At 38.1% G+C, this 248556-nt stretch overlaps 1 protein-coding gene and 1 long non-coding RNA gene across 7 annotated transcripts; one reads left to right on the forward strand and one right to left on the reverse strand.

Moving 5' to 3' along the window:
* Positions 1 to 1974: 1974 nt before the first annotated feature.
* Positions 1975 to 170934, reverse strand: EPS8 (epidermal growth factor receptor pathway substrate 8). Of its 6 annotated transcripts, none has more exons than XM_036252543.1 (24): positions 170813 to 170934; positions 102882 to 102960; positions 70231 to 70310; positions 67952 to 68028; positions 59700 to 59767; positions 57360 to 57521; positions 55554 to 55703; positions 52815 to 52897; positions 52104 to 52240; positions 48320 to 48393; positions 46378 to 46504; positions 44568 to 44656; positions 44124 to 44198; positions 37096 to 37244; positions 34630 to 34813; positions 29868 to 30004; positions 25105 to 25213; positions 24069 to 24212; positions 22882 to 22917; positions 18449 to 18472; positions 15061 to 15283; positions 7744 to 7924; positions 6002 to 6131; positions 1975 to 4272 (listed from the first exon to the last, which is right to left on the reverse strand). In XM_036252543.1, the coding sequence occupies exons 3-24, from the start codon at positions 70287 to 70289 to the stop codon at positions 4159 to 4161; spliced, it is 2532 nt and encodes an 843-aa protein (XP_036108436.1). In that variant the 5' UTR covers positions 70290 to 70310; positions 102882 to 102960; positions 170813 to 170934; the 3' UTR covers positions 1975 to 4158. The 6 variants fall into 6 exon arrangements, with proteins under 6 accessions (XP_036108436.1, XP_036108437.1, XP_036108435.1 ...); XM_036252544.1 differs by lacking the exon at positions 170813 to 170934 and adding an exon at positions 114461 to 114506; XM_036252542.1 differs by lacking the exon at positions 170813 to 170934 and adding an exon at positions 106869 to 106929.
* A 56599-nt stretch (positions 170935 to 227533) lies between these two features.
* Positions 227534 to 239056, forward strand: LOC118624091. The gene is made up of 3 exons (XR_004958330.1): positions 227534 to 227942; positions 235937 to 236088; positions 238777 to 239056. It is a non-coding gene; the product is annotated as an uncharacterized LOC118624091 (long non-coding RNA).
* Positions 239057 to 248556: the final 9500 nt, after the last annotated feature.

Here is a 248556-nt window from a genome sequence, read left to right on the forward strand (position 1 = left end):
TCAAAAAGTACTAGGCATACAAAAAAGCAACAAAATATGACCCATAATAAAGAAAAAAATCAATCAAAACTCACCTAAAAGTTATGAGGATGAAAAATTAATACTTTAAAACAGATATTTTAACTGCATTCCAAATGACTGATAAAGTCAAAATATTATTGAGCAAGTTGAGACATGGAAGATATTTTTATTTTATTTTATATTTTTGAATCCTCACCCAAGGATACTTTTACATTTTTGTTCAGATAGGGAGGAAGAGAGGGGAAGAGAAACATCGATGTGAGAGAGGCACATCAACTGGTTGCCTCCCACACAACCCCAATCAGGGCCAGGAACGAACTGCAACTGAGGTACATGCCCTTGATTGGAATTGAACCTACGACTCATTGGTCCACAGGCAATGCTCTAACCTCTGAGCAAAACTGGCCAGGGCTATGAAAGATATTTTTAAAAGCCAAGTGAAACTTTTAGAGATGAAAATGCTAGACTCAGATGCAAAATATAACATAAGAGATTAAAATTAAATTAGAAACAGCAGAAGAAAAGATCAGTGAACCTGAAGATAGAAAGAGAAACTACCCAAAATGAAATACAGAGAAAAAACATTCAGAAATTAACAGAGCATTGATGAGCTTGGGAAAAGTTCAAATGGCCTAATATACATGAAACTGGAGTCTCCCCAGGCTAGAAGGCAGGAGAGACAGGAAAAAAAAAGAAACAATTGCCAAAATTTTACCAAATTTAATAAAAGCTATAATCCTATGGTTCCAAGAAGCTCAATAAACACTAAGAACAAGAAACAAGAAGGAAACCACAGAAAGGCCACACCACAATCAACACTACTGAAGAGATGTGCACTTTGTCAGTGCCTTGATTCCAGTAGCAGTAGGTGATTCTAGTTTCTAGTTTTTTCCCCTACATTTTCAGAACCAACATCATTGCACTCCCCCAGAGATACTAATATCAACTATCCAGACCCTCTTTTCAGGGGTCTCAGTCCCAGCTCCACAGGGGATCTCACCTCTGTGCTCCTCAGGTAGCAACACCAGATGGTGTCTCCTCCAAAGGGTCTGAGTCCGAGCTTCCTAGGGACCTTCCTCCAGGCTTCCAAGTGCTGAGAAACCCAACCTCTTTACTTTACTCCCTTAGCTCAAGGGGTGGAAACTGCTTCCTATCATTACTATCTCTGTAATGTCTCAGTGTTCTTTTTTTGCAAGGTTAACTGGTTTTTAAATTGATTTTAGAGAGAGAGAGAAAGGGAGGAGAGAGAAACATCGATGTGACAGAAACATCAGTTGGTTGCCTCCCGTAGGCATCCCGACTGGGGATCAAACCCACAACATGGGTATGTGCCCTGACTAGGAATCGAACTTGTGACCTTTTGGTGCATGGGGACAACACTCCAAACAACTGAGCCACACCAGCCAGGGCTGTTTAACCAATTCTTTTTTATTTATTTTATTTTTTCAGAGAGAGAGGAGGGGAAAGGGAGAGAGAGAAACATCAATTGGCTGCCTCCCATACACACCCCAACAAGGGATTTAACCTGCAACCCAGGTATGTGCCCTGTCCAGGAATAGAACCCTTGAACTTTCAGTGTACCAGACAATACTCCAACCAAATGAGCCACACCAGCCAGGGCTGTTTAACCAACTCTTTATATTAAATATTGTTTAAATAATGGAGAATAATGATTGCATCCTGTTAGGCAAAAGTAAAATTTTATTAATATTATATGTAATTAATATGTACAGAAGAGTAAGTATAGAGTTTAAGGAGCCAGAGTTGAAATGGGTTGGTTATTGAACTTTTCTCTGTTTCAAATTCATCCCTTTATTCTCACCTTTGTGATTTGGGGCTTTGCCATGTGTGTGCGCAAAGAGTATGCAACAGAGAAACAGGAAGCTAGAGGGAGACGAGAGATTTGTTCCTTTTTGTTTTACTTCCTGTTCCTGCCAACATCACTCTGACAAAGGTTCTTCATTCTATAAGTAGCAACTGATTCCCAGTCAGTTCCAGTTACCAGCTGGTTTGGTTTTCCCCACATCCCCAGAAGCAGCCTCACTGTACCCCCTCAGAAATTCAAGGACCAGCTGGAGGGCGTGCGCTCCCCGGAGGGCGGAGTCCCAGCTCCGTGGATCTGCTGAACTAGTCTCTCAGTTGAATTCTTTTCTGAATTTGTAACGCAACAGCACCAGCATGGGGTCTTTCCTCCAAACGTCACAGGTACCAGTGGCCAAACTCCCCAGATGTCTGGATCCAAACTCTATAGGGCCTCTCCCTCGAGATTCGAAATTCCATCAATCCCAACTCTTTTGTCTCCACAGTGCTGTGGGAGGTAACTGCTTCCTGCAGTTACTACTGTGATATTTTCCTTTGGAATTTTACAGCATAAAGACACAGTTGTAAATTATACCAGTTCTTTTAATATCAGCTATGCTACGTTACACTTGGTTTCTTCTAATTTTTCTTTTATCTTATCCTTACATCTTCAGATATTTTCAATAAGGGCTAAGTGATAAATGTGAATCTGTGCTCATGAAATGGAAAATATCTACAATAATTCTTTATCATTCTCATGTTTGTTTCACCTTATCTGAGTGAAACATTATGGAGAGATTGAGAAATGGAAAATGGGAGGCTCTCATATCCCTCATGATTTGAGGAGAATTTCCTTGCCTATAAAATACAACACAGAATTATAGTAGATAGCTAACAAAGTATTTCTGTGAAGCACTCAGTAATCATAAGTGCTGTGTAAATTTGTTTTAACTACTGAGACTAGACAATGGAAGGAAGAGACGATGGAATAAGAGAGGTGAAAAGAAGAGAAACAATTGAAGAAAGTATTCTAGAGAGGTTTCTACCCACTCAAAAATACACTGAAAATCAGTTTTAAAAACAAAAGACTGAGCCTCTATTTTTTCCATTCCACTCAACCTTGATTCCCAGGCTATATATCAAAGAACTCTTTAGCCAATGACGCAAAAGCCATTTATTAACATACAGCAAATACTGTTTATTGCAGACTTTCCAGCTGACTCATGTGAAAAAGGCACTATGAAAATTAATGAATCTAGATAATCTCTCTACATGGATTTATGTTAAAATATACAACATTCTTACATAACATCTGTTTTATATATGTGAAATAATATAACATTTAATGACAAAAATCGTGTTTCCAAAAATAACATTTGTTGAAGGTTAAGTATCTTTCTTTCTATATCTAGAATCTTTCACAGGATTAACACAGGTGTAATTTAAGTGTTTCTTATTACCAGAAAAACTTGACACAGATAAACACATAAAATGGCCCCAATTTCCTTCTAACTACTAATATCAATATTCGAACTGAGACTTTCATTAAGCAAAATACTGCAACTCACACCAATGCAGGTTACTTCCTGTGACATAGTTTGAGTATATATGACCTCTTTTTACACTTGTGCTTTCTTATATATAAGAACCCAGAATAAGTAACAAACAGAATATAAGCTAAACCAAAATACAAGCTATACAAGGAATTGTAATCAACAGAGCCATGGCAAATACAATGTCTTGGGAATGCTCCATAGGTTTATATTTGCATGTTCAAGGCCTTGTCGTACTTTTACAGTTCATTAAATGTACTGATTTTTTTTTAAGTGTTGGCATTAAGAACTTTAAATAAATCGAAATATTTTATCACTGACTATGTCAAACAAGAGACCCAAGTAAGCAGAGGCTAGCCTAAGGTAACTACGCCCTCAAGTGACACACACCATCGTCACAGGCAAATCTGAGATTGTTAAGATTTTGAATCATGGGCAGTATCTTTGTTTTGATGCAATACTTAAATTCGCCACCATCAAAAATACCTGCCTATACACCGAGATGAGGGCGAAATAATTAATCCAACAAAGAAAACCTCACCTTGATTAAGTAAACAAAATATTTCCCAATGGCAAAAAATTCTATTTAAAATTGTTGTTTCAATTAAAATAATGGGTCCAGAAGCGCGTCCTCTACTTACTTATGTTTGCATTGTTATTTTTATGGCGATAAATAAAGTCTACCAAGAGATAAAAATCTGACATTCCCTTCATGGCTTCTTAAAACAAAGCACGTTGGAATAATGCCAAAAATTTAAATGGAGTTTAAAAACAAAGAAAGAAATTAGTGACTGCTTCCCTCATCAAAAGACTCCACTCCTGAATCACTGGCTGCAGCACTGATTTTCTCCTGCCGTCTCCGCATGATTTCTTGCAGTTCAGAGCTGCCGCTGCTATCCTGGAAGATAAACACGTTCAGACAGATGGTTACTGGTCTGTGCAGGCTGCAGGTCACAGCATCCAGCCGCTCAGGGGAAAGCCCTCTGTGTTTTCCTTCTAACATCTCTGGGAGGACACTCGAGGCTGCCCTTCATATAAGGGATGCTTCTGGGTGTCACTAACATAGCACATTAATTTTTTCTCTCTTCTCATTTATACAGTGTCTTAAGGTGAATTCATTCACCATGCCTTTTATTTGAACATGATAAAGACATAGCAATAATACATGTGGACAGCTTTAAATCCCCTGGGAGAAAGAAAATATGTGCACAATAAGCATAATAAGATAGAAACTTATCAAAGAACCCCTGTTAGCTCAAGGAAGATATTCATCCACCTTCAGGGGATTCTAAATCAGGCTCAGAATACGCCAAGTTTCCCTCTACACGGTCCTGACCCTCTGACATCAGGTCAGCTTTTCTCCTTCTCAAGCCACCTTGCAATCCCTGCGCATCCTCCTTAGCCCTTCTCTTATCAGTCAAAGTATTTGCAAACACAGGTAAGGAATCTAAAAAATGAACTAGATGCAAGAGAAGGATGTGGTGGGAAGGTGGCTGAGGAAGATGAAGAATCTCAGGTAGACAGTCTGCCTCAATTCACAGCCAGAGGAACAGGAGCCAGAGACCAGGGGGAAGTGGGCAGTGTGGGCAACCGATGACCACAGGGAGTCTGGACTGAAGGAGCGCAGCCATGTCAGGGATGTGGAACCTTTGATCATACCCTTAGGAAGTAAATACACGCTCAATAAAATTACAGTCTATTCTAACAGTAACAAAACTGCCTCAGAAAAGCTGTAATTCCTTCTTCATGTTCAATATACAGAGAGTCTGCTACAAACAGATTAATGTTGTAGGAAAAATGTTCAAGGTAAATAGACTTTCCCTGACTGAGAATAGTTACAAGTTTGTATGCATGAAGCTGTTTTACTCTGAGTTGACTAATGAATTTATACAATATAACTGCCAGAGAAAATTATGTATCAATTTCATGCCAAAGCCTATATTCTTTCATCTGAGTCCAAGTGGAATATTCATGAGAGCTATTGAGAGCTGTGAGATGTAACAGTGGGAAACTGCTACCACTACAAAGCCCGTTTTAAGTACAGTAGGATATTGAAGCTTAAGTATGTCCAATCTAGAAAACATTTACTCTCCTGCTTCCCCATGGACAATTACAACTAAGTAATTACTCTGTAGGGCTCCCTATATCCATATATTCATGATCCCTAGCTAATACTTTCCCTCTGACTATGTGGATGTATAACCAGGCCTAGGGCACACAGCTAGGGTTTTAAGACCTTATAACTTCTAACCTACTAGAATCTCCAAACTAAACATTAAGAGTAGGCAAAAGAGTTCTTCTAGCCTCTTAAGGCATTTACTCACTAGAAATGAATGTCCATTACTGTATCAAAATAAAAATTCCTACAGAAATAGCTAATGTATATAAAATGAGAACATTAGGTTTTCATTAAATCTGAAAGTACATGCCCAGGCTTCCTGTTTCATGAGCATTTATAACAAATTAATCTCCCTGCCAATGGTCATTGATGGTCTCCCGTGACATATTTAATGCGGCTCAGGATGAAAGGGAAATTGGCCAATATGGACATAAACAGACGATCCAGAGCTCTCGGTTTGCATCTCCGCTCCTGACAGATTTCACTATGTTAGAGGGACAAGCCATACCTCTAATGCAGCTTTCTGTACAGTGATTTGGTTAAAGACTCTGGCCCCTTCAGGGCAGACTGTCTTCAGTTCATCTTTATTGAGAGAGAAAAGTTGTGCACCGTTTAATACTCCAAGACTGTTGACAGTCCTGAAAAAAAAAAAAGGACAAAGAAATTGAGCATCAGAAATATTGTCAATTAAAAGAGAAAAGAGAAACATTTCTGGTCCTGCTCTAGCCTCCCTTCTGCGCACTCCACACATCAGAACCCACACAATGGCAGGGCACTGCTCAGTCAGGGCAGGACAGGGACGGTAGGAGGATGACCTGAGGCCGTACGAGATGGTTATGAAGTATCAGAAAGGAGCCTGCTGGGTTTAGTACCATTACTGTGCAGGACCAATTCCTTGACATCTGGTGTTTCACAGGAGGAAGTGATAACTTTCTAGTAACAAGGTTATTGACTAGCCAGTGAATCTTACTTTATAGTCATGCTGGGCAAGTGAGTTTATAATATTCAAGTTTCCTTGAATATGTATTAGTCAAATAGTTCATTGTATCAAAACACATAAGCTGAAAGGAGTTCATCACCGCCAAACCAATACTACAGAAAATGTTAAAGGGTCTTCTTCAAGAAGAAAAAAAAAGATAAAAAATATGACTAATAAATAGCTATCAAAAAAGAATGAAATCTTACCATTTGGGACACTGTAAATGAACCTAGAAGGTATTATGCTGACTGAAATAAGTCAGTCCGAGAAAGACAAATACCATATGATTTCACTTACATATGCAATCTAAAGAACACTATAAATGAACAAACAAAACAGAAACAGACTCACAGATACAGAGAACAGACTGATGGTTGCCAGCGGGGAGGGGCTTGGGTGATGGGTGATAAAGGGGAAGGGACGGAGTACAGGTTGTACTTACAAAACAGTCACAGGGATGTAGAGCACAGTACAGGGATATAGTCAATATTGTAACAACTATATATGGTGCCAGGTGGGTACTGAAAATATCGAGAAAACACTTTGTAAAGTATATGATTGTCTAACCACGATGCTATACACCTGAAACTAATATAAAATAAGATTAAGTGTAAACTATAATTGAAAAGAAAATTTTAAAGCGGTATACAAAAACTCAAAATCAAATAATGAAAATATTTTAGCAGGAACCGAACCCGGGTCTCTCAGGACTGCAGGCCGACGCTCTAACCGCTGAGCCAAACCGGCCAGGGCAAATAATGAAAATATTTTTAAAAACATAATCTGTTAACAAAAATAATAGGTCAATTAGAAACTTTACCATGGGTTTACTAAAGGAAAAGCCCTGTTAGATTATGATCTATGAGAGGTAGTGGTGTCTATTTTTCCTGTGCCTGGAATCTATGTCCTGCAGCAGGAGAGATTCTGCTCTGTCCCTCAGGATCCGGGCAGGCTAGCAGACAGTCCTGCCCCGTGTGACCTGAGAAGGGAGATGGAAAGCTGCCAGCCTCGAAGCTGCTGGCAGGTCACCGAAGGGACTAATGATGAGCAGACACCACTGTTTAGAAAATGGGGTGCCATCAAAGGCCAGTTACTTCTGCTTCTTCCAATTCTTTTCTAGCTATAAATAGCTATAGTCATTTCCTGAGCATGAAACAAAGGCAGTTTGGGCTCCCACATTTCTAAGGAGTCATTTGTGACATCTTAGTGACGAAACTGCACACAATGCATGTTTACACATAAAATGGGAGAGCGTTCCCCGAGAGACTTACACAGGGCTGAACCCCTTTGACTGCAACCACGTCTTCACATCCTCCGGTGTGGAGTCATAAGTGATGTTGACAACTGGCACGTTCTGCCGTGGCACGTGGAACTTCTTCTGGGCGGCACTCCGACCGATGGTCAGCCTGTGGATGAGCTCATCCTGCACCTCCTCCATCTGAGATTTCCTTCCTGGACACCAACACCGAGGGGGTTACTTCGGAAAACTCCCAACACATCTCGCTCCCTCCAGAACCCCAATGCCAATCACCCTGCTGCCCACAGCACTTACATTAACTAGCGTTCCAACCACCTTTCCTTGCTTTTACCCTCACGGAATAAATTCCATGATCAATTATTCAAACCACTCCCTAGCTTTTCTTCTCTCTTCATTGTAATCATTTGGCAAAATCCCAACCCTTGTTAAATCTAGCTTTCTGCTTATTCCGTACCTGCACCTGCCCCCTGACTGCAACACAACAACGCTGAATGATCTCATGTTAAATTCATGAATGTGAACCTCAACGGGGGTGTTGCTACTCTCTGACAATCATACAACATTTCCTAGGCCAGTGGTCTCCATGGGGCGCGGGGAGGGCCTTGCTGGAGACACTTTCGGATGTCACAACTGGAGGTGGGGAGGGGGAAGATGCTACTATTCCGCAGTGGGTAGAATCCTGGGAGGCACAGAACACTACAAGGCACAGGTCAGTCTTGGGCAACAGAATTATCCAGCCCCAAGTGTCAATAGGCTCAGGCTGGAAATCCTGTCCTAGACCACATAATTGCCCACTTTTCTATATGTTTTTAATATCTTCTTTCTCTGCAAACCTCCAACACTTAGTATCAAATCCTTACTCTAAACTGATAATCTCATTTTCCTAATTTCTGGGGGAAAAATATTGTTAGAAGAGCCCTGACCAGTTGCTCAGTGGTTAGAGTGTTGGCCTGAGGATTAAGGGTCATGGGTTCGAGTCCCTGTCAAGGGCACATATCTGGGTTGCAGGTTCCATCCCCAGCCCCAATCGGGTTTGTGTGGGAGGCAACCAATCAATGTAGCTATCTTACATTGATGTTTCTAAACTTTCTGTCTTTCTCCCCCTTCCTTCCATTCTATATTAAAAAAAAAAAAAAATCAATGGAAAAATATCCTCGGGCAAGGATTAACAAAAACAAAACAAAGTTAGAAGAGAATCTCAGAAAGTCCCCTACAGCTCTCCTCACTTACCAGCACTTTGCCTTCCTATCAGGGTACAGATGAACCGCGTCCACGCTCCACAGGCCAGCCCCTCTGCACGTGCCCTACACCCCACGTCCTGTATTTATTTACTTATTTTTTTAATCCTCACCTAAGGATATTTTTCTATACATTTTCAGACAAAGTGGGAAGTAGAGGGGGGAGAGTGAGAGAGAGAGAGAGGGCGGGAGGGGGGGGAGGGAGAGAGTGAGAGAGAGAGAGAGGGGGGGGAGGAGAGAGAGAGAGAAATATCAATGTGAGAGAGACACATGGATTGCTTACCTTCCGCATGACCCCCGACTAGGGCCGGGGATCCAACAGCAACCGAGGTACGTGCCCTTGGTTGGAATTGAACCTGAGACTCTTTAGTCCTTAGGCCAATGCTCTAACCACTGAGCAAAACCAATCAGGGCTCTTCTAACTTTTTTTTTCTTCTTCCAGAAATTAGGACAGTGAGATTATCAGCTTAGTGTAAGATGGGGTACTTTTCTTATTTCCCTCACCCTTAGATAAGCCCTTTCTCAACCCCATGCTCCCTCCCAGCCACTGCCCATTTCTCAGCTCCCTTTTTAGCAAAACTCTCTGAAAAACTGTCTATATGAGCTGATTCCTATTTCCATTCTCCGATTTTCTCTGACATTCATTGTAATTAGGCTTCTGGCCCCTCCATCCACTACACTTTGGTAAACTCCGATGGTCAATTCCCAGTCCTTGTCTCATAACCTATCAACAACATTTGAAGAAGGTGACCCCTCCTCAGTATCATTCTCCGAATATTCTCATCTCCCCAACGAAGTGACCTTCAAATGCTCTGGGCATGATCCTGGGATCGCTTCTTTGTCTGCACTCTCTCCGCCCGTGACCACTGTGACTAGTGTTATGGCTTTAAGTGCCACTGAAAAGTTAATGACGACCACAGCTATTTCTCCAGGCCAAGCTTCTCCTCAGAACCTAGGACCCCTGTACGCCCACTGCCTAGTTGGTGCGTTCACTGAGGCGTGTCCCAGATACCTCGAGTAGGACACGTCCGAATCGGTACTGCTTATCTTCTTCCTGAAGCCTGCTTTTATGCTAGGCTTCCCAACTTAGTTAATGATAATCTATGTTTCCAGTTCCTGTGACAAAATACCACGGAGCTATGCCGAGTCCTCTTCGTCCTCAATAACATCCAATCCATCAGCACATCCTGTTAAACCTACTATCAAAATGTACTGAAAATCCAACCACTCCACTCTCTGTGTTTCTGTTACGAGCTTGGCCTAAGCCAAAGGCCCATCTCATGTCTCCCTGCTTCTCCTCTCCACCACCCTACCCCTCACTCTTCATTCTTTTCTCAAGACAACAGCTGAAAGGATCCATTTAAGATCTAAGTCAGATCCTGCAACTCTTCTCCTCAGCCTTCCCAGGCAATGCAATTACTCCCGGAAAAGGCCTCCTCGACCTCCGACCCCACGGCCCTCCCCCTGGACCCAGCCCTCACTCACAGTGGCTTCCTAGTGCTCTTCAGCTTTAAGAGCCTTCGCCTGGAATGCCGCACCCCCAGCCACACCGCTCAGGCTTCCCCTCCTTTAGAATTCCCCTATTTAAAACTGCACCCTCTTAGGATAATACTTTCCAGGGAATCAGTGGGGGGAAAAGGAGAAACATCTGTAACAAAAATAAATAATTTAAAAAAAACAAAACAAAACTGCACCCTCCATGCCTGGTGCTGTGGCTCAGTGGACTAAGCATGTCCCATGGGCTGAGGTCCCAATTCAATTCCCAGTCAGGGCACATGCCCGGGTTGTGGGCTCCATCCCCAGTGGGGGGCGTGCAGGAGGCAGCCAATCAATGTCTCTTTTTCACATCCATGTTTCTATCTCTCTCTCTCTAAAAAAATAAAATGAAAAATGTAAAAAGATATTAAAACAGCAACCTCCTCCCCACTAGCACTCCCTATCCACAGGCTCTGTTCTTCTCCTGACCGCTTAGCACCTTCTAATGCTCACTGTCAACTTATTTATTTATCTGTTTCCTTTCATTAAAATAGATGCCTGAGGAATTCAATAAACAACCACTGAATAAATGAATGAATGAGGCATTCTGTTGACTTTTTCACTAAGAGACTTTGAAAAGCATTACTAACAAAGCCCTAAAATAACCAGATAAGAAAATGGATGCCAAAAGAGGAGAAATGATGTGTCAAAATCACATTGTTCATTAGTAGCAGAATTTAGCTAGAACTGATCTTTCTGACTTTGACTCAGCCATTTTATGGCCAGTCATTGAATCTACCTTTGTTTGACTTAGCTGCTACACCCCTCCCCTACTTATTTTATGCTTAAAGAAAGAATGCATACATGAACATATCTTTATGAGAAAAATGGGAAAAAAAATAAATGTATGGGAAGGGGACTAATATGTTTGTGTATTTAAAAAATGCATACGCACATACAAACACACACAAACACACACACACATTATTTGTATATCATCTTCAAGGATTAAGTACAAAGATCTGCTATAATAACTCACTTAACTAATTAACGTGGCACATGGCGATGACCAGACTACTAAGAGAGCTTTATGTGACCATTGTACTACCATCTCCCCCATCCCCATCCTCCCTCAGGGAGAGTATTTTAGAAAGTGTTTGGTGTCCCTGGGAAATAGGTGAATGTGTGAAAAAAGTCATGTAGTGTCATTTCAATCTAAATTTTTTTTAATGCTTCAAGAATTCAGAAAACTTTTTGAAGAAATCATCCAAAGAAAATAGAAGAAAGGAAGGAAGGGAGAAAGAGATGGAGAAGGAAGGGAGGGAGGATGAGGAGGCTACAGAGAGTGACAGGATCTATTACTGATTGTTACATTTAAGTAATACGCTGCATGCATTTCATTTCAGTCTTTCAAATCACTACTTCATACTGCCGTACAGCATATGAGTACACCTCAAAGGAACAAGAAAGAAAAATAATCACTGCGCTAAAACATTTATTTTCTTGTCTGCCAACTCAGCCACTGCACGATCATCTGCAATCTGTCCAGAGCACAATCATCTTCCCAGGAGTATAAACACCTCTTGTAAAGCACTCCGGGCTTTCGGTTTCCATTTGCAATGTTCTAGCACACAACAACAAACCACTAACTTTGCACCTCTTTCTAAAATAACACTTCTGATTACAAAAGATTAAAGTCAAATAATAAGGTCTAACATTTCAAAGGAATGGAAGAAATGCAAACCAACTACAACATTGATATCTTCCAAAGCGATGAGAGGAAACCTATTTTGAATCCTGCGGTAACTCAATTTGAGAAGCTCCTACGATTCGGGGTTCCAAGCTGATGGTTTGAATAGGCAACCCCACTTCAGCAAGAGTCTGACTGTCATTACTTGTTACGTTTTAAAAACAGCCATGTTGACCTTTTCCCTTGTTCATGGCTATTTGGTAACATTTTTATGAGTGGGTATTCACTTTACACTTCCTTCCATTTTATTTTTATCAAAAGTCTAGGCGGTAAGCAGAGAAGATATGTAGCATAACTGGCGTGTTTTCGGAGCTCTGGCTATCAATACATAAACGTCTCTGTCTGGTTCTGAAAGATTGCTGAGAAGCCCCAACATTCATTCAGAAATAAAATGTTCTCCAAAAGTGCTCAAGAAAAGCTATCAAAAATATTTGTTTTATGAAAAGCAATATAGTTATTTAGTGTCAAACTATACTTTTGAGATATCTTTAAGAGAAATTTTATGTAAGTAATTGTAAAATTTTATTATTTTTAGGAAACAAGTTTATGTGTTAATTTTGGGGGAGGTGTTACGTTTTGTTATCAAAAATCTCTCTTTTACTTATGAAAAACAGACTTGAAAATGATGAGTCACAATTATCAGGAGAGTTCTCTCTCTTTAAAGTATTCTAACTATGCCTATTTCCCATTAGGTTATTCTTAGTTTCTTAGACTAGGACAAAGAACAGACTGTCCCAACCCACAGGCGGTCCAAAGGGGGCTGGATGTCTTTGAACTCTGATCCTAGGCCTGGAAAGACCGACACAGTGTTAAAGATTAGTGTGCTGATGTATCAAAAGAGGGAAATGTTATAAATTTGTGGTTAGAATGAAGAAACAACAGTAATTTTTAACATGAATTTTTCCCCCCACAGGGAAATCAATAAATACATTTATAGAACTTTCTCATCACAAAACTATGTCTCTAGTGTCTTAAAAATAAATATATTTAAAAAATACACAATTAAAAAAATTTAGTGGTATATACTTATACACACAATTCTCATACACACAGTGGTTTTTGCTCCACAGAGTTCATTGTTTTTCCAAAACTTCATTTTTCCATTAGTTTTTTTTTTTTTTTGGTAAGGTCAAGATATAGATAGGGTGATTTTAAATTGGCTTACCCCTTGGGAGAGATAGTAATGTACAAAATAGGCTTACACTTCATGCACTTAACCAGAATTTCTAGAACAATGAAATAGCAACAGTTTCAGTTGTTCTCTCTCTTTTTTAACTTATCAGAAATGACCACAACTGAACAGATGTGGCTGGATTTACTGAGGTGAGAAAAACAGCAGGATAAAATGGGAGTGAAAGATTCAATAATTTGGTTTTGAACTTGAATCTTAAGCATTAAATCTCAGCTATAAAGTTAATGGTGCAAAGCATGTATCGGGATGTCAGATGAGATTTGATATGAAGACAAATCTGGGAGTCATTCCTTTTCTATCGGTACAGATGGTATGGAAAAAAGGGGAAATAGATTGATCATCTACAGTAAAAGTAAGTTTATGGAGAAAAGAGACCAGAGCTGAGCCCTAGGGAGTCCATATTGAGAAAATGCAAAATATCCTTTACACACACACACACACACACACACACATACCCTTTATATACTTTTATCATAGTGAGGAAATTCTTTCCTAGCTATAATTTTCCAAGAATTTTTATACACCAAGTATAGATGAAGCAAAGTAATTTTATAATATTTATAAAAACATAATCTAAAGATTAAACAGACCCAGCTATATACAGTAAGGCAAAACAAAATCAAATTTATCTAAGAATTACCTTCAGTTTTCAAATTATCCACACTGCTGTTCTCAGTACGAACAAGGAGAATTCAAAGTTGGCCATAGGGTCTTTTCTTTTTGTTTATTTAAATCTGGTTTTCATAGAAACCGTTCATATGAAAAATCAAATTTAAGTTTATGAAAGAATAAAGTTAAAATCTGAATCACATGAAGTCTGAATTTGGACAGCAAACCTACAACAGCCATTGGCAGAATGATGACATTAAGTCAGTGCTCCCGTGTGTATACATGAGAACAGCAAACACGAGGAAGAGGAGCAGGAAGACTGGGATGCCGATGCAGGTGACGACCACCGCAAATATTTACCAACTGCTTGAAATGTGTCATATTGGTCAAAATCAATCAAGACTTTTCAACCTCAGCACCACTGACGTTTTGGGCCAGGAAATTCTGTTGGGGCTGGGAGTATCCTGTTCATTGTAAGACATTGCTAAACCTCCCGGGATTCTAGCTTTAGAAGCCAGTAGCAACTACCCAACTATGATCAAAATATGTCTCCAGACAATACCAAATGCCCTTGGGAGAAGATGGTAACAATCACCCCTGACAGAACAACTGATCTAAGTGCTTTACATGCATTATCTCATTGAATTTTCACAATCACTCTATGAAGTAGAAACCATTATTTCCCCCATGTCAGACAGTGAAATACAGAGGCTTATTAAATTGTTGGAGGTCACACAGACATTAAGTGGTGTGTCACTATGCACACTCAAGCATCTGGCTCCAGAGCCTTCATTCACCCACCACAGTATGTTGTAATATGTGTAGAAAAACACACATTGGAGAACAGAAAGAACTTCCTATTTCTCAGAATTACTTGGAGAATAAAAAACTAGGTGAAAATCTTTGCGCTCTATCAAGTTTCATGCAAGTATGAAGGAGTATTATTTACATTTGATAATATTCAGTACCAAAATATTATTTATATTTCATAAACAATATTTTGCTTAGCAGTGCTTTGAACTTGCAGAATGAACGGTGCCGTTCTCGCCTCCCTGGGAAACTTACGGTCCACAGGAAGCTGTTTGTGCCTCTGGCTGTCGCGCACAATGCTGCCACCACTGTCACTGGAGCTGCTGTTCTGCCGGGTAACATTTGCGGGGGCCTTTGACACAGGAACAGGGGCTGGAGTCGTCGGTGGGAGGGGGACAGGAACAGGAGCTGGTGTTGGAGGAGGTGATGGAGCAGAGGGGGGGTCAGATGTTCTTGGACCATACTCCATCCTTTGTTTCTACAAAAAGACAAACAATTAAACAATGTAAAAATCTAAACCTAGCCTAGAAAAAACAGGTTATACTTTGACAGGGCATTTTTGGCTTTTTATTTGTGAACTTACTAGCAATCCATAGCTAAGGTATGTATGTATGTGCATACACACTTTCATCTCCAATTCTATATGGTAGAATAATCATTAAAAATAATCTTTTCGATACTCTACATACTTGTTCAAAATCAAAATGTACATTAAGGAGTCAAAAGAAAATAGTAGTATTAATAATAGTAACAAATGTCAAGAAAACTAAATTTGAACTTGGAATCACCCACAACCAGGGTAGGTCAAAAGATTTCTGATTGTTTTATAATTTCCATTAATAAAACCTCTCATTGCATGGGAAGTCTAAAATCAATAACATAGAGCACTACTTATTCCTTATTTTAAATGTACATTATATTAAAAAATGTTTAATTTTGTTTCTAAGTAATTTTTTAATATTTCAGTACATAAAAGGACTTTGCTTTAAAGTAAATAAGTAATTTCAAAGTGTTAATTTATTCAAGTGATAACCCTTTGTGCCATCATCTTACTGCTAGTTTATTAAAATGAGATATTTTCTTGTTAAAATGGGAATGTTGTGGATGGACAGTGGTCAGAGTAGTGCCATGTTCTAATTAAGTGATGATGACTGAAACTCAAAATCATATATGAGGAAAAAGGCCATGTGAAGATTTGTATTTAAAAAGGTGGATGTGATAGATACACAGTAACATTCAGTAACTTGTTAATCATTATAGGCCATTCTAAAACAGTATGTATATTCCCTCTCAAGCCACACACAATAGTTAAAACTTTAAACAAAATAAATTTAACAAATAGTAAACTGCATTAAAACAAGTTCCAAATTCTCAAAAGGCATTTTTTTTTTTTTGTAGAGTCCAAGATTCAGATCAACGGACTTATAACTTGCATAAAGTTTAGATACTGCACTCACACAATTTTAGTTAATTCTAAATCCAAAATTAGCAGATAAAACGCTAAAAGCAGGCCTTTTGGTAATCTGGTCCTTTGGTTAGAAAAGTACTATTTACTTTTAATACCTAAATTGGCCCAAATATAAGGTAATGGTGCTTTTAAAAGAGGCCTCCCCAATTTCCACAGAGATCAAAAACATAAAAAGGCACACCACACACAAACATCACTTTTAATTAAATCATTAGTCAAAAAAAACAACACACCAACCATCATCATAGTCGCCTTCACAGCAAATGAGTAACACCTGTGGAAACCAGCGCAGGCAGGATACGGGTTCTTTTCTGCTGTCTCTTTAAAAGCTACCACTCACCAGCCGAGCCAGTGGGTGGAGAAGGTGGGACAGTGTAAAGCAAGGAGAAAAGCAGAACTGAGAGGTGCTTATAATGCTGCTAGATATTGGGAAGGGGGAAGGAGAGAGGCAGGAAGAGAACAAACAGGGGCTTGAGATTCATGGAGCAGCCGTGGAGTTAGATGGGAGAGAAACAGACATTGCTGACCCCCTCCGCGTTGAAGGCCTAGAAACATTTCGCATATGTTAAATAAAAAAGTTTACTTTATTATTATGATTATTTCCCACAAAATGATGCTCTTATATTTGGGCCAATAAAATACTTAAAGCAATCAAAATACAGCAAACAGCTCTGAAATGTAATACTTAGCACACACCAAAGTCATCTGATTAAAATATATGCAATCTTCCCTTGATAGGAATGTCCTTTGTACATAATTACATGAAGGGTTAGTGAATTCTCACAATAGGGTTTCAAGAATGTCAGAGTTTAAAATGCTGTTTTTAAAGCTTAAATAAACAAAAATAAATGCTACCAGCTCCGCATTCCATATGATCCATATTTTCTGCTTTCATGAAAACAAGACGAGCTAGTGTGTTATCCATCAAATAATACTGTACAAAACAGAATACACTGTGTATTACTGTCACAATCAAGCCTGGAGACAGGCTCACCAGATCGTCTGTGCCTCACTTCCTCCCTCTGTCGTTGCTCTATAATGCAACTTTATCAGCACAACCTGAAGAATCGTAGGCTCAAATATCACATAGGTATGTGTACATTTGATTGAGGTACAGAAAAGCCATATGCAACGTTTTCATAAATTATGCCACACATTTTGTTACTTGCATATTTTCCTCTTCCCTTGATTCTCTCTTCCTGTCTCAAGCTTCCAACCCCTGATTGGAAAGGAGGAAAATGCCTTCCTCAAATCATTACACCCTCTTCTGAAAGGGCAACCAAGTCAGCTTTTCTTTGGAAACGGGCTTGTCATTACTGGTGTGGAGGAAATGGAATCAGTATTGACCCTCAAACTCACTCTTCTGTGTCCCTCCCGGTCTCGTCCACTCCCCTCCACCTCATCCAATCACTGCTCTTTCACGCACTACTTCTGTCTCAGCTGCTTTGGCTGGAGGGAGAGAAGTAATGACTCCAATGTGCCCTCCACCGATGGAGAGTTTTGGAGAGCAGAACTGCACCCTGCACTCTCTTCTCCTGAACCAAGGGTGCTGAGACTTCAAAGCCAAAAAAGAAATCTTGAAATCTTGACCGATGCTTCCCACTTTGCCCAGGAATTTCTCAGTATTAGCACTGAAAGGCCCATGTCCCTCCAAACCCTTCAGTTACGAGCAAGCTGGGATGGTCGATCACCTTAGCGTTGACCTATCTTTATACCAAAGCTGTCGCTTCCCAAGCCTGGCCTTTTATCATTCACTCATACACTTAAAGTTCTGTGTAAAACAAAATCTGCCTTTTCTCTTTCTCTGAAATAAGTCAGAATTACTACACCCCAGGGAAAATTTACTTTCCTATTGCCGATTAAGTCAGAATGAGTCACTTTTCTTCAGCCACTAAAGCTCAGTAGGAATTCTCCAGGATTAAAAACAAACTTATTTAGAGATAAGCTCCTGATTCATGCAAGACACTGCTTCACTGGGAAATTATGCAAGCAAGGCTGACTAAGCCATTCAAATGGGACTGTTCTTAAAAATTTAAACCACACATTTCTTCTAAATTTGGTTTCTTTGGAACTCTGCAGTGAACACTAGGCACATTTGGAGGGTGTTAAGTCCAGAGATGGAATCCAAAGAGTTACATTAAAAAGAAGCACCACGAGGGAACAGATGTGGGTTACCTCTGACAGCTCACCAAGTAATTGCTATTAGGAAAATGGAGCAAATCACATCACAGGAGAAAGTTAACATGGGAGAGAGAACTAAAATAACATCAATTATAATTCACATCAAATATCGGAAAACGTTAGCAAATTAGTTTTTGACGCTAACATTACCTGCCCACAAATCCAGCAGGGAAGGAGCCTGTAAATCTGTAACTTCCAGCACGCTTACCTGCCACGGCAAACTAACCGCATCGACTCGCATGGCAGTGTCAGCCCTACAGAGCACTTCTGTGTTTTTAAAATATTAAGATATAGGTTCACCCTATTCTTACAGCATATAAAGAATACACACAGAGTGCATTGATTATAAGGTGAATTCTTCTGTGAAGTGGATTTTACAAATGGAAATATGTATATATGCTTTAGTGAGCTTTGGCTTTGAACTCGTAAATAGTCTAACAGGAAATTGTATAATTCTGTACAGGTGCATGCTGGGTGGTAATTTATATACAGATCAATATACAGGGGTGGGCAAAAAAGGAGGTTTACATTTTAATACAAATAAAACCATAATTAACAAATAAAAATACAAGAATAAACTGTGTTTTGCCTGCTCACAACTGTACACATACTTTTGCCCACCCCTGTATATACAGATAGAATTTGTAAAAATGCCAGCATGTGAGGCAAAATAAAAAGTAGCCATCCTCGTCTAAAAACCACACCTCTAATGAATAGATGAATAGAGTGCTCTGAGCTTAATTTAAATGCTTTTAAATAACTGGATATTATCAGTTGGTCTGCTGGGATGAATATGAAGGCCTTTTACCAAAATGGTCACTTTCTGTCCAGCAATATCTGAATGTCTGGATTGAGCTAGAAAAAGAGCATTCAAAGCAGTCATAACATGAAATTAGTAGAGCTAGTGGTTTAGCAGTTACCTGCAGAAAATAATGCCACTTTTAATTTAGGGCTATTTATACATATGTATAGAAAAATAAGGCCCTGGCCAGTTAGGTTCAGCGGTTGAGCGTTGGCCTGCAGACCAGAGAGTCCCGGGTTCGGTTCCTGCTAGGAGCACGTACCACAAATGAAAAAAAAAAAAAGAAAATTCTATATCTAGACTGGATTGTGGAGATCATGAAACTTGACCCCTTCCATTTCCCAGCTGAGCAAATTGGGGCACAGAAAAATAAAACGCTTTCTCTAAGGTCACACAGCTAGTTGGCACAGAACCAGGACTAGAATCCCTGTCTACTCATACCTAGATTGGGTATTATTTTTTTCCCACAGTATCATAACATCTCTTGATAAAAAATAAAGACAGGACAATTTCTATAGAATTCACAGGTTGGTCATAATTATTTGTAGCTTGACAGAGTCAAAATATTTATAATAATAAGCACATACACCTTATAAATAATAGTAAATGTAAGACCTCTTTAATGAAACCTTCGAGCATATTAGAAATAATGGGGGGGGGGTAGGTTTCTGCTCTTGGCACACAGCATGAGAATCTATATGGGCAAAAGGGCAATTCTAGCAGATGAATAGTCACAGAGCTAGAGATCTGGGAATTAAGTAAAAAGAAATACAGGAAACTTTATGTAGCAAGTGGATTTTAGGTAGGGACAAAGCAACCTGGATGTCCATCTGTTGCACAGCTAAAATACTGCAAAGCCCCACAGCACTCTATAACACAGTTCTTATCAAAAGCTAGGTCATTTATCTTCATTTCTCCAAAGTTTCTCATAAGCACTTAGTTCCTTTCCCTGTGGTTTCATTCAGTCTTTTTTTTTATGTTCCCTATCTTTCATAAATCCTTTATTATCTCCCTCCCTTTATGTTTAAAACTTTGCTAAAGCCATGGGGGAAACACATTAGGTGGCAAGGGCTGTCTTTACAGAGCTGTTAAAAATCACCCCAGAGGTGAGGATATTAACCAGGCTGATTCTCAGGGACAGCAGGCGGCAATTCAACACCTATTCACGACTGGTGCCAGGTACTAGCATCCCTGCCATCAGAAGGCAGTCTCTAACCCAAAGTGCGAACAACAGGCTGCTCTTGTCCTCTTCCCCCAGGGGCTGCCATTATTTATATATTTCTTTTTTACAGAAAGGCAACCAAGGTAAGAAAATAAGAGTCAGTCATGACGATGCATATTTCCCAAACACTGGGTGACCTATAGGTGTTCCATGGAAATAGTTTACATCAAATTTCCTTATTCCCACCATTCACAAAATATCTACACTCTACGTGAATTATATAATTTGAATTAGTTTCCTAAATGATAAAATTAAGGAATTAAAATCCAAAAAATAGATGCAGAAGGCAAAAATACGATCTGATCAACTTTTATCACAGTATAGTGCATGGTAAAGTTACTCTAATATCCCTTTAAGCACTCACACAGTGCAAAGCTGTATGTCTATAGAAAAATGAGCTGTCAGTCTTTTCTAAGCACTATTGCACATGCTAGCGGAGCATGTCAGAGCCTGGGCTGGGGGAGCATTGCACAGTCCTGGGTCCCAATCCTGCTTCACACAGCTGTGCAGCTCTGAGCAAGTTACTTTTCTGTGCCTTAGTCTCCTCAGATACTAAATGTGCCTTCTTCTTAAGGTTGTGGTGGGAATTAAATGAGTCAGTATTTTGTGATGTGCTTAAACCACACCCGGCACACAGCACGAGCACTGGTCACTGGCGTTATCTACCGTGGACTATAATACCATTGCTCTCTGTGAACGTGGAGGACGCACAGGCAATGAATCATAAGGACAGTAAGGGATACAAAATGTTTTTTGTAAGAAGTTTCTTCAAATTTCTTCGAAATTTTGGTATCATTGCGAGGGAGAGGCAGGGACAAGTGTGTCAGCCATTTCTGAGAAGAGTGAGGGTCACTGTTCCTAACACACAAGCACAGGGGGAGGACGGCAGGCATTTCTGAAGGATCTGTTCAGTGCCTGGCTTTCTGGCTTCCTTTTCATCAAGTGCAAGATGCTGGCATTCAATAAATATTTGTGGCATGAATAAATGAGAAGGTGACATAGAATTGCTTTTGATGTGTTTGTAATTCAGTGGAGTTCTAGGAGGTTAGGGTGTTAGGATCACTTGAATCTACATAAAGCCTCATTGTCATTCTGAAGGAAGCGGCAGAATTTTTTGTGAGCTAGTTTAGATAAAGGTATCTGCTAACACTATTGTAGAGATATAAAATGACTGACATATTCTCAAGGATGCTGTTTTTCCATCGTACTCTATCTAATCGCGTGTGTGTGTGTGTGTGTGTGTGTTATACAGGTTTCAGAATACAAATCCTTTCAGAGTAGTATTTATGCCCGATAGCAGAAGGCAGATCGTCAAGCTTGCTTATTAAAATTTTACAAGATTCTGGTGGTTTTGTTGGGCTCAGCCTAAAAATGTTCAGGAGGTGATTAAAAAAATAGATTGTTTTTAATACTGGGGCCATCAACCTACACACACACACACACACACACACACATACACATACACACATACACACAGCTTTTATACACATATCCACATACATCACTACATTCAGAGTTACATGCAGAACTTTTCAGAAGACAGTCGGATAGTGTTAAAAAGTTTAAAAGGGAGCAGCCCAAACAGGCAATCCTCACAGTTTCTGTTTACATAAAGTAGCAAGGCAAACTCCTGAAACTTGTGAGCACTTAAAAAACCTCTTGGTTGTGCCAAAGTCGACAAAAATATAAGATGAGGCTCTGTTCAAAAAAGGAGGGGCAGATTTTATGTTCTCACAGAGTACTCTCTCTACCTGAAATATGTATTTATAGTTTGGGTTCAATTTTAGACAGAAACAACCTTTAAACAGAAAAGTCAACTATGGCCCAAGCCAGGAATCAAAATTAAAAAAATAAAATAAAATAAAGACAAGCCTAAACAGTAAACAGGAAAAGGTAAGAGAGGTTAAACTCCTTAGGAAATCTCGGGGCGGGGGAATACTTACAATTTACATTATTTGTAAGTTTTGGATATTTTATCAAAGTTTGCCCATTCCTAGCAACCATGCACACAAATAGAAATAAACTTGGATAATTGTTTTTAACACCTAAAATATAAACTCTTGGCTTCTGCTCACATACAGCAACTCGGGGTATCCTTGTAAATAGTCCGTCATGAGTTAAACATTAAAAACAGTCTATAGAACTCAAAGGGGATCGACTCCATCACTGTTTTGGGCCCACATTTCAAGTATACACTCTTTAATGCTCTTTAAGGAATTCAGTGAAAACCTCTATAGGAAAGAACATGAAGAATTAGCATTTGTAAACCAGACAGAAGCCTCTATTATGTCCGGTAACCACATCTCAAAACCAGAAAAAGTAAGAACTTAGGAAAGAAAAAGGTATTAAAACCAAGTTAGAAAATTCACTTCAAAAATCCAAGCGAAACAGAGTAGATCATACCTTGAATAACTCAAACTCCTTCTTTGGCATCAACAGCTAATGACAAACAATGAACATACAATGAGTACAAGATACATGTTCACATCAGGCCAAAACATAAGCACAGCAAACAGATTTCTGCTAACTGTACACTAATTCTTTATTTTAAATGTTTATTTGATTCGGGGACCCTAAGGTCCAACGTCAGTCTGCATAAGCGCGGCCCTCCCGAGGCTCGAAGGCCACGAGGAGCCAGGAGTACTTAAATGGATGGTCTTAGCAGCACATGTCCGCAACTCGAGGTCTGGCCTCTCTGTGGTTTACTAAACCTCGGCATGAGAATTAGCTATTTCACAGCATATTCTATGTAGCTTCTGCTTGACTGTATGATATAATCTTTGGCTCAAGATTCTGAAAACTAAATGAATTCTTCCCGGGGACATGAGAGAGAAGCCACCACAGGCTCAAGACTACTCATGGGACAGTCCACCCATCCTGCCTCTGTTGGATCTGACGCTAGAGATCCTGTCAGACCGAACGTCCCAACACTTGAATAGCAAGTGAATTCAAATGTTCGAGTGCATGAGATGACCAGGATCACGTAAATTCTGGAACTATGGCATCGGACTCGAGAATTTTTCAATAATCAAGAAGAGAAATCCTGAACCACACAGTCTATAGCTTAAGTACATTTTACTCTTAAAATCAGGAGAGGAAAAACGAAGAAATTCTCAGGTGGAAGGTGAGAGGAGTGGGAGTTCAAGGTCGGTCGGTGGCAGAACATTTCAGAGAATGAGGGAAAGTCTGGTGGAGGTGAACTGCCGGGCCCTCCAGCCAAGGACTCAGCACCACTGTGGAACAAGAGTGAGCCACAGACTAGAGGGCTATGGGTAGGAGTGAAGAGGCAGAAATACTGTTTCTCCAAACATCAGGAACATTGTAGAATGAAAAAAAATAGTATTCAGAGAAATAGTCATTTACTGGTAAACATTTTAAGCAATATCCTCAAGATTTAAACCATAAAAATATGTATAATTCTTCTCTATGTCTCTCACCAGTGCCCCGGTAATACCCTAGAAAAAAACTGTATAACTTGTACAACCGATTAAATCTCAAAATGATGAAGACACAAAAAGTATTTAAATCCTATTTAAGAGTGATGAATGTTAAAATGTGTTCAAGTTAGATTTTGCTCAGAAATCAGTTACCTGTATGGTATGTGTGTACGGTGGATCGGCACGCCCTAATCCAGATTCTGTAGGTCTCACAATATCCAAAATGTTATTTGGCACAAATCCAGATTCTCCATTTGCATTTCGAACTTTCCACCATTGCTTCCTATCATCCAGGATCTGTCATTGGGCAAAAAAATAAAGGTGTCATTTCTGCAGCCGAACAAATCCATGAAGAAAGTTCAGTTTTTATTCTGAGACCAAGAAACATTTTTAACTTCTAGTAAATTGACATAGCATAAACATGTTGTGGAATGAATGAGTCTTATGAATTACACTAAGTATTACAATTATTAGTACAGAACAGGCATAGGACCACTATCATGAATCTATCCAAGGTCTATGTTACCTCTCAAAAATGTTTATATGCAATATAGCTGAAGTACTTATAGATAACTCAGACGACTCAGTTGGAAAGTTCTACATGTTGTCTCTGTCCTTGGAATAAAAAGGAAAAGTATAAAAACCTCATGTTGGTGTTTTTTGTTTTTGTTTTGTTTTTACAAAAACTGCTGTGATTATTATCCCATATTATAATTTTAAAAGATGGACATTCAGTTACAAACTAAGGAAAGAGACTTTGGGGTCATGGCAGATTATTCCCACAACCTTTAGCTCACTTGGTGCTGGGTATATTGGTGTCAGGGTACTAGGATAGGAAGAAGAACAGTGTTTTCTCTTATTAAAATAACTATGGTACATCTACATGTGAATTGATAACTAGCTCTGATTCCAAAATGAATAAAGCCCAGAAGGAAGAAGAGGGCAAAATAAGCCAAGAAACTCCACCCCACCCCACCCCCAAAAAGAAATGAACTGACCACGAACAAATGTACAGTAGCTTCCCTTCCTAAATAGATACAGGTATCCATAATATGCTCTACCCGTGGTAAAATAGTGAAGAATAATTTCTTGACCTCAACATTTCTTTGAGAAAAGTTCAGGTATATACCAAAAGAGGAATATAATAAATCCACTTCATTAAAAGTATATAAAGGTAAAAATCTACTACCTCTAAAATATCATCCTTCAGAACTGAGAGCTCACTGTTGTTCCTTGCCACAAAGTCGTACTTGGATTTGGCATATTTCTTGGGTTGTGTTATGTGTGGATCATAATTTCTATAAAAAGAAAAAAGAAAGTTTATTCTTGTAGCTCTTCCTAAAGGCTAAACACAGAAGTAAAACACTAAGGCAAGTCAATTCTTACCTGGAATAATTCTGAAAAATTATTTTGACAGTAGTTCAGCTTTATTACATTTTGTAGAATATGAACGTTAAAAAAACTTTGGACTTCTTGCTATTAAAATGAACAAACTATGACCAGGGCAAAAGTAAAAAATGCAGACTCACAAGGCTAGATGGTACTAAGCCAAATCTAGAAGTCTATGAATTCTTTAACCGCTAAATATACATTCTAGATACTGCTTTGTTAATCAGCTTCTCTATCATGAAAGAATTAGGATAAGGATCAATGTTAGCATTTTGCATAGAATTAAGGGAGACTGAAGATAGTTTCCATAGTGGTAACTTAATTTATATGTTGACTTCACTAATTCAAGCAGTATGTTCAATTTATTAACCAAATATATATTTACAAATTATGACTAACTGTCAATTTTTAGGAACGGTTTACCCAGTTATCTAAATTGCAAGAGAAGGTATGGATTAAGTACAAATCAACACAACTTCCTAATTAATTAACTAATTCATTATAAGCTTATTTTAAAATAAGTTTGAGTTCTATATTTAAAAAGTAACAAGCGTTCTTAAAAAACCAAATACTTTTTAAATAATCAACTTACCATTATTAGATTTAACAACACAATTAAAATATGTTTATATATAATACAATAAAGTCTGTATGTATCAACAATGAACTAATATTGTTTTCTTCATTTTAATAATAAAATAACTTTAACTGTTTTGAATTAATTTTACTCCCTAATCTTCTCCTCCATTCACATTCCCACAATTCCTTTCACATCTCTACAACATAAAAAGCAAAAGGGGCTAAAGATCGTTTATCATCCTTCTCCTATTAAAGTGGCCATTTTTCTTGCTGCTCACCAAGGTCCTCTGGAATAATGAGTCACAGCAGGGTCGGCAAGACAGTTATGAACACAGTGTATCCTGTCACCATAAGTAAATGGTTCTTCTTAGATAGGAACTCCAGAGCAAGAGGGTCAGGGACAAAGAAAATAGATGAATTATAAGATATGCTACCTACTGACTATTCTTGGTATATTAAAAAAATGAGAAAAAATGAAATTATGGTCAAGTAATTATTATATATTAGTAATAAAAATTTTAAACTGTGTTCCGTGGCTTTCCCATCCCTATCTCTATGATCAAATTCTATCAAGATTTCATTTCTTTGCTGTCTTGCATGCCTCATAAGTGATTGCGTAGCATGCGCTTATAAAGTACTTTAGAATTTCAAATCTTCAGTTTCTCATTTTCTATAGATTAAAGGTGGATATCACACTGATCATAGCTATCAATATCAAGCACACCGTCAGATTTTTTAGATGTACCAAAGTTTCTTAAAAGACCTAAAATGTATAAAAATGATATGGTCTCTATTTCTGATTTAGAGTAATATGCAGACACTTAACAAAGAGTACACATGGACAGAGCAATGACCTGAGACTTCTCTAAAACACTCATTGCTTTTCAATGGCAGTAATCCCTCCAAGGTGAGGGCTCTGAATTCAATAGCTGATTTTTCTAATGACATAGTAATTTCACTGAAGAGTGAATATACTTCATATGGAGTTTACTGCATTCCTGTCCTGGCATATAACAGAGTTTAAGATTAATAATAATTATTATAAAAACAAAGTTCCAAACCTCTGTGTATTTCATATCAGATGAGAACTTTCAGTTTTTGCAATAGTGATGACAGATTTTTTAGCAACACAGATAAATCAATGATCCAGGTATCTATCAACTATCCAGCTCCTATTTTAACAGTCCAGCCGAGAGACAGGATCCATAAAGACAACTGAGTTATACAATCTACCCACCACTCAATGTATTTATAAAAAGGTCTTTCTCTGGCTAAATTTTGGTAACTCTAAGATTTATACACTTGAATATCTCTTCATGGAATTTCCATCACTAAATTCCATTTATATTTTTTATTCATCAAAGTTTACTTAAATAAAACTTATGCATTCACCACAGCATTCTCTAAATGAGGTAAAAATATATCTTTAAAAATAGTGTCCCTTACATCACCTGCAATATCCTATATAAAGTTCCATGAGATAAATGTCTTTGAGGAACAGCCTGGAAACTCAAAGACAAATTAGAAATTCAATCACAGGGTCAATCTATACTTCAATAATTTTAATTCTCATCCTCTCTCTTGATTTCTTAATTTTTTATCGTATTTCATTATCTAATTTTAATATTAATATTATTTTAAGTGCATATAATTTAAATGAGCTGTCTAAATCCATTTTGAAAGTAGATGGGGTACAGAGATATAACTAGATTAGCAAGTCAAAGGTCAAGTCCCCTGCTATTCTACAAAGATAAAGGTAAATGTTGAATCTGCCTCAGATGAATGGCAGAGGTCTTCCAATCAGAGATGGTACAGACCTTATAGATTTGCAGTTAAAGGACAGAGAGGTAGTGACTCTGAAATGTTGGATTCACTATCAGATACTCATTCAGTCATTTAATAAATCAATCAGATAAGTCTACACTGGGAAGAGATAAACCAAGGGAAAAAAGTCTACAAACACATTGAGCGGCCACAATGTGGTCTTAGAACATGATAAAAGTTTTCTAGTATCAATAGGTAATACAAGTCAACACACATGAGAAATGTACTGAAGTTGTTTTCTAGTTACCTAGCTGTGAAAAACCATCCCAACTGATTGGAGTTATGAAACAAAAAGAAAATGTAAGAAGAATCACTAATCTGAAAAACGTCTTCGTTATTAACAACGATGACAGAAACAAAGGAAGAAGAAAGTATTAGGATAAGTAATGTGTTAGTCAAAAGGAATTTCAATGAAATAACTTTTAAACTTTAAAATTGATTTTCACATATATCTACTAAAAATTGAATGTAGAATTAAAAAGTATTTCGTATGTTGTCATTTTCAAAATGTATTATTCACTGCTGACTTTTCTTTGCGTTCAATTTTATGTTAGTACCCACAGGATAACGCCTGTATAATTTCCACACCACATTAGTTAAGTATTAACTCTGTCATTATTCCCGACAGAAAACAAAAATTGTATTATTATTATTATTATTATTTTCTTTATTGATTTTAGAGAGAGAAGAAGGGAGAGGGAGAGGGAGATAGAAACATTGATGAGAGAGAACACTGACTGTCTACCTCCTGCATGCCCCCCAACTGGGGATCGGCCCACAACCTGGACATGTGTCCTGACCGGGAATCAAACCGGCAATCTCTTGGTACATGGGTCAATGCTCAACCACTGAGCCACATCAGCCAGACAGAAAACGAAAATTTTAAATCCTACCTTCTTTAGATTCTGTTAAGAGCATACTGAAATAAATAAATAAATAAATAAATAAATAAATAAATAAATAAATAAATAAATAAATAAATAAATAAATGGCTTGCAGTACCCGTAAGGCTTTGAGGTAGGAAAGAACTAGAACAAGTTCTCTACCCCACCTCATCTAATCATTCTCTCATGTCTTTGTTACCAATACTTCATCTTTTCTTTGTCTTATTATCTGGGTTGGCCTCTATGTCAACCTCATTTGCAGTGGTTGAACAAGACTGAAAAAGTGAACCTATTCCAATTCTTTTATTTCTTCCCCATTTCGATTTCCCATCTCTGCCTATGTTATTTTTTTAGGAGAGAAAACATGGGGAAATAAATGAAATGTAAAACTGGAAAGAAAGAATAAAATACAGTAAGATGAAACGGCAAAAATGACAAATAAGGCATTGACTCCGTTTAAATATTTAGTTTATCTTTAGTTTAAATATTTCCATCTAAAGGAAGGTTTGTTTGTTTTTGTTGGAGGAGAGGAAAGATGAAAATTATTTCCTTTAAAAACTACAGAGCTGGGAAAATCCTTAGAGACCATCTGGTACAAACTAGCTGAGAATTTCAAAACCTTTCTTCTTAATTCACAGATTTTGTCAGAAGCATCTTTTTAAGAAGGAGAAGTCATCCAAAGGCAGTTGCACTAGTTAGAATTATAGCCTGGAGGTCCCCCAGTTAGAATTATAGCCTGGAGGTCCCCCAATTAGAATCAGAGCCTGGAGGTCCCCCAGTTAGAATTATAGCCTGGAGGTCCCCCAGTTAGAATCAGAGCCTGGAGGCCCCCCAGTTAGAATCAGAGCCTGGAGGCCCCCCAGTTAGAATCAGAGCCTGGAGGTCCCCCAGTTAGAATCAGAGCCTGGAGGCCCCCCAGTTAGAATCAGATCCTGGAGGTCCCCCGGTTAGAATCAGAGCCTGGAGGCCCCCCGGTTAGAATCAGAGCCTGGAGGTCCCCCAGTTAGAATCAGAGCCTGGAGGTCCCCCAGTTAGAATCAGAGCCTGGAGGTCCCCCAGTTAAAATCAGAGCCTGGAGGCCCCCCGGTTAGAATCAGAGCCTGGAGACTCTGTTCATCAAAGCCGGTTCTAAAAAGGAACAACTGAAACTTTATCCGAAGACTGACAGATGGAAAGTTTAAAGAAGTAGTGAACAATGCAGACACTGGTACCTCTGTTTGCACTAAGTCAGAGACAGTCACCCACAACCCTCCAAACAATGCCCATGCAATATTACCTATCTACGTGGCGGTTAGGAGGTGGCTTAAAAGCAACAGCAGCTTCCCCTTGGTCCAGATGGGGCCCTCTTGTGTAAAGGTTACTGGATGCATACCCATCAGGTGGAGGTGGAAGATACTCTGATACACTGGATTGCTGAAAGACAGAGAAGGAGAGATTAAAGAATCACCAACATTAATTAATTGAATGAGCACTGACGTCAATCAATAAGAACACTCTGCTATACTGTGATCGGTTTTATTTTCAAGTGATTGACCATGAAGTTAATCAGTTATGAAATGGTATAGAGACATTTTGTCCAAGACCTACTTATAAAAAGATAATTAGAGCAAAGGCTAAATCTTAAATCTGGAAATATCCAGGTATACCAACAATACAGGCATAAATAACTCAGAGATACTGTGGGTTTGGTTCCAAAGCACCACAATAAAGCCAGTATTACAATAAAGCAAGTGGTGAAGGGTCTGGCCTTCTGTTTGTAAAACACACAACATCTGTGAAGAGCAACAGGAGAGACACACTAACGTGAGGCACACTTATGACTTCTTTCCTCGGGCATTTCAGTAACAGGTGATTTTAGCAGTGGGCAGACTTTAACAGCTTGTATAGAATAAAAGTAGTTTAAAACAACAACAAAACCTTTAGCCCTTGCTTTCTATGTTGAAGAAATAGTCCTTTACCATGCTAGCAAGGTAAATATTATCACAGGAAAATCATCTGAAATCAGTACATTAAAATTATACCACCCTCTCATTTCTTCTTTTTTAAAAAAATGTACACAGACACTATTATTATTTTTTTAAATAGCAGCACTATTATCAGATTTACTGTTAAGGAAAACACAAAAAGACAGAAACACATTGACCTTAACGGTCACTAGTCTAGAAGGAGACCACGGTGGAGTCTCTTCCTTTCACAGTTACACTCAGACATGGGCTTACTGGGCTAACCACGAGGAGAACCGAGCTCTACGGTTCTCACTGAGCAGCATGGTTCTAAAGCCATAGGGGGAAACAAAGAAACAAAAACATTCACCTAGAGATTTGGTATTGTTACCTTACATAGTGTGAAGTGTGGGGGATGCATGATAGACACTGAAGCACTGGAAGTCCTGGGCCATTTCAAGTGTTTATGTATTCACTGGGGCACAGTATTTGAAAATGGGAGTGTTTTAGAAAAGTACTGGACACATGTGTACTCTAGTTATTTCTAATGACAAAGTTGGCAGGAGTAGGGCTGAGTTTACCCACAGACAGAGCAGATGAGGTGTCTCCATGGACCAGTGCTGATGTTGAAACACCCACATTACATTACTCCTGTGGACTATATCAGGACGCAGCACTTAACACAAATAAAAATAAACACTTTTCACTGTTTAATCACCCTAGCAAACCATCAGCAAAGTGCAAAGGTAATCTGTGAAATGGGAGAAAATATTTGCAATCTGTGAAATGGGAGAAAATATTTGCAAATCATATATCTGATATGGGTTAATAGCCAAAATATATAAAGAACTCATATAACTCAACAGCAGAAAACCACAAACAATCCATTTAAAAAACGGTCAGAGGAACTGAATAGACATTTTTCCAAATAAGTCACGCAAGTGGTCAACAGGTATATGAAAAGGCAGTTAATATTACTAATCATCAGGGAAATGCAAATCAAACCACAATGAGATACCACCTCACACCTGTTAGGATGGTTGTTATGAAAAAGACAAACGATAACAAAGTGTTGACAAAGATGTAGAGACAAGAAAACTCTTCTGCTGTTGTTGGGGATGTAAAGTGGTATATTCATTATGGAAAATGGTATGAAGGTTTCTCAAAAATAAAAAATAAAACCACTATATGATTCAGCAGTCTTACTACTGGGTATATTACTGAGAAAAATAAAATTAGGATCTTGAAGAGATATCTGCACCTTGATGTTCATTTCCGCATTATTCATAATAGCTAAGATAGGGAAACAGCCTAGGTGTCCATCAACAGATGAGTAGATAAGGAAGATGCGGTATGTATATATATTACAATGGCACATTACTCAGCCATGAGAAATAAGGAAATCCTACCATCTGCGATAACATGAATAGATGGATCTTGAGGGCATTATGCTAAGTGAAATCAGCTGGAGAGAGAAAAAATAATTGCATGGTATCACTTACATGTGAATCTTTTAAAAGAGTTAAAGTCATAGAAACAGGAGAAATGTGGTTGCCAGGGGATTGGGGAAACACAGGGAGGTTGGTGAAAGGGTATAGACTTTCAGTTATGAACTAACAGGCTGAGGATCTAATGTAAAACCTGTTGACTATAATTTGTAACACTGTGTTGTGCAATTAAAATTTGCAAAAAGAGTAGAACTTAAATGTTCTCAACAACAACAAAAAAGATAAACAGATATGTGAGGTGACAGATGTGGTAATGTGTTAATTAACTGGATGGGGACGCCTTCCACTATATATCAAATCACTACAACACACTGTAGCGATACTTTATGTAAATATACTATTTTTTGAGGTCAATTACACCTCAATAAAGCTGAAAGATGAAATAAAAAACAAATGGCTTAATTCATTTCCCTAGGAGAGAGCAGAGGAATTAAATGATTAGGCAAGTTCTTATTAAAGGCTGTCATAAAGGGAGGAGTTCATGAAACTGTTAGCGTCAATCACCCACACCTCTTGCCCAGCTCGGAACACAGCTGAGTGAGGTCAGCCAGTATGACATCAGTGGGACTGAGTATGACTGGGAACATTCGCAGGGAGAGGGCGATGATGCCAGTGACCTTGACTACACGACCTGCAGCACTGTGCCGGCTCAGGAAAGTACGGACGCTGAGTACTGTCTCCCTGTTTGTCACTCCAGTTCATTGCGCCTTTTGATTCTAAACAGAACCTGAATCATCTAAGTCTTGTCCTGAGTATATTTATAATAGTAGCAATAAAGTATAATAAAATCTCTCTTCCGGGGATGATTGCAATTTTTATGCATTTTATATCACCATAACTTGGCTTTTCCAACAAAATCTTAGGGTATAAAATTTCCTAGAACTGTTAGCAGGCACCTTTAATTTTCTACTTTAAACCTCTGAATAAGGACATAAGCCATAAAATGAAAAACAATTTACAACAGGAAAATGATAACTCATTATAAGGAATGATTCTCAATAATTCTTATTTTAAAATTACTTCCTCAGTGAGAGTAGAAAAATTTTACACTGGAAGCCCCGAATACGTTACCCTCTCTTTAAATATAAAAATTGAAAAGTAACTCATAAAAGAGAACTCACAAAAGTGAATTTATGAGGCATAATTATAAAGCAGATGTATTTTCTTATTTAAGATATGAAGGCTGTAAGCTGGAAATGTCTATAATTTGAAAATAGTCAGCTGTAGCTATAGCAACAGCAAGTGTATCATCATTTCATGTTTGATTACATTCTTTTCTTCTAAAAGTGTTGCCTTCTATGAGGAAAAAAATCATAGTGATGAGGTTTGAACTATAAAATTATGGACAGGGACATATGCCTGCCAACCAATGCCCAGAGCTATGAAGTCATCTTCTGAATCACTCAATTAGTGGGAAGGGCAGTTATGGAATCCACCTATACTTTTATATACAGACAGAGGGGGAAAAAACCAGTAACATTTGAAAAAAATTACTTTCAAAGCAGTATGTTTGCTTTATTTTGAAAGTTTCAGAATTTAACCAAGTTTCTATAATATTATGGTTATTGTCCAAAGAAACAATTTAAAGAAATTTAACTTATATACATTTTTCTCTTTAAAAGTGGGGATTTAGTCTGGTTTGGTAATTTATTCATTGATACCATATTTGCCACATTACAAATACCCACAGCAGTCCAAGAAAATTGATCTAAGAAATTAAATAAAGGAAATCAACATGACTTCAAGGAGGATCTAGTTATCATTTACTGTTTCTACTTCAAACTAGACTTCATTCATCTAATTCCTTGGTTCTATTCACCCTATTCGATTTGGTTCAGCATTGAGGAAAGTTTAATTTTCTTTTCTGACAGAACAAGAAGAATCACAGAAAGATCATTTTTAAGGAATGTAAAGAGATAACATAACATACCCAATTTCAAGCTCTTCATTTGCTCCTCAAATAAGTTTAATTTACTCTGAAGCTAACTGAATATATAAAAGATACAATAAATTTTATCAATTCCTGAAGGTGTAATAGTGTTATAAATGAGTATTGGAAGCTGGGACTTCCTTTTGCCAGGCTGATAGGACTCAAGAAGTTTAAAAATAGGCAAAAAGAAAAAGAAAAAAAGGAAGGACGGAGGGAGGGAAGACAGAATTGGGGCTCTCAGGAAAGAGCTGCTTGGGACAGGCTCAGAGAACCTGGGTTCTGGGAGTGTCTTGAGGGTCTGGTGACGGGAGAGGAGAACAGAATAAGCCGAGTGGCAGCAGGGCTATTCCCCGACAAGGAGAGCAGGTGCACCCTTCGAGAAGACAGGCCAGTGGGGCTGGGGGAGCTCAGGGGGGATGGAGTGCAGGGGCTGGCAGGCTGGAAAGAATGATGTGAGTTCATGCTGGAATTCACAGGGAAACAGCAACCATCACCACAATGACAAAGAGGTGAGAGGGAGGTAACTAAGGGCAGCAGGACGTTTGATCACTGATTCTAGAACAATCTTCAGATAAAATGAGAACTCACAATCAGAACTACAAGAAAATGCACAGATCATTTCATTTTTCTGCAAAAGACAGGTTAAAGCAGCTCTACCTCTGAGGGGTATCTTTTTGTGTCACGTCTGTGTTGATGCTCCGTGACGCTGGCCCCTGTGCCAGCCAGCGGATAGAGGTCTTGTTCCACCGGAGCCCCCATGAAGTTCAGCAGCGGGGGCTCCCAGCCATTGCGGAACCGTGGCACATACGGTGGAATGAATTGCTCTTTTCCCCACTCTGCTCTGTAAAAGGACATTAACACATACCAAAAGTAAAATTAAGGAGTGTATTCATGCTCAAGATTATCTTTAGTAAGGCTAGCCATAAAACATAAAAACAAATGCATAAAACAACAAAAGAACGCATACCTAATCGGCTCTCCCGCCACAAAAAAATATAAACTAAACATGTTCATATTCATATTTCATACATATAAAATAAAAGGAAGACTGAATTCTGCTTCATTACCTGTTTTCACCACCATGCCTCAATTCCCCATTAATTCAACTTTTAAACATGGATATAGGTTTTCAAAAAATTGGGAAGGGAATGTGAAGCTAGAAATGTGCTAAGTATTTAGAACATAAACTTCTCTAGTATCTAAAGAAGTTTCAGATCATCATCTTTCCCTTCATTTCCCTCCCATCATTATGAAATCTCCTGAGATTAGATGTATTTTTCAAAACAGCAGAGAATGCTCTTAAGTTTCATGATTGTTTAAGTTATGAAGTCCCCTAAAATAAAACATTGCCGATTTTGTAAATTAAATGTAACAGCTACATTTTAATCAGTAAAATCAAGTTAGACCTAGTCTGTAATCATCATTATCCAATCATTATTGAATGACTCTGACTGACAGTTATTTCTACAGGCTCCTAATCACTCATAAACCATAAAAATAATTAGAACAGAAATTATGGCTTCATTTCTGCTAAAATATGTTGTTTTATCTTTCACACCTGATTTAATTCTTCAGATTATATTTCTACTATGATAAAATTAGCCTTTGCGTTCAGATTATCATGATTATTTTCATCTTTATGAGTTTTTAAGTCAGTATACTCATTTCCTAATAGTCTTAGAAATTAAAATATCTTACCTAGGCTTATCATAAAATCACAATCTACATTAATCTAGTAGATTTAAGAAGTCCAGTTAATCAGTTTTTACATAGTATGATATATAAATAGTACGGTATAGTGTGTCATATTAATATATACATAACATAAATAAATTTAAATAGTATTTTCAATATAAAAACAACAACTGTAGTACATTTAAAGAGTTTTCTGCTTGCTCAACAAACTTAAACATTGCAGTTGTTAATTATTCATTTCCCATAATCATTTTATTGACAAGGTACAATCCTTAAAATTAATCCCTCCTTTCTATTCCCACTTCCACAGTTCTAATCCTGGATGTGCCTTTGGGTGGTAAAAACACAATGCAATATACGGATGATGTATTACAGAACTGTACACTTGAAACCTATATAATTTTATTAACCAATGTCACCCCAATAAATTGAAGTAAAAATGTTTTAAAAAATGAACCTCTAATATAGCATTATCATCCCGAGGGGCCTCTTTGCCTGTAGTTACTTCTGTCCTGTCCTTACTAGATTCAATGACCAGAATGACCTTTCTAAAACATGTATGTGTTTATGTTACATTCTACTTCACAAAGTTATTGGTTCTCCACAGCTTAGAGAGCCTTGTTCCAAGCCCATCACGCGGCATCGAGAGCCTTCATAACCCAGCCCTGCTTGTTTCTGTACGCTTCATGTAACACATCCCTCCTCCCCGTTCTCCACAGCACCCGCTACCCAAAGTGTGTATTCCACATAAACCCATGTTCATACTCCAACCTCCTGACTACTGCTTCATGCCTTCCCTCGAGCCTCTCTCTCCACTGGGAAGGCCCTTTCTCTGCTATGTGTCTCTGGAAATCCTACTCATCCTGCTGACAGGCAGCTTAGCAAAAGAATTAAGACCACTGACTACAGGGCCAGATTACCTAGGTTCAAATCCCGGCTCTGCCCCTTGTGAGTTGTGCGGCTTTGGGCAAATTAGTAAACCTTTCTAAGCCTCAATTTCCTCATCTGTAAAATAAGAATAACAACATACCTGTGTAAAGTGAATGAAAAAGGGACTAGCAAACACTATATATATGTGTGTGTATATAGATTCATATATAGATATACTTAATATTTTAATTAAATGCCAACTCCTCTTTGAAAGCTAATTATCCTCCTCGCTAAATCCTCTTCCTGACTGTTCCCCTTGCCAACAAATAGCAGTTTGCTTATGAGTCACTTTGGCATTTATCATGCCTTATAGTCCATACTTTTCTATCTTCTCCGCTAGACTTTTAGCCTTTCATGGGTTTAGGCTTTTTCATCCATAACACCTAGCCCTTCATACATAGAAGGTTAAAGAAATGTCTTGTTAGATCCATGCAACGAACAAAGAACAACACTTAAAGCATTACAGGTATTAAATGCTAAACTCATATATATGTTTACCTGGCTTTCATCCAAGTTTCTCCCAGTGACATCCATAGCTGCCTTTCATCGATATTGACAGTATGATTTAAGAAATCAATTGTGTCTTTAGTCAATAGGGGACTGAGTACTGAACTGGCTAGTTCAGGACCTCCTGTTGCCTGCACCACCTGAAATGATAATAAATCATTTTTTAGCAAGAAGATGATGATTATTTGTGTATTTTGAAAAGCCATGCCACTGGTTTTATATGGTCAAATGAACTTTTGATGTTGTGCAATGCACTACTGCATGAAAAACAGCTTGCCAAATCATTTTTTCCAGCCCAACAGTGCCTAATAATCTAAAATTAAAAGTTAATAGTGTAACAGCTTTCACAGGAACTGTCTATTGGCTGCATATGACTGTACTTTACTTGGACAATTCTGACGTCTATCCAGAGAATTCTAAGTCAGATGGTTCAACCAACTCTGCTTGTTGTTGTTGTTTTGTTAATAGATGGATCTCTACTGGAAATCTATTTTGCCAAATTTGAAAATTTGGGTTATAGAAATGAAGATTATAGAGAGAAACATGCTCAAGTTAACAGCATGTTAACTTTGTGGCTGTGCCTACAAAGACATAAAAATAAAAGGAACTAGTGAGGAAGGTGAGAGAATAAGAACTGGTACTCTGAATCTATATCATTTTCCACAGAATTTAATTCCAGGGAACTGTGCTGATTTGAAGTGGATGATTTAATGACTAGCAGAAACAAATAAACAGGTGTAACTCCCTGATAAACAGTGATAATATATGGATCTCCAAAAACTGCTCCAAATTTACTCCTCGGGGGCTATTTCCTGGCTAAAGAACAGTAGTTATCTCCTAGAGCAGAAACCAGAGCCTTTTATAAAAATCTCACCTTCCCAGCGATATGGCACAAGAAGAAAGGAATTTTTTTTGAATAGTGCCAGACCAAGAGTCAGTTTCTCTCCAGTCACCCAGGTGTCTGAGCCTGCTACGCTGTTGTATGCCTCTGTGTATTTGCACATGCTTCTTCCCAGCTTCCCAGAAGGCCCTCCTCCATCATTAAGAACTCTACTCAGGAACCACCTCTTCTGGGAAGCCCCTCTTAACACCACATTGTAACTCTGATGCACCTCGGTGTCCCCAAAATCATTTATTCATGCAACAAATTACATTGTAACTTCTGCCCCCACCCAGTTTCTCTTCCCTTGAGAGCTTGGACCAAGACTTATTTGACTTTGAACTGCAGAAGACACAGTGTTAGGGAAATGAATGAGAACCAACAAAAGAAAAAAAATGAAGGGTAAGGGAGGCAGGCTCTTACTGAGAACAAAATCTACCTTGACAGCCTGGCACAGTCACTATTTACTTCCAAGCTCTATAAGCACTGCCAGTAAAGTGGCCGGGATGACGATAAGGAAAAAGTAAAGAAGCAGAGGAATATTAAAATCTTTGTGTTAATAGAGGGAAGAAACAAAACAAAAGCAGGTAGGTAAAAGACTGCGGGCAATGGTTCCCCTCCAGAAGGTGAGGAGGCACGTGAGCACACATGCTGTGGTCAGGTTGCATACAGACGCCGAGGGTGCACGAAGGGACTCAAAGGTGCAAAGCCACTGAACTTTGTCGGGCTAGAGGTCAGCCCTGAATATATGTTCCTGCCCATCTACAAGTAAAATGCCTGGGACTCTATAGGCAGGATGTTAAATGGAGCAACAGAGTATTATGATTGGGGAGATTATCAATAAGGATATGTTTGAGAAAATAAACATAAAATAAATCAACTTTCAGATACATAGCCTAATCAGAAAGACTAAATCTGCATGTTATGGAAACCAGCCCCATCATTTTATATTTCTACTCTGTGTAATGACTAGATATCTACTTATGATCTGTGAAAGTATGAAATGAGTAAGAGGAAGTGGCAAAAACTGCTTTATGAAAAGGACTCCCTAATACTCAAACTAAGATAGTATTAAATGTGTTAAGGAATAAAGAATATACATTTTCTTAATGAGCTAGTATCAGTTTCTTTGCACATGAATAGCCTTTATATAACTCTCTGAAAAGCTTACACAGCAAGAATTATTCAACTATAAACAGACAAGCAGAAACTGGATGCTCTCCATATAGCAGCAGCATATGGGAGCATTCATCAATCACTGGTGTAGTCTCGGACTTTCATCTTCTAATCTCTTATTGCCCAGATCTGACTTCATGCTGATAATGTTACTTACTTTCCTATGTGTGTAAAGCAATATCCACTTCATATTCTACTTCAGGTCCTGTCTAGTTACCCTTGGTGAAAGAAGAATGAGATTTATTCCTTTTTATTACTTGGATTCACTTTTCCCCCATTTTTTTCTGATATTCAAGTAAGAAAATGCTGCATTTGCTCCATTTTTGAGAAAGATTAAAGAACTCAATGACCATAATCTTCATGTGCTCTAAATCAAAAATAGTGAAATTTATCTGCTTCATATAGTTACTATTCCTACTCTTTTTAAAAAATCACAGTACTAGTCCACAGAGCAATACTAACAGTTATTACTGCTACTGTCATTCTATAAAGCAATCGTTTGCTCTTTTGACAGGGTGAATCTTAATCATGCCACACATTTCTACTTTAGCCAAAAAAACCCAGAAAACTGTATTCCTATAAGTTTTTAAAAGAAAGAGGTTCTGCCTTTAATCCCCTTCCGTTTCACTTGTCCTATATCAAATTTGTGGAATTATAGAAAAGGGTAATTTGTAGTCAAGTCTCTTTTTTTGCTTGCTTTGATTTTTTAATCCTCGCCCAAGGATATTTTTCCATTTATCTACAGATAGAGAGAGAGAAAGAGAGAGACAGAGAGAAACATCTATGTGAGAGAGACACATCAGTCAGTTGCCTACCGCATGACCCCGACCAGGGCCGGGGACTGAACCACAAATCAGCTACGTGCCCTTGACCAGAATCGAACCCATGACCCCTTGGTCCACGGGCCAATGCTCTAACCACTGAGCCAAGCTGTCCAGGGCCCAGTCTCTTTTGGATGTGCCTGCCTGTAAGGCCAATTGTTCCGTCTGCTTGTTGTTGCCATGCTTTTCCCAAACTTCAGCACATTCCTTTATGTACCCTTAAATATTATTCCAGCTCATTCTCCCAGCTCTCCTGTAGGATAAGGTGGTTGTGCCTAATGTCAGCTTGGGAAAATCACTACTATGCTATTTGTAAATATAACAAAGATAAAATTGGAAGGGGAGTACATTAGTGTGTCCATTTCATTAAATGTATAAGGAAAGAGCATACCTGGTTATTAAAAATCTAGAACAAATATTCCAAAAATTTATATGGAACCAAAAAAGACCTGAAGAGCTGCGGCAATCTTGAGAAAGAACAACAAAGTTGGAGGGATCATAATACTGGATAACAAACTATACTACAAGACCATTGTAATCAAAACATCCGGGTACTGGCACAAGTACGAGCATATAGATCAATGACACAGAACAGAGACCCCATAAATGGACCCAAGCCATTACATTAAATCAATATTTGACAAAGGAGGCAAGAGCATACAATGGAGTAAAGATAGTCTCTTCAATAAATGGTGCTGGGAAAACTGAATAGGTACATGCAAAAAATGAAACTAGACCAGCAACTTACACTATACACAAGAATTAACTCATCAGGAGGAAGGTGTCAAGGGAGGAAAAGGGAGAAACATGTGTAACAAAAATAAATTAATAATAATAAAAAAAGAATGAACTCAAAGTGGATAAAAAACTTAAATGTAAGACACAAAACCATAAAAATCCTAGAAAACATAGGCAGTAAAACCTCAGACTTCTCACATAGCAAAATTTTTGCCAATACATCTGCTAGGACAAGAGAAATAATATAAAAAATAAACAAATGGCACTACATCAAACTAAAAAGCTCCTGCACAGCAAAATAAACTATCTTCAAAATGCAAAGAGAACCCACTGTATGGGAAAATATATTTGCCAATGATACACCTGATGGTTAACTTCCAAAATATATAAAGAACTCATACAATTCAACAAAGGGAAGACAAACAGTCCCATTAAAAATTAGGGAAAGGACCTCAATAAACAATTCTCCAAAGAGGACATACAGATGGCCAATAGACAAATGAAAAAATGCTCACTGTCATTTGTCATCAGGGAGATGCAAATTAAAACTATAATGAGGTGTCACCTCATACCTGCCAGAATGGCTACCATCAATAAATCAACAAACAAGTGCTGGTCAGGATGTGGGAAAAAGGGAACTCTAGTACACTGCTAGTGGGAATGCAGACTGATACAACCACTGTGGAAAACAGTATGGAGTTTCCTCAAAAAATTAAAAATGGAATGGCCATTTGACCCAGCAATCCCACTTCTGGGAATATATCCTAAGAATCCCAAAACACTAATCAGAAAGAATATATGCACCCCTATGTTCATAGCAGCATTATTTACAATAGCTAAAATCTGGAAACAGCCCAAGAGCCCATGCATAGATGAGTGGGGAAAATAGTTCTGGTACAGTTACATAATGGAATGCTATGCAGCTGTGAGAAAGAAGGATCTCTTACCCTTTGATCCAACATAGAGAGACCTGGAGAGTTTTATGCTAAGCAAAATAAGCCAGTCAAAGAGAGATAAATATCACATGATCTCACTTATATGTGAAATCTAATGAACAAAATAGGTCCAGAGACATGGAAGCATGGAACAGACGGACAGTCTCAGAGGGAAGGGGGGAGGGAGAGCGGGAAGAGATTAACCAGAGAACTGAATGAATATATGCATAACCCATGGACACAGATCACAGTGCAGTGAAGGCCTGGGGTAGGGTGGAACAGGAGCTGGGTTGAGGGGGGCAAAAGAGGGGAAAATGGAGGACATCTGTAATACTCTCAACAATAAAAAAAATCTAGAAAATGAAGATATGTATCTTGAATCCTGGCCTATGACACAGGTGGTATAACTTTTCACTGGATAACATTCAGTTTTGTTTCTGATGCACCATTTTGTTAGCTTCAAAAATTATACCTTATACAAAATATACATGTATGAGAAGGATGTTTTCTGGGGGGGAAATTGTGTTATGTGAATATCACTATACCAGGAACAGAGTGTGTAGGCCAAAGGCTGCTAAATATCCCCTAGCGTCCGTTCTCTTCTTCCTTCTAGAAAGAGAAGCCTCTACATTTTAGATGGACACACAGCCGCTCGGATGGAAACTATATTCCTTTAGTGTTAGGTGTGGCCCATGAGGAAGTTCAGGCCAACTGGATAATGGTAGAATCAAAGGTACTTTTTAAAGACAAAGCTGTCTTTCTTTGCTTTTGTCTGGCTGTTACACAAACATGGAGGTAAATAGCTTCCACCCTAGATAGCTAACATAATTGCTCAATTCTTCCTCTTGGAAACATTTGCTACATTTGGCTTCTAGAATACCACAATGGTCTTGTGTTTCTTCTCCTGGCTTACTGCTTCTTCTCTGTCTTCTTTGCCGGTGCTTCCCATTCTCCTCCCACTGAAACTGCCTTGAGCTCCATCAGTCCTTGGTGACATCATCCAATTTCATGGCTTTAAATGCCTCCTATATGGAGATGATCCTCAAATTTATATCTCCAGGACTGATTTCTCAATTGAACTCCAACTCCAAATATTCAACCACCAGTTCAAGTTATTCCATTTGGATATAACTCAATTTTCACATGACTAAACTGAATTTCTTAATTCCTACAAAAACTCTTTTTACCCAGTCTTCACCATCTCAGTTAGTAATCAGCCCATCCTTCAGTCTTAGGCCAAAAGCCTTGGTGATATCCTTGGGTCTTGCACAGCACATCCAAACTACCAGCAGATCTTGTTGTTTATGTGGTTTATAACCAAAATCTGACTTCTTCTCCTAAGCTCGAATGTTACCTGGTCCAATCACCATAATCTCACATTTGGATCATTTTAATAACCACCCCAGTCCCTTCTTCCCCCAAATTTCTGAACATTGCAGTCAGAGCAATCCTTTTTTGCTAGAAACCCTTCAAAAGTATCAAAGGTTTCACAATGACTTACATGGATCAACAAGGTATGTCCGCCTGTTAATTTGCTGACCTCATATCCTTCTAGTTGAGATCTCATCCCTTGCTCTGTTTCAATCACAAACCTATTTATTCCAAGAACATGATTTGCATATTATCATCTAAGAGATTTACATTAGCTGTTCTCGGGAATTTTCTTCTTCAGAAATCCACATGACTCATTCCTCACTTTGCTGGCTCAAATGACACCTTTTCAATGAGTTGTTCCCTTAACCAACCGTATTCAAAAAAATTGTAAAACACACACACATAAACAAACACACATACACACATCCATCTAAAACACTCCCTGTTCACCTTCCCTGCTGTATTTTTTCACATTTATTTTTAGTGAACTATATTAGTTATTAATTTATTGAGGTTACTGTTTGTCCCTTCATACTAAAATATAAATTCTGAGAGGGTAAGAATTTATGTCTGTGTTGTTCCTGATGAGCTACTGATAATGCTAAGCTCATAGCAGGCCGTCAATTAATACTTATTGAACAAATAAATAAACGAACACAGAATTGAATCAGAGACAGCTCAGGTGATGGAGGAACACCTCAGTGCAAACAACCTGGGTCTCTGAACGACATCATGGAGCGAAGCCCTCCATTCAGTACTGAACTCCTATTTCCCAGCCTAATATGCGACAAAGAGAAAGATTTCTATGTTACTCAAGCCATTTACAATATACTACTGTATCCAATCAATCCAATCAATCTTTCTTTCTTTTCATTTCCCTAGCTCTGTCAGAGACATCAGTTTCCCCAGCTACAAAGTAAGGTGTTTGAAATACATGATTTCTAAGGTTCTTCTAAACTCTCAACATTCACAGTCTCAGTGTTTACACAGATGACAAGGTGGTCAAGAAAATCTGTCTAGATAAATCCGAACTGACACATGGGGTTCAAAACACATGCTGAAAACGATTACTTTCTTAAATTAACAAAAACTTACCATATTTAATGGAGTAAATAAAAAATGAACCAAATCGGTAGCACTAGGATTCTGAATATGAGATTTCAATTTGGCCTGTAACATTGAGAAAACAAACATATTACTATGATGTAATTGAGCAAAAGACAGACATTCAGAAATGTCCAACATAGATGAAGACGTCTTTAGTATTACATTTATTTCACTAGATTAATTAGCATGGGCGAGTCAGATTAGAAAAATTTAGTTTAAAAAAGGAGTACTTCTTTTTTTGACTCAAGTTGTTTTTATCAACTCTCTTATACACACATGTTTTACAATCTGTTTTTCTAATTACAGGCAAATAAAAACACCTAAAAAACCTACAAGAACAAATTTATCTCTTAATTTGTCAGGAACATCCTGACTAGACATTGACCTCTTTCCGTTGTTTTTTTTAATTATATGTAAATAAATTCCACTTACCAGGAGGTTAAATCCATGTTTAAACTTTTGAAAACAGTCAATAAATTCATCAGGAGGTGGAGGTTTTGCCCGCAGAGTTAAAACACCCTCTGAAGAAATAAGTAGGAGGAGGGGTAGATGAAAGAAAATGCCAAAAATAATACACAAAATGAACAAGTAAAAAAAATAAACATGCATTCGTGTTTGTCAAGTTTGATGATCACACCAGGTATCGTGCTCCCTACTCTACCATACCTCATAGTCTGATCATCACAGATTAAGATGATCTGACACTTGAAATGGATTCCTCTACCTTTAGCACCACCAAGTCCTCATTTGATTCCATAAATTCATACTGTAGCCCTTCTCACTGCCGGTCCCTGTGCTTCTCAGTGTGAAGACTATAAAAGTGTGTAATGTAACTGCAAGCCCTGCTCTTAAGAGCCTTAGAACCTGATAGAAGACATGAATTAGATAAATAACAAAGATATACCAACTAAGTGCTATTAGAACTGTACTGCAGCTGGTTGGGAGACAAATGCATTTCTAATAGATGTCTCCTGGGGAAAGCAGTTTTTAAGACGGGATTTGAAAGTTCTGTTCCAAGGCAGTTGGGTAAGAAAAACATCATCCTTGGATAAAAACAGCATAAGCAAAAACATGGGAAAAGGAAACTGCATGTACATGAAATAACAAACATGAAAGCAAAGAAATGTGAGAATGGGGAAGCAGATCAGGTTGGCCTGTGGAGGACCCTGGCTGCCCGGGCGAGTGAGGGGTGAACCTCAGCGGCAGAACATGGAGCAGGCTTTTTGCAGGAGCACGACTGCCCTAGAGCTTTGAGACAAGTATCCTCACAGACTAAGACTGAAGACTTGAATACTAGCTTGAAGCACATTCTGGTTATAAAAATGAAAAGGGAAAAATTGGATAAAAGAGACATAGAAAAAATAAAGTTGATATTGGCTACAAACTAGAAAATGGAGCCACAGAAGAATCTGTGGTGTCGAGTCTCCATGACTGAGGTGATAGTATACCCTTCCTAGAGAAAATAGGAGCACTAAGTGGTTTGAGACATCGGGAAGCAATACTACATAATTTCAGAACATACAGAGGTGAGGTATATACAAATATACACATCTGGGAGACAAGTCTATAGCTTATATGTTTATGATGTAGACATGACCAAGAGAAAGATCTGGAAGTCATGGGAAATGAAAGGGATATTTATTTGCTATTCTTTTCTATATTTCAGTCTATACTATTTTGTTCTATAATTATTATTTTATACACTTGGTGATATTTAAACAGCTGAACTACAGCATATTCAAAAACTATTTGTATGTGACCTGAATATACTGTTTGGAGTTTTGTGATTAAAAAGTTCAAATTCATTGACATTTGTATCTGTTTTAATGAAAAAAGTCAATCCTTTTATTTAATCCTTTCATTTAAATATATCATTCTATGTTTAACAAAATAATGAGGTTCTATATTTACAATAAAATTAATCCAAATATGAGAAGAATAGAGCTATGGGTTTCTTTAACAGAAATTGACTTTATAATCAATACAAACTCATAGTCACTACCTGAATTGCAGAGTCACTGTGATTTAGGTAAAGTATCCTAAAGTCTTTCTTTACTGTAGCTAATTTGGAACTAAAATGGACTCTTCCTTGGGCTCATCTTCGTCTCTGCCTAAATCTCTGGTGCTATCCCCAAACCAGAAAAGGAACCTTGGTTCACTGTCAGTGTTCTGCTCAGCAGTTCACAACAGCAGAGACTGGAGTTCTGACTGGTCTTCGGAAGATAAAGAATGTCCAACTTACCTCCTGGTCCTTTCCTTTTACCTTTCTTAGTTTTCTTCCTTTTAGAAAGCTCAGAAAATGCTTCAGCTGCTTTTTGAAGTTTTGTGATAAAAAATTCAATGTCATCCAAAATGTGGTTTAAGATTTGCTGAAATTTGAAATTATAGAATTAAGTATATAACAAAACTATTTTTGCCTTGGCTGTAAACAGTCAGTAAAGAAAAATCAGAAAGTTACAAAAAACAAACAAACAGACACTTTCTACATGCAAATTTCAAGTTTATCACTAATTCTAAGAATTGAACTAAATATACCTATGGCCAAAGTCTTACATTTACATTTTCCTTTAGCTTAATTTTGCTTTATTTTTAATACCATCAAGAAAGCATTCTAATCAGATCATCAATTATTTTCAATTACTCTGCCTCATAATGTTCTCCCACATAAAGTTAGGAGAAAATAATTCTAAGAAATATTTTGTTAGATAAGCACTGAGCATTTTTGTTTTTCTAACATATGCCTCAATAAAGTACCAACAATATTATTTAATGGAATTAAAGGTATATAAAATGTTGTGAAAAGCTTCTAAGACATAGATAATCTACAATAATGTGCATTAAGAAGAGTTTGTACATGGTAAAATAAAATTAATGATGAACTAAGCTTTTAAGGATCATCAGATCAATTTTCATTATCTCATATACTATAAATCTTAGTTGACTCTCTCTAGTTTGTGTGAAACTTGACATGCTTCTAATTCAAGACTAGAAACTGGGACTAAATGACCTTTCAAGCACAATAAGTAATAGTGTGATCTAAAAATTTAATTCCAAAAGTCAAATTCCTCTAAGTATTTGTTTCCAAACTGAACATTAGTATAGTATAAAAAGTAATTATCTTGAGATCATTTTTTATGATTATACCATAGAGCACTATAATTCTGCAAGTAAATTATTATGGAGAAATACAAATAAATATAGCCTTATCCTTTATAAGAAATTAAAATTTACATCTCTACCCTTTAAAATGCCACTTAATTTTTGTCTTTCAGGCATTATAAAATATTTTTAATAAATACTACTAAGACATTAAAATATTTCAGTTATGAATTACAAACTATGAAAAGACAAAAATGCCTCAAATCTGATAATTCCATTTAAATTCCTTTGTTAGCTCTTCTATCACTAATTAAAGACTTGCATAAAGTCTACTAGTTAAATATTGCCAGAAAGGCAAAAATTTTTAAGAAAAAAAAAATAATTCGCCCTGGCCGGTTTGGCTCAGCGGTTAGAGCGTCGGCCTGCGGTACAGAGAGACCCGGGTTCGGTTCCCGCTTAGGGCACGTACCTCGGTTGCAGTTTGTCCCCGACCCTGGTTGGTCGTGCGGGTGACAACCACTCGATGTGTCCCTTCACATCGATGTTTCTCTCTCTCTCTCTTCCTCTCTCTCCCTCCGGCTCTGTCTGAACAAAAAAATGCAAAAATGTCCTCGGGTGAGGATAAAAAATAATAATAATAATAATAGAGTGATACCTCGGTTCTCGAACGCCTCGGTTTTTGACCAAATGGAGATTCGAGAAACTTTTGTCTCGGAATCCGAACAAATATTTGGAACTCGAACTTCCGAGATGAGCCGAGTTGAGCCGAATGGCGTTCATTCGGCCCAGCGCGCCTTGCTCGCGTCATCAGTGTGAGTGCAGAGAGAGAGTCACGCTTTGTGGAGTCACGCTTTCCGATTGGGTTTCATTGCTTCGGTTCTCGAACAATTCGGTTCTCGACCGTCCTCCTGGAACGAATTATGTTCGAGAACCGAGGTATCACTGTAATTCAAAGGTCATAACTACCAGTAGAAAGAGAAAATACAGATTCCACAAAACTTCATTTAATCAACCTCATTTTCCTTGAAAATATTTTTCCTGTTTTGAAATAAAGCCAGTGATTGAAAGACGAATGCTATCCTTACCACATCTCTGTCGATTCGGGCTGCCATCATCTCAGGGGTTTCTTCGTGCCCATGATACTGCCTTAGTTTCTCATCTAGAGAGAGGAGAATTGTAACTCTTTCAACCTGTTGCTTAACTAATATCAATACAGGTAATTAAACACCGGCTAAAAAATTGGCTAGAAAAGAGTCATTTGCAAAAGGGAACACCTCCACTGGATAGAAAATCAAACTTCTGCTGACCCTCTAGGACAGGCATCCTTGCCCACTAACAGAAACACTTGGACAGAGCTGAAGTGCTTGCCTTCGCCTTTGCATTGATTTACCCTGTGGTTTCCCCTTGGGTCTCCCGCTTCCCTTTGTCAGCTGCCTATACAACCAATCCTAACTCAGTACCCTATAATTCCTACCCAAGAAATATAAGCCCACATTTAAGCACCTACTTGGTAAATAGTGGTCAATTAATTCTAATGTGACAAAACTTCTGATTTTTATATATTCCAACACTGAGATTTCAATGAACTTAGTGGTTTCCAATAGTAAAGTGTTTCTTAAAATTCTTGTTGTCGTTAAACTTAAAACCCACGATGTTAGACTCATTAATTTTAAGCCATAAGCTTTGAAAGTATAACTATGTACAGAAAATTTCAATTTAAAGAATAGATGTCTTAAGAGCATTCAAGATGTTAAGTTAGCTCTTTTGGCTAAAGCATGATGTTAATTGTCAGATCATTATCATGAACTCCTTCCTGTTATGAGTAGGTTAAAACTATCACTAAACACAGATATTCGTACAGATATTTCACAGTAAACCAAATAAAAAATATAATGTATGGATAAAATAGGAAAAATGTATCATCACTAATGGAAATACAATTCTTGATATATTATGACTTATGATGTCCGACACAGAGAACTACAAAAAAATATTGAAAATTCTATATTGCTATGTCTCTTTTAGGCTTTTTACTATAAATGGAATACTTGTAAAAGAAAAGAAGAAGAAGAAGAAGAAGACGAGGAAGAAGAAGAGGAGGAGGAGGGGGAGGAAGAAGAAGAAGAAGAGGAGGAAGAAGAGGAGGAGGAAGAAGAAGAAAGAAGAAAAGAAAGAAGTAATTCCTGAGTCTTATGAAACTTAATTAGTGGCTATTAAGTAAATTAAGATAATTAAAATTTATATGTATAAAATCTTGCCAGTTAACTTCTGTTTTACCTGTGGGTAGCTATTATCTTCCTATAGTACATACTGCAGAAAGCAGCAAGTTGAACTTGAAATATAGCTATTTGGAACTCCAGACAGGTGAGGTGAGGTGAGGTGAAGAGGGAGGCTGAGGTAAGAGGGAGATGTGATATTTCTGTGTCTTTCTCAGGGTCTGTGGTATGACTAGCAACCCTATGGCCACTGCCACTCTTCTACGGAGACTACTTTGGCATCAGGGGTCAAAGGGGTTGTTCAGCCTGAGTCAGCCAGAACCTACAGAGAGACCAGAAAGATACTCCTTTTGGGGATCTTTTCGACTAAAAACTGGCCTGCTCCCAAACAGAACCTCATATGATAAGAATTGTGTTCTGCTTAGCCTAGTAGTAAATTATCTTATATAGATGAGGTTGCACAGAGTAATTCAGACAAAATCTAATGAGAGCTCAGGAATCCGTGGGGGATAAATATTCTCTCTGTGGTAAATTAGGGTTTTTTGTTTGTTTTGTTTTAGAGAGAGAGAGAAACATCAACATGAGAGATATACATCAATCAGCTGCTTTCTGGACTCCCTCAATCCACTGAGCCACACCGGCAGGGCTAAATTTTGTTTAACAGATTTTTTTTTTACAAGTTTATTCCTCCACGAAAACAGCAGCAACAACAAAAATACCATAAATACACAAAAAGCAGAAAACACTATAAACTCCTAACTCATTTTTTACACACAACATTTTACAGCCAAAAAGGATTAATAGAAATTTATATAATTCCTAAAAACAGAAAGTTACAGTAAATAAAATAAAAAATATATAAAGTTAAAATAAGTAATAATTCTACTTTATTTTTGAAAAATGGGTGCTTCCAAGATTTCTTTCTTCCATCTATTTGTTAGCTGGGTTTTTGTGTAAACCTCTGAAAATAATTTTAAGGATATGAGAAATCTAAATAACATGAAAAGCATTTCAGAAAAAAAAATCTCAATTTGGTAAAAAAGAGAACCACCACAAATTATGCTTACTGTGCCACCCTAGATACTGGTATACAAAGTATTTGCTTTCAGATTCACAGCAACCCATGAGTTATTATCCCCATTACATTATCCACAGGTGAGGCTGAAGCGCAGGCAGATTCACTGTCCAAGGTCACAAGGGGAGAACCCAGTCTTGCTCCAGAGCCCAGCTTTTGACTTCCCAGACTCAAAGTCCAGTCCAACGTCACTAATTTTGGCAATCGGGTTCTATTGTTCAACTACATGCTAGATATCCTCTATGAAAAGTGCTCCACTGGACAGAGGGTGAGTGAGTTCAGCAGTCTCACTGAGCTGGGTGGCAAGAGAGTGAGACTCGTTCTCATCAAATTCAAATTTGCTGAATCACACTTTATTCACCCTTAAAATGACGAGACTGAACCAAGCATATTTAAAGGCATTTTCCAGACATAAAAATTTCAGATTTGGTAAAACATCCTGACATATAAAAAGTTACACTAAGTTCTGTGCTTATGATTATCTATTTTTACAAAAAGACTGTCAAGTTAAAATGATGGCACAAAGGGCCCATGTGACAGGATTAGCCAGATGTGGGTGCCTTTTACCTCTTTTCCACGGTCCTACCACTGTCCTGACTTACTTTCTGTGTAACCATAACTGATTTGTCCAAAAAAAAAAAAAACAGTGGTAAGACAATAATCATGAAAAAAGTTTAAAGTATAATCTTAACTTAAAAAAAAAACAACCTCATAATCTTGTCTGACTGGTGTGGCTCACCTGTTGAGCATCGACTCCTCGCACCAAGAGGTCATCAGTTCGATTCCTGGTCAGTGCACATGCCCAGGTTGTGGAACCAATCCCCAGTAGGGGGCATGCAGGAGACGGCCAATCGATGTTCTCTCTCATCGATGTTTCTCTCTCTCTCTCCCTCTCATTTCCTCTCTCTCTAAAATCAATAAAGGAAAAAAAAATTTAAAAACCTCATAGTCTCTTGCTTGGTACATATTCTATTACCATCCTTTTACTTGTTAGTGGAGTCAAACTTTCCACCTTTGACTGTAATTAAAAAAAAAAAAAAAAAGACTCTAATCCTAACACTGTATTTATTAATTGACTAGTCTGAACTCTCATATACAATAATCTTAGTGTTCAAGCTTAACATTCCTTTATCTAAAATTTAAAATTGTAAAACTAACCTCAAGCTTCATTTCAGAAATTAGCATCAGAATTTAAAAGTGCCCTGGCCAGTCTGGCTCAATGGTTAGAATTTCAGCCCTCAGACAATTGAATAGTGGGTTCGATTCTGGTCAAGGGCACGGACCTTGGTTGTAGTTCTGCCCCGGCCCCAGTCGGGGTCATGCAGGAGGCAACCAGTCGAAGTGTCTCTCTCATATTGATGTCTCTCTCTCTCTCTCTCTCTCTCTCTCTCTCTCCCTCCCTCCCTCCCTCCCTCCCTCCCTCCTTCCCTCCCACTCTGATTATAAATGGAAAAATATCCTCGGGTGAGAATTAGAAAAAATAAATAAATAAAAAGAATTTAAAAGCAAGAACTCTAAGTAAATCACAACCCTAAGTAAATGTTCATGAAGTGTTCATCAACTCCTGGAAATACTCACAGTCCCCTTGGTCAGCTGCCCACGCAGACCAGGCTGCCACCCGACTTCTGACGTCCACCTGGGTAACAGTCCCCGGGGGTACAGGGGCAGGAGCTCTGGGTGGAGGCGGTATACCAGGGTCTGCTTTGGAAATCATCCTTAAAACAATGAAAACAAATGGAATTTTTACCATCTCTCTTTCTATGACATTAGTTCTCTCAGTTTATGATCTTAGTTCTCCAACCCCAAGAAGAACTATGTCAAGGAGCAGAACAGTATGGATTTCCGAACTTTCCCTTATTACATGTATTCATAAATGTATAAAAAATACAGAAATTTAAATTCAGCTGAAAACTAGGTTCAACTTTTTAAAATTCAGCTGAACACTGGGTTTAACCTTTTTCTGGGGCTCCTGTGATCTGGAAAGGCAGTGGACCAACTACAGTCCTGATATCTGTTTGCATTCCCTCAGGCCACCTTCCCCGGACGCCACTCAGCCTCCGTGACTCTGGGACAGCACGGGTGGCAGAAGCCACACCGGAGAAGGGCCAGGACCATGAAGAGAAACGGTGCTCACAGACACTGACAAACCTGGGAGGGCGAAGGAGCTGAGATTACCGGTTGTAACCTGGACACCAGACCTTCATTGAGAGTAATTTTGTACATCTTTAGAGGAAAAAATGGCTTACAAAGAAATCGATTCTACCCCTTAATTTCTTTTCCAGTTTTTACCTCAAGGCATCAGGCCGCCGCTTCTGTTTGCCTCCTTTGCTGTCACTGATGGCACTTTCAATATCTTCAGTGATCAGGTTGGCCTGCAATGGAAGACAAGCTACTCAGAGGTTATGGATTTTCTTGTCTCGATATGCAGGACAAAACGGACAAAGAGATGATGTTCCCTGTCTGAATCAATGGGTATCTTGATGAAAATAAAAGTGCTTTTGTTTTTAACTGCTTTCAAAGCATGCTCTTCCTTTTTTGATGATGAATTTTATGATTGAAAAACTGAAGGAATTTAAAAATATTGCTTAATCTAGATTCCTTTAGTTTAAAAACAGCTATAAAGGCAAATGGAAAAAGGGTTTGCATATGCTAAAAGTATAATCATATGGTGAAACGTAACTGGGGAACTATCTTCCTGAGAAGAAATAAAGGCACTGGGAGCACGTATGGAGAGTGGAGTTCCTTCCCCTCCTCATCCTCAGGACCCACTGGCACCCATCCACCCGGGACAAATCCCTCTGCCCCAGCAGGCTACCGTCAGTGCAGAACAAAGCCCCTATAATCACCAGGTGACCCCCACACCAGGTGGTACCCTTTTAGATAACCACTTTACTTTGTCATGTCAGGTAAAAAATTAGCATTCTCCAAACAATGAACTTTTCCAGCAAGAACATGTGATTCTGTTTTCTCGGGAATCCATGTGAGATTAGCAGCAAAGAGGTTTATTTTGTCTGATTATGAAGTTTATTTATAGCCAACGATTATTACGGTATATTAGACTCCTGCTGGGATGTATGCATCTCCTATTTTGGCTCCCCATTGTTCCCTGTAATTATGTATGTTTTTCTCAAAGATACATATATATAATATTCTTCTACCATGAGCACAGGTAATCATACACCTTTGGAGTGACAAGGACTGGAAGCCGGTCTAATCTGTCTTGCTCTGTGACGAAGGAAAGGCGGAGTGGCCACGGCCAGGGCTGGGAAAGGGGCGCGTGCCCCAGCCCAGTGCTCTTCCACAGAACGGCTGGTGGCAGGAAGACCCCGCAGGAAGACCCCCGCAGGAAGACCCCCGCAGGAAGACCCCGCAGGAAGACCCCGCAGGAAGACCCCGCAGGAAGGCCCCGCAGGAAGGCCCCGCAGGAAGACGCCGCAGGAAGACCCCGCAGGAAGACCCCGCAGGAAGACCCCGCAGACGTCACGCCAGAGGCTTCTGTTACGTGGAGACTAAAACTGAAGATGCCTGGGAACCCTGAACTTCCCATAGAGAGCGACTTCTAAGAAAAATTTTACTGCAAATGTGGACAGGAACATTGTAAAAAAGTCCCATAATAAATACATTTCAAAACTCAAAAGTGACATCCCAAGGTTATCCATTTGAAAGGAAAGCACATCATATTTCATTGTACTTATATTTTCAATGGTGCTAGAAAAAAAGTGTCTCATACGTGGGACACGGCACGAATGAGTAAATGCACATAGCTACAGAGTGGTTGGTACTAGCTTTTCACTAGGACGAAACAGTGTTCGGTGCATGAGTTTCAAACCCATCAATACCGCCATCCCCTATCAAATAAAGCAAGCCCTTTATTCTCGAAACTGAATCCAGAAACTTCAGTCAGCACAGTATCTCTCAATTTCCAGAGGGGTTTCTGGAACAATGAGGCAAACACCAGATTTAAAGTGTCTTTTAGCTTAGTTTTCTGTTTTAAAAATGTTTTAATTAACTTCCACTAGATTTTCAGAGCAAAATATTTACCTTAATACTTACTGATTTAAACCTAACTTTGCAGAATTCTTAATATACTTCATGACCTAAAAAGACACTATACAAAAATCTGATGGAACATTTCATATATAAATTACAAAATCTTTTCTAGTAATATTTTTAGAAAGTAACCAATGACATAAACTGAAATAAAAATAAATTATAAAATACACTATTTACAGTCAATCTTAATTTATCTGATATTTTCATGTCATAGAAATACAGAAAAGATCAAGTGACACTTTGTGCTAATCTCCCAGCATCTCTTTATAAGATAAAAATTACCTGTGTATTTTATTATATACAGTGGCACATCACTACTTTGGTCAAGTACCAATCAACTCAACCCAAAATGATTTCCCTTTGACAGAAATCAACTGATGAAATAAAGATATTCACTGCTGAATGTAACTTCTGGTGTCCAATAAAGCATCACAAATTATAATTGCTTGAAAATTACAGTACACTCTGAAATATAAATCTTCAGGATATATAGAGTGTTATTACTGGTAACTGTGCTCAACTATTTTCACATTATCACGGGGGGTTACAAACACTGAGCAATTATTCAAGTCACATAATTAAATGGGGAACTTTAAATCAATATCCTGGAAAATGTCTTGTAATATGCTTTGTGACTGGGGTAGAATAAAATAATATTGCGTGATTCTTTATTGCCCATCAAGTACGATTTCTGTAGAATCAATTTTAATTATAAGTCCAAGTCATTCCATAGAGAATTTAATACATTATCTACACTTTTTTAATAAACAGAATACATCTGATTTTTAAAATACCATTGTATGTCCTCTTTCTTTATTTGGCCTGAGAACCCTAAGGAAAACACTAAGGGATTTATTTTCCTTAAAAAATTTAGAACTAAAAATTGAGTGCCTACCAGCCATATGATCCAAGTAAATAATTCAAAAGCTACCAGGACATCTGCTTAAAGGAAAAGAAAGTTCACTGTTCTCTTACCTTAATCTCATCGCACTGGAAAAGATGAAGGTCGGGTTTGTTCTGAGTTGGCTCTTTGCACACCAGGGCAAGAATAGAGTCATAGTTACAGGAGTGCATCACAGCTTGGCAGTGCTGGATTGTGTTTAAAGGAAAATTCTCCAGTTCATTCTGCAAAGTAAAAATAGAATTTGCCTGATTTCTTATTGCATATGTATAATCTATTCCACAGAGAGCTTGAGGCATGTACATGTAATTTTTGAAGCACACCAATCATACCGACAATGACTATTAGTAGATTCTTGTAGAGGTGGAGATGATGGTTGGGAGAAGGACCAAAAACATGGAGATCTTCCCCAGAGAAATGTAGTTATGTTCTTAATAAACAGAGTATTGAATTTAGCATTTCGGATTTCCTCAGATTATGAGGTAGAGATGATGCCTTAAATAGCAAAAGAAGTAAACTAAGGCCTCTTTCCAAAATGATTCACCATCTCACATTCTTTTCCCTCCGGCTATGTAATGTCAGAATTTTTTTTTTAACTTGAACACTGTAGAGTCATACATACAAACATGAATACACACATATACATACATACACATACGTACAAATGTTAGGCTAAGAATAATTTATCATTTCTAAATTGTCTATTTCAGTGAATCTTTCAAATGCAAAAATTCACTATATAGCCAGAATCCAGCCAAAAATATAAGACAGGGTCAGATGGGTCTCTGTATGAAATACACTCTTCAAAATGATTAAGGTATTTGGTGGTATAAAAGTGAATACTCTGTAACCTATAAAGAATCATGCAATAAAATACCAACAGATTAAATAATTACAGTACTTCTTAAAACAAATGAACTTTCTGCTCACTATTAGAATTCTGTACTTAATGAAATATGTAAGGTGCTCATCCTTACACTAATGGCTTTTCACAAATTGTGAGTGGTGTCATGATGTACATAAAATACAATACCCCTGATAACTGTAATAGAAAACGCAACTTTCATTATGGACACCCATAGTTATACATCACACCGTACGTTTACGTTAAACCCTAATCCCTGAGATCCAGCAAAGGTGAAATAAAAAATGCAGTTTCCATTAAAATAGAATGTAATTTCTCAGACACACCAGAGAGATGATAAATTTTCTTTCTTTCCTAAAGTAAATTAAACACTGTCCTTTCTCTATAATTACTCGAACCACGAGGATCAGAGAAGCACTCGGTTGCTCTCCTACAGGACACAGTGGACGAGAGGCAAGGGGAGGCGAGGGTAAATTCCGCCCGACTCCTACCAGGACACTCTGATGTGATTAACACAGTCATTTTCCTTATCTTAGGAGCTCGGCTGTTACTAGATGACAGGGCTCAGAAAAGTTCTTTTGAGAGCTCCAGCATCTTCGCTGCCAGTGCGTGTGTGGAGAAAGGTGTCCCCTGTGGAGATGATGAGAAGTTCATGCACACACCACCCTTCCATCCCAGTCCACTTATTTACTGACACGCGGTTCAGCCGAGCACGTAATTAATCTGCTTCATAAACGATTATGTCCCACTGGGGCCTTATTGTAGCACTGTGTATTTTCCCCTCATTTCTTTCATCTTACCATGGGTGGTTTTAAAGGGATGTATGCCTCCATCTCTAGTTTAAAAAACTTATTTTGCATATATAATGCATATACAGTATTTTTTTAAAAATCACTGACAAAAATATTTTATTTGGTCAAGCCTTCACCCAAATTTGCAACAATCTGACTTAATTGTAAACATAAATATCTGTAGAACTTTCTTACAAATAAAACTATAAATTTTAGAAACTTGCCTTTGATTCTAAATCGATCAGGCTCACGGCTCTGTCATCCACTTGAAGAATCATATCCTGAGTCCACACTTTGCCCTTGGCATCAAGCAATTTCAGCTTCCTTATCCCATCATCAATAGTTATCATAGCATCTTTCCGATCCAGAACGAAGGTAGTCAAGTGCTTGTGATTGGCAAAAAGAAAAAATATTTGTAACATGCACACAGTCTCTTAGTACACATTTTCCAAAAGAGAGCAAAGCGAACCTAACTGAAGTCAACTAGCAAAGAGGTGAGGGACAAACAGATTACTCTAGAACTTCATGGTTATTTTACTGAGATAATAAAGTCAAGCAGGTTAAGTTGCATAGATGATGCCTTGACTCATAAAATAGCTAAATCTGTTTTGATATTGAGACATATTAAATGACATATACATGTCATAAAAACAAATTCTAAACAGCTTAAATAACATTCTCTTAATGCCCCCCGCCCCCATTTTATTGCACTTTTGTCATGTGAATGCTGAACGGCGGGTAATCTACATGGCAGCTGGAAAAACTATACATGAGTAACTGGGAGCAGCAACGGCAATTCTGGTCTGTGACAACTGTCAAACTTTCACTCTACTAAAACCACGTACTTCATTAACCAAGGTTGAGATAGGTAAAAAACCGAAAATAATAGCAATTTAAAAATCACTCCCCGAGCATAATTGCCAAAGATACATCAGATAAGGGGTTAATTTCCAATATATATAGAGTGCTCATACAACTCAACAAAAGGAAGACAAAGAACACAATTAAAAAAATGGGCAGAGGAGCTGAATAGACACCTCTCCAAACAGGACATACAAATGGCTAAGAGACATATGAAGAAATGCTCAACATCACTAATCATCAGAGAGATGCAAATTAAAATGACTATGAGGTATCACCTCGCACCAGCCAGAATGATCGCCATCAACAAATCATCAAACAACAAGTGTTGGCGAGGGTGTGGAGAAAAGGGGACTCTAGTACACTGCTGGTGGGAATGCAGACTGGTGCAGCCACTATGGAAAACACTATGGTGTTATCTCAAAAAATTAAAAATTGAGCTTCCATTTGACCCAGTGATCCCACTTCTAGGAATATACCCTAAGAAGCCTGAAACACCAATCAGAAAGAATATATGTACCCCAATGTTTGTAGCAGCACTATTTACAATAGCTAAGATCTGGAAACAGCCCAAGTGTCCATAAGTAGACGAATGGATAAAAATGCTGTGGTACATATACACAATGGAGTACTTTGTAGCCATAAGAAAGAAAGATCTCTTATCCTTTGAGACAACATAGAGGGACCTGGAAAGTATTATCCTAAGCAAAACAAGCCAATCAGAGGAAGACAAATATCACATGATCTCACTTATTTGTGGAATATAATGAACATAACAGTCTGAGATACAGGGTAGACCCAGAGACGTGGAAGCAGGGTACAGACTGACAACCCTCAGAAGAAGGGGGAGGGGGGGAGGGAAGAGATAAACCACAGAACTTATATGCATGTACGCATAACCGATGGGCACGGACAACAAAGCCAGGGATGGGGTGGGGGGGATGGGGAGGAAGGTGTCAATGGGGAAAAAAGGAGAAACATTTGTAACAAAAATAAATTAATAAATTCCAAAAAAATAAAAAATAAATAAATAAAAATCACTCTCCCCTCATACACTGTCGGTGAGATTATAAAGTGGTGCAGCCACTATGTAAAACAGTATGGACGTTCCTCAAAAAATTAAGAAAGAATTAACATATGATTCAGCTTTTCTACTTCTGAATGTTTATCTGAAGATATGAAAACACTAATTCAAAATGATATATGTGCCCCTAGGTTTACTGCGGTTAAAATTTACAATAGCCAAAATATGGAAACAAGCTGTGACCACACAGATGAATGGATAAAGAAGCAAAGAAGATGTGTGAGCATATATCTTAAAAGATAACAACAGAGAAAAAGTTTTTAAAAACACTTTAAATAGATCTAGGAATGACTTGAGATAAAACTACACAACTCACTGAAACTATCAAAGGCTTAATTCCAACAAAATTCTCCAATATAAAATAGAAGCCTTCATCCTGTCTTTAATAGAAATAGGCTGACAGTCATAAATAAGTACTTGTTTTAATTTATTCTATATGAAAATAGACCCCTAACAAAATACTTTTATACTTAACATCTGTTTTCCAAAAATCTAAAAGAAAGAGGTCAACACAATATCAAATACATCAGAGGAATGAAGTAAAACACAATTTTTATTGGCAGTGAAATGAACCCCTCAAGGTTCATTCTGAATTTTAGCAAACATCAAAGCATCTTACTTCAACACGGTATTGGGATATATCTGATACACTGCTGATACTGTCACGTGCGTAGTTCTTCCTTTGTTCTGAAAGAGAAGTTTAAAGAGATATTATTTACCCGCTAACAGGCTGAAGTTCATAGGTCAGTGTCTTGTGGCCTTCTCAAACTAGTCTATGTCACATATAAATACAGTAGTGGACAAGTCACCATTGTGCCGTATCTCTGAAAACAGTCATTCTTCACAATAATTGAAAAAGCTACCAGGAAGCTTAAATGAAATGCACGAACAATTTGACCTTCATATAAATTTTCACAATCCCAAAGGTTAACACGATTATTAACATTGTAAGAAAGAAAAAGGTATTCGGTCTTAAGGTTTTGTTAACCAGGGACCCACTATTTGGGAAAAGGATAAAAACTGGTTTGTCAATTTCGTCTTTTAGGACACTGAGAACAAGACAGACTTATAAATATTGTCACAGATACTGTATTATATGAGTCAGACTATTAAAATAATAGGCACTGCAAGACACATCTCCTTTCACAATATCCAAACTATGAAGAATGTTAGAGGAGATTCAAAACATGATCCAGTCATGCTGATTCCACTGAAGTGTAACAGTCTTCACACAGCTACAGAACACAAGTGATACTCAGATGTGCAGATATCAGCTATTAGAACAAATAAAAAAGTTAGGTAGAAAGTTACTGCACCAAATGATCTTAAAAGCAAAAATAAACCTTTAATTTTCTTTTGTACAATGCTGCAAAGCCAAAATAAAATATAAAGTATGTGGAGGCAATATTGTGCACGTTACTTGCCAACCAAGCAAGCTGCTTATTTGTAAATTCAGAGCTGTGTATTTCTTTTAAAGCAGAATGCTATGATTAAAAACAACAACTCCACGCGGGAACCAAATTTGTGATTCTAGCCTTGGCTCTGTCACTAAGTAGGAGACTAAATTTGGGCAAGACATTTAACTCTGGGCCTCAGCACTCTTATTGCAAAAGAAAACGGTTTAACAAGGTCAAATCACAGGACACGTCCAGTACTAAAATTTATCCCTCCATGCCCACATACACACATGAACAGAAACACACCGACACACACACTCCTTAGCTTTCCTAATAACCAATTTTTGGAAATATATACATGTTTCAGTTAATATAGAAACCTTTAGCTCTTCCTACAACAGAAGTCAAAACTTCTGCTGAACATAAAAGCAAATCAAGTACAAAAATTTAAAGCACGTACAAAGACTTAGAATGGTAACTCATAGAATTATTTAAGGATTTCAATAAATTCTTTTTTTTTATAATGCATATAATAGAAATTATCTTTTCATTTATATTTACCTTAAAACTGAGATGAAAACATTCATACACCTTATATATTATGTCACTCTGATATTATTCTAATATATTCTATTTTTGCTTTTGCAGCATTAAAGTTACTTAATAAAAACACACACACTATAAAACTCAGTATCTGCTACCTTTCTTTTTTTGTTTGGATGATGATCTGAAGAAGTATGATCCATCTGGTCCTACCAAAATAATGTCATCAAAAAGAAAGATCTGTTTTCACCTTAAATTTTCTGTTCTGATATGACAAAACATAAACCTTCACTTACATGACTGTATTCTACATATTTTAAAAAGTGGACACGAGTATGATTTTTTCTGTTTATTAGTTAAGCATTAATCTATGTGAGCTTTAACAAATGGGTAACTGTTGTGGGAGAAACCATTATAATTGAAATACAGTATGTAACTCAAGGATATATCTAACAACAGTCTTTTAGAAATAATCACTATTTCCGAATCACTGGCTCAACATCTTCTAAGACAATTCTCTGTGGCAGACTCAGAACATGAAGGTGGTTCTATCTCCTTTGGTGTAACCAGGGGACAGCAAAAGAAATGGCAGTAGCTGCCATGGTACCCCGTTATGATACTGCAGCCCTAGGATGTTCAATAAGTAATAGGCAAACAGTTTAAGGTCAAAAATACTGTATTGTTTGTAATTAAGTATTCTCATTATGAAGTAGTAAAATTCATTTCCCCAAATTTCCTAACACATCGTTTCTCAACGCCACAGAAACATACTTTACAGAAATAGAAAAATACTGACCATCTGACAGTATTTGTAAATAGTACCATGTTCGCTGAACACTCTCATTGCCCAGAAGATACAGTACCATTTCCAATATTACAAATTAAGAACCTACTTAGGAATTCAGAAGCTGCTTTCTCTTTGATGTTATACAATAAAGATGTATGTGTTATGGGGAAAATGTAGAAATGCCATAAAATGGATTTATAAATAAACAAGTAGTTTCAGTGATTTAAGTCAATGAATAAATGAAGGTAAAAGTTAACATTTTAATAGGAAAGTTTGAAAAAGGGCTTTCAAAAGCCAATTACAGTACCTTTATTTTTTATGATGATCTTATGTGCTCTGAAGTACAATTGTAAATAGTAATTATGCTCCTAAGCTGAATATCTCACCAAAAGCCTTAAAACAGTGTGAAAATCCTAAATAAAGTCTCAATGATACTCAAGATAAAGCCTCCAATGACGTTCACCACTTTCTCTAGCAAATTCTCAACTCTGGCTTTACATTAGAATAATCTTTAAAAACACTGCCGAGGTCCCGCTGTCTGGTGTTTCCCATGTGACTGGTCTGGGTGCAGTCTGGGCCGGGATTTATCAAAGCCCCCAGGCAAATTTCACGTGCAGCCAAGGTTGGAAACCACTGCTTCAGAATCTGTGCAAATGCCAATCACCTACTATATCTTATCTCTTTACATTCAAAAGCTGTCTTTCCAAATTAATAGTGTAAATCACAGTCAAGTAGTGTATTAAATGATAATGAATCTGGCAGTTGAGTTTGGGTTTCTAGTGTTATAAGCTGCTTGACTCCCAATATAAGAGCAAGTCTCAGTCTCTGTGTCTCTGTCTCTCTCTCTGAATCAATTAGAACCAGGAATGAACTTTACTCAATTGTAGTACCACTGGTTGTATCACTACTTTTCCTAATAGCTTTTATCCAATGGACCAGAATATACAAACCCCAAGACATGAAACTAGGTGAATTCGGTAACCAAGGATGAAAATTTTTTACATACCATTTTAACATTACTGAGTTGATATGCTGCAACAAAAGTTGATATTCAACTTCCAGATCAGGAACGTTAATTTAGTTTTCAATGGACTTCGGGTGATAATGATATATGTTAATGTAGACTCATTAGTTGCAACAAATGTACCACTCTGGTGGGGGATGTTGAAAGTTGAAGAGGTTTTTTATATGCAAGGGGGTATGTGGGAAATCTCTGTAACTTCCCCTCAATTTTTCTGTGAACCTAAAACTGCTCTAAAAAATAAAGTCATAATAAAATATTAGGTTTCATTTAATTTTTCAATTAGTACAATAACAATATGCATGTCTCAGTATTTCAACTTAATTCCCCTTTGCCTGTATTGCTATAGCAAGATTTGAAACAGCTAATATTCAAACAATTTTTGTTTTCCAGGGTGGGGCAAAAGTAAGTTTACAGTTGTATGTGAAACACAGAGTTTATTCTTGTGTTATTATTTATTAATTATTGTATTATTTTCCATATGAACAACTATAAAACTACTTTTGCTCTACCCTGTATTTTTCTTGGGGGGAGGGACACAAAGAATTCCTTAGAAAGTAAAGATTTGGAAATTAAAAAGGGAAAAAACATAAAAGCAGCTTCTGAGTATTTCTCTCTTCAAATAGATCATATTACATTACAGTAAGAAACTTTCTACCACCAGTGAAGACCCCTTTCTCACTATCTTAGTGTATCATTTCCCCGAAGGAGAGGTGCTCCCTGGGAATCGGTAAGGAGTCCCGAGTAGCAATGACAAGCTCTCAGGATCTAGGCAATGATATTCACCGATGGACAAATCAGCATCTGAACTAAGATACTGCTGTTAAATACAAATAAGGTCAATTTTACAAAATTACGTTACTCAAGAATTGTACTTGCCTGTTCAGCAAATGGTTAAAAGAGCCTATCCCATGAGGAGAAGAGCACCTTCAACATTTTCAGGTAAGTGGGGAAAACTGCCCACTGTCCTGAGCCCCACGCTCGGGCACACTCTGTGAGGCTGAAGTCTGACCCTACCACCGCCCAACGTCCTAGTGATAAATAATCCTGGGCCACGCACTTCTTAAGAATTTCAAAAATTTTCTGTTTCAAAAATATATTTAAATGTTTTCTCCATGTAAAATAAATCAAATGCATATTGGAAATAATGAGGAAAGGGAGCAGAGAAATGGGTTGTAACACTCCAGGGCCTCCTAAATGTGTGAGAGACATCGCTTGGGCTTCAATTACGACAATTAAACAGACTGTCCTCAACTAGACCAGGAGAATGAGAGACGAAGAGAGAGAGATAGGTACAAAAAGGAAAACACTCAGGGTAGAGATCTGTTAGTAGAAGTGGTATGTTCAGAAATTCTACTCTGACAAAGGTGAGGCAAACACCGTGTAAAAATACAGTGAAGTTTATAGTCAAGTCAAATATACAGAAATTGTGCAGTTCAAGGGTTATTTATATTCAATTCTTACTGCTAGCTCCCTGAAAGAAAAAAGAAAAGCAGAAAAAAATGCAAATATATTTTCTTTCTTGCAAATATCACAAAAAAGTTCAAACTTAAGGCTGAGACTTAATAATAAGCTGATGAACAAAATAGACTCAGAGGCATAGAAGTAGGGTTCAGATTGACAAACCTCGGAGGAAGGAGTGGGGGTGGGGGCAGGAGCGGGCAGAAAGAGATAAACCAAAGAACTTATATCCATATAAGCATAATCAATGCTGTGGGTGGGGGTGGGGGAGTGGGAGGAGGGTGTCAATGGGGGGAAAAAAGAAACATCTGTAACAAAAATAAATTAAAGATAATATATACATTAATATATATTATATACCATGAAGATTACCTATTGATCCTATCAAAGTATTGTGATTAGACAGATATATAGCATCATTTGGATGTATTAAAATATTAAATGTTAGGGCCTTGATTGGTCTGAGGACCCAAGACTAAAAGTGACTCTCCTGTACCTGTCCCCACTGCCATGATAGGCTCATTACTTCTATTTTCTCATATAAACTTATCACAATATTATTACCATGTTCTATTTTATAGATGAGAAAACTGGGCCCATAGGTTAAATCATTTGCTCAGAATGGTAGCCCTTTGGTAGCGTGTCATGATTCAGCCGCAGATCACTTGGACACCAAAACCCACACTTTTTCTGTGATCATGTCACTGACATTAGGGTGTCAGCTTTCAAAAGTGTTCTCATAAAAAAAGCAAGCTACCCAAAACTCTTGATACAGCATCGAGCCTGTGGTCAGTGGGAAAAACAGCGGCCATTACTGTGAAACCCATTTTCCAGTACACTAAATAGGATCCTCACACCTCAAAGAAGTTAATATACCACCCACGAAGGCAATTAATTCTTGAAAGATTATTCAACTACTTTAATAATTGTGAAAGGAGAAAATTTTAAAGAAAATGTATATGTTGTGACAAAATAAACTACGTTACAAATCTCTCCACAAATTTTCTAATTACAAAGAGAAAGTTAAAACTATGCAGACTTGGAGGCTAAACACTCCCAATGTTAACTTAATGTAGTTAAAAATTTCAACTGGAATTTGTTTATTGCAAAGGTTTGTTCAAAACATGCATACATTTCACTACCGTCATCATCTATCTACCCATTCATTCTAGGCCTTTACTGAGAATCTGTTAGAGAGAAGGCATGTGTGTGTGTGCGTTTGTGTAGTGTGTTGGGAAGGAGTAGCAGGTATTAGAAACAAAGAGAAGGAAACATTATCTGCAACTTCCGGGAACTTAAAACCCTCTTACTTGTAAGCCCAATACATTGCGAAGTCATCTTTCTTCCTTATAAATACTTCTTGATTTTGACTCTTTCTATCTCCTCTTTATACATTCTGTTTTATCTATAAACTGTTCATTTACATCACATGACATAAAAATTGTCATTTCTTACAATCAAGACTTATGTGACTTTGAGAAATCACCTCACCTTAACAAGGTAACTTAGTTTGCTTTGTAAGTAAAAAAGGGGAAATAATTTACTGCTTACGAGCTAAAAATTTTCAGTCCTTGAATCTATGGTTTTATAAAGTTGTGCCAATACATTGTAAACATTAAAATTTGCAGATGAATCCTACTTTTTTTTTATCCCTTATTCCTTTCTTAGCTCTTTGAAAATAGACTTTTAGGCCTATGTTATTTATGAGAACATTAATACTCTTTCTGTTTAACAAAAGTCATAGGGGTATCATATAAGATATCTGATTCCCCTGTTTCTATCCATACACACTCAATCTACCCTCAGTATTGTTACTAAAGGGACCCAAGACAAATGTGACCTATTACCTCCCTGATTAAAACACTTCAATGGCTGGACATTCCCTCTAATCAATGTCCAATTCATTAGTATGATTCCTCCTAATATGGACCATGTGTATTTTTTCAATCTTATTTCCCAATACACTCCCTCATACCCTCGCTAACATCGAACTATTTGCAGTTCACTAATTCATTATATTCATTCTACAGGTATTTGCTGAACATCAATTATACATTAGCCACTGTGCTAAGCTTGGGGAATCCTGAAGTAATCATGGCAAATATGGTCCACCTTCACAGAAACTAGGTCAAGTTCTAAACAGAGTTTATACTGATGTTTACAGCCCCCACCCCTGCTACCCCAAATGCCTGGAAAATACTCCTTAACTTTCAGAGTTTACTTTAAGGCTCAACTCTTCTACAAAATTCCACCTGACTACCTCCTCCCTGACCCACGTGGAAGAATTTGACCACCCCCAGTGCACCTTATACACACTACCATCCAAGCTCATTTAGCTCTTTATTAGGACATTATGTTTACTAGTCTCCCTCCTCATCAAAATGGTGTAAAAGCATGCCCATCTGTTATTTCTCTTTGAAATGAATGAAAGAACATGGAAAGAGACTATGATGATCAAGGCCTAGCACATAGAAGCACTTAAAATAAATATTTGTCTAGAAATGAGAGACCAAAGAAATTACTTTATGAAAAAAAATAAACAAAAACTTATTTTCCAGTTTCTTTAAGTCATTGACTAGAAGTGCCTTAAAGTCAGAAACCATATATCACTAAATAAGTATTTGTTGTATATGTTCTCTAGATCTACCATTCACAACTACTAGACTATAGTAAGAATGTCACAATACAGTACTCAGGAAACTTGAAACCAACACAAATCAAATTGACAAGGTCAGAAGAAAATGTATCCATCCATGTATGACATAAAATCCATTTTCTCAATGTATAATTTGAGTCCTAAAGTGTAGTCAGTGATTATACAGGCAGGAAAAAAAATCATAAGACAGAATTGTTCATTTAACTATAGCCAAGACATTGTAGATCTAGATAATGTCAAAAAAAAAGTCCAAATCTAGAAAATGATGTTAATTCCCAGATAACAATAATAATAATGTCAATAATAATAATAATAGCAAATGTATAATGCTTTCTACTACCCAGGCACTGTTCTAAGCATTTTACAGGTAGCAATTCACTTAATTCTCGTATTAATCCTATGAGATAGCCCCATTATACAGATAAGCAGAAATGAGGTGAATACAGGCAAACTAATTGGTCAAGATCACTCAACTAATAAATGGTGAAATTGAATTTGAACCCAAGAAGTCTGGTTCCAGAGTCTTTGCTCTTAACCACAATCATATTCTGATTCTCTATTTTTACACAATATCAAAAGGCCATAAAAATCCTGTAAAAACAAATGCCTTCCTAAACATATGTGGTCCTCAACTTGTTTTGTAGTAATGACATTATTTATAACCTGAGCCTGCCTGAAAAGAACACTGGGAGTTGCTGAAGGGTCGGGGAGAAAGCCTGCTTGTTTGGCATGTGGAATCCACCTACAGCACTGGTGCCGTGCAAGACTCCCTGGAAAGCACCGAAACGCATTTCATCCGTAGTTCCACATGGTATGCCAGCCAGCAGAGGTCAAAACACTGGTAGTATTTGTGAACACTCTTTTTTAAACAATTCTTACCTATCACTACTTCATTCCAAAGAATACAAAACAAAGCAAGGGTTCAAACCATGACTCTGAACATTTGATTAGTAAAAAAATAAGTGGTTAAAAATAGAATTATACTCATATTGAATAAATAACATACCATAAAGAGCCTTTGCACTTGTTTTTGAACTCTGTTCTCTGTCCATCTGGGAAAAGGTGGGTGATGATCCGTAGCCACTGTAATAAAAAATGGTCATCGTGCTGAGTTAAAGTCCAAAGTAAGTAATAAAAATTCAAGATTGTAAATAAAAATTCCAACGTACCACGATCACCGTGTGCTTTAAACAAACATACTGAACTTATGCTGACTAGATTTGCCAAAATAAGACAGGGCCTGTTCTGGTGAGTGGTCAGGAACAAGAATACAAACCCTGCCACCCAAACGAGGGCTCAGGCTGGCACATCGCAGCCTCCTCGCAAATGCCAAGTTAGAACCAAAGCCAAGGAGATTGACCAAGGTTGAAAATGTCTTAGAAGAGTTTAAGTTTGCCATACTAAATAATAGAGTTCAGAGCAGCAATCCGGTTATATAAAGCTCTGTGATTACAGCTATAAGAGAATATTCACTGTTTTCACAAATACTGAAATGAAGTTAACAAAAATAATACTTATTCATTAAATTTGATCAGCTTTACCTTATATCTAGCCTCCTGTTCCTAACACATTATATTAAATAAACATATCATTTAAATTTTTTATTTTTTCCTTTTATTCAGTAAACATTTATTTAGCCCGAAACTAGAAGAATACGTGGTATGGGGGCTAGGGGAACAGGGTATTGCTAATGAAACAAGTAAAATGGTTCCAATAGAATGTAATACCCAGGTCACACTAACAGCTGTAACACGCGGGATACGACAAAAGAGCTGACTTTTCATCAGGAGGCCCAAGAATGTCCATTAAAGCAGAGTCTAAAAGAATGGAAAGAAGCTCCTCAGACAAGAGGAGACTCCGAGAAGAAAAGGCCCCTGGACCCGGCTCCAGAACAAGCCTGGTGTGTGAGGGGAGGCGCATCTATGGTGACAGGCCTCGTCGGCAACTGGCTGGAGAAGTGGAGAAGGCAAACAGAGGGCTTCATAATTAAATTTTATTCTTTAGGTACAGTAAATGTGTTTATACAAAGAAGTGACATGATCTTTTTTTTTTTTTTTAAATAAGACAATCCAGAAACTAATGGCAAGGTAACCAGATAGAAAGATGCTGTAAAAATTCACATAGGAGATAATGACCATAAATAGAAGGAATGGAAGAAACAGAAACAAGTGTTCTTTAATAGAAAAAAAAAATTTATAAATTCATGATTAAATGGACATTTGTTGTAAGAAAAGGGCGGGGGGGATCAAGGGTGTGGCCAAACTTCCTCGAATAACTGACGGACAAGAAAATGTGGCACCTGACACAGTCCTCCCTGCCCCGGCCCACCCTGGCCCGCCCTGGCCCGTCCCTCACTGGGTGTTTCTTACTGACTAACACTAAAGAGATTTGTAATAATCTTTGTAAAAAGAAAAGGGGAAGCATAACTCTTTACGATGTGAATAACCTAGTTTTGAAAAATGATGAGCAAACTATATACCACAATGGCCGACATAAAATAACATCAATATTAACCACAAATGTAAGGCAATGGCCACTTAAGTCAGGCTGGTGACTGCAAGTTGTACCCGAAGCCATAGGGATTGTTTGGTTTGTGTGTCTGATCTTCTTTTGGATACTACCAATGGTTAATATTTCTATGGACTGGACTAGATGGTATTTAAATATCCTCAAATGCCAATAATTTATGAAGAAAATTAATAGAATGCTCCAGAGAAACTGAAAGCTGTGAAATAGAGTATATACTCAACTACAGAAAACAATAAAACTTAAAATATCAGAACAAAATATCTTGTATTAAATTAAATCACTAGCCCTGGCCAGTTTGGCTCAGCAGTTAGAGCGTTGGCCTGCGGTCTGGAGAGACCCTGGTTCGGTTCCCGCTAAGGGCATGTACCTCGGTTGCAGTTTGTCCCCGACCCTGGTTGGTCGTGCGGGTGGCAGCCACTCGATGTGTCCCTTTCACGTTGATGTCTCTCTCTCTCTCTCTCTTCCTCTCTCTCCCTCCCACTCTATCTGTACAAAAAATAGAAAAATGTCCTCGGGTGAGGATAAAAAAAAAAAAAATTAAATCACTACCACTGGAGTTGATGTTACTTAGCCATCTCGTTCTTACCAGAAACAGCAAACTTATCATGATAACACACGTTAGAGTTACAAAGACACAATATGTTAATGAGAAATGAACTACATAAAAAAATAAAGGTAATATTTTCATTAAAAAGATAAAACAAAACAACCAAATCAAATTTTAAAAACCCAACAAATATAAACCTTCCAACTTACTTCATTTGAGATGCATACATTCCAAAACCACTGGGATGATTAGAAATATGACCATTCATCGCAGCTTTCAATCATATGTTCTTAAAAAAAAGAAAGGTACAAAGATTGAAGGCAATAAAAGAGTCAAGACACCTCCGTTTCGGTTCTTCATTCAACAAATACCTGTCACTGCCAGGAACATGCTAGAAATACAAAACAAATATCTCCACCCTTAAGAGCCCAGGCACAAGAAGTACAAATGGTCATATAAACAAAGACCCAATTGACATTTAACATTAATATACTAAATTTGTTAGCAAATTTAGATAAGTAAAAAAAAGATCAAACTCATAATCAATGGTCAGTTTCATAAAGCTGTACTTTGTTTATTGTTTTATTATAAACTAATATGGATTAATTCAATTTAAAGAGTTGAGAAATATAGAAAAGTATAAAAATACATAAAAGTGCAAAGGGGGAAAATATCACTGAGTCCTGTCATTTAAGGATAATCATTTAACAGTCCCATCAATTTCCTTGTCTTTTCCCCGCACCTAATTTTCTTTCCTTCCTCCCTCCCTTCTTTCTTCCTTCCTCCATAGCACATTGGACAGTATGTTTATATGTCTTATATACATACATACACATGGACACATCTTTTTTTTGTGTTCATTTAAACATTCCCTTTACTTTCCACAGGAAAACAATTTTAAAAATCAATACCAGACATTTAACTTCAGAAATAAACTTTGCTATTCACAAATTAAACAAATTTCCTTCAAACAAGATGAATAAGAATAAGTAAAACTTTCTAATTGCCAAATCCAGTGGCCTTTTCTTTTTTCTCCTAAACAATACTGCTACACCCGATCTATTTCACTTCACACTGGATACTTGGTATTCCCTGGGTTCTGTAGCACTACACTATTTTGGATACTGTCTTATTTTTCTGACTTTCATACATAGGATGGGGCAAAAGTAGGTCTGCAGTGTGAGTACGCAAAACACAGAGTTTATTCTTGTATTATTATTTATTAATTATTGTATCATTTTCCACATGAACAACTATAAACCTACTTTTGACCCGCCCAGGGTATTATATTCAACGTCTTCTTGATAAATGAGAGGTAGATAGGACATATCCCAACTTTCTTATAAGACACTGGCAAAGGGAGTAGGAACATTAACAACTACCAAATGACTATGTATCAGTTACTTGCAAGGTAAACAAAACAGACATAGTCCCAGCTTTAGGCCAAGAGTCTAGAGGGAAAAACAGACACTTAGCAAATAACTACGAAATTAAAAAATCGTTACCTTTAAAAGGGAAAATTCAGAAATATAGAGGCCATGTAACCAGGGAACTTAATTCAGATTGGGAAGGCATAAAAAGTCTATATTAAGAAATGATATTCAAAACCTTGTAACTTCTAATTAATTCTTTCTCACTCTTCAGATATGAGTTTAATCACAGTGTCCTCAGGGAAGCTTTAACTGACCTCCGTGAATAGATAAAAAACCCACTGTCAGACACTCTCCACACTACAAACAAATTTTCGAAGTACTTACATTTATATTTTTCATTTGTTCAAATTCATTCCTGACTCTTTACTAGACTATAAGCTCCATAAGGGCATGGCTTTTGTTTGATAGCTGGTGGTTCTCAAGCAGTAAGGATAGTAGTAGGCATAAAATAGGTGTTCACTAAATATTTATTCAAAGCAAGAAAGAAGGAAAAAAAGTCCATGTCTCGCTCATGAGAGTTTACTATATTTTTAGGGAGACGAATCAATGCATATGAAACACACAGTAAATATCAATAAGCCTCAATGTACATGGCTCTATTTGAAGCCCACTACAGGTTCAGAAAAGGGAAAAGCCGTGCCAGCTGCCATAATTTTCACGAAGGCTAGAATGTGACCTAGATCTTAAAAAGTGGTTAGGACTTATAAACACTCAAATTTAATCCAAGCGTTTTTGAGTCTTGCCCATGTCTACTTGCAGCTCAGAAGCAAATTTCTAAATTAAGGAACATATAAATATTGACCTCTACCCTAGATAAGTACTATATTTATAAAATTATATTTATATTAAATTGGCTTACTATGTTTTTTATTGTTGTTTGTTTTCCTTCTTCAATGTATACTTTGCTACAGTGGTATACAGGTAAACCATTTCTCAGGGGGAAAATAAAACGCTGGTTTGTAGTGCCTGCTAATTTCCATGGTATTAATAGTCCTACCATGGCCCATTTCAAGCTATTAATGGTTTAAGAGCAGCTTATAAAACTCCTATGTGTTTTACAGTAGGATCTCATAAGCCTACAGAATATGACAGAGCACATCACTATTACAATCTAGATGTCTGTCCAGGACAAAGGACCGGAGAAACATTATGAATCTAGAGCTAATGGTTAAGACACAGGTGTTCACAGGTGAAAGGCTGGACCTCACACTATCTCTGGCACAGACTCGCCTAGGCAAGCCAGTTAAATTTCTGTCTCATTTTTTCATCAGTGAAATAGAGATCACGCCTGGCCTTCCTAGCTCACATGGCTAGTGAAAGACCAAATGAGATAGATGTATGTGCAAGTTTCCTCCAAAATTAAAAAAAAAAGAAAGAAAGAAATACTCTTTCAAAACAAGCTGGTTCATTCAGAATTAAACCCCCAGGGTTTGTGCTGATTCTGATCTGGTTAGCATTTTAAAACCACAGCGGCTGGTTTTAATGAAAAGTGATAGCCACAATATCTCATATTTTTTCATGTTTAATTCTTCATGACAGTCAAATAAATGCATGGTTTGTGGTTTTTGTTTTTTCTAAATAGTGATCTGCCAGAATAAGAGAGCATTTGAAAAGGGAAGAGAAAATGTTGATTTGCTAAATTGAATTTTAAATATAGAAACTTTTGTCATTTGGCAATCATAGTTTCACTTGTCACAATGTTTATGTAGCAATACAGAGGTTTTCAAATATTTAAATATAGCAATTACAATGTACACCTTGCAAAGGAAACAATTACAAATGTTTGTTTTCCTTTAGGCTTTTAAAAGACAAATCCAATTTACAACATATGGACCATATATAAGAAAACCATCAACTCTTACTGAAAAGTAAGAAGGTGTTTTAATTTTTATTAACTCTTAAACCAACTTAAAAGCCAAGGAGACAAAGTCTTTCCTTATCACGTTAAGTTTAAAGACTCACAAATTCAGTTAACTATACTAAATTATCTACTTAATTCTGTTCAAAGTATACACTAAAACTGTCATAATAGCTTCCAAAAGATTTGAAATGGAGCACCAATTTCCTTGTGAAAATACTTTTTATAAATCATAGTTACTATAATTTCCTCTTAACTTCCATAGAAAATAATATTTGCCAATTACAAAGATAAAAACAAAAAGATCTAAGTTAAGCACAACAAAAATGTTAAACAATAAAATTTTAAAAGGAAAGTAAACAGAATATGTAGAAATCACTCTAAGAAGAAATAAATGACCCTGGCCGGTTTGGCTCAGCGGTTAGAGCATCAGCCTGCGGTCCTGAGAGACCCGGGTTCGGTTCCCGCTAAGGGCACGTACCTTGGTTGCAGTTTGTCCCCGGCCCTGGTCGGTTGTGCGGGTGGCAGCCACTCGATGTGTCCCTTTCACATCGATGTTTCTCTCTCTCTCTCTCTCTCTCTTCCTCTCTCTCCCTCCCACTCTACCTGAACAAAAAATGTCCTCGGGTGAGGATAAAAAAAAAGAAATAAATGAGGTTATAATAAGCTAAATCAGCAAGTTAAATTTGTACTAGAAAGCTTTAAGATCCCGATAGATAGATAGATAGATAGATAGATAGATAGATAGATAGATAGATGAAAAGAAAAGAAAAGAAAAGAAAAGAAAAGAAAAGAAAAGAAAAGAAAAGAAAAGAAAAGAAAAGAAAGAGGGAGGGAGGGGAGGAGGAAGGAAGGAAGGGAGGGAGGGAGGGAGGGAGGGAGGGAAAGAAAGGTGGTAGATAAAATTTAGACTTCCTTTTCTTTACTCTTGCTTACATCAGATAGCAATTCTCCAGCCGATGAATATGAGTCATGACTCAGTGTTAGAACACCACCTGCCCAATCTGGCTAACACACAACTAGTAGCTCTTCATATATTGAGCTGTCCTTAAAAACAATTTGTTCTCTGAGAACATGTCATAGCCTTTTTTTTGTTTATTTAGGGTTTTGTTTACTTGTTTGCCTGTTTGAATTTGACAAAGTATCTTGATGTATGTATACTTCAATTTCAAGTTAATTTAATCCATGTCTCTCAGTCTAAGCTAAAACCAAGATGAGGGGTTTATCATCATTCTTCAAGGCTTTACCTAAAAGACCACCGAGATTCACTTTTTAAGCAATACACTATGACATTGTCTACCAATGATTGTGCTTAAAACATAAAAAGACAATCTGCTTTGAACCTTCTGAGTCATTGCAAGTTGTCCCCTGCAGGGTCTCCCAGAGTGACTGCTTCTCAGTACCTCTGCCCAGCACTGTCCATCGGTATGACAGCATCTGTTCTCCTCTGTCATTTGCTCTGTCATTTGGTCTCTACTTAGAAATAGAGAACTTTCATGTCTGAATAAACTGGGAAAACTATAAAAACATAAAACTGTTATAATAATAGTAATAATGATAGTAAAAATAATAACAGTGGCTAACACTTGTAAAGGTATTGCAACAATTTCTAGGCCATATAGAAACAGTATTTTCTCAAGGCCAGTACCAACGTAGGAAGAGTAATTTTATGCCTTTAAATCAACACATTGTAATCACTCAAAAATAATTTTCTAGGTTCCTCTTTTTTTATATAATTATAAGAAAGTTATTATGTTATTTATAAGTTAGAACATAATTTGGGGGAGATTCTATGTTCAAATCAGAATGCTGGTTTAATAACTAGCTGAAGAAAAATACTCGTTACTAAAATTCAATAACCAGCTAAAAAGAAACACTTTGGCACTAATTATATGTTCAAAATTGTGATAAATTTCATGCAAAGGCCTAACACATAGAAGAGCCAAGTATACCTATTCCTACTGTTTCAGTATTTCTAATTCCTGTCACTACAGTGACATCATCAGCACACATACTCTGCTTGGATGTTATACAAGCAAAATGACTACCACCTCAGTTCAAAACATTGTTAATACCATACTAATTTAAGAAATTATGCTAATTTTGAAATGATCAATTTACTGACCATTTATCCTGTACTGTAAACAAGACACAAAATGGGTCAGGGGCCTCCTGTCACTACTTGAGCCAAATTAAGCAGAGACAGGGTTGAATCATCTATGAGCATTTATTCCAATAATGCTGGCAGTATGGGAGAGCAGCAGGCCAGCCTGGAAATTCTGCTCTCACACTCCTACTAGTAAGGAAGAAGGGCTACGTCCAGCGGGGGACAGGCTGGAGGGGGCAGGATAAAGGCCCGTGGCCCGTGTTTCTCCTTCCAGGATCTTGAAGTCTGACAACTAGATAGTTACTTTTCTACGATGTTAAAAACAGCTCTGCCTGTTCCTGGGACCGGAGAATGATTAGCATTCCTGAGGCAAACTCCCAGAGGGGGTCAGGGTCCAGGCACAGTGACCAAGTCAAACTGTGTACTGTTCTTGGTCGATTTTCAAAGTGTATTTTCTTTTCTGAGTAATGGACCCATCCAGGCTCCAAGGCATCTTATCGTTTTACAGCCCTGTTTGCCTTCTGGCAGCACCCCGTCCAGTTTCCCAGGGTCTGTAAGACCTCGTAGCTGCAATCAGCAAGGTGAATAGTCAGTAAACAACTGTGGCCTATTCCTATTATGTGCCCTTTCCCCTATCATACCAAGTTATTGTGGTTAATGTTTTCTATCCATCATCTTAATCTTCACACTAATTTTTGAAGTACTCGTCTTCATTCTCATTTTATAAATGAAGAAATGGAGCTCAAGAGACTCAATGCCATTTATGTATTACTTTGAAACTCTTAAAAATCAGCTGGTGCCATGAATGGCTGAGCAGTAATGTCCTATCTGTTTCTTGTATCAGATATAATCACAGGCAGAGAACAGAAAGGGAAAAAAAACCCGCAATGAATGGGCCCCTAGAACAATAGTTTGAGGTCATTATTAACTCTACCTAGAGCTAGATGACACCTCAAATAAGTTAAGTCATTTGCCTAAGTGGTAACACAAGAAGCTAGAGTTAGAACCAGGATTTAAACTCTGACCTGGCTGACTTATATCCAGTTTTCTTTCCAGTCAGCTGCACTGCTAGTTGGACCACTGGGCATTCTCCAGAGTTCTCAGTTCTTTTCCCTCGCAGCGTTTCAATGATGTTCTTTCTTTTAGTCATCACATTTTCTTAATGTGAGGTATTAAAAAAGGATAGTATAAAAATGGAAGGAAGAGGATTTACTTTATGGAATGGGATATTACAAAAACAGTAGTGCCCCTATTTTGTGAACTAGCTTTATTGATTCATTGACATTCTGCTCACTGGAGAATGTGAAGAAAATGCCATAAGGTCTATAAATACCACATATTCAAAACTACTTTTAATTAGGATGCTGTAAATGTATTAGTTAAGCTGAATCTGGCTTTGAGTAATAATAACATTTCACTGGTTAAATATCTAAGTATGTATTTATTTGTATTACTTTAGTGGGTTAATTTTTTATTATAGTTGAGACAGTTTCTAAATATGAAAGTGGATCTATTGAGTGTTTCATCCCTATGGAAAGAGCATGTGATACCATAAATTTACCTGGATAATTTGCATTTCTGCCATCACAATTAAATACATATTAAAGGGGGAAAGGAAGTAAGCCTCCAGTGTAGCTGGAATCTTCCAACAACAATAAAAATATGGCAGGAAAGGGAATGACTGAGAGGGAAAAGAAACTGTCTCAACCTCTCTCTATTGCCAGGCCCCCTATCCCACTGGGGGTGGATGTGGGCAGATGTGGTGGTTGGATCAGATCCTGAACTATTTCTCAGCAAAGTTTCATTAAATTTCACATGTGATGAGAAATTTTAGTTAAAATCTCCATATATTTGTTTATATATGAGTTTTCCTTCCTATATGTACCTTACCTAGATAGGCTTGAATAAAACCTGTTATTAGTATTATTATTTTATTTTTTTATTTTTGTTATAAATGTTTCTCCTTTTTTACCCCATTGACACCCTCCTCCCCATCCCTCCTGCCCTGTCCCCAGCTTTGTTGTCCATGGCCATTGGTTATACATACATGCATATAAGTTCTGTGGTTTATAAAACCTTTTATTAAAATGTGTATCTCCCTGATTGTATTATTTCCACAATTAACAGTGAACTTAGAGATCATGTCATATAATGATTGTGATAATCAATTGACTTTTCAAGGGGCATACACTTTACCAGTGGAAGTTTTTGACATCTTACTATTAACATCTTACATTAGCCTGATATAGTTGTCATAACTAATGAGCCAATCTCTGTATTTCATTATTAACTAAAGTGAATACTTGACTCTGAGTTGCTTAATTTTTTACCTAACATATCTTTCCTTTCCAGGATCCTATCCACAATACACTGTACGATATCACATTTAGTCCTCATGTCTCATCAGGCTCCTCTAGACTGTGACCATTTCTTGATTCTTCTGCCTTTTAATGCCTGAATTAATTTCATAGGGTTGCTGTAACAAATTATCTCAAACTGGGAGTATTAAACAACAGAAATTTATTCTCTCATGTTCTGAAGGCTAGAGATCTGAAATCAAGGCGTTGGCAGAGCTAAGCTCTCGTACTTCTCAAGCCTGCCACTCAGCTTGGCTTTCCTTGGTTGTAGATGCACCACTCCAATCACTAGTTCTGTCTTCAAGTGGCCTCCTCTGTGCATCTACCTGTGTCCAAATTTCCTTCTTCTTATAAAGACACCAGTCAGCGGATTAGGGTCCACCCCAATCTAGTATGACCTCATCTTAACTTGGTTTCATCTCTAAAGTTTCTGTCCAACTGAGGTTACATTCATAGATATGGGGGGAGGACTTGAATATATCTTCTTGGGGGACACAATTCATCCCGAAACAATGACCTTGACAGTTTTTGGAGAAGTGCTGTATTTTGCTGTTTTAGGATGTCTCTCAATAGGGGTTTGTCTGATGTTTTGCTCTTGATTAGACTGGAGTTACAGGTTCTAGAGAGGAAGACCCAGAATACGTGCTATTCTCATCACATCTTATCAAGAGCATGACTTACCATTGTGTATTCTTAACGTGGTCACTGACTAAGGCAGCATTTGCCAGGCTTTTCCACTCTAAAGTGACTTCCCTCGTGCCCACTATCTAGGCCTCTTTGGAAGGAAGTTGTCATATGCAGCCCACACTTAAGGAGCGCAGAGTCAGGCCCTAACCCCTTGAGGAGGGAATGTCTGCATAAATTACATTGGATTCTTCTGCATGGGAGATTTTATATTCTCCACCATTTATTTATTTATTCTATGTTTCCTAAATTGAACTGAAAGATAGAAAAACAAAAAATGTTCAGATTCATCAAACAGAAACTCCTGATTATTCATCCCCTGTAAAACTCCTATTTCAGGAGGTTCGGACAAGATCTAGGTTAAGCTGCGGTTTTGTTCTGCAGAGAGAAGGAGAGAGAGAGAGAGAAATCAGGGCTTGAGAGAGATCCCAGCCCTTAACAAAAACCTTGGCTAACACCACCAAAAAATGATCAGAATTTTAAAAAGTAAACATTATCTAAGTAGTTCAAATCCTCATAGAAACACAAAGTTGTTGAATACGAATTCTCAGAAGGGGTAAAAGAATATTCACCATCGGCATTTTCTCCCAGGATAAGAATAAAAGTTCAACTTTTTTCTGCCAATTCAGTTCTCAACTGAACACATTTCAGGGAACAACATTTTGGACCAAGAAGAAGAGAAAACCATCCCACCTAACCCAAGTCACCCCCACTCCCTAGTAATTGTTTTTTTCAAATCTCTACTTTTTATAAATCAGCCTTCAGGGTTATTATTCACTGATATTCCATAAACCTTAGTGAAAAGTTTCCAAAATTAGCCTCGCCGGTGTGGCTCAGTGAATTGAGCATTATTGCATGGACTGAGAGGTCCTGGTTCTATTCCCCGTCAGGGCACATGCCCAGGTTTCTAGCTTGATGCCCAGTAGGGGGCGTGCAGGAGGCAGCTTATCAATATTTCTTTCTCACATTGATGTTTCTCTCTCCCTTCCTCTCTCATAAAAAATAAATAAAAACAGCCCTGGCTGGTTAGGCTCAGCGGTTAGAGCATCAGCCTGCGGTCCCGAGAGACCCGGGTTTGGTTCCCGCTAAGGGCATGTACCTTGGTTACAGTTTGTCCCCGGTCCTGGTTGGTCGTGCGGGTGGCAACCACTCGATGTGTCCCTTTCACATCGATGTTTCTCTCTCTCTCTCTCTCCCTCCTACTCTATCTGAACAAAAAAATAAATAAATAAATAAAAACATATTTTATAAAAACAGATTCCAAAATTAAACTTTGTGTCACTAAGTAGTACATACAAAACCACTGAGGACATTAGCATCTCATATGATATTTTTTATTGCTAGATATCCTTTTTCCATAGGTGTGCCAAATGCTAAATTAGCACAGTTCAACATTCTCACAAAAATAAACACATAAAGAGCTATCTGGGCATGATGTAACCCAGCAGGGTATAAAGACAGGAAAATATGTTCTAAAATGATCTTTAATAAAATAGAAACTCTTGAAGTCAAGTTTCCCTATGATGTATTAAATGGCCTCTAAAAATAGTAAATCATAAAATCGTGCAGGTACAATGAGAAGAGTTGTAACCCACAGATGACCTATAACATTTTAATATTTAACTACCCTGCTGTCACATAACTACCTTCCTCTGCATTTACCTTGAACAGAGGACTTTATGCAGTAAGCAAAATACTGCAGGTGATTCACTCTGCATTTTCAGAATAGTTCCTTAAGATTAATGGTTTCCAAACTACAACATATTTTTATAAATAGTTATAACCTACGAAGTAGAAAATGTCACCTTTAAAGCAAATGTTGTACTGAATCCATCCCACTTTTTAAAACCATAAATACATCTCCCTAAGGTCATTATAAGTAAAAAATGCTTAATTGTTAAAATATACAGGACTTTTTTAGGCAATGTGACTTTGTTTAAATAAATGAAGGTTAAATAAAGCTTTCTGCCGTATTATAACACACATGCTTATATTACCCTTCTCAGATATGTTATAAAAAGATACTACTCATCTCAACCCCATCTTCCTGTCTGCTATACTACTCAAACACTGGTTATTTTAATAAGAGGACAAGAAGTATCATATTAAGGATTATTCATTGTTGCAGTTTGTCTATTCTATTTTAGCAAGACCTGGTTTTACAGATTCAGCCTAATGGTTATGCAAGGGCAGGTATTTGGCTCTAATGGGATACTTTGTGTACTGCTTTAGGTATCAGAGTGTATCAAGTTCAACATGTATAACTTTATAAATCCAAGGAAAGTTCATGACTGGCATATAAGGTAAAACTCTCAACTCATTTTTAACTGCTCCTTATTCCTATTATTCTAAACCATTAACATTTTGTTAACAGAGATAAGAATGCACACCTTTCACAATACATCTTTCATTTATCTTCAAAAATAGAGGCAATCCTAATACACTGTTAGAAAGTAATACAACAGCGCCAGCTGGTTTTGCTCAGTGGTTAGAGTGTCGGCCTGCAGACCAAAGAGTTGCAGGTTAGATTCTGGCCAAGGGCCGGTGCCTCAGTTTCGGTTCAATCCCTGGCCTTGGTCCGGGTCATGTGGGAGGCAAACCAATCGATGTGTCTCTCTTGAATCAATGTTGCTCTTTCTCACCTTTCCTCCCTCTCTCCCACTCTATATCAGAAAGAAAGAGAGAGAGAGAGAGAGAGAGAGAGAGAGAGAGAGAGAGAGAGAGAGAGAGAAAGGAAGGAAGGAAGGAAGGAAGGAAGGAAGGAAGGAAGGAAGGAAGGAAGGAAGGAAGGAAGGAAGGAAGGAAGGAAGGAAGGAAGGAAGGAAGGAAGGAAGAAAGAAAGGAAGGAAGGAAGGAAGGAAGAAAGAAAGGAAGAAAGAAAGGAAGAAAGAAAGGAAGGAAGGTGAGGATTAAAAAATAATAATAATGCACCCTGGCTGGTTTGGCTCAGCGGTTAAAGCGTCGGCCTGCGGTCCAGAGAGACGCGGGTTCGGTTCCCGCTAAGGGCATGTACCGTGGTTGCAGTTTGTCCCCAGCCTTGGTTGGGTCATGCGGGAAGCAGCCATTCAATGTGTCCCTTTCACATTGATGTTTCTCTCTCTCTCTCTCTCTCTCTCTCTCTCTCTCTCTCTCTCTCTCTCTCACTCCCACTCTATCTGAACAAAAAATGGAAAAATGTCCTTGGGTAAGGATAAAATAATAATAATAATAATAATAATGCAACAAAAAATACTCAGAACAAAACAAAAAAATCAATTCCAGTAACTATCTACATTTGGCTGAATAAAAAAATAACTGATTTTCAGTACTAGTAAAAAGAAAACAAATCCCTGGCACTTCAACCAACCCAGAGAAGATCAAGGACTAACAAAACATTCCTTGAGAACCTTCCCATTTTCCCATTCTCTTAGAAAAACAGAAAAGACATTTTAGGAAAAGAGCACATTACAGGCACTGTAAGAACAGCATAGTTTAAGAGAAGCTAGATGAGGGAGGGGTCTAGACAGCAAAATCTCCCTCAAAGGATTGAACCAAAGAAGGCAAGATGAAGATCTTTAGACATGTACAGCATACTGGGAGAGAGAGGCATCAAAGGGACCATTTATAGTACAACATGGCAAGTAGAAAGACAGTATGCAAGGTGAGCGCCTCATGCTGAGACGGCATTCAGTTCATAAAAGTCCTCAGGTGCCAGGCTGGTGTGGCTCAGTGGATTGAGCATCGTCCCATGGACTGAGAGGTTCTGGCTGGATTCCCAGTCAGGGCACACACCCGGGTTTAGGGCTCAGTCTTCAGTAGGAGGCATGCAAGAGGCAGTAGAACGATATTTCTCTCTCACATTGATGTTTCTAACTTTCCTTTCCGCTCTCTCTAAAAAATCAATAAAAACATATTAAAAAATAAAAATCAATGGAAAAATATCCTTGGGTGAGGATTAACAAAACAAAAGGCAGTTTTACATGACTGAAAATGTGTTTACTTTCATAGATGATCATATACATTTATCTTAGCTTCAAATTCTATTTGGAAATCATATTTGCCCCGGAAGTTTGAAGCTATTGTTCTCGTCTTCAGTGCTGTTGCTGAGTTATCAGATGCCATTCTGTCTCTTAATCGTTTGTATAGAAACTTTTTTTTTTTTTACTTTCTACAGTTCTGGAGTTATGGGATTTACATTCCCCTCCCACCCACCCCCCTTGTGTTCTGAAATTTCATAAATACATTTGCTCAGGTTTTTTAAAAAATTCAATGTAGTAGAAACTCAACCAACTTTTCAAATTTGAAAATCAATGTCTTTAAATTCTAGGAAGTTATTTTGAGTTATTTCTTTGACAGGTTCTTCACTACATTCTTTGAAATTTTCTTTTTCTAAAACATTCTATTGCTCAGAATAGGACTTTTGAACTGAGTCTCTAATTTCTTATCTTTTCTCCTTTTCATTTCCTGGTATTTTTGTTCTACTTTCTGAGTGGTTTCCTCAACTTTATCTTCAAAACACATATTAATTTTGATATATCTTCCATCAGTTTTCAATTTCCAGGAGTACATTTTTGTGCCCTTTTCTTATCTTCTGATTGTTGTATATTCTTTTATCCTTCTAAGAATATAATGATAATGTTTCAAAGTTTTCTTTTCCCTCGTTGTCTCTATTTCTATCAACTTCCTTCCTCTCTGGAGGTTTGCTTTGGTCTCAGAATTTCTTCAACTGTCTGGTGGTCATTGGGCACTACTCACATTGAAGACAGAGCTCTAAGAAGCGAGTCAGAAAGTCTGTGCGGATGAGTGTGCTTCACTGCAAAGCCATCTGGCTGGGCTATTCCACTGGGAGGCCTCCGGCCATCAGTATCCACAGAGCCTTTGCACAGATAGATTCTTCAAGGAAGCATCTTCCAATGTCATACCTGGAGCTATATACCTGACTGCCAAAATCTTCATGATGATTACAAGTGGGCTGGAGATGCCTCACTGTTCAGTAACTACTTCATTTAATCTTCCGCCCTCCATCTGTGCCTTGGTATCCGCCACTCAAGAGTTCTCCAGTTCACTTTCTCCACAGGATAAACTTCCATTCTCCCTACAGTGTGGGGAGGCATCTGGGATGTAAGTTCACTTTAAACACACTGCCACCTGATGCCCCTGTTTTCGGCCTCACCCTCATTGCTGAGCCTGGGGTTCTGAAGTGAAAATCAGGTTGCTTCTCAATGCTGCTTGGTTTCAGCTTCTCGGGACTCTAGGTTAGTTACAATCATCCCTGGGCTTCCCAGAGTCCCGCTGTCTGCATTTTTTAAATCCCTTTACTGACATTTTACTCCAAGGGAATAGAATAAATATCTGTGCTTACTCTGTCTTCTTCTATATTATATTTTCATTGTCTAAACATTGGTAGATATAAATGAAAAACTCAAGAGAAAAAACAAGTCACCTCTAATATGAACTTGAGAGGTCAAGTTGGACTATGAGATATAAGTACAAGTTTACACCAAAAATAAAAGTGCCATAACAGCCAGAGTGAAAGGAACACAAAAAAAGGAAGGAAATTTACCTTACATAAAGTCAGCTGATATTTTGGTAGTAAATGTTTGATGACCTGTTGTTATTATAATAACAAATTCTGTTTTCAAATCCCAGAAAAGAAAAAAACATGATAGTGTGTGAAAGGGAACAGTATCCCCAGTTAAATCAGGCATTATTGTTAATGAAAAAAGCTTTAATTGTTTTTCAACAAATTAAATCATAGCTTTAAATGCACAACAGGTATGTGCCTAAATGAAAACTGGAGTTCATCCTTAGGTAAATAACCACTCATTTTTTCATTTTAATTATTCAGAATGTTCGTCAAAGAGAAGCCCACTTAAATGAATAGAGTTTGGGACAAATTCTTTTTGAGTTAACCCAAAAGTTAAAGATATCTGTGCATTAGTCTTAAAAGTCAAGTTGCCTATAAAACAACTGCAAAACATTCTTTTAAGATGTTAGATATTGCCCTGGCCGGTTTGGCTCTGTGGTTGGAGCGTCGGCCTGCGGACCAGAGAGTCTAGGGTTCGGTTCCTGCTGGGGGCACATACCAAAAAAAAAAAAAAAAAGGTGTTAGATATTTACATAGTCATAAAAATTAAAAGAAGAGAAAAATTAAATCTGGGGGGGAATTTTTTTTAATTAAGGCTATTTAATTTCACATTTAAAGACAGTAAACATAAGCTTTTTTTTTTTTTTTTTCCTCACCCGAGGACATTTTTCCATTTTTCACTCAGAGCGGGAAGGAGAGAGAGGAAGAAAGAGAAACATCGACGTGAAAGGGACACATCGAGTGGCTGCCACCCGCATGACCAACCAGGGCCGGGGACAAACTGCAGCCAAGGTACATGCCCTTAGCGGGAACCGAACCCGGGTTTCTGTGGACCGCAGGCTGACACTCTAACCGCTGAGCCAAACCGGCCAGGGCAGTAAATATAAGCTTTGATTGTGAATAGTACTACCTTTAAAAAATGTCAAAAAATAAGAATGGCCCTGGCCGGTTTGGTTCAGTGGTTAGAGCGTCGGCCCTCAGACCAGAGAGTCCCGGGTTCAGTTCCCGTTAAGGGCATGTACCTCGGCTGCAGTTTGTCCCCAGCCCTGGTTGGGGTGACGACCATTCTATGTGTCTATTTCATGTCGATGTTTCTCTCTTCCTCCCTCTCTTCCTGCCGCTGTATCTGAAGATAAAATGCAAAAATGTCCTCGGGTGAGGATAAAAAAAAAATTTTTTTTTAAATGTCCGCCCATTTATAACAATGAATGTTCTCAAAAATTGCAGTAAAGTTCTTCTGAACCCTGAAATCATCCATGAACTAGGGTAAATTTAGACATCTCTGTGTTCAATATTGTAAAAAGTATAATGCTCGTTTAAGAAGCATTTCAGTCTCTATGCCAAGCACTTTAGGTGCTTTTCCTTACTTAATTCTCACTACCTTATGATCTGTAAAAGCTTATTTATCCTGATTTTAATGAGGAGTCTTGGACTTACTAAAGCTGTAAGTGAGGGTAGCTTGGTCAGGACACCACATACCATAGCTAAGATCTGACCACAGTCGTGCTTTTATCTACTAGGGGAGCGAGTTCCCACCTTTTCAATCTCACGCACACACAAACTGCGAAAATTCTGCAGCACACCAAAGAACATATTTTTTGCCAATCTGACAAAAAAAAAGATATAATTTTGATTCATTCCCGCCGGACAGATATTGCTGTGTTGGTGGCTGTCACTTTTTAATTTGGCGGTCCACGGGAACAGGGGTCGCGGCCTCTGACTGAGCCGGTTACCGCGGGCTTTCAAACCGCTGGCAGCCAGCGCTGTGCCGGCAACTCCTGCTGCAAATCGCTGCACTGTTGGATTCGTCCCTCCAACTAATGATAAACAATACATCTGCGATTTTGAAGTTGGATGGGGATATGTCAACACTGATGAATAAAAGGCCAAAATGGCCTTTGTAGATGATTATTCAAGCAAGATTCATTCAATATTACTTGGCACCAGCCAATAACAGCACTAGTTCATTCACTCATTTGACAAGCATTCACTCTGTAACCACTACGTGACCGTCAGTGCTCTAGATGAACGCTGTCAAAAATAACTTCCTTCAGTGACGAAAATATACTGTATCATCACTGTTCAATACACGTGATGAATACCTGAAGTGTGGCTAGTGTCACTGAGAAACTGAAATTTTAATGTTATTAAATTTAAGTTAGTTTATAGTTCAGTGTAAATGGCTACATATGGCTAATGGCTACAATACTAGAGAGTATAGCTCTATCAGATACAGCATAGGTAATAAAACAGACATGGTTCTTACCCTCATGGAGAACCAACGTGAGATAAGTAAAATAATAAATGTAGTATTATGACTTCTGTTAATTGCTTAGAAGAAAAGATAGTATTTATAAGGACATAAAGTCAGACTGAGCAAATCTAGCTACAACCTAGAAGAGTATGAGACCAAGGGATTCATTCTGAAAATGTTATTTCAGGATTTCCTCATTTAAATTCTAGGATAACTAGTAAACCATTTTTTTCAATGTGCTTTCAATGTCTCACTACTGATGCACAGTTGGAAAGAAATCTATGCAAAATTTACTGAACGAAAATGTTGCTCTTATTATCCCAGTTCAGGTAACAGTCTGAATTAAATAAAATGAAAGAAATAAAAAGAATTACGAAAAAAATAAAGCAGTAAAATCTATAAAATGCTAACTTTAGATAGCGTTCAAGTTTAAGAACCTGGATTTGATGAGAAGTAAAGAGAGACAAAACAACCAAACTACTATTCCACTTGGACAGCCATGGGATGTTTTTATAGTAACATGTCTACTTTGGGGCCAGTGTCAATTTATAAACAAACAAAAAAATTTTTTTTTGGCCAAGAATTATATTCCCGGACATGAGCACCTGGAATTAAAACACAGCAAACACAACTCTCTACAGTGAATTACTAAGTTAAAAAAAAAAAAAGTGTTTGGATCAGTCAGGGGATAGGAAAATCACCAAAATCTTCTAGTTCCTGGATCATATTGTGTAGATTTTTGTTCGGGAAGCTAAGGTGAATTTGTTTGGGTAAGTAGGATATTTGAGGTCAGAAGCAAAAGGAAACTCGAGGAGGGAATTATCACAAGGGCTGGGAATGCCACACTGGCATGCCTTCCTTCCATTCCCAGTTCCCAGCTCTGAGCACCAGGGAAAGGCCTGAAACAGAGGTAGGAAAACCTGCTGGGGAGGAGAAGCAAGATCTGATTTAATAAAAATGTGTTGCTCACAAGAGGAACACATTTATTTTAATATTTCTAAATAAACCCCCCCCACATTACTTACAGCTCTTTATTAACTAAACTAGGTATGATTTCTCTAGTATAAGCACTGTCCCCATTTGAAGCCAACTGACTTTATAAAATCAGTGCATTTAATTGCCAATGATACATCAAATAAGGGGTTGATTTCCAAAATATATAGAGAACTCATACACTCAACAAAAGGAAGACAAAGAAACCAATTAAAAAATGGGCAGAGGAGCTAAATAGATACCTCTCAAACAGGACACACAAATGGGCAAGAGACATATGAAAAAATGCTCAACATCACTAATTATCAGAGAGATGCAAATTAAAATGACTATGAAGTATCACCTCACTCCTGTCAGAATGGCTGCCATCAACAAATCATCAAACAACAAGTGCTGGAGAGGGTGTGGAGAAAAGGGTACTCCAGTACACTGCTGGTGGGAATGCAGACTGGTGTAGCCACTATAGAAAACAAGTTTTAAAAAATTAAAACTTGAACTGCCATTTGACCCAGTGATCCCACCTCTAGAACTATATCCTAAAAGCCTGAAACACCAATCAGAAAGAATATATGTACCCTATGCTCATAGCAGCACTATTTACAGTGACTAAGATCTGGAAACAGCCCAAGTGTCCATCAGTAGACAAGTGGATAAAATAACTGTGGTACATGTACACAATGGAATACTATGCAGTTGTAAGAAAGAAAGATCTCTTATCCTTTGAGACGACATGGAAGGACCTCGAGAGTATTATGGTAAGTGAAATAAGCCAATAAGAGAAAGAGAAATACCACATGATCTCACTTATTTGTGGAATATAATGAACAAAATAAGCTGATGAACATAATAGACCCAGAGAAATAGAAAGGAGTACGGTGCAGACTCCCAAACCTCAGGTGAGAGAAACCAAAGAACTTAAATGCATGTATACATAATCAATGGACATAGACAACAATCCTGTAAATGGGGGGCAGGATCGGGAGAAGGGTTTCTAGAGTGGAAAAAGGAGAAACACCTGTAACAAAAATAAATTAATTAATAAAGTAAATGCACTAAGAGAACTAACCTACTACTACAATTGCTAATAGCAGTGATAGGAGGAAGAGGAGGAGGAGCAGCTCACATTTCGATAACATGATGTGCTGGGCATTATTCTCTGTGCTGTATGTGTATTTATTTTCTTTTAATTGTCACAACAACCTCATGAGGTAGGAACCATTATTATCCTCATTTTACAGATGACTTAAGCTAGGTCCAATATCCAAGAGCTAACAAGTAGTAGATATGGAAGGAAATACAACCACTTTGCCAAATAGAAGAAAATAATGGTTAAAGGTTGTTTTTTACCCCAAATTACATGGTCATATAGCATCTAAATAGAACAAAATGAATTTCTTTTGTTTGCTGTAAATTTATAATACATGAAGAGTACAGAAAAGAACTAACAGTCTAGTTCTACTCATAAACAAGAAAGAAGACTGGATTTTAGAAGTTTATGAAGTAAAGGCAGGCAAAAACCAGGACTATTAGAAACAGTATCAAGCCCTGGCCAGTTTGGCTCAGCGGTTAGAGTGTTGGCCTGCAGTCCAGAGAGACCGGGGTTTGGTTCCCGCTGAGGCACATACCTTGGTTGTGGTTTGTCCCCTGCCTTGGCTGGGGTCATGTGGGAGCCGGCCACTCAATGTGTCCCTTTCATATCAATGTTTCTCTCTCTCTTCCTCTCTCTCCCTCCCACTCTATCTGTACAAAAAATGGAAAAATGTCCTCTGGTGAAGATAAAAAAAAAAAAAAATAGTATCAAGATAAAGGCAAAGGTAGTAACAGAATAAGGACAATGGACCCTAGAGTTTCCAAAGGATCACACATTTCTCAAAGGGAGTGTCACCACCTTGACTTTTGTTCAGCTAAGTCCATGCCTAGTACAGAATATTTATCTATGGGAACATATTTCCAATTATGTAATGGTCACACCCAACTGAGGAGAAATACACTTTTACAAACATGGGGCCATATGAATTATTATGAAAGAAATATAACAAAAAGTAGAGGGGAAAAAAGACTTTGAAACAGTAAAGGTTTTTTCACTTCACTTCTATGAAACAGAAGATACAAAGTAGGTGCTTTCTTCCAACTTTTGTGGGAAATAATACTCTCTCAGAAACTTGAATAAATCAACTTGAAAAGGCGTGCTGCTTTTTTCTAACAAAATCTTTAGTGTTACTGAGCGTGACGGGGAAAGAGGTAACAGCTTACCTCAAGTGGCTAGGCTGTCAGCGTGGCTTCAACTCTGCAACCTCTTTTAATAGTTTCAATATATTACACTTCAAGAGAGAAACATAATTGTTTCAGATAATGTGTTATCACTTCAGAAGTTTCGTAGATAAAATTGAATCAATCTAAATCTACAACTTACATTTTATTTATTTTTTTATATATTTTTTATCCTCACCCAAAGGTATTCTTTTCCATTTATCTTCATACAGAGTGGGAGGGAAGGGGGGGAGAGAGAGAGAGAGAGAGAGAGAGAGAGAGAGAGAGAGAAACATCCATTGGTTGCCCCACACACACAACCCCAACCAGGGCTGGGAACCGAACTGCAACCGAGGTACGTGCCCTTGACCGGAATCGAACCTGAGACTCTTTGGTCCGTGGGCCACTGCTCTAACCACTGAGATAAAATGGCCAGAGTTATCACTTAAATTTTTTATTATTCTTTTACCTAAATCCTATCAAAGTTCCACACCAACCTCCAGATAACATCCAATTCAGTTGCTCAGCATAGTACTTTTTTTGTGACCTGGCCCTTTACACCTGTCAAGCGTCTTTCACCATCTCTGCCTTCTTGCCACCTTCCCTGGCCCCTCCAGGCCACCCCCTAACCCTCCCGTGCTCACTATGCACGGGCCACACTAAGCTACTTTGCAGATTCTTGCCTTTGAGGGACCTCGTCTATCTAGAATATTCTTTCACACAAAAACCTCTCCACCACCTTCACCTGGTCAGCTCCTACTTCAACTTTAGGTCTCAGTCTTGGGAGCCCTTCTGATTTCTCTACAGTGGGACAGGTGCCTCTCTCCAATGCTGACATAACGCTTGAGTCTAACACTAAGATGCACTTATCCTACTGCAGTAACTTCCTATTTTCTTGTTTTTTAAGCTTCTTAAGGGCAGGGGCTAAATAATTTTAATGAATACCAAATCTTAAACATAGTTCCTAATATGAATGAAGTTCTCAATAACAAATAAAAATGTATGCTTTTGCCCTGGCTGGTGTGGCTAGTGGGTTGGGTGTTGTCCCCTACACCCAAAGGTCACCAGTTCGATTCCTGGTCAGTCCGGGGCACATACCCAGGCTTCGGGCCTGTGCGTGCAGGAGGCAGCTGATCAATATTTCTCCCCCCATCCCCGTCTCCCTTTCTGTCTCTCTAAAATGAATAAAAACATAATTTTTTTTTAAAGTATGCTCTTGTCCAGCCAGTGTGGTTCAGTGGGTGGAACATCAATCCATGTACCAAGAGGTCGCTGGTTCGATTCCCAGTCAGGACACATGCCTGGGTTGTGGGCCTGATCCCCAGTGGGGTATGCAGGAGGAGGCCAATCAATGTTCTCTCTCATTGACGTTTCTAGCTCTCTCTCATACTTCCTCTCTCTCTAAAATCAATAAAGGAAAAAAAAAAATTTAATAAATAAATAAATAAAAAGTATGCCCTTATTTTTTTACTTGACCAAATTAAGATGTTTATTTCAAATCTTAAGAAAAGACAATGAAACAATTTTCTAAAAACAAAAAAAAAATGTAGTATAAAATATCTTAACTAGTTGAAGAGTTAAAAACAGAAAATATTTAGCATCACTAGTTTCTAACAAGAACCACTCAGGGAAAAAAGCAGGCAGAGTCAACTCTACTCCCCAAAAAAGTCTCTCCAATTCACCCCCATTCACCCTGTAAAACAGACACCTCCTTCCTCCTGCCTCCCACCTTGACTTCTCTGATTACCACCCATCCTCCATATTCTCCCCAAATGGAGTGGAAAATGAAATCCTCATCTAACCCTATCTTCCCACGTCTCCAGTCCTGTCCTGACATTCTGAGGGGGAGCAGCAGTCCTAGCAGAATGCAGCCACATTCTGTGAGTGCTGGAAAAACATCGTTCCTGGAACATCCTAGATGTCACCTTGATTTAGGCTTCTCCTGAGTTCAGAAAGAACACTGAACGCTGAAGTCAATACTATTCCTTGCCCTGCCAGCATTATTCCTAACTCTGTGCCCTTGGAATTGTCACTTAAACTAATGGGCCCCCCATTAGTACTGACTAGGCTGGAAACTAGAGGATCTGCAAGGGTTCTTTGCACTCCGAAGTCTGGTGTATTAGCTCAGTGGCCTGCTTCCTGCACACACATGAACCTTTACAGAGCACCTGAAGGACAGAGCACAGGAGGAAGATATCCTCATTCGACCTTCATGGGAGGGAGAGTTATTTACGTATTTTTGATGACTGGATGCCACCCTCATAAACTCCAAGCCTGCCTACAAATAAAGTAGGGGTGACATGAGGGCTTTTATACTTTTCTTTTTTTACAATTGAGCTGCTAAGAAACCCCTGAGAATGGCATATAACAGCACACAGCAGCTCACTCCATCTAGTTAGCTGGGAGGAAAACGATGAATTTCCCTGCTCTCCCAGGAACTGAAGTTATTTCATGCCGGGGTGCTAAAACAAAACTTTTTCCAGGAAACAAGTGCTTGAATTTTATGAGACATGAGACTTGTGTTTACAAGAGTGGTGCTTGATTTTGACTGCCACTGTTGTCACTTGAAGGAAGGTCAGTTTGCCCAGAGCCACATGGCTGCTTCCCTGCTGGGAAGGAAATGGGATGAAAGAGGTGGCATCGCCTGGCTGGTGTGGCTCAGTGGTTGAGCATCGACCCATGCACCAAGAGGTTGCAGGTTCGATTCCTGGTCAGGGCACATGCCCAGGTTGTGGGCCTGATCCCCAGTGTAGGGCATACAGGAGGTGGCCAATCGATGTTCTCTCTCCCTCTCCCTTCCTCTCTCTCTAAAAAAATCAATAAAGGAAAAAAAAATATATTTTTAAAGAGGTGGCAACATCTTGTAATGACTATAGGTGACAAGACAATAAATCAGACTTCAACCAAGCCCAATTCTTAAGATAAAAAAATAAATAAAAAATGACCAGCCATCAGTCTACTAATATAAATGGGCAAAGGATTTACAACATCAACCACCACTACCCACAAACTATCTCCAAACATATTCTACTGACCCTGCGAACCTCACAGAGGCTCGACGGTTCATCTGCTCTTCGGAAAGAGGCAGCCCCACTTGCTGCTCCCGCAGGAGGGCTGAGCAAACTGCCCACAAGGCAATTTCCGTACCCAAAGACCAGTTCCTAACCCTAAAAAAATCAATAGCGTTTCTGCCAAGAAGAAAAGTGCTTTGTGGGTGGTTTTTGTTTTTTTTTTTTTTTTCAGAGCTCCTGGAAACAATCAGAACGTACTGAGTATATCTCGATGCTTTCATTGTGGTATTGTGTCATAGTACAAAGAGCACGCTCCAGTGACAGGCAGCCCTGAGCGTAAATCCTGACTCTACCACCCTGTGGCTTTAGACACATCATGTTCTCTCTAAGCCTCTGTTACTCATCTGTAAAAATGAGAATAAGATTGTTAGCTGGATTATAAGAAAAGCACACGTAGGTCAGTTAAGATCTAGTATCTACATCTACATCTACATCTATCAGGTCCTTTATGGCTGACATGCAGGCTTCTGCTCTGACCCTAAACATCCTTTGTACCAGCAATTTTATACCTCCCATCTATCAAGTCCTCAATTCCCGTGCTGGTTTTAAAGTCTCTCCTGACCAGTTCAACATTAACAATGTCTAGGCATTTGGCAGTTTTTGATCGTGTTCAGTATTTTCTAACGTGGCTATGAAGAGCCTCTGCCACAGCTCCAGGGTCTGGCAAACCAGCACAGTGTTTTGCAAAATAATCCCTGCACTACAGTTGTGCTATAGTTTTATGTGCATGTGCTAAAGAAAGTGCATAGAATTTTGGTGACCAAAGTACATATTATTACCAATATAAATTTCCTTTAAAACTGACACAAACGACCACCTATCACAAGTGGTTCTTATCTGAAGCAAAACTGATGTGAAATAGAAACTAATTTGGAAATACAGAATCGAATTAAATTTTTTAAAAATTTACTTAGCAGACTTTCTATAGTTACAATTAGATAAGACCCTCCCCCACCGCAATTCAAGTGTTAATTGAATTGAAATACCAATTTAAGTATTACCATTGGCATGCTCATGTATCGATGATTATTTTAACATCTGACCTGAAAAGCAGAACTTTGGTAAAATACGCCTATTTGTATCAAGGAGGTTGAGAACTGACTCAGAGGAAAAAGTATTATCCTCTGACTCACTAAGGCCACTTCCTGAAACACCCAGCGTTTTTCTTGGAAGGAAGTTTAACAAGTGCCATTTCTTTCAAATACTGATTAGACAAAATTGAAGTCTAATAAAAAAAAAAAAAAACATAGACAAAAGACATGTCTTTTCCTAAGCCTACTAGGTTTCAAAGTGAACACCATCCATAAACATATATTATCTGGTCATGAAAGGGAAAACTTTAAATACAGTCAAAAACAGATAATCCAAGGTATAATATAATGAATAAACCACTGATGATTTACACATAAACCTCTTTATACCATAATCTCTTAATGATAAAGAAACAACTTTATGATTTTAATCTGCAAAATTAATGGTTTTGGCTTCAAAACAGTCACTTTTTCTTCAAGGCAATTTCTTCCCCTCTCTGAATCAGCTGTGTGGCCAATATTTAATAATAATTTACAAAAACAGTAAATAACACTTACTCAGAGCTTATATGGGCCATTCTTATATAGTCTTGGCACACATTAATTCAATTGATGATCACAATTCCTCTAAGAGGCAGATTATATTATTATCTGTATTTTTCAGATGAGGAAACTGAGGAATAGGGCCATCCTTATCCAATGTTACACATATAAAGCCTCAAACCCAAGCAGGCCAATGGAAGAGCCCAAACTCTCAGTCTCCCTGGTATGTCTGTGATTTGCCCGCCACCCCACCCTGCATTAGAATGCTTGCTAAAACTCAAACATGCTTAAGCACACAGAGACACGTACACATATATAATTACACATAGGCACATATGCATAAACACTACACATTTACAAAATCTGTGCCACAATTTATGTATGTCCTTCTCATACATTAGTTTATTCATTCTGATGTAACTATTATATCAATAGGATGTGGATACAAATAATACCAAACCTTTAATCTAGAAGGAAAACAATTACTTAGATAATTCCACTGTCCAGATACATTTTTGTCAGCCTCACTCGTTTTTCAATGCTAAAACACTGGAAACATCTCACAGAACTATAAAAACACCAAAATGATTCTGCCCTGGACGCAGGCCTTTGGGGAGAAAAATAACACATAACATTTCCTTCTTCAAAATAACAAGCAATTACACTGAACCTTGCTGTTAGCTTCCTCTTGAGTAATCTCGACTGGAGGGATTTCAAACACCTGACTCTCACGGTATTTTGCTTTCAGTAGAAAGGCCATCCTTTCACATGTCAAGTCAGCTAATAAGTGTTCACTCATATCTAAAATTGATTCATAGAAACTAGTTTAAATATTAAACGGCTGCATATTTCTAGCTCTAAATATTTGAAAAAGAAATTCCAAGTTAGCTAATAATGTAGACTATGCACTTTGAAAGATGCCATATCACTCTGACCTTCCTATTACCAAGGAGCAGTACAAGAGAGGGGCACATATATTCCAGAAGGGTGAAACTCTTAACGCGGCGGCCTAAGGAAATGCAGTGTCCCCAGTGGTGGCCCCACTCTGGAGGTGCTGAAGATTCAGGTGCCCCTGGAAACCTGCCTGCCTGCCTGCCTGCCCAGTGTGATGTTAGGGCCAAGACAGAGTCATCCTGCTTCCTGAAAGTATATCATTTACCCAAACAACAGAGTGAATGCAATTCTACCACTGGAAATTAATGCATTCTTTTGCATTAAGCATTTTCATCCCTACGAACCACTTTTAAACTACAAACACTCCTAGGAGTAAAAATGTATTATGTCATTAACATTGCAGTATGAATCATCAGATACTTTCTCCTAGGACAGGAGGAATCCAGGGCAATGTGAGAATAGACATGAAGTGTGGCCATAAATGTAAGAAATCTGCATAGAAGTAGAGCAATACCAAGCTATTGAAGGGGGGGGGGGGCTACTTGGTACTTTTGCCCATGATAAGATATACCCAGTTATTAAAAAGTCCTAAAATAATGAAAGGAATTTCAGCTTATATATGGACTGATTCTTAAGTAAAGCAAACGTCCTATATTGTTAACAAAAACACTAAGAAGTTCATTCGATATTTTTCATCCACACCTACCAGGTGTTGTGCATCACACGAAGGTGTACACAAACAACATGGTTTTTCTCCTCCAGGAGCACACAGTTTAGTGAGAAAGATACGCAGAGATTATTACAATGCACTCTAGTAAACACTGTTGTGATATGAACAATGTTCTACGAAAGCATCGACCCAGGGCAGCTGTTGTTAGGTTTCACATAGGAGGAGACAATGGAATCCGGTCTTGAAAGACAGAGAGGAGTGTGCCGATCAGTACACGTATCGGCAGTGAGAGGGCATTCCAGACGTGTGCAAAGCTCAGTCTGTGGAAGGACGTCCGCTGCAGGAACAGTGAGACGTTCAGTGTGGCTGCAATGTGGGGTATAACAAAGATGACGGGACAAAGTGAGGGGCCTGGTAGAGCATGTAACGGAATTTGGACTTAATATTTTTGGAAATGATAAACCAGCAGTCATTACTCATTTTTAATGAAACAATTTTGGGGGCAGTCGGGAAAGCAGACTAGATTAGGAAGTAAAGTGAGTTAATTTTTAGATAATTTTCTCTGTTTCATTCCTGTGGGGATCTTCCCAATTGTATTCCATGCTACATAATTTTTTGGCAAAACTAAGGCTCACCTATGGTACCCCCATAATTTCTTCAAACTCCTGAGCTCTACAAAGAGAGAAAAGGAGATAGTTTACCAACAACCTATAAGAACACCTCACTTTTTTTTTTAGTTATTAGTTACATAAGAAAATAATCGTTACAGAACTCCAGCTATATTCATCCCATTTTAGAAAAGTTCATTTTAGAAATCCAGGGACTAAAAGAATTGAAAGTTGGATTTTGTTTGTTTTTTCATTTAAAACACTCCTTTAATGGGCAGCCACTGAGGAAAATGGTATGGCAGTTTCTCAAAGAATTAAACATAGAATTACTATGTGTTCTAGTAGCTCCATTCTGGGTATATACCCAAAAGCCTTGAAGGCAGGGACTAAGATACTAGCAACAATATTCACAATAGCCAAAAGGTGGAAGCAACCCAACTATCTATTGATGAATGAATGAAAAGCAAAATGTAGTATATACACACAGTGGAATATTATTCAGACTTTTAAAGGAAGGATACTCTGATACATGCTACAACATTGTTGCAACCTGAAGCCATGCTAAGTAAAATAAGCCAGTCACAAAAGGGCAAACACTGTATGATTCTACTGCAAGCCTACCTAGGGTAAGCAAATTCACAGAGGTACAAAGTAGAACCGTGATGTCCAGGGTCTTGGGGAGGAGCAAATAGGCAGTTATTGTTTAATGGGTATGGAGTTTGCGTTTATGAAAATGTTCTGAAAATGGATGGTAGTGATGGTTCCACAACAATGCCACTGAACTGTACACTTAAAGATGATTAAAATGGTAAATGTTATGTATATTTTACCACAACAATAACTAAGGAATCAATAAACTAGGGAAGGCTGAGAGAGCCCATCAGGTGAAGCTGTCTGGTCTGTAAGGCTAAGGCTAGATCTTATTGTAGCTGCCTCTATAATGTACTAGAGGCTAAAGAATTTCCATGGCAAACACACACATAAATTAAAACCATCTTTATAATCCTTTGTGTGTATATACATACATATGCACATATATAAATATTTTTAATATAAACTAAACTATCACATACTCCACTTTAATAGAGATCAAGACACAATTCCTAATTTACAAAAGCAATAAAATGCACTGTTTTTTGGGGGGAGGGGACACTGGTCCAGTATTTACCAATTCTTGATCTGGGGTCTAGCTCTAAAATTATCTGAAAGTGCCTCTTGAAAACTCCATTTCTCACAGATCCTTAATTTTCTCATCAGTCAAACGAAATAGGGCCCTATGTTCCACTCTCACATACTGATCTCACTGTATAATAAGGGCATAAAATAAGCCAATGTATATAGAAAGTCACTTTAAAAATATAAAGTGATTTGGAATAGGATCAAAAGATTACATGAAAGAACTTATAAAATGGCTCAAATAATTTTTTAAAATTCCTCTGCATTTTTCACTTCTTAATCGAGCTATTAAACAATGTAATATAGCCCGGTTGGTGAGGCTCAGTGGTTGAGCATCGACCCATGCACCAAGAGGTCGCTGGTTCAATTCCCAGTCAAGATATATGCCCAGGTTGTGGGCCAAATCCCAGTGGGGGCATGCAGGAGGCAGCCAATCAATGTTCTCTCTCATCGATGTTTCTCTCTCTCCCTTTCCTTTCCTCTCTAAAATCAATAAAGAAAAAAAAATTAAACAATCTAATATACATACAAGCTTTCAGAAAAACATGCACTAAACACAGTAAAATACATTAGTATTCCTAAGAGAACACACACACACACACACACACTATACATACATTGAATTAGATGGCTTCTAAGGTCAAACTTTTTTTTTATTTTTTTTAATCCTCACCCGAGGACATTTTTCCATTTTTTGTTCAGGTAGAGTGGGAGGGAGAGAGAGGAACAGAGAGAGAGAGAGAAACATCGATGTGAAAGGAACACATCGAGTGGCTGCCACCCACACAACCGACCAGGATCGGGGACAAACTACAACGGAGGTACGCGCCCTTAGCGGAAACCGAACCCGGGTCCCTCAGGACCGCAGGCCGACGCTCTAACCGCTGAACCAAACTGGCCAGGGCTAAGGTCAAACTTTTAAAGTAATAAAAGAAAAAAAGACATAGACTTTCTTTTATCATTAATTAGTCCATTATTAAGTTCCATGGCAAATATCAATAAGAATTACAAAAGAATGTTCACAAAAGTTGTTACGACTTTAAAAGATTTAAAAGGCATAAGAAACATGTCTGTAATTTTCATTTAAGAAGTTATCATTAACCCAATGTCTTATGAAAATTCAATTGTTAACTGCAATAGTTAAAATATCCTCTGTTCCTGGTAATGAGCCAAGTAACCTTGATAATATCTAACTCAAGTAATTTTAACCTAAAAAAGAAACTGTTAAAAAAAAATAACTAAGGGTTTTCCACAAGCCAGTACCACCAATCCCCCTTAACACAACCTCAGGAAACCTTTTAGTATCTGCTGGGGGAGGGGGGTTGTCTTTCTTTTTCCCTTGCTGATCAAAACAAAACTACCCTTAACAAGCACTTAACCACATATGCTAGCCAATACTGTATGACTCTTTTCCTAAGGAAGCAGATTTATGACATCCAGTAAGAAATTCCTCAAACTCCACATTAAACCCGCAACCATATGATGGCGGTAAACTAGAGTTCACTGAAGTTGAGGCTGAAGTAAAGTATATACAAGTGTCATTATTAAATTCTTGTGTAATCAGCTGTACATGCGTTTTTACTACTTATCGGCTACTATTATTTTTTTAACTCAAAGATTAACATTCAAGAATAACCCTGAAAGGTTTTCTTTCTGTCTGTCTCCAACTTCCATTTGCCTTCCCACCAAAAGTTCTCTTCTCTCTCTCCTTAGTTGTTGTTAACCTGTTTCACCTCCAGTTTAGGGTAAACACCTTGTCAAGTAGTTCTTCCACATGTACTACAACTTTATTTCACACACTTGGCAAAGAAATATGCAACCCTCTCCCCATTCTCTTCCTACTTCATAAATTCCTCAATGCACCCAAACTTGTAAGCGACATTACCTTAATTTACAGGTTCAAATTTGATTATGAAGAAATAAGCCCCACAAATAGGGCATCTTTGAGTATTTCACTTCATCAAACTGCTAAGCCTGATATCATGTGTTCTCTGGTCAAGCGGCAATCACCCAGAGAACCTGGGACCACGTGTTTTAGTACCAAACACCCTCATCTTCAGCTGGTTGTTTTTAGAAAAGTGGCTACATTCATTCTTTGTCAGATTTATTCCTGACGTTGTCATAATGCAAATTCACTTTTCCTTCTCAGGATCATATCCAAGTAAAGGCTCTCCATTTCTGTTTCCTTACTTTTCTGTGCAGACTGCCTGCAGGTCGAGGTCCATTCAGACACCTTGACAGCAGTTCAGGTTTGGGAAAGGTGGGCTGAGAGTGGCCGAGGGTGATAAGGGATTGCAGCCAGTCTGACTTTAATATAATTAGGTCGGCTTCAGAAAGGAGGGGAGTAGCCGTCATCCAGGCAATCCCTGTACTCATAATTATACCACAAATTGTGGAGCGCAATGTCCACTCATTCATTATGAATCCAATAAAGCTTGTTGAGGGATTCCCATGTGCCAGCAGGAACTGCATGTGAGAAGCTGGACAGACAATGATGAACAAAACAGATGTAACTCCTGTCCTCAGAGTTGTTGGGAATTCAACAGTCTTGTTTTGACAGTCCTCTGAATATGCCAAGCTCTTTCTGTCCTCAAGGCTTATCATACACTGTCTGGAATCATCATCCTTTGTCTTTGCTGCGTAACTCCTGTAACTCAGTTTAAATGACCCCTCGGGAGAAGTCTTGCCCCGACCCAACAATCTATATTAGGTCCTTCATTACATGTTTCCATAGCACCCTGAAAACTTCTGCATACAGTTAACCTTTACGGTTAAACATATGGGCCAGTATCTAATATCTGCTTTTCAAAAATCCACTGCTGCCTGGCACACTTTTTATTGACTCAGATACACCTTTCTATTTTGCATGTTGTACTGAAAACATTTTAAGTCTCATATTTCTTTTAGGTGACTATTATTTTAAGTTTGTTTTTTGTTTTTGTTTTTTGGTACATGCCCTTAGCGGGAACCGAACCCAGGACTCTCTGGTCCTCAGGCCAAAGCTCCAACCTCTGAGCCAAACTGGCCAGGGCTAAGTATTTAATATGACTTGAATTTTTCTTTACATTTTCTTTATAAATCTAAATACAGTGTATTCAATGATCTTTCTTCATATGCAAATGTATAGTAAAATTACACAGTTCTCCAACCAATCCTACTTTGGCACACAAAACTGAAATGTGTTGCTTATATTTTAGGTACCAGCTAAAGTTATTACAAATGTTTACATCTGATTTCTATTTAAATATTTTCAAGCCAAAACTGTGAATAGCCATACTCAATTCTTACAGCTTTTCTCCACCATTTTCTTATCTGGGAGACTCAGAAAAACACGAATCCCACTACTTATCAAATGTGAAACCTTAAGTTTACTTAGCCTTTATGAGCCTAATTTCCTCCTTTGTAAAGTAGTTATAATTTTACAAGGTTATAAAGTACACAAAACCCCTAGCAAAATATCATACTAAATAAATATCAATTCCTTCCTACAAGTAGGGGGGAAAGTACATGTCTGAAAATGTAGCCCTCTATTTACTGTAATACCCATTTCCATTACCTAACCTAATTTCCTGAAAAGGATGGAGTGTAACTTCTTTTGCTTCATGGGTTGTACTTCAGGTCAGGGGTTGACAAATTTTCTATAAAGGGTCAGCTTTGGGGTTTGTGGGCCACATATGGTCTCTGTTGTTATTCTTCGTTTTCATTTTTGTTTTTAATAACCATTAAAAACATTTTACTAAAAATGTAAAAACCACTCTTGGTTCATAGAAAGAAAACAGCCCACTATTCACAGTTTGCTGATCCCCAGCTTTAAGTTTATAAACACTCATTAATTCCACCTTTACTTATCCTATTACCTGTGTAATATTTGGCTCTTAATCAACACTCTACTGAAGAACTACTCTCTCTGCTATTTACCGAACCTCACTTGTTTATATGTGAGGTAACCGACTACCTAAAGAAATCGCAGTAAGTACTACAAAAGAAATACAAATAAAGCCTTTTGAAGACTTCCTCTAGTATCTTTCCTCTCTTTTTCCTGTTTTATTTCTTTTTCTGGGCCTACTACAAATCAGGATTAATCGCATAATCAATTTATTATGCTCATGGCCTCAAATTTCTCTCACCACCTTCCTGTCCGGAAACTGAGTTTCTTTATGAGACTCTGATTGGGCTTCACGTACCATGGAGTTAGAGGTCCCCTAATGCTCATTATCCATTAGGCTCCCACCTTTCAGTGGTGACATATTCTTATAAATTCACCTTTTTGTCCTCAACTTCCAACACAATCACTTTTTCTCTTCTTCCTTAGTTCAGCTCACCTCCTTAATGCTGACTGCTCAATTTTTCTCCCTTTTTATGTATAATCCCAATGGGCTAAAACTCTGAGTTAGGTGTCTATTATGAGTTTCTGTTACTGCTTTAGTCTGAGTACCTTCCTTCTCCATCTATCATCAGGGTCAAAACAGTCTGTGAGGCCAACCAGACACAGGTAAGTGCAAAGGAAATAACACATGTGGAAGTTATCTATTCACAATCTACACGGTACTCTAAGAGACCACAAAGGTCTACGGCTCAAAAGCTACACTTGATTTAAGAACTGGCTCTGCCATTCATATGTATGAGTTATCCACCTTGGGCAAGGTAACCTCTGTAAGCCATTTCTTCCTCAGCTATAAAATAAAGACAGTAATAAGACCTACTTTATAGTGTCTGTAAAAATCACATGGAATAATCTATGTCAAGCACTTTTCATTGTGCCTAATACATAACAAAGGCTTCAAAAATGTTAAACACAATTATTATTATTCAAGGATAAGATAGTTTTTTACTCCAGGGGCCAAGGCCTTTTATGTTAACTTTTCAGTCTCTACTTGCTTCTGAGCCTTTCTTTTTATTTCACAAACCAGTAAATGTGTGCCCTCCCCACCCCCACACTTTTTAGGAACACTGGTTAAACAAGTCCTTTGACATTTTGGTCTGTGGTACTGGGTTCCTCCTTACAAGGACTATTTAGTGTCTTTCAGCATTAAATGAGAAGGGAGAGGGAGGGTTGAAATGAAAGAGAGAGAGAGAAAGAAAGAGAGAGAGAAAAAGAGATGTCAGTTCATACTCTGCATGTTATCAATTAGTACAGTCAGTTCTGTTATGATGCAACATATGCATTCCTAAAAATCACGCTGCTATGCAAAATCACGTCATTAAAACCACAGGGCTTATGGGAAGATGGGGTAAGTAATCCATAAAATACAAAAAATTTTTAAAAATAACAGCCTAATAAAGACCATAGCACAGTTTTTCATGTTAAATGGTCAAAAAACAAAACAAAAAACAAATCAAAACTACAACATGGCACCCACCTTACCTTGAAAAAGACCTGGACTTTGCTTGTGGAACTGGCTGTCCAAAGGGTTGCAGAGGTGAAATGGAGGAAGAAGAGTTATCTGAAATTGAAGGGAAAGTTATATAATGAGATATGGTGACTATGGATCATAACATGCAGTGAGGTAAGGAATCTGGCAGGGGTCGGAGGTGTGTGTGTCCATGTGCACTCTGTGTTCCGATGCGGCTTAGTGCAGCGATCACACACAACAAATGTAAGATTTACATTACACTCAAATTATTCCCTAATATCAATAATGTACAAATAAATCCCCACTTTTAAAACAAGCATGATAGCAGATCTGACAGTATTTATTTCCCAACTCGGAACTTTTGAAAAACGTTCTGAACTCAGGACTACAGTCACTATTCACAAAGCCTGTGTTGCTCTTCAATTTCCTATTCAGCCCAAAAGATTTTACATAGTAAAAGTCATTCCTTCCTGTCAGTCTTAAGCTACTTAACATAATCTAAAAGATTTCTGAACTGTACTTTGTTTCTTCAGCGTCCCCTGTGGGAAGCAGCTCTGGTTTGGACAGCCATGCCATACATGTTTAGATCTCTAGCTGATTCTCTGTCCCTAAATGTCCATTCCAGCAGAGCAGAGAAATGTCTGGCGGTCAATAACTCGCTATCATGACATTCCATTCATTCAGTCACCCAGTGTTTACAATGAGCATCTACTAAATACAAGGCAACATGGGAGGAGATACGAGATGACATCACACCTAACCCATCATAACAACACACAGAGACTTAACTCAGCGGATCATCAAAAATCAGTCAATGTTATATAGGAGGTGTAAAATATTGTAACATATGTAAAAACAATACTAACACACAACAGAACAGGAAGTACCTTAAGAAAATGCTGAAAGTACGTAACAGATTACTTTCAACGTTGGAAGAGGGGACCAGAAAGAATTGAATGGGGGTGGTTGTAGACCTTAAGGATCAGGTACATATGGGATCTGAGGCAGAGAATCTAATTGTGGTATGAGTAAAGAGAAAAACAGGAAATGGGGGGTGTAATGCATTAAGATCAAGAAGCTTGGGCCAAAATGAGTTACGTACCAGACTGAGTTTTATATGGTGGGAAATGAGAAAGTCACTGACAATTTTTATCCAGAAGAGTGCAACCTCAGTTATAAATGGGCAGAAGGGAGACCAACTGGCTTTCACAAATCCAGGCTTTGAATGAATTGAGAGACTACATTCAAGTCTTTGAAAGGAGAGGCTAGAGCAGCAGGAGGGCTTTTCCCAACTACAATCCCGGGCTTTGTGTCCACGATTGATATTCATGGGCTCTACTTAATGGATACTAACTGTGTCATTTGGTCTGGCAAACTGTATAAAACAGTGGAATAAAACAAAAATTTCCTGCAAATGAGGTCAAAGTATTTCTTTTTTTAGAAACAATGAAGAAAAACAAAGAATGCCACGCAACCTAATAGTAATAATTATATTGTCAGATATTGAAATCTGATCATTAGTATATAATTAGTAAAGTTAAATAATATGGTTCTGAATTACATAAATATGTCACACGATGTGTTTTTAATACTCAAGATACTGTATACCAATGATCCTAAAAGCAAAGCCTTCTTGGACAAATGTTCACATGAGATCTACATACAGCAAGTGTAGGAAACACACATAATTCAGCTCAGATTTTACATTACCAAGTACAGAGAGACAATATTTCACAAACTGTTGTAAAATTTTTTTAATGCATTGAGAATTAAAACTATCACAAGTTTCTTCCAATCAAATTCCCAAATCTGGTTAATATATTCTATACACAAGATTCTGTATACAGATGCCATGACTTTTAACTATAATAAAAAGGATACTTTTTCATATAGCTGTAAAATCCATTTTTAAGTGCTTACATATCAAATTAAACAATTAAAAATATGTACACAAATCTAATTCTAAAATCAATTTAAAAATTTTTAAAGAATACTTGTTTAATTAAATTACAGCTATAAGGTAAATGGTCAAGGACTATCTGATAATCTATTTTATTATATCATCTGCACAAAATTTTTATACAACTCTCATCTAAGCAATTATTTAAAAGTCTAAGTAAATACCGTACCTACCTTGATGAATTAATAACATAATTTTATTGAACACTAGAAAGGAGATCTCTACATAATTTATTTCAGAATTATTTACATAGAAAATTAGTCTAAACATAGAAAATTAGTCTAAACATCTTATCCTCTCCATAGTCATTTCTTCTTATATGCAATTTACTTAAATGGAAGACACTGCTCCTAAGTCTTGTTGCTGAAAACCAGACGCCTCTTCCCGGGCACTCTGGGCACAGGGTGTAGGGACAGCCTCCTTCACGTGAGAATTGGGTAGGCGGAGAACAAATTACTTTAGGTACATTCCCAGGGCATATATGAAATCTATACTCAACGTAATACTAACATCTACCTTGGAATGTGGCCTGTAAAGCTGACCAAAGCTTTGCAGCAAGGGTAAAACTAAATCAGGCCATAAACATCTCAAGTCACCTCACTCACTAATACTACCAAAAAGCTGCATCAACACCCGGTAGTGAAAATTTGTATAAATGGATAATTTTCCTTATGGTGGAGAAAGTCTTAATAAAACATAGGCACACTACATGAAAATCAACATTTTTAAGAATGGATTTCAAAAAGGACCAATATAGCCAGAACCTTGGCACTTGACTTCAAGAATGCATTATACCTCCCAGCACCAACACAGGAATGTAACCAGTTGTTTACTTCTGTTCTCTAGCTAGCATATTGAGATACAATGCTATTAGCTCTTGTTTATTTTTAAATCCTAAAACTTAGCCTTGCAACCAATTCCTAGTAACAGAACCATAACCAAAAGGTTCTTTCTGAATTAAATTAAATTAACAAATAAATTGATAAGAGCTACAAAAATAGATCTCTATATATTAAGAATTATATAGCCCTGGCCAGTTTAGCTCAGCGGTTAGAGCATCAGCCCTAGGACCAAGGAGTCGTGGGTTCAATTCTGGCCAAGGGCACGTACCTCAGTGGTAGTTCAGTCCCCAGCCTTGGAAGGGTCGTTCGGGAGGCAACCAATCCATGTGTCTCTCTCACATCAATGTTTCTCTCTTTCTTTCTCTCTCCCTCTCTCTCCCTCCCTCCTTCTCACTCTATCTGAAGATAAATGGAAAAAAAATATCTTCAGGTGAGAAATACAAATAAAAGAATTATATATATTTGTCACTGAACTCAAATTTTATATTTAAAACATCATAATTATAAAATTGGATTTTTTGAAAGAGTTGTTCTTTAAAAACTTCCATTAATTGACTATTTAAACATTTACAAGTTCCATTAATATACATGAGTTTTTTATAAAAAAAAAAAACTTTAAATACACATATTCACTACATTTTAGGCCCAAGAAAATGTTTACACAGAAATCTGGCAGTGTTAAGTCTGTGAACTCAAATCCAATAACAACCTAAGTCTGAACTTGGTTAATAAGCAAATTTTCATAGTACAACTAACATTGTATAAACAATCCAAAGCAGTTAATATTTATAGGACAATCACAGTATTTTGTATATCATATTAATTTAAAAATAATTTTGTAAAAGCATGATATGTTTGTACTTTCCCAACTGTTAATAGTCAACAGATTTCTTCTTAGCTATTTTGGGGGTGAAGTTATTCTGTTAAACACCATGACCTAAGAGAAGGAAATCCTTTAAATCCCCATCTCTGTAAGCAAAAAGCAAGGAGGCAGGACCTTATAGAAGCCAAGGTACCAATTTCACCAAATTCAGAATCTATTTGAAATACCAAATGGGAATTTAAAAGATTGTTAAAGAGTTTATCGGGACTAAAAGTATCACTGTATGTTTCAAGGTCTACAAACATCCTCTATAATAATTATGCCTTTGAGAGCCCTCCTTAGCAAAGAAAATATTCCACAAACTCAAACTTACCTACCCACACAGACCAGGCAAAACTCCGCTAAGCAATCCTCCAGGGCAATACTGAGAGGACATTTCTCTCACTTCACTCTTGGTGCCAAGTGACCTTTGGCGTATCAACAGAAAGGGTGGGGTTGGAAGCTTCAGTTTCAGCAATGTATCATACCGAACAAAGTTTCTCCTTTGGTTTCTCTAGGGAGTTAACTAAGACTTCCTCTTCTTGTTAAGTAAGTAAACACAGCCACTGCTACCTTTCCAACTCTGCCCTAAGTGGTAAATCCAAGCTTTAACTGATGCAAATAAGGATGGCTATCACTGACTGAGAACTCACTGTGTGCTCTGAACTAACACTGTACAGACAGACACTATTATGACTCCCATTTTACAGACGTGGAATGTGACGACTAGAGGTTATGAGTAACCTGTGGAATTCTGGATATAGCAATATGGTCAACTAAGCAAATGAAGAAGATTTTCCACTATAAACAGAAAAGGTGAAAAGGAATATAACAAAATTTAAAAAGTAAATTCATCGTAGTTTTACTTGCTATAAAGAAAAGCCCCTGGTGTCAGCCCAAAGCCAGAACCAATAGACAAAGTGGTAAGCAAAAGCAAATACTGCCCACTGTGACTGCCAGGAAGGGTCCCTGGAGTCTCTTTAGTGCTTACTGCTGACTGAAATCATAAGGAGGTGCCTTCTCAAGGAGAATAAGGTGCTCCCTCAACAGAGCCAGATTTCTGGCCCCACTTTCCTCCAACACAGGATGCATCTTGCACAACTATGTATACGTAGCAGCCCTGATGCCCAAGCAGGGACAGAGGAGGTCTTGGGGGCACAAGGTATGTAGTTGGTACTCAGGTCCTTCCATAGGGCTGCAATCACAGTTAAAAAATGGGGAGAGGGACAGGACAAATGCATTACTGTCTTAGAAAAACTTCAAGGGACCGTGTCTCTGAGAATCTGGGTGAGAGGGCAGGGGAAATGCTACCTCCAGAAATTATAACCCTACGCCCATGTCATAGCATTTTGAGGTTTGAATCTTCTTTGCATGAGAATCTCCAAACTAAGAAATTAAATTAAATTGAATCCTGAGCTAGTGATACCCTTGGACTGTCTGGAATGAACAAACATAAAACCATTATTAAGTAACACTCCATACAAAAGGCCTCATGAGATTTCTACAAGCTAGAAAAACTAAACCAAGCCAAAACAAAACAACAACAAAAACCAATCCCCTTGAAGATGAGTTTAATAATTTAGGAATTACAAAGTATGTGATGAAATGATGTGCTGTGATTGAGCATTAACAGACATACCAAACAGAAACTTTTGCACTCAATTATTTTTTAATATGAAGATGCAAAAAAAGAGAAAGAGAGCACAATTATTAAAGAGACGGAGGAAGGAAAAAAATATATAAAGTATAGGAAACTGCCCAGCCGGTGTGGCTCAGTGGTTGAGCGCCGACCCATTAACCAAAAGGTCCCCAGTTCAATTCCTGGTCAGGGCACATGCCCAGGTTGTAGGCCCGATCCCCAGTGGGGGGCATGCAGGAGAGGGCCAGTCGATGTTCTCTCTCATCGATGTTTCTATCTCTCTCTCCTTCCCCCTTCCTCTCTATCTAAAATCAATAAAGAAAAAAATTAATTAATTAAAAACGAGCAAATTTTTTTTAATTCTATAAAAAAAATAGGAAACTGAAAAAAAATAGGTAGGGTTTAGAAAAACCAAACAGAATCCATATAATTAAAGATATGCACTTTGCTCTGCAAAGATGACCCAGAGTTTTCATCAGGTTTCTGTAACTTAAAAAGGGAACGGCATCCCTGTGGCGAGCTAGAAATTTTTAAATGTTTAGAAAAGCAGTAATCAATGCCAGAACTCAAGGATCTGTAACAACCTACTCCACACCAACCTTACCAACTCTCAAGCTCCTAACCAGTATATCCTGCAACTCCCCACTCCTGGAGATTTCTGACCCACCCCCCAGGTCACTCTGAACCATCTCCCGCATCCTTGTAAAATAAGCTGGAGTGGAAACAGTGGTGTACCACCAAGACCCCCTTCGCAGGACTAAAGGACCTACTCCCAGTTGCTCTCTTGAGAACAGTCTTGGCTGAAGAGTCTGCTCACATAAGTGTGTGTTCCCTACCCAAGGCAGCCCACATCCAAACATGGGTTTGATACCACTGTAATTAATGTAGTTATTAATAACAGGAAAGGAGCAAAGGAAAGGCCAAATACTATAGGCAAGCCACTTGGGCAGCTTTACCAGGAAGCTACAAATTTACACTCCCCGGGGAACAATCAGTCTATTCCCCACAGATCACTGGGGGAAGGAACTGGGTAGGGGGAGAATAGACACATGCCCAGTAAAGTTGTGGTGACATCAGGAAGGTGCTTGCTGTCAGTCACACCTGGGAACAGGTCTTTGGCCAGAACAGGTGTGGCTACTGCAAGGGTGCAAAATATGGGATATGTAATTCCCTGAACAGAGAAACTTGCTCTCCTGTGCTCTTGTGCTTTTGGGACCCTTGGGACTCATGCTGTTTGGGGAGTGTGCTTCCCTACATTCGCCTGCATGGCCCACACCATTCGGACCCCACACACAACGGACGGATATAACCAGTCTGATGCTGAACTGGACTCAGCTACAACACTGGCTTTGCTTTTAGTTTTACTAAAACCCCAGCTATACTTTTTCTAGGACTAAAATGGGACTTTGGAAATCCAGGGAAGTAATTCCATGCAAATAAAAATCATTTATCCTCGCCCTGGCCGGTTTGGCTCAGCAGCTGGAGCGTCGGCCTGCGGTACAGAGAGACCCGGGTTCGGTTCCCGCTAAGGGCACGTACCTCGGTTGCGGTTTGTCCCCAGCCCTGGTTGGTCGTGTGGGTGGCAGCCACTCGATGTGTCCCTTCACGTCGATGTTTCTCTCTCTCTCCCTTCCTCTCTCTCCCTCCCGCTCTATCTGTACAAAAAATAGAAAAATGTCCTCGGGTGAGGATAAAAAAAAAAAAAAGTCAGTGCAGCTTCAGGGCCTCCATACGGTCACATCTCCACTGAGAACGCACGGCAGCCTAACGCACCCTCTGCCCACACTGGTTTCTTCCTCCCCTTCCTTCCACAGAGGTTGATCCCCAGAGAACTTTCCAATCCACTTCCTGCATGCTGCTTCCTATCTCAGAGTCCGCAGGTATCCCTGAGACCCCAGCCTGCTTGCGACAGGAGAGCCTCGGGAAACAGGGGCAGGATGTGGGCAGCATTATCAAGGGAGTGAGAAGAAAATAATAAAGTTTTGGAGCCAATGGGGACAACAGCAGAAAGTATTAACATAATCTCTTTCATGAGTAGATCAGTAGCAGAAGGGAAAGCCTTTTACAAAACAAAAAACAGAATCACAAAATTCCACCCCAACATTTCAATGTATCATTGAATTGAAAGGGATGCGAAAGGGTACCCCAACTCCAACCCCTGCCATTTTGGAGATAAAATCTCTTAGGCCCATGGGTCTGCTAAATGTTACTGTTTGGAAATAGGCCCACTAATTCTTCTGAGACAGTCATTTTCCTAATAAGTTAACAAGTATATTTAATGCCATGCTGTTAAAATAACAGAATTCTGATACATCTTTTGGCTCTGAATCATTGGTAAAGATGTTAATGACAGGCTCATAAAAGGCTAATCTGGTACACACTGGCATATGACTAATCATTCATTATTCAGAATACTCATGAAAAATCTGCATGGGCTGAAACCGTAATAATTCATAGGCACACTCAAGACACCAATGACATAGGACAAATCTCAGCAAGGTTCACAAGTCTTTTTTGATTCCCTCACCCTTCTTCTAAGATAGGGAAGTTAACAGAAGTAGCCATAGGAAATATTATGCATTTGGAACACTTTCCCATCGATTCCTGAAGGAAGCTGGAAATTGCACACATGCACATAACCTTGCCCTACATTCTACACCTTGTACTCACAGATAGGCTGGCAGATAGGACAGGCTGCGGCTGCACCTATCAACTAAGACAGCCAAGAATAATAAATCAGCAATGTCACAATCCATTCATCTTGGAAATACAAGCAGAATTTCGCTCTCAGTTCCTGTACACGTCAACCTCAGTTCCTCATTTGTGTATCATTCCTTCCTCTCCTAAGACTCACTATCTGCTTTCTCTTCTCTAAACCAACCCTTCTTCTCTTTTGAACTTTAAAACCTCTTTTTGAATAGGAGTAAGAAACAAATGTGCTACTAACAACACAGAATCCAAAAGAGGTTTCTAGAAACTCTAAACTACGTATTGCCAAATCTTAATGATGTACGAGCTAAGCTAGCTAAATTTGTTTAGGTAGGATGATCAACCAAATGCTTTAACAACTTATCTTATGGGGCAGGAATAGGAAATGCAATATTAATTCCTATTTGGGGAGAATCATGTCTAACTAGTAATATGTTACAGGCATTCAAAGGGGCAAACATGCATGGTATGTAACTGCTTCATATTAAGTGTGTCACTATGGGTTTGGAGCTATTGCTTGATCATGGAAACTGGATTAAAGACAAAATACAAAAAAAACATACAAATGGAGACTTCTCGGGGTGAATATAAATAGCAGGGCCAACATTATGCATTCTTCCCATACAGTGGAAATGAGATCATAATTAAATCATCATGTCTACAGATGGCTTGAGTCTTTTATAAGTTAGAGAAATACTGTTCTGACAAAGATGAACTGCAAAATGATGTTATAAGTGTATATAAGTGAACAAAATGGTAATTTTGCCTTAAATTGACAATGTTTAGGTATATACTAACAGAAATACCACACAAATACATTTGATTATAGATACCATTTTAAATACCATTTTCAACCTCAGAATCACTGCATAGATGCAATATATCACAATCTTTCTTGGCAATGTCAATCAAAGAGCCAAAAGAATGTTGAAGAAAATGGTAAAAAGGAACACAGAGATTCCTCATTTCTATTCATGTCCTAATAGCCAAAGGCACGTAACTGTGAAGATCTCGGCACTAGGAAAGCGAAGGCTTGTTTTCGTGCACCGAGTCTGCCACTTAATAGCTCCGTAACCTTGAGCAAGTAACTTAACCTCCCTCAGCCTCTATCTCCTCAACTGTAAAATGAGATCAATGAGACAAATTTGTAAGCCCTCATTCAGATCTAATATTCTAGAAGGCTTCCTCCTTTGAATTTAAAAAGAGAAAATCTACTTAATTAGATTTTGGCTAAACCATGGTAATTATCAGTTTTACTCTTTTCAAAATAAAATGGTAAATTTCCATAGAAATTAAATCTCTAAATAATTAGACAACTTAGTGATAAATGAGGAGAAATATTAATTGCTAGGAGGACACCTGTAACTTTACCTCCCAACTTACCAAACAACACTTTTGACAGAATCTCCAATTTCTGCTGAAAATTTCCCATTTAAATACAGACTCTGCTGAAACACAATAGGCACAAAGAATCTCTGAGAGACGATGAAAATGGAAGCTTTGGGCATGTACTACCAAAATGTGCCATCATTAGTAAGACTTCACCCAGAGCCTCTGCGTTTCACCCAACTCGAGATAGTGTCAGCATGCCACAAGGTGTTCCTTATACAACAGTTTTTCAACAAAACATCATCCCCAAACCTGTGCTATCCACAAAAAGGTTAAACTCTAAAAATTTTAAGAGACTGGACTATTTTAGCTTTTTAAAATCATTGGTACTTCTGGATTCTTAAGTGCCACTTGGAAAGAAAAAGGCATTTCATATAAGAGTACCGATGTTTCCCAGAACAGTTTTACCTTAACTCTGTAATACAGTCAGGAACCCCATCATGTTAGACAGATAATGAGACTTAACCTCTCCTAAACCTAAGCGTGTGCTGTAGCACTAGGAACGAAGGGAGGGTGGCAATCAGGAAAAATAAAAATAAAAGAAAAACAGAAAATGAACCGAGAATATTGATAAGGTACTATCTTACCAAAATATCAGGAGAAATGCCCAAGTTTAATTTCAAAACCTGAATCTACTAAAGACTCATCATATATATTCCTTAACAAGCTAATACTGAGCAAGCAGCTTTGGACAATGAAATCAGAATTATATGCCTGTTTTCAGAGTAGCCGTTTAGAAAAAGCTGTGTAAAATAGCTGTTAGACTGATATAGCTTATGTCATTGTTTGAAAATAAAACCTGCAATTAAATCTGCACATCAACTGATCCTTGAAGCTTGCGTGTTAGTGATAAATACGTGTGGTGAGGGGCTAAGTTAGACAAGCTGTTCAGTGGCATCTAGAACTGCAGTCATATAACTGAAGCCATTATAGTAACACTTCAAACTGACCTGAGCTGAATGCCACAGTGATGCACTGATATTAAATTGCCCGAGGATAGATCAGTTTTAAAAGTGATGTACCGTCTTTAACTAGCATTGAACCACGTTTGCCCAGGCAGCAGAATTTAGATATGGCCTTTAGCTGAAAAGTGTAAATACAGTGAAGGTTTACCCCAGGTTAGGCAAAATATTAAGGGTCATTTTCAAGTATATTTTCAGTCAATGAAATGTTGATTCTTCAAACCAATTCTTAATCTTTCAGTTTGCATTTTTAAGACCTTATAATGACAATTCTAATAATAGTATCTAATATTTTAGTATTCCTGACATGGGGCTATGGTAAATAGGTTAATCAAACCTATGTCAAGAGGTGGCAAGTTGTGGTTAAAAGAGCTATGGATATGAAACCTAAAACCTTAATTTTTTCCCTTGGCTCTACAATTTCGAATTACATAACCTTAAACATACCATTAATATAGGCTATGAAACATAGCTGTAAAGAACTCGGGTTCAATGCAAAACAGGTTCAAATACTTAGAGCTATTACTTACAGATGTATGACTTTGGCTAAGTTACTGCACTAAGTCCGTTTCCTTATCTGTGAAATTAAAATAATAGTATCTTCTTCAGAGAGACTGAATAAAATAATGCATGTAAAGAGCTTATCATAGTAACTTATAAATGTTAATAATAAATGTATCTGAAAAAACATCACTACTGGCTGGCCGGTGTAGCTCAGTGGTTGAGCATCGACCAGTGCACCAAGGGGTCGCTGGTTCGATTCATGGTCAGGACACATGCCCAAATCCCCAGTGGCAGGCATGCAGGAGGCAGCCAATCGATGTTCTCTCGCATTGATGTTTCTATCTCTCTCACTTCTTCTATCTCTAAAATCAATAAAGAAAAAAACCTTTTTGTCATTCTAGTTCTGTTCATTGTCCTTAAGTTTTTATCTACCTATAAACTGGATTAAATCCTGAATTCATCTAGTCTCCTCCAATATCTAGTTATAACTCTCCAAACTAACATTTCCAAATTTTCCCCCTCATTTCTAACATAGAATCAGTGAAACTAGAACTGCCTCTTTCCCTGCAAGCTGAAGCTGAACAGCTTGATCTAAACTTCGGAGAAATCACCACAGCTCACGTTGGCAGCCTCCATGCCTGCCGCTGTGTGGGCCACTCAGGAAGCTCGCCCGCACCCCTGCACTCACCAAATACACTCAAACTATAAACCAGGAAAACCTACCATAGTGCTGTCTCATGCCACCTGAGGATGCTTTGAGTCCAACATCTAGAAATCTTGTCAACTGATTGCCCTGTGGATTTAAAAATGGAGTTTAAAGTTTGTTCTAATGGTTAACCTTTTTCTTCTCTTTTGTTTCCAGTAAAATATCCAGGACTCAGAGACAGGTTCAAGGGGATGTGAGACAATCTACTTCCTCAGTTTCTACACTTCTTGGGGGAGTTTCAGGCAGGGGAATGAATGATAGGGTTGAATGCACACTACCCCCAAAATATGGCACTTGGGCATATTGAATATTTTAAGGTGAAGGAGTTTGAGAAAACAGCAAAAGCACAAAGGTCACTATGACCTTCCTTCAGTCCTTCTCCCCAAAACAGGTCATAAAAGCCTCCCATGAGAGGCACCCTCCCCATACCCAGAGGAAAGAAGATTCTTGTTTCCAGAGACAAAGGAACACTGAGAATCCGAACAAACAGGCCTTGCTCCACTTCCCCCCGTTGATTGCACTTATCAGATCTCTGACCTACCATGTACCTCGACTGTCCACTCTTCATCAAATTTAGCATAAAAACACTTGGAAACAACTTTCTTCAGTTCCTTATGGCACTGGGTCATGAAAACTTTTGTTAACATAATATGTATTTTTCTCCTATTAATCTACCGTTGTCAGTTTAATTTTCACATCCAGCCAGGAACTTTAAGAGGGTTGAGGAAAACGTTTTCCTTACATTCCACAGACATTATAGTTACACTCTCATCAGTAGTTTACACGATATTTTTCTGCTCTTCCACACTCTCAACAAAACATTACATATCACTTGTTTTAAATAGCTATCTCAATTCAATGGAGAAAAATATTTTACACACCGTTTAGCAGTAATACTAATCTTTCTTTTAAAACCATTTCCTGAGAGCTTTACCAAAATTTTTATTCTTTTTACCTTTTTTTCCCCCTTTTAGATCAATAGGATTCATTCTGTTGGCTGTCAGCATTGACTTTTCATTGTGTATGTTTAAGGCATAAACATGCATAAGATTTTTCCTCTAGCCCAAAATAAACATACATCTTGGATTTATATTTTCAGTGTTAAATTCCAACATAGAAAACATATTATAGACCTAGTCTATATCTATACTTTCTTAAAGATACTAGATTAGGTCTTTCTATACTCTCAATAATAATTATCAGATATTATCCTTAAATGACAAACACCACTGTTTAACTTTTTATTAATCTGATGCACGTAGTAATCCTTTCTATATACCTGCCTAGATTATTCTAATTATCTTTAATGCAAAAGCTTATCCATTACCTCTTCCATCCCAAACAGGGTTCGCCTTCATTTTTACTGTTAACAGAGAATTAAGTTTTAAGATAACCAATACGAAGACTATACTGGTACCAAAGCATCACTTCATTTATTTAAAGATGCCTGTTGTCATTCTTTCTTTGTTTCTTAGTGACTTTGGGTGTTACAGTGCTTATTGGTATAACAGAAAAGTTATATAGTTTCTTAATATGAAATCGAAATGTCACCTGTAAATCAGTCAGCCAATCCCTATGTCTTATAAACTTTCAGAATTTGATATCAAAATCTAATCCTCATCTCAGACTCCCAGGATAAATAATGTGCTTGACATATATCATATGTTTCAAATACCACCAGAAAGCCCCTATTAATTGACTTCTACATCAGATAAGACTAAGATTCAGAAAGAACAAGCTAGCTTCTCTGAATATGAATACATTTTATTAAAAGTTATCTATATCTTTAAATATAGAAATTAACTCAAATCAGCTGTAATTCTATTTTTAAATTGGGATGGTATGATACAATAAGTATATATTAAACAGTCACTTATATGGATTTTATATACATGGATCTTTTAGAAAAAGCATACATACACATAACTCTACACAAATTCTCTTGACATTGCTCCATTTTGTAAGAGGGCCTGTTTATAGACACCTCAGTGTCTGCAAGTAGTGGATATTGCTTTATTTTTTCAATTTTCAAGGTCCCTCCCCCCAGACTTAAATAGCATACATTGCATGAAAATGAGTCTTCAGGACACTTTTATATCACTTTGATTCATTTAAGAATAACATAAAATTCAGTATCTACAATAAATTAAAAAAAAAAAAAAGACTCACTCAATCCTACATATCCCATTAGAGAACATTAAAAAAAAATTGACTTTGTTTACTTCAAGGCAAACACTATTCTGCACTCCATTAGGATACCACTGGCCCATGAATCCATGTCAACAAATCAGGATAACCCAGCATATCTTATACTTACCTGCCAGATCTCTAAACCAGTTTCTGCTCATTTATGGGGACCATCAGTAATTACAGCAACATACATTATCTCCTGCCACTAAGTGTACATTTGAAGTCACTCAGAGAGTGTGTACATACACACTGACAGCTTACACAGCACTTCACTTATACTCTGCTTCTTCATTCTCATACTTCTGTTACCCTATCAAAATTATACAGCAGGTCACACCAATGACTCTCAGTCATATGGTGACTCACCTGCACCTCAGTACTGACTTCAGACTAGATGTCAGAGTTGCAGACATCTCATTCATTACAACTGCCTGACCTTGGACATCAGACTTGTAGATATCTCATTACAACAGCCCAGCCCAGCCCTGATTCATCACTAAAGAAAAGAGAGATGAATGTAGAAAATATGAATAAGGAAAAAAATATGAATTTTTTAAAAATCATAAGCATTGGCCTTGGCTGGGTGGCTCAGTTGGTTGGAGTGGCCCCTGTACACCAGAAAGTCGCAGGTTCCATCCCCTGTTGGGGTGCGTGCAGGAGGCAACCGATCTATGTTCTATGTTTCCCTCTCACACTGATGTTTCTCTCTCACCCTCCTTCTCTCTCTAAAATTAATTAAAACATATCCTCAGGTGAGGATTTAAAAAATCATAAGCGCTGTTAAAAAAACAAGTATTTATTATAAATTTACTGTGTGTCTTAAGCATTTGTTGAAATTTGTCTCACATGAGTATGCTAAATGGTTCATAAACAAGACACAGAATTTGCCCTTCCGGTTAATCTGTATTACAGATATAGATACACATACTAAAAGCAAACAAGTAGCACAGGGATATGTATAAACATTGAACACAGCAGACATCAAATAAAATTATACTTAAGAATAAATAAAAGATCAGAAGATTAAATATGATAGCCAGTGAGGAGTCAGTCACAAAAACTGAACTCACAGACAGAGGGTTTCAGGAAGCAAATGGCCACTTCTCTTCCAGGGAAGTTACAAAGGTTTGTGGGAGCTGACATCTGAAGATGGTTTCACAACAGAAAATAAAGAGCCTGATACAGCAAGAGGATTAGGGGTTCCTTTCGTAAGAGGACAAGTTAAAGAACAAAGAATACAAGCACAAAAACAGCCAGAAACACGAGGGATGATAATTGTCAAGGACGACAAAGTGATGGGATTTGGAAAGGGATCTGAGAATTTCGTAATCATCTGTGGGCTATAAAATCCAGTCCCTATGGTTGGCAGAGAAGAAAATCTTTCAAAAAAAAATCACCTGGAGAAGGCAGCACCAGCTCAGTAGAATTTAAATACTATGTGTGTCAAAGTCCAAGTAAAAGAACTAGAACAAAAGCTCTATAGTGAGACATGCCAGGCTAATTTGTAAAAAACTCAAGAGAGTAGTGCCAGGTTTGTCAAAAGCCAGGATGGCTATGGAGTCACACACACACACACACACACACACACACACACACACACACACACACACTGCCTTCTTCCTGGAGATATGAGTGACACAGTGGGTATTCCTCAAAATAGTAAAATGGCAGGAAGAGGTTTTGAAGTGACATTCTGTGGCTTTATCTCTTTTTTTTTATTTAATGTAAGTAATCCTTCTCTCCCCTTTCCTACTGAAAGAAGACTACATAAAGGTTTACTGAGTGCCTACAATGTAGTGTGTACTGTATTAGGTACAAATGAAATCATAGTCATCCTAGAAGCAGAAATAATTATTACAATTTTATTAATAATGTAGAAGTAAAAGAATGAAAAATCTCTTTAATTCAGACTAATTAAATGGAAAACCATCTTGATTATGAGTTACAAGTTAGACAAGACACTGAGCTAATTTAAAATAATATGACTCCTTAGATTTAAATGATTAAATAGATAACAAGGATTATAATTTTTTAGTAATTGATATTTTTTCAGGCTTTGAAATTCACTAGCTCTCTTAAATCATCATTCCACTTAGGAAATCTTATAATTCCATTTGGTTACGTCTGAGTTATTCACTAGTAACCACTGAATTTCTTACAAGGTCTGTGGCATCTGGAGTTCTGACTGTTCTCCTGGTTGATTTAATTTCAAAACATCTAGGACTTTATATAGCTGGATTTGCTATAGGAACACTGACCAGAGTAGAAAACTGTCATTCTATCCAGTTTGACCACTTGGCATATAGTATATGTCTCCAAATCAACAACTCATTTTATTACCCCAAATTCACTGCCTTCTTGTGTTTATCCCTCCTCATTCTTGGGTTATATTTTAAACCTAACTGAAACACCTTAACATCTCTTTTAATGATTGTAGATACCTAGAGGTTTAACGTAAGACATCTGACAGCTTATGTAAGTATAGTAAAGCAAAATATTTGAAATGTTGGTCTATTCAAATGAATAAACGATGCTTTTGTTAGTTTTCTTCTCCCTCTCCCATAATGCTTCAACAACTGAGGGAAACCTTACAACTGCAGGCAGAATAATAATTCCCCGCCAGTTGTCATTGCAAGGGAAAGGTTTAAAGCTGTGTGGAATGAGTCAACTCATGCTAGTTAGCACTGAAAGGAAGTAACAGATTAAAAGCATTGACACAGCTAATTCTACTGAATCACTAGCTTTGCATTCTAACTAACTATTTGCTTTTTAGTGATAGAAATTTAACTGGGTGGAAAAATTAACCCAAAGTGTAGGCAACTGGTAGTAAGAAAACACAGGTGACCCAACCCGGAAGAATCATGCCAACCATAAAACTAAACAGACTATTCATCACCATGGAAATAACTAAAAACAGACACAGAAGCCAATTCATAGATTCCATTTTCAAACCAGGAAGTGATTTGGGGTGGGGGGAGTGCATTATAATTTACACCATGTCCTGTGCCAAAGTAGTAACAGTTCAAGAGACAAAACTTAAAGAAACTATAGCAGTGGCCCTTTTAACAATATTGATTCCTGCTGCAATGGAAAGGTAATTTGTTCCTCAGGACAAAGAACCTTACAGGATGTTACAAAAACAAAGCAACGATCATCAGGAACAATCTTCTGGGTGCTGAAACATTAACTTAATTTGAAAAGTCAGGCATTACTCCTAACACAACTATATCTACTTGGAAAGAGCACATACCTTTTGCATGAAAATACAAGTCCAGTGTTTATGCTTTGTGATTACTTTGAATACAAAAGAACAATACATATCCAAGATTATAAATAAGCTTAAATGAAAATTATCATTTCAGAGATACTCTTCCCAGAAATACTTGAAGCACACTATATTTTGACATCAAGCTTTGGTAGCAAAATCTTCAAGCCAATAAAAATGTGCTAAAAGACACAATTAAGAAAATAGAAGGACAAGCCACAGACTGAAATATTTACAAATCATATTTCTTTTAACATTTCTTTCAAAGCAAGTGTATGGGTGACAAATTCCCAGTTGTGGTGGTGGTGGTGGTATTTCAACTGAAAAAGTGTTTCTCCTTCAGTTTTGAAGGATAATTACGCTGGATACAGAATTCTAGGTTGGTGGTTTTGGTTTTGGTTTTCTCATACTTTAAATATTTCACTCTATAGTCTTTTCTTGCTTATATGGTTTTTGGAGAGAAACACCAACATAATTCCTTGATAGGTAAGATGTACTGGGTGCTGTTCACCACTGTAAGAGGAATAAAAGCCCAGCCTTTCCCTTTAACACTCGACTCCACACTACGAGGTTAATTTTAACCAATAGGTATTCTAGGCACTGAGCTAAGTCTTTGAAGATGATCTGAAAAATATTTAAGATACGCTGGACCTAGACTGCTGTGTCTGTAGAGAGCTTCGAAAAGAGTGGGCTTTCCCATAGATAATTCTAATATGAAAGTGAATCTAGGAACTCTTTGAGGACGAGGACCTTATCTTTAGTTTGGCCTCCTACTACTCAATCTTCTCTACATTTGCTTCCTGGGTTGCTAGGTGAATTATATAGTGTATAGGTACACTATAAATGTATATCAGTATTATTTGGTTTCTGACTAATGCTTCATCTACACTTCATTTCTTATTGGTTCAATAACACATTCCCCACAATAACCTCATTCTCAAGTTATAATACAACCTCCTCTTCTTTACCCCTCCTCAAAATATAATTGTACTTCCTATATACTAATTTTTTAAAAAAGGGGCGGGGGAAGAAACTCTATGACCTCCCTTATCTACATGTAAATTTTTTTAAAACTTCAATAGCACAAACGATCTAATCGATGTTAAATATTGCTTTCAAAATGAATTCACAGATGACAAGCTTCCCTATGGCATCTAAAATATTACACTTACTCATTTCAGAAATGCATCTGAGGCAAAAAGTTCAGTCAACCTCATACCTTACAGTATATTTATTTGATATAGAAATAAATCCTCTTTGGATAGAATAATCAAAATGTTCTGGGCAACTGTTATCCATGTTTTTTAACTGATTTGATCAAATCTCCTAAACACAATTCTCTATTCTTGGAAATGTTTACTCTCTATTATGAAGAGTTAAATTCAGAATATAAAAAATTATAATGGGTTTTTTTACTGTTTTAAATGTTTCACTCACTCAGGACTTTTGCACCTCATGTGAACTTTGTGCTAATGATCCAAAGAGCTAGAGAAGTTTTTAAACAGAGATATTTTTCCTAGTATTTTTGCACAAAAAGATTTTATTCCGTTTTATGTCATCATTAGTAGTTTCAATCATCCCTACACTGACAGCAAGAAGCCACTGGATGTGCTGTCCTCACCCTACAGCTGTGTGCTCACACTCTGAAATGAGGACGGAATAAAGTGTGTCTGTGTGTAGGCAAAGGAAGCTGGACAATGAATCACTGTATACGTCTGTTCTTTAAAATCTAATTTCACGGCAGAACTTTTTTCATTATATCCATAAAATGGAAACACACACTGAAAAAATAGATTTTAAAAAAATGGTTAATACTTTTTTTATGTTGTTTTTGCAAAGGTAAGTAGTTTAAATAGCTACCTACTTCGGAGAGCAGTTATATCTGAAGTTAAACTGTGTATTTCATAAAACTCTAACACTATTTCCAGAAACAACTTGTTAGTATCCAATTACAGTAATCACAGCTAGAAAGTGTCTATTTCTACACCTGGATTTTCTATTTTAATAAAGAGGAATCGTGTATCAAAGAACCTATAACCCACACACAATTTCTTAAGGTGATCTACAGAAACAACAACGGGCCTTATCAATGCTGCATTCTGTTTTGAGCTCACCTGTCCAAAACTCCTTTTGGGCTTTACCACATAATCATAACAGTGATGACAACAAGGTGAAGGAGGACAAATCCGCAGTGACAATTACCTAAGCACTTACAGTAAGTCCTCACTTAACATTGTTGATAGGTTCTGGGACTTTAAGTGAAAGAACAGAAAACAAAATTATGGACTAATTGAAATAAACATTGATATACCATAGGCTAACTGATAGAAACAAGAGGCAAGTTCCTAAGGCATCTCGTCAACATTATCATGAAATGATGACACTATTCAAGGACCTGCTATGTTTGTGCCCTATACTGTACTAGGCTCTTTCTACAAGCTATCTCATTTAACCCTAACAATTCTATGATACAGTAGCACTACAGCTACTTGAAAACAATGAAGTCTGAGGCACAGAGAGGATATATGCCCAAGATGTTACATGAATTAAATGGTGAAGGCTATGAACCCAGGCCTTTCTGCTACATCCTGCACTCACTATCTTAAAAAAGAAAGGAAGAAAAAAAATGGTAAAAGTCCCCTACAACTCTGTTTCTTTGAAATGGTCGATTACTTTTTGGGAAATCAAAGAAATGACTTATAAGTGACACTAAATAAGCAAATTATTTACAAAGTAAAACACTTTTCTTAAAGATACAAAAGAATATAATTTGCAGTTATAGACAGAGAACACGAAAGTGGTTTCCAGGTGACAGCCACACAATAAATTAGAGGTTAAAGAGGCTTTCAGAGAATTAAAACTGTCCAGCCAGCTCTAAAGATTAAAGGACAGGTCAGTAATCATTGTGAAAGGCCCTGAACACAGCCCCCTCAGTCACTTAGTCCGGAACTGAATAATGAATAAGTAAATTGTGCAAAGAGAATACAACACGTTCCTCCAGACTGACTCAAAGACAGTCAGCAGCTGCAACATTAGACAAAAGATGACCAAATCATCAAACCACAGAGTAACCACCACCGCACCAGAAACAGATGACACCTAAAACAACACTATGTACATAAAAATAGTAATTTTAGTACCATCTAACCAGTATTTCTCTTTCAAGATATAGGTAAATACTCTCAAAACATAGTTAATAGAAAGAAATACAGTAACCACATTTGCTAAATAGTATCCTGGCACTTTTTAAAAGCCTACATTTTGGGAGACCAGAATAAATAGCTATGTAAAAACCTCAGCTCAAACAGAGATAAGATGATGACATGTACTGTACTTGGTGAGCTGAAGAGCAAAAGAGTTAAAAAAAGAAAACAACCAACCAAACAACCAAAACCCTGATGAAGTTAGAAGAAACACCCCTTCATTTTTATTAAGCCTCATAGCACATACTCCAAGGCATCCAGATGAATGTCTGAAATTCTAGAAAAGGAAAAAATCGGAACTAGATTGTTTTCCCCACAGTAAGAATATATAATTAGGGGTATAAAAATATTAAAATTAATACAAATAACTTTTAGTAAAAACTACATTCTTAGTAATCCATAGATTAATAATTCCTTCAAATATTTCATAGTAAATTAAAAAAAGTGTAGTACTAGAAACTCCAATGCTTTCAAGACCATCTAATTAGTTTTATTTTCTTTGCTACACCACTTCTTCTTCCTCTTTTCTTGTTCTTCTCCTTCTTTTGTGCTTGTCAGATTTTTCAGAAACTGTATAGTAAATGGCCCTGTCTTACTATACTGTTCCAAGGGTATTAAGTTATAATTATATTTAAAATTTTCATACTTAAAAATATTTTCTATATGTAAATGTTAATGTCCATTTAATCCCCTGTGACAGTTCACAATATCAATACCTCTACCTTACGTTTTTCTTAATAAAATACTCATATCCATGACCTCAATTTATTCTCACAACATGTCATCTGGAAGGTAAGCAGAGCCAATTGCCACATCATTGCCATTTTTAAAATAGACAAACTGGCCAGGCTGGTGTGGCTCAGTGGTTGAGTATCAACCCATGCACCAAGAGGTCGCCGGTTTGATTCCCAGTCAGAGCACATGCCCAGGTTGTGGGCCAAGTCCCCAATGGGGGTCATGCAGGAGGCAGCCAATCGATGTTCTCTCTCATCGATGTTTCTATCTCTTTCTCCTTCTCCCTTCCTCTCTCTCTAATATCAATAAGGAAAAATTTTTAAAAATAAAATAGATGAACTAACACAAAGAAGTCAAGTAATGGAGCCTCGGGGCCATAACACCGAGGGCACTGCAGCAGAGTCAAGTGTGGGGGGCAGGGAGGAGAGCTCCAGACAGCCTGGGGTCTCAGCTCTCCACACTAACAGCATCATGGATAACCTCAGTTTCTCTGAGCACATGCAAATGATGAAATTCCCTAAGAAACAGGAGACTGCCTTAAGTGTACTCGTTTTTCTACAAATGGACTCACTTCAAAAATAAAAATAAGCTCTAATTCATGTGTTTCTACTTCAGTCCAGTGAAAGCCACATTAAAGATATCCTGTGCATAAAAATAAATGAATAAATGTAAAATATACTTTATTTTGAAGCACAATATGAAAGTAATAGTTGATTTTGCTTAATAAAGGCATCTTGTTCTCTTTTCACTTTTTTTTTTGTCCTCTTTGTATCTAGATTAAAAATTATATAGATGGAAAAGATAAAGGGAAAAGAGATCGTAAAGGATCAGATATCGTGATAGGCACTTTAACCCAGTATCTGATTTAATCCTTGCAATAACTGGGCAGTTGTGAACAAACTAAGATTCTAAGAAAAACTAAAATGTGAATCCATGTCTAACCCCAAATACCTCAAAGGTATTTTATTTTGCATTTTTTAAAACCTTTTTTATCATTTTATAATCTGTAAATAAAAGAGGCATATTCAATTTTTTTATATGTAGATGGACTTTACACTTAGCTCATAGGTTATAAAATATCATAGTAACCAAGATATTAAAATGTAGACCCATATTATAAATACATGTTATTAAACAACCTGTATCTGTGGTACTTACTACAATATAAATACATTGTAGCAATAATATGAAATACATCGTGAATCTGTACCTATCCATAAGGTGTTTAAAGCATCCATATGCTAGAGGGGAAATGCCAATAATAAGGCCAAGACAAAGAGTCTGTGTTTTAAATAAAAGACTATCACTAATACCAAATACTTTTTAAAAACTAGAATAATTAACAGTATAGACTTCTTTGTCACATGAATTTAACAGCAATTAAAATGGATTCTGGAATACAAAAGTTCTGAATCTGAATCCCAACTTCACGTCCAATCAAGTATGGAAAGACTAAAGATCAGCATTTCATTCTTGTGTTCAGATCCTAATATAATACAATCTCACGTGCCTAAAGGCCACACACCAACCTCAGTAATGTCATAAAGTGAATTAAAAAGTCATATGGCTTAGCCTGGTCGGTGTGGCTCCGTTGAGTGTCTGTCTTCTCATGCACCATAAGGTCACCAGTTAGATTTAATCCTCAGTAGGGGGCATGCCGGAGGCAGCCGATTGATGTTTCTCTCTCATCTATGTTTCTACCTCTCTCTCCCTCTACCTTCTGCTTTCTCAGAAATATATATATATATATATATATATATATATATATGGCTAAATAGATTATATTTAGTTATATGGCTAAATAGATGCCACTTAGTCTATGTGCAAAACGGCTGCTTTTTACTCTGAGAAGATGCCCTCGAGCTTGGTTTAGATCTTTTTTAATCTTTTTTTTTTGAAGTTCTAATGAAGTTGGTTATCAAATCAATTTCTAGTAGGTTAGAAGCACTGGTCAAAAGCATTACAGCCCTGGTCGGTTTGGCTCAGCGGTTGGAGCGTCGGCCTGCGGTACAGAGAGACCCGGGTTCGGTTCCTGCTAAGGGCATGTACCTCGGTTGCAGTTTGTCCCCGGCCCTGGTTGGTCGTGCGGGTGGCAGCCCCTCGATGTGTCCCTTCACATCGATGTTTCTCTCTCTCTCTCTTCCTCTCTCTCCCTCCCGCTCTATCTGAACAAAAAATGGAAAAATGTCCTCGGGTGAGGATAAAAAAACAAAAAAAAACAAAAGCATTACAGTAAGCCATCCTGAGAATATCTGATATAGAACCAAATAACCATGCATGTATCAATAGCCTCCAAGAACATACTGTATTACAACTCAAATAAATAGTCATATAATGATGAATTACATTCTGCTTAAGAAGCCTGTAAAGTGCTTGATGCGTGTAAGAAAAGTTGCCACCATAATAATTTAAAAATAAATTCTAAAAATACTAATATTCAAAGGATTATACTTTAACTCATTTAATATATAGCTAGGAAATTCACTTGTTTGTGAATTTGAAAAGCATATTAACAGGGAAACCTAACAAATGAGATGTTAACATAGTTAATAGAGTAAATATTAGGGGCTTAAGTCTCATAACTAATTAGATATAACAGTATAAAGTAAGACTCTCCCGTCTAAAAGCTCACGATTCAGTAGGAAACACCACCATATATGTAAGTAAATTTTAATACTATTTAGTTGTATAGCAGAGGTAAAAGCAAGAAACATATGTTTGGTTGTCTGTATTTTTATGATGTTACCAATTATTGATGTACACTTTTATTTGGTAGGGGTTACAAATGTGACTTTAAGAACATATAACATGAATGAGAAAACTATATCAAAAGGCTCTGAAATGGATCAAAATAAGCATCAGAAGTTCCCTCCCTCCTCCTTTCTGCTATAAGAGCAAAAAACAATAATAATAATGACCATAGCCAACAGTCAACGTTTATTGAGAGCTTACTCTGTTCCAGGTTCTACTCTAAGTATCTAACATGTATGAACTCATTCAGTCCTTAATAACAGCCCTTTGAGGGAGGTTCTATTATTATCCAGTTTTAGCAGATGAGAAAATTGAGGCCCCGAGACATTAAGTAAGTTACCAAAGTTATACTAGTAAGTGAAGAACGAGAATTCTGATATAGAAAGCCTGGCTTCAGAGTCCACGCTCTTCACCACTGTACAACTAATGAGTAACTACATGCCTAATGATGTCACCGTCTTGTAAAAAGCGAACTTCTCAAAGCATCACATATTGATTTTTTTTTAAGCTAATATCATTAAAACTGTTTCATAGTCCTTCAAAACCAATTATTTTCCATTTTTACGAGTTTATCAATACATGTTTAGAATTTGGTTCTAAAACTATTCTATATTCCCCAGGTGCTTTATGTAAATACATCAACATTTCCCCAATTACTTCTACCATTAAAAATTCAAAAAACTGAGAAAGAATCAAGCATTTATCCAAACTTTTTTATATAAACTGTACAATTAGCTAGACAAATAGTAGATGAGGATAAGTTTTTCTTCATAGAAATATTCTAGATAATAAATTTAGATGCAATGACAACTAAAATATTATACTTTGCAACTCCTAATTAAGGTATCTAGGTATAAGAGCTACTGGCAGCGAAGAAAAATAATCACATATTATATGTCTCCTGAAGGAAGAAGATACAGCATTCATACAGTGGGAAGTGCCCTGGCTGGTTTGGCTCCGCGGTTAGAGTGTCAGCCTGCAAACCAGAGGCCTGGGTTTGGTTCCTGGTAAGGGCACGTACCTTGGTTACAGTTTGTCCCCACCCTGGTTGGAGTCATGTGGGTGGCAACCAGTCAATGTGTCTCTCTCACATCGATGTTTCTCCCTCTCTCTTACCCCCTCTCTCCTCCCACTCTATAAATGCAAAAATGTCCTCGGGTGAGGATAAAAAATAAAACATAGTAGCAAGTGAGAAAGATGGAGAAGGTGAAGGAAGGAACAGAAGGAGGAAGGAAAGAAGGATGGGAGGGAGACACGAAGGGAAAAAAAGAAGGAGGAAGAGGATCTGAATTCGATTAAGCCTCTAGATCCTTCTACAACTTTCTAACGAATACACAGCACAGAGCAGCAGTTAACCACCACCACAGAGACACAATCAGCAATGTCTAGCTGTGGGAAATTCTACAGGGCAGATAACACAGTTTCTTCAACAAATAAATTACAGGGAGCAAAAAAGATGGAAGGGAATACCTATATATTCAAAGAGATTATAAAATACATACTAACCGATTGTGAAGGGCATTATCTGGACCCTGATGCACGCAAAATGTAAAAGAAGACTTTTATGAAACTAGTGACAAATGGAACATTACCTGAATATTTAATAATATTAAAGAATTACTAGCTTTTACTTTCAGGTACAATAAATTATGGTTATGTCTTTTAAAAAGTGTTTTTATCTTTAAGAATAACATGCTGAAATATGTACAAATAAAATGGTATGTCTGAAATCTGCTTTGCTTCAAAGGGAGGGAAGGAAACAGGGAGGTGGATGAAACAGGATTAACCGAGAGCTGATAACTGTTGAAGCCGGATGATGACCATGTGAAGGTTCATTATACCACCCTGTCTACTTTGTGTATTTCAAACTTTCCACAATATTCATTTTTTAACCTGAGAAACAATACATCAAAAATGGTACTTTAAGTGTTATAACAGAAGTACTTTTAAGAACAATTTAAATTTTAACTGTATGTTACTATACAGGGAAAAAAGTTTTGACTAAATAATAATACTAATATCTCAACTAGTAGATATTTCTCTCAACTGCTTACCTAAAATGCCATGTTTTTTTTGTAAGTGATGGTCGATCTCTTTACCAAGCACTGCTAGTACATGGAAAACAGCAATGTCTTTAAAAATGGAAGCGTAATGACTATTATAAATATAAGCAAACTGCCAGACTTCAGATATTTTTACTTCTGAAGTTTTTGCTCACTTCACCTGGCACTAGGAAGACTCTTGATGAGGCAGCACAGATTTTGGCTCAAACTCTTCAAGTTTCGATAATGCACTTGTGATTTAAGTTATCATATTACAAATTCAGTTAAGTGAGAAAGAGCTGTAGTCAACATAAAAGGATGAAAAGAACAAGGCTCTAAACTCCAATGTTGGTTCTGTCACATGGTAGTTTTATATGATCTCAAGCAAGTTCTAGTTCCTTCATCTGTAAAATGAAGAAAACAATTTCTTCCATATGATGTAATATGGATTTGAATTATTATATACACAATATATTTTAATCTTGTATCTATGCTACAGAATATACCTTTCCTAGCATTGTTCCTATTAGACTACATTTAATACACTGTAGCTAATATTCTTTTTTTTTCCTATGAGAATGTTTCTGTTCTGCTTGTTTTTTTGTTTGTAAATTCAGTTGTTTTTTTATTAATTATTTTTGTTACAGATGTTTCTCTTTTTTCCCCCACTGATTCCCTACCCCCCACCCCAACCCTGTCCCCAGCTTTGTTGTCCATGTCCATTGTTCATGCACACACGCATATAACTTCTGTAGTTTATCTCTCCCCCACTTCTGGGGATTGTCAGTCTGTACCCCACTTCCACGTCTCTGGGACTACCCCATTCCTCAGATTGTTGTGTTCGCTAATATTCTTAATTGTCAATGTCTAATCAGTATTCTGCTAGTTAATATTGCTATGCTAGCTACTAATAGACTCACTCCTCCTCAAATGCCAACAATAATTCCCATGAGTGTAAATGTTCATTTATAAAACACATCCACTCTGTTGGGATAAGGAACCATTTTACACATTGAAGTTATGAATATTTTTATGTAATCAGCAGGACAAGAATTTGCCTATAACTTTTTACCTAAGTTGTAAAGATTTTGAATAAATAAACTTGTTAGAAAAGTTTAAAGATAGGATATTTTCAGTTAAATAGCCACAGTTAAGTTACAATTTACTTTTTAAATTGATTTCAGAAAGAAAGGAGGGGAGAGGGAGAGAGAGAAACATCGATGTGGGAGAGAAACATCATGTGGGAGAGAAACATCCATGTGGGAGAGAAACATCAATCGGTTACCTCCTATATGTGCCCTGACCAGGAATTGAACCCACAATCTGGCTATGTGCCCTGACCAGGAACTGAACCCATGACTCTTCAGTGCACAGGACTGTGATCCAACCAACTGAGCCACACCAGCCAGGGCTAAGTTACATTTTAAATATGTTTGGTGAAGAATCAATTATCAAAATAATTCATTAAATGCAAAAGAATATATGCATCCCTATGTTTATTGCAGCATTACTTACAATAGCAAAGCTATGGAAGCAACCCAAGTGCCCATCAATAAATGACTGAATAAAAAATCTGTGGTATATGAATACAATAGAATATTACACAGCCATAGAAAAGAACAAAATCATACCATTTGTGACAGCGTGGATGAACTTAGAGGATATTATACTAAGTGAAATAAGTCAGTCAGAGAAAGACAAATACCATATGAATATAAAGTATCAACAAAGAATGGCTTCCATCCAACCCATCAGAATCCCTAGAGCACTGTGCCATGTACCATAAAGCACATTGTTTTTATCAGTCATTGTTTACCTATGGGTCCATAGTTGAAATATGAGCTCCAAAAAGACAGAGGCAGACATGTTCTTTCTGGATCACTAGCACCTGCATAATGACTGGCACTAACAGGTGCTTGATAAATGTTTGTTGAATTCACATATGAGTACGTACACATTCATTCCAAGGACGTCTGGATCAAATCATTAAGTACTCTATTGTTAAACACTTGTGATGAAGCCGAGTCTACCAAACCTGGGACTAGGACTTCAAGAGATTTCCACTATAGTCTTATCATGACCCCTTAGTCTGTAGACGGCACATCTACTGCAGATCATTCTAATTCAACACACTATATCCCTACCGTTCTCTTCCAAGCCTAGCCTTCCATCTATGATACTAGCTAGACTTTTACTGATAGCCAAGTACTGCACTAAACAGCACATACCTTAGTTCATGTAATCTTAAAAGACTCTGGGAGTAAGTAGAATTGTTATTTCCATTTTACAGGTGAAGATTATGAGGCTTAAAGAAGTTAGGAAACATGTCCAGAGCCCTGAGGTCATAGAGCAGAGGCAGGATTTGAGGCAGGTCTGTCTGACTGTAGTCTATACTCTTACTCACTGTGTCCCGTTCTAGAGAAGGCTACTAGTAAACAGAGCTTTTCAAAAAAGATTCTAAAAGTCCCCTGAGGTCACTTTAGATGTTTTTAATGAGCTTTTAAAAAGTGATGTTAGTTTCCTTTTGGGAATCCTTCATTTTTCTCCTCTTATGTTCTCTCACACATAGAGACGCAACAATACAGAGAACAATAACCAACAGAGGTTACTCTGGGAAGACAGCAGACAGAGTTGAGACTGGAAATCATGCTCTAAGAAGGACATCTGAAGTGTATAGAAATCTTGTAAACAAAAGACTTAGCGGGGGAGATACCATTTAAGCAGAGGAGCTCCCCCTTTCCCTTTAGTACCCCAAGGAAGATTTTCCTGTCAATTTGGAAGATTAAGTGTGCTTGGCTGCAGTTTCCTGGAGCGGGTGAATGAGCCTGTTTACCAGTGAACTAGATCCCTGCTACCTGCTTCAGCTTCCCAGATAGATGAGAATAAGTATATACAAACTCTGACTTACAAAATGGAGATAAGCAATTCATGAGATGCAGAGGTCAAAAAATAGGTTATAAGATTGCTCAAGGAACTTTGTGAGACATCCAAGGGACTTAGTGAGTCCTTCAAGGAACTTAAGGAGACCTTCAAGGAACTTAGTGAGAACAGCAACAACATAAAAAAGGACCAGTCAGAAACAAAGGATGCACTAACTGAAATAAAGAATAATTTACAGGGAATCAATAGTAGAGTAGGTAAAACCAAGAAGCAAACCATCGAATGGGAATATAAGGAAGCAAAAAACACCCAATCAGAAGAGAAAAAAGAAAAAAGAATCCAAAAAAATGAGGATAGTGTTAGGAGCACAACTTCAAGCGTGCCAACATTCACATCATGGGGGTGCCAGAAGGAGAAGAGAGGAAACAAGAAATTGAAAACCTATGTATTTGAAACAATGACAGAAAATTTCCCTAACTTGGTAAAGGAAACAGACATACAAGTCCAAGAAGCAGAGAGAGTCCCAAACAAGATGAACTCCAAGAGGTCCACACCAAGACACATCATCATCAAAATGCCAAAGGTTAAAGACAAAGAATCTTAAAAGCAGCAAAAGAAAAGCAGTTTGTTACCTACAAAGGAGTTCCTATAAGACTGTTAGCTGATTTCTCAAAAGAAACTTTGCAGGCCATAAAGGAGTGACAAGAGATATTCAAGGTGATGAAAAGCAATGACCTACAACCAAGACTATTCTATCCTGCAAAACTATCATTTAGAATCGATGAACATATCAAGAGTTTCCCAGACAAGAAAAAGCTAAAGGAGTTCATCACCACTAAACCAGTATTATATGAAATGTTGAAGGGTCTTCTTAAAAGAGAAGAACAAAAATATGAACAATAAAATGGCAATTAATACATACCGATCAACAACTGAATGTACAAACAAAACGAGCAAGCAGAAAAGAAACAGACTCATAGATACAGAGAACTTTTTGTTGCTTGCCATCTAGATGGGCGGGAGTTGGGGGGATGGGTGAAAAAGATTAAGGAATTAAGAAATACAAATTTGTTGTTAGACTGATGAACCTCAAAGAGAAGGGCAGAGGGAGGGCAGGATGGGATACACCAAAGCACTTCTGTGCATATATGCATAACCAATGGACACCGACAATAGTGTCAGAGAAGGCAGAAGTGGGGCAGGGTTGGGGACGAGGGGGCTCAATGGGGAAAAAAGGGGGGCATCTGTAATACATTCACAAATAAAGATAAGTCAAAACAAACAACTAAAAAAGACTTGGCGGGGGGGAACCCAAACTGATAGATATACAATCTTATTGCATAGAGGACTAGATCCCTATGAATAATTTAAAATTTTATAAAGCTTAAAACCTAGAGAGCACTTAGAAATATACCCACTAATTCACCAAATGGGAAGTTCCTGAGGCACCAGAAAGCTGATACCAACATGTCATGTAGACCTGACACCAAAATCTTCATTAGAGCCAGTGGAAATAGTATAGGCTAATGAATAAGACAGTTTTCCCCAGGTTTAAATCTCAGCTTTGCCAATTACTACATGGTTTTAGGAAAGGAAATTATCAACCACTCTGAGCTTCAGTTTCCAGGTATGTAAAATAGAAATAATACCTACCTGGTAGCAAAAGTATGAGAAAATAGTCAAAGTATCATATTGTCTAAAACCATTAGGTCGAGTACATCTATATGGATTGATGATAATAGGGGAAAAGTAATGGTCTTGAAATTCTTAATAACTGTACTTTGAATTTGTGCTTCATACATGAAGTCCAATAGGACTATGATTGTTGGCTTAGGGCCTTGGTTCAAGCACAGTCCGGCCTCCCATCACCTCCCCACCAGGGCCAGAAGAGGATTGCAGTAACTGGATTGCGGGGAGGGGCTGGGGCGGCACTGTCCATCCCTGTCCAGGGCTGGCAGCACCACAGTCCACCAGGTGGGTGACTCAGTGAGGTCATCTCACCCACCTCCAATTCAGATACCAGGCAAATCCTAGCACTTGAATCCGGGCAACCATCTGTAGTTTGGGGAGGCATCCCATGAGGAAGGAAAATTGACTTCCCATCCAAGCTTGACCTCCCCCTCTACCTTTTCATTTCCTCTGGGCCCTGCAAATTATCTAGCCTGCCCTGTCCTTCACTTTATGATGGCAACAAAAGTACTGGCAACACATCAACAAGAGAGCGGTTTGGTTAGCACATTCTTTTAAGTGTAAAAACCACAGGAAACTATTCGCCACTCTCAACTCAGATTAAACCAAACTGATTTCTTGATAATACCATATTGGGAGCAGTAAACTAAATGTCAGTGACTAAAGAAAAAGTGTTCCCCACGGGTAAAGTTCAGCAAGAATGGAAATAGCACTTGTAAAATAAAAGGGCTGGCCTCTTATCTCACCCTAGGAGACTCTGTGAGACCTGCTTCCTCTGCCGCCTTCCTTATTCAATTAGTCCTTAAAATGGATGAAACGCAAACACTGATCTAAGTCCGTGGCATGCAAGGAAGGACCGTGAACAGGACAGTGAGTGAAGCAGGTCACTGAGTGTCTGCTGTGTGCCAGGCCCTTTCACAAGTGCTTGACATATTTAATAACTCCTTTCTCACAACAAGCCCAAGAGGTAAGTAGAGCTGTCCTAGCTTAGAGATGAGAAGATTGAAACATGAAGAATCAGAATAACTTGCAAATTCAAATGGTTTCTAAGCCGAGAAGCTTGGATTCAAACCTAGGCAGGTGATGACAACGTAATGTGATAAATGCAAGAACCCAGTTTATGGGAACATCTAGGGCCAAGAATTTAAGTAACCTGGTTAATAATGAATAAAGTTAATAAATACAGGGTGGGCAAAAGTAGGTTGACAATTGTGAATATGTAAAACAGTTTATTCTTATATTATTTATTAATTATTGTAGTATTTTTATACAATGAACTGTAAACCTACTTTTGCCCTGCCCTGTAAGTTTAAAAGTCTCAGAAATCCTTAGGAATCAACAAAGAGAAGTTAAACAAAGACACTGGCCCCATCTTTACAATATCCAGAGACCATACAGATAAATAGCTCAGGTTTGCCACCTCTCAGAAATGTCAACAGCTGTTATATTTCGTTTCACCCATACACAGAAGTTTAAAAACAACTGACAAGTGACCAGGGCAAATACATTGCCCAAGTGAAACTAGTTAACATTATTAAACTGAATTACAATCACATGTTATCACATCCTAAACTATCACAGGGCCACGCTGTGGATGGCTGAAAGGCACACCGCTTTCTGGAACACGTAGGTTCTACGTGTGGTTGCACATCCAACTAACACTTTAACTGAAGAAAAGCAGCATCATACAATCACACAACAGGGCCAGTAGAGGACTTTTTGGGGGTGAGTTTTCCCATACCAGTTAATTAACCAGATGTTTCATTCAGTGACACACATAACAGATAAGGTATTTCTTTTTCTTGAAGCAACAGTCTTAGGGAGGCTTTTCCAGAATTAAATTGCCCTCAGTTGCACTGTGTGAAGAGATTGGTCCTATATCACATGCTATCCCACGAGTCAATCGTCATTCATTATCTGCAAAGTATAATTTAACATATATAATATCAGCCCCATATCCTTGTCTGCCTAATAAAACATTTCTCATTGATGCCCTAATGTATTTGAAACTGAACTTGATCTTCATCACAAAACAAGTTTACTCACCAAATGTAATCACCTATTTTAATGGCACTTCCTTTCCCCTATCACCCAGCTTGAACCTCCAGTCATTGCTGATGTCCCCTTCTCTTTCCCTCTGTATCACCTCAAGCCTGAATTATCAAAATCGGTTTCACTGGTTTTCCTATTTCAAATAACTTCCCTTTCCTAACCCTGAAAATTTATTCTTAAAAAGCACTGCTTTTTATTTGCAAAGTTATACTGCAGCATTATTCACGATGGCCAAGATGGAAACTGAAGTGCCCCTCAATAGATGCTGGATAAAGAAGATGTGATACAGCCCTGGTAGCTCTGTTGGTTAGAGTGGTGTCCGGAAACGCCAAGGTTGCAGGTTCAGTCTCCAGTCAGGGCACATACAAGAAGCAACCAATGAATGCATCAATAAGTGAAACAACAAATCAATGTTTCTCTTTCTCTCCCTTCCTCCTCTCTCTAAAAATAAATAAAAAATAATAGTCTTTATAAGATATGGGGTATATACATACATACACACACACACACACACACACACACACACACACCAGAATACTGCTCAGCCATAAGAAAAGACGAAATACTGCATACTGCCATTTGCAACATGGATGAACCTTGAAAATATCATGCTAAGCAAAATCAGTCAGACAGAAAAAGTCAAGAACCATATGATTTCATTCATATGTGAGTTATAAAACTGAAAGCAACAAATGAACAAACAAACAAATACTCACAGACACAGACAACAGTATGGTGGTTACCAGAGGAAGTGTGGGTAGTAAAGGGAAAAGGGGTTCAAGTGTATGGTGGTGGAAGAAGATTTGACTTTGGGTGGCAAAGACACAATTTTATATACAGATAATATATCATAGCATTGAACACTTAAAACCTATATAATTTTATTAATCAATGTCACCACAATGAATTTAATTTTTAAAAAGAGCACTGTGTGCTGTCCTCTGTCCCAGAACCAACAATTGTGAGATAAGAGATGATATAATAGAAGCAACATTAGCATAACAACAAGAAGCCTGGGTTCCAGCCCCAATTCCTCTTCCACTGGTTAATCTGAGTAACTTGATTTGGTTTCCCTATTTGGAAAACACGAGTTCTGGCCTAGAAGAGTTCTGCAATTCTTTATTTTGAGAACAGCAAATCTCTCATCCTGGAATTCATGGTCCATATAATCTAGCTACACAAGCTCCGCGTAACCATCCCCAGTGCTCCCAGCTACGCCCTGCATGCTCCTCAGCTTTGTCAGTCATTCTAGTGCCGCACTCATTCCTGCCGATGACCTCGCCTTCTTCTCCTACTGAAAACGTTCTCAAACAGAAGGGTTCCGAAGAATCGTTTTATTCTTTGTCCTCTTCTGACATCTGCAAATTCTCTACAGTCACTAAGTAGGTACTAGGAAATGTTCAAAAAAATAATAATAAACTTCCTAAACCAGAACTACTAGGTTAAATTATCTCAACACATGAAGCCTAACCTGGACAATGCTCACTAATATATCCTCTTTTTTCCCTATAGATTTTATGTAAACATCTGGTCCTATTAACTTCAAAACCTAATCTGTGTAAACTGGGGCCCCCATGTAATGATGCAACGGTTAATGAACTGATTGTATTTTGGTTCTCTTAAGTGTACAGTCTAATTTATCTGTGTTCAAGTGAAGGGGGTATTGTATACAACTAATGTGGTTATGTGAAAATACTTGACTAGTTCATGAACAAACATGCTCCCTGTTTCCTAAAACCTCAACCTATTTTTAAATATCAATCCATATTACTTTATGAGCAGCAAGTTAATTGTAGTAACATCTATTTAATCATTTTATAAATACAATTATTTTTATGAACTGATCTGAGAATCCCCAATTACCATTACAACACTGCATTGGTAAAAGAATAGCAACTGATGACATAATAATTGGAGGAACCCCCAAATATATTTCCTTCCCCAGCGGTCATTTGGCTTGAGAAAGGAGAAGTCAATGGCCCAGAGATGTCATCCAGTTTTCCAGAATCGATGCTGACCTGATTTTAACTTAAAAGAGAATAATCATTTAAGAAAATAATTAGGGTCTCACATTTACTAAAAAGATAAAAGAATCTGCTATCTAAAGGCCTGTGCCAAACCCCACTAAATATCTCACAGCCGCAGGCAAGTCTCATAGTCTCTCATCCTCAGAGTCCTCATCAGCAAGATGAAGATAATCATTACACCAGCCCTGACTATACAAGAGTGCTGGGGCTCCACTGATATCATTCAAATGTTCTGATAATTGGCAAGTGCTTCACAGACACAAATTAAGACATTAAGTAAGCAATATTCATAAGTCAAATGCTCTCTACTTTTCCGTATTTGTTTATTAAAGTGAAATAAATTCAATTAGTCGGAAAACTAAAGTAACTAGGATTAGAAAGAGAAGAATTATCCTTAATAATATCAATTTGCTAAGTCTGGGTTTCTACACATCTTATTTTTTTAAAGTAGGGCACACAAAACTCTACACAAACAATTTCAGGCAGTTAAGTGTCTGAACACTTTTTCTTACAGCTCTCCAGGGACAGAAATTCCACAGCTCTCTTGGTGTTTTTCACTTGGAAAAGAATGACTCAAATGAGGTTATGAACAAGTAAGTTCTCATTTCTTTCATCTGATACAAAGAAAATAAAATGTACCAAGTTGGCTTAAAATTCTATTCTGCAACAAGTATTATGGCAGGTTAAAATATCCAGGTATAATGGACCTCAGCGTTTTCTCTTTTGCTCCTTGCAGAGGTGGAAACAGTTGTCCAGGCAGAAGAAACAAAAATGCAGATCAGATTTCCCAGATTCCATAATGGAATACTAACCTTGACACCTGCCAACCTAGAACATGGAACATATGATCTTCCATTCAATCCACACCATGGAACATCAGCATTTCACGCACTTGTCAAACATTAATGTTAAACTCCTGACAAAAGCCAATCTGAAAGCAATTAATACTGCAGAGAAATTAACCAAATTTTATTTAACCAAATTTCACAAGCTCCAGCCTTTCTTCTCGAAGAGCAAGATGTAGTGCCCCTGAACCATATTATTTTCATTGTTGCCAGAATGTATTTACTATTTAACTACTTTATGTAGTACCTTCTCATTGAAGGCCAGCATAAGAAATGAGACTTAAAAGAATGCTTTTATTCTGGTTTCCAACTCTGTCCAATATGTTATTCAATATATCTTTTAATACAGTATCTTCTGTATTATCTGTAGCACTTCATTGACTATTTATATATTACAATTTATTGAAAGTCTTATTTGCTTGTCTATCACCTTCCCTGGATAGTAAGTTCAAGGACAGAAACTTCTTATTCAACATTATTTATCAAAACTGAGGACAGTGCCTGGGCACATAAGGGAGCTCAATAATCATTTGTTGAATGAATAAATCATACACTATAATTTTATTTTCCTAGGACATATATTGAGCCCTAAACAGAAAATTACCACCTTATCTCACATCTTCCATTTATTTATCTTTTCCACTCTTTCTGAACTTGCTTTGCTCATAGGAAGAACTTAAAAAATATTGGATGATTATAATAATGATGATAATGAGAATAACAATTATGATAGTAGAAGTGGTAGGAAGATAAATTATCCTTATCAAAACAACACATAGCATACCACTTATCACTGAAATCAAATACAAAAATATTAAGTGATTTTTTTTGTATGTTGAGATTGTGGATGGTGACCTTCCTCTTTATTTTCTAAGTTTTCTAAGTTCCTAATACAAACAAAATCTAGATTGAATCTAGTAATTCATCAAAGAAAAATTAGTCTCCTACCATAGGATATGTACATTTCAGAAACATAAATCTGCATAATTTCAGGTGAGAACTCTCCTGTTTCCTCCTGCCAAGGACTGCCTCAAGAATTGGACTCGATCTTTCAGAACCTGTTGGGTGCTTGGATAAAGAGAAAGAGAAAGCAGGGAGCCAAGAGTGACCAGGATCTCCCACCCTGTAGAGGACACACCTGCCACTCTGGTGCTCAGTGTGCCCTGCCCTAATTCCAACTCCAGTTTTAGTTCATAGTTGGCAGAAGTAATTGTCCTTGATTAGCAAGCCTGGCTTTACACTCTATCCTATGGCAGACACTCATGCACCCTTCCCACCAAGAAATCTCCTATTTATACATGAAACTGTGTTTATCACAATCAAGGGGTGACTTGATCCCATAAGCAAACCAAGCACTCAATGAAGGTAAAACCTCAAGAAGACATTCCTCTAAGTGTTATCTATCAAGATAAGCTCTCCTCCTCAATTTGATCAATTGGTTTGTACTCTGGATAGGTTTCATTTCCCCGAGTACCAGTGTTTGAAAAGCATACATCCTTACGGCCTAAAATAGTCCAAGCCAGAGTCCAGAGATAAAGGTAGATGAAGAGGTGAATCTGACACCTGGAAAGACTCACTCTGGTGCCCAGATTCAGAGTCTCGGTGAATAATTACTTAACATTACGGGATGCCCAAAGAGACCAGCAAGAACAGTGGGTGCCTTTCATCATTTTATTGAGTACATATTATTCATATGATATTGAATGGAAATGTACTGCTATTGATTTATGTAAACATGTTGACTATACACACAGGCACATTTTTAAAAGCATGTTTTGGAAACATATATATCTATTTAGATATTGGACTTAACTCAAAAAGAAACATCTAATGAAAAAAAAAATCCCTTCTTTTCTTTAGGAGGAGAAAGGCTTTTTTTCTAAATCCTTCAAATATAAGTGCACCTAGAAAACAACACTCTTATTTCATTAAACAGTAAAAGTAAACAAGATCTAGAATTCTGCTTATTTCTTTGTCATCATAAGAACCAAATCCTTAGCCCAGCCGGTGTGGCTCAGTGGTTGAGCATCGACCCATGCACCAAGAGGTCACTGGTTAAATTCCTGGTCAGGGCACATGCCCAGGTTGTGGGCCCAATTCCCAGTGGGGGGCATGCAGGAGGCGGTCAATCAATGTTCTTTCTCATTAATCTATCTCTCTCTCTCTCTCTCTCTCTAAAATCAATAGAGAAAAAAAATTTTTTTTAAAGTAAAGAATCAAATCCTTAGCTTAGCATTTAAGATTCTGCATTATCCATTTCAGCATTCTGGCCTCAACGCCACTAACCCCAATACTTATTCATTTATTCAGCAAAAATACATGGACCTATAGCAATAAACAAGGTTACAACAATCCCAGCCCTTAAAATATCACATTCAAGTACCCTCCAGGCAAACCAGTCAATTCCGTGTGTCCCCCAAACACTCATTCAACAAATATTTACTGGATAGGTTTAATAAGGGGCATACTCTCAGAAGGGACAGTAAGGGACAATACTTCTTTCCTTTACAAAATTCACAACCTTGAAGAAGCGTGCCTGTCCATTTGCAATTGTAGGCTATGTCTGGTTCAGTTTCCCCTCACTCCTCTTACCCCCCACTGCCTTCTCTTCGCCTTAGTACCAGTCCTACCAAATTCCACTTACACCATAGACAACATGTTAGATGTTAACAAACCTGCTGGTGAGGAACAAAACAAAATTTTGAAAGTCTCTAATTAACAAATTCCAAATTACCAGTTGGCATGATTTCCCTCCCCTTTTCTGGTTAGTTAAGAAGTAGAGAAGATAGGTCTAAGAAATTATACTCCAAGAGCAAAGAAGTAATAATGGTGATGTTGGTAGTGATCAAAGTAATAGTAACAAAAATAAATAAATAAACATTATTTTTAAAAGTAATAGTATAAAAGTTAACTGTAATAACAGCAATAATCATAATCATAATGTCTCTTTTTTGATCACCTAACATCTTAAAAAACACTTTTCAATCTACTACATCATTTCATTTCATAAAATCCTATGAGGAAGGCAAGGCAATCATTACTCTTCTAATGACATCAACAATATTAGTTGCATCTTTTCAGTTACATTATGGTGCAAGAGGCATTTGTAGGATAACTATCATTGTGTCACAGAAATGTGACTCAGGCTGTAACTGAATCCCGAAGAAATCAGGGTATTTCCCCCAAGTACAAATCCAGTGGTGAAGAGACCCCAGTATGAGACAGCAGGAAAAAGTGTTTTTCCCCCAACCTACCAGAGTTATTTAGGTTTTCTTAAAAATATGTTTTTATTGATTTCTTAGAGAGAGGAAGGGAAAGAGAGAGAGAAACATCAATGTGAGAAACGTCCATCAGCTGCCTCCTTCACGCCCCCTACTGGGGATCGAGTCCGCAACCCAGGCATGGGCCCAGACTGGGAATCGAACCAGGACCCCTCAGTCCATGGGAGGACGCTCAATCCACTGAGCCACACCGGCTGGGCCAGAGTTATTTAGGTTTGAAAAACATTCATATGTCTCAGAAACATCGTCAATAAAGTTCTTGGACATATTCTGTTACTTTAAAAAAAGATTTTTTAAAAACAAGCAAAGATGAAATAAAATGCAATTGTAAATATACTACTAGTAATGCATCATAATCATAGAAAGCAAAGCAAGTGTTAAAATGATCTACACAGACGAAGTTCTATAAAATGACCAGGTCTTTATTTCTTTTTCAGAATTCCCTCTTGATTTCTCCATATATCTCCACTACCTCTGAGACTTGAAAACAAATTATAACAGCTATAAATTTTATAACCAGTATTCAAATAAGGTACACTTAATATTATAGTATAATTCAAGCGCAAAAGTGTAAGTACTATCAGATGCAGTGGATATATTTCTACTTGAGGGAGTCCTTGGATGTTCATTTCTGTTTCACAGATGTCAAAACGTAGCTAAAAGATAAAAGGTATTAAAACTAATTAATGCAAATCTCAGAAGTATTTCTAGTTATCAAAATAACTATATATAAAACTGTATCTAGTTCCTCTCCCATGCTCACTGCAGAAGATCTTTTAATACTAAAACAGGTGCTAACTGGATTCTAGCCTTGAATTTCAAGAGGCATTTTAAGCTTTCATACTATCAATAAAGCCATATTGGCAGCACTATGGTTAAAAGTATAAACAAAATTATATAAATACCAAGCAACAGTGAGGGCATTTACTATTTCCATGGGGCAAATCCTGCAAGGGAAGGGACAGCTGGGCATTTTATCCTTGACCTGAGGGGACTGGGGAAAGGCCAGAGCCCATGGCTCACCCACCAGGTTGCCATCTGGCTTGGGACCAAGCAGAACAACAGAACTGGGCAAAGAAGTCACTGTGTGGTGCCTCCACCTGGGCATTAGCTTGATCCCAGTGGACACTGTGGGCACAGTTTCATGCCCTTCTTCTACTGTATGAATTCCCTCCCTGCGCCAGGAGGATGAGGTGAAGACTCTGTCACAGCAGGTACTGGCCTGACCTCATTTAAGATACGCATTCTATTAAAAAAGAGAGAGAGTTTATATGAATTGTGTTCTATAAACTCCCAAGGAGTCCAGAACCCAAACCAAAACTGGAGGCAGAAGAAGGAAAAGATGCAGTTGGCAGGGGTCACGGGCGTGGCAGGAAAGGGAGAAGCAGGAATGAAAATCCCGAATCTCTCCACCCCACACCATCAGAAATGCGAAACACGGGGGAACCACTCAAGAAGGATGAGCCACATAATAATGCTAATAATGCGTCCCTGTTTTACTTAGTGGCTGATCTGAGGATATAGTAATTGGCATGGCTTGGTAGTAATGGGAAATAAATGAATAGGTGTTCTTTTTAGATCCTGGGCAAACAAAGCAGCAGCCATGTATGCTAACAGAGATAAAGACATCCAAATAATTCTCAAACCTTTTTCCCATAACTGGAAATTATCACTCCTTTCCCTGATCACGCAACCCCATGTACTTTAAGCAAACTGTCTATACAATTTAGCAAAAAATATGAATGAAATATGTGAGGTCCCCCCCCCAAATCTCTATGAGCAACAATACTGGCTTTATTTTCCCCATGTATTAGAGACAGGGGTGTGGGCTGGCTGAGCAACGTGCAACATGCTGGATGTGAGGCCAGGGCGGTCATGAATCTCCATGGGCATTTCTCCCACGCAGTCACTTCCTACGCTACCTCCCCAAGGTACGAAGGCAGGGAGTGCTGCTCCCGCTCTGCGGCCTAAGCCTTTCAGACTGCGGTTCTCCTCCTGGAATAGCCTCTCCCCCCAAATACCACAATGGCCTGATGTGCACATACCCAGAGAATGTCCAGAGGCCAAGTGTGCTCGACCCTGCTGGTTACAGATGTCAGGAGAGCAACTGAATATGGATGACATCTATCAAAGGTTCATGTAGGTGGCATCACTCACAGGAAACCTTTTCAGAGCCTTCAAAGTCTTTCAGCCAATGCTCTCTGACTCGAGATTTTGGAAAACCAGTCCTTCCTCCTTCACACTTAGAAGTATTCATCTTGAAACCACCTGAAGCAGTGGCATCTCCTTCTATGGGTTTCCCGCTCAGCAAATCCTTAAGCTAGTTCCTTTCCTAAGCACCTAAATCCACACTTCAGAATTCAACAAGCTTACTCTCCCCTCTCCTCCTTCCTGTCTGGCAGCATTCAAGTGCCCCCCCCCCACACACACACACAGACACTCCCTGCCCCTCCACCACACGCACCCCCACACACAGACCCTCCCTGCCCCTCCATCACTCCCCCCAACACACACAGACACTCCCTGTCCCTCTACCACACACAGACCCTTCCTGCCCCTCCATCACCCCCCCACACACACACACAGACCCTCCCTGCCCCTCCACCACACACCCCCCACACACACACAGACCCTCCCTGCCCCTCCACCACACACACCCCCACACACAGACCCTTCCTGCCCCTCCATCACTCCCCCCAACACACACAGACACTCCCTGCCCCTCTACCACACACAGACCCTTCCTGCCCCTCCATCACCCCCCACACACACACACACAGATACTCCCTGCCCCTCCACCACACACACCCCCCCCACACACACAGACACTCTCTGCCCCTCCACCACACACACCCCCACACACAGACCCTCCCTGCCCCTCCATCACTCCCCCCAACACACACAGACACTCCCTGCCCCTCCACCACACACAGACCCTTCCTGCCCCTCCATCACCCCCCCCACACACACACACACAGATACTCCCTGCCCCTCCACCACACACACACAGATACTCCCTGCCCCTCCACCACACACACCCCACACACACACACAGACACTCCCTGCCCCTCCACCACACACACCCCCACACACAGACCCTCCCTGCCCCTCCATCACTCCCCCCAACACACACAGACACTCCCTGCCCCTCCACCACACACAGACCCTTCCTGCCCCTCCATCACCCCCCACACACACACACAGATACTCCCTGCCCCTCCACCACACACACAGATACTCCCTGCCCCTCCACCACACACACCCCCCACACACACAGAACCTCCCTGCCCCTCCATCACTCCCCCCACACACACACAGACACTCCCTGCCCCTCCACCACACACACACCCACACACACACACAGACCCTCCCTGCCCCTCCACCACACCCCCACACACACACAGACCCTCCCTGCCCCTCCACCACACACACACACACACACAGACACTCCCTGCCCCTCCACCACACACACACACACACACACACAGACCCTTCCTGCCCCTCCATCACTCCCCCACCACACACACAGATACTCCCTGCTCCTCCACCATACACCCCCCCACACACACAGACACTCTCTGCCCCTCCATCACCCTGCCACACACACACACACACACACACACACACACTCCCTGCCCCTCCACTGACTGAACTCTGCAGTTCTGCTCCATTTCTTAAGCAGTCCCATATTATTTCATGTTTATCTCACACTCCCAGAGTTAAACATATAGGCCCTCCTATTATCACATGCCTCTTAGAAGTTTACACTTTCCAGAACTCATTTACTTGTTGATTGCTCTTTCCCAGGCTAGATGGCATTACTCCTTCATTTTCATATTATTCCAAAGCAGCTGCGATCACATTCCCCTTCTGTATAAACATACAACACCATGCTAGTTAGCAAGAGTTGTACTCTGATTTACTTTTCTAAATTGTTGACTGATCCCTTCACTCTCAAAGTGCAACCAAAGTTATAGGGAAGAAAATATTGCTAGATATTCAGTCTGAGAGCAAGTAACAGGTGAAATTGTATCATTCACAAAGGAATTGAATATCATATACTAGATGACATTAGCAACCTAGTCTAACCAGCAGGGTTTCCCCAGAAACAGACAACAATAAAATATCCTAAGTAGACCTGTAATTATACATTCAGATAATTAAAGCAATAAATAGCAGAAATCAATCCTTATTGGCGGGCTTACACGAAGTGTTTTTACAGTAAGAAAATCCCAACATAGCCCTGGCCATTTTGGCTCAGCGGTTAGAGCATCGGCCTGCGGTCCGGAGAGACCCGGGTTCGGTTCCCGCTAAGGGCACGTACTTCGGTTGCAGTTTGTCCCCGGCCCTGGTTGGTCGTGCGGTGGCAGCCACTCGATGTGTCCCTTTCACATCGATGTTTCTCTCTCTCTGTCTCTTCCTCTCTCTCCCTCCCACTCTATCTGTACAAAAAATGGAAAAATGTCCTCGGGTGAGGATAAAAAAAAAAGAAAGAAAAAAAGAAAATCCCAACATAGAATTTGCAATGAGATTTTGCTGAAAAAGTTTTCAAAAGTTTACTTTGTTTACATAAAATATACAGAGAAGTCATTCTTTGGGGAAACTTTAATACTATTTCAATAACCACATGTATAAGTATTTGATTGTACAATATATAATTTGGCATACGGTACTTTATTCACATTATTTATCTGTTAGAAGCATATTTATGATTCCAAAATTTTAGAATGAGATTTGGTCCTTCTTATTTGTCTTAAATTATATCTCCTACCAAGAACTTTAAGTAGAATTTGGGACAGAGAAATCTAGGTAAATTTGTCATCATCGAACCAAAACAAACAAACAAAAAAGTACTACCATATTCTTATATTCCAGTCAAAATAAACAAACACGAAAACTATGGGTTCTTATTTGAAGAACAAACTTGAAAATCCCTATATGATCAAACATCACACTGGTATTACGTGCCTCCTAACTGGCCCAATAGGACAGCAAACAATCACCTATATAGTACTCTTGCCAAAACTGTTTAATCTGTATATTAGTTATCTACAATGTACAAATTCCCCAGAACTTAGCAGCCTGAACAAATAATAGTAATTTCTTAGCTCTCTCAGTTTCGGTGCATCAGGAATTCAGACAGACCACAGGAAGGATTGCATGTCTCTACTCCACTACATCAGGGCCTCGGTTAGAGCTGAATCATCTGATGGCCATTCAATGGTACGCATGGCTGTCAACTGAGACCTTAGTGGGCACTATGTAGCACCTTCCTAGGTCCTGAGCTTCCCCACAGTGAGGGGGCTGGGTTCCAAAGGTCAGCATCCTAAGAAAGCGTTACTTGTTAAGTCACATAGCACGATTCTACCTTACTTCGGTGGTCCTCTGTCACAAGTCCTTGCCCACATCCAAGGGGAGAGAACAGACTCCCCCTCTCAATTAGAAAACTGTCAACCACATTTTCTAAAAAGGATGTGGGATGCGGTCAATATATTAGTGCAGCTATATCTTTGGAAGATCAGCCTGCCACAACCTGAATCTAACCACTAAGAAACAACCAAGACAAATTCATAATGTGGAACATTCAACAACACAATTGGCCCGAACTCTTCAAAAAATAAATTTTATGAAAGACAAAAAGAGCTGGCGCCAGTCCTAAATCCGTCCGGAAGAACCGTCCGTGATGCTGGAAACATTCTGTGCTGTGCGGTCCCAGAGAGCCACCAGCCACACAGAACTACTGAGCGCTTGAAATGGGGCCAGTGTGACTGAGGAATTAAATTTTTAATTTTATTAAATTCTAATCTACTTACATTTAAATCACCACAGTACAGTGTAGTGGCTAGGGGCTACTGTGCTGAGCCGCTCAAGTCCAGATCAGAGCAAGGGCGTCCCGATGTGACAGAAACCCAATGCAATGCACTTGCCTTGATCCTAGCTCAAACAAACAAAAAGGCTATGAAAGGACATTTTAGTACACCTGGAGAAATTTGAAAATGCACTATATAACTGATGACAGTCTTAAATCAGTGCTAAAATGTCTGAGTATAAAATGGTATAGTAGTTATGAAGGAGAATGTGCCTGTTCTTAGAAGATGCATAATCAGTGCTGAAGCCCCCTGACGCGTACAGCTTACCATGAAATGAGTCTCTTTCTCACCGTGACAGTGAACTAATGCCCTCTTTTCCCAATCCATTAAAAGTGTTCCATACTCACCCCACATCCCCCAACTCTAAATACCTCTTACAAATTGTCGTATGTCTTATTCTCTGCTAAACACAGCCGTTGTGATAAAGAAATGTAAACGCTGGTGGCTGTAGCTCTCATTCCAGGAAGACCTGCCAAAATACCCATTTGTCAGTTTTAAGCTATCTGGAAATATGTTTTCCCAAAAGGATTTCCCAAAGTAAAAACATTTCAAGTGCAAAAAAGATAGAATCATCTTTCCCCAGAGAATAAAAGCTAGCTATTTTTTGATTGCTGTTTTACAAATAAAGTTTTCCATGCAGTTTAGGGTAATTTGAAGAAACAGTAAATATTTGCCAGAATCACGCTATTCTCCCATTACAGTTGAGAACGGACCTAAATGAAAATCAGAGTTATACAATATTAGAGTTGGAAGGAATCTTTGAGATATCTAATTTTTTAAAAACTGCTCTTGATTATACAATTAATGATTAAATAATCCTGGGAAAATGAAGAGAATTGGATTTACAAACTTTTAAAGCAAAGTTAATAACAGTTTCCCAGCCAGTTGGCGTGTAGTATTTACCAAATATTAATTAAAGAATTCCACTTTAAAAGTTGGGTTCTTGATACTTTAAATCACAGAATTATCAGAAGCCAGTTTTTTAAAAGGAGAGAAAAATAGTTTTTTCAATATGAATATCAAGCAACTAGATTTACTCTTCTCCCATCATAGTAAAGATCTGGCTATCTACTTACATCTATGCAGAAAAATACTTTCTTCCTAAGCCTTGTCGGGGAAGGCTGACATTAAACAATATTGTCTCATGAAGTTGTCTTACCAATGAATCCAGAGAAAATATGCTACAAGTGAGAAAAGATGAAATAAGAAGGTCTGGCGCTCTGCAGATTTTCTAGGTTGACACATCTTCTGATTCAGTAGAAAAAAAGAAAACACTAAAGGGACCAAAACCATTTCTTAGATTTTAATCCAACTGTATTTCTAACACTCTCTAGATAAAATTAAAATCACTTGGGCATGTGAAAAATAAAATAAAAATCAGGCACAACTATGGATGTTCACAATTGCAGTGGCAAACAGTTCTCTATGATTTACTTAAATTTCTCATGAAGAGCTATCCCATTTAGCTTTCTCTATGTCCCCAACTTAAACCAAACTCTTTGTCATCCCGTAAGATCTCACATTATCTTTTGTTAACCATATCTGCATGAATTAACCTCAAAGAAAAGGACAGGAGTTCTCTTTCCTTAAAAAAATGTTGGCAAAATTAATTGATGTGTGCTTATCAAAAAGAACACAAAATAAGAGATACAAGCAGGAAAATGATACAAGTCATTCTTACGTCATTAATAACAAAATAGCAATTCGGCCTGTTAATTTTTGGCAAACTTTCTCATTAAAATAATTGCCAAGCTTGATGTATCATAAAACAAGGAAGAAATAAATGAAAAATTAATTTTTGTGGAAATATGTAAGAAAATTGTTCAGAATTTTAAGTAAAATAAGAAAACTAAAATTATGGTTATCAATTAACATTAAAGTGTTTTAACAAATATGGTATATGACACTATTGTTGGCAAAAATTACAATAAAACATTTCCACAGTAAATTTTCAGTATCCTATCTGTAAAGCAAAACACACTTTAAGATATTAACATACAAAACACATTTATGATTTAAAATAGTCTCTATAAAATAATGAAAATATTCAAGTTTCTGTTGAATTTCTCTCAAACAATGAACATCCCTAAATAGTAACCATATTCTCAGTCCTTTGTCTAATGCTAGCATACGTCAGAATGTTAACACAGAGCAAAATAAATTGAACACAGTATAAAAATATCCTGAGTATTCTGCCCATTATTTTTCAAATGTTTTTTGCAGTTATAGGTATTTTATTCTCAGCAGCTGAAGACTTAAAATAGTTCCATATCATAATTATTTGTAATTTTCATATTTTAATTGGATTTTATTCATTATAAAAACCTGGATTAAGAATTACTTAAAAACCAATACCCCACCAAGCAACAGTGAATCCAATTTAAAAAAAAAAAAAAAGTGCAAAATAAATTAGAAAAAGCTTGGAAAAGAATGGATAGCATTATTCACAGTACTAAAAATATTTATAACTACCGTGGAGCTTGCTAAAAATGATGTGCTGAACGGTGCCTTTTGACGCCCTTGTCATGAGGGTTTGGTTCATGAAAGTATCAAAAAAATCTCATTGTCTTACTCATAGGTTGGTATTCTACCCAAACGTTGAAAATTGTCCTCTGATGACAGGAATAAATAGAAAAGGAAAGTGTGCAATAAAAATACTCTCACCTTTATTCGCCTTTTATTTCAAGAGTTTCTTCATGGAGTAAGTTATAAGACACTTTAAAACAATGGCTCACTTATTAAACCTGTGAGAAGTTTAAAGGGAATAATCACAGTCCACATTTAAAAGACGAAGAAGAACTTGAAAAACAGGCAGGTTTGCCAGAGGTTTTATCCTAAATAACAGAGTACATTCCACCTGTCTCTATGATTAAACTTTTCAGAGTATTTCAATTTAGACTCAGTAAAAACTGTGGTAGCATTATAATTTTCCTTTTCAGATTAAGAATTGAGGTGTTATTGGTATAAAACTCATGATGGACTGTACAAGACAGAGACTCATTTATTTCATCATTTAACAAACATATATTGAGCTTCCATCACACACAAAATCACCACTCTCGGCCCTGCAGCATGTCCACAAGGAATAGTCAGGTATGGAGCCCACTTTGGAGAAGCGTAATACCTGGTGGCAGGTGAGACTGGTCTGTATATCAAATAGTACCTGAGAGGAATACGTGCCAAAGGGTCTTAAGAAAACATTTTCAGGGAGGAGGGGAAGGAAAAGCTCATTCCATGATGCATAAAATAAATTTGCCAAATGATAGGTTGGATTTGCATATGCAGATAGAGTTGAAAGACTTTTTAAGAAAAGTAAGCAAGGAAAGAGGGAAATTCAAAGACTGAAATAGTCTGGGAGAAGTATAAAGTACTTCGCTTTGGCTAATTGGTAATTTAAAGAAAGACAGTGGTGGGGATAAAGTTCAAGTGGAAAGAAGTAACCAGGTCTGGGGCCTAAAGTGAATCTTCTGTGGCAGTTTTTAACCAATGATTGACATGATGTGAGCTCGGCTTTAACAAAAATGAACTGGAAGGAGTAATTAAATTGAAGTAACATTGAGGCAAATGTAGAGACCATTTAGGAGGTACTAGTTTAAGAAAATAATTATGTGGCCTGAAAATAGTAACCGTGGGGCAGACAGGACTAAGGCAAGGATTAACTTTAACATAAAACGAGCAGGATTTGGCAACTAATCAGATATAGCAGCTAAATGAGAAGGGGTCAAAGACATGTTCTTCTGATAGGCTAGAAATTCTCTCTAGAATTAAAACTATTTTCGAAGCCAACTCATCGTAAGGATTATTTGTACTGTTATTGAGAGCTAATTTCAAAATACAAAAGAAGGAAAGAACCCTATTTTGTACAATTTAATTGTGAACACAAATGAGATATCATGAAGAAATTATCCCAAATTCCCTTCACTCTTTCTTACTTTTTCTTTTAACTTTGGATATGAATTGGGGTAAACATGCCTGTCATGTACAAGTCATTCAAGTGACAAAGGAAACACAAAACTCAAGTGCCATCAATCATCACTTTCTTTTCAAACTCCAGGCAATAAACGACTGAATATAAAAAGTAAGCTTGGCCCAATCACTGAGTGAGGGTTGGAACTAGCACGAGGTTAGCACTCTGGAGTGGAAAAGCTTTGCTCTCTAGAGAGTGGATTCAATTCACTCTCTACCAAGACAAGGAGCTCGACTTTGGACACCGACCAATGAGCAAGTCCCAAGCAATCCACAATAACACTGGGTCACCAGAAAGAGCAAAACTATCCCATGAACCAGGGCTGAGTGAACTTTTGTCCTTCACACTTTTTGTCTTCCTGTTTTAATTTTAGAACATTTTACCACCAGTCCTTAATTAAGTTTAATTTCAGTCATATCACTTTAGAAGCTGATATGAAAAAGGAATCAATTTATGGGCATGTTAATACCTTGGGGAATAGTTTAGGATGCTAAAAATAATATTGACGCAAAACAAACTTAAATGGCACAAATATAAGATTAAGAAAGCTGAAATTGCCCAGCTGGTGTGGCTCAGTGGTTGAACATCGACCCATGCACCAAGAGGTCACTGGTTCGATTCCTGGTCAGGGCACATGCCCAGGTTGTGGGCCAGATCCCCGGAGAGGGCATGCAGGAAGCAACCAATCAATGTCCTCTCTCATCAAGGTTTCTGTCTCTCTCTCGCCCTCTCCTTTCCTCTCTCTCTGAAATCAATAAAGAAAAAAAAGTAAGAAAGATAGCCGAAATGACATAAAATAACTTAATCATTTTCTCATACAGAATAGAGTATCTTCTTTTGGCAAGAGGAATTGTTCTTTTACCCCTGAATCAGCAAAGGGGAAGAGAGATGAAAACCTCTCTCGTGGGGAAAAAAATAGATTGTTTCAGCACATTAGAAAAGCTAGAGAGAATATCATTCAAGAGTTTTTGGCAACAATAAGGGTAGGATATGTTTCTCATGTTCCCAGATGGATTTTATGATTCTTGCTCCTATTATGAAAATAGAAACTCTAGTCACTATAATTCAGCTCTACTGAGGGTTAAATAAATTTCTGCAAACTCATCTGAGAATATAACCCTTTTCTTTACAATGTTTGGAAAAATAATTTCAAGCCTAAGACTTTTTTTCAACTCAGTCAACACTGATATAGAGTCTGCAATAAGCCAGACCTAAACTTTGGGATTGGACTAAAAATTCTTTTTTAAAGTTACTACTCTTCAAAATTTTATATGTATACCTCTAGTGAGGTATAAACATAAGTTAATAATAGCTTCTCAGTATCAGAAATGATACAATAGATCACTCTTCAATCCATTTCAGTTATAATATGCAACTTTTCCATATAAATGATTTTACCACATAACAGAATACCTCTCAAAAAATCATTTTTAATTATTTTGACCACTTTTATTTTAATACAAGTTTAAAATATATTATTGTAATGATTTATATATTTATATAGTATTTTATATTTCTTACTTAATCACTCAGTCTTATTAATGCCCTTATTTGCCAACCTTGCTACACAGAGAATGCTGAATATAACATAATCATTTCTCTTTTATATCCAGCTTTATTGTTATATTGATATCTAACATTACATCAGTTTAAGGTGTACAATGTGATAATTTGATACACATATATATCATAAAATGGTTGCCACAATAACTTGAGTTAACTCCATGACCTCACATAATTAGCATTTGTTTGTTTGTTTGTTTATATGGCGAGAACATTTAAAATTTGCTCTGAGCAAATTTTAATTATACAGAGGTGGGCAAAAGTAGGCTTACAGTTGTAATACAAACAAATAATACAAAAATAATAATACAACTGTATTTTCACATACTCACAACTGTAAACCCTGTATAATAACATACTGTTAACTACAGTCGCAATGCTATACATTAGATCCCTACAATTTATATCTTATAACTGGAAGTTTGTACCCTTTAACCAATCTCTCCCCATTTCCCCACCCCCAGCCCCTGGGGGTTACACCATTCTACTATTTCTATGCATTTGACTTTTTAAAATTCCACATATAAGTGAGATCATACAATGTTTATCTTTCTCTGTCTGACTTATTTCACTTAACATAATGCCCTCAATCCCCCCATGTTTTCACAAATGGCAGGACTTATTTCTTTCTACTGGCTGAATAATATTCCATATACACATCACATTTTCTATATCCATTCATCTGTCAAGGGACACTTAGGTTATTTCCATGCCTTAGCTATTGTCAGTAATGCTACAGTGAACATGGGGATGTAGATATCTCTTTGAAATCCTGATTTTATATTCTTCAATTATAGTACATCCAATAGTGTGATTGCTGGATGGTATGGTAGTTCTATTTTTATGTTTTGAGGAACCTCCATACTGTTTTCCATAATGGCTATATCAATATTCCCACAGACAGTGCACAAGGGTTCCCTTTTTCCACATCCTCACCAACACTCACCTCTTGTCTTTTTAATGATAGCCATTCTAACAAATATGAGGTAATCTCTCACTGTGGCTTTGATTTACATCTTCCTGATTATTAGTGACACTGAGCATCTTCTCATGTACTCGTTGGCCATTTCTACATCTTCTTGGGAAAAACATTCATTCAGATCCTCTGTTCATTTTTTAATCAACTTATGTGTCTTGTTTTTGCTATTGAGCTATGTAAGTTCCTTACATATAGGTTAATACCCTTTGTTAAATATATAGCTTGAAAGTATTTTCTTCCACCCCTTAGGCTGCCTTTGCATTTTGTTGTTTTATTTGCTGTGCAGAAGCTTTTTAGTTTGAAGTAGTCTCACTTGTTTTACTTTTGTTGCTTGTACTTTTGGTGTCATATCCAAAACATTGTCACCAAGACAAACATCAAGAAGCTTTTGCCTTATATGTTCCTGTGTTTTATGTTTTCAGATCTTCCATTTAAGTATTTAATCCACCTCAAGTTAATTTTTGTGAGAGGTGAAAGACAGGGTCTAATCTCATGCCTTTGCATGTGGACATCCAGTTTTCCCAACACCATTTATGGAAGAGACTATCCCTCCCCCACTAAGTATTCTTGTCACATATTAGCTGACTGTATTTGCACGAGTTTATTTTGGGGCTCTCAATTCTGTTCCACTGGTCTATGTGTCTATTTTTATTCCAGAATCGTACTTTTTGATTACTGTAGCTTTGTAATAATTTGACATCAGAAAATATGATGCCTCTAGCTTGTTCTTCTTTCTGAGGATTGCTTTGGCTTTTCTGGTCTTTGTGGCTCCATACAAATTTTACAATTTTTTTTTCTATTTCTGTGGAAAATTCTGTTGTAATTTTTAGAGATTTCACTGAATCTATAAATTGCTTTGGGTAATAAGGGCATTTTAACAATATTAATTATTCCAATCCATGAACATAGGATTTCTTTTCACTTACTGTGTCTTCTTCAATTTCCTTCATTAATATCTTACAGTTTTCAGTGTACAGGTCTCTCTAAGTATCACATATTTTGGGACAAATAAAGTCTAAGGAGTCTGTGCAACATTCAGGTACAGTCAGAAATAAAGGGGAGCAGCAGCAGCAACTGGAAATAAAGAATTGTTCTAAGTGAAACAATGTGAGTGCTTGAAGTTACTTTGGAAGATAATGAAACATAAGATGAGATGAGGCTGAGAAAAGAACTGCGGAACATTCAAAAACATCTCAACTTGTGAGTGTTCAGATTATGAACAAAACCATGAAATGAGGCCAAAGAAAGTACTGACTCTCCCTGCTACCAACAGATGGTACTAGAACTTACCTGAGAAGAGGACTTTGGAATACCTTCTAGATACCTATTCAACTCCAAGGAGCAGGGTTTCTGAATTAGCATCTCAGTGCAGATGGATTACAAACAGAGGCTATAAGCCAGAAAAGGATAGCACCATGGAAGCCAAAAGCAGAGATGATTCTTTAAAAAAAAGGTGGTCATTACAAATATGTATCCATTCAGCAAACAGACAATCTACAAAGCAGTGGAAGCTCTAGGTGATGACAGTTCAGCAGTGAACGGAACCCAGTCCATGTCCTCTAAGAGCTGGCAGGCAAATGCTACAGCAAAACCAAGGAAGATAAAAACAATGCTTTCCTTTTGGTTTGGCTTTCAGAAGAATACAGATGACCTAGAGACATGAGCTCAGGCACTAGACTACAGCGGGTTGAATCATGTAGGACAAGTGAGGAAGAAAAAACAGGCAATGATTCTTGTCAAGAATCTTAGCTGAGAACAAGACAGAAATAAGGCAGCAGCAAGTGCACATGAAGAGAACAGTTTCTAGATGTACACAAAATACCACAACTTAGAGACACAGGAACCCCACGAGCTTACATATAGACATTTTGACACGTACATGTAAGAGAGAGAAGAAGAACATTTTAGACTCCAAAATACATGTTATGAGACAGAAATTTGAATTATTAAAATTATATTCCAATGTTATTGATTTTTTTTATTATTAATGATCTCTAAGTTCAACTTGGTTTAAGTCAAGTTGAAAATTAGAAGGCAATCATGAGGCCAAAGAACTTCAATTATCCTCAAAGGAAGAAGAAAAATGAATGAGATACCTTGATATAGTTTGGTATTAAAGATATGAATGCACCCTGGCCAGTGTGGTCCAGTTGGTTGGGCATCAACCCATACACTTAAAGGTCACCAGTTCAATTCCATTCAGGACACATGCCCGGGGTTTGGGGCTCAATTGCCAAGAGGAAGCGTGCAGGAGGCAGCCAATCAATGTTCTGCTCTCACACTGATGTTTCTCTCTCTCTCTCTCTCTCCCTCTCCTTTCCTCTCTCTCTCTAAAAATCAATAATATATATATATTTTTTTAAAAAAAAAAGATATGCATGAGACCAATTATCTATTAAAGGGAGATGCAGAAAATATTTTAGAACTGGATTTACAAGTCCATGAAATGCTGACGAGGTTAGAAAGTGGGAAGACAGATACAGTGTCATAGAAGCAAAAAAGTATCCTAAGTACAAGTCCTAATTAGGAAAAAGAGTTTGGTTTAAGTGTAGCTGACATAAGTCTGTATCAGTTTAATCACTGCAGCAAATAATGTTGGTACAACATATTTCAACACATCGTATAAATTATATACATGAGAAGTTCCTATCCATGTCTAGCTAGCACATATACAGGCAAAATGGCAGTTAGACATCAATATATATGACCAAACGAAACTAACTGAGTCACACTGATATCTAAAATTCTCATAAGTAACAATTTATAAAAGTTATAACGAAGGCTAAAATCGTATGTGACTTTGATAAACATAATCAACTACATGTATTCATAAACATCTGCTTCCTGAGAGAACAGCCTCGTGGTACTTGGAGAGGAGAACTGCTACCAGAGGGGCAGGAAGGAGTCCCTGCAGGAGGCCATGGAGGCGACCGCACCGCTGCTTACCAATACATTCACATACTACTTTTTTCTTTAAAAAAGAAAAAATGTCCTCAAAAGTGATTTTTAGTAGGCCATCAATTTTTAAAATCAAATTCTCTAGTAATGATTTGTCTGAGACACATAGAAGGAATAACCAAAGTGGGAAAATAATAAATTAACTTTTCTTTGAAAACAAAAGTGCTTCTATGTTATGGATTTGGCAAACTGTGGAAATGGATTTATATATCTACCCCTCCCTCCCTTTCTCCCCTACTCCCCAACTTGTATACAAGCCTAGTGTTATTTAAGCTAACAGCATATAGTTGTAACTCTCTAGTAAAGTAGACAGGTCTTGGAAAATTAGGTCACAAGGTTGACACTAGGACTCCAAATCATCTGTCTGGCAAGTTTGTATGAATCTCTCCTCCCCATGATCCTGCTGTACACTGTCCAATAGTCAAGATAAGGGAAAGGTTAACAGGGCTTTCTATAATAGCTACAAAAATATTTAATCCAAATCACTAAGAACGTGGGAAAACTAAGGCACCGTTACCCTTCCACAGTCAAGTTAGTAATCCATGATTTGATAAATATTAATTCAGAACCTTCCTTGTGCAGAGAATTTTTTTTTTTTAGCTCAGTGCCAATCATGGTCTAACCCGTACATGCATATGATTTAAAAACAATTATTGATTCTGTTAATTTCCAAACAGTTAAGCTCTTTGCAATGCAAATAAAGACTGTTTTTTTAAATAGATAGTTATGAATCTTTCATTCATAGTAGCTAGCTAGAAACACATGAGCCAAACACATTGTGGGGATCATTTCAATGCTGTGTAATCCGAGAGGTGTGTTAGAAAGCACTTGGTCCACTAAGGGAGGTGTCGTCGACATTTTTCTTGCTTGTAAGTACAACACAATGTTGCTTCATATAGCAGTCTTAAATTTATCCACATCCCAAATTCAAGATAAGAGATGTTTCCCCATCTCTACAGATTAACCCTTTACAACCAGCCTTAGGTCTTCAGGGTGACTCCATGTTATGAATAATGGCTTCTTCATTCCTAAATTTCCAGTCTGACCTGATCATAAATTGACCTTAATAGTTGAAAATAGTACTCCAAAAGGAGTACTGGTAAGTTAAATTTTTTTCCAACGCTGTTCATAAATAACAAATGTTCCTTTGTGGAATTATTGTTAAAGTATACATAATTTGAAAACCGACTTATAAAAATCCACATCAGTACATGTAAAACATCATAATACAAAATGTGAGTATCTTTACTCTCATAGAAATTAAAGAGAAGGAAGGAGGGAGGGCAGGGGGGAGGAAGGGAAGGGGGGAAAGGCCAGAAAGTTTATTCTTTATTTTACACATTTTGAATTGTTTACTAGAATTTGATGCTTCTTTTAAGTTTTTATGCTTCTTTTATTTTAGGTTTCTACCATGGTACACTCATAGCAAAAAAGGTAAAAAATCCTGTCTATCTTATTAATTGCAGCATATCCATTATTTAGTAATATGCAGTCTAGCAGTTAATAGGCACTTATTTAATAATTCTTTATTGAGAGATATTTCAACTAACCGAAAAAATTTTTTTTTCTATTAAATAAAACTGTGTATGTACAAGACTGTTAGATCAATAAATTAGACTGGGCTGAATAAACCAATGGGCCTGTTATTAGTTTAGCCAAATCCCTAATCTCACACAACTATCTCGTGTATCACAAGAAGGATTACTGGAGAAAGTTAAAATGGACCAAGCAAGATCTATCACCACTATAACAAACAAAACATGCCTTCACATATAAAGGACAGTTCAATATGTATTTTATTGTATTCGTATATCTCTTCTACAGTTTTTCTTTTAAAGAAACTTTACCCCAAAAGTATTCATTCCAGCCACTGCTATGGTTGATAGCAGCAGCAAAAATTTAGTAAGAGTATTAGAGAGGGGTAAATAAGAAGCAGAAATGATCGCAGCTAGAAGCTTTTAATACAATGGAATACTATGCAGCTATAAAAAAGAAGAAGAAAAGGATCTCTTACCCTTTGAGACAGCATTGAGGGACCTAAAAATCATTATGCTAAGCAAAATAAGCCAGTCTGAGAAAGACAAATATCACATGATCTCACTTCTATGTTGAATCTAATCAACAACAATAACAACAACAAAAACTGATAAATAAAATAAAACAAGAGGCATAGAAACGTGGAACAGACTGACGAATCTCAGAAGGAGGGGGAAGGGGGGGTGAGAAAATATTAACCAAAGAGCTTATATGCATATATGCATTGCCTATGGACACAACAACAGAGTGGTGAAGGCCTGGGGTGGGGCGGGAGCAGGGTTATGGGGGGGGCAGTGAGGGGGAAGGGGGAAGACATCTGTAATACATTCAACAATAAAGATAGATTTTTTTTTAAGTTCTTTTAGAGAAAAAACATACTGTTGGCTGAATTAGTTTCTTTAGTCTTAAAAATTAAACCATGTTCTCAAATCAACCAACCTCTTACAAAAATCTACAGACCCCTGTCCTCCTTTGGAAGAAAGAAGAACTCAGCAGGCTTGAATCAGCTGCCTAATCTAAAATGCTTCCCCCCAAATTCACATCTTCTCTCTCAAACATGCAACTAGATCCACCTCCATGGAGAGCAAGCATTTGTTTCACCTAATGCCTAACCACCAACTGATGTCCACAGTACCCTAAAGAAATCAACATTAGCCAGAAAGATCTGGCCGTTATATCTTGCAAGAATGCAAATTTCCATGTTTGGAACCCAAACCTTTTGTTCTGTTATCTATTTATTGAATAAATATTTAATATATACTTCTAACAAATAATACATTACTCTTTACAGTGTTTATAATCAAAGTTCCCCATATGTAGCTCGTGAATGGCACAGCAGTGATTAAAATGGCTTATAGATTTCCTGAGAAATATTTGAGTTTCTACTTCGGTTATGGCCAAACTATTTCTATTATCTACCATATACTATCACAACTAGTCTTCCCCATCATTTTACCACTTTATCCATTTGTTTGGAATCTTCGTATGATTATATAAATGCCTTTGAAAACCATAAATATAACACAAAATATAATTGGGCGAGTTAAATTATGTTGTATTCTCAGGTCTTCTATTCTGTGGCACAGTGACCTCTCACGACTTCACTCTTCAAATATTCTGTTAACTACCTGGCAGAGAGAGAAAATGGAAATAACTACAGACAACAGATACAGGTGGAAGGGAGAAAGCCCTGGAGGTAAGATGAGACTTGTATTCCTGTTTGAAGACCCTTGAGAAGGTCATGGAGTACTCCACATAAAATTATTTTTTTTATGACTTCACTTGAGATATTTATAATTCAAATTCTAAAATTCCCTACATTGTTAAGGGCCCTCCATAAGACAAAATATTTTTTTTCCCAAAAGTCAGTAGCATAAACTCTTATACACAAACAAAATCACGGTGGATCTTTTCTAATTAGCACAAAAATGGAACGGTGTTAAGATATATTCCAGTTAATGACTGTTAATGTATCTACTCTGGGCAAAGGAAGATTTCATTATCTTCATAATGAGACTTGACTACTTCCAAAATAATTTACTTACTACCCAAATAAAATGAAGGCGATGAGAGCTTCAATAGTTCCTTTGTTTCACACCCTCTAGCAACCTAAGCTTCACCTCCACTGTCATAACTACCATGAATGTCTCTTTTATTCCGGTTTCACTCTCCATGATTGAGGTCTCACCGGGCATGAGAAAGAAAACAGTAACTGGGAAGAGAGCAAAGTTATGAAAGATGTATTTTCAACTACAGTTGTCTGGGGACTGAGAGAAGCTACAGACACCAGGGCTGGAGGAAAGGGTAGGCAGGGAGGAGAGAAGCAGGGTGGAGAAGGGGTGTCAAGGGAAAACCCACGACATTTATCTGCTTCAGGATTTTATAAGTCTCTGTTCTACATAGACCATGGAATAGCAAGTCTTAAGACAGTGTGGGAAAATGTGAAATACAACCAAGTACATGAATATTGTAGTAAAAGTGGTGCTTAAACTTTTTGTTTCAATAATTTGGATAAAAATATAGATAAACTAAAATAATATGAAAAGAAAATATGATACTTTATTCTATAATTCTACAAGAACAGCAAATATACTAATATGCATAAAATATAGAACTGATCATTTTTATATTATTCTTTTTTTTTTTTCATCCTCACCCGAGAACATTTTTCCATTTTTTGTTCAGATAGAGCAGGAGGGAGAGAGAGGAAGAGAGAGAGAGAAACATCGATGTGAAGGGACACATCGAGTGGCTGCCACCCGCACGACCAACCAGGGCCGGGGACAAACTGCAACTGAGGTACGTGCCCTTAGCAGGAACCGAACCCGGGTCTCTCTGTACCGCAGGCCGACGCTCCAACCGCTGAGCCAAACCAGCCAGGGCATTTTTATATTATTCTTTATATACTGTTCTTCAGATTTGATTATCACAGATTATTCATTTTAAAACAGAAGATGAGAATCAAATCTGTGAATTAATGCCCATTAAAGTTATTTCCAAAATAATAATAATAAAGTTATTTCCTTCAATACTTAAAAACACTGTCTTGAACATACATTCTTCATGCATAAATATTCATTCTATACCTTTACATGCATGAGTATCATGTGAATAATGCTACAAGATTTGGCCCGATGACTAGATTTTTATCACAGAAAGAATTCCATTGCTTTTAAATTATTCAGAATCTAACAAGGCCCCACAAAAGAGCGAAACAAAAGAATCACCAACAAAATTAATGTTGTCCTTAGACCAAAATGATCCTGGGATGTAAAAAAAAAAAAAAAATGTTAACACTAGTTGTAGTCCACAGTACTAAAAATAAACACACAATATATCAGAAGTTCTGATAATTCAGGTAGACACACTAAAATAGTAAGACAACTCAACCTTAAGATAGGGTTTATAAATCAATATTTCTAAACTAAAGAGTAATATTTTAAAATCCCAATATACAGTTAGTCATAAAACAGTTCAAGTTTTGAAAACACATTGGAAAGAGAAATTGAGATCACTTACACACACGCACACATACAAACAAAAACAAACTGAGCAAGCTCTTTTGGGGTAGGATGGGGGGGTCTACATAAAATAATGTTCTATTTTCTTCCACTTATGAAAGTTAAATGTACCTTCCCTGTCTATCACAAATATATCTTTCTTCACATTGAAAACTGTCTTATTGTCTCTTCATGCCTAAAATTAAAAACATCTTATTGTCTACTAAAAACCATCTTATTGTCTCTTCATGTCTCTTCAAATGTAAAAATTATTATAGAATATTAAATAAATCGTATTTTTATTTATTTCAATGGCTTTTCAAAAGTGACAAATTTCACACATATGTTTTTTATGGAATTGTTTTGCCACTTATACTTTATTTTAAGCATATTATTTTCCAGAGGAAAATAGAAATTACAGTATCACAAAAGATTAGAAATATTAGAATCAACAGAAAAAATTTACCATGTTTAATAATCACCAATATTTCAGACAATGGAAACATTCTATTGTTACACTAAGCCAATAAATGTATCAATAGTACACATGTATTTCTAAAATAAGAAATAATATTCTAACAGAGAGGTAATATTCTAATGGTACTAATAAAACCTTCTAAATAAAATAAAATTTATATATCAATAGCCTTCAATAAAAATAATTTAAAAAAAAAACTTTAGCCCAGCTGGTGTGGCTCAGTGGTTGAACATCAATCCATGCACCAAGAGGTCGCTTGTTCGATTCCAGGTCAGGGCACATGCCCAGGTTGTGGGCCCAAGCGCCAGTAGGGGCATGCAGGAGGCAGCCAATGGATGTTCCCTCTCATCAATGTTTCTCTCTCTCTCTCCCTTTCCCTTCCTCTCTCTTTCTAATACCAATAAAGAAAATATTTTTTTTAAATACTTTAAAAATGTTTTCCTCTTTAAGTTTAAAATTATTTTTCTTCTATTGATCTTCATCTTTTCTATTTTTTCCTTTTTTTTTTCTTCTCCCTTTAGATTAAAAACACAATTTTTCAACTACACAATTTTTGACCTCTTATTAAGCACATAATTTACTCACTAACACATTATTTTAGTGATCATAAACTGTTTAGCATTCTCAGAATTCGAGTTGGTTAAAATAGGACTAGTTGATGCCTTTGTGGGATGTTACAGTCTAATGTTATATGCTACTAAATATAAGCATGGCTTGAGACAGGGCCTCTGATTTCACCCAAAACCACACATCCTCTTCCTTAATAAAATCACTTGAGTATCACAGGACTAAAAATGAACACAAGAATGTAGAACTGTTCACCCTACTACATAAGGACTATATTCAGAAAGTCCTATTAGAAGAGACTCATGCAATTCTTAAAACAGGTTTGGTATCTTTATTCTCTCCTGCTACAGTGTAATGAATACACTATTGTATTGTTACTTATAAAAATGAAAACAACTGGTTATTCTGTTCTTTCTAATAATCCTGTAGGCTCTGGATGTGAGAAAGCGCAGAATTTCCCACCACTCCCATCATGCCCATCTATTCTGCACACGTCACACATTCATCTTTCTGCCTGGAATGCCCTAGAGTCCCAACTCATACTCTCATTCTGGGCCTCAAAAATTCATCCTATTAAACTCAATTGTCACGTCCTTCAGTAAAGACTTTTCTGACTCCCACAGCCACAGTGAGCCTCTCCTTTAATTTATGTGCTGGGAGATAGATAGATGATAGATAAATGATAGATAGAAGATGATTGATAGATAGATAGATATAGATAGATAGATAGATAGATAGATAGATAGATAGATAGATAGATGATAGATAGATGATAGATAAATTTTTTTTCATTTAACCTACCACTCAACAACTGTGTCAAGTAGATAGTATTATAGTTTCCACTTCTTAAATATGAAAACTAAGTCAGATAAGATCTCTCTGATTTCAAAGTCCATTACTTTGTTTGTTTGTTTGTTTGTTTGTTTGTTTGTTTGTTTAATATATACTCCTTTTAGTTCCACACTCTACTGAAATGCCTGCTTACCTCCATTCTCTGGGTTCCCTGATGACAGAATGCAGAGATACTATCTTATTCATCTTTATTCAACAAAATGCAGCACAGAACAGATACTCAACAAATGCTGAAGGGAGGGAGATGTGGAGGATTGGAATGTAATAATGTTCAACCTCCTCTGTGAGGAAAAACTCATCCCTTTTTAAACACTCTAAACATATCTATTGAAGTGTGATAGCAAGTGCTAAATTTCATTCAATAAATACTTTGTGAATATGTATCATATGTGATGTATTATGCTTAAAGATAACTGAGACTTAGTTCGCTGCCCTCAAGAAACTTATAATTCAGTGGAGGAAAGGGAAAAACAAATACCTAATACTACCATTACTTGTTTTATTTCTCTTAATCACCCAGAATTTTTCCTCTCTTTAAAGGAACCTCATTATGTTTCTTTCTTTCTTTCTTTCTTTCTTTCTTTCTTTCTTTCTTTCTTTCTTTCTTTCTTTCTTTCTTTCGCTAACTTGAATGGACTGGGGATTGAAGGTTGGAATAAAAGCAAGTCTACATCTATTTGTAGAAAAGAAAAATAAAAAGTTTTCATGACCCATTTGAGGGGCAGGTGATTAAAGGTACTTGGATATCTAAATAGATATTATCTAGCAAGGCAGATAACTTAGAACTGTTCATCCTCCACTTTCTAGGAATGATGGTGATGTTCTATATCTTTTGTTGTTGTTGTTGTTGTTGCCTTTTTATTGAATTACTGGGGTGACACTGGTCAACAAAATTATACAGGTTTCAGGTACACAATTCCAAACACATCATCTGTACACTGAATTGTGTGTTCACTACCCCAAGTCTCCATCCATCACCGTTTATCCTCCATATACCCTCTTTCTCACTGTCCCCGGCAATCATAACACTGTTGTTTCTGTCCACGAGTTCTCTCTCTTTTCTCTCTCTCTCTCTCAATCATAACACTGTTGTCCCTGTTCATAAGTTCTCTCTCTCTCTCTCTCTCTCTCTCTCTTTCTCTCTCTCTCTCTCTTAATCAAGGACATCCTGATACTATCCTGGCACTTTTTATTTTATGAGACACAGCAGAGCCAAGTAAAATGAGTTTGGGTTTTAGAGTCAGAAAGATCGAGGTTCCCATCTGGACTCTGTCCATTTCTCCCCATGTGAGTCATAAAGAAGTCACTTTATCTTTCGGAGCCTCTTTCTTACCGGTCATATGGAAATAAGGAGACCTGCTTTAAAGAGTTCTTGTAAGAATTAAAAGAGATAATGTATATAAGACCTAACAGTTATAAAAGTAGGTGCTAGTTTTATTATGTCAGATCTCTCTAGATGCTTCTTTTTTTTAAAAAAATGTTGTTATTGATGCTTTGTTGTTGTTTTTTTTGTTATGTTTTGGTTATTTTTTTAGAAATATTGATGTGAAAGAGAAACATTTATTGGCTGCCTCCAGCATGCCCTCTATTGGTAATCGAGTCCACAACCCAGGCGTGTGCCCTGACCCAGAATTGAACCGGTGACCTCTTGGTGCATGGGACGATGCTCAACCAACTGAGCCACACTGGCCAGGCTTTAGATGCTTCTTGAAGGCTACTGGTTCTAACTGTAGTATTATAATATAAATACTTCTGGTCCCAATACCAATAATACAAAGGGTTTATTAAAAGAAAGGTACTTTAAAAAGCCATTTATTGCAAGAATAGTGGCATGGGTAACATTCAAGACCATATAATTAAATCTCAAGTTTCTAGATGGTACATACATTATCTGTTTCTTCTCAGCATATACCCTGTGAATCCCTTATTTCAGATCCTCTTTGTGGAAAAAAAAAAAACACCTTTATTATTTCCTATGGTTAGATCTAAAAAACTGATAATATGAAGTATTATTCTTCCACAAAAAAGAATCTCTGAGTTAGTGAGGAAGAGAGAAATGAATTATAGTTTGTCATCAATATGCCCAGGTTCTGCATCCATGGATTAAACCAACAGATCATTAAAAATATTCAGAAATAAAAAAGGTAAGTTGTTGCTGATGTGTACTAAGTAGTTAAACCTAAGATGGTTGCATCTATACTGAACAAGCCAGAATGGAAGAAAATATTTGCAAAATACATATCTGATAAAGTGCTTGTATCAAAAAAGATATAAAGAATTCTTAAAACTCAACAAAAAAAAACAAACAACCTTATTTAAAAATGGGCTAAAGTTCAGAACAGATATCTCACAAAAAAATATATATATAATGGAAAATGGAATATGAAAAGATGCTTGACATTAAATCTCATTAAGGAATGACAAATTACAGCACCAATGAGACATTACTACACACCTATTAGAATGCAAAAAATAAAACAAAAAACAAACAAACAAACAAAAACCCTGACAATATCAAATGCTGACAAGGATGAAGAAGCAACAGGAACTCTATCAAACTACAATAAGATATAAATAAACTTTAAACTTTATCGCTAAGTGAAAGCAGCCAGTCTGGCAAGGCTGTATACTTCCAATTATATGACATCTAGAAAAAAAACAAACAATAGAAACAGTAAAACAAAATTTTGTTTGCCAGGGGTATGAGATTAAGGAAGTGGCAGGTAAAGCATAGGAGACGTTTAATGTGTTGAAATTATTCTGTATGACACTTTGATATTGTAATGATAGGCACATGAAATTATGCACTTGTCAAAATCCATAGAAGTTTACAGGGAAAAAAAGGGTGAAGCTTAATGTACTCAAATTTTTAAAAATAATAATTTAGAAGTTCAGAGCATCTCAGGATTAAATACAGATTGTGACAAAAGGGTCAAACTGTATTGTATGTTTCTGCAGCAACCTCACTAAAGGAGATAGGAGGAAAAGGAATCTGTAAGACTAAAAGCAAAAGGAACTGCACATAAGCACTGTACTCTAATTGACACAGTGTTTTCCACTATCTGTAAAGGGAGGACAAGCTAGCAACTGCAATACTGCTCTACATATATAATGGAACTGAACAATTAAGTAAGTGGATGGCAAATGGTGGGAGCCAGCTTTCTTCTCACTGTTGGGATGAGTTTACAGATAAGCAAGGGGAGAAGGCCAGAATAATATAGGTGGTAACAGATTAGGTAGAGTAAAAGACATCCATATAGACTCATATTTAGCTTAATATGATACACATGGTTACACAGAGAAATATGTATAGGTAAGTGTATATACATGGGTTTGTATACACACATGTATTTCCTGCTATGTCGAATGAGAGGGCCCAGAAGGAATGATACACCAGTAGCCACAAGAAAACCTAGCACCTATATCTTGGTTTCTAAGGCCACTTCCCAAGAAAATGAATCAGATTTTGGCTGAATATAGAACTGGGGCAAGAAATAAAGAAATACAAGATAAGCCTGAAGCATCTATTAATGCTAAAAAGTAAGGAAGTGATTAAAAATAAAAATAAAAAGATGGAGCCAACTGAAACAGCTCTCAATGGTCAAAGCTGAAACAATCTGAGCAACAAAATAAAGTGGTACTAGAGTATAACCCAAAGTGTAATTGTAATTCACACACACACGGCTCTCTCATATGGCTCTATCACACACATGGCTCTATCATAATGTGTGTGTAGCCATTAGTCCAAATCTGTCATGCAAAAGTTCAAATAATGTATATAGATACTCCACTCTTAAGGAGGAGAAGTATAACCCTCCACTCCCTAAGTATGGGCTGTGCACAGTGACTTCCTTTGAAGAGTACTGCCTTAAAAGAAACAAAAGAATAACTTTTTAGTGCAGAAACCTAACAAACACTATCTTGGCCACATGATCAAAATCAGTATCAACAGTGGTAAGTCCCATTAATAGTATGTATACCTATTTTATGATGTAATAAAAATAGCACTTTACTTCTGTGATCTTCCTCCACAAATTCTAAAACCTGTCTGATCATGAGAAAAATATTACACTAAATCCAATAGAGGGGCATTCTTAAAAATACCTGACCAGTACTCCTCACAACCGTGAAGGTCATCAAAAACAAGGAAAGTCTCACACACTGTCACAGCCAATAGGAGCTTAAGGAGACTTGACTACTAAGTGTAATATCCTTGCTGTAGGATCCTAGAACAGAAAAAGGATAAAAACTGAGGAAATATAAATAAAGTATAAACTTTAGTTAATAATAATGTACCAATATTGATTCATTAATTGTAACAAATACCAATGTGAGATGTTAATAAGAGGGGGAATTTGAGTAGAGGGATATATGGGAAGTCACTGCACTAACTTTATATTCTTTTCAGTAAATATAAAACTGATCTAAAAAATAAAATATATTTTTTAAAATCCCATTTAAGCCTGGCCAGTGTGGCTCAGTGGACTGAGCATCGTCCCATTGACTGAGATGTCCCAGTTCAACTCCTGGTCAGGGCACATGCCGGGGTTGCGGGCTCCATCCCTGGGGCGGGGGGGTTCGAGAGGCAGAGGATAGATGTTTCTCTCTCATGTCTATGTTTCTATTTCTCTCTCCCTTCTTCTTTCTAAGAAAAAAAATCAGTATAAATAAATAAAATAAAATCTCATTTAAGAATGTATCTAGAAAACATTAAAGATGTTGTAGTGAAACACTAAAGAACTTCACAACTTCCCTGCATATATTAAACTTAAAATGTTTACAACTATTCTGTTAGAGAATTTTCTTTTTAAGAAAATATTTTTCAATCACTAACAGCTGCAAACAATTTCATGCAGTAATTCCCAGCAGGGGTGTATTATAGCTGAAGTATTTTAACTAAAATTCCACTTTTTCCCCTTACATATCATTGCAGATGTCTGAAAGATTGAAGTTTGTAACCTATCATTAACTTGTGTTGTTTTCTGATAATCTAAATAACTACCAAGTATGCTTACTACAACTCAGAAAAGCTAATCCAAATTTTATATAAATCAAATCAGTGCTAAAATACCCATCTAACAAAACTTTAGGCATCTAAAGAGAGACTTGAGAAAAACCATCATCTTTTATTCTGAATACTATATTTTCTTATATAAACCATGGTTCAAGTGAGCTGCTGCAAAACTAATATAGATAAATGAAAAAAACAGGAGAGTCAGTAAAAGAAAAAAAGTAGTGGTGAACATGTGTGTAATATAGTGTATGAAAAAGAAAGGACTAGGATTTAAAATATACCAAATTAAAAACACAAAACAAATAACAGAAAATCTGTTCTAGCATAGAAAAGAACAGGACTGCTATCTGGAAAAAAAAAATCAGCATAGATAAAAAATTTAAAGCTAGAAATAACAACAAAATGAAATTTTACATTTGATCAGAAACAAAGTGTTCAAAATTAGACATTAGCTTCCTGATAGGGAACAAGAATAAACCATTGGGGTGGGGGGATCACCCTATATACAACTTCAAGTATTCCCCACTAAGAAGCTGAAAATTACTATATAATGACGTTGGAAACTGGAAGAAAAAAGATTTCAAAGAGAATATACCAAATATTATTTAAAAAGTGGTATGTCAGAATAGTGGAATTAAAAGCAAGTTTTCTCTTTTTTTCTGCTGTGTAATGAATGACTTGTGGAATTTTTAAGTCTTACTCTATGAACTCTGCACTAAAGGCATTCTATAAAATGTCATTACATTTGTGATATATTCTAGCCTACTATTTACATGGCAAATTTATAAAGTGCATTATTTTTCAATTTGTAAGTAAAAGAGTGACCAAAAATTTTCCAGACCAGCAACTTGAAAACTATACCAATATGTCCAGAAAATTACAAGTCAAACTGAAAATCTATACTAGGTGAGAGGATGACACTGACTTTAATTTCAATAACCACATGATCTAAATTACTAGAGTACACTTTCCAAAATCCAAGTTGCTGTAGAAAGAATGGTATCCTTTCAACAGAAATAAATTAGAAACAATACACAACACAATTGCTTTCTGGAATATATATATATATATAGAAGCCTTCTGGAAATTCTTTCTCCTAACTCCCCAGAATAACAAAGCCAAAATCAAGCTATTCATACACATCTAGAACCAAGTTTTACCTGAACTCAAGATATCAGCTATCCCCCTTATCACCTGAGGCAAGAAGTGAAACTTTAAAAGAGAAGCAATAATACATGTCATTGAAATATATTTTATAAAGGAGGATTCCGATTCCTAGTGCTCTAGGGCTCTAGACATCTGTGCATTTCAAATCCTAATAAGGCAGTGTCCTACCCCTCAAAGAGATTCCAGCAGTACTATGGGAAAAGAAGGGTTTGAGAAACAATGCAAAGGAAGAGAACAATTGGAGCAAAGATTCTGCATACAGGTAGTCCTGGAAAGGAAAGGAAAGAGACTGAGCATGTGAGGAGCGAGCAGAGTCTGCAGAAGTGGGGAAATCCACTCCAAAGGCATTAACTGACAAAGACACTAGAATGGCCATCTTCCCAAAAGTAAATTGATAAGTAAAGTAGAACAAGCTAAAAGGGGGAAACCAACAGGAATTAGAAGTGACAACTACTGAAATATAATGAGCTATATTAATTTGAGGAGACAGGCGCTGGTGAGACCTTGTCCCAAAATGTCAATCTGAAAAGACCCACCTGCCCATTTGGGGGTGGGGAGAGTAGCTCTGAAAACCCCAAGCCGAAGATAACCCGTGAGAACCCTCGTTCTGTAGTCGCCCCACCGCCCAGATAAGCGCAGGTGTATCTGCGGAAGCTCAGGTTACCAGGAAATATTACAGGGACCCGGTGAATCTCCCTGCTCACCGTTCCCGGAGCCGCGGGTGCCGCGGGCAGCGCGGGCAGGCGGCCGAGGGTGGGCACCGGCTCCCGGCGCACCAGGACCCGACGCGGACGCGCACACCTGGCTCCCGACACCAGTTGAAAGCAGTGAAAGTGAAGGAAGGCGGACGCGGCGCCTGGCACCGCTCCCTGCAAGCACACAAAGGCGGATTTTTGAAATCGAGGGAGAGTTCAACCCATCGGACCCCAGCGGGCGCCTTTCACCGAGGGGCTCCTACCTCGGATCCGTCTTCGGGGCCGCAGCTTTCCCGGAGGCGCCACGAGCCCCGACAAGGCAGGAGGTGGCCAGGAGGTAGCCTCGGACCTGGACGGCGCCCGCCCAGCCGTCCGCGCGCCGCCAAGCCGCTGTGTGCGCCCGGCTGCAGAGAAGCGATCTCCGGACTAGCACAGCGCCGACCTCGGGCTCGCCGACACCGCCTCGCCCGCCGCTGCCGGGGAAGTCTGGATCTGCCCGCCCGCTCCCCGCTCTCCGCCGAAGACGGCCGCGCGCCGCGCATGCCCAGTACCCCTTTGGGGAGCGCGCGCCGCCAAGAGCTCGATCCTCTCTCCGGGTCTTGCCTGCAGCCCAGCCTTCGAGTATCGGGTCGTCCCCAAGCGCTAGAGGCAAATAGGTGGGTGGGACCCAGTAGGCGGGAGAAAGACCGGAGGAAAGTTATCAAGGCACCTAGTTTTCAGGCTGCCATCAAAGCTGGACCAAGGTGGCCGGCCGCGGACAGGTTTCCAGAAGTGCCCTAGCTGGACTGATCAACAGCTGGCAGACGTGGGTAGAGGTTCGCCCCTGGCAAGGTTCTCAACTCTAATACCCAACGACCTGATAGCCTTGTCTTCCTCCTGAAGCCCACCAACCTATTTCCCTCCCCCCTTTTGTCGCTTTCCTTTTTTTTTTTTTTTTTTTTTCGTCTCCTCAACTTATGCTGTAAACTGGTAGCATTTAGGGGCCTGCATTCGATCCCTGGGGGTTTCTACACTGCCTGTCCTTAGTTCCAGCCAGCAAGTCCAGACCCGCTTTTCATGTCTGACCTGGATCACATGTTTCACTTCGGTCTTGCCAAGAGTTTGATGTGGTTTGCAGAGGAGGCTTCTTTCAGTTAATGCCTCTACTAACATGACCAATCCCGTAACCTTCGCCTCCTCCCTGAGTAGCTCCCGGAGCCACTAAATGAGAAGACCCTCTCGGTGAGCATAATCTTTTCTTATTCTCAAACTTCATTTGTCCTACCTACGCCCCCAACCTGTTCTGACTTCTTTAAAGTCAATTGACTTCCAGAAGTCAACAAAAGATTATAAAGTAAACTTGATTAAAACAGACTGGACCTGACTGCTTTGTGAAGCAAGGGTAAAAGCAGTCAGGGGAAAGGAGATTTCAGGCCAAGGTGAAAATGAAAGCCATTATGTTAAAAGTTGGACTAGATCTGAAGTCAAGTCCACTATCTTAAGTAGAAATTCTTTCTCCAATATTCCCACCACATCACCGTCCACTTGAATTTTTCCAATGTTGGAAATCTGTTATTATCAATTTATATATAATCATGAGTATTTGTTGAATATTAACCTATGCCAGGAACTAAGCACTTTTTTTCTCATTGTCAAATATCACATTGAGGGATGTTTACAAGGTTTTTACTTAATTGTGTGGGTGGGCAACTTCAAGCTATCATACATGAATATTCTTGGTATACCTATGTGCCTATATTAGTATTTCTGTAAACATACATTTCTAGAAGTATAATTTCTGGGTTGAAAGCTATGCACACTTAAATTTTTCATAGCTGTGACCTCAATATCCTCCAAAAAAGTATTATCAATGAAAACCCTTAGCATTAATGTGCCAGATAATTCATTTCCTCACATCCTTCCAAAACTGGGTGTTACAAATCCTTGTTTATTTGTTTTGTTTTGTTTTGTTTTAATCTTTATTGTTGAATGTAGAATGTATTACAGATGTTCCTCATTTTTCCCCCATTGACCCCCTCTTCCCCACTCCCACCCCCCTCCCGCCTTTTCCCACACTATTGTCTGTGTCCATTGGTTATGCATATAAGTTCTTTGGTTTATTTCTTCCCACCCCCCAACCCCTTTCCCTTTGAGGTTTGTCAGTCTAGCAAAGAATTTGTACTTCTTAATCCCTTCACCTTTTTCACCCATTCCCCCAGGCCCCCTCCCAACTGGCAACCAACAAAATGTTCTCTGTATCTATGAGAATGTTTCTGTTCTGCCTGTTCATTTTGTTTGTAGATTCCATGGTCGATAGATATGTATTCACTGCCATTTTGTTTGTTCATATATTTTATCTTTTTCTTCAAAAAAACCCTTCATCATTTCACATAATAACGGTTTGGTGGTGATGAACTCCTTTAACGTTTTCTTGTCTGGGAAAGTCTTTATATGGCCATCGATTTTAAATGACAGCTTTGCAGAATAGAGTAATCTTGGTTGTAGGTTCTTGCTTTTCATCACTCTGAATATTTCTTGCCATTCCCTTCTGGCTTGCAAAGTTTCTTTTGAGAAATCAGCTGACAGCCTAATGGGAACTCCCTTGTAGGTTACTAACTGCTTTTCTCTTGCTGCTCTCTCTTTGTCTTGAACCTTTTGCATTTTGATGATGATGTGTCTTGGTGTGGGCCTCTTGGGGTTCATCTTCTTTGGGACTCTTTGTGCTTCCTAGACTTGTATGTCTGTTTCCTTCACCAAGTTAGGAAAGTTTTCTGCCATTATTGTTTCAAACAGGTTTTCGATTTCTTGTTCTCGCTCTTCTCCTTCTGGCACCCCCAAGATGCGAATGTTGGCACGCTTGAAGTTGTCCCAGAGGCTCCTTACACTATCCTCATTTTTTTGGATTCTTTTTTCTTTTTGCTGTTCTGATTGGGCATATTTTGCTTCCTTATATTCCAAATCAATGGTCTGTTTCTTGGATTTACATACTCTACTATTGAATCTGTGTAAATTATTCTTTATTTCAATTAATGCCTCCATCATTTCTGACTGTGCATCCATCATTTCTGATTGGTCCTTTTTCATGCTCTTGAGGCCCTCACTAAGTTCATTGAGCATCCTTATAAGCAGTATTTTGAACTCAGCATCTGTTAGGTTGCTTATCTCCATTTCGCTTAGTTCTTTTCTTGGTGTTTTGTTTTATTCTTTCATTTGGGACCTGTTTCTTTGTCTCCTTATTTTGGCTGCCTCCCTGTGTTTGTTTCTGTGTATTACTTAAGGAGAAGTATGGGGCTATCTGAGACCAGATGCTGCTTGTTTGAAAGAATTTAGGAAAACCTGAAGCAGGATCCAAGACAGGCCAATCCTATGGTTAGGCAACTGGCAACAGCTTGGGTGGGCCTGAAAGTTGGGTGGGGCAGGGCCTCAGGGAATCACCAGGGCAGGGCAACCAGTGTGAGCCAGGTTGCTGGAGTCCCAGATAATGGTGGCTGTCTGCTGCCCCAGGGAAGGGCTCATCAAAGGAACAAAGGCCTCTGACAGCACATTTGTCGCGGAGAAAGCCCCCTCTCCAGCCCTCGCTCCAGTGCCAAACAGCTCAGTTCCTCCCTGTATGTCTCTGGTGCCTCTCAAGCTGCCTCCCCTCCAAGCTTAGAGGGAGTGAGTCCAATAAGTCCGTGCACAGGCCCTTTAAGAGGAGCTGCCTGGGGCTCCAGCCACCTCGGCCTCCCTGAGTCTCAGTTCCCGCTGGTTTTTCCAGGCAGAAGTTATGGGGACTTCTCTTCCTGGCACTGGAACCCTGAGTGGGGCATCTGGTGTGGGACGAGGACCCCTCACTCCTCAGGGAGGACCTTCCCAGCCCAGATGTCCTCCTGATTTTTATCCGCCACACGTGGGTGTGGGACCAGCCTGTCGGCCTCCGCCCCTCCTACCAGTCTGAATATGGCTGCTGCTTTTTTTTTTTTTTCCTCACCCGAGGACATTTTTCCTTTTTTTTTTGTACAGATAGAGTGGGAGGGAGAGAGAGAGAGAAACATCGACGTGAAAGGGACACATCGAGTGGCTGCCACCCGCACAACCAACCAGGGCCGGGGACAAACTGCAACCGAGGTACGTGCCCTTAGCGGGAACCGAACCCGGGTCTCTCCGGACCGCAGGCTGACGCTCTAACCACTGAGCAAAACTGTCCAGGGCTGGCTGCTTCTTTAATTCCGTAATTGTAGGACTTCCATTCAGCTTGATGTCAGGCAGTTTTGAATGATGGTTGTTCTGTAGTTTAGTTGTAACTTTGATGTGGTTGTGGGAGGACGCGATACCGCGTTTACCTACGCCGCCATCTTGACCAGAAGTCTGGAACTAAGCACTTTTTATATATTATTTCTAATCCTTAAGATGAGCTAGGCCTTATTATACCTATTTAGCACATTAGGAAAACGAAGCTCAGAAGTCCTATTCCTTTTGCCAAAGTCAGTGCTGATGTCAGACTTAAAATCCAGGCCCTCTTAACTCCAAAGCCTATGTCATATGATTTGTGCTCATCAAATCAACTTCCCTTAACTTATATAACTGGTATTGCTTCTGCCCAGGGAACCACACAAAGGTAATCTCATTCTTTATAGACATTGCAAACCTTAAACTAGTTGAAGCAAACTATGAAGTAACTAGATCTTCTAATACTTTCCTCTTCTTCAAAATCTCTGGTTCTTTTCACTATGCCTGGAATGGCATGGTGAGCCCTTAGAACCACTCTTTTCCCTGTTTCAAACATGCTTAGACTTCTCATTCTGCTTCTAAAATTGTGCACTCAGAAAAACAACACAATATTCAAATACAGTGTGCCAAGATCTGAGTCATAGACTGATTGTTAGTCCTTTTGATCACGCATACCCTGCACCTAAGGCACTTAAAATCTATACCAGGTTTTTCTTTTAGCAAACATATTCCCTAGAGTTGAAAAATCCAAGCCTATTATACATGAACTACAATGAAACCATGTCTTCCTCCTTACAGAGTCTATACTTCTATAATTCTATGTGTTTAAACTTAAATTTTTTCTTTCATTCTTATTAAATTTTATCTTGTTGGTTTTAGGACATAAGTTTAGATAAAGAAATGTTATATTAGTGATTACGTTTAATTATAACACCTATAAATTTAAGAAGCGTGCCTTTTTTGTTTCCATTTAAGTCTAAAAAAAAGTAACAAAATAGAATTAGATAAGAGCCTTGCAGCCCACTACCAGAAACAATCTCCAATAAAACAATCATTTACTAACCTATACTTTTTGAGATCAAGCACTTTATTTCATGTAATCATACTATAAGGATTTCATGAAAGGTTTCCTACATTTCCTCCAGTATCCCTAAATCTACAAATTCAAGTAACAATTTAAAAAAGAAAAGAAAGAAAGGCAAAGCTAATTAAACAGGATCTGTTTCAAATTAACCCGTTCTGGTATTAGTGACCCTCACTATTTTTTCTAAGTGCTTAGAACCATTGCTAATAATCTGTTTTATATTTTTTCTAAGAATCGACATCAAACTTACCTGTAAGTGTCACCATATTTAGGTTTTTCATTTTTGAAAATCTTACTTGTTAATGTTAATACATGGGATAAAATGATATAAGACAGAATGAACGTAGATACCTGGAGTGAATGGAACGTCCAAAATGTGGAGTGAAGTAGCAAAACTTGAGGAAAAGACAGAGTCGACAGCTGTATATAAAAGCTAAGTAAAGAAAAAATGAAGAAATTATAATGGCTAAATGTTATCTAGAAAATAAGAGGTACATCTAAACTACCCAGGAGTCAAAAGTATTCTTCAAACACCCCTCTCTACTCCAATCCCTAAGTCTGATGTACGACAATCATTTAGGGGCTGCTGTGTATATATTTGTAGGCTCAGTCTTAAAATCTAATAATGCAAAATATATCTGTAGATAAATCTAGAAAAAAATATACCATAGTTTAGAATATTGCTGATATGATCTAATCTACATCTTCTAAGCATATCTCTTTTTATGTTTTATTAATTTTTTTAAGAGAGAGAGAGAAACATCAATGTGAGCGAGAAACATTGATCAGCTGCCTCCTGTACTCCCCCTACCAGGAATCAAGCCTGAAATCCAGGCATGTGCCCTGACTGGGAATGGAACTGGTGACCTTTTGGTGCATAGGACAATGCTCAACCAACTAAGCCACACTGACCAGGGCTCTTCTAAGCATATCTTGATTGACAAGTAATTTTATTTTCACTACTACCATTATTATTATTTGGCATTGTTGAAAAAAACAAGCCAAACTGCTTGGATTATTATATTTGTTCTCATTTTAGGAGGTACTTGGGTTTGCTTCTTACTTTGTAATTGATGTTTATATTGATTTATTTTTGTTGTATATTGATTGTTTATATTGTAATTTTGGGTCTTAACATTCATTTGAGTGTAACAAATTAACTTTTATTTAGTCTTTCAGTGTGAAAATACTTTATTCTATTCTATACCATATAATGATGTGTGAAAATTCTGAAGCATAAAGGGAAATCAAATGTTATTAACAAAGAGATTTTCTAAATGTAGCCTCTACTTCACCCATAAGAAACCTTATTAGTCAAAAATAAGTAAATGGCAACACCCCTTTATCAAAAATGAACAGATCAAGCAGGTAGGATAGGATATTAGTAAGACCACAGCTGAATTCAACAACACCATCTATCAACTGAATATAATTGACCTGTGTAAACTACTTCATCAAACCACAGTAGAATACACATTTTTGTTAAACTCACATGGAACGTTCACCAAGATAGACCACATTCTGGGTCATAAAACACATCTTAACATTTAAAGAAATCTGTTTCATATAATGTCTGCTCTCAGGTCACAATGAAATAAACTAGAAATCAGTAACAGAAAGATAACTAGAAAATCCCACATTATATAGAAATTAAACAACACACTTCTAAATAACACATGGGTCAAAGAAGAAATCTAAAGATAAATTTTAAAATATTTTGAACTAAATGAAAGGAAAACAAAACATCAAAATTTGCAGGATGCCACAAAAGCAGTTTATAGAGGGAACTTTATAGCACTGAATGCCTGTGTTAGAAAAGAAAATATAAAAGTGGCAATCTAAGTTTCCACCTTAGAAAACTAGTAAAAGAAGAGAAAATTAAATCCAAAGTAAACAGGAGAAAAGAAATAATAATATTTAAAACAGAAATCAATGAAATTGAAAAAAAAGAAAATCAACAAAATCAAAAGTTGGGCTCTTTGCAAAGAACTATAAAATCAATATCTTTAGCCAGGCTAACTAAGAAAAAAGGAGAGAGAACACAGATTACTAATATCAGAAATTAAAGAGGGAACATTACTACAGATTATATGAACATTAAATGAATAATAAAGGAATACTATGAACAACTCTATGTCTACATATTTGATAACCTAAATTAAACGAACCAGTTCCTGACAGATACAATGTGTCAAAACTCACACAAGAAGAAACAGACAATTTGAATAGGTCTACCCACCAAAGAAATGACATTAAAAATTAACAGCATTCCAAAACAGAAAACACCAGGCCAACATGGATTCACATTTAAGGAAGAAATTATGTATTCCTCTACCATCTCTTTCAGAGGATTGAAGTAGAGGGAATATTCCTAACTCATTTTATGAAGCCAACATTACCCTAATACCAACACCAAGCAAAGACATTAAAAGAAAAGGAAATTGTAAAGACATTCTAAGGAAAAAACTACAGACCAATATCTCTCATGAACATAGATGGAAAAGTCTTCAACAAAATATTAGCAAATTAAATTCAGTAACATATAAAAAGAATTATACATCATGACAAACCCAGGTATGCAAGACTGATTCAACATTTAAAAATCAATTAATGTAATCCATTATATCAATAGGCTAAAAAATGAAAAATCTCATGATCATATCAATAGATGCACAAAAAGCATTTAACAAAATCCAACATCCAGTCATAATAAAGACTCTCGGTAAACTAGGAATAGAGGGGAAGTTCCTCAATTTGATCAAGAATATCCACCAAAAACCCTACAGCTGACATCATATTTAATGGCGAGAAACTCAAAGCTTTCCCACTAAAATCCAGTACAAGGCAAAGGTGTTCCCTCTTACCACTCTTTTTCAACATCATACTGGAAGATCTAGCTAATGCAGTAAGACAAGAAAGGGAAATAAAATGTATACAGACTGGGAAAGAAGAAATAAAATTGTCTTTATTTACATGTGACAGGACTGTCTATGTATGTGATACAAAACAATTGACAAAAAGCAAAAAACAAACCTCCTGGAACTATTAAACAATTATAGTAAGGTTACAGAACACATGGTTAATATACAAAAATCAATTGCTTTCCAATATACCAGCAATGAAAAGTAGAATTTGAAATTAAAAACAGAATGCCATTTACATGAGCACCACCCCCAAAGGAAATACCTAATTATAAATCTAACAAAATATGAACAAGATCTATATGAGGAAACCTAAAAAACTGATAAATAAAATCAGAGAAAAAATAAATAAGTGTAGAGATATTCAATGTTTGTGGATAGGAAGATTCAAACCTGACCTATAGATTCAGTGCAATCCCAATCAAAATACCAGAAAGTTATTTTGTGGGTATTGATAAAATGCTTCTAAAGTCTATACAGAATGGCATAAGACAAAAAATAGCTATCACAATATTGAAGGAAAAGAACAAAATCGAAGGACCAATACTTTCTGACTTCAAGACTTGCTATAAAGTGACAGTAATCAAGACAATGTGTTTCTCTGTCCATGACGAGCTTTCAATCCATGTGTTGCTTCTCTAAGGCCATGAGGCCATCTTTTAAAACTTGGTTCTGGCTCAGCCTCTGTCCCCAGCTATACCTCTGATTCTGAAAAGTGCAAACTACTTTAAGTTGGAACATTTTCTTAGTAGCCTGAAAATTCGAATCTTATTGAAATATGTGGTGGTGGGTATATGGATGTTCACTGTAGTTATTGTATGCTTGAAAGTGATAATAATTAAAAGTCTTGTTCTTTAAAAGCAAGAATAAAACAGTGTGGTTGGTGAAAGAATAGACAAATAGATCAGTGGAATGAAACACAGAGCCCAGAAATAAACCCACATTCATATAATTAACTAATTTTTTAGCAAAGGAATAAATGCAATGCAATGGAGAAAAAAAAAAATCTCTTTAACAAATGGTGCTGGAACATCTGGACATGCAAATGTAAAAAAAGAAAAAATGAATCTAAACACAGACCTTACACTTTTTTTTAATATATCAACCATTACTTTATTTTTAATTTATCTTTATTATTGAAAGTATTATAGATGCCCCCCTTTTTCCTCCACTGATTGCCTCCTCCCCACTCCCACCCCACCCCCACCTTCACCACACTATTGTCTGTGTCCAAACTCAAAATAGCTCACAGACTTAAATGTAAACTACAAATCTACAAAACTCCTAGAAGATAACATAGGAAAAAACCTAGATGACCTCAGGTGTGGTGATGACTTTTTACATACAACACCAAAGGCATGATCCATGAAAGAAATAAGTGATAACCTAGCCTTCATTAAAATTAACAACTTCTGCTCTGTGAAAGACAATGTGAAGAGAGTGAGGAAAAAAAGCCACACCTGGGAAGATACTTGCAAAAGACATATCTGATAAAGGACTTTTCTCCCAAATGTACAAAGAACACTTAAAATTCAACTTTCAGAAAATAACACAATTTAAAAATGGGCCAAAGACCCTAACAGACTTCTCACCAAAGAAGAAATACAGATGCCAAATAAGCATATGAAAAGATGTTCCACATCTTACATCATCAGAAAAATGCAAATTAAAACAAGAATAAGGAATCACTACACACCTATTAAAATGGCCAAATTCGCATCACTGACAACACTAAGTGCTGGTGAGGATGCAGAGCAATAGGAACTCTCCTACATTGCTGGTGGGAAAGCAAAATGCTACAGCCAGTTGGGTAGACAGTTTGGCAGTTTCTTATAAAACAAAATATACTCTTTTTATACATTTCAGCAATTGTGCTCCCAAAGGATTTGAATACTTATGTCTACCCTAAAACCTGCACATAGATGTTTATAGCCACTTTTATCATAATTACTAAAACTTGGAAGCAACCAAGATGTCTTTCAGTAGGTTAAGGGGTACGTAACTGTAGTACTTACAGATAGTGGAATATTACCCAGGGCTAAACAGGAATGAGCTTTAGACTCATGAAAAGACATGGAGGAAATTTACATGCATATCACTAAGTGAAGAAAGCCAATCTCAAAGGCTACATACTGCATGATTCCAACTCTATGATATCCTAAAAAAAAAAAAAAAAGGCAAAACTGTGGAGACAGTAAAAAGATCAGTGGTTCCTCAATAATCTGTGCCATCTTCTTCCACCCCCTCCCAGGGCTGATCCTAGGGCTGGGAGAGGGGAGGGTGCTGCAGGGCAGATGGGCTCTGGGCCCCAAGGGGACTGCCTGGGCTGCTAGTCTCCGAACAGGGACACTGGGCATACTCCAATCTGGGAGAGCCTTTGTCTGAAAGCACATTGCCTCTCATCACTACTCTGCCCTCCTCACTGCTCCCGTCTTTGGCAATAATCCGGGCACCAGCTAGTTCCATAGCAATGACTTCCCTCTCTACTCATCTCTCACCTTGCCTTTTCCTGACGCTGCCTCCCCTCCTCTCAGGAGACACTGCCCAGAGCCTCCAAGGCCACCTGGCAGGAGGCTGGATAGGGCAGCAGGGCCAGGAGCCGCTGCCCTCCCCCGGGTGGAGGAACAGATAGGCCAAGTGACTCCCAGCTTGCTAACCTCCTTGGCCAGTGTGGGAGTGGCTGGTTACCGGCATGTGACTGGTGGCAGCTGCTGTATCCCTTAATGTATTTCTTTACCAATTCTGTTCTTGAGAAATTGGGTGAGGGGATCCTGCACAGAGGCGACCCCTACCTTCCACCTAAGTTGAACATTGTTTTGTGATGGGTTTTATTAATGAATTTATTTATTTATTTACTTATTTATTTATTTATTTATTTATTTATTTGTTATGACTCCACCCCTACTTATCAGCCCACTTCCAGGCCAGGCTCCATTGCAAGTTGAGCCTTTGGGTCCCAGGAAGGAGGAGACTGGCCAGCCTCAGTCTTTCTGCACCCAAGCCCAACTTTGGGCTCCCTGTTCTTTTTCCCCTCCCCACCTTCTGCCCTATGGAACAGCCCGGTGCTCGGAGGGACTGGGAGGGCAAGGCTAGCTCCCAAAGGGAGATAGGGAGGGTGGAGCTCACACTCCCTACACTTAGTTTTTCCTCTCGATCAATCACGTAATAAAGAGAATGTTTGGAATCTGGAAAAAAAAAAAAAAAAAAGGTCAGTGGTTAGTGGTAAGGGAATGAATAGGCAGAGCACAGAGGATTTTTTAGGGCAGTAAAAATACTCCATAGGATACCATAATGATGGATAATATCATTATACATTTGTTCAAATTCATAGAATGCACAACACCCAGAGTAGACCCTAAGATAAGCTATAGACTTTGTGTGACTATGTTGTGTCAATGTAGGTTTATCAGTTGTAACAAATGTACCACTCTTGTGGGAATGTTGATAATAGGGGAGGCTATGCATGTGTGTGTGGGGGGGGCAGGGGTATATGGGAAATCTCTGTACCTCCTTCTGAATTTTGCTATGAACCTATACTTGATCTAAAAAAAAATGGTCTTAATTAAAAATAAATGAATGGAGCCTGGCTGGTTTGGCTCAGAGGTTAGAGCATCAGCCTGCAGAACAATGAGTCATGGGTTCAATTCCAATCAAGGGCACGTACCTTGGTTGTGGTGCATCCCCGGCCCTGGTCAGGGTTGTGCAAGAGGCAGCCAGTTGATATGTCCCTCTCATGTCGATGTTTCTCTCTCTTTCTCTCTCTCTCCCCCTCCTTCCCACTCTATCTGAAGATAAATGGAAAAAATGTCCTCAGGTGAGGATTAAAAACTAAAATAAGTAAACAAATGAATGGATATACAGCATTGATTATGCATGGGAAAAAATCATTTCCTTTTATGTCTTTTTTAATACTCAAGAATTAGTTTTCCACAAAGGAAAGAAAATTCAAGTGTTACTTAAGTAAAAAGCATTTAAAAAGAAGGCCTTGAGTCTGGCCAGTGTGGCTCAGTGGTTGAGCATCAATCCATGCACCAAGAGGTCGCTGGTTCGATTCCTGGTCAGGGCACATGCCCAGGTTGTGGGCCCAATCCCCAGTGGGGGGCATGCAGAGGGTGGCCAGTCGATGTTCTCTCTCATTGATGTGTCTATCTCTCTCTCTCCCTCTCACTTCCTCTCTGTCTAAATCAATAAAGGGAAAAAAACTTTTTTAAACATAAAAGAAGGCCTTGAATCTTTGAAAGAATTTGATAAACGTGAAGTGGTCATTCATCCAACAAATACTTTAAAGTCAGCTAATTATAACTTAAAATAATAGTTTAGTTGAGTCCCAGATTACAACTGAGATAAGAGGATAAATCCAGTGAAAGAAGCGGGGGGAAAAGAGACCACCTGAGACACACAGAAAAATTAATGAAAATCTAACAGAAAGGATGAAACAAAGGAGAAAAACAAGAACATGAAGAACTTCTTCAGGCAAGGCGCTCTGTCTTATGTACTGTACTTGTACACGGTTGGTTGCCTATCTATTTAAGTTTTAGACAGAAAGGTAAATTAGATCATCTGAAGAGTTCTCCAGCTACAAAACACTAGACCTTGCATAAAACACACTTTGGTATGTACTGCTGGACTCTCGAGAAGTGAAGGAAATCTCTGCGAGTCCAAAACACAAACAAAACAAAATCACTGAAACAAACGTGATGAGCAATAATCTTTGAAATAAGTTTCAAACCAGCCACCAGATGAGGAAGCTGATCCTTAAACTCCCACTTGTTAGTCAGTTACCCTTGAGGGAAATCAGAGTAGTCTCTGGTCCTTGCCCCCCTAGCTCCTAAAAGGGGTCTATGCAAATTCTCTCTGGGGACAAATAATGTTGTTAGCATCCCAGGATTCCCACAAATTAACATCAACCAAATAGCAATCCATAATCAAAGACTATTAGACATATAAGAATATTAATCAATTTGAGTGAAGATAAACAAAAGAAAAATTAATAAACATTTAGATTTATGAGGCAAAAAAACACATTAATCTAGCTTTTTAAAGAAATAAAAAATAAAATCATAAAATGCATCTAAAATGACTAGGCCAATATGATAAAGAATCCACCAGAACTTTTGGAAAGGAAATAAATATTTGTTCAAATTTGAAACTCAAGGGGTTAGACACAGTTGAAGAGAAAAACATAAACTAGATATGAAGAAAATATCTAGAATGCAGGACAAAGGGGAAAAAATGGTAAAGATGAGAGAAACAGAAGATAGAATGTGAATATTTACCATTCATCTAATCAGAATTCTGAGAGACTAGAAAAAATAAAGGCAAGAAATGAAGAGATTATATTGTCTTTTATATCATAACTAATAATGTTTCAAGGTTAATATAATACATTAATCCACCAAGAGAGGAATTATTGATATATATATACACACACACACACACCCCAAGGAGAAGATGTATGTACCAATATATGTACCAATAAAAAGAAAATCAAACCAAGATACATTATAATGAAACTGTAAAACATCAGAGGAAAAGGCCATCTTAAAAGCATGGAGAAAAAAGATAAATTTATCTACAAAGGAAAAAATAAGTAGACCAAAGAATTTTTAACAGCAGTAGTGGCAGTCAGAAGACAGTGGAATATCTTCTAAATGCCGAAAGAAAATAACTGTGAACCTAAATTTTGTATCTCAAACAATTGTATTTCCAGAACAAAAATGAAAGTAAGACATTTTTAAATAAAATAAATAAAAACTGTCCTTTTTACCACCTTCACCAGATGAACATCTAAGTACACTTTGGGATAAAGAAAGTAACCCATTTTGAAATACTGAAATTAAAAGGAAAAGTGGTAAGCAAGTAAATTGATAAGCATTTAGGCTAATCTAAAGAAACATGGGTACAAAATAATAATAATAGTAATGTCAAATTTGTGGGAGTAAAAACACAATTAAAATATTAGACAATAACACATAAATCAGGAAAAGGATGATTAAATTATTCTGAGGTTCTTGTTTTGAGGAGGTTAAGATATTAATTTTGGCCCAGCTGGTGTGGCTCAGTGGATTGAGCATCGTCCCATGTACCAAGAGGTTGCTGGTTCGATTCCCAGTCAGGGCACATGCCCAGGTTGTAGCCTCCATCCCTAAAAGGGGGTGTGTGAGAGGCAGCCAATTGATGTTTCTCACTCACTGATGGTTCTATCTCTCCTTCTCCCTTCCTCTCTCTCAAAAATCAATAAAAGCATATTTATAAAAAAAAAAAAAAAAAGATATTAATTTTGAACTTTCTTACAAAAAAATATTCATGATAAGATTTCAAGACAAACTACCCATATGATATTTACAATGTCTAAATGCCTTACATGTATTAATTCATTTAAATATTCATAAAAATCTTCTGACAATCTCTTTTTTTTTATCCTCACCCGAGGACATTTTTCCTTTTTCTGTTGTTGTTCAGATAGAGTGAGAGGAAGAGAGAAACATCGATGTGAAAGGGGACACCTCAAGTGGCTGCCTCCTGCACGACCCCAACCAGGGCCGGAAATGAACCACAACCGAGATACGTGCCCTTGGCCAGAATCAAACCCGCAACTCATTGGTCCACAGACCGACGCTCTAACCACTGAGCAAACTTGCCAGGGCCTGACAATCTCATTTTATGAAGAAAATAAATACAAACATGAGCCATAAGTAATCCAACTAATATGTGATGAAGTTGGGATTTGAACTCAAACAGCCTAGCTCTAGAGAACACGGCTTTGACGCTATGGTCTACAGTATCTTAACGATTCTGAAAGACACACAGGACATAGAAATTCCAAACCAGTGAGAGAGAAAATGGCTACACAAAATAAACATAACAGTCAATTTTCTCTACTCTGTGCAAAAAATAATAAAAATATAAGAAAGAAGTATAGACAAGGGGGATCAAGTAAAAGATAGAAAAACTGAGGGAAAAACATTCAAATATGTAAGTAATCATGACATAATGAACTAAACTAGTTAAAAGATAGAGGGAAAGCAGTTTTCAAAAATGTAAGTTATAGACTATTTATAAACATGAGTACATGGAAAGCACAAGATATGTTAGGCATATAATAATGAAGAAAAGATTGGTGTAACTATATTGTTATCGCACACAGTGGACTTTAAGATAAAAAAGCATTACTGGGGATAGAGAGGGTCATCACATAATGATAAAATCCACAAGGAAAAATTGATAAGTCCACCTCATCGAGGGGTTATTTCAACACCTTCTCACCTACTGAAGTTGTTGATAATTCCAGGTACTTAGATCAAGATATAAAACGTTTAGAAGTTATACCTTTGGCATATAACAATTAGAGAATACACATTCTTATCAAATCCATAAGAAATATTTACATAAATCACCCTGCATACCTAATACATTTCAAAGAATTTGTATTACCTAAACTAGGGGTTGAAGAACGTGTTTTTTCTGTAAAGGCCCAGTTAGTAAACACATTAGATTTGCAGGTTAGTGGTGACTCGACTTTGCCATAGTACTATGAGAGCAACCGTGGACAATATGCTTATATAATTCAACAACCATTTCCTCCTGCAGGAGCAAAGAGAGTAATTAAACATATAGCTGAGTCCATATTCCAAAACAACTTCATTTAGGCTCACTAAATTTGAATTTTATGTAATTTTTCACATACCTCAAAATATTCTTCTTCTTTTGTGTTTTCAACCACTGACAACCATTCTTGGTCCACAAACCACAGAAACACATGAGGCAAGCTGATCTTACCGACACCTGATAGAGACCACAATCTCTGCCTACAAAGCAACGCGTTTAAAAATCAATAGCAGACTAATTTTAAAAGATTTAAACTTAACTTAAAATTTAAATAACAGCATATTTTTATTCCTTTTTATTGATTTTAGAGAGAGAGGAAAGAAGAGAAAGAGCGAGAAAGAGAAACATCAATGAGAGAGAACATCAACTGGCTGCCTCCTGCATGCCCCCCACTGGGGATTGGGCCCACAACCTGGGCATGTGCCCTGACTGGGAATAGAACCAGCGACCTCTTGGTGCATGGGTCAATGCTCAACCACTGAGCCACACTAGCCGGGCATATTTTAATTTCTAAAGATTAACTTAAATAAGTGGGACTTAAAAACAGGCTACCAAATAACTCATGGATCAAAGATGAAATCATAATTAAAATGTAAAAATACTTAGGAGGTGAAAGATAAATAAATTTTAGTATATTCAGATCATGAAATATTTCATAGCAGTGGAACATGAGGAAACAACAGCTACATAAATTGCTCTTAAAAACTTAAAGTTGATTGAAGGTCACAGAAGATTATGTACAGTGAGTCACTCTTTTTACAAAGTTCAGAAACAAGCAAAGCTAAATGATAGATAATTTAGGAACACGCATATATTTGCTAAAAACTGGTGTGTGAACAAAGCAATGTTTATTCTAAAATTCAGGATAGTGATTACCTCTGAGGAGCAGGAAGCTGGATGAAATGGGAGGCAAACGGACAAATTGCAATGGTATTTATTGTAGGTGGGTCATAGGTATTCATCTTACCGACTATCCTTGCTCCTGCAGGAGGAAAAGAATGTTGAATTGCATACAGCAGGGAGTTAGCCATAGATAGGGGAAGGCCGAAAGAGATAAGACAGAATGGCAATCGTTGCTTTAATTTTTGAGAAGGTGATCCAGTGGCATTATCTTGTTTATCTGAACACAGGCGATCAGAATGCCTCGTTGCCTATCATTCCTGAGCTTTGAATGATGGATGAGCTCTGTAGAGGAAGCGTGTCCTTCTGAGCAGGACCACAGGTATTCTGTTCCTAATTTTATGTGTGCAAGTTTGCTTTTACAAGATTTATTTTCTCCAGAAATTCTGATGCTTCTGTATAACTGAGGGGAAGTTGGTTTTCAAATCTGAGAATTATTGACTCGTTTACTAGTAACCCCTGAATCTTCTCTAAAATGCAAAAGAGACATTTATATATTTTATCTTTCTGAGATATTAATACTGTTCATCACAGAACTAGAATTCTGCCATTTGAAAATAGCACTTATTTCACTATTTACAGATTTTCAGAATCAAATCCAGGCTTTTCATTTTTCTACTTGTGTTTAAGTAAGAAAGCAGATGAGACTCAAAGGAGAAAAATAAAACTGTGGGGAAAAGTAAACCTTAAAAAATCATCAATTTTGAATTTTAGTATAGCCATGAAATAAAATTCTATCTCATTGAAAAGAATGAGGTGGTGCCCTGGCCGGTTTGGCTCAGCAGTTAGAGCACCAGCCCGTGGACCGAAGGGTCTCAGGTTCGATTCCCAGTCAATGGCGTGTACCTGGGTTGCAGGTTCATCCCTGGTTCTGGTCCTGGTCCTGGTCCTGGTCCTGGTCCTGCTCCCGGTCCAGGTTGTGCAGAAGGCAATCAACCGATGTGTCTCTCTCACATAGATGTTTCTCTCTCCTTCTCTCCCTCCCTTCCACTATATCTTAATAAAGAAAGAATAAGGTGGTGATGTTAACAACGGACTTAAATGAACATCACATATATGGCTGTTAAGTGGGGTGAAAAAGGTGAGCTGGAAAAACATACGATGTAGTTGACTTACTAATGTAAAAAGGAATAACAGCTAGACAAATATAAGCCAAAATGTTAATAGTATTTCTAAGAGAAGAGGTATGAGGGGAGAGTATAGAGGGGAGTTACTTTCTCTATTCAGTTAATGTAGTTCTATAATATTTAAATTTTTAACTATGGACCTGTATTATTTTGTAGCAGAGAAAATTATACAGTAATATTTTATTATCTACTGTGAAATTTGTGTGTTCCTAACTTTTTTACTCCTGCTAGAACTTAGCTAGATTTTTTAAAATGTCAACCTTATGTCTAAAGTTGCTTTTCTGTGTCTAGGTTTACTGAGCCAGAATAACCCTCAGCCTATTTAACAGTTCCCTTGGGGGATGCTCATTGGCATTGCAAACACAAACTTTGTTTCCTTAAGTTGGCACCCACAATTTTTTCTTCACTGACAACAGAATCCTCAGAGGAAACAAAATAAAACAATACAAAAAACTTCTGTTACAAAATTGGAAGCCTTTAAAAAACAAATTCACATCTCTGAATAATTTTCTCACTCAAATATCCCTGGTGCTCAAGAAAACAACCTTAAAGATAATTTCCCTGATAACAATGCATAATTCCAAGTTATGGGGAAACAAGAGCAAAAATATGCCCCAGATTCCAAGTCTAATTTCATCTTAAAGAGCAGAAACACACACACACACACACACACACACACAGAAAGAGAAAATCTCTAAAGGGTACTATAAATGCTTGTTCACTTTCCAAATAACACTACAACTTTCCTTCAATGAACACTTTTTTAAAGTGCAAAGCTTTCAAAGCACTTCCCACACTTTCTTATCTTATTAAGCATAGCATTTCTTAGTAAGCATAGTTATCATTATGTGCACAGGTGTGCAACCCTTTATCCCAAACCAATGCAACCAGATGTCAGGGTTTTGTGAAGGAATGTGGTATTTATACCATATATTCATATACTTGATGCTGCAGACAAAGCGTAATGCACCTGTATGGTAGTGCCGCAGTGGGTAACTGCATTGTTTACCCTGGTGCAGAGGCCCTAAATAGCTACCATTTCGAATACTACTTCGTGTCTGCTTCTGGAAGTCTTTCTGCCTCCTCTGTGCTCCCAGGCACCCTCCATCCATTGTGTTACTCGACTTCCTCTACCACCTTCCTGCTCTTATAATGTACTACTTTTACTCTGCTGTGACTTAAGAAAAAAAAAAAGGTAGATAACTAAATTATTATAATCATGTCTGAGATTAGAGTAAGCAGGTTTTACATAAGAAAACGAAAAGTTATTTTATAAGATATACACATTTTGTTTACATCCTCGATAACACCTATTTCAACAAGGAGAGGCTTTTTTGTTTGCTAATGACTGTCACCTGTGTTCACACTCTTTGTGATTGTTAGCCTTCAAAAAATATCTCCAACTTCTTGCTCTAGAAAGAAAGCAAGAGACACAGCATCTCATTTTATAGATGTCACCTACTTTCAGGAACTCACATCTCGTGAAACCACGTTATTCTAATATATGCATATATGACCTTTGGGTCATAGAGAAAATAAGCGAATGTCTAAATTTTATTTACTCTTGCACAAAAAAATAGGTTATGACAATAAATTTTAAAGTATTTATAAAACCTTAAAGTATAATCTCCGGTGACATTACTAAATAATCAGTCAGTTGTCAGTGTTTTCCTTCTCTGCTCCATTTGCATGTCCACCCACAGTCTGCCCCCACCCTGTGCATTTATTTTCATTTACTGGCGCTCCTGGTTGGAACCTGCCCACCGCTCCAATATGCAGAGCCCTTCGGTGGCATTGCCCACACAGGCCGCGCTTATCGCTGCAACACATAAGAAACCCGGGAAGAGTGGAGGGTCACAGTGGAAATCAACACAGGAATGTTGTGATGCAAGGTTCCAGGAGGGAAGCAGCCAAAACTGGGAAAGGAGTAGTAACAGGTGCTAAGAGAGGGAGGGGATGAAAGGAGAGTAGTGGGATCACAGACACCCAATCTGGTGACTCGAGCATAAGACAGCATCTTGAGGGCCTCTGACTCATTCATTCAGCTGAGGTCCCAGCACCCACCAAGCACAGGGATAGGCCCTGAGGATGCAAGGAGTACAAAATCGTCTCCACCCTTGAGGAGGTGCAGTATTAGTAATTAGACAGAAACAGATAGTGCCAACCATATGGCATGTTGTAACAGCACAAGGTAATACCAGGCACTACCTGAGCACAGAGAAATGAATGCCCAACTCTGCTATGCAAAACCAGGCTGGCGTCTTGGAGACTCGCTCTACTGCCTTTCACTGCCTGCCTTCCAACGTCCTTGCTGTTCCGGAGCACGCAGCGCGCTTCCACCACAGCGCCCAGCTCTCGCTGTTCCCTCGCCCTGGAATGCTCTTCCAGGTAGCTAGCTAGCTACACAGCTCGCCCTGCACTTCATTCAGGTCTCAGATCCAATGTTACCTCATCAGAAAAAATTCTCTGACCAACTACTGTTGAAATCTGCACCCCAAGCAACATGTACAAACTCTCCTCTCTCTCTCTCTCTCCCTACTACCTTCCATTCCCTTTTTTTCACTGTACTTATCTCACCATCTGAAATCATCTTGTTCAATTATTGGTGTCTGTTTCCCTCATTCAAATTTCTGGAGAGCAGGGATTTGTCAGTTGTATTCATCGCTGTATCCCCAGGGCTGGAAAGAGTGAAATGCATGAATGAAGAGAAATTTGAACTGAGTTATGAAGACCATAGAATAATTTGTCAAGGGAATGAGGAGGAGGGTGGGGAAGACACATAATGCAGACAGAAACAAGAATAATAAAACGAAGTCAAGGCACCGTTGAAGAGATGTAGAGGGAAATAAAATGACCTTTGCTTAGCACTCAGTGGGTTTTCATTAAATGTTATTAAATAAATAAGCGAACAAGTGAGTGTGTGAGTGAGCGTCAATGAATATGTGATTGAATTAATAACCAGGTTTGTGTTTTAGAAAATGTGTGAGCATAGATTGATGGAATAGAAGATAGGAAGTGAGGACAACTTAGAAGTCTAGTCTTCTGTAAATAGAAGAACAATGAAGGCCTGAACTAGGAAGGTGGGAATACAGAAAGGCCACGTTGAGAACCACGAAGAACTGTCCTATGATTGACTGTGGAAGACGGTTCTGCTGTGGGTAGATGGATGGGTGATTATGCCACTGACTAAGATAAATCCAAGTTTGGTGAGTGGAAGCTGCAATAGAGGGATAATTCATTCCATGTTAGACATCTTAGGATTGCAGTATTTTTGTAACAGATGAAGACAACTAAAATGTAGCTGACAGTGTAGACCTAGGAGGAAAGTCAAGACAGAAGACAAGTTTGAAATAGCATGGATGCCTTTATCTTTAGGAAAACATATTAGAATAAAAACAAAACTTAAGAAGAATGCATGAAGTCAAGATGCAGAGAGAGAGAAAAGGAGCCTCTGTAGAAAACTGAAAGGCATCTAATAGAGTGATGAGAGGAAAACTAGGAGCATGAGCCCCATGAGGACAAGCACGTGCTGCCTTGCTCACCCCGGCAGCCCCAGTGTGCTGGCAGCGTAGAGACACTCAAATACTTGTGAAAGATGGAAGTAGGGAACGAAAAATGGGGAGCTATAGAAGGAAACTTGGAAGGAGGAACGTGGTTAACAATATCACAAAGGTATCAAGAAAGATAATGATGACTAAGATCTGAAATGTATATTATTAAGGGATTATACCATGCCAGAGATCATTTTAAGCAGTTTACATGGCTTAACACATTCAGTTGTCACAACAACCTTGTGAGATAGGGATCATTATGATTATTTCCACTTTCTGGATGAGAAAATGAGAACCACACAGAGAAGTGAACTTGCCAGGATTACACAGGAAGTCAGTGACAAAGGCAAGATTTGAAGTACAGCCTGTTGTTCTGTGAAGCGCATGTTTACGCAGTGAGCTTTGTGGAAGACCTTGAGTGACAGTTCAGTGGAGTGGCGGGCAGCTCTGTGCCTGGGGCAGTGCAAGGAGGGGGAGGAAGAGGAGTGAACAGACGCAGACAGAGCTTCACTGGGAAGAGAAAGGGAGAGACGGGTAGCTGGAAGGAAACATAACAGCAACAGAAGCTGTTTTGTGTTTTTAATGAGTAAGCCTGGAGCATGTGAACTTGGTAGATGATGTTTACATCACACTCTAGAATTACTAAAAGAAAAATGAGGGGGTGTGGATAAAAAACCGGCCAAATCCCTCCAACTCTGATTCCACAATTCCACAACTTTGAATTCTTTCTTCATTCAGCCAGATGGAAGATTTCATCAATAAAAATAGTTGGAAAAACTATTTAATACACTTTTTAAGAGGCACTTACATAGAAACCCAAGGACCTGTTTATTCCCATTTCCTTGTAATCCATGAGCCTGTAATTTTTTCCCATCCTGGTCTGTGATGTTTCTCATCCTTATGAGAGACCTAAAGGTTTTGCTCTATATTTAGATTGGGCCTGATTTCTTTCTTTTGTTTATTTATTTAATTTGCTTTCTTTTCTAGGGATAGGAAAGAAGGACTCAAGGTTGTCTGGGTTTACATTGCCTTTTCCCTTTTGTACTCTATCTCTCCTTCTGCAGAAAATATAATTTAAGTGCAAGCAGTTATAGAAGCATCATAATGTTTCTTTCAAAATATGCCCTAAACTAATGTAATTAACAGTGTTGTTTCCTGCAATTCTCTCTCTACTAAATATCCCTCAAAACACCTCAGGCTTTTCTCCCAACCTTGTGTCTTTCTCTTATGCTAAACTTCTTTCCCCCTCCTCTTGTGGTTGCTGCAATGAATGAACACAGGCCAATCTCAGAAATTACACTAGAACCTTATCTTACCTCCATACTCACTGCACAGAGTGCTTTCTTGGCACACATCCTTCAGTTATACATAGTCCTATTTTTGTACCTTTGAACAACTTTGCTATCTCATTTGCTCCTTTTCCTAGCCACGCAACGTCAGTTTTCAACTGTCCACCAGTAGGGTTGTAAAATGGGAGAGAGATTGGCTGCAGAAAATAAAGAACTCATTTTTTTTCTGACTTTGGAATTGGTTTTCACACTTAACCAAAATTGGTATATACCCAATTTTGGAAAATCACAACACTTCAAAGTAAAGCTATACTTGGAAAACATGTCTCAAAAGGAGTCAGAAAGCTATCCACTTTGCAAATCTTTGCTCCTGGCTCATTTCTCTTATGGGCACCCCTCCATACAGTGGATGAAGAGTGTTATCTCTTAGACAAATGCAAATAATCTTCATAGAGATCTTTATTTTCCTCTCTAGAGCAGGCTGTCTTTCTAGCTCACAATTCCAAGGAGCAAAGTGATAATTAAAGTGTTTTAGGTTCAAAGCCATTCACTCGAAAGTTTCTAGTGAGCTACCTGCAGATAGGCATAAGTCTAAACAGAGATGGCGATGATATCATAAGTGAATCAGGTTATAATGCTAATAAGAAGCTGAAAATAAGACATCTGCTTAGTGTCAATGATTTACTCTGTTCTCATTTTCACTGACACATGTGAATCCAGACCCATTGTTCATAATAGTAGTTGTTTTGGCAGGCATCTGCACCAAGCAAAGATGAACAGAGCACTGATAAAGTCTCTGTCTATACCATAATAGCATCTCATTAAAACTTTGTGACAGCAGACAGTCCTTCTCTAGAATAACAGACATTTCCATTCCTCTGAATCCAAGTAATGATTTATATCCTTTATCGTTACAGGCTGTGCTTTTGAAACACTGAATTAATTCAGATCACTCAGCAGTGATCTGGGGCAACCCAAGTACTTCTCTATATAGTCGAGCAACATTTTCAAATATCAACAACCCTGATGCTTCTAAACCATTTGAAGCAACTTAGTCAAGCAAGTGTTCCTTCAATTTACTCTTGGTAAAAATGATTTTGCATTATTTGATACAATATAAAAGTAATTTCTTCTTTCTATTTTTCTTTATTTCTGTTTTTTTCCCCCCTTGGTTAAATAAAATGAAAAGCTGAAAACTTAAATTTTAAACAAAGAAAATGTTCTATTGATTAATAATATGGAACTTTTTAACTTAAAACAATTGATTTGCAAATGACTGATACAAATGCTTTCTATTAAAATTTTATATCTATTTTTTACAAAGGCTAAAATCAACTGGAATGTGATTTATGCCTTCTAATAATGAGAATTCAGCTTTTCCATCTGTATCTGAGAGTCCTCTTTAAAAGAAAACATTTCCATATATGAGGGTGTTTTTTGTTTGTTTGTTTTTGCTGGGGACAGTGAATCGCAGAAGGGCCTAGGATGGAAGAAGCAATGAGAGAGAGCCAGGCAGGGCTGCTTTGGCTCCGCAGAAAGGTTATGGGAAACAAGCGAGCCAAGGCAGGGCTGCTGTCAGCCCACTGGAGAGTCAGAAAAAAGGGGACCTTGGGGTAAGTTCCAGGTTCACCTGGGACGAGTTGCTACTGCCCATTGCTCCCCTAGTTGCAAGTCTCATGGGGTCCCTTAGATTTAGGAGGTGCACACCTGTAGGGGAAGAAATGGGGAAATGGAAAGGCACAAGGTGTGCTCCGGGAAGCGAGAATGTGCCCCTAAATGAGTTTTTGAATGGACCCATTTCCTGTATTCCGGGAACATAATAGTTTCTAGTTTTTGGACAAAACCCATCTGCTAGTACTTTAGGTGATGAACACACACTACAATATCCAGATGATGTGTTATAGATTTGCACACCTGAAACCTATATAATTTTATTAACCAATGTCACTGCAATATATTCAATAAAAAATTTTTATACTTTATCCTAATGGTCACTGGGAAGAAGCTTTCCTTTGCTTTTCCTGGGAAGAAAGGCCAGAACACATCTCAGGCCACGCTTCCCTGTAGGACCTTCTGTCCCCCCCACTCTCAGCTCCCAGGGGTCCCGCCAAAGATTGCCAGTTAGTTTTACTCCAACTCCAACTTTCTAACTGAGGCCTTGGAGAGGCAACATAGGTTTTTATAACTTTCTTCTCTTGTTTTATAAAACATGAGATAAAAATACTATCATAAAATATTGACTTCCAGACACCTCAATGCTTTCATTGGTGGAGTCTAAGAGAGAACTCTGGTCCCAAGACCCTTTATGAGGTGGGATCTTATTTCTGGAGTGGATTTGGACCACATGCAATACATATAAAAAAGTTGTGTTTTCCTGCCACAGAGGAAAACATCTGTTTTGCTAATGAATTCTACTCTACTTGCAGAATAACTTTCCAGATGTTTTGAAATCTCTAAACAACTCTAGCCTTTCTGATCTGCTCTGGTTCAAAAATTGATTTGCCAAGAAAACATGTAGTAGGTCTGTGACATAAGTGAAAATAAAATTTTTCTTCTTAACTAATCTATAATATCAAGATATTTTAAACCTTGACCTGAGATTGGTGGTATTTCATAGATTTTTCTTTCTTTTTAAGACGTATACACATAGTCTCTTGGAAAGGATTAGAGAGTGAGTAGAAAATTATTCCTACTCTCTTAATAAAATTAATTGCTACTATGAGACTATTTATGCTCTTTTATCATTTTCCCAACTTTTTAAATTGACTTTCAGTAAATGATATCCTGGTGAGATATAAGCATGTCCAGCATATATTTGATCTGCCTTTTGTTGTTGTTGTTGTTGTTAATCCTCATCAAAGGATATATTTTTTCCATTGATTTTTAAAGAGAGGGAGGGAGGGAGGGAATGTGGAGGATAGAGAGAGAAGAGAAGCATCGATGTGAGAGAAACACATCAATTGGTTGCCTCCCGCACACCCCCCCACCAGGAAGGTACTTGCCCTTGACTGGAAATCAAACCTGCAACCCATTGGTGTGCAGGCCAAAGCTCTAACCACTGAGCTCACTGGCCAGGGCAAGATCCACCCTTCTTTAAAGACATCTAAATAACATTAAAAATGTTCTACATTATCTGTTGTTTAGCTTTCTTTAGCTTCTACCCTGGCGGTTGCTTCCTAGTTAGCCTCCAGGTACTGTTTTGTTGTTATTGGTTGTTTGTTGTTTAATATTTGTATAATTCAAAAGGACTATTTTTGTTTTGTTCTAGATGCAGAATAACTTACCAGATGTTTTGAAAGCTCTGAACAACTGCAGCCTTTCTGATCTGCTTTGGTTCAAAAATTGATTTGCTAAAAAACCATGATAATCTGCCAAACAACACAATATTTCTTTTTCCTGCCTCATTACACCTACTGACTTCACTCTGTGACATTTTTCTTAACATTGTTTGGATATAAATTTTCTGTTTTCATTTCATTTTTGTTTAAATTTTCTCCTTCCTCCTTTAAAAAATCCTCATGTCCATTACAATCCAGAAATGTAAATGCTTTAAAAGTAAATTTAAAATAAAACAGAACAAACCTATTATGTATTAAAATTTAGTATGTAATTTTTTTATAAATATTTACCAACATTTTACATGTTTTTTTTTTATTTCATATTAAACATAAGTTTCCAAACATTAAGAATCTATATTTTGAGTATTCTTTTATATGCTAAAATTGGTCAGTCATTTCCTATTACCAAAATCTTTTCATTCATCCCCTAGAATTAAAAACTTCATCCTGTTCACCTTTGTATTAACAGTGCCTAAAGCGGAGTTGCTGGTAGGCACTCTATCACCTTTGTTGAATAAATCTAATATTTGCTTGGGTGGGGGGCAGAGAATGTGTGTTATATCCCAGGCCCTATGCTTAGTACACACACACACACATACACACACACACACGCATGCACACACACACACCCCACATATATTTAATGTAATCTTCTCAAGAACTCTGTGAATTATTTTTTTTCCCATTTTATAATTTAGAAAGCAGAAACTCAAGGAAAGAGGGAAGTAATTTATCCAAATTTACAGAGGTAGAACATTGCAAATCATTTAGCTCCAAAGACAGCCTCTTTGAATAGCACAAAAGGTAAACATGACCCATACAAATTCCTTTTTTTTTTTTTCCCATTTCCTTCTCTTGTGGCTTATCCTAAGAAAAAATTTAACAATGGAATTGATCTTTAGTTCTTTTCTTCTCCCTTAGAAACCTAACTTTTGGTGGCCAAACTCTTTGACTTTATCTATCCCAACCAACCCTAAAAGCTTCTGCTGTGCATACTTCTTCCTTCATGCAGGACAAATGTGTCTTGGTCTATATCACCAGCTATCTTTAGCCATACTAAAGTCTAATTTCCCTTTATCAAATTTTGCGTCTTGTTGCTTTGTAATAATTAAGATTTTGAGATGGAAAAATTGCTCATTAGGTAACTATTCTTTCCCAACGTTAAAAAGCTTGAAGAGCCCAGGTCGGGTTGGCTCAACAGTTAGAGAGTCAGCCTGCGGTCCATAGAGACCCGGGTTTGGTTCCCGCTAAGGGCATGTACCTCGGTTGCAGTTTGTCCCTGGCCCTGGTTGGTCGTGCTGGTGGCAGCCACTTGATGTGTCCCTTTCACGTTGATGTTTCTCTCTCTCTCTCTTCCTCTCTCTCCCTCCCACTCTATCTGAACAAAAAAAATGGAAAAATATCCTCAGGTGAGGATTAAGAAAAAAAAAAAAAAAGCTTGAAAAGTCTAGATTTACATGGTCTTGATTTTATGTCCAAAATGTCTCTGCAATTACTGTAACTAAAAGCAGTGAATTTAGCCCTTGCTGTGTGGCTCAGTTGGTTGAGCATTGTCCTGTGCAACAAAAGATCACTGGTTCTATTCTCAGTCAGGGCACATGCCTACCTCGGCTGCAGGGTCTCTCTCTCTCTCGCTTGCTCGCTCTCTCTTCCTCTCTCTCTAAAATCAGTAAAAACATATTTAAATAAATAACAGCAGTGAATTTAAATTGGGCTGAATAGACAACAATATGGTGGTTACTTACAAAGGGGAAGGGGGCGGGGGAGTGGGTGAAGAGGGTAAAGGAGTTCTACTATATGGTGATGGAAGAAGACTAGATGGTGGGTGGTGACTACATAATGCAGTATGTAGACGATATATTAGAGAATTGTACACTTGAAACTTCTATAATGGTATTAACTAATATCACCCAATAAATTTAGTTAAAAAGAGCAATGTCATAATCTGATCTGCGGTTCTGTCCATTGCTGGAAACCACCCCTCATCTTCTTGGATAAGAATTTGTACCTGGATTGTATTATTATAACTGTATCATAATCATCATTGTGGAAACCATTGTTGACAACCCACAAAAGGATAAAGTTTTACTCATGATTGCCAATAAATAAATAAATAAATAAATAAATAAATAAATAGGGCTGACTTCAGCACAAATCTGGTTGTTCACCTCTAATAAAACTAGGCTAAACTCTACTCTATGTCCTAAGAGGAATCTTAGTTGAGATCACAAATAGCTTTAAATTTTTTATGTAACTTCTATCTTGAAGTCAAGTTAGAATTACAGTATTCAATGGTGGGGTTCAAAAGTCAAAACAGAAATAAAACTACCAGGAAATATGGTAATTATTGTGTCATTCTGCTAAATTGCACACACACACATACACACATCAAGGATGCAGTTCTCTTTGGAAATGATTATGTCTACTTTTTGCATATTTATTTAATTTGAATACACTGACAATCATTAACTCACTCAAATAGTTATTAAGTGTCTGCCGGATATAAAGCAATTGGTGGTACAAAACAGAGATTGCAATCTAGCAGACAATATAAATCGTGTACACAAATGATTCAAACTTAAAGCATATGTGATTGTTGTTTTTTAAAAAGGACAAAACAGACCCAGAGACATAGAAGTAGGGATCACAAATCTCAGGGGGGTGTGGGGTGGGAAGAAATAAACCAAAGAACTTATATGCATATATGCATAACCAATGGATATAGACAACAATACTGTGAAGGGAAGTGGGAGTGGGGAGGAGGGTGTCAATGGGGGGAAAAGGAGAAACATTTGTACAAAAATAAATTAATTTAAAAAATAATAATAAAACAAATGAAAGACAATATACTTTGAGACTTTAGAAACCAAGTAATTTAGTTTTTCCCTATATGTCTCTGGCACTTTTTTTAGCTGCCCACCCAATGCTAGAGCTCAGACTGAGTGTCAGTGAGGACAGAGACTACCATAATTTTTAGCATTAAAAAAAGTCTAGATTGCCTGGCCGGTGTGGCTCAGTGTTTGAACATCAACCCATGCACCAAAAGGTCACCGGTTTGATTCCTGGTCAAGGCACATGTCCAGGTTGTGGGCCTGATCCCCAGTGGGGGCATTCAGGAGGCAGCCAAATCCATGTTCTCTGTCATCGATGTTTCTATCTCTCTCTCTCTCTCTCTCTCCCTTTCTCTCTCTCTAAAATCAATAAAGAAAAATTTTTTATAAATATTAGTCTAGATTAATGCTTTAGCTGAAAACATTGGTATCCTCTAATATCTAAAATATCTAAATTATGCACTTACATTTTATAATTATGCTAATGTTACATATTATTTGAGATAATTATTTTGTTTGAGTTTTGAGTGTCAGAAAACCCTAACTTGACATTTTTCTCTTTGAAGTTATTTGGAAGTATTTGCTAATTTGAAACTGAGATTAATAATGATTTCTAATTACAAAACCCCAATTTTTTTTCTGAGTCTTTTTTTTGTGATGTCACTTAACTTTTATAGTGTATGCTGGGAAAGTTATTTATTTATTTATTATTATTTTTTTTAATCCTCCTCATCCGAGGACATTTTTCCATTTTTTGTACAGACAGAGTGGGAGGGAGAGATAGGAAGAGAGAGAGAGGGAAACATCTATGTGAAAGGGACACATCGAGTGGCTGCCACCCGCACGACCAACCAGGGCCGGGGACAAACTGCAACCGAGGTACATGCCCTTAGTGGGAACCAAACCCGGGTCTCTCCGGACCGCAGGCAGACGCTCTAACCGCTGAGCCAAACCGGCCAGGGCGGGAAAGTTATTTTTAATCAATAATTTTATTGTTTAGACAATAACAAAGCCTAAGTATGTTAATTAATTTTTTCTAAGATTACTAAAAATATTAACAATAAAATCAGGACTCAGGTTCAGTGTCCAACTAATGCTTTCTTACTTAGAAAGTTAGTCAAAACAAATTTTCACCATGAAGCAATATTGGTGTGTTATTTAATATGATAACAATGACTAAATAAGAAATATCCCTTGCCACCTGGCCAGTGTGGTTCAGTGGTTGAGCGTCGTCGACCCATGCACCAAGAGGTCTCTGGTTCGGTTCCTGGTCAGGACACATGCTCAGGTTGTGGGCCTGATCCCCAGTGGGGGCCATGCAAGAGGCAGCCAATCGATGTTCTCTCACATTGATGTTTCTATCTCTCTCCTTCTCCTTTCCCCTCTCTCTAAAATCAATAAAGAAAAAAAAATTTTTTAAAGAAATATCCCTTGCTTATACTTCATTATTTTAATTAAATAATTGTTAATTGAATAAGGTTTTTATTCCTTTTAAAAAAGCAATATTTTAATTCTAAAATCTGTTAAATATTCTTAGACTGTATTTTGATAGGTACTTATAAGAAAGTGAAACAGGGCAGGAAATTTTTCTATATATAGTTAAATGGAACTTGGCAGATAACTTCTGATGATAAACAATTATTACATACTTAAAGATAGTGCTAATTCGATAGAACGCCCAAGGCATACTGAGGTAGTTTACAATGAATTTTTTATTCTTATAAAGATGATATGCTTGGATTTTATAAAAATTGAAAGATTTTTGTGATACAGTAAATGATAAATCTTGTGGGTTTTTCTTCTATTTATCATTTTGCTGCTGTCAAGAAGAATGCCATTTTATGTATCTGATTTGTGAAAAACTACATTCTCTAGTTTTACAGGCATTTACAAACATGATTTGTTTGACACTTATTGTTCAAAAACAATGTGCAAGGTTAGGCATGAGCAGTCAAAACAATAAAGTGAGAATTTTTAAAAAATGAATAAGTATTTGCTGTGGTAATGTCTTTCATTCCAAGGATAAGCTGTTTGGAGTTTCTAGTACTATCAGAGAACCATTTTTTTTCTTGAAAATTTTGATGGTACTACTTTGTTTCCCCATGGGCTTTATTTTACCTACTCAGTTCTTCTCCGTCTTCAACAGTCTTCTGTGCTCTTTCTACCTGGAGAGTGTCAGCATCTGCTATTATAATTCTCCAGGGCCTCTGCTATTATAATTCTGTATTTCCCGATCCCAGCTCCTAATATTTCTACCTCTAGTCCAAACTGCCTACTGAGCTCCACACTTGTAAGTTGTCATTTCTCTCTGCTCATCCTACAGGAATCTCAAACTCATCAGCCCCAAATTAGAATCATCATTCTACGTCATTACGATCAACAGAATTTGACCATTGAACGTATATATGATCTTATTTTTCATCAAAGGCTGTTGAGGCCTCGACCTTTACATTACATTAATCACATGCATATCCTGCTTTAGGACCATTAGTACCTTCCTGTTGTCTTCAAACAGAAGCTCAGCTTCCTCAGCATGGCAAGCACAAGGCAACTGATGAACAGCCCTATTGCTAATGCGTCTCCTGCCACCACACACAGGCCCTCAAGTTCAAATAGACCTCATTAAGAGCATTTCTTCAAATACATTGTTCTCTCTTTTGCCTCTGGACACGATACCATCTCCGCGTGTGAATTCTCCAAACTCTTTACCTGGTTCTGTTTCCGAAACTCATTCTTGAGTCCCAGCTCAAGAGTTGTCTTTTCTAAGAAGACTTTCATGGTTAGAACTCATCTTAGGTACCCTTGTCTATTCCTTTTTATAAGTTGATGAAAACTTATACTTTACACTTTATCACCCTGTACTATTATGATGTTTATTTACCTTTCTTTTTTACACCATGCAACAATGGAAGGATGCAACAATATTTGTTGAGTGAATGAATGGCCAGCAATCTTCTGCTGAGTCACTGCTCTAATCCTAGCATATACCCTTCCTTTTGTGAAAGTCACGTAGGCTGGAGTGGGGGGTTCCTTATTTCATTCGCAAATAAGTCTGACCAAAATTCAAATTAGTGCGGAGGGCAGAAAAAAGACTTAAGAAGAAAATTTGATAATATATTTTTTTCTTCCTTAGTTATATTCATTAAAATTATTACTGATTTTTTATGTACTATACAAATTAAATAGATGATACTTAAAACATGTCCAAATGTTTAAAATATAGATATATTACTTAGTTTTTTTCAACATGGTTGCTAAAGGAGGTATATATCTATATTTTTATATGCTCCCTAAGTGGATTTCCTCATAATGAAAATTTTTCTAATGCTCCTTTCTTACTTAAAAAAGAAAAAAATACACTTTCTCTTTAAACAAGATACGATATTTGAAATGAGAGTATTTCAGGAAACTAAGATTTGACTCATTCTCCCAATTTATACCAACTATGACCTCCCAGCTCTTTGTCAATAAGTCTTTCACCATCATGTTCTTTTCTGGCACTGTTATTCGGCTCATGAAGTAGATTAATGTATTGATCTGATCTCTTTTTTTTTTAAGAATGTGTTTTTTTATTGATTTTAGAGAGAGAAGAAGGAGAGGGAGAGAAAAATAATGATGAGAGAAACATCAATCAGCTGCCTCCTGCATGCCCCCTACTGGGGTTCAAGCCTGCAACTGAGCATGTGCCCTGACCTGGAATCAAACCAGAGACTTCTTGGTGCATGGGACAACAGGACCCCCCAGAGTCCACACCGGCCTGGGCTGATTTGACTCTTCACCTAATACTCAAATCTCATCAAACTTTTAAATGAATTTGAATTAAACAGTTTATAGTAGATATAAAAATTTGCTGTTTAACTTAATATGATTTTGCTAAACAGACTGTTTTGCTAGAAGTTTCTGTCCCAGATTTTATAATCTCTTTATTTTAAATTATCAAGGGGAAGCACCAACAATCCTTTCTGTTTCACTGTGTTCCAATTCTAGTACTTTGCTAGTATTTCATTGCATAAAACTAGATCTAGATAATGACTCATCAGTGATGTTGACACCCTTCCATACCTCTTCCATCTAATTGTGAAATGGAGGTTTTATATTTTTATGTAATTACAGTAACAATCTGCTGACAGCTTTTTTCTCTACCACTGACTTGATATTGCTCTTGCTTTATGTTCTGTGCAGTTTTGCCCCAAATATGTGTCTGAAAAATATATTTAAAATATATATATTTTTATACACACCATTTCAATGTTAACAGATTCTACATGCCATCAGCCTCCATATCAAGATTTAATTTGCACAATGTGGTACCACTTCACATTCAATAGAATAAATTTAATAAAAAAAGACAACAACATGCTGGTGAGGATGTGAAGAAATTAGAATCATCACACATTACTCATGGGAATGTAAAATGATGCAGCTGCTTTGGAAAACAGTTTGGCAGGTCCTCACAATGTCACATCGAGAGTTACCATAAGACCTACCTATTCCACTCCTGGGTAACATGAACATATGTCCACATAAGAACTTCATACAAACATTCACAGTAGCGTTATTCATAATGGCCAAGAAGTGTAAAACAATCCAAATGTTCATCAACTGATGAATAAGCAAAATGTGACATACCCAAACAATGACATTATTTGGCCATAAAAAGAAATAAAGCGCTACAATATGGATGAAACTTGAAAACATTAAGTGAAAGAAACCAATCACAAAAGAACAGTAGGATTGTTTATTATGTAATAAATCATTCCATTTCTAGGAAACCTCCAGAAGAAGCAAATCTAGAGACAGAAAGTAGATTAGTGTTTGCTTAGGAATGTGGAGGTTTGGAAGAAAATGAGTGAGTGCTAATGGGTATATGGTTTCTTTTTGAAGAAAAAATGTTCTAAAGTTGATTATGGTGATAGTTGGCCTATGGCGATATACGCACTCTGTGAATATACTAAAAACCATTGACTTGCACAATTTAAATTGGTGAAAAATATGGTATGTGGATTATATAGTTCAGTAAAACCACTAAAAATATATGGAATGAAAATACATGTTACATAGAGAATATGTAGAAGACACTTATTAACATAACAACTTCAACATTTAAATATTAAATGTTTTGCCATTTGTTTTGGGGTTTTTTGTTTGTTTTTAATCCTTACCCAAGGACATTTTTCTCTTTACCTTCAGATAGAGTAGGAGGGAGGGAGAGAGAAGGAGAGAGAGAGAAACATTAATGTAAGAGAGACACATCGACTGGTTGCCTCCAGCATGACCCCAACCAGGGCTGGGGATGAACCACAACCAAGGTACCTGCCCTTGACTGGAATTGAAGCCGGGACTCTTTGGTCCGTGCGCCAGCACTCTAACTGCTAAGCCAAACCCGGCTGGGTGTGCTTTGCCATTTGTAAACAATTTTTTAAAGAAGCAAAAGGCTACAAAATAAGTTGAAATCCCTGCTGTTTACATTTCCACATTGTCTAGAAATAACCACTATCATAAAGTTGATACGCATTGTTCCCATGCATGTTTTTGATCCATTTACTACTTATGTGTATATTTATAAACAAATATAAATGTCTTGAAAGTTTTGAAATTTTATGTAAATGTTATAATAAAAAAATAGTTTTCACAGCTTGCTTTTTACCTCTAACATGGTGTATAAAATATAAAAATGTGTCCATGTGAACATATGTAAGTCTAGTTCATCCACTTAAATTCTGTATAGCATTCCACCGTGTTAAAATAGCACAACTAATGTATTCATTATTCTAGTGATGAAAATGTAAGTTGCTTCCAAACTTTAGCCACTACAAAAAAATTTTAGAAAAATACATCCTGGAATATGTTTCTGTGGGCATGTTTACAAATGTTTCTCTAGAGGTATATACTTGAAGTTGAAAGTTTCTGGGTCAGCGGTCATGATCAGTTTAAACAAAGTATAAGCTAATTTCCTGAGTATTTGTAGCAATTCACATCCTTGACAACCAACAGAGTTTGATAATGCTATTTCCTCTCACCCTGTCCATTACTTAGCGTTATCATCATTTCAAAATTTTGACAACGTGATGGTGGTAAAATAATATCTCGTGGTATTTTCATTTTATTTCCTTGAATTCAGGTATGATTGAGCATCTTTTTGCATCTTTATTGCCTTTTAGATGTTGTTTCTATCATTTTTTCCCTATCTATTGCTTGTTTTCTTATTGAGTTATTTATCTTATTCTTGCTGATTTCAGACACTCTTCATGTATTCTGGATTTTAAGCCTCTAGTAGTTATATATGTTTAAAATATTTCCCAATTTTGGTTTGGGTTTAAGTTTTAAAATAACATCTTTGTCAGATGTAGATTTAAAATTTTTATATCATTAAATTTAAGAACCTATTTTCTTGTGTCCATTGCTTCTGGTGACATTAACATATTCTGCTATGTTTTCTCTAAACATTTGAAAGTTTCACTTGTCATATAAGGATCTTCATTCACCTGAAATTTATGTTTTGTTTTTTGTGAACTAGAGAAATATTTTTCACCTGTTCCTTAAATGGCCACTCGTCCCAGAACACTTTCCTTACTGGTTAATAACTATTAAACATCATAACTATTATACATCAAGTTCTCTGTATAGATTTTTGTCTGTTTATGAATTATTGATCTTTCCCCTCTATCTATTTGTCTTTTATGTGTTAATATAATAGTGTTTTGATTACTATACTATATAAGTTTTGCTATCTTGCTAGTTTTTCTTGTACCCTATTAGCATTGCTTCGACGAATCATAGCATAAACTTGTGAAGAAAAATACTAGGTGAAATAAATTTGGCATTGTTTCTGGAATGTTATTTGGAATAACTCACATTGGTGCCTGTTAGTGATAATGTGAAACTATCTGAAAATGTTTTGAATCATGGCCAATTACTATGATTTTTGGCTTACAAAGGAAATTACCTCCGTACTTTGAATATTGTATCTGCTACACAGAAGGATTTTCATCTGAAGTTGCACAGAACTCCATTGAAACCCTGGTGCTAAAGCATTAGAGCCTTGTTTTCACTTTTTAATATGTAATATAAAACCATGTGTGCATAGAGAAATAATTTTAAAGGTAAAATAATGAAATTCTGGAATAGTAAGACATATTAATCATTATATGAGTCTCTGTGGTACATAGCAAACATCCATATGTACTGTATCTTTAAGTGTCACTGCAAAAATTATTGAAATATACTAATAGAAAAATTAAGAACATGAAAAAGATCTTACCATAGTAGTAATTGGCACTAGTCAAATAGCAACTTTTCTAACACTGAGTTCTTAATAATTGTCTGTTGGGAAATCTCATCTGAATATAACACATTAATTAAAACTCAACATTTCTCAAGATGACTCAGCCACATATCAGTTTTCCCTTTCAGTTGCTTTATTTCTGTCATTGGTGCCATTGTTTTCAGTTTCCCAAGTTCAAGACCTTGGAGTTATCCTTCATTTCTTTTACCTTAGCATCATCTAGCCATGGTAGGCAGAGTAATGACACCTCCCTCTTCCCACCCCCAAGTCATCCATGTTCTAATCCTAGAAACTGTGCATGTATTATGTGACATTGCAAGGAGGAATTAAGGTTGCAGATGAAATTAAAATTGCTACTCAGCTGACCTTAAAACAAGAAAATTATCCTGGTTTGTGTAGGGGGCCCAATGTAGTCACAAGGAACTTTAAGAGTTGAAGAGGGAAATAGAAGAATCAGTGTTAGAGTGATACGTCTTCAGATAAAGTCGATAGTCCATTTCTGGCTTTGAAGATGGAAGAGAGCCACAAGCCAAGAAAAGTCGGCAATCTAGAACCTGGAAAAGACCAGGAAACGGATCTTCCCTGAGAGCCTCCAGTAGGAATTCAGCCCTGCCGACACCATGATTTTAGGCCAGGGGAACCCACTGAGGACTTCTAAATTTCCAAAATAGTATGATAACAAAATTGTGTTGTTCTAAAGTATCAAGTTTGTGGTAAATTGTTAGAGCAGCAATAGGAATTGAATACACTATCCAATCACCAATCACGTCTTCATTGGTTCTTACTTTACACTTCCTCTCAAGTGTCTTTCCTCTCAATTTCAAATGACAGTATCTAGTTCAGGCCTTCATTTGTTAGCTCTGGGCATCGCAATAGAGTCCTAGCAGTTATATCGGGGAAATAGGACTCAATTGTGTGTCAGGATATCTGAATTTTTGACTAGCATGTGACCTGAAGAAACCTCTGTGCAAAATTTCCTTGCCCTCTACCCCAATACACACACACACACACACACACACACACACACACACACACACTATTAGAAAAGGAGTCAGTTGAATAAGATGATTATTTAATTAATTTCTAGCTCTTGTTAGGGCTACTGTGTAGTCTGACTACATTTACCTCCATACATCTTCCATCCATCCTATACATCATTCCAGAATTCTTCTTAAAACATCCTTGGTATAACTTACACACTTATGTAGAAACTTGCATTGACTTTTTGTTGTTTATAGGTTAAATAAATCCCTGCTTAAGATCTTTTACATTCTGTCTACTGCCCGATACCTCGCCAACATTTTTTTCTTTCCAAATGTTTTTTTTTTCCTACTGACTTGAGCAAAACAGAGCTACTCATTCATTCCTGAAACATGGCCAACTCAGGCTCTTCCTTCTTCCTGGGATACCCATCCCACATGTATCTAATTATCTGAGTCCTGCTCTTACTGTAAGAAGCCCCAAAACTACCACCCCTCACAGTTACTGCACAATTGTTCCTTCCCTACAATGACTGCCTACACTGTTTCTCAAATTAAATTGTGATGAGGATTTATAAATGATCTAAATTTTCCAACTCAACACTTAGAAGTGAGGATTGCAAAGGGATGATAAAAGAGACTAACAGAAAAGAGAAATTATTTCAAAGGGGTAACTTTTTCAAGTCTCTGGAGAGAGTAGGGAAACAAATGTGTTCAGAACTAATATGGTACTATCTTGCCTTAGTATGTCTCCCTTCGTGGGTGTACCTTGTCTCCCAAGGTATAAGCTCTTAATGACAGGGTCTTTTCTGATATATATAAATTATATATATATATATAAATATATATATAATATATATATTTCATCCCTGTCCTTTAGAAGAAGTTTTATGTCTTACCAACAAAAGTTACTTACTTGTTCATTCAGTGTTATACATAAATGGTAATGACATTAAAATACCAAATCACTTTTAGCTTCCACAATTCATGAGAGATATAAAATATTTAGAGAGGATTTGATAGATGAGTTCATCAATCAAGTATTTATTAAAAGTCTACTTGAACTCAGTACATGTTAGCCAAATAATTCCCAATGCTGGAATATGTCAATTCTCAGTTAATATCCCTCATTTCTTGGCCTCCAAAGCCCGCCTTCCTAAAGCACTTTTCGGTATGTGCCAAACATGACTCATAGTTTTCTGATCCCTCTTGAATTTCCCTGGGTTCGGGGAGGGAGCTCCCTCTACCAGTGGTCCAAAGCCTACTAAGTGCAAGCTTTATACTCACAGCCATATCCCCAGAGTGGTCAGCTTCAGCTGGTGGGCAAGGCAGCCGCTTAATGAATTCAGTAGGTGGCTCATTTTCCAAAAAGAAGAGCAATTTCTTTAAAAGCTAGGCCTTTTTGGAAGGTAGTAAAAAGAAAAAAAGTTAACTCCCCTCCTGCAACTTTGTGAAACATGTTGAGATTGTCTTAATTTAGTTAACTCATAATAGCAACTCCGTGAGGTTCCTTGCTTGAAACTCTGTGTCAAAACCATCTATTGAGCCAATATTTGCAATTAGGACTACAGCATCATCTCTGTGGGACCTCCATAGCTTTGGCATTTTATTCTGAAACCAGGAGAACTTCTGCCTGCTCAACTTACACTTTTATGTACTCCACGATGCTAATAGCTGTGTTGCCGTGGCGAAGGTATGCCCTTGGCTCAAATCTGGAATAATGATTTTAATCCACAGTGAATATGAATAATACCCAGTCTAAAATTCCAGACACCGCATCAGCACAGATCCGTCACTGAGAATCTAATGCCATATTTGAGAATCGTCACATATGGCGAAACATTTAACTTTTTCTATTGGTTGTTCTCTTTCTATAGTCTGTTCTCTTTCAGCTTCCTCTTTACTTTTCTCTCCCCCACACTTAAATTCATTTCCACATACAGATTGCACCAACTGTTAGTAGCATACAAATACCTCTTTCTTTGGCTTGTCAGTGACATAAATTTTCTCTAATGTCTCCTGACAAGGGCCTTGTATTCAAAATGTCATTTCCTTCTCTCACTTAGTCACAGATTTTAAGTCTCTTTCAAATACTTTGTATCTTTCTCATACAAATTCCTTTGCCTCTACAACTTTGTCTGTTTCCCACACAGAACACATATTTCTGTATGACAATGAAACTGGTAAGGAAGTGACCAATTCAGCTTTCTGAAACCAGGATAATATCCTGGGCCTAATACACCACGAGTGAGTTATTTCCGTCATTGATATGTGTGTATGCGTAGATATCCTTACAAAACATCACCTCCTCTGAACCATGAGTCATATACACTCACACATAAAAATGAACGGTTGCTGAAGGAAACATGTGATAAAGGCCTACCCATGCAGCCACAGTCTCTTGTACTTTCTCCCTCTCTTCTTCTTCTAAACTATATTCATCACCACCAGGACCGTAGTGGACTGATATAACCTGGCTGTTGCGCCCAACATTCTCTGGAACAGCATTCAGATGAAGTGCTTTATAAAAGGACCTCAGAGAATGGTACAAAAACATTTATTTAGTTTTATACCATATCATCAGACCTTTCTCTTTCTAATACTGCTCTACTCAGAGCAAAATTTCAGTGTACAGTGATGCTATGAAGAACCAGAGCTGAGGATAGAAGAAATAAAGGGATAAAAAAAACCCAAAAAACAGACAGCCCTCTCCTACCACAAATGCCTAACAGCTAGCTGTATATAGTAGACATAAGCCCAGAGTCAAGGTGACCCAGGCTAATAATGGCCTGGGCAAAATTGGCTGAACTGAATCTTCAGGCCTACATAGGACAGTTGCTTTAGGCATGAGAGATACTCTGAATGAGTAGTGAAGTTTCAGGAAATTGCCTGAAAATGTCTTGAGGAACTCACTGCAGCCTTTATGACAGAAGTGTGGCTTCTGAGATGTAGGTAAAATTTGACAAATGCATGAGATGTACAAAGAAGACATAAATAGCAATGGAAGATAAAAGCATCAGTGAATATAAAAACTAAAAATGGGGAAGAGACCAGAATAAGCATCAAGACAATGTTGACTGTAGTTCAGAAGGAGTAAAACAGCCTAAGACAAAAATCCCTTAAACCAGTAAGAATCCTAATATCAGAATGTAAGCTCCGTAGGGATAAAAATCAGAAGCTTTTATTGGGAGACAATCTGCTAATGGGCTGTAAGATTTCCTGCTAGGTATGACAAGATGACAAGGCCCTCACTGTCTTTACCTGGGCCACTTTTCAGGGTTATGTTTGTAGCAAGGAACTATGGAGAGAAGATGAAAAGGAGGCTTGTTACCATTCACTCAGAAAGTGATCAGCTCTTCAAACACAGAGTTCCTCTCCTGCAACACAACTCAATGCTTGTGTAGACATCCATGCAGGCCCCACTTAGGCTCCCTGTGGAATTTGGGGGTCATGAGAAATTGACACAAGCAAACATGAAACTCATGCTGCCTGCTGTGCCATGAGAAATAAAGTTCTTTATCTCTGACTCAAGAATCTCATGTCTTTTGCCAGCATCTATGACGTGTAACAGGCTAGTTTATTAGCTTGACAGTAGAGTAAAACCTCAGACACTTCACAGTTCCTCACAGCGCTACGCTCAATACTTTAAATAATATCCAGCAAAGAGGGGTCATTCAATTGATTAAAAGAGTACCTTACTCAATAATATTTTAATTTTATTCGCCTTACTATTCACCTCATTTATGAGCATTAAATTAGTCCATGTATACCTGTGAAAACATGTGGTATATATTTATTCTAGATTAAAAATGGAGTTAATGGGACTTCCATTATGAAATGCTTCCAGGAGAAAAAGGGGGGAACATCTGTAATGCTTTCAACAATAAAGATAAGAAATAAAAATAAAGCAAAACAAAAATGTGTGATATAAATGAAATACTTAAACATTATGTATACTATAAGGATTTAATAAAAAGGAAAGAAATGCTTCCAATCATTTCTGAATAGTTGTCATATCATGTACTTATCAGTATCACAGAATATTTTAGATAAAACATCAAAATATTAAATTATATTACATATCATATTTAAAGTCACATGTTTAATATAAATAAACATTTATTAAAAAGAGTAAATAACAATTAATAAAAGAATAGAAAAAGACTTCTCATTATTGATTTTTTAGTGTACCAGACCAGAAGCAAGATGAGGAAGCTGTGCAGAAATAAACAACTTAATTTTCCCCTTCACCCTAAGGAAGGCATTAAGTACTCAGGGATAGTCTTCTCACTTGTATCTGTAACTGATATAGCCGTAAAATAACTGTTGATTAATGATAGCTTTCAAAAGAATGTTTATCAATTTATATACTGAAGAATAAAACAGTTTGGAGTTGAACTAATATTTGCAGGTTATGTACAGTCCCTCTGATGCGAAACATGATTAGTGTTACTTCTCTATGACTGGTTCATTGTATTTCTCTCAATATGTTGCAATCCTTTTTGCATGTGGACTCCGCACCTTTCTAAATCCTCAGTAATTGGGAAAGGAAACTTTCTTTCCTGGTGAGATGTTGTAGAACTTGTTTTTGCTGAAATGGGAACTTCCTTCTCATTTTAAATAACGTGAAACTATAAGCTGCTACAGTAGCTTACAAATAACAAAATAACACTGGAACAAAATTTTACGAACAACATGAATCATCAATGTTGAATTCAAATCTTTAAAAATAGTGATTGCCTTGAAATGATCTCAATGAATGATCTTCTCTAGATGTCCAAAACTATACTGAAGATGAAAAGTGTTTTATTATTATACAGAGAGAATAAAATGGGACCCTGTTGATATGACCTCATTACACGTTGCTCCAAACAATTCACTCACGTTGGATTCTGGAGCCATAGGATTTGCACTAATATGACCACTAAAGTCCAATCTTTATAAATGAATGTCAAAACATTTAGATTACTCAGATCATCACATTTGGCTGAAAGATAATACTGTTTGGAGAAAAAGAAACATACAGATATGTGAATTTACCTAACAGGTAAACCTAATAACAATGCAAGGTTTACTAAAATGTGTATTTTCTATGTTGTCACCTTACCAATATGACAAACGTGCGTATTTTCTATGTTGCCACCAATATGACAAACATCATGCCTCACTTCTGCTCTAAAACAGAATATTCAAAGATGATTAATGCTCTCATTATAGGCAAATAAAGTTGTCTTTTCTTTGACTTCATTTTTTAAGCATTTTAGACCATGGCTAGCTACATCCACTTTTGAAAATACGCTTCTATCTCCATTTAATATATATTATAATTATCTCCTCACTAGTCTGTTATCATCACTGAAATTCCAGAGATGTTTGATGGTCAATAATATTTCTTACTCCTTTAAGTATATATGTATAATTTTGTGTAGCTAAGTGCTTGAAACATTTTAAATGATAGATAAATGTTGGCTGAATAAATAAATATGTATCCCCTATATGCAATCCTTACCTTAGACCTCTTTTATCTCTACCCATACTACTTTGGCTTTCATCTATAGGTGGAGATCATCCAAATATATCTGTCCATCCATCTACTCCTTCTGGATCTTAAGTCTTTCAAATCCAACTGATTGCCAGATATTTCCCTCTGGATGCCCTGCAAGTCTGTAACTGCAACACATGTGAAACTGAATTCTTAATAGTTTCCACAAGTTTAACTCATCTTGAAAACTACAATTCAAACGACATCCTTATGTAGAAAGCACTGCAATCAACGCAGGTGAAATGAAGGTAAAGCACAGTGTCCACTAAGAGAGATGAGCACTTTTAGAATATAGCACGATGAGGACTCTGAGAAACAGGAAAGTTTCATTTAGAGCTACACGTGAACTTCAGAAAAATTCTCCAATGTGCTAGTTCCATGGTTACCCCCTGGATAATCCACTGGTCTTTCACATTGGCCTCAGTGCCCTAATTTTATCCAAAATTTTGGCTACAATTCTTGGGTCCTGACCCACTTTCCCATTTGCTCTATGTTCTTAGCTTCAACCTCATGGAAGTGATCTACGTGTCTCCCCAACCTCTCGACCCCTACTTGCTGTCCAGGATCATTGGTGTCCCGGCTCTCATATATTTGGCCTTTAATGTTCTCATTGTGCCTGAGATCGCTTCTAAATCTTTAAGATGTATACTATGAGAAACTAAAAAATCATATTTCAGGAAAAACTCTAAGAAGGAATTAGCATTTGACTTAAATATTAAAGGTTGGGTTTGATTTTAATAGAATAAGAGTGTGGGAAAATTAATTAAGGTAGAGGGATGATGAGTATAAGCAAGGACACCGGAGAAAATCTAATGGCATATTCCAACAAGAGTGGATAGACTGATTTGGTGCATTTGGCCTGTTTAGTTCCTGATATTAAAAAAAGAAGAAGAATATCATTCTAGAAAAAAACGGAGTATAAAGATGGGGATAGAATTAAATGTGTAGTAAAATAAAGCAGGAAATAGCTTGAGGGGATAGCAGAGTTACACAAAGGCAACTTGGGCATGTTGGTGATTAATGGTGTACAGAGATACCCCATTCATCGGCTTAAGGAAGAACAATCAAGGAGTTATGAGTAACAGAATAGTAGACACACTAAAGAGTCTCTGGATGAGTACCCACCAAATGAAAGTTGTCCTCCTACCTACCCTAAGTTTCTCTCCCTTCCCAGGCTGTATTAATGGAAACAAGAACTCTCCGAGTTGGCCCTTGGCCACCACTAATGTCAGTAGTCTCTGCTAGAAGCCTAAGGACTGAAGCAATGTTGTTCCTTATGATAAATGCCTTAGCTCCTCATCTCCATGGTATTGTCCTGATGCTGCAGTTGCCCCCAAGTTTGCCTCTTCTCTCAAACTCTCTTCCTACTGAGGCTGCTGCTGCTGCTGCTGCTGCCCCTACTACATCCAAGCTAATCTGTTTAAAGCCACGTGGTCTTGTGCTACAGCCTGGATCCTGGCTTTATCATTTCCACTGTGTGTTAGGGAAATGAACAGATAGGGTGGAGGAATATGCTACCATAGAAGAGAGAAAAATAAAATGATTATTGAATAAGGATGAATTTGTCCTGAGCTTTGAAAATGTAGGAAGGGAGATTTTTTTTAAATGTTCTTTTCTTTATTGATTTTAGGGAGAGAGAGATAGAAACATCGATGAGAGAATTGGCCGCCTTCTGCATGTCCCCCACTGGGGATCAGGCCCACAACCTGAGCATGTGCCCTGACCAGGAATTGAACCAACGACCTCTTAGTGCATGGGTCAATGCTCAACCACTGAGCCACACCAGCTGGGTGGAGGAAGGGAGATTTTAAAAGGCAGAGAAGACAAAGGAGAATAAAAATGTTGACTATGGAATTACAAAGTATGTTTCCAAGCAACACCCAGAATTGTTAGCAGGTGATGAGGTTTCATGTAAGAAACGAATGACATTAGTTTTGGTCTAAAAGTTAAATATTTTTTTATTTCATGCCCATAAATAATAGCCTTTTATGAAGCTGAAATATTTTCTTCTAACTTCCCTACTGAAACGAGTTGGAATTTGTCTTAAACATGAGTTGAGAATTTGCAGCTTTTTCACAGTCTTCACACATAGAAAGGAAGCACAATTTTAACTGGGATGGACAGAGAGAAAACATTCATGGCAGTGGTTCAGGATTCTCCAGACACAGTTCATACATTTGCTTTGCGGACCAGTAGGGTGGTATTCAGTAGGGCCAGAGCCCGTTTATAGAGCTTTTGTGTGAATGAGAAAAAGATACCCCCTCATCCAAGCAGATATATTCTCACATAGACACATAGATTGGCAATCCAAGTGAAAGCTGAAGTTAACCCCACTTGTACCCTTAACCAGCTGTCCTTGGGTAGTGCACAGCCTGCACTAAAAAACCAGGCAACCCCCAGGCTCCAGCAACACTTAAAGTGAATGTGGGTGGCCCCATCCCTCTCATCTGTCTGACTTGAACAGATAGAGGTTTCAAATTACAATTAGTCTATTTTCTGGCACATTGAGACATATAAGCCTGGATTCCTCAACCCCCACACCTATTTTTTCTCCTCTATTTCCTTGAGATTGTACTACTTGTAGTCTTGAGTGTTTAAAAGGGAAGATGAAAACCATTTAGTCAATGTCACAATCATACTGATCCCAGGACTATCTACTGGAATAGATTCTTTGTAGGCAGTGTTCACCATGGCTTTCAGGAGTTCAGGGAGAATTTATGGGCACGATTCTTATTTCAGTTAGAAAGAAAACACATACATAATGTACTAAAATAACGAAAAAGGACTGTAGTACCCTACTTTATGAGCACAAGATGAGCTTTTATTTACAAGACAAATAATTTATAATTGGGAAAAGTAGATTTCAGCTTTTAAGAATTTCCGTCTTTCCACTTACTCTAATGACTCATTGTAGAAAATTAGTTTATGAGAGACTCTGAAAAATGATAAGGTTATAAACAATTGGATAATAATTACTAGTTTTCTTAATTAATACTATTGCCTGTATGATTTAATGCAATTAAAAAAAGTTTTTCTTTATTGATTTTAGAGAGAGAGGAAGGGAGAGGGGGAGAAGGAAACATTAATGAGAGAGAACATCAATTGGCCACCTCCTGCACGCCCCCCACTGGGGATCGGGCCCATAACCCGGGCATGTATACTAACCAAAAATCAAACCGGCGACCCTTTGGTACATGGGTCATCGCTCAACCACTGAGCCACACCAGCCTAATGATTTAATGTAATTTTTAAATAACCACTTAAAATACATTCTCCATTATATACAGTGAAATATAACTTTGTGGATAGGTTATCACAATAGAATATGGCTACCTATAAGCCTTGCTTTCCATTCAAAGATTTGTTGTAGGAACCTAAAGGAAGTATACATCCAAATATACTTTTTAAAATATATATTTTTATTGATTTTTAGAGAGAGAGGAAGGGGGGGGGGAGAGAGTAACATTGATGTGGGAGTGAAACATCAACTGTCTCCTGCATGTCCCATACCTCAGGATGCAGCTCACAACCCAGGCTTGTGCCCCGACTGGGACTCAAACCGGCAACCTTTCAGTTCACAGGACAACACCCAACCTATTAAGCCACACTGGCCAGGACCAAAAAGTACTTTTTGAACTTACACAATTGCAAGACAAGATGAAAAATTTTGCACTTTGTTATATCTTTTAGTTATATAAGAAATCAAAAACTTGTTTTGTTATCTCTGATATTCATTTGCAATTATATGTAAGGCTAGTCACAATTTCTTAAAAGATGTATAAAACTGAAAAAAATCACAGCAGGGTATTCTGTTTAAAACAAACAAAAATACTGGACAAATGGATCCTATGTTAACACCTTGCAGTATTACATTGACACCGATCATGTCATTTCACATTTCGGCATTTTGTTTTCCATGTTTCAAATGTTCCTCATTATCCTAAGGTCCACTTTGACAAAATGAGAGCAATGTTATTTGTAAAGATTAGATTGCGTAAATACTTCACTGCTCTCTCCCTAACACAGAACCTTCACTCTGCTCTCCTTGCTGTCTGACAAAGAGGTTAGAATCAGTGCTTACAGAAAACTACTGTTCAAAATATTTCTCATCCCTGAATGTGTGTTTCATTACTCTCTACGTCTCCCAATTCTACTTACAATCCAAACCTTTTTCCAGCCCCTTTAGCAAGCCCTCCCCAATGCCTCCTCTGTCCTTCAAGAGCCGGTATCACTTATACCCGTAACTCATTTATCTAATTTTAATGCAATCCTATGCCATCTTACATTATGTCTGTCTAATATGTATGAGCTTTGTTTCCTTAACAACACAGTAAGCCCCAGAATAGAAAATGGAGCTTATCTCATTTTTGTTCCTGTATAGAGCTTGGAGTAGAGCTGAGCACAAAATTGATACTGCTCAATTGAATTCAGTAAATTTGATCCAGCTTCCCTCCAACATACAGACCGTGTACATTTCCAGGATGTTTGGTCATGTGATCAATGCTCACTCCCACACACATCTCATCTACTAATATAAACTATATATATATATTTTTTTTGTTAATTAATTAATTTATTTTTGTTACAGATGTTTCTCCTTTCCCCCCACTGATTCCCCCCTCCCCCTCCCTCGCTGCCCTGTCCTCAGCTTTGTTTTTCATGTCCATTGTTCATGCATACATGAATATATGTTCTGTGGTTTATCTCTCCCCCACCACCCCCTCTTCTGGAGATTGTCAGTCTGTACCCCACTTCCACGTCTCTGGGTCTACCCCATTCCTGAGACTGTTATGTTCATTATATCCCACAAATAAGTGAGATCATATGATACTTGTCTTTCTCTATTTGGCTTGTTTCACTTAGGATAATACTTTCCAGGTCCCTCTACGTAGTCTCAAAGGATAAGAGATCTTTCTTTCTTACAGCTGCACAGTACTCCATTGTGTATATGTACCACTGCTTTTTTATCCATTCGTCTACTGATGGACATCTGGGCTGTTTCCAGATCTTAGCTGTTGTAAATAGTGCTGCTACCAATAACATTGGGGTACATATATTCTTTCTGATTGGTGTTTCAGGCTTCTTAGGGTATATTCCTAGAAGTGGGATCACTGGGTCAAATGGAAGTTCAATTTTTAATTTTTTGAGGTAACACCATAGTGTTTTCCATAGTGGCTGCACCAGTCTGCATTCCCACCAGCAGTGCACTAGAGTCCCCTTTCTCCACACCCTCACCAACACTTGTTGTTTGATGATTTGTTGATGGTAGCCATTCTGACAGGTGTGAGGTGATACCTCATAGTCATTTTAATTTGCATCTCTCTGATGATTAGTGATGTTGAGCATTTCTTCATATGTCTTTTGGCCATTTTTATGTCCTGTTTGGAGAGGTGTCTATTTAGCTCCTCAGCCCATTTTTTGATTGTGTTCTTTGTCTTCCTTTTGTTGAGTTGTATGAGCACTCTCTCTATATTTTTAATCACCAATACTCAGATTTTATCACCCCTTAACCACAATCTATCACTCAACCTCAGCGAAATAAGTCACACATCATTAAAATATGTTAACATTTTTCATATTAAAATTCACTTCCCTCAAGAGACTTGTTAATAGTTTGGAAATTAGTAGTGTTTGTAAGCCCCCAAGGGGCAGGGATGGGGGAGTGCACAGTGAACTCTGAGTGCCTGCTGCTGGCCCCCTCCTCCAGCCCTGAAGTCCCTGCTTAGGTGCAGATCCCAGCAGCCCCACAGGTCACAGTGCAATCACAATTCCCCGGGGAGCAGTTCTCTGATGGGTAATGCCAGGATCTTTTTCAGCAGTGGGGACGCCTCCTCTTGTGACTCTGGAGTACAGAGGCTTCTTGAGAGGTTGGACTTTTGAGAATTCCTCATAGCATCTGGCCCCAAGTGACTGGCTGGGCTTTCCCACCAGGGTATCTGGTTCCTGTCACACAGGTCCCCTGGATGAGTTGCTGACTTATCCAGACACAACTGACCAGTATATTGAAGCACCCTGCCCCATGTTTTTTAACTGCTGAGATTAGAGTGCATTCAAAAGAGAGTTCTTTGAGAAATTCCAAAATGGCAAAGTAGCAGGATACAAAACTCACAGAAAGAGAAACTGAGAAAACAATCCCATTTACCATTGTGGCAAAAAAATTAAGATACCTAGAAATAAACTTAACCAAAGAAGTAAAGGACCTATTTGCGGAAAACTATAGGACATTGAAAAAATAGAGGAAGATATAAAAAAGTGGAAGCACATACCTTGTTCATGGATTTGAATAATTAACATCATTAAAATGTCCATATTACCTTAAGCAATCTATAGATTCAATGCAATCTGCATCAAAATACCAATGACATATTTCACAGAACTGGAACAAATACTTCAAAAGTTCATATGGAACCAAAAAAGACCACAAATAGCCATAGCAATCTTGAAAAAGAAGAACAAAGTAAGTGTGATCACAATACCAGATATCAGGTTATACTACAAAGCTACTGTAATCAAAACAGCCTGGTACTGGCACAAGAACAGGCATATAGACCAGGGGAACAGTACAGAGAACCCAGAAATGAACCCAAGACATTATGCTCAATTAATATTTGACAAAAAAGGCAAGAGCATACAATGGAGTAAAGAAATGGTGTTGGGAAAATTGGACCGATACATGCAAAAAAATGAAACTAGACCATCAACTTATACCATATACAAATGGATAAAAGACTTAAATGTGACCCATGGATCCATAAAAATCCTAGAAGAAAATGTAGGCAACAAAATTTTGGACATTATATACAGCAGAATTTTCACTGATACATCACCTAAGGCAACAGAAACAAAGGAAAAAATGAACACATGGGACTACATCAAACTCAAAAGCTTCTGCACAGCAGAAGAAACAACCATCAAAATGGAAAGGGAACCCACTGTATGGGAGAGCATCATTGCCAATGATACATCAGATAAGGGGTTAATTTGCAAAATATATAGAGTACTCATATAACTCAACAAAAGGAAGACAAAGAACACAATTAAAAAATGGGCAGAGGAACTAAATAGACACCTCTCCAAACAGGACATAAAAATGGCCAAAAGACATATCAAGAAATGCTCAACATCACTAATCATCAGAGAGATGTAAATTAAAATGACTATGAGGTATCACCTCACACCTGTCAGAATGGCTATCATCAACAAATCATCAAACAACAAGTGTTGGTGAGGGTGTGGAGAAAAGTGCACTGCTGGTGGGAATGCAGACTGGTGCAGCCACTATGGAAAACACTATGGTGTTACCTCAAAAAATTAAAAATTGAACTTCCATTTGACCCAGTGACCCCACTTCTAGGAATATACCCTAAGAAGCCTGAAACACCAATCAGAAAGAATATATGTACTCCCATGGTCGTAGCAGTACTATTTACAACAGCTAAGATCTGGAAACAGCCCAAGTATCCATCAGAAGATGAATGGATAAAAAAGCAGTGGTACATATACACAATGGAGTACTATGCAGCTGTAAGATCTCTTATCCTTTGAGACAACATGGAGGGACCTGGAAAGTATTATCCTAAGTGAAACAAGCCAAGCAGAAAAAGACAAATACCACATGATCTCACTTATTTGTGGAATATAATGAACATAACAGTCTGAGGAATAGGGTAGACCCAGAGACGTGGAAGTAGGGTACAGACTGACAACCTTCAGAAGAAGGGGTGGGGGGGGAGGGAAGAGATAAACCACAGAATTTATATGCATGTACGCATAACCAATGGAGATGTACAACAAAGCCGGGGGCGGGGTGGGGGGGTGGTATGAGCAGGAGGGTGTCAATGGGGAAAAAAAAAGGAGAAACATCTGTAACAAAAAGAAAATAATAGTAATAAACAAAAGATAGCTCTTTGATAAACCACAGAATTTATATGCATGTATGCATAACCAATGGACATAGACAACAAAGCTAGGGATGAGGGGGATGGGGAGGAGCGTGTCAGTGGAGAGAGAAGGAGAAACATCTGTAACAAAAATAAATTAATAAAATATAAAAATATAAAATAAATAAAAAACAAAACTAAAGAGAGCTCTTTTATAAATATCAGCTTTAAATATAAATAAAAGTGTTTGTGAAAATAAAATCAGCATCATAATATATAAACGGAATAAATTTGGACTATCTCGCCAAATCATTGAAAAAAATTGAAAAGAAGTAAGGAAGTGATTTTAAAGTTAAGGACTAGATAAAATATACCAAAATATTCACAGCAAGAAAAATACACAGGTTTAAGAATAGATTTTGATAAATTTATGAATGACATGTAATATAGATCTTCAAGAGAGAAATACGGAATAGAAAATAGTGTCTAATGCTTACTGGATACTTACTATGTCAGGTTCCTTTGTATTTTATTAATTTAAATTTTTTTTTCAACTACAGTTGACATTTAATATTACATTAGTTTCAGGTATAGCATGGTGGTTAGACATTTATATAACTTATGAAGTTACCCCTTTTCCAACAAGTCTAGTATCTACCTGGAATCATACATAGTTATTAGAATATTATTGACTATATTCCCTTGGCTGTACTTTACATCCCATGACTATTTTGTGACTGCCAATTGTACTTTTTAAAAAATATTTTTTCTTTATTAATTTTAGAGAGAGAGGAAGTGAGAGGGAGAGAGAGATAGATGAGAGAGAACATCGATTGGCCGCCTCCTGCATGCCCCCCACTGGGGATCTGGCCCACAACCTGGGCATGTGTTCTGACTAGAAATCGAACCGGCATTCTCTTGGTGCATGGGTCAACGCTCAACCACTGAGCCACACATATGACCAATTGTACTTCTTAATCCCTTCATCTTTCCACCCATGTCAGGCCTCATTTTAAATTATGCCTCCTTGAGAGGAACACTATTGTCTTCATTTTGCAGAGGAGGGAACCGAGGCAAAGGCAAGTTACACAGTTTCATTCATGACAGATTTGAGATTCAAACCCATACCATTTGATAGCAGATCTGGTGTGTGGACCAAGGGCACCCTTTTAATTATTTGAACTCACATCCTGGTGTCATGTACTATACAATCAACAAATCTCCGGGCACTGTTTCCTGAACCCCTAAAAAACCTGAAACCCACTTCGATCTGAACTTGTCCCACAGTTGCTCTGAGCATAGATTTTTTGGGCAGACACAATTTAAGGTCACACCCTTTCATAATCTCCTCCCCTTGAGTGCAAAATAGAAATTAACTTGCTTCTAACCAAAATAATGTGATGAAAATAGTGGGATTTGCTCATGGAATATAGGATTCTATTTTAGCAGACTAGAGAAACTCTCTTATAGGCCTTCAAGAAGCCAACAGCCATGTTATGAAGTGCCTGTGGAGAGGGTTCAATGGTAACTTCCTCCCAATAGCCAACAAAAACCACAGGTCCTCAGTCATACAGCCACGAGGAAATAAATGTTGTCAATACCAGAATCAGCTCGGAAGCACATACTTCCTCAGTCAGACTTCCAAATGATAACAAAGCTTAGTTAACACTTTAGTTCCAGAATGTGAGACTGATATGCAGAAATCTAAGACTGTGCCCCAGATTCCCCATCCCCTGCTGTACACACGTTCTCCTGGTTGAGTCAAACAGTGCTTTAGGCGCTGCTGGGCAAGGATTTTTCACACACAATGAAGATCTCAAATCAGTTGACTTTAAGACAGAAAGATTATCCTAGGTGTCTTAACTGTATCAGGTGAGCCTATAAAATGGACTAGGACCTTCCTTGATCATTTTGAAGTGTAAGGAGTCTTCAACATAAAGAAGATTCTCCATGCTGGCTTAGAAGATGGAGGGCCCGTGTGGCGAAGAATACAGGAGGTCTCTGCAAACTGAGAGCAGCCCGCCCTGACACAGACATGTGAGTCTCCTTTCTATTGCCACAGGAATTGGCTTCTGCTCGCAAAAGGACCCTGAAGTCCAGATGAGAACACAGCCTGGCTGACACCCTGATCTGAGCTATGTGAGACTCCAAGCAGAGGTCTTAGTTGCATCGTGCCCAGATTTCTGACCTACAGAACAATGAGGTAATAAACGGGTGGTTTTCTAAGCAGCTAAATTTGTGGTCATTTGTTCCATTCATTACACAGTGAGAGAAAACGAATACAACTTTCATATTTGGATTTGACATACATTGAGTCATTTCAATTAAGTAAAAGTGGAATTACCCAGGATAGTGCTTGGAACATATGACATGATAAAGATTTGTAAGCCTTTTTCAATGTGCCCCTGACATACAGAATTTCTTCCATCATTGCCAAAGTGATCAGTAATATTTGCAAAAAAAAAAAAAAAAGGTCCCCCTCTAGAACAAAGAAAAGGACTACGCAGTAGTCTGTTGAAACACTGCAGAGTCAGCTATTCTTTGGACACCTATAATTATCCTGGAACCAAAACAAAGGGAATAAAAGTCTGTAAACTTTACCTACATGTCTTAGAATGAGAGCACAAAGAATTCAAGTTATTATCCTGGCTTTGTGTGTGTGTGTGCGTGTGTGTGTGTGTGGTGTGTGTGTGTTAATCCTCACTCGAGGATATTTTTCCATTGATTTTTAGAGTGCAAGGGAGGGAGAGAGAGAGAGGAACATTGATATGAGAGAGATACATCAATTGGTTTCCTCCCACACGACCCCAACCAGGACCAGAACATGCAACCCAGGTATGTGCAATTGCCTGAAACCCAAGATCCTTTGGTCCACAGGCCAATGCTCTAACTGCTGAGCCAAACCAGCCAGGGCTATCCTTGTTTTTAAAAGGTAGAATTTAATATTTTAAATGATTCCTTAACTTATTGTTTCTTCAATTTCCCAGCCTTGCACTTACTCAAATCCAAGGATACTGAGATCATGGAAAAGATTTCAATAAATTGTCTCCTGACTGAATCATAAAACTTGGCCGCTGTGAATGTTTGTCATCTATATAAGAGGATCTCTGTGTTGAGAATTCAAATGCTTCTATTCTGGCCCATGTGTCATAGTTGATTTGAGTATCAGTTCCAGGGTTTTGGGATACATTCCAAAGTAAATATGTATTATCCGAAATTTAGATATTCTCCTAATAGTTTAAAGCTTCTCACCTTTTGCTTTAAGAGAAGTTATGCATCAAGTTGTTACTTATTCGAGATTGTTGTATGGCCCCAGAGGTGATTGCATATCACTGTTAAAAATAAATGATTGTCACACACATATTTGTGGGCCATGTTAGCCCCTTGGTTTCAAAAATTTGTAAGTGATCTTGACCATTTCAGGACCCCAGGTATTATGAATGAAACAAGTGCATTTAAAATTTACTCTTTAACAGAGAAGAAAAATTCAGTGAGCTATGTGCTGCTGTCAGCAGGGTTACCACTGATATTTGAGCACTACAGAAAGGCACCTTGGAAAGAAAAGAGTTCTTCTTCATTAGATGCACGTTTGAACAACAAGGTTCAAATGTGGTACCTTGAGGTACTTTTTTAAGGTTATACTGGTAAGGGACAGGATGAAGTGAGATGTCCCAAATTTTTACTCATGTAAAAAATTTACTTATGACCCCCATAGATATAAATTCATACTTTATAAATAAAGGGAAAATTTTGAAACAGTGAGCTATTATACATTATGGGTTTATCACAGTTTGTATATTTTTTAAAGCAGGCACAGTTGCTTTTGAATGGAGAATCAATTCAAAATTCAGTTAAACAAGAATGTTTATTTTAACTTTTAAATATCAACTACCTTTGCTATCCAAACCTCAGTCCTGCCCTTAGAAATTATTGTTCTAAAATATAATATACTGCTCTAGAATGGTAGAAATTTGTGGTTGTTGCTGTTTTTATGGGGCATAGCATCTTTTGCTTGTTAAGATATCCGGAGATTCTGTTGGGGATCTAGAAAGTTAAAAAGTCAAGTTTATAAAATTTTATACTGATGCTCACACCAAAAAGGCTAGTTTATAATTTAATACAATAAATAAATAAATAAATAAATAAATAAATAAATAAATAAATAAGAAACGTGTTACTCTTTGAGGGTTCTGAAATGTCCAAGATGTTCTCATTATATATTTGAAAAATAGTCTCTTATGAGAATGACCTTGTGGCCTCCTAGGTCTTTTTCTAAATTTTGTGTTTGCAGCAGAGGGGACGGGGATGGGCTCTGTAGGATCAGTAAAATACATGGAGCATATACCAGATCAAGGGGCCTTAATAGATGGGAAAAGAATAGAGGATCCTGGAAGGACTCTTCCACGTGGAGTGTAAATATTTAGAGATTCTGGAAGCCCGAGAAAATGATTGGGAGAGAAGAATGAGGGGCCCAACTAAGGAAAGATAAAGCACAAAGTACAGTGTTATAAACAACCCTTTCCTGGTTCTCCAGCTATCTCTTGAATCACATTCTTCAATTTGCTTTATGAGCCCTGTTATTTTCCCACCTCTCAGGCTCCGGAACAGAATTCCTTATCTTTCCTAAAGCACTGCGGTCACGGATGGCACCACCACGGAAATAGCTGAGATTTTCCTAGACGGCCCCCTCTCTGGGCCTGTTGCTTAAAGTTTCCAGGTATTTATCAGATCCGTCCACTTTGCTGGTTTCCCCTTGCTCTGGCTTTAGGGCAAACTCCAAGAAGCCATCATCATGCTGAGGCACTGGGACAGCCTCTCCCTGCCCCTGGTCTTTCACAATAGCTGTCCCGCCCCCACACCCCCAGCCAGGCTTTACTCTGCCAGACTGGTCTTTCTAAAATACAAGTCTTATCTTTTCATTTGCTGGAATGATTTCCCATTGCCTAAAGGGTGAAGTCCAAACTCTTGAGCGCGACATGTGAAGTTCTCATGGTTTGGCTTCTACTAGTTCAGCTTCCTTTCGCACAGTTCCTCGCACACAGAACAAATGTCTCCCACTGTGATGCCTTTCCCACACGGCCCTCTCTCTGCCTCCAACCCCCTCTTCTCCCTTGCCTCCTGGATCAACTTCTACCTTTCCTTCTATTTCTTCTGATCGCCTATTCAGTCGATTTCATGTCTTTCATTCATCCACGTGCACGTAACTGTGAGAATATTTTTGCATTTCCATCCTATTGGTATCTTTCTTGCAAAATTGTAAAAACCACAGCCCAGGGGCTGATCCAATAGAGTGATTTAGTTATTCCACAAGCGTTTCATATTTAAATATATTACTAACATAAACCATAGCTAAATGAAACAAAGGTATTGCCATACTATCATACACAAGCTAATGTATTTAGTTTTATTTACTGTTTCTTGCTAGGTACTAATATTAAACAAACACTCCATGTATAAACATGACATTGAAATATATTCAGATTTTGTTTTTGTACTTTATATTTTGTTCAGGTTCTTAAAAAAATATTTTTCCTGAATGTATGTATTTCAGTTATCTGTAGTATAACCCAGCCATGTTTACTTTATATTGTGGCTTGGTGTTCAGCTAGAGTACTCTCTGAAATACTGTAGTGGCATTTGTTATCCTGTGTTATGTGATCTCCAATTACCAGTAGATTCACTGTATGACTGCCTCCTATATATCAGTATTCCATGATGCCAAAACATGTCTTTTGAAGTTTGTAATTTTCATTTTTCAGGGTTAAAGGTTAAGAGTTCTTCTGTATACCCAGAATTTGTGTCTTCTTTATAGTATTCAGTATTCGCATGAACCAAATAATATATTTTTCTTTACAAAAACTATATCAATGATTTTTAATAATGTGTGCTCACCCCCATCTCCCACAACACAAATTTTATTATAAACTAGAGGTATATTTTATATTCCAGCAAATGTCAGCAAATAGAGTACTTCCAATACTTGGGGAAAGATCCATGGAGGAAGTCAAATTTGATCTGGGTTGTGATGGGTGGTTGGAGGCAACACAGACAAGACTGAGAAAATAAAAGCAACTCTACGAGGAAATTGTATGATGTTAGGAAAGTTCAGAGCATAATTGTGGTCCTGCTGTAACAGGCAGCTTTCAAAGTGTATAAAAGGAATTTTCGGAGGTGAAGTTGAAAAGCTTGATAGAAGTTTAATCATAGAGGCCCTTGAATGACAAGCTATGAATATAGAATTTCATTTTGTAAGAAATTGGGAGCCATTGAAGGGTTCTGTTTTGTTTTATTTTGTTTTTGTTTGTTTTAAGAGCAGAAATAATAGAAGCAAGGCTGCCCTTCAAGAAGATTAATCTGGCTGCAGCACTTTAAGGGGATTAGAGAGATGAGCTGGGAGATGAGGGCACCTGCTGGGAGGCTGACAGTGCAGACAATGGATCATAAAGGTAATGAGGTCAAAACTAGAGCAGTAACATTGGGAGGCTGTGGAAGGGGCAAAAAGAAAAAAATGGGGTAGAGATAGAATAGATAGAATTCATTAGGTATTTGGATCTGGCAGGCAAAGGAGAGAAGTAAAGATTACCCTTGGTACTTGGGAGAATGGTGGTAGGAGTTAGGACAACTAACATGTCCATTTTGGAATAGACTGAATCACTGACTTTGAGCTGTCAGTAGGCAGCCCCCCAGAGTGAGTTCACAACTGAGGAGAAGAAATCAGGAAAGAAGCCAGGTTTGGAGATGCTGACTTGGAGGTTGTGGCAGCCATGAGAATGTGCCTGATACATTTCCCACTACAGGGAAAGTGAGGTCCCCAGCTATTGGACTTGGAACTTTCCTCGGAGTTTGAACCAAGGACATGCATCTCACAGGTGAGTATGTGCAGAGAAAATAGTAAAGCAGATCAGCCTAGGGGGACAAAGGATTGCTTTGTCAGCCGACTTTGGCTGAAGGACTCACCAATTACTTTGTTGAACCTTATCCTGATAACAAAGTTCCCACCTAAACTCCTTTCTTCCCAATCTTTCCTTTCTCGCTCCTTCACTTAATACTAGATTTGCACCAGGTCTGATCCGTATAGCAGCCTTCAGTGGGGACTGTCTCCCCACTTTCTATAGCACAGCTATAAAATCTTTCCCTAAGTAATGCTTTCTTGGCATCTGCTTCTCAGAGCACGTAGATTAACACAATAGTTATTTGAAAGAGATGAGAACTACTCCATAGGTCATTTTGTACAAGTAGAATTAATGTTGAAAGTAATGACCTTAAAATTTTTTTTGATACTTGAATCATTAAAGCAATAGTAGATTATAAAGTTTAACTCACTCATAAAGTATAAAATTATGTCTAGTAGGTTATATCTTTTAGCAACGATGTTCTGCATTTATATTTTTAAAAGACTATTTTAAGTGAAAAGGTGGGATCACTATAAGAAATTGTAGTGGGTGGCTATATTAACCCCCAATAAAGATCTAAAGTTAAGCCCTGGCCGGTTTGGCTCAGCGGTTAAAGCGTCGGCCTGTGGTACAGAGAGACTCGGGTTCGGTTCCCGCTAAGGGCACGTACCTCGGTTGCAGTTTGTCCCCGGCCCTGGTTGGTCGTGCGGGTGGCAGCCACTCGATGTGTCCCTTCACGTTGATGTTTCTCTCTCTCTCTCTCTCCCTCCCGCTCTATCTGAACAAAAAAATGGAAAAATGTCCTCGGGTGAGGATAAAAAAAAAAAAAAAAAAAAAAAAAAAATCTAAAGTTATGAATCACCACCCTGGCCGGTTTGGCTCAGTGGTTAGAGTGTAGGCCTGTGGACCAGAGAGTCCCCGGTTCGGTTCCCACTAAAGACACGTACCTCGGTTGCAATTTATCTCTGGCCTCGGTTGGGGTTGTGTGGGTGGCAGCAACTCAATGTGTCTCTCTCACATCGATGTCTCTCTCTCTCTCTCTTCCTCCCACTCTCCCTCACACTCTTTTTGAAGATAAATGCAGAAATGTCCTCAGGTGAGGATTAAATAAATAAATAAATAAATAAATAAATAAAATAAAGTTATGAATCACTGAGTTGTAGTTACATATAAGAGAGAACTTTGAGGTGATACAAAGCCCTAAGTAATTAATATCTTATATTTTCCAGCTACTCAGAAAGATGTGGGTCCATATATATTGTTCTTTGGCATCCTTCTGTTACTTTTAATTTTTTTTAGTAATATTACTGCTTCTAATATTAAAATATGAATTCTAATAATCTGTGTGTTTCATAAATAAGATGAATAAATATTTTTAAAAACTAGATGACCTACCATCTACTATAAAATATAATATAATTTAGCAAACACTGAAGGTCTTTTCGATTTAACAGCAAATAGTCTAAGGTTTCTCTTACCATTGTTTCAAAAGAAAATGCATGCTATCTAGAAAGAAATGGCTTAAAATCAATCAAAGCAAGATGGCTTAGTCAATATAATAATTAGGCTAGCATCTGAATCATTCAAGCAATATGGTTTCCAGGTTTATTGATGTATTATAAAGGCCAATGTAAATTGAGAATTGTTACTTTGGTAGCTACAGATGTGGTAGTGTATATCTTTAAATGTTAGAATTTAACTTTAAAGAAAATAAATGGATATGACTTTACTTAAAAGACTTTTGTTTCTTCATATTCTTGGGAATTGTTTACTTTCTCTTTTGCATTAAGCTGTGGTTTAGAAAGCTAGTATGTTGTTAATTCTGTCTCTATTGGATGCCTTTGACTCAGGACATTAACAAACAAAGTTAGCAGGAACATCTGTTGATCTTTTGAAAGGCAGCCAATGAATTTGGAGTTTCCTTGGCCAGACAAGTCAGGGGATCATAGTCCAGTTCCGACATCTAGAAAAAGAATAGAATACATGGGAAAATGTTAGAGTTGGAAAAATTAATAATCTCTGATTTTTTTCACAGTTAAAAATGAATAGAAAGTTAAGATTAGTGCTAGCTAGAAAAGTTGTAAAAACTTATATATGCACAATTAAAATAAAGGGTTGAGCCCTGGCCAGTTTGGCTCAGCAGTTAGAGCATTGGCCTGAGGACCAGAAAGTCCTGGGTTCAGTTCCCACTAAGGACATGTACCTTGGTTGCAGTTTGTCCCTGGCCCCCGGTTGGGGTCATGTGGGTGGCAACCAGTTGATGCGTCTTTCTCACATCGATGTTTCTCTCTCTCTCTCTTTCGCTCTCTCTCTCTCTCTCTCTCTCTCTCTCTCTCTCCTCCTCCTCTCTCTCCTTCCCGCTCAACCTGAAGACAAATGCAAAAATGTCCTCGGGTAAGGATAAAAATAAATAAATAAATAAATAAATAAATAATTGAATGATTACATAGAAAGTTTAGATAATATAATACTTTCCTATGGGGAAAAAAGCAAATAATTAATCCAGTACTGCTCAAACCTAATGGTTCATTAACAATAGAAATATTAATAAACATTTGATACTAAAATACTTAAAATAGTTTCTAGAAATAATGCATTTTTCATTAATGCATACTGCCTTTGGATAGTGTAGGTTATGTCTTTGTAAAATTTTAGATTTCAATTCTTTTCAGATTTTAAATAATTCTTTAGCTACTCAACCAGAAAGCTACCATGTCTTCAAAGATCTTCCATTAAGTGATCTTCCACAGCTCTTCAATTCTCTGAAAATCTTTATTCCTATTCTATTGATCTTTGATGACATGAGCTCTCTTGGGTCCAATTGCTGTTTATTTATATGCATTTTATGTACACATCCATCTTTCTATCCCTGTCTTGCTCTCTGTCATTCTAACTATTGCATTCTAACTGCTCGAGTAAGAGAATTCTTAAGTGTCTTAGAGCTATCAGATATTTGCAAATCTACTGATATTCTCCTCTGTCCTGCTGCTGTGCCATTATACATATAGCTTATTTCTCTACTTAACTTTTAAAAGGCTGGTATATATGCTACTCTTTAATCTCCCTCATATGTATAACTAATTTGACTTTGTCTTGATCCTAGTAATATATAACATTTTCTTTTAACATCTTTATTTTTAGTTCTTAATTCTAAGAAATAAAACATCATCAACTCAGACAGAGACTCATCCTTAAAACACTCTCTTCCATTGTCTTCTTTGTTACTACAAACTCTGCTCATTCTGTTACTTCCCAGAGAGTTTCTTCACTGACTTCATACCTTCTCCCAGCCCTCAAATACCAGGGTTCCTTGGAATTTTTTTCTAAGTCTTCTTTTCTCATATATTCATCTCAATTTAGATTATTTATCTTTTTCTGTAGCTTCTGTTGTCTTCTCTATAGGTGTGGAGACTTTAAAATATGTCTACAAATTCTTTAACAGTTCAATACTGTCAAAATATTGGGATTACATTAATATTATCTGCATAGGAAATAGTTAATTCCTTGATGTTCACTAGCTACCACTTTCGGGAACTAAGAACAGAGCTTTCTTCTAAAATCATGTCCTAGTATAACTGTTATCAGACCTTGAATGCCATGTTCTTGAGTCTCAATATCATGGAAATGAGCAGAGAACTCAGAATAAGATCAAGCAGATGGAGTTTATAGCGAAGAGCTTGTGCACAGGGGAGCTCCCCAAGGAGTTCTTGTGGGTAGCTTATATAGGGACCTTGGGGGTGAGGGTAGGGCTTGGGAATAAGGATGATGTCAGTTTCCCCAGGACTGTCATCTGGCAGCAGTTGATTTGGGAATAGTCAAAGATGTTTTCCATGGTCAGTGGACCACTCAAAGGGCTGTAAAATAATGCTTGAACAAATATTCTACTTACCATTTAGTTGACCAACAACTATTTCGCAGAACATGATGTTAAGAAAGGATGATATTTGGGGCAGGTTGGGGACAGGGAGATAAACCAAAGAACTTTTATGTATATATGCATAACCAATGGACATAGATTACAATACTGTGAAGAGGGGGCCGGGAGCAGAGAGGAGGGTATCAATGGGGGGAAAAGGAGAAACATCTGTAATAAAAATAAATTAATTAAAAATAATAATAAATTGCCTGGCCAGTGTGGCTCAGTGGTTGAGCATTGACCCATGCACCAAGAGACTGCCAGTTCGATTCAGAGCACATGCCTAAGTTGTGGGTCTGATCCCCAGTTGGGGACATGCAAGAGGCAGCCAATCGATGTTCTCTCTCATCGATGTTTCTATCTCTCTCTTCCTCTCCCTCTAAAAATCAATAAAGAAAAAAAATTAATAATTAATTAATTAATTAATTAACATTTTTTTTAAGGATGTCACTGTTGTACATTCTTTCCTTTAAGGATATGGTTAGTTAATTTCAACTATGGAATTTTACTGAAAGCAAGGAGTCATTGGCAGCCCTCTGAGATGGAGTTCTTTCAGTCAAGGTGGAGTCCAGTGTTGGCCCTATACTGTCTCATGACTGTTGGGTCACTACTTCGGTTCTCTATTGCCTCATAACAAACCATACCCAAACATAATGACTTAAAACAACAACAGTCAACTATTTTGCTCACAAATCTGCAATCTGGGCAGTATTTAGCTAGGTGGTCCCCCTTTGCTCCACATAGTGTCAGCTGAGGTGGCCAGGGGGTTGGAGGATTTGATCTCAATGTGGCTCACTCATGTGCTGGCTGTCAGCTGAGGGCTCAGCCGTGGCTGTGGCCAGAGGCCTCTGTTCCTCTTCAAATGGGTCCTTCTGTGGCCCTCTTGGGCCTCTTCATAGCATAGTTATTGTTCCAATAGTGAATGTCCCAAAAAAATAACTAAGATATAGATGATATTTTTATGACCTTATTTGACTTAAAGCAGTAACAATAGCGTGCCCGGGTTCTGAGGCAAGGGACCTAGACTCCACCTTTTGGGTACTAGAAAGTGTCTCGAGGAACATGTGGGTAGAAGATATCACTGCAGCAGGAACTAAAGTACCAAGTAACTATCTGTAGGTTAATTCTGGATCATCCACATAATTCAAATGCTAACCCATATGTCTCTCCAATTCTAATCAGTGCAACTTTTTGTCTATCTTTCCCCAGATATTTAAAGGAGGAGATTGCCAAATCATTGTATATTATACTATCATATATTATGATATTAATGTCTTCTATGTGTATATATATTAATATGTATTACATGTGTATTACATAGTACATGTGTATTATATGTACTATAGATAATCTATGTAATATGTGTATATTATATAACGATTATATAGGTACATAATTTCATTCATTACACTATCAAATTAGGTCCATAGCAGTGTCTAGGTTAAATGGTGACTGATGATCAAATCTACACTGCTACCAGTGTGTCGTCTTTCCCCCTCAGCTTTTAAAGACAGAAGAAAGTGAAACAAGCAAACTCAAACTCCCCAGTGTGTCTTTAAACGATAGTCTTACAAAAGTGAGATAGTCAAATAGACAGTGTAATTCAGTTTATGCTTCTCAATTTATTTATGCTAGAACATACATTTTAAAAGATTGGAAAAAATTACAATCAGCACTAAGGTAAACTTAAACCAGAGACCCTCACAATATTAATACTCAATGTCTTGTTTTCAAATTTGATATAGTCTTATCTTTGACTCAGCATCACCACCTAAAATATAGCAGAATGCAAATTTTCAGGGTCATCTCTCATTTATCACAGGAAGAAAATAATAAATAAATCAGAATGTGACATTCTTACATCTCCAGGGTCACAAATATATTACTGTTTCATACAAGACAAAAGAAAAGAAAGAGATAATATATGCCGGTGTTATTTCCTTCCAAATACAAATTACACAAACCATCATCTGGTCATGAGAAAGCATTTGCCGGAGCTTAAGCTTACACATTATGTTTCCAGTAAGAGTCCCAATTCTATCCACTAGCACCACACCCGGCTTATAAACCTTTTGGTGGCTTTATGGGTTTACAAGGAAAGAATTTAAAATGTGAGTCACTTTCTCTTTTTGTCTACACACATGCATTTACTTTCTGATATCAATTCCAGGTGAAATAGATCAAAAATAAAATTCTGTTTAGAAAACAGCAAACCACCTTATTGGTTTCTTTTTCTTTCATAAAAAAAATGAAGTATAGTATAAAAAAAAGTAAGAAAGAATGAAAAGAAAACAACAAACCAAGATACATGTGATACACTTTATTTTAATAACTTGCATATTCTTGAGTTTGAGGTGTTATAACATTTAACACAGCTAACCAACTGATTTATCTTATTTAGGCACATAGCATCTGTATAAGAATGAGTTCCATACTTAGCTCAAATTCCAGCTCACATATTTACTGTGAAATGAAAATGATTAATAGCACCTGCCTTTTGGGGTTAGCAGGATTAAATGAAAGAGTTCCTGTAAATCCCATTAGCAGAGTGGCCGACGCATGGACAGGACACGATGACTATGAGCCGTTATTACTGTTGCCAAGCTCAGCTGTCACCTCATCTGTGAAACTCATCTTTCAAATCTTCCCCAATACTTGAATGAAAATTGTCTCTCACTTTCTGTACGACTTTGGCATTTTATTCACCCCTCTCTCGTAACACTTCCATTGTGAATTATGTTTATTAATATATATGTCTGTCTTCCACATTAGATATGTATTAGGTTCCAGAGCTAAGACCATGTCTTTTTCATCTTTATATTTTTCTCTTAGTACACCTTTTCCAATACCTAACATCAGGTTTATATACACTGAACTTTAAATAAAATGTTATTAAGATAACAGTTTATTTTTCATCCCTCAGGTCTCAGGTCAAATGTTACCTCTCTGTTGACATTCTAAAGAAGCCTCCCCATCCTACTCATCCCACCTCAAAGAAACTCATACATTCCCTTATTTCTTTCACAGTTCTTATCATTTTGGGACATTATTTAACATATGAACTTGTTTATTGTGCCTCTCTCCTGACAGAATGTAAGCACCATGATCGAGGAGCCCTTGCTTACCACTAAATCCTTAGCCCAGGAGAGTAAGCATCATTTTAAGGACTCAGGAAGTATTTCTTTTTTTTTTTTTTTTTTTAATGTTTTTTATTTATTTTTTGTTACAGATGTTTCTCCTTTTTTACCCCATTGGCACCCACACCCGCCCTGTCCCTGGCTTTGTTATCCATGTCTATTGGTTATGTATAGATGCATACAAGTTCTGTGGTTTATCCCTTCCCACCCCCCCCCTCACCCCCTCTTCTGACGGATGTCAGTCTGTGCCCTACTTCCATGTTTCTGGGTCTACCGTATTCCTCAGATTGTTATGTTCATTATATTTCATATATTAAGTGAGATCATGTAGTATTTGTCTTTTTCTGCTTGGCTTATTTCACTTAGGATAATACTTTTCAGGTCCCTCCATGTCGTCTCAAAGGATAAGAGATCTTTCTTTCTTACAGCTGCATAGTATTCCATTGTGTATATGTACCACTGCTTTTTTATCCATTCGTCTACTGATGGACACTTGGGCTGTTTCCAGATCTTAGCTATTGTAAATAGTGCTGCTATGAACATGGGGGTACATACATTCTTTCTGATCGGTGTTTCAGGCTTCTTAGGGTATATTCCTAGAAGCAGGATCACTGGGTCAAAGGGGACTCTAATACACTGCTGGTGGGAATGCAGACTGGTGCAGCCACTATGGAAAACAATATGGTGCTACCTCAAAAAATTAAAAATTGAACTTCCATTTGACTCAGGAAGTATTTCTTAAATGAATTGTGACATCTCCTACAGCCCAGAAATGACAGTGGCGGTAGCAATGATGTGTCTCAGTTTCCTCGTTTAAAAACTAGTAAAGTTAGTGATGACTTTTGAATATTTAAAACAGGGATATTCAGGAACAATTGTGAACCCTGCCTCACTTCTTCTGCCTCTACCATCCCCAGCTACTGCTGCTCACAGAGAGCGCCCCCTGCAGGCTTAAGCCCAAATGAACTTCCAAGCCAACGGTGGCTCCAGGGAGGAAAACCTTAAGCAGCTGCTGGAGCCGGATTGAAACAGAATTAGTAGGACTCGTCATACCTGCATGGTTTGCAAGGTTTGTTTACATAAAAAGATCTGCCAAATCATACTCTCCAGGCAAGCACTGTCTCTTAGTATAGGCAATGAAAGGCTCTTTCTAGCTCTCTAGAAAATAGCTAGGGCATTACACTATTTGAATGAAGCCACCAAAGTTTTGAATTACCTTTATTAAATATAATGGATAGGGTTGGTCTTCCACTTGTTTCATTTCCAAGTTTGTACCATGGTCTGTTGAATGATCTGGTACTTTGAAAACTGATCTAAAAGATCTGGTAGGATCTGTGGTAGAAACAGTATAGAAGCCTGATAATCATTATAGAACAAGGGTGTCTCATTTTTATTTATTTTTTCTGATTGAAGTTTACAGGGGTCCTTATGAGTTATATGGAGTGTGATCTATATCAGGGCTTGGAGAGAAAAATAAATCCTTTTTGGCAGACATCTACATGGGCTATGTCACAGTATAAAATTATCAACTCGGTTTTTCATGAACAAAAAATGGTATTACTTGGACCACAAATCTTGACCCTGGAGCTCCCAGGTTGGTGGACATGTGGACGTGCCACGGACAACGGGCTGGCTGGGAAGGGCATGGAAACTCCGCATCCCTTCCCACATACATCCTTCCCTCTGTCTGTTCCTGAGTTGTATCCTTTTATAATTAACCCGTAATCTAAAACACAAGACACAGAGAACACCACATAAAAACGTGGGCAGAGATTGGAGAAGTACATTTATAGCCCAGGAACACCAAGGGTTGCTGACAACACCAGAAGCTAAGAAAAAGACAAGAAACAGATTCTTCCCAGAAAACTTCAGAGGCAGCTTGGCCCCTGCCAACATCTTAATTGTGAACTTTTAGCCTCCAGAACTGTGAGACAGTAAATGTATGTTGTTTCAAGCCACCCAGTTTGTGGTACCTTGTTATGGAAGCCCAAAGAAACGAACACAGGTTCCCTCAGACCTGCCATGCCTATTGATGGATCGATGAAATAGTAACGCAAGTTTCCTCTGAGCAAAGCATTCACTTACAGGACAAGAGGCACAAAATAGTTTGGGTCTCAGAGGATTTTCTGCAGTGGCTGGGTTGTCTCTCATTGAGACTGGATGCATTTTCAGTTGTGATGGCTTTGTGTGATGAGATTCAAGGAGGGTGCATTGGGACATGTTCTCCTCTGTGAAAACTGTAGAAATACATGTGTAAAAAAAGGCTCCCAATGTTCATTATAAAGCTGGGTATAACCTAATAATAAAAAGAGAATTGGTTTATTTGCTTTCCAGAGATAACTGGATGAGTAAAGATTTTACATTCTATTGTCTTTTCTGACAAAAGCTAGATCCCTATGTTCTCAACTGCATTCCATTGAAATGACAGAGGTTTGATGTAGGATGAAGCCTTCGCAGGACAAATAGTTGATAAAACAGATGACAAAGAAACACATACAACTGTAAATAAGTAGGCTTTAGAAAACTGAAAACCAACTCAGGGTGGTTGCTGCAGCAAACACTAGCCAAAGCAGAATGAGGGCTGTCTTTTACACAACGTAACATGGGTATTTAATAAATGTGAACATTTTCATTAAAATAATAATAATAATTTGACTCTTTCACAGCCTCCATCCAATCTGTCAGCATGTTTTGTCAGCTTTTCCTTCAAAACATATCTAGAATCTGTTCACCCCTCTGCTGCCCCTCTGGTAGATAGAGTTTCTATTCTCTCTCCTGGGATTGTTGCAACATCCTCTGAGCTTGTGTCCCTGTGTTAACTCAGGTGGTCTCTCCCTCTTTTGTTCGAAACAATCCAGTTGGCTTTTATGTCACTTTAAATTAACAGCCAAAATACTTACGATGCTCACAGGACCTAAATGATCTCCCCTAGCACCGTCCCCATTACCCCTCGCACTGCGTTTCCTACCAATTTCCGTCGTGATCATTCCACTCAAGCTTTGGGGGCCTCCTTGCCTCTCCCCTCCCCTGAAATGTTCTTGCAGGTATCCACATGGCTTACTCCTTTATTTCCTTCAGGACTTCGCTAAAAACGTGGCTTTATCAATGACGCTCCCTATATTCCATCATATTTCCCCACAAAGTCCATCACCATGTTCTACGCCATGTATAATATTCGATTATCTATCTGCCCCCTGTCTGCCTCCACTACTATGTAAGCTCCGTGAAAGCAGAATGTGTATACATTGTGTTCATTGCTCTACGCCCCATCTCTGAGACCCTGTCTGGAACATAGTCCCACTAAATAAACAATTTTTTGATACATTATAATTCTCTATTTTTCTGACCCCTTTACTAGACTCTAAGTAAAAGCTGTGTCTTATTAATCTATCGCAGACCTCCACACACGTTCTTCGACTGAATTAATATGAAATGTTCTGAAAAGAAATCTATAATTCCGTTTATTTTAAGATTCACTTTATACTCACACCAAATGACAATTAATAGGCACAGATGGTGTTATTTTTAAGCCTGTTTGTTTGAGTAGGTGAGGAAAATAATTGAAAGGCGATCAATTTCATTTGAAAATTGACTTCGAATCTTATTTTAAAATTCAAATTATGCTCTAAAATGTACCAAAGAACTGAGGCAGACATTTTGAATTCCGTAGACATTGAACCCCTATTTATTAGTTTGATGCAAAACTTAGGGTCCCTGTTCTCTCATTTTAATTCTCTTTTTCCATTTCTATACACAGAGCATAAAGAGAAACATTCATCCTCACAGAATGGCATCGCATGCAGAAGCCAGGAGGGCTGCCCTCGGAGAGGATTAAGCACACAAAGCAGATAATTAACTTGCTGAGGCCCCACAGAAAATTGTGGAGTAGCAAGAACAGCATTTGGAGTTTCTGTTATCCTAAGAAAGGCAGATTCAGTCAAATGGCTGTGGTTTATGCCTCAGGGTTCATTTGGAGCCCTAAGTGTTAACATGAATTAGGGAAAATATGCAACCTAAACATGATGTCAATAAAATAAAATGCTAATTTACACAAGTGGTTTGTTTTTAAATACAAGTTGACATCTAGTTTAAGACCAAAACACTCTACATATTTTGCTACGGTCTCTAAAGTCATTAATTGTAGCAATAGCACTCCAAATCATAAAATTTCACCAGGGAAAATGAAAACGCAGAAATATTAGACGTCTCTAAATACAAACCCTTATAATTGGTTTTATAGCCACTTACAGGGTACTTGCCTTGAGTGGAGAAATTGTGTGTGGTTTTAATTCTTCTTCTTTGAGCTTTTAGACTCAGAATTTTTATAAAGAACATATTTTTAATCAGAAAAATGATGTGCTAATATAGTCTTTTCTAATATGTAGTAATCCTCCTTGAATGTAACGTTTAGCCCTTAAATTTAGACATTAGAAATGCACCTCACGTGTTCGAAAGCAAAGGCCCCGTTGATCTGGCGGAAAAACAGCTCCGAGTCTACCAAATTTGACTCATTCCCTCAGCACTGTTTATTGTAAACTGAAAGTGCCAGGAGAATAAGTCGTCATCTGGCTGAAGAGAAACACAGAGAGGAATAATTTTTGACAAGCAATCTGACTTTGGAAAGAAAGGAACAGAGAAAGAGAAAACTAAAGAGCATTCAGATGTCTTTGATGCGTGTAATACACTACATGCAAACAGCGGAGGCAAATGGGCTAGAGGAATTTTTGAAATCTTGCCTAAGGTTCTATTTTCCTCTAAAGTTTTAGGTATAGTCATTAATATCCCTGAATGTATTATTTCGGACAAGATTTTAAATCATTCTTACTCACACATGTCATCAGGGCATTCCTCCACAGGGACATCCCTTCTCCTCCCACTCGCTGACTTTGGAGAGTTTGATTCCATTTGACCCACTTCTTAGGTCTCTGCCAATGCAGAATTAGTGTACGTAGGAGGGTGGTCATCTCCTCAGCCTTGAGTAACACTAGCTAGGTTAAGTAATTCTTGTGATTATCATCTGTAAGCCTAAAAGTTCTAAATCAAGAGTAAAGGCAAAAAGAAATTCAAGGCCGAAGGGAATTTCTGCCACCTTTACAGTTCTGAGGTAGGGCTCATTAAAATAGAACAGACTGTGATCGTACTGTTACAGGAAAGGGGACCTGGCCCTTGGTGGGTCTGCCTAGGGCCGGCCAGCAGTGTGTGGGTTGTTGACTTTGTGCAGGAAAAATTTCACAACACGAGTCCAGGTGAGTTTGCTAGAACATTTGTTAAAGCTGGAGACAGTGAAACAAGGAAGGGCCTAGGATGACAGGAGAGGCACTAGGTGTGGAGATGAGCCTGGGCTGGGCTCACGAAGAAGTCAGAGAAAAGGGGGCCTTGGGGTCAGGTTCAGGGGGTTTGCCTGGGATGAACTGCTGCTGCCCATTGCTGCCCTGGTTACAAGCCTCCTGGGTTCCCTTTGAGTTTAGGGGATACGTGCTGGGGGGGCGGGGGGAAGGCACAGGCGTGCTCCAAGGAGGAAGAGGGAGCACTGGGACCTTCATTTAAAGGCTGGGCATTTAGGGGAGGGCTTATGGGAGAATCTCAATAGAATATTCATCAGCTTTATAATGATGTACCGAATGAGATTTATTCTCTTAATTTCATCTGTCCTTGCAAGTCTTGTGGGGACCCATAGAATGTGGAGAGCAGAGATACCAGGTGGTCTGCCTGTCTGTCTGTCTGTCGTGCTCTAGGGAGAGCCCCCTTGTGGGTCCTTTGTCCTGAGGCTTGTCTTTCTTTGGTCTGCAGGAATCCTAGGGGCGGTCTCTGGGGAGGGTATCAACAGAATATTCAATAGCTTTCCAGGTGTGTCCTTCAATATGTTGATTCATCGAATTATGCATATGGAGGGGTCAGAGGTTATTTTCTGGTTAATTTTTTTTTTTTTCAAAGAACATCATCAAAGAGAGACCAGGACTGAGGAGGGTCTGTCCCTGGACAGTCTGGAATGTGTAAGTGTCCTTGGTTAGGGAAGGAAAAACCTTGTGATTCGTTAGCTGGCTGTAAATTGCTCAGATCATTTTGCCTTGTTTAATTATTTTGTCTCAATTCCCCTTATTCCACTGGTCAAGGAATTTCCCTAGCTGTGTACTATCCTGCTATTGAAGCATCTCCTTGAAAGTACATTGAAAGACCAGGAAAAGGAAACAGGAAAGGTCATGAGAGGCCAGTCTGAGGTCAAAAGATCCTAATGATATTTAGCACAGACAGAGAGAACAGAGAAAACAGAAGGAGGAAATAAAAATTAATCAAGAAAATTTCCTGGAATGGAAGGACAGAAATTTCCAGAGCAAAAGAGCCACTAGGACCTAGCAAAGGGATGAAAACTAACTGACACACGGTCATTTTCATGAACAGTTAGAGCACTGGGGACAAAAGAAAGCCCTAAAAATTCTCAGCAAGAAAATGAGCAGGGCTCTGGCAAGTGTGGCTCGGTGGAAGCATCGTCCATACACCTAAAGGTCGCGGTTTCGATTCCCAGTCAGGGCACATACCCAGGTTGTGGGTTTCACCCCTAGTCAGGCTGCATGCGGGAGCTCTGACCAGGAGCAAGTCAGCACAGAGCACTGAGGCTGCAACAGCAAAGGGCATAGATCAGGTCTCGGGAGATGGGGGCCTTTAATCTGGGGTGACACGTGGAGTGAACAAAGAAAAGGAGGTGGGGTGAGAGTCTTGGGGAAGTGTTTTCAGCAAGGGCAATGCCTGGGGGGAGAAGTGGATAGAGTGAATGGGGGACAGTGAGCAGGTGCAGTGGGGGCAGGTAGGAGGGGAGCAGAAGCGGCTGGGGGAAACAGCTATGTCCGGGGGATAGCTGCGCTGCCAATGGGGCAGGGCCAGAGTGTGCGGGATCTTGCCAGGGCAAAGGATCGAACTGAGGATGAAATACCTCATCCCTGGCGGGAGTGACATCGGGGGTAGCAAACAAAGGCCAGGAGAGACACGCTGCACATTGGCAGGTTTGACAACGGGGGTGACCAGCAGCAGGTCCAGGTTAAAGGGGGTCAGAGGGAGGCCATGGTGCTGGAACCACAATCATGCTCCCAGATGGAAAAGGGGATTAGAGGTGTTGTCTCTACCCTGGAGCAAGCACCAGGTCAGAGGTCAATGATTGACCCATGGACAGGGGCACCAGGCCTGTCCTGGGGCCTGAGAGCAGGGTGGGTATTGGAATTGCACCTCTGTTTGGTCTCCACCTGGTGCTCACCTGCCCGTGTCCAGCTTTCCATCCTGCACCTCTGAGACCATCCCCTCTGCTTCTCAGACGTCCAGAGCAGAAAAGGCAGCGTGTCCGTGAGGCTCTTTCAGCCCACAGGGAAGTTCAGTGACATCGGGGGATGGACTCTGCCATGCCCACCAGTGTGTGTGGTGGCAAGGACACTGCCAGGCAGCTGGGGAGGACCACCGTGGAGCAGGTTTGCTGAAGTGTGTGCATGCATGCACGTGAACATGTGCATGTGAGCATGTGCATGCTTGTGCATGAGTATCTTCCACAACAAACTATCAGGGAGGTGACTGAGGACCAGGTTCAGCCCTGGTCCCTTAGCTGCTGTGGACACAGTCTGGCCCTTAGCTGGGAATGTGGTGCCTGGAGACAGCCACGGGGCCCAAATCTGCCGGGAGGGTGCCCCCTCTCACCAGCCCCCCTCGAGTCCTGGGGCTCACACAGGGGGGCCCGGAGGTCCGAAGCAGAGCAGCTAGCTGCTGACTCGGGATGGAGAAGGCCCTTCCCACGACACCCACTCAGGTGTGCAGGGTTTCTTTAGCCTTGGAAGGCCTCGGCTCACTGCCAACCACGTCCTTTCACCCCAGAAGAGGAGCATCAGGTTGGGGAGCTGACAAAGGAAGGGGTTCTTCCTTCTGAAATGAGATGTGGCTACCAGGAGCCCATGGGCTGGAATCCGCGACAATCCCCAGCTCCATCTGATAAACAGGAAGGCGTCCTTGCCAGTGGGCAGGCTGTCAAGATGCAGCCAGTGGGAGTTGAGAAGGGAACAAGCCACTCCTAGCCCTTAGCTGCCTCCAGAAAGGACATGTGACGCTACACGTAATGTCCAGCGAGGGCTCTCCTTGGCCAGCCCCGGGGGTAGGGGGGCAGGTACTCTGCAGGCTCCAGCCGGAGGCACCAGCTCTCCAAAGTGGTTGGCAATTCCCATGTTTACCAAACGGGTCCCTGGGTAGTGAGCCAGGCCATGGGAGGCAGACCACTAGTCCCCACCAGTCACCCACTGTAGGGTGGCTAACAAGAATGCCAGCGCTGACCCACCTCGAACGTTACCACTGCTGACACTTTGGTGTATTTCCTTACAAACTTTTGCTATGCATCGATATAGTAAATATAACATTAAAAAGGTAAATATTAGGTTAACAACACATTAGGTTCTTCCTATTCGGAACCATATTGTGAGCATTCTTCCCCTATTGTTACTAGCTTGCATGTACATGGCCATGTAGCTGCCTGTTGCCATGTTGTCCAGCGGTGTAGCTGCTGTTGGTATATTATCTGGCCATAACAGGGTGTTGAGTGAACACCTTGTCTCCTGTTTCTGACTAGAATTCCAGGGATGAGGTCAGAAAGCCAGCGCCCCAGGCAGTGAGAGCCACACCTGTGTTTACCACTGACACTGACTTCACAGGGGTGCCCCAGGGAGGGAGTCTAGTTGATCATCATACATCAGCCAGGAGCAGGGCTGAGGGTCAGTCCCCAGGTTCTGCAGGCTGGCTGCATCCTTGGCCCCCTTGGTGCTGCCCCCTAGGGACACTGGGACCCCTGGGCCGGCACTCCAGAGTGGCTGAGGGGACCCTGTTCTAAACTAGAGCCACGGGACCGCCCCCAGTCCCTCCGCAGCTGTGCCCCCACCCTCTGCCACCCGTCTCCTCTCACAGACCCTCAGCAGCCTGTGTTGGCGCCAACTGTGCATAAAGAACAGCTCTAGGGTCTGCAGTGGGTGTTTGCTGACTTGAGGGCAGCTGTGTGCTTTGTATTTGTACCAGGGAACTTGGAGACTATCTTTTGGCAGGCGAGTGACACTCACTGGGGCTTATCACTCTCTGGACAGCCAGCTCTCAGGAGGAGTGTGGGTTGGGCTCCATGGTCGTGTTGCCTCCAAGCACCCTTGCTGCAAGCCCAGCACCTAGAGAGCAGAGGGAACGAGGGCTTGACCTGTACCTGCCCAGGAGATTCCCAGGGGTTTAGCAAGGGGACAGGCCTCCTTGCCTTGGGGCAGCCCGAGGGCTGGGTAGCAGGTGTCCTCGCTGGAATCCAGGCCTGGGTCCTGGACAAGCACTGATCAGCCAAGGGTCAGCTCCAGGGGTCCATCCCGTCTCAGCCAGTGGCCACCTGCTGCTGTGGCCTGAGGATCAGTCCCCTTCCGGCCTCTGAGCCCATGTGGCTGGAGTTCCCACAGGACATTCCTCAGCCACCACAGACCCTCCTGGAGCTGGTGCCACCAAGAGAGGCCTTGCAGGGTCCCTCAGGGCTCCAAGTGAATAACCCTCTTCCCACCACTGCCCTAGGGCAGGATAGCCACACTGTGCCCCGAGGCCTGGCGAGCACATGGTCCAGAGCTGTTGGCAGGCTGGGAGGTCTGCTCAGTCTAGTTAAGAGGCCACCCACTGTCTGGCCACCCGGCTGCCCTCCAGAGTCTTTCCAGAACACAACCCTGGTGCAGATGAAGGTGCTCTCAGGCTGCGTGTCCATTGTATCATCTTTGCCTCTGTTATCTCACCATCTGCACACAGGGTCCCAGATGTCAGAACGCATCCTGTGCCGGCACAGGCCACTCGCCCAGCTTCTGGCACCAGGGCTTGTCACACCCTCTGCACAGGGGACAGATGTCCAAAGCACCTTCACAGTGGCCTCCTGCCAGGGGGAACATTTTGCTGTATGTCTCCACGAAACCTAGTCTACCAGCACATCGACCCCTCCCAGCTCAGGGGCCTGGGACACTCCGTCCTGGGCCAGTCGGTGCTATAGTGTGCTCATGGGCCACATTGGCTGTGACAAACCTTTTATGGGCTTCATCCTGGTGAACCCTTAATTGCTAAATAAATATTTGCCCAGGGTGGGACTTGGTGCTCAGAATTCATGTTCAATGGGCCTAAATTCAGAGGACCTTTTGGCAGCTCTATAGGGGCCAGAGCAGTCATGGGGCATGGGGGATGGCACACCTAGGGTCACAACATATTCTGGGCTTCCCTGTACAGACTGGAAGGCAGAGCTGACCCCTTGACTGAGCCCGCATGGGGTGAAGGTCAGCACAAGGACAGAGGAGGACAGAGGCAGCGGGAAACCCTGGGAACGTGAGGTGCGTGGGAGGTCACCAGAGGTCCACAGGAGTCCACCAGAGGTCAGCCAGAACGTGCAGGGTCCCTGCAACAGGTGAACACGGTACAGAGAAAGGGGCACCCACATAGACCTCCGACACTGAGGTCTCACACATGCTGTCAGGTACCCATTGCTGTGTGGTAGACAACCCCCGGGGTAGTGCCTGGAAACAGGCGGCTGTCAGCTTTCCGTGGCTGCTGTAGCAGAGAAGGCCACTGTGGCGTAAGGTGGGCTGTGTCATCTCAGAGCTCAACAGCAGGGTCCCCCTGGGCCCACAAGAGCTACTACCCCCGGGGCGAGACAGGCAAGGTCTTTTTACAACCAACCTTGGGGTAATGGACTGACATTATTGGGTTTGCATGCCACAAAATAATAATAATAAAATAATTTGATACTAATATGGAGGACAGACTAAAATAATGGGTCTCAAAGCTAGCTGCATTTTAAAACTACCTAGGTGGCTTTAAAAATGCTGATCCCGCCCAGCTGGTGTGGCTCAGTGGTTGAACACTGGACCCATGCACCAAGAGGTCGCCCTTTGGTTCCCAGTCAGGGCACATGCCCAGGTTGTCATGCAGGAGGCGGCCAATCGATGTTTCTTTCTCTCTCTCCCTCTCTCTTCCTCTCTTTCTAAAAAAATTAAATAAATAAAAATTGTTTTTAAATGCTGATCCCAAGACTCCAGTTCAAACCAATTAAATGAGGATCCGTAAGACTGAGATGTTTTACAAAGTTTTCCAGATGGCGTTATTACACAGCTTGGAGTGAGAATCACTGGGTTAAAGAGATGCAACTAGAGACAGAAATACCACTTAGAAGGATGTTCTGTTAGCTGGTGTGAAAATGATGTGTGCCTTAAACTAGTGACAGTATGCATGCGGAAGTTATTTAAGGGGTTGAATTGACACAAGTTGACATCCAATTGAACACAAAGTATGAAAAACAAAAGAAGCAAAAATGACTCTGTAACTGTGCCTTGGTAAATGGTGGTATTAGCAGGAACACAGCTGACTGGGCATGTGTGTGGTCAGTGGGAAGTGTGTTCATTAAGAAGCAACTATCATTTCCCTTTAGATCCATTGCCAAAGTCACAAACACTCTTAAATACATTTTCTATTTGCCCTATTGTAAATCCTTGGGCAGATACTGTAACTCAGCTCCACCCCACCCTTTCCTTCTTTCCTCTGTGGCCCGGACTCTACAAACCACATTTCTTTGCTTCTCCAGGCTGGTCCCTGTCAGGCTCTCCCAGCAGGAGGCATCGGAGGAACACTCAGCACTGAAGAGGAAGAGGAATTTGCTTTACTCTTTGCTTCTTGGTGACCTCCTGGCTGTTTGAGCTACGATGGCCAATTAAGCATCTGTTTTTATGGAAGAATTAAATACGCACTTCCAATCACTACAAGGAGAAGCACCTAGGAATGGTGATTTTCATTCTTTCTTCTTGTCCCAAGGGAGAGAGGAAGGAGGGAAAGCCCTTGGCATTTGGGCTTCCAGATGGCCGCCACTTGTTTCTGAATTCCATTTCCCCAAACTCTAACCGTCTGCCGCAGACCCTGCTCAAGCCTTCACCCTCCCGAGTCCCCACCTCTGTTCTTAAGGAAACACAGCTTCTCCCCACGTGAGAAAGGAGCCACATCCTTGTGTGTGGTTGAACTACCCAGGCTTTGTCCAGATGGAGCTGGAGTTCCCCTTGGCCTGGGGTTTGCCAGAGGAACACAGGAGTTTTCCAGGGGACTGGTGGGCTCTGTGTTAGGAGATAAGGGTGGTGAGTGCTCTGATGACATCGGTCTCTTCATCAGTGAGTGCTCCTGCCACTTTCCACCTGTAAGAACAAGGCCAACTCACTTCCATGAGTATCATTTTCTTCTTAACACAACACAACCTAGTGCTATGTGAGGAAGATATAATCATCATATTGATGTGACCTGGACTCTATTCTTTTGGGGAAAAATAACCCTTGAGTTCCTAGATGTGGATCTTCTGTTTTTTCCCCAGGCATGTCCATATTACTAGAAGTAGCGCTTTAGTTTGGAACTGCGCTCTGTGAATCATTTAGGAAAAATGGTGCCAGCTCCACAGATTCTGACAATGTAATATTTCCTCACAGAAAAGTGTAGGTGATGGTGAGGGGAGGGGATCTCATTTTATCCCATCCAAGTAGCTCTATCACTATCTCTACCTCTATACACGAAACCATAACAGCTGATATTTTCGTTCAAAACACTAAAGTAGAAGCAGTACCCAAAGTATTCAAATTCAGTCTCCCTTTTCTTTGCTAAATGTATAATTTGAGATTTCTCATCTGACAAGCAGCTGATTTCATTCCAAAGTCATAAAGTAATACTCATTCTTCTAGCTAAAGTTCTAAGTATATAACCAAAACACGTCCTAATGAAAGGAGAACAAAAAGAATACACTTGTACTGCTCTTATGCAAATAACAGACTAAATTAATAGAACTGTGATATGGGATCCCTGCATTGAGAAATGTATCGTTTTTATTTTATTTTATTTTTTTAAATCCTCACTCGAGGATATTTTCCCACTTATCTTCATTCAGACAGAGTGGAAGGGAGGAAGAGAGGAAGGAAGGGAGAGAGAAAGAGAGGGAAACGTCGATGTGAGAGAAACATATGGACTGGTTGCCTCCCACATGACCTCGACCAGGGCCAGGGACTGAACTGCAACTGAGGAACCGAGGTACGTGCCCTTGACAAGAATCAAACCCACAACTTTCTGGTCCATGGGCCGGTGCTCTTAACAGCTGAGCCAAAACGGTCAGGGCAAAAAATGTATTGTTTTTAAATGAAAGAAAATAAATGTAAAAGACAAAGAATTACTAAAATAATTGAAATGTTTAGACAAATATTTCCCTATACCCTCTACAAAAGTAAAAATGTGAACTCTCTATAACAAGAGACAAAATAAGAAATAATGTGAAAACAAATGAAGATGCAAAGGCAGGATTAAGGAAAGAAACTGGAGTCAAAAACAAAATATGAATATGTAAAAAAGAATATAAATGGAGCCACTTGAAAATAGAGTTTGAGCTGCCATCCCAGAGAAACTACCTTGCATCTCCTACTCCTCAAACCTTTGGGATGTTTGAAAGGGACAAAATAACCTTTGGACTGGGCCAAAGCAACACTGTATTCTAAACTACCATTTG

This window comes from Molossus molossus, unplaced genomic scaffold (assembly GCF_014108415.1).
Source record: "Molossus molossus isolate mMolMol1 unplaced genomic scaffold, mMolMol1.p scaffold_m16_p_10, whole genome shotgun sequence".
Lineage (NCBI taxonomy): Eukaryota > Metazoa > Chordata > Mammalia > Chiroptera > Molossidae > Molossus > Molossus molossus.

Coding starts and splice junctions, on each gene's coding strand:
- EPS8 (XM_036252543.1), bottom strand. CDS start 70,289: ATGAATGGTCATATTTCTAATCATCCCAGTGGTTTTGGAATGTATGCA. Junction 24,213..25,104: donor TGAAGGATGATATTTTAGAG/GTAGTAGATTTT, acceptor GCCCAATGACAG/ATCCTGGATGATAGGAAGCA. Junction 7,925..15,060: donor CAAACAGCTTCCTGTGGACC/GTAAGTTTCCCA, acceptor GTTGGTGTCCAG/GAAGGAAATCTCAGATGGAG.